This window comes from Anolis sagrei, chromosome 11, assembly GCF_037176765.1.
Source record: "Anolis sagrei isolate rAnoSag1 chromosome 11, rAnoSag1.mat, whole genome shotgun sequence".
In the NCBI taxonomy this organism is placed as follows: Eukaryota; Metazoa; Chordata; class Lepidosauria; order Squamata; family Dactyloidae; genus Anolis; species Anolis sagrei.
This window is the reverse complement of record NC_090031.1, coordinates 1,323,869-1,612,226: the sequence shown is the minus strand read 5'-3', so window position 1 is coordinate 1,612,226 and position 288,358 is coordinate 1,323,869. Positions and strand designations below refer to the sequence as shown.

The 288,358-nt window shown below is 46.1% G+C and overlaps 4 protein-coding genes across 14 annotated transcripts in view; 2 read left to right on the top strand and 2 right to left on the bottom strand.

Annotated features, from left to right (window-relative positions):
• Positions 1–7,556, bottom strand: part of ZBTB26 (zinc finger and BTB domain containing 26) — an 8,965-nt gene extending 1,409 nt beyond the window's left edge. Inside the window, exons 1-2 of the mRNA XM_060757597.2 lie at positions 7,446–7,556; positions 1–1,925 (exon numbers count right to left, since the gene is read on the bottom strand). The exon at positions 1–1,925 is cut by the window's left edge and continues 1,409 nt beyond it. Coding sequence (XP_060613580.2) covers positions 551–1,915 — 1,365 coding nt within the window. The 5' untranslated portion in view covers positions 1,916–1,925; positions 7,446–7,556 and the 3' untranslated portion in view covers positions 1–550. The remainder of the gene's footprint in view (positions 1,926–7,445) is intronic.
• An 86-nt stretch (positions 7,557–7,642) lies between these two features.
• RABGAP1 (RAB GTPase activating protein 1) lies at positions 7,643–102,027 on the top strand. 2 transcript variants are annotated; one of them, XM_067471755.1, is made up of 26 exons: positions 7,643–7,786; positions 23,688–23,748; positions 27,952–28,213; positions 31,181–31,385; positions 34,487–34,661; positions 37,584–37,741; positions 38,600–38,710; positions 38,978–39,044; positions 41,590–41,692; positions 42,074–42,243; positions 47,755–47,929; positions 49,782–49,875; positions 51,669–51,819; positions 77,031–77,144; positions 80,803–80,877; positions 82,136–82,261; positions 84,365–84,508; positions 88,341–88,382; positions 88,630–88,758; positions 92,012–92,104; positions 93,354–93,464; positions 93,756–93,860; positions 95,819–95,902; positions 96,414–96,485; positions 97,351–97,548; positions 99,971–102,027. In XM_067471755.1, exons 3-26 carry the CDS (start codon positions 28,006–28,008, stop codon positions 100,091–100,093), a joined length of 3,033 nt encoding a protein of 1,010 aa, XP_067327856.1. In that variant the 5' UTR covers positions 7,643–7,786; positions 23,688–23,748; positions 27,952–28,005; the 3' UTR covers positions 100,094–102,027. The 2 variants fall into 2 exon arrangements, with proteins under 2 accessions (XP_067327856.1, XP_067327855.1); XM_067471754.1 differs by having other exon boundaries at positions 23,546–23,748.
• Positions 59,901–62,711, top strand: GPR21 (G protein-coupled receptor 21). Its single transcript, XM_060757598.2, has one exon. It carries the CDS (start codon positions 60,773–60,775, stop codon positions 61,862–61,864), a length of 1,092 nt encoding a protein of 363 aa, XP_060613581.1. The 5' UTR covers positions 59,901–60,772; the 3' UTR covers positions 61,865–62,711.
• Positions 102,028–107,018: 4,991 nt separating the features above from the next.
• On the bottom strand, positions 107,019–267,760 carry STRBP (spermatid perinuclear RNA binding protein). Of its 10 annotated transcripts, none has more exons than XM_067471750.1 (20): positions 267,692–267,760; positions 262,256–262,332; positions 238,376–238,545; positions 192,514–192,700; positions 190,140–190,375; positions 176,118–176,283; positions 174,717–174,861; positions 160,274–160,365; positions 156,735–156,830; positions 153,003–153,114; positions 151,022–151,119; positions 150,547–150,658; positions 147,286–147,378; positions 143,680–143,879; positions 139,290–139,448; positions 135,618–135,752; positions 131,890–132,030; positions 125,993–126,125; positions 121,626–121,676; positions 107,023–107,707 (listed from the first exon to the last, which is right to left on the bottom strand). In XM_067471750.1, exons 4-20 carry the CDS (start codon positions 192,514–192,516, stop codon positions 107,613–107,615), a joined length of 2,067 nt encoding a protein of 688 aa, XP_067327851.1. In that variant the 5' UTR covers positions 192,517–192,700; positions 238,376–238,545; positions 262,256–262,332; positions 267,692–267,760; the 3' UTR covers positions 107,023–107,612. The 10 variants fall into 10 exon arrangements, with proteins under 10 accessions (XP_067327854.1, XP_067327851.1, XP_067327845.1 ...); XM_067471744.1 differs by having other exon boundaries at positions 107,053–107,707; positions 160,274–160,368; XM_067471751.1 differs by lacking the exon at positions 107,023–107,707 and adding an exon at positions 111,863–112,484 and having other exon boundaries at positions 160,274–160,368.
• Positions 267,761–288,358: the final 20,598 nt, after the last annotated feature.

The following is a 288,358-nucleotide window of genomic DNA, read 5'->3' as shown; positions in this document are numbered from 1 at the left end:
CCAAGAAGCAGGAAAACTGCATTCAAAGCACCCCCGACAGATGGCCATCCTCTGTTCCAAAGCAGACAATCCGGGTTCCATTTTGGCAGTGCAGAAGGGGCCTAAGACTCCCCGCCCCAAGGCCCCTTCCACACAACTGCATAAATCCTAGAATCCTAGAGTTGGAAGAGACCTCATAGGCCTTCATCCAGTCCAACCCCATTCTGCCAAGAAGCAGGAAAATGGCATTCAAAGCACCCCTGACAGATGGCCATCCTCTGTTCCAAAGCCTCCAAAGAAGGACCCCCACCACACTCTGTGGCCCAAGTGTAGAACTGCTTTTTGGAGAAACATCCAAGCCACACTACAATATGTGGATTTGGCTAATGTCACCAGTAGAAGGGGAACGACCCTTCAGAATCCCCAAACGGAGGAATTCCCCTTCAGGTCAGAGCGGCAACCATTTTGGGTCCAACCCCGCTTTCTCATCCGACTGGCTCCCGTGTTCAATGCCCAAAACACCTCCCTCCACAGTCCTTCGTCTCACAAAGCTCCCGTTTGGAGCCCGCTTTCAATTCACGCAGGCATTTTCGCTCCGCAAACTGAGCACGGCTTGGGCCAGCTTCCCCGCATCCAGCACCTGTCCGCCGTCGCCGGGCGGGCCACCTTTGGAGTCCGTCCCAGAGCTGCAGCAGCTGAAGGAGTCGAAATCCACGGCGACGTCCTGGACGTTGCGCTCGTTGGCGTTGTCAAAGCTGTTCTTGCCGTGGAGCTGCTTGAGGTGCTTGCGCAGGACGGGCTTGTGGGCGAAGACCATATCGCAGTAGTTGCAGCGGTGGGGCTTGTCCCCGCTGTGGAGGTTGAGGTGGTCCTGCAGGGAGCACTTCTGCGAGAAGGTCTTCCCACAGATCTTGCACTGGAAGGGCTTGATGCCGGCGTGGACCCGCATGTGCCGGTGGAGGTTGCCCTTCTGGGTGAAGGTCTTGCCGCAGAGGAGGCACATGAAGAGCTTGTGCATCTTCAAGTGGTTGGCGTAGTTCTCCAGGTGCCGGAAGACTCGGGTGCACTTGGGGCACTGGTGGTGCCACTGGAGGCCCTTGTCCAGCCCCCGCGGGTTGGGGCCAAACATGTCCTTGGAAGCCGCCAGCAGGTTCTCACCCCCGGCGTAGGAGAGCGCATAGTTGTGGAGCTGGCCCTGCTCCATCTCCCCAACCCGGTTCTCCACCGTGGAGTTGATGAGGGAATGCTGGGGCTCCGATGAATGGAGGGAGCTTTGCTGCTCCGAGGAAACGAACGGACTCTGGTCCTTCTTGCGTCGGACTTCCGAAGCCTCCCCGATGGACTCCACCTTCACAATCTGGATGTCGCTGTCATCCATGTCCATGCTGTCGTCCTCGGAGGGCTGGATGCAGGGGGAATCTGCTTGCAAGGAATCTTCTTCATCCTCCTCCTCTTCTTCCTCCTCCTCCTCCCCACTGGTCTTCGGTTCTGAAGAGTTCGTCTGCCGCGGGCTCTCCTCTTTGCTCTCGAGCGGCGTCGGCGTCTGCTTCGGCTTGATGAACTTCCACAGCGCCTGCGTGCATCGCTTCACGATGTGGCTCATCTGGAGGAAGCTGGCCGCGGTCAAGTAGTTCACCAGCTCCATCTCGGGGAACTCCAGGACGCCGCTGTAGCAGGAGAGGAGCAGCTGCCGCCCGACCTCGGCGCTCTGCAAGATGGAGATCTTCACTTCCCGGGAGTCGTTCAGCAGGAACTGGTCTCTCAAGAAAGGGGAGCCGGCGGCAAAGACGATTTTGTGGCCGTGGACCTCGAGGTCGTCGATGCGGATGGTGACGTCGCAGAACTTGTTCTCCTCTCGCAGCTTGTCCATCTTCTGCAGCATGGCGTCGCCGTAGTTGTCAAACTGGAAGTGGAGGCTATCGGCTCGGTCGGTCATGTTGACAAACCTGAAGGGAAAGCAATGACAGAGACCCAGGGAATGATTTTCCTATATCAAAATGGAATAATAATCATAATAATAATATTTATTTTTGTATCCTGCTATCAAGGGCAAGATGGATGGATGGCATCCTTGAAGTGACTGGACTGACCTTGAAGGAGCTGGGGGTGGTGACGACTGACAGGGAGCTCTGGCGTGGGCTGGTCCATGAGGTCACGAAGAGTCGGAGACGACTGAACGAATGAACAACAACAACCATTTCCCCAAAGGGACTTGGGGCGGCTTACATGGGACCAAATGTCCGTAAGACAATAAACAAACAATCCATCAAACAAAAACACAATTAAAATAAGAACATAATCAAATGGAACACCACCGAGACCTGAGGTTCCAGGCTCAGCGATGAGACCAGGATCCCTCCCAAGCTGGGTCTTCAGGGTATGTATGTAATAATGAATCCCATAGCTCTTTGTCCTCCAAAGCACTTTACATTTCCCTGACTCAGCTTGTATGCCCTCCACAAACACTAGCATCACCTTTCGTTCATGGCCCAGCATGATTTCCAATTTTAACTCTACATTTGGCCCTCCCACTGTTTTAATCATGTGTTGCTTTTTAATAATGTTGTGTATTTTATTGTCTATGCTTTTTAATTGCTTGTATTGATGTTTTATTGCTTGTGTTGTTGTGTTGGGCTCGGCCTCATGTAAGCCACACTGAGTCCCTTGGGGAGATGGGAGCGGGGTACAAATAAAGTTAATAATAATAATAATAATCAGGGAGAGTGTAATCCTGACTATATCCTAGTGTTTCCCAATCTGGGGGTCAGGACCCCTGTGGGAGGGGTCGCCAGAGGGGTTGCCAAAAGCCATCAGAAAATATGTATTTCTGATGGACTTAGGAACCCCTTTGGAAGATCTCTCTGCCTGTCCTTCTCTTCCTTTTTGGTGCTGCTGAAATACAACTCCCAGAATTCAAAAACAGTCCCCCAGCCCCATGAGTATGTAATGTTGGCCATGAAGATAGTGTGCCAAGTTTGGTGCAGATCCATCATGGGCTGGGTTCAGAGTGCTCTTTGATTGTAGATGAACTATAAATCCCAGCAACTCCAACTCTCAAATGTCAAGGTCTATTCTCCCCAAACTCCACTTGTGTTCACATTTGGGCATATTGATAATTCGTGCCAAGTTTGGTCCTGATCCATCATGGTTTGAGTCCACAGTGCTTTCTGGAGGTAGGTGAACTACAACTCCAAAACTCAAGGTCAATGCTCACCAAACCCTTCCAGTATTTCATGTTCATCACAAAAGTTCTGTTTGACACACTTGGCACACAGGGGTGTCGCGAGAGAGGTGACATAGGGGTCACCAAAAACCAATCAGGAAACACAGTATTTTCTGTTGGTCAGTTGGGTTCTGTGTCGGAAGCTTGGCCCAATTCTATCGTTGGTGGAGTTCAGAATGCTCTTTGATTGTAGGTGAACTATAAACCCCAGCAACTACAACTCCCAAATGACAAAACCAATCCTCTCCAAGCCCACCAGTAATAATAATAATAATAATAATAATAATAATAATAATAATAATCTTTATTTATACCCCACCACCATCTCCCCAAGGGGACTTGGGGCGGCTTACATGAGGCCAGGCCCAGCAATACAGTAATAAAACAATATACAACAGAACACAGCAAAATAAAATACAATACAAATCCATTTAAAAACACACCAACAATACAAATTCACAACATTTAAAACATAGAAATTGGTCACATTGGGCAGGCCTATTTGAATAGATTTAACAAATGTAAAAACACTGGTGAGAGAGCAATGTAATGTGTCTAGACAGAGGATCCGAGAGGTAGAGTAGGATGTGATTGCAATGGCAGGAAAATAAAGTGCTACCGAGGGCCATTTTACAGAGGTAAGTCAAGTCAGGGTATTATTGTTCATTCATCCATTGAAGGTACACTGGAACAGCCAGGTTTTCAAGCTCTTCCTGAAGACTGCCAGGGCGGGGACTTGTCTAATATCTCTGGGGAGCGAGTTCCAGAGTTGGGGGGCCACCACAGAGAAGGCCCTCTACCTCCAGAGTTGGGGGGCCACCACAGAGAAGGCCCTCTACCTCGTCCCCACAAGTTGTGTTTGTGATGGGGGTGGAAGCGAGAGAAGGGCCCCTCCAGAAAATCGAAGAGATTGTGTTTTCAGATTTGGGTGTACTGGGTATTTGTGCCAAATTTGGTCTGGTGAATGAAAATACATCTTGCATATCAGATATTGACATGACGATTCCTAACAGTAGCACAATGACAGTTGTGAAGTAGCAACGAAAATAATGTTATGGTTGGGAGTCACCACAACATGAGGAACTGTATTAAGGGGTCAGGCATTAGGAAGCCTGAGAAACACTGTTGAGAACCACTGTTTGGCCTTATGACTAACCAGGAGGACCTCTGTTTTGTCTGGATTCAATTCCAATTTGTTTGCCCTTATCCAGACTGTCACAGCTGCCAAGCAATGATTCAGGACCTGGACAGCCTCCTTAGCAGCAGGCGGACAGGAGTGATAGAGCTGGACATCAACTGCTTAAAGGTAGCATCAAACTCCAAAACTCCGGATGATCTCTCCCTGAGGCTTCATGCAGAAGTTAATCCACTTTATCTGTTTTGAACTGGATTAATTTTGGGTTCTCCTTATTTACATTTTTTTCTATTGTGACCCCACCCACGGTTTTATCATTTTACCTCGTTCATTTAGCCTGCTCATTCTGTTTGATTTTATATTGTTGATTTGCTTTATTTATTTTATTTTGCTACTTGTACGCATTTTATTCTGATGTAGTTTTATTGTCTGTATTCTTTATTTTGTTTTGCTGTATTGTATCTTTGGGCTTGGCTTCATGTTAGCCGCCCCGAGTCCCCCGTGGGGAGATGGTGGCGAGGTATAAATAAAGATTATTATGATTTGAGTTTACACAGCCACATAATCCAGTTCAAAGCAGACAATCTGGATTCTATTTTGGCAGTGTAGAAGGGGCTTAAGACTCCCCCCAAGGCCCCTTCCACACAACCGCATAAAATCCTCGAATCCTAGAGTTGGAAGAGACCTCCTGGTCCATCATCCAGCCCAACCCCATTCTGCCAAGAAGCAGGAATATTGCATTCAAATCACCCCTGGCAGATGGCCATCCAGCCTCTGTTCAAAAGCTTCCAAAAAAGGAGCCTCCAACACACTCACTCTGGGGCAGAGAGTTCCAGTGCTGAACGGCTCTCAAATCCACATTTAATTGAGTCCACACAGCTGTATCATCCGATTCAATGACAGATTAGAGAGATTGGCCAAAACTAACAAAATGAAGTTCAACAGGGACAAATGCAAGATACTCCACTTTGGCAGGAAAAACGAAATGCAAAGAGACAGAATTGGGAACGATGAGGCCTGGCTCGAGAGCAGTACGTGTGGAAAAGATCTTGGAGTCCTCATTGATAACAAGTTAAAGATGAGCCAGGAATGTGATGTGGCGGCAAAAAAAGCCAGTGGGAGTTTGGCCTCAGGCACCAAGAGTGTCTAGATCTAGGGAAGTCCTGCTCCCCATGCTCTATTCTGCTTTGGTTAGACCACTTTACCTGGAATATTGTGTCCAATTCTGGGCACCACAATTCAAGAGATAGCTTGACAAGCTGGAATGTGTCCAGATGAGGGCGACTAAAATGATCAAGGGTCTGAAGAACAAGCCCTATGAGGAGCGGCTTAAGGAGCTCGACATGTTTAGCCTGAAGAAGAGAAGGATGAGAGGAGACATGATGAGGGCCATGTATAAATATGTGAGAGGAAGCCACAGGGCGGAGGGAGCTGATCAAGGGCCTGGAGAACAAGTCCTATGAGGAGCGGCTTAAGGAGCTGGGCATGTTTAGCCTGAAGAAGAGAAGGCTGAGAGGAGATATGATGAGGGCCATGTATAAATATGTGAGAGGAAGCCACAGGGAGGAGGAAGCCAGGTTGCTAACGGGAGCGGCACTCAGGGAACATACCACTCCTCTGCTGAACCAGCTCCACTGGCTGCCAATCCGCTACCGGGCAGAATTCAAGGTGCTGGCTTTAGCCTATAAAGCCCTAAACGGTTCTGGCCCCGCTTACCTCTCCGAACGCATCTCCACCTATGAACTAACTAGAACATTAAGATCGTCTGGGGAGGCCCTGCTCTCGATCCCGCCTGCGTCACAGGCGTGCTTGGTGGGGACGAGAGACAGGACCTTCTCAGTGGTGGCCCCTCGGCTATGGAATGCCCTACCGGCAGACATCAGACAGGCACCTTCGCTGCTGACGTTTCGGAGAATGGTTAAGACCTGGCTTTATGAACAAGCGTTTGGCTAAGCAGTGCAACCAATCAAAGGAAGACGGTAAATGGAACATAGGAATGGCACAAGGATTATGAGAACGGATCTGATTTCAACTGAGGCGTTATGTTATGTTTGTTTTGTGATTTGTCTTGTTTGATTGTTAATTGTTGTGGATTGATGCTGTTGATCTTGTTTGTTGCATTGTTATGTTTTAATTGTACTGACACTGTTTGATAATTGTACCATGTAAACCGCATTGAGTCGCTTATTTGGGCTGAAAAATGCAGTATAGAAATAAAGCAAATAAATAAATAATAAATAAATAAGGAGCAAGCTTCCTTTCTGCTTCCCTGGAGAATAGGATGCAATGGAGCAATGGCTTCCAACTACAGGAAAGGAGATTCCATCTGAACATGAGGAAGAACTTCCTGACTGTGAGAGCCGTTCAGCGGTGGAACTCTCTGCCTTCCCCGGAGGGAGTGCGGTGGAGCTCCTTCTTTGGAAGCTTTTAAGCAGAGGCTGGATGGCCATCTGTCAGGGGTGCTTTGAATGCAATATTCCTGCTTATTGGCAGAATGGGGTTGGACTGGAGGATGGCCCAGGAGGTCTCTTCCAACTCTAGGATTCTAGAACTTCCTGACTGTGAGAGCCGTTCAGCAGTGGAACTCTCTGCCCTGGAGGGAGTGTGGTGGAGCTCCTTCTTTGGAAGCTTGTAAACAGAGGCTGGATGGCCATCTGTCAGGGGTGATTTGAATGCAATATTCCTGCTTCTTGGCAGAATGGGGTTGGACTGGATGATGGCCCAGGAGGTCTCTTCCAACTCTAGGATTCTATAACTTCCTGACTGTGAGAGCCGTTCAGCAGTGGAACTCTCTGCCCCGGAGGGAGTGTGGTGGAGGCTCCTTCTTTGGAAGCTTTTAAACAGAGGCTGGATGGCCATCTGCCAGGGGTGATTTGAATGCAATATTCCTGCTTCTTGGCAGAAAGGGGTTGGACTGGATGATGGCCCAGGAGGTCTCTTCCAACTCTTGGATTCTATGAACCTGGGCTTGAATCTAGCTGAGGCTCCTCCAGGCCTTGGGCCTCCTCTGCCCCAAACTAGAACTCCCATCAGGCCCCAAGGAGGGCAATTGGGGAGGCACACTCTCTCAGCCTCCGAGGAGACTCCCCCGCGCCTCGCAGGCCTCACCTCCGCCCCGGCGTGGAAGCAGAGCGACAGCCGGCCTCCCCCTCCTCTTCCTCCGCCGGCGCCGCTGCCTTCCCTCCTTTCCCTCCAGGAGGCGGGTTGCCCTTTAAAAAGGGACCGGAAGTGCCTTTGGCCGGAAGTCCAAGGGAGAGCCCAGAGCGGAAGTGACGACACCTAACCTCTTCCGGCACCGGAAGTAGGCCGCGCGGCTTCCGGTTTGGGCGCCCCCCGTCACGTGACGGAGGGGTTGGGCGCTGAAAGGAAAGGAAGGGAAGGAAAGGAAGGGAGGGACGCCGCAGGACCCCCGAAGGCCCGCCGCTTCGGAGGCGGCGGAGGAGGGCGAGGTGAGTCCGTCCGCCCGCCCGCGAGGGGGAAAGGGCCCGGCCTAGTCTGGCCTAGGGAGCGGAGGAGAGGCCCCTGGGGAGGCCTCCCGGCGCGGCCTGAGGGAAAGAAGGAGGGAGCTGCCTCGGGGAGGATTGGGCCTCCTCACGCCCTTCCTTGGGGCTCCTGCCTTTGCCTTCCTTCTCCCTTCACCATCTCCCTTCTCCCTTCCATTCCCTTCTTTTTCTCTTTCTTTCTCTCCTTCCTCCCTCTCTCCTTTTACCTCAGTCACCATCTCCCTTCCTGCCTCCCTTCCATTCCCTTCTTTTTCTCTTTCTCTCCTTCCTTCCATCTTTTTCCCTTTCTATTTATCTACCTACCTACCTCCCCTTCCTTCCGCTACCTTTCATTCCCTTCTTTTTTCCTTCCTTCCTCCCTCCCTCCTTTTCCCACAGTCACCATCTCCCTTCCTTCCTTCCTTTTTCTTTCTTTCCCTTCTTTTCCTTTATTTCTCCCCTTCCTTCCATTTCTTTTTCCCTTTCTATTTATCTACCCACCTCACCTTCCTTCCGCTACTTTAATTCCCTTCTTTTTCTCCTTCCTTCGTTCCTTCCTTCCTCCTTTTCCCACAGTCACCATCTCCCTCCCTCCCTCCTTTCCATTCCCTTCTTTTTCTCTTTCTTTCTCCCCTTCCTTCCATTTCTTTTTCCCTTTCTATTTATCTACCTACCTACCTGCCTCCCCTTCCTTCCGCTACCTTTTATTCCCTTCTTTTTTCCTTCCTTCCTCCCTCCCTCCTTTTCCCACAGTCACCATCTCCCTTCCTTCCTTTTTCTTTCTTTCCCTTCTTTCCCTTTCTCCCCTTCCTTCCATTTCTTTTTCCCTTTCTATTTATCTACCCACCTCACCTTCCTTCCGCTACTTTAATTCCCTTCTTTTTCTCCTTCCTTCGTTCCTTCCTTCCTCCTTTTCCCACAGTCACCATCTCCCCCCTCCTTTCCATTCCCTTCTTTTTCTCTTTCTTTCTCCCCTTCCTTCCATTTCTATTTCCCTTTCTATTTATCTACCTACCTACCTGCCTCCCCTTCCTTCCGCTACCTTTAATTCCCTTCTTTTTCTCCTTCCTCCCTCCTTTTGCCCCAATCACCATCTCCCTCCCTTCCATTCCCTTCTTTTTCTCTTTCTTTCTCTCCTTCTTTTCCTTTTCCTCTTTCTATTTATCTACCTACCTCCCCTTCCTTCCACTACCTTTAATTCCCTTCTTTTTCTCCTTCCTTCCTCCCTTCCTCCCTCCCTCCCTCCAATTGCCTCAGTCACCATCTCCCTTTTCCTCCCTTCCATTCCCCTCTTTTTCTCTTTCTCTCCTTCCTTCCTTTTCTTTTCCCTTTCTATTTATCTACCTACCTCCCTACCTCCCCTTCCTTCTGCTTCCTTTAATTCCCTTCTTTTCCTCCTTCCTTCCTCCAATTGCCTCAGTCACCATCTCCCTTTCTCCCTCCCATTCCCTTCTTTTTCTCTTTCTTTCTCTCCTGCCTTCCTTTTCTTTTTCCCTTTCTATTTATCTACCTACCTACCTACCTCCCCTTCCTTCCGCTTCCTTTAATTCCCTTCTTTTTCTCCTTCCTTCTTTCTTCCATTTCCCTCAGTCACCATCTCCTTATGTCTTCATTCTTACCTTCCTTCCTTTTTCTTCCATCCATCCTCCAATTGCCTCATTTACCATATCCCTTCCTTCTTTCTCTTTTTCCTCTTCCTTCCTTCTTTTGCCTCAGTCACCATCTCCCTTCCTTCCCCTTCTTTTTTTCTTTCTTTCCTTCCTTTTCTTTTTCCCTTTCTATTTTTCTACCTACCTACCTCCCCTTCCTTCCGCTACCTTTAATTCCCTTCTTTTTCTCCTTCCTTTCTTCCTCCAATTGCTTCAGTCACCATCTCCCTCGCTCCCTTCCATTCCCTTCTTTTTCTCTTCCTTTCTCTCCTTCCTTCCATTTCTTTTCCCCTTTCTATTCATCTACCTACCTACCTACCTCCCCTTCCTTCCGCTACCTTTAATTCCCTTCTTTTTCTCCTTCCTTCCTTGGTTTGCCACATTCACCATCTTTTTCTGTCTTTATTCTCACCTTCCCCTTCTTTTTCTCTTCCTTTCTCTCTTTCCTGCCTTCCTTTTCTTTTTTCCTATCTATTTATCTACCTACCTACCTCCCCTTCCTTCCGCTTCTTTTCATTTCCTTCTTTTTCTCCTTCCTCCCTTCCCTCAGTCACCATTTTCCTTCCTTCCCCTTCTTTTTCTCTTTCTTTCTCTCCTTCCTTGTTTTTCCCTATCTATCTAACTATCTTCCCTTTCTTCTGCTTCCTTTTATCCCCTTCTTTTTCTCCTTCCTTCCTCTGTTTACCTCATTTACCATCTCCGTCTTCATTCTTACCTTCCTTTTCCTTCCTTCCATCTAGCCTCCATTTGCCTCATTCACCATATCCCTTCCTTCTTTCTCTTTTTTCCTTTTCCTTCCTTCCTTCTTTCCTTTCCTTCTTTTTCTCTTTCTTTCTCACCTTCCTACTTTCCTTTCCTTTTCCACCTATCTACCTTCCCATCCTTCCACTTCATTCCTTTCTTTTTCCCCTTCCTTCCTTCCTTTGCCTCATTCACCATCTCCCTCTGTCTTCATTCCTACCTTCCATCCATCCTCCATTTGCCTCATTCACCATATCCCTTCCTTCTTTCTCTCTTTTCTTTTCCTTCCTTCCTCGATCTGCCTCAGTCACCATATCACTTCCCTTGCCTTCCTTCCTTCTTCTTATATCTTCCCCTTTTTCTTGCTCTTCCTTTCTTCCTTTCTCTTCTTTCCTTCCCTTCATTTCTTTTTCTCTATCTTCTCTTTTTCCTTCTTCCCTCTCTTCCCTTCTTTCTCTCCCCTCATCCCTTTCATTGCTCTTCCTTCTCTCCTTTTCCCTTTCCCCCTTTATGTAGCTTCTCTTCCTATCATTCCCTTCTTTTTCTCTTTCCATCTTCCTTCCTCCCTCTCTTTTTTCTTACCCTCGCCTCACACCTTTCCCCTTTTCTTGCTCTTCCTTCTTTCCTTTTCTTTCCCTTCTTCCTTTTCTTCCTACCTTCCAAAACACCGGGAGAGCCCAAGTTGGCCCATGCCTGCTTTATGCACACACCCAACAGCCAATGTGCTGCACATGACAGACGGCCATTTAACCTAGCCATAGCCAATCCTCTCCCTTCCTTCCTTTCCTACCTCTCTGCTCTGGCCCTTAAGGGGGTAGGTTTCTTTTTAGAGACCAGTTATTTCAAGTTGTGTAGTGAAGTTCCTGTGTGCCAAATTTGGTCCAGATCCATCAAGCCATAGAGGAGCCTTGGTGGGACCAACCAACATACATACATAAATCTAGGATGAAATGGTCACCAAATGAAAGCATTCTTTGGGTGGTGGGCAGGAGGGTGTTTGGGGAGGACATTGGCAGGGCCCTTGAACATGTATGTCATTGGCAGGAGTGCTTTTGGTGGCTCCTCAGTGGGTTAAAGCTTGTCTGTGGAAGTGGGCACCCCAGCCATATACACACACAAACATTTTAACTTTTATTAGGCCTATTGATAATTTATTTATGTATTATATATTTACATATCTGATTACTTTTGATGGGAAACGAGAGAGCAGCACATGTTCCTACTGTTAGTGATACTGTGATTTATTTTCTTGCTTCAGAGGGGAAATGGTGAAGATCACCGCTCTTTCAGTTGTTGCCCCCGTTGTGTGTTTTTGGTTGGTTTGTTTTCGTTGGGAGGAAGTGGTGAGGCCTATCGTGGTTATTGTTATCATCACTGGCGGTATCATTTTTCTGTTTCTATCATCCTTATGATCAGGGTAGGTTTAGATATTTGGTTTGGTTCCTTGCGAGAGGCGACGGGGGAGTGAACGACAGCCTTCGCATTTGTGGTTTTGGTTTTCGCAGGTCAGGTTATTCGCAGATTTAGAAGGTCCTTTCTAGGAGTCTAGCAACAACTTTATTTATATTCTGCCCTATCTTCCTAAGAGGACTCGGGGCACATTCCAATGGCAAGAAGGCAAACATTTAGTGCCTAATCTATATAAATAAAAATGTAATGTTCGTTTGTGGGATTTACATAACTCAAAAACCACTGGGCTTATTGATACCAAATTTGGACACAATACACCTGTCAGGCCAACGAGTGACCATCACTCATAAAAACACTGAAAAACACAGCGGAAAGGACTTAAAAAGCCAAAAAGAAATTAAAAAATACATTACAAACGCATGTGCAAAACTATATATATATATGCTGAAAAATACAGCAGAAGACACTTAAAAAGCCAAAAAACCTCCAAAAATTACATTACAAACGCATGTGCAAAACTATATATATATATATGCTGAAAAATACAGCAGAAGACACTTAAAAAGCCAAAAAACCTCCAAAAATTACATTACAAATGCATGTGCAAAACTATATATATATATATGTATATATATGCTGAAAAACACAGCAGAAGACACTTAAAAAGCAAAAAAACCCCAAAAATTACATTACAAACGCATGTGCAAAACTATATATATATGCTGAAAAACACAGCAGAAGACACTTAAAAAGCCAAAAAAGCCACAAAAATTACATTACAGACGCATGTGCAAAACTATAAATATATGCTGAAAAACACAGCAGAAGACACTTAAAAAGCCAAAAATTACATTACAAACACACGTGCAAAACTGTATATATATATATATATATATATATATATATATTCGCTGAAAAACACAGCTGAAGACACTTAAAAAGCCAAATTAACAAAAACTACATTACAAATGCATGTGCAGAACGATGGGGATGGCTTGTGAAAACAATAAATGGCCATTCCACAAACGCCACTATCACCTTCTGTCCATGTCCCAGCATTATTTCCATTTTAACTTTACATTTGGCCTTCCCACTGTTTTTAATTGCGTGTTGTCTTATTGATAATGTTGTATATTTTATTATCTATGTTTTATTTTAATTGCTTGTACTGTTGTTGTTTTGCTTGTATTGTTGTATTCGGGCTCAGCCTCATGTAATCCGCACCGAGTCCCTTGGGGAGATGGTAGTGGGATACAAATAAAATGTTGTTGTTGTTGTTGTTATTACAAATACAATATCAGCCATCTAAGACACAGCATAGACCAGTGATGTCAAACTGCATTAATTCTACAGTGTAGGTGCACCCATTTATTAAATTTGGGGAGTTGCAGGTCCTGGTGAGATCATTGTGACCAAAAAGCAGCGTTCATCTCCTGGACCTTACTATATGTGTCTTTGCTTTATTTTGTTTTCTGCTTCTCTAATTGCTACAAGTGCTGAAAGGGTGTATATTTTGTGGCTCTAAAAGGTGAACCAAAGAACAGGAAACCACAGAATATTGAGATACTTTCACCCCTTGCACAATGGTCTCAAGAAGTTTCAAAATGCGGTTGCGCAAATGGAAGGAGGAGGGATTTTTTCTTTTACTGGTAAATCTGTATTTGTGGATGCATCTCCAGAACCAGAGTACAGCTCTGGAATGGCCTTTAAGCGTAGCACATTTTAAACATGTTGTCATTCGTAAGAGTAATCTAATCATCATTGATCCCTTTTGTCTTTCTCATATTCGGTGTGTGGCAGGTTGCACAAAGAAAGTAATTGGCAAATAGAGAACGTTCCTGATTTTCCGGTTCCATGTATTTATTTATTCAAGCCAACTATTAATGGCGTGGATTAAACCAAACTCTGGCAGGTGTGTTTTGAAATATATAAATGGATGACTCTACCGGGCTGGTGAATGGTTCCACTTTGAAGCCTTGGAAGCTGTGAAGTGATACTTTTCCATATATGAGAGACGGACATCCATCTCTGAAACAGGGCCTGAAAATGATAGCATATCTTAGGGAGCAGACTATGTTATCTAATACAGATGTTGGAGAAGTTCAATTTATTGTCAAAAGGCTGTCATGGCTGGAATCACTGGGTTGTTGTAGGTTTTTTCAGGCTATATGGCCATGTTCTAGAGGCATTCTCTCCTGATGTTTCGCCTGCATCTATGGCAGGCATCCTCAGAGGTTGTGAGACCTCATAACCTCTGAGGATGCTTGCCATAGATGCAGGTGAAATGTCAGGAGAGAATGCCTCTAGAACATGGCCATATAGCCTGAAAAAACCTACAACAACCCACTGTTGGAGGAGTTATTTTGAGTGGTCTCATTATGGCTTGGGGATTCTGGTCCTTGCAGTCCTATATCTAATCTCTCCTTTTTGGGCAAGGTTCTGGAGCAAGTGGGGTCTTCTCAACTCCAGGGATTATTGGATGAAACCCATTATTTTGATCCCTCGTAGTATGGTTTTAGGCCTGGCCATGGAACGGTGACGGCTTTGGTGGCCTTGGTGGATTATCTCCTCAGAAAACTAGACAGAGGGAGTGTGTCCTTGTTGGTTCTCCTGAACATCTCAGCGGCTTTTGATACCATCAGCCATGGTATCCTTTTGGAGCGGGTTTCAGGAGTGGGTCTTGGGATCATTGCATTGCAGTGGCTCCACTCCTAACTGGAGAGCTGCACCCAGATGGTCAAGCTGGGGGACACCTACTCGGACCCCTGGCCATTGTCCTGTGGGTTCTCACAAGGTTGCATTCTATCCCACATACTTTTAAATATCTACATGGAACCCTCTGGGTGAGGTCATCTGGAGTTTTGGAGTTCGGTACCATTTGTAAACAGATGATACTCAACTCTATTACTCTTTTCCACCAAAATCCAAGGAGGCCCCCCAGATCCTGGAGCAATGTCCGGCCACTGTGATGGACTGGATGAGGGCTAACAAGCTGAGGCAGAATCCAGACAAGACAGAGGTCCTTCTGGTCAGTTGTGAGGCCAATCAGGGTATAGGTTGGCCATCTGTGCTCAGTGGGGTCCCACTCCACCTGAGGAGACAGGTCCACAGCCTGGAGGTCCTCCTGGACTCAGCGCTGATGTTGAGGCTCAGGTGTCAGTGATGGCTGGAAGGGCCTTTGCACAGTTAAAGTTGTGTGCCAGCTGCACCCATACCTCGAGAAGATGGACTTGGCCATGGTGGTTCATGCCTTAGTTACACCCAGATTGGATTATTGCAATGCACTTGACGTGGGGCTGCCTTTGAAGACAGCTCAGAAACTGCAATTGGTGCAAAGATCGGCAGCCAGGCTACTAGCTGGAGCTAGCTATAGGGAGCACACATAGAAACAGATCCAATTGGTAACCTTTGTATTTATGATGCTTGAGCTGCAAAAAATTGCAGTTTAATTAGTCCTGAGTGCCAGCATTTGTCCTTCGTTTCCTGCCATCTGCAGTGATTGAGTAGGCTTAGACTTTTCGTTGCCATAGGAGGAGAGAAAATGCATGCAGGTGAGCTGGCTGGCAGACAGAAGGTGTGTGGCAATCTTCTCCTGCCAGCTCCCGGTGGGCTCGTAGAAATACTTGCAGACTGATCAATTTTGCAGATTTCTTTGACATGTTTGCCTGGACCGATTGTGGTATTCCTCCTGGAAGGTCGGAGATTCTCATTTCCTCTTTCAAAGTGACTTTGCAGAGGCTCTGGGGGCTCACTTCTCAAGAGAGAATATTGTTTTTTTACGGCCTCTCAAGCTGATTAGTCAGTCCTCTTTCTCGTCAGGCAAGAATTGATTGGGCAATCCTAGAAGCGAACTTTAAGCAGTTTAGGAGAGAGGGAAAGGCAGGCGCCTGGGGATTGCATTGATTCTTGACCCTCCTGTAAATGCTATTCCTGATGAAAGCTTGCAGGCAGACAGCTGTGATACGGGTGTATATACAGTTGAAGCTGATTGGAGCCACTCGCTCGGGGCCTGACCTCAGTGCTGTGTTGAGGAAGCATTGTATTCTAACTTGCAAGCCAAAAAGTCACAATAGTGTGACGAGTCAGATGCTTTAGGTCAAAAGAGCTGGCCTAAAGAGAGGGCTTTGCCAGGCGACGTTTCCTCCACCAGCTGTGAAAATAGCATGCTATAAGCCAACCGTTGAAAGAGAGGAAGAGGGGAAGCTTCATACAGAAGAGGTTTCGTGGATGCAAAGTTATCCTGATCTATGTCCTCTCCTTCTAAATGAATAATAATAATAATAATAATAATAATAATATACTTTATTTATATTCTGCCCTGTTTCTCTGAGGTCACAGGGTGGATTACAGAACATATATACAGTAAACATTCAATACCGTTATACAATTAACAAGGACAGACAATACATAAACACAGGCATGGGCTTTCCATTTTTTCCCAACTTCGACATCTGGATGTGGTGCTCAACTCCGGCCACGTGGAATTGCTGTTGCTCCATCTTCCATGCTAAAGAGCTTTGTTCCTAAACTTTCTCCTTGATTGAATCACCGGCCTTTTTCTGGAATTTCCTTATTTATTTATTATTTATTTCGGGCACTTCTACCCGCCCTTCTCAACCTCCAAGGGGGGACTCAGGGCGGCTTACAACTGGCACAATTTGATGCCAACAATTCAACAGATAAAATACATAACAACAATAACCACAATAGTTAAAACATTCAATTAATAAAATAACAACTAAAAAGCCAATCTAGTGGCCAACGTTCACCGATTTCTAAAAACCGTAAGTCCATTCAGCATTACCATAGTCCTTTCCAAATTCTGGTCATCATGACCTTGTCAGTCTGCCAGATTACCCAAAGGCCTGGTCCCATATCCATGTTTTCAGCTTCCTTCTGAAGGACAGGAGAGATGTTGATGACCTAATTTCCCCGGGGAGTGAGTTCCACAGGCGAGGGGCCACCACTGAGAAGGCCCTTATGAGTGCCTTAAATACCTCTCTGCTTTAAACCAGTACCTATTTATCTACTCACATGCTGTTTTTGAACTTCTAGGTAGGCAGAAGCTAGGCTAAAGGCCTGGAGCTCACCCCTATCTGGGCTTCAAGCTGTCAACCTTTCGATTGGCAGTATTAACTGCAGCTGGCAGTTAACCTGCAGTGCTAAAGCCCAGCAACTCTTCCTGGCATTGTTCAGGTTATTACCAACAAAGCCCTGAACGGTTTGGGACCCACCTCCCTTCATGACCACATCTCCTACTAAAAACCTGCACGATCTCTTCGATCTTCCAAGGAGGCCCTTCTCTTGCCCCTTCCCCTATCACAGGCTTGACTTGTGGGAACAAAGGAGAGGGTTTTCTCCACTTTGGTACCTCACTTTTGGAACTTGCAATCTAGGGAGATCAGGCAAGCCCCCACCCTATTTTTATTTCTATTTTTATTTATTTCATCTACTTATACCCTGCCCTTCTCACCCTGGGGGGGGACTCAGGGCGGCTTACAGGGAAGGCACAATTAGATGCCCAAATCACACAACAAACAATACAAAATATAACAATTCAACAATTAAAATAAAACATCAATACCTAATAAAATCATAAAAACTATCTCATGTCAGAGTCCATATATCAGAGTCCATATATCCATTCCATTCCATTGTCCTTGTCTATCGACAGGTCCTTTAGTTAGTTGTCAGCATGGCCAAAAGCTTGGTCCCACATCCCTAGCTGCCTTTAAGAAAGATCTAAAAACCTGGCTCTTCCGATGTGCCTTTGGAGAGGGACTACTCAACCCATCTGATCGTTTTAACCTGTAGCTGCCCTCAGAACACCTTCCCCTTGTTATTGTGTGATCAATTATGTTGTATTATTTTGGGCTTGGCCTCACGTTAGCTGCCCCGAGTCCCCTCCAGGAAGATGGTGGAGGGTTATAAATAAAGTTTATTTATTATTATTATTATTATTATTATTATTATTATTATGGCACCGAAAAACCTACTAGCTGCATGATTTCTCCCTTCTCCAACTTCTAAAAGATATTCCTGCAGATGCTCTAACCATCTTCCATTTCCTGTCTCTCCCTCTCCTGCCTAGTGACCTCTTGTGGTTGCATCTGAGTGCAGCTACATAAGGCTCATCTTTTGGTTTCTGGTCCCCAAAGGGGTAGATTTTTCAGTTGAAATCCTGCCAGTATTTTTAATTGGATAATGAGGTATCAGATGTTTCACATGTAGTCCAGATCCATGAAGCCATGATGGAGCCTTTGTGGTACAAACATACATACATGCATTGGCTTTTATAGCAAGAGAGCAGGCAGGTGCAGGGTGCCTACAAGTTTTCTGTGGGCATAATATGTGCCCCCTTCAAAAGTCAATTGGGTAAAGGACATTCCAATTTAGCAGGTTAGAATGAGAGAGAGATGTGTCATCGCTGCCTGTCCCCACCCTCTTCTGTAGTTGCTGAAATGGGATAGACCTCTGGTGCAAAGATAAGGGTGGGATGAAAAGCCTGCTGCTCCTCTGCTTCTTATCCGCCCGCTGATCTGCTCCTTGCTTGCTTTTGTTGTCTGCAAATCCCCTGCTGCTGCGTGGTTTCCTTGAGTGGGTTTTCCAACTTTTCAGAGGTATAAAAATAAATGCGGGTTCCACTTGCACGTGGGCCATGTTGGGAAACCACCATCTGCTTTGCGTATTTGCTTTGCAAGGGCGTTATTTTTAAACGGGCTTTGGGAAACAAGGCACGGTCTCCTTCCTTTGAAGCGCAGCTATTCAGGAATGCCCTCTTGAGCTACCCTTGGACTTAAGTCAGCCGTTGCGGTTTATCTCTTGGCTTGGATTTGTTGCAAGTCCCGAATCAGGAAGAAGGACAGCATAAATGCTCTGAAATGTTTACAACATCTTTGCACAATTAGAAGCAGAAAAACAGTGTATAAAGGCTGGGCTGTAGCACAGCTGGTTAATCACTAACAGCAATAACTCACTGCCGACCGAAAGGCGGCAAGTTCGAAGCCTGAGTCGGGTTTGAGCTCCCGACTGTCTTCTGGATTACAGAACACATATACAGCAAACATTCAGTGCCATTATACAATTAACCAGGCAGACATAAACAGAGGTAAAGGCTTTCCATATTTTCCCATCTCCGGCATCTGGAGACTGTGCTGTCACTCCATTTTCCATGCTGAGGAGCTTTGTTGTCCATAGACATCCTCCTGATCAAGTCTCTGGCACGTCCTTATGGATGCCTTTAATTATCTCTCCGCTTAAAGCATACCTATTTATCTACTTGCATTGTTTTCGATCTGCTGGGTGAGCAGAAGCTGGGGCTGATGGTAGGAGCTCACCCCGACTCGGGCTTGAACCGCCAATCTTTTGATTGGCAAGTTTTTCTGCAGCATAGTGATTTAACCCGCTGTGCTGAAGCCTGGCCTGCTTCTATTAAGCGAAGACTGCTGGTGTAAGGGATCTATTTTATTTGTTTACATATTTATTGGTGCCCCACTCTTTATCTGAAAATGTCAGTGGGCTCCAGGCCTGAGTTATTATTATTTTCTTACTGTTGTTTTATTCATTTCCACCTTGTTTTCACCCCCGGCGTTGGAATTTAACAGTGGTGTGCAGAATATTTAAGCCAGTGTTTCTCAACCTTCCTAATGCCACGACCCCTTAATCCAGTTTCTCATATTGTGGTGACTCCCAACCATCACATTATTTGCTTTGCTACTTCACAACTGTAATTTTGCTACTGCTTTGAATTGCAATGTGAATATCTGAAATGCAGGATGTATTTTCATTCACTGGAGCAAATTTGGCACAAATACCCCATATGCCCAAATTTGAATACTGGTGGGGTTGGCGGGAGGATTGATTTTGCCATTTGGGAGTTGTAGTTGCTGGGATTTATAGTTAACCTGTAAACAAAGAGCATTCTGAACCCCACCAACAATGGAATTGAACCAAAGTTGGCACACAGAACCCCCATGACCAACAGAATATACTGGAAGGGTTTGGTGGGCATTGACCTTGAGTTTGGGAGTTGAAGTTCGCCTGCATCCAGAGAGCACTTGGCACGGATACTCCATATGCCCAAACGTGAACACTCATGGGGTTTTGGAAAATATACCTTGAGATTTGGGAGTTGTACTTGCAGGGATTTGTAGTTCACCTACAATCAAGGAGCATTTTGAACCCTAACAATGATAGAAATGGGCCAAACTTCCCACACAGAGGCCCCCATGACTAACAGAAAATACTGTGTTTTCTGATAGTCTTTGGTGACCCCTCTGACACCCCTCTGACCCCTCCAGGGGTCCCGACCCTCAGGTTGAGAAACACTGATTTAAACCAATGGAAATATGTACAGAACTGCCAGCATAAGTACTCATACAAGTTATTTTCCAATGCAGTTGTCTTATTGATAGGGGAAAAAATCATTTAAAGGTTGGTTAAAAGGCAGGAGATAAATATGAACGAGGCAACAAGCATGGACACGCCCAGTGTAGTCGTTTCATGTCCAAAGAGAAAGATTTTCACTTGCATTGGGAAGGCAGCAAGGAAGGAGCCATTTGGGGAGGATCCGTCCCTGAATTGCAGCATTGTGGAAACATCATAGGGGAAATGCCTTGTATGGCGTTCAAGGTTGTAGGGCATTGGCTCTCCCGCACCGTGAGGGTCAAGCTGGAGAGTGTTTTGGGGTTTTCCACTGTATGAAAAAGGAGGCTTTGTTCCAATCCAGTTTCATTGGTCCTCTTGCATTCTTTATCAAGAAACTCCAGACAAACGGAAGTTGCCCTCTTTCTCACACCCAGAAATATTTTTCTTCTCCCAGTTGGACTTAAGGGCACATTTATGGAGCAAGAACGGGAGGAAGTTACTCCCAAGCTTACCAGAAATACCCTGATTGGCTATTGTGCAAGAAGCAAGCTAGAGAATGAGTCCACTTTAAATCTGGTTGCAGAATTCTGGGGTTTGTAGTTTAGTGAGGCTGTTAAAGCCTCCTCCCTAAACTACAAACCCCAGCATTCTGCAGGAGGCTGTGACCAGATTTAAAGTGGATCCGTTCTCTAGTGTGGTGAGTTCCTTAGTCTCCTTACATTGTATTGTTGAAGGCTTTCATGGCTGGAATCACTGGGTTGTTGTAGGTTTTTTCGGGCAATATGGCCATGTTCCAGAGGCATTCTCTCCTGACGTTTCGCCTGCATCTATGGCAAGCATCCTCAGAGGTAGTGAGGTCAGACATTACTACCTCTGAGGATGCTTGCCATAGATGGAGGTGAAATGTCAGGAGAGAATGCCTCTAGACCATGGCCATATAGCCCGAAAAAACCTACAACAACCCACTCCCCTTACATTCACTGTTATCTTGAAAGCTGTTTAAAAAAAATTGAACGAAACATGCAGAATAATAATTATTTATTATTTACAGTATTTATATACCACCTTTCTCACTCCTTGGGGGACTCAAAGCGGTTTAAACATAAATAATGGCAAGATTCAATGCCTTACGTTGGGCACTGATACAATGCCAATACAAACAATTACAATAGTAAAACCACAATTAAACGTAAATCACAATTAAAACAATACATCAACAAGCATTAAAACAATAAAACAGAATAATCACAGGATGTCTTAAACCTACACCTGTTGATAAACTCTGCAAGCTAGCTGGCATTGCTCCCCTGATGTGCGATGAGAAGTTGCTTCTAAATGTGAGAGAAATAAGGTTGACCACTGTGAAAGCCACCCACTACATGGCTACCAGCCTCCTCCCAGTAGACTCAATTCAAGGGAAAGCTTTATGAGCACCACCACTCTTGGCGTCCCCCCAGCAACACCAAGGGTATCCCTCTGGACAGCTAGACGAGGAAATCCCAACTGGATGGCCCCCCACGAGAGAGGGTCTTCCTCCAGGGGCAAACCAAGAATGGGCAACCTGGAGGTCCCTGAATAGACTCAGAAGTGGAGTGGGCTGATCAAAAGTCAACCTGGCAAAATGGCACAACCTGAAAGGATCCCACACCTTATGTGACTGTGGAGCAGAACAGACAACTCCGCATCTGTATGCTTGTCCACTATGCCCTGCCTCATGTACAGAGGAAGAATTGTTGGAGGCTGCAGACAATGCCGTTGCTGTAGCCCATTTTTGGTCATAAGATATTTAGCCACCTGCACTCATTCTAGTTTTATTGGTTTTATACTAATTTATGCAATGCTTTTGATATTAAATAACCTTGAAAGCTTCTATATTAGCTGGTGTGCCTCAGTGGGAGAAAGATCTCAGTCTGTGAGAAGGCCTCAGTGTGAGGTAGGCCTTGGTCCCTTATGGAAGGTCAAGGCCTCTTGTGTAAAGCTACTGGGTGAAGCTCTAGTGTGAAGGTTGAACTTTGTTTGTGACATGGAGTGAGTTCTTGTTCCCCAAGCCTTCAAAGCTCTTGAGGAATAACCTTGAAAACTTCTATATAAGATGGTGTGCCTGTAGCTTGGTAGGCCTCTGTGTTGATTTGCTTCAGTGGGAGAAAGATTTCAGTCTGTGAGATGGCCTCAGTGTGAGGTAGGCCTTTGTCTCTTAGGGAAGGTTGAAGGCCTCTAGTGTAAAGCTACTGGGTGAAGCTCTAGTGTGAAGGTTGAACTTTGTTTGTGTCATGGGGTGAGACCTTGTTCCCCAAGCCTTCAAAGCTCTTGAGGAATAATCTTGAAAGCTTCTATGTAAGCTAGTGTGTCTGTAGCTTGGTAGGCCTCTGTGTTAGTTTGCTTCAGTGGGAGAAAGATCTCAGTCTGTGAGAAGGCCTCAGTGTGAGGTAGGCCTTAGTCTCTTAGGGAAGGTTGAAGGCCTCTTGTGTAAAGCTACTGGATGAAGCTCTAGTGCAGTGGTTCTCAACCTGGGGTCCCCAGGTGTTTTGGCCTACAACTCCCAGAAATCCCAGCCAGTTTACAAGCTGTTAGGATTTCTGGGAGTTGAAGGCCAAAACATCTGGGCACCCACAGGTTGAGAACCACTGCTCTAGTGTGAAGGTTGAACTTTGTTTGTGTCATGGGGAGAGGCCTTGTTTCCCAAGCCTTCAAAGCTCTTGAGGAATAATCTTGAAAGCTTCTATATAAACTGGTGTGCCTGTAGCTTAGTAGGCCTCTGTGTTGATTTGCCTCAGTAGGAGAAAGATCTCAGTCTGTGAGAAGGCCTCAGTGTGAGGTAGGCCTTGGTCTCTTAGGGAAGGTTGAAAGCCTCTTGTGTAAAGCTACTGGGTGAAGCTCTGGTTTGAAGGTTGAACTTGGTTTGTGTCATGGGGTGAGACCTTGTTCCCCAAGCCTTCAGAGCTCTTGAGCAATAACCTTGAAAGCTTCTATATAAGCTGGTGTGCCTGTAGCTTGGTAGGCCTCTGTGTTAGTTTGCCTCAGTGGGAGAAAGATCTCAGTCTGTGAGAAAGCCTCAGTGTGAGGTAGGCCTTAGTCTCTTAGGGAAGGTTGAAGGCCTCTTGTGTAAAGCTACTGGGTTAAGCTCTAGTGTGAAGGCTGAACTTGGTTTGTGTCATGGAGTGAGACCTTGTTCCCCAAGCCTTCAAAGCTCTTGAGGAGTAACCTTCAAAGCTTCTATATAAGATGATGTGCCTGTAGCTTAGTAGGCCTCTGTGTTGATTTGCCTCTGGGAGAAAGATCTCAAGTCTGTGAGAAGGCCTCAGTGTGAGGTAGGCCTTGGTCTCTTATGGAAGATCGAAGGCCTCTTGTGTAAAGTTACTGGGTAAAGCTCTAGAGTGAAGGTTGTTTGTGTCATGGGGCGAGACCTTGTTCCCCAAGCCTTCAAAGCTCTTGCGGAATATTTGCTGGAATTCTGTGGTGTAGGGAGCAGTCCAGAAACGCTCCAGGGCCTGACTTTGTGGATGCCGTTTAATTACGCCAATTTCATGTTATGATTTCGTTTCGCTTTTCTGTTTTTCAGGCACTTATGACCCAAGCCCATTCATGAGTCAAGCGTTCCCCTTTTGTTAAGTCATGGATGACAAGGCCTCTGTGGGAAAAATCAGTGTGTCTTCAGATTCGGTGTCTACCCTTAACAGCGAAGATTTTGTCTTGATTTCCAGGCAAGGGGACGAAACGCCGTCCACCAACAACGGTAGCGACGATGAAAAGACGGGACTGAAGGTAAGACTCGCGGGACGGAACCCAGGGGGAAATTGGGGGTGGATGGTGGAAGTCGGAATGGAGGTGAGTTCCCCTTTGCAGAGAATCCACACCTTCTTCACTTACTGCAATACAGTTCCAGTAGCACTTTCCTAGTGTTGCTGGTGATATTTAAAGGTCCAGCGTTAGTGCAGGATGTTTTCCAGAGTCACCATTTGTAAGACTTTTCTCACTTGCCGTCCTTCCTTCATGGCCATTGTGCCTGCAACGCTTTTCCTCCTTCCATTGTTTTGTTGGGCCCTGTTGCAGGAGAGACCTTAAGGCCAGAGTATTTGCCATCCAGCTTTGCTCAGCATATATGTGTTCTGTGATTTATTTATTTATTTACTTTATTTGTATCCCGCTCTTCTTTCTCAGCCCTTAGGCGACTCAGAGCGGTTTACAACAATTTAGGTATACACAATACAAAATCATTAAGCATTTAAAGGCAATAGCATCACAAGTCATTAAACATCAATATCAATACATCACTACATCAATATAACAAATCCATCAGGTCTCATCAATGAAATCAGAATCCAAACTCGTTATCCGATATTCCGTGTTCCGATAGTCAGTCAATCAATCACACTGCCTAGTCGAATGCCTGTTCAAACAGCCAGGTCTTTACTTTCCTCCGGAATGCCAGCAAGGAGGGGGTCAATCTAATATCTGTAGGAAGGGCGTTCCACAGCTAAGGGGCCACCACTGAGAAGGCCCTGTCTCTCGTCCCCGCCAGGCGTGCTTGTGAAGCCGGCGGGATCGAGAGCAGGGCCTCCCCAGACGATCTTAATGTCCTAACTGGTTCATAGGAGGAGACGCGTTCGGACAGGTAGGTCGGGCCAGAACCATTTAGGGCTTTAAAGGCTAAAGCCAGCACTTTGAATTGTGCCCGGTAGCAAATTGGCAGCCAGTGGAGCTGGCGCAGCAGTGGAGTGGTATGCTCCCTGAGTGCCGCTCCTGTTAACATCCTGGCTGCTGATCGTTGGACCATTTCAAGCTTCCAAGCAGTCTTCAGAGGCAACCCCACGTAGAGAGCGTTGCAGTAGTCTAAACGGGATGTGACTAGAGCATGGACTACCGTGGCCAAGTCAGGCTCCCCAAGGTACGGGCGCAGCTGGCGCACAAGTTTTAACTGTGCGAATGCTCCCCCGGTCACCGCTGAAACCTGGGGTTCCAGGCTCAGCGATGAGTCCAAATCACACCCAAGCTGCGAACCTGCGTCTTCAGGGGGAGTGAGGCCCCATCCAACACAGGCTGTAACCCTATGCTCTGTTCGGCCTTGCGACTGACCAGGAGGACCTCTGTCTTGTCTGGATACAGTTTCAATTTGTTCGCCCTCATCCAGACCATCACAGTGTGATCCACCCTCGGTCCTCTTTGGGGTGAGAAGGGTGGAATATAAATACTGTAAGTAAGTAAATAAATAAACAAACATCTTATTTATAAATATTTATTTATTTACAGTATTTATATTCTGCCCTTCTCACCCCAAAGAGGACTCAGGACAGATCTCAGAACGCATACTGTATATACTCGAGTATAAAACTAGTTTTTCAGCCCTTTTTAAGGCTGAAAAAGGTTCCCTCAGCTTATACTCAAGTAAGGGTTATCCGTTGTTGTTGTTATTATTATTACATTTACTATTTTACTTTATTATTATACTAGCCGTCCCCTGCCATGCCTTGCTGTGGCCCACTCTGGTGGTCATGGGGGTTCTGTGTGGGAGGTTTGGCCCAATTTTATCATTGGTGGGCTTCAGAATGCTCCGCAATTGTAGGTGAACTATAAATCCCAGCAACTACAACTCCCAAATGTCAAGATTCTATTTTCCCCAAACTCCACCAGTGTTCATATTTGGGCATATTAAGTATTCATGTAGAGTTTGGTTCAGATCCATCATTGTTTGAGTCCACAGTGATCTCTGGATGTAGGTGAACTACAACTCCCAAAATCAAAGGACACTACCCACCAAACCCTTCCGGTATTTTTTGTTGGTCATGGCAGAACTGTGTGCCAAGTTTGGCCCAATTCCATCGTTGATGGGGTTCAGAATGTTCTTTGATTGTAGGTGAACTATAAATCCCAGCAACTATAACTCCCAAATGACAAAATCATTTTTTGAGTGAAGGACATACATTGGACTGTTAGGTGTCTTGTGTCCAAATTTGGTGTCAATTCCCCCAGCGGTTTTTGAGTTCTGTTAATCCCATAAACGAACATTACATTTTTATTTATATAGACTAGCCATCCCCTGCCAGGGGTTGCTGTGGCCCAGTCTGTTGATCTGGAAAATAAAGTAATGAGAAAGTGTTTGTTTCTAATATATGTACTTCCTTTCTGCTTGTGGGTAAACAGTATTTCTTGCTGTTTCTTTGTCAGTGCTGATGTGGAGAGTGTCTGGTTTGCCTACTCTGGAACGTGCAACATATTGTCCTTCTTTAGGGGTCCCTTTCAAGTCTATGATACTATATCTCTCTCTCTCTGTGAATTATATCTATCTATGGCTGGATGGGTCTTTGTCAGGAGGGCTCTGTTTACATTTTCTTGCCATGGTGAAGAGAGTTGGACTGGATGGCATTAAGTATTTCCTGTTGGTCATGGCGGTTCTGTGTGGGAAGTTTGCCCCAATTCTGTTGTTTGTGGGATTCAGAATGCTCTTTTATTGTAGGTAAACTATAAATCTCAGTAACTACAACTCCCAAATGTCAAGGTCTATTTTCCCCAAACTCCATCTGTGTTCATATTTGGGCATATGGAATATTTGTACCAGGTTGGGTCCAGATCCATCATGGTTTGAGTCCACAGTGCTCTCTGGATGTAGGTGAACTACAACTCCCAAACTCAAGGTCAATGCCCACCAAACCCTTCTAGTGTTTTCTGTTGGTCATGGGAGTCCTGTGTGCCACGTTTGGTTCAATGCCATAATTGGTGGAGTTCAGAATGCTCTTTGATTGTAGGTGAACTATAAATCCCAGCAACTACAACTCCCAAATGACAAAATCAAAATTTTTGAGTGAAGGACATACATTGGGTTGTTAGGTGTATGCTGTCCAAATTTGGTGTCAATTGGCCCACTGGTTTTTGAGTTCTATTAATCCCACAAACGAACATTACATTTTTATATATATAGATTAGTAGTAATATTACATGTAATATAAAATATATAAATATAATATCATATTAATAGTAGTAATATTATATTGCATTACATTATAATATTATAAATATTATATGTATATACAATATTTTATATTACACTAGCCATCCCCTGCCACGCGTTGCTGTGGCCCACATGGGGGTTCTGTGTAGGAGGCTTGGCCCAGTTCTATCGTTGGTGGGGTTCAGAATGCTCTGTGATTGTAGGTGAACTATAAATCCCAGCAACTACAACTCCAAAATGTTAAGGATCTATTTTCCCCAAACTCTACCAGTGCTCACATTTGGGCATATTGAGTATCCGTGTGGAGTTTGGTCCAGATACATCATTGTTTGAGTCCACAGTGATCTCTGGATGTAGGTGAACTACAACTCCAAAACCAAAGGTCACTGCCCATCAAACCGTTCCAGTATTTACTCTTGGTCATGGGAGTCCTGTGTGCCAAGTTTGGTTCAATTCCATTGTTGATGGAGTTCAGAATGCTCTTTGATTGTGGGTGAACTATAAATCCCAGCAACTACAACTCCCAAATGACAAAATCACAATATTTAGAGTGATGGTCACTCCTTGTCTTGTGAGACATTTTGTTGCCAAATTTGGTGTCATTTCATTCATTGGTTCTTTTGTTTTTAAGGTACTCATTATGCACAGAGCATTTTTATATATATAGATTATATTACATTTTAATATTATTCATCCCATTGAGTCGCCCTAAATGCCCTGGAGCTTATCTGAGTTTGGAAGCTAAGCAGGATCAGCCCTGGTTCGTACTTGGATGGGAGGCTGCCAAAGAACATCGAGCACTGTAGGGTATATTTTAGGGGAAGGACCTTGCCTAAGAAACCCTCCAAAATGTATTGGTTGCAGTAAGCTGACAGGGAACTAGAAATGACATTTTGCTTTCTCGCAACACTCCTAGGAAAGCAGGTTATACGGGAGGAAGAGATCAATCCTGAGTGCATGGAGGGTGCTTGCCAGGTTGTTTGTCCTCCTTTTGCTGATCAAGGACCGCTTCCTTTCCGCAGATCATAGGGAATGGGAGTGAGCAGCAGCTGCAGAAGGAGCTCGAGGACGTCCTAATGGATCCCCCCGTGGAAGACCCTCCCAATGACCGGGAGCATGAGAAGGAGGAAGAGGAGGAGGAGGAGGAAGAGGAGAGCTCCCCCGACACCGAGGGAGATGAACCCGTTCTCCTCGAAGCCTCTGCCTCCTCCACCATTAACCCTGTCTCCATCTCGGGGCCCCAGAAGCCTGGCATGAGCTTGCCAGTGAAACCCACACAAGGAGGTGCGGTGAGATGCTTGTTGCCTGAGTGGGAAGTCAAAGTTATTTATTATTTTACTCTATTATTATTTTTATTTTACATTTTAAATTTTACTCTATTTACATTACTTTATTATTATTATTACAGTTATTATTTTACTCTATTATTATTACATTTACATTATTTTATTCTATTATTTTATTACATTTATTATATTACTCTTTTATTGTTATTACTACATTTACATTATTTTCTCTGTTATTAATACATTTAGTACTTTATTCTATTTATAATTATTACATTTACATTACTTTATTAGTATTATTATTACAGTTATTATTTTACTCTATTATTATTACATTTACATTACTTTCTCCATTATTTATTTATATTTATTTATTTACGGCATTTATATGCCGCCCTTCTCACCCCGAAGGGGACTCAGAGCGGCTTACAATATATATTTTCATACAATATATTATATTGTTAGCACAGTACAATATAAGTATATATTACTATATTGCACTATACCATTATATTGTAATATTATTAGTAATATTACATGTAATGTAAATATATAATTATAATCATAATATTGAATTATTATTACTAGTATTATATTGTAGTACATTATAATATTATAAATATTATATGTATATAAATATACTATATTATATTAGTAGTAAAGACAAGATGGAAATAATATTATTTAATGTAATATTATTTATTACATTTATTATTTTATTCTATTTATAATTATTTCATTTACATTACTTTATTCTTATTACAGTTAGTAAGACAAAACGTAATTTCAGAATCTCCGAGAAGGAGGAGGCGTAGCTTTTGGATCACTTTTCTTGAAACACCCAAATACTGCAATTCCATCAAATGAAGCCCCCGGTAGCGCGATGGGTTAAACCAGGGGTCCTCAAACTTTTTAAACGGAGGGCTAGGTCAAACTCTTGGGGGGGGCATATTATAATTTGAAAAAAAGCATGAATGAATTCCTATGCACACTGCACATATTTTATTTGTAGTGCAAAAACACTTAAAAACAACACAATAATTAAAATGAAGAACAATTTTAACAAATATAAATTTATTAGTATTTCAATGGGAAGTATGGGCCTGCTTTTGGCTGATGAGATAGGGTTGTTGTTGTTGTTGTTGTGTGCTTTGAAGTCATTTCAGACTTAGGCTGACCCTAAGCGAGGGCCGGGTAAATGACACTGGAGGGCCGTATGCAGCCTTAGTTTGAGGACCCCTGGGTTAAACCCTTGTGCCGGTAGGACTGCTGAATGACAGATTGGAGGTTTGAATCCAAGGAGCGGGGTGAGCTCCTGTCTCAGCTCTAGCTCCCCATGTGGGGATATGAAAGAAGTCTCCCACAGGATGGCAAAACATCAAAACATCCTGGCATTCCCTGGGCAACGTCCTTGCAGACAGCCAATTCTCTCACACCAGAAGCAACTTGGAGTTTCTCAAGTCACTCTTGACATGTAATAGGCAGTAAGAGCTCCTAAAGCTTTGGAAAGCTTCTGTTCAACCATTTCAAAGCTCCTTGCTTGAGCGGTGATGGCACGATCGTCAGTGTAGATGAAACTTTCTGTCCCTTCTGGTAGTGGCGGGCCATTTGTGTAAATGTTAAACGCCCACCTGCTTTCTCCCCTCTCCAGCTTTGAGAGGGACTATTTCACAATGCCTCCATCGCAACGTTCCGGCTACTCCTTCCTTCTTTCTTTTCTTCCCTTCCTTCCTTCTTATGTGCCTTCCTTCTTTCTTTTCTTCCCTCCCTCTCTCACACCCTACCTTCCTACTTCCTTCCTTCCTTATTTTCTTTCTTCCCTCCTTCTCTCCCTCCCTTCTTTCCTTTCTTCCATCCCTCCGTTCCTTCTTTTCTTTCTTCCCTCCCTTCCTTCCTAAGTTCCTTCTTTCTCTTCCCTCCCTCTTTCCCTCTTTCCCTCTCTTCCCACTTCCTCCCTCCCTCCCTTCTTTCCTTTCTTCTATCCCTCCGTTCCTTCTTTTCTTTCTTCCCTCCCTTCCTTCCTATGTCCCTTCTTTCTCTTCCTTCCCTCCCTCTTTCCCTCCCTTCCCACTTCCTCCCTCCCTCCCTTCTTTTCTTTCTTCCCTCCTTCCTTCCTATGTTCCTTCCTTCTTTCCCATCCTTCCGTCTTTCCTTTCTTCCCTCCTTCTCTCCTACCCTCTCTTCCCACTTTCTTCCTCATTTCTTTCCTCCCTTCTTTTGTTCCTTCTTTTATTTCTTCCCTCCTTCTCTCCCTCCCTCCCTTCTTTCCTTTCTTCCATCCCTCCTTCCCTTCTTTTCTTTCTTCCCTTCCTTCCTTCCTTCCTTCCTAAGTTTCTTCTTCCTTCCTTCATTCTTTTCTTCCCTCCCTCCCTCCCTTCCCACTTGCTTCCTCCCTCCCTCCCTTCTTTTCTTTCTTCCCTCCTTCCTTCCTATGTTCCGTCCTTTTCCTTTTTTCCTTCCTTTCTCCCTCCCTCCCTCCCTCCCTTCCTTCTTTCCTTCCTTCCTATGTTCCTTCCTTCTTTTCCTTCCTTCCTTCCTTTCTCCCTCCCTCCCTCCCTTCTTTTCTTTCTTCCCTCCCTCCCTTTCTGTGTTCCTTCCTTCTTTCCCTTCCTTTCTTCTTTCTTCTTTCTTTTCTTCTCTCCCTCCCTCCCTTTCTTCTTTCTTTTCTTCCCTTCCTCCCTCCCTTCCTCCCTTTTTTCTTCCCATCCCTTCCTTCCTACCTTCGTTTCTTTCTTTCTTTCTTTCTTCCTTCCTTTCTTCCTCCCTCCCTCCCTCCCTCCCTTCCCCAGTGAATTCACAGAGGGCCCCTGTCACCTAGCCACAGCCTTTTGTGGTACAAATAGAGGAACATACCTGCGTACTTTGACTTTTGTCGATAAAGATGAACTAGCTGTTCCTGAAGAGACAGTCGGGATTTACCTCTTCCCCGTTTTCTCTTCCCCTCCCCTTCTCGGTTCCCTTGCAGACTCGGAGGACTCGAGCCCTTTCACGCCCGTGGCAGACGAGGACAGTGTGGTCTTCAGCAAGCTCACCTACCTGGGCTGTGCCTCGGTCAACGCCCCCCGGAGCGAGGTGGAAGCCCTGCGCATGATGGCCATCTTACGGAGCCAGTGCCAGATCTCCGTGGACGTCACGCTTTCGGTGCCGAATGTCTCTGAGGGGACCGTCAGGTATCTGCCTGCATGTCAATGGTGAAAGGGCGTTGCTGGGGAAGCTGCGCAGGCCTCTCTGGTGGGCCTTCTCCATCATCCTGTGTTTGCGCTTGCCGTGCCATGGAAGTGATGGGTAGGGCTGGAATATCAGCCCTCCTGCGTCCTTCCATGAGCCCTGAAACTGAGTGGGAAGGGAAAGTCAAGTCAAAGTTATTTTTTATTTTACTCTATTATAATTTTTATATTACATTTTAAATTTTACTCTATTTATTATTATTACATTTACATAAATTTACTCTATTATTTTTATTACAATTATTATATTACTCTTATTATTGTTACTACACTTACATTATTTTCTCAATTATTATTACATTTATTATTTCATTCTATTTATAATTATTACATTTACATTACTTTATTATTATTATTACAGTTATTATTTTACTCTATTGTTATTATTACATTTACATTATTTTATTCTATTATTATTATTACAGTTATTATTTTACTCTATTGTTATTATTACATTTATATTATTTCACTCTATTATTTTATTACATTTATTATATTACTCTATTATTGTTATTACTACGTTTACATTATTTTCCCCATTATTATTACATGTATTATTTTATTCTATTTATAATTATTACATTTACATGACTTTATTATTATTATTAGTTATTATTTATTATTATTACATTATTTTATTCTATTATTTTTATTACATTTATTATATTACTCTATTATTGTTATTTCTACATTTACATTATTTTCTCCGTTATTATTACAATTATTATTTTACTCTATTATTATTACATTTACATTATTTTACTCTATTATTTTTATTACATTTATTATATTACTCTATTATTGTTATTACTACATTTACATTACTTCTCTCTATTATTACAGTTATTATTACTTGTATTAGATTACTTTTAGTTACATGTATTATTTTTCTCTATTACTATCATTACATTTACATTATTTTACTATATTATTATTACATTTATTATTTTACTCTATTTATTATCATTTTATTACCTTTATTATTTTACTCTATTATTATTGGAAGGATACGTAAGCACATTTACATTGAAGACAGTTTGAATGCTGGTTTAATCAGAGTTGACCAGTCTTATCTTAAATTATGGTTTTAAGTAAATATATATTCAGAAACATTTCACCTCCTGATGTCTCAATAAATGTAATTTTATTGGTATCTCTTTTAATTTTCAAATTGACCCGGAGCTGCTGCATTTCCTTCCATCGGCTTATACTCGAGTCAATATGTTTTCCCAGTTTTTTTATGGTAAAATTGGGTGCCTTGGCTTATATTTGAGTTGGCTTATTTTATTTATTTATTTATTATTCAAACTTATATGCCGCCACTCCCCTAGGGCTCAGAGTAGCTTACAAAACAAACTGGAATCTAACACAATTAAAACAACAGATCAAAAGCCTGTTGAAACAAATATGTCTTACAAGCCCTGCGGAAGGCTGATAAGTCCCGCAAGGCACAAACTTCTGGTGGCAGGGTGTTCCAGAGCGATGGTGCCACTACTGTAAAGGCTCTGCATCTAGTTGCTGTTAGACGCAAGGTTTTAAAACTGGGAACTTCCAATAGATCTTGGTCCTCAGAACGGAGGGATCTCTGGGGTTGGTAGGGGGTATTTATTTATCGTGTCATCAGCAACCATACCGTTGTGTTACAATTCTAACAGAACAAAACAAACACACAGATTAAAAAGAAAAAAAAACACACAGAGATTTTGCAAACTTGGTAGTTAGTTAAATGTCCTTTGACCAGTCTCTGTCCCCATGGAGTGCCTCTGCTGTTGCCGCAAGAAGGTCCTCCCTTGTGCCTCATGTGGCTGGGCTCAGGTTGCATTGCAGCAGGTGGTCAGTGGTTTGTTCTTCTCCGCACTCGCATGCCGAGGATTCCACTTTGTGCCCCCATTTCTTAAGATTGGTTCTGCATCTCGTGGTGCCAGAGCACAGTCTGTTCAGCCCCTTCCAAGTCGCCCAGTCTTCTGTGTGCCCAGGGGGGAGTCTCTCATCTGGTATCACCCACGGATTGAGGTGCTGGGTTTGGGCCTGCCACTTTTGGACTCTCGCTTGCTGGGGTGTTCCAGCGAGTGTCTCTGTAGATCTAAGAAAACCAGAGACGACTTGGTAGGGGGTGAGGCGGTCCCTTATACTCGAGTATATACAGTAATCTTTTTAGGAAACTTGGTGGGTAGAATAGCTCTTTAGAACCAATAACAGCAAAAACCTGCACTGATTTTGGAAGTGGACAATTCCTTTAAAGCAGCGTTTCTCAACCTGAGGGTCAGGACCCCTGGGGGGGGGGGGTCGCAAGGGGGTGTCAGAGGGGTTGCCAAAGACCATCAGAAAACACAGTATTTTCTGTTGGTCATGGGGGTTCTGCATGGGAAGTTTGGGCAAATTCTATCGTTGGTGGGGTTCAGAAGGTTCTTTGGTTGTAGATGAGCTCTAAATCCCAGCAACTACAACTCCCAACTGTCAATGTCTATTTTCCCGAAATGCCACCAGTGTTCACATTTGGGCATACTGAGTATTCTTGCCAAGTTTTGTCCAGTTCCATCATTGTTTGAGTCCACAGTGCTCTCTAGATGTAAGTGAACTACTACTCAAAAACTCAAGGTCAATGCCCACCAAACCCTTCCAGTATTTTCTGTTGATCATGGGAGTTCTGTGTGACAATTGTATCGTTGGTGGAGTTCAGAATGCTCCTTGATTGTAGGTGAACTATAAATGAAAGCAACTACAACTCCCAAATGACATAATCAATACCCTCCCCCAATCCCACCAGTATTCAAATTTGGATATTTTGGGTATTTGTGCCAAATTTGGTCCAGTGAATGAAAATACATCCTGCATATTGGATATTTACATTACAGTTCATAACAGTAGCAAAATTACAGTTATGAAGCAGCAATGAAAGTAATGTTATGGCTGGGGGTTGCCACAACATGAGGAAGTGTATTAAGGGGTCGCAACATTAGGAAGGTTGAGAAACACTGCTTTAAAGTGTGTTCTCTTTTTTGCAGAAAGTTCAGGCTGACCCTTCCATTCCCTTTTCCTTCCAGGCTGCTAGACCCTCCAACCAACACTGAAATCGCCAACTACCCCATTTATAAGATCCTCTTCTGCGTGCGGGGCCACGATGGGACTCCGGAGAGCGACTGCTTTGCTTTCACCGAGAGCCATTACAACTCCGAACTCTTCAGGATCCACGTCTTTCGATGCGAGATCCAGGAAGCGGTAAGTCCGGCGCTTGGGCTTGGCAAGGCTCGCGGGTCACTGCTGTTGTGCCATCGGGTGGTTTCAGGCTTGTGATGGACCTGTCGTGGGGGTTTTTGTGTGGCAGGATTTGTTCAGAGGAGGCATGGAGATTTTTTTTGCAGTCTTTACTTATTTACAAAGACAAAGCATAGCTCACTCATGGAGCCTTGTGGTTGGGGTCAAAGGAGAAGTTGCAGTAGGTCATCGCTGAGCCTGGAACCCCAGGTTTCGGCGGTGACCAGGGGAGCATTTGCACAGCTAAAGCTTGTGCGCCAGCTGCGCCCATACCTTGGGAAGTCTGACTTGGCCACGGTAGTCCACGCTCTGGTTACATCCCGTTTAGACTACTGCAACGCTCTCTACGTGGGGTTGCCTTTGAAGACAGCTCGGAAGCTCCAACTAGTCCAACGCTCGGCAGCCATGATTTTAACAGGAGCGGAGCGCAGGGAGCATACAACCCCCCTGTTGCGCCAACTCCACTGGCTACCGATCTGCTACCGGGCTGAATTCAAAGTGCTGGCGTTGGCCTTTAAAGCCCTAAACGGTTCCGGCCCAAGCGACCTATCCGACCGCATCTCTGCCTATGAACCCACCAGGAGTTTGAGATCTTCCGGGGAGACCCTGCTCTCGATCCCGCCTGCTTCTCAAGCTCGGCTGGCGGGGACGAGAGATAGGGCCTTCTCGGTGGTGGCTCCTCGGCTGTGGAACGCCCTTCCTACGGACATTAGACTAGCACCATCTCTAATGGTATTCCGCAAAAAGGTGAAGACCTGGATGTTTGTGCAGGCGTTTGAGTAATTTAGTGCAATCTGGTAATGGAACATAGGAATGGAACAATGGACGACGAACCTGGACTACGCTTGGATGAGGAGAAGATTGGGTACGGTTGTTTTTTGTAATAATTGTGCATTGTAATTGCTTATTGGTAATTTATGGATAATGTGTTAAGTCAATTGTTCTATGTTGTATGGAACCACTGCTGTTTCTACTGTTTTTACTGTTTGTGAACCGCCGTGAGTCGCCTTCGGGCTTGAGATACAGCCGTATATAAGCAAAGTAAATAAATAAATAAATAAATAAATATGACCATTCCCAGAGGCAACCGTAAGAGAATGTTGGTCCTCAGATTATTGGGAATAGGCAGCTATCACCTCTCAGTTAAATTGTCTCACCAGAGTGGAGTCTGGAGGGCCATCTGTCAGGAGGGCTTGGATGGTGTCTTCCTGCTAGGCAGAAGGAGATTGGACTGCATGACCCTCAGGGTCTCTTCCAACTCTAGAATCTATATAAATTAAAAATATAATGTTTGTTTGTGGGATTAACATAACTCAAAAACCACTGGATGAAATGACACAAAATTTGGACACTATACAGACCATTACTCATAACCCCCCTCCAAAAAAAAAAAAACAGTGGAAAGGACTTAAAAACCCTGAAAAGCTAAATGACGATACAGAAAAAAGGGGAAGGAAGAGGGAAGGAAGAAAGGAGAGAAAGAAAGAAGGAAAGAGAGAGAGAGATGGAAGCAAAGAGCAAAGGAAGGAAAGAGGTAGAGAAGGAAGAAAGGAGAAAAAGAGGAAAAGAGAAGGGATGGAAAGAAAGGGGTAGAGAAAGAAGGAAGGAGAGAAGGAAAGAAAAAAAGGAAAGAGGGAGTGAAGGAAGAAGAGAAAGAAAGAGTGAGGAAGAAAAGACAGAAGGAAGGATGGAAGCAAAAGCAAAGGATGGAAGCAAAAAGCAAAGGAAGGGAAGGAAAGAGGTAGAGAAGGAAAGAGAAAGAGGAAAAGAGAAAGAGGAAAAGAAAAAGGAGAAACAAAAGAAAGGTAGAGAAGGAAGGAAGGAGAGAAGGAAAGGAAGGAAAGAGGGAGCAAAGGAAGAAGAGAAAAAAGAGGGAGGGAGGAAAGACAGAAGGAAGGATGGAAGCAAAAAGCAAAGGATGGAAGGAAAGACGTAGAGAAAAAAAGAAAAGGGGCAAAGGAAAGAAAGAGGTAGAGAAGGAAAGAAAAAAAAGGAAAGGAGGAGTGAAGGAAGGAGGGAAAGAGGTAGAGAAGAAAAAAAAGGAGAGAAAGAGGGAGGGAAGGAAAAATGGAAGGATGGAAGCAAAAAGCAAAGGAAGGAAGGAAAGAGGCAGAGAAGGAACAAAGGAGAGAAAGGAAAGGAAAAGAAAAAGGGAGGATGGAAAGAGGTAGAGAAGGAAAGAGAAAGAGGAAATGAAAAAGGGGGAAGGAAAGAAAGAGGTAGAGAAGGAAGGAAGGAGAGAAGGAAAGAAAAAAAGGAAAGGAAGGAAAGAGGGAGCCCAAGGAAGGAGAGAAAGAGGTAGAGAAAGAGGGAGGGAAGGAAAGATGGAAGAATGGACGCCAAAAGTGAAGGAAGGAAGGAAGGAGGCAGAGAAGGAAGAAAGGAGAGAAAGAGGGAGGGAAGGAAAGACGGAAGAATGGAAGCCAAAAGCGGAGGAAGGAAGGAAAGAGGCAGAGAAGGAAGAAAGGAGAGAAAGGGAAGGAAAAGAAAAAGGAAGGAAAGAAAGAGGTAGAGAAGGAAGTAAAGAGAGAAAGAGGGAGGGAAGGAAAGATGGAAGAATGGAAGCCAAAAGCGAAGGAAGGAAGAAAAAAAGAGGCAGAGAAGGAAGAAAGGGGAGGAAGGAAAGAGGTAGAGAAGAAAGGAAGGAGAGAAGGAAAGAAGAAAAGTGAAGGAAGGAAAGAAGGAGAGAAAGAGGGAGGGAAGGTTGGCCACAGCAACGTGTGGCGGGTACATCTAGTTCTGTACTAAGACGGGAAGACGGTTCCTTTTCTTAATGCATCCCCAATGAGCAAGAACCGCGTGTAAGCTTTCCCTGTTGGTCCTGTTTGGCTTTCTTTCCATTTTTCTCCTTGCTTGGCAGCCAACCCTGCTCTTCCTCCCCTCCAGGTGAGTCGGATCCTGTACAGTTTTGCCACCGCCTTCCGCCGTTCTGCCAAACAAACCCCCCTCGCGGCCCCTGCGGCCCCCCAGACGCCCGACAGCGACATCTTCACTTTCTCTGTCTCCCTGGAAATCAAGGAAGACGACGGGAAGGGCTACTTCAGGTAGAGTTACCCCCTCTGTTCCTGGTGATGAAATGGTGCATTAGTCCAGTAGGTTCGGACCTTTTTCGGTCACGGAACCCTTTGGAATCCTTCTGCGCTGTGGTTAATCCTCTCTGTGGACATTCTGATGAGGAATCTTAGATATGGAAGGACTACAAATACGAGGTCAAACTTAAAAGACAAAGACGTTTGCAGACGATGGGATGGAAGCACCCTTTGCTGTCTGGTCTCATCATCGTAGGCCAAAGCAGCAGGGATCACTAGAAGGAGAAATATTTAAATGCTTTGTCTCTACTTAAAATAAATTAGAAGCCAATGTTAATAATAATCTATATAAATAAAAATGCCATGTTCGTTTGTGGGATTCACAGAACTCAAAAACCACTGGACGAATTGGCACCAAATTTGGACCCAAGACACCTAACAACCCAATGTATGTCCTTACTGACCTGTCTGTAATTCTCCCAGAACACTCATGAAACAAGAATCTTGAGACTTCAAGTACCAAGAACTTGGAAACATGAACAGAAGACCGATTCCCCGTTAGCAGCGTTGTCTCCTCTGAGATGCTTGGGCCAAAGCACTTAATTATGCCCTTGTGCGTTCCCATTAAATCGTGTCTAAGGCACTTGGATTTCAGGGCCTCAGGTGCTTGGTTTTGGAAACCCCCATCCTCCGAATCCTCAGACTACAACAGAAGGGACATTCTACTTGTTCCTAAAGCAACCCTCATAGAGTTAGTTCTTTACTCTGTCCCGGGATATTTGGTTTTCCCCTTCGCTAGCTTGGCTCTCTCCTTCAGATGGCTTCTCGGGATGTGGGTTCTCTGACTCATTTTCTCTCTTCTTTGAATCCCAGCGCTGTCCCCAAAGACAAAGACCGGCAGTGCTTCAAGCTGCGCCAAGGCGTCGACAAGAAGATTGTCATCTACGTCCAGCAGACCACCAATAAAGAACTGGCCATCGAAAGGTAGCGTGGCCTCTGCGTTGGCTTCCCTTCCCTCTTGTAGTTTGTTTCAGCTCTCCCTCTTCACTTCTTCCCACCAAAACCCAATCATAGCTTTATAACATGCTGAAAAGAGACTGAAGGGAATCTTAGCACCTTTTCTAGGTCCAGTCTCTGACGTTCTTTTTGTTGCAAGAGCTGAGAAACCATAGCGTAGTCATGTTTCTTTATCGGTTGACATCCAAGGGAGGAATGTCCTTGAGGGAACTGACTTTTTGGGTGTCCTTTCAGGTGTTTCGGCCTCCTCCTCAGCCCTGGGAAGGACGTGCAGAGTGGCGACATGCATTTGCTGGATCTGGTATGGGTTGCTTTGATTAAGCATTCTTTTATTTATTTATTTCAGATATTTGTACATTTCAGATATTTGTACCCCGTCCTTCTCAACCCATGGGGTGGGGTGGGGGGACGGGACTCAGGGCGGCTTCTAGCCGGCAACAGTTTGGTGCCCCCAATGCACACAAAATAAAATACATAACATAATAAAATACATAATAAAATCCAATAATCACATACATTTAAAACATTAAATCACATTAATTAATTAAAATCTATTTCTGTTTCAATAACAGCCTTATCTGAGCCGAATTCTGTAGTTATTATTTATTTATTTATAGTATTTGTATACTGCTTTTCTCACCCCGAGGGGGACTCAAAGCGGTTTACACATAAGTAATGGCAAAATTAAATGCCAGTACAAACAATTACAACTATACACTACAATTAAGCATAAATCAAGTTACAACAATACATCCATAAGCAATAAAGCAATCATTAAAACATCGAATCGCCGTTCCAGTCATTGTCTTTCCGAAATGCTGCATACATTTACTTCTACTGCCTGAAGTCCTTGTCCCAAAACCATGATTTTAATTTTTTTCTAAAAGTCAGGACTCTATCAAGTATGTCCATAGTCCATTTCCATAGCTATTGTCATAATAATAATAATAATAATAATAACAACAACACTTTATTTGTATCCCGCTACCATCTCCCCAAGGGACTCGGTGCGGCTTACATGAGGCCAAGCCCAAACACAACAATGCAAGCAATAACAACAGTACAAACAAATTAAAATAAAACATAGACAATAAAATATACAACATTATCAATAAGACAACACACAATTAAAACAGTGGGAAGGCCAAATGTAAAATTAAAATTGGAAGTAATGCTGGGACATGAATGAAAAGGTGAGAGTGGTGTTTGTGGAAGGGCATACGAGCAGACCTAAAAAATGTAAAGTGCTTTCGAGGACAAAGTGCTAAGGAATCAATTTTCCAGGAAGGCACACTGGAACAACCACGTCTTCAAGCTCCTCCTAAAGACTGCCAAAGTTGTCACTGTCATTGTCAGCAACATTACCCGAAGGCCTGGTCCCACATCCACATTTTTAACTTCTTTCTCAAGGAAAGGAGGGACGTTGATAATCTAATTTCGCCGGGGAGTGAATTTCACATGCGGCGGGGTGGGGGCACCACCGAGAAGGCCCTGTCCCTCGTCCCTGCCAAGCGCATTTGTGACAGAGGCGGGGCCGAGAGCAGGGCCTTCTCCAGAAGATCTTAAACTCCGAGGTGGGACGGAGAAGGAAATATGTTTATTTGCAAGCATATCAATGCAACAGATATTAAACAATGCCGAAAGAGTATGTATCTATCTTATCTATTACATCTATATGAGAGTCAAAGTAGGTATCTGTTTTTCTCTGTTTGTACCACAAAGACTATTGTTAGGTGAAGTGGCCTTCTGTGATGTCACAAGGAAAGAAAAGTGACATGTGTAGGAAGGGGAGAGAGGAAAGAAAGAGCCATGTTGCCATGGAGACCTATCAAAATGACGGAGAAGGGAGAAAGTAGGCTGGCAGTAGTCACAACATCTAGGCAATGCTGGTATATACGCTAGTACATCAACAAAACTTGATCTACACATAGTATATGTAATATAGCTGGCCCTTCGCCTTGTGGGTTGGACTTCTAGGGATTAGATCCTTCATTGAGTATGTTAATAGGGTCCCTCTAAGAGTCCCTAGGTCCTCCAGCATAACTCTGTGGTCAATTTATTTATTTATTTATTTATTTACGGTATTTATGTTTTGCCCTTCTCACCCCGCGGGGGACTTGGGGCGGATTACAATGTACATATACATGGCAAACATTTTTTTTGGTATTTTTGTTTGGTTTTATTATGTTTTTGTGTTATATTGTTGTATTGTATTGATGGGCATGGCCTCATGTAAGCCGCACCAAGTCCCCTTGGGGGTGATGGAGCGGGGTATAAATAAAGTTTTATTATTTATTATTATAGACACACAACATATATAGACAGACACAGAGGCAATTTAACATTCCAGCTTTTTCATGAGGGTATTCTGGCTACCGGGGGAGCTGTCCCTTCTCCGTCCATCTGTGACACTTGTGAAGTACTTATGAAGTACTTCCTCATTCTTTGCATGCTTGCTGGAGATTTTTATGGCCTCGTAAATTAGTTAAATTAGCCTCCCCACATAAGCGGTAACTAAATTTCCTACTTGACAGATGCAACTGTCTTTCAGGCTGCAAAGGTTGACAGCAAGCTACACAAATTGGTCAGAAGCTCACTCCCACCTGGGCTGGCTTCGTACTCATGACCTTTCAGTCAGTAGCGATCTTAATGCAGTTGACTCCCAGCCCGCTGCGCCACAGTCCCCCTAAACCCCCCCTAAACAACTTGGGACCACGTTACCAGAAAGGCTGCCTTCCCTTTTATAGACCCAGCTGGTGTTCAGTGGGTCTCTTATGTTATGGTGCCTCAGTTTCCCAGGTGGCTGTGCTCTCACTTTCCTCACGGCTCCGTTTGTGGCCTTTCAGGAGTCTATGGGCAAAAGCTCTGACGGGAAGTCCTATGTCATCACCGGGAGCTGGAACACTAAGTCTCCGCACTTCCAGATCGTGAATGAAGAGACGCCAAAAGGTTTGTGGTCAAACACTGGCCTAGATTGGCTTGCCTGTTGCTCAGTTACAGGGGATTCTGGGGGATGTAGTCAAAAAAGTAGTTTTTCCAAGGCCTGGAAAAGCCTTGGCCAATCCAGGCCGTAGTGTTGCTTGATGAGAGAAGTGGGGGCAGAAGCAAAACCACATTCTGGCTTACATGCAACGCTCCTCTGTCCCAGTTCTAATTCTCTAAGACCGCCTTTGGAGGTCTGTAAACAGTGGTTGGGTGGCCATCTTTGGGAGGGAGCTGGATTATGCAACTTTAGGCCTATGATGCGCTCCTTTGGGCGAGAAGGCCGCTCTAATTGGAGGGAACGGAGACATCTTCTCACCGCCTTGCTCTTTTGTTTCCCGTCCCCAGACAAAGTCCTGTTCCTGACCACCGCCGTGGATCTGGTGGTCACTGAAGTCCAGGAACCTGTCCGGTTCCTCCTGGAGACCAAAGTCCGCGTCTGTCCTCCAAACGAGAGGCTCTTCTGGCCTTTCAGTAAACGGAGCTCCACCGAGAACTTCTTTCTGAAGCTGAAACAGGTGAGAGCACTTCCCAGGTTGGGCCTGGGCCTGTCTTCTCTCTCTTGCTCTTGGTTTACATGGTTCTGGTGTTCAACTGGAGTAGAAAAGGAGACTGAATTTGCAGGCATCATCTGGTTCTAAGCCTTGAACTGTTCTGCAACCCTTGTAAGTGTGATCTTTCCCATCTGTTGCCAGATCCTCAAATGTCTAGTCCTAATCAGTGTAGTCCAGCCATCTCAAATTGGGTGCTTACCCAGTTGGATTCCAACTGCAAGGCTTTTCAGTGCTAAGCAAGCTGGGCAATTACCACATTCACACTTGGCTCCAACAGACAAGAGTTCTTTCTCCCACCCTGGACATTATTCCACAACTTTATAAACCCCACTTGCCTAGTTTCCAACAGACCACCGTCACACTTGATTCCAACAGACAAGAGTTCTTTCTACCACCCTGGGCATTATTCCACAGCTTTATAAACCCCACTTGCCTAGTTTCCAACAGATCTCAGAACCTCTGAGGATGCCTGCCATAGATGTGGGTGAAATGTCAGGAGAGCATGCTTCTGGAACATGGCCATGTCAGAGTAGCATTAGTAGCCCGCAGAAAGTCTCAGCCCCTTTTACTCTCAGTGTGATAAAAATTCACTTGAGTCAGTTGCTTTAAGTAGAAAAAATATATAGTTCTATTCAATGTAGGTCAAAAACACAAATGGATCAAGTTATTTGTGAGGGATTATTTGTGAGGGAAAAGCAGAAGAATTATTCTCACCAATATACAACAAACAATATCTTCGGTGAGTCGTCTTCTTTACATGACGACATATAGCACAATATTACAGATAAATAATACTTAATTATCAGTAGAATGTGCTTGCCATAAACAAGCAGTTTCCTTGGCATTCCAAACGGATTCAGCTTCAGAATGCTGCGTAACCGCTCCCAGCAATAGCCAAAGGTTTCTTCAGCTCCAACGAGCCATCAAGCTAAGCCAAATGCAAAGCTCAAAGCTTGCAAACCTAGTGCCTTGGTTTAGGCTGAAGCAAATAACACATCCAATTAACTTGTGGCAGCTGTAATACATATGAGTCAGTGGTATGAGTAGACACAAAAATATAGTTCTATTCAGTTCTTGTGGGTTTTTTCGGGCTATATGGCCATGTTCTAGAGGCATTTCTCCTGACGTTTCGCCTGCATCTATGGCAAGCATCCTCAGAGGTAGAGGTTCTGTTCTATTCACTGTAGGTCAAAAACAGAAAGCAAAAGAATTGTTCTCACCAGTATACAACATACAATATCTCCAGTGAGTTGTTTTCATTACATAACATTATGAAAATATATAGCAAAATAATACAGTCTCTCTACTTAGTTATCAGTAGAATGTCCTTATCTTGTCATAAACAAGTCGCTTGAGGGCTGAGAAGAATTTACTATACAAATATAGTAAATTAATAATAAATAGTAAATAAACAAGCAGTTTCCTTGGTACTCCAAACGGCTGCAGTCTTCAGCTTCAGGATGCTACGTAACCGCTCCCAGCAACAGCCAAAGGTTTCTTCAGCTCCAACGAGCCATCCAGCTAAGCCAAATGCAAAGCTCAAAGCTTGCAAACCCTAGTGCCTTGGTTTATGCTGAAGCAAATAACACACCCAATTAACTTGTGGCAGCTGTAATACATATGAGTCAGTGGTATGAGTAAAAACAAAAATATAGTTCTATTCAGTGTAGGTCAAAAATATACAACAAAGAATATCTCCAGTGAGTTGTTTTCTTTACATGACGCTATGCAAACATATAGCAAAATAATACAGTATCTTTACTTAGTTATCCATAGAATGTCCTTACCTTGTTATAAACAAGTCGCTTGAGGGCTGAGAAGGGCGGTATACAAATATAGTAAATAAATAATAAATAGTAAATAAATAAACAAACAAGCAGTTTCCTTGGTACTCCAAAGGGCTACAGTCTTCAGCTTCAGGATGCTGCGTAACCGCTCCCAGCAACAGCAAAAGGTTTCTTCAGCTCCAACGAGCCATCCAGCTAAGCCAAATGCAAAGCTCAAAGCTTGCAAACCTAGTGCCTTGTTATATGCTGAAGCAGATAACACAGCCAATTAACTTGTGGCAGGTGTAACAGAAAAGGTTCTGATACTCCCTGTTACTTAGAAAAAGCCTGTTGTAAACCCCTAATAATAATCATAATAATCATAATAATCTTTATTTATTTATTAGTTTGTCCTTCACAAATAATCTGATCCATTGCTGTCTCACCCCGTGTTATTAGTATTTATATTTTATTCTGTACCTGCGGCCCGCCTACTGTTCTGTGCCATGAATGATTTTATAGTAATTTTATATTGGTTGTTGTACTTTTGTGGTTTATGTTTTATCTATTTTATTATGTTGTTGTTTGTGTTGATTTCATTTATTGTATTGTATTGTTGGGCTTGGCCTCATGTAAACCGCTCCAAGTCCCTGTTGGGGAGATTTATTTTTATTTATTTATCGTGTCATCAGCAACCAGACATTTGTATTACATTTTTAACAAAAACAAACAAACAAATAGGCAAAACACAGAATTTGCAAGCTTGGTAGTTGATTAAATGTCCTTTGACCAGTCTCGGGCCCCTTGGAGTGCCTCTGGTGTTGCCGCAAGAAGGTCCTCCCTTGTGCATGTGGCAGGGCTCAGGTTGCATTGCAGCAGGTGGTCAGTGGTTTGCTCTTCTCTGCACTCACATGTCGTGGACTCCACTTTGTGGCCCCATTTCTCAAGGTTGCCTCTGCATCTCGTGGTGCCCGAGCGCAGTCTGTTCAGCGCCCTCCAAGTCGCCCCGTCTTCTGTGTGCCCAGGGGGGAGTCTCTCATCTGGTATCACCTACGGATTGAGGTTCTGGGTTTGAGCCTGCCACTTTTGGACTCTTGCTTGCTGAGGTGTTCCAGTGAGTGTCTCTGTAGATCTTAAAAAACTATTTCTTGATTTAAGTTGTTGACGTGCTGGTTGATACCCAAACAAGGGATGAGCTGGTGATGTCTCTGCCTTGGTCCTTTCACTATTGCTGCTGCTTCCCGGCGGATGTCAGGTGGTGCAATACCGGCTAAGCAGTGGTGTAGGGCGTAGACACCTCTTGATAATGTGGCATGTCTCATTAACAACCACATCCACTGTTTTAGCGTGGTGAGATGTGTTCCACACTGGGCATGCATACTCAGCAGCAGAGTAGCACAGCGCAAGGGCAGATGTCTTCACTGTGTCAGGTTGTGATCCCCAGGTTGTGCCAGTCAGCTTTCGTATGATATTGTTTCTAGCAGCCACCTTTTGCTTGATGTTCAGGCAGTGCTCCTTGTAAGTCAGAGCACAGTCCAGAGTGACTCCCAGGGATTTGGGTGTGCTGCAATGCTCCAGTGGGATTCCCCTTTGGGGACATGGTGGCAGGGTACAAATAAAGATTATTGTTATTATTCTACCTCGCCACCATCTCCCCAAAAGGGACTTGGGGTGGCTTACAATAACATAACACAAAAGCATAAAACAAATATTGCAATAAAGTAAGTAAAGCATAAAATTGCAAAGTAATACAGTGGGGAAAAAAGGGGTTGTTGCAATTGCTTTTTTGAATGACAATTCCCAGGTCTGGCCTGGCAGCTAGTTGGGAACAATCCGGGCACCGTCGTCCCCAAAAAAGAACTTTCCTAAACTCCAAGTACAGCACTTGTGGTGTTAATGTGCGGAGTGATAATTCTGCAAAGAAACATGGAGAGTGAGTGTCGCACAATGGATTCTGTTCGCTATAAATATGTCATTTGTTGGTACAAGGAAGTTTATCTTACCGAGCTCATTCCGGTGCCTTTTGTCCTGCCAGACGGGACCTCATTGTGTCTTTAAGAGAGAGAGAGAAAGGAGAAAGAGCGTGCTTGGTCCCAACTGGGCTTTTCCAAAAGTGCTTGGCTTGGTTTCTTTTCTTCCCTTTTTGAAACTGTGTTGGGCCCGATAAGGCTCTCAAAGGGAAGCAGGGTTCCGCAGGAGGCGCACAACAGCGCAAACTCCCCATAATAACACTAGAAACATCCGCGGTTGGGAATAGGCTTATCTTGATTTGGAAATGCTTTTGCGGCGGCAAGTGGAGAACCTGCACTCTGTGATATGAAATAACCCGTGAGAGTATTGGCAAAGGCTTTCATGGCCGGAATCACTGGGTTGTTGTAGGTTTTTTCGGGCTATATGGCCATGTTCTAGAGGCATTTTCTCCTGACGTTTCGCCTGCATCTATGGCAAGCATCCTCAGAGGTGTGAGGTCTGTTGCAACTAGGAAAAAGGGTTTATATATCTGTGGAATGACCAGGGTGGGACAAAGGAGTCTTGTCTGCTGGGGCTAGGTGGGAATGTTTCAACTGACCACCTTGATTAGCATTTGATTACCTGGCAGTGCCTGGAGCAATCTTTTGTTGAGAGGCGATTAGATGTCCCTGATTGTTTTCCCTCTGCTGTTTTGCTGTTTTAATTTGTATGTTTTAATTTGTATGTACATTGTAATCAGGGTGGATTACAATGTACATACACATGGCAAACATGCAATGCCATAGACCCACAACATATATAAACAGACACTCAGAGGCTATTTAACATTCCAGCTTTTTCATGAGTGTATTCTGGCCACCAGCGGAGCTGTTGCTTCACCATCCATTTGTGACACTGATGAAGTACTTCCTCATTCTTTGCATGCTTGCTGGAGATTTTTATGGTGTCGTAAATTAGCCTCCCCACATACGCGGTATCTAAATTTCCTATTTGACAGATGCAACTGTCTTTCGGGCTGCAAAGGTCGACAGCAAGCTACACAAATTGGTTGGAAGCTCATTCCGACCCGGGCTGGCTTCGAATTCATGACCTTTTGGTCAGTAGTGATCTTAATGCAGCTGACTCCCAGCCAGCTGCGCTACAGTCCCGGTACCTGTGTCTGTAATAATAGTAATCTATCCCCATCATAAAAGTGAAAATATGTTTGTGTGTGTGTGTGGTTGGGGTGTCCACTTACACAGCCAGGCTCCCACTTCCACAAATAGCTGTTTCTGGCCTCACAACTATAGCTCCCACTACTCAGGAGACTAATCAGTTTAATTACTGTTCCCACATTACATTTAATGTAGAATTTCCTGTAATATAGATATTGTGAAGTTTTCTGTGTTTGTTGGTATAGATATCTGTGCAAGTTACATTTTTTAGGCGTTATATTTCACCTACATCCAGAGCGCACTATGAACCCAAACAATGATGGATCTGGGCCAAACTTAGCATGCATATCCGAATAATTCAACTTTGCTTGTTGTCCAGAATATCTTGTTGTTGACATATATTGGACAACACACACAATTGGGCTTGTTGCCTGCGGAACCCCTGACGTGGGCTTAACTCTTCACTGTTTACCTCTCATGCTGAAAATATGGCTGCCCCTCCTGTGCAGAGGACAGTGGGGCTTTCCTTTTGGGAGCCTTCCCTCCAACGGCAGGCGCTTAACAGACACGCTCTCCCCTTTCAGATCAAGCAGAAGGACCGCAAGAGCGGCACGGACACGCTCTACGAAGTCGTGTGCCTGGAGAGCGAGTCGGAAAGGGAGCGGCGGAAAACCACGGCCAGCCCGGCCATCCGCTTGCCCCAGTCGGGGTCCCAGGGCTCCATGATCCCTTCTCCGCCAGAGGATGACGAAGAGGAAGGTAAGGAGATGGGAACAGGTGGGAAGCCTTGGCTTCTGTTTGCACTGTCCGCCTTGGTTAATTGTATCACGGCATTGAATGTTTGCCAGATATGTGTTCTGCCCTGAGTCCCCTCGGGGAGATAAAGTGGAATATAAGCCAAGTATATTATTATTACTACTACTAAGGAGTGGCTTCACAAGAGGACTGTCTCTGGCTAGCCTTTGCAGCCAGGCCAGAACGATTGGTCAAGCTGAAGAATGGGCTGGGGTCTAAACCAGTTATCTCAGGGCCCTTCCATCCAGCATGGCCTGTGATCAGGGATTTGGAGAGTTGTAATGTGAAGCAACGGAAAGACCATAGTTTCAGAATGCCCCGAGTCCCCTTGGGGAGATGGTTGGTGAGTATAAAAATAAAGTTATTATTATTATTATTAATCATAGAATCCTAGAGTTGGAAGAGGTCTCACGGGCCATCCAGTTCAGCCCCATTCTGCCAAGAAGCAGGAAAATTGTATTCAAAGCACCCCCTACAGATGGCCATCCAGCCTCTGTTTAAAAGCTTCCAAAGAAGGAGCCTCTACCACACCCCAGGGCAGAGAGTTCCACTGCTGAACGACTTTCACAGTCAGGAAGTTCTTCCTCATGTTCAGATGGAATCTCCTTTCCTGTAGTTTGATGCCATTGTTCCACATCCTAATTATTATTATAGAATCATAGAATCAAAGAGTTGGAAGAGACCTCATGGGCCATCCAGTCCAACCCCCTGCCAAGAAGCAGGAATATTGCATTCAAATCACCCCTGACAAATGGCCATCCAGCCTCTGCTTAAAAGCTTCCAAAGAAGGAGCCTCCACCACACTCCGGGGCAGAGAGTTCCACTGCTGAACGGCTCTCACAGTCAGGAAGTTCTTCCTAATGTTCAGATGGAATCTCCTCTCTTGTAGTTTGAAGCCATTGTTCCATTGCGTCCTAGTCTCCAAGGAAGCAGAAAACAAGCTTGCTCCCTCCTCCTCCCTGTGGTTTCCTCTCACATATTTATACATGGCTATCATATCTCCTCTCAGTCTTCTCTTCTTCAGGCTAAACATGCCCAGTTCCCTAAGCCACTCCTCATAGGGCTTGTTCTCCAGACCCTTGATCATTTTAGTCGCCCTCCTCTGGACACATTCCAGCTTAGAGTCAATATCTCCTTTCAATTGTGGTGCCCAGAATTGGACACAATATTCCAGATGTGGTCTAACCAAAGCAGAATAGAGGGGTAGCATTACTTCCTTAGATCTAGACACTAGGCTCCTATTGATGCAGGCCAAAATCCCATTGGCTTTTTTTGCCGCCACATCACATTGTTGGCTCATGTTCTCCTTCCTCCCCACGAGGACTCCAAGATCTTTTTCACACGTACTGCTCTCGAGCCAGGCGTCACCCATTCTGTATCTTTGCATTTCATTTTTTCTGCCAAAGTGGAGTATCTTGCATTTGTCACTGTTGAACTTCATTTTGTTAGTTTTGGCCATTCATCTCTCTAATCTGTCAAGATCGTTTTGAATTCTGCTCCTGTCCTCTGGACTATTGGCTCTCCCTCCCAATTTGGTGTCGTCTGCAAACTTGATGATCCTGCCTTCTCGCCCTTCATCTAAGTCATTAATAAAGATGTTGAACAGGACCGGGCCCAGGACGGAACCCTGTGGCACTCCGCTCGTCACTTCTTTCCAAGATGAAGAGGAAGCATTAGTGAGCACCCTCTGTGTTCGTCCACTTAACCAATTACAGATCCACCTCACCGTAGTTTTGCCTAGCCCACATTGGATTATTATATCATTATTATTATTATTATTATTATATATTATATTATTATTTTGTGTCTGTTACAGACAATGATGAACCGCTTCTGAGTGGCTCCGGAGACGTTTCTAAGGAGTGTGCCGAAAAAATCCTGGAGACCTGGGGAGACCTTTTGTCCAAGTGGTAAGTAACTTCTCTTCTCCATTCTCTCTCTCTTCCCCCCCTCTTCTGCCCACCTTTCTCTTTGTTTGTTTGTCTTTCTAGTATCCCACTTTGGACTAAGGCACCTTACAAACAGAGCTTTTCAAATATTTTACGTTGGTGGCAGTACCTATTGATCTATTATTTATATTATAATATTATTATAATTACCATATTATTATTCCTATTTATAATTCTAAGGTGGAGAGGAAGCATGGTAATACCTGGATTATTGGATTATTTATTATTATTTTAATAATACTATGATATTATTATTTAATATTTCTACTAGCTGTGCCCTGCCACGCGTTGCTGTGGCCTATAGTAAAACTTATCAAAGTTGAGGTAGATATCTGGACTATTATGAAAGAGAGGTACCTACCTATTCCTTCCCCCTTTTCCTCCCCCTTTCTCTCCTTTCTTCCTCTCCTTTCTTCCTTCTCTACCTCTTTCTTTCTTTCTTTCCTTCTTTCGCTCCTTGGTTTCATCCTTCTCTCTTTCCTTCATTCCCTCCCCTTTTCTTCCTTTGCCTCCTTTCTTTCCTTCCTGTTTCCTTCCTTCTTTCACTTTTTATTTCCTTTTTTCCTTTCTTCTTTACCTCTTTCCTGCCTTTCCTTCCTTTTATTTTTCTTTCCTTTCTACTTTCTCTTCTTCCTTCCTTTGGTACCTCTTTCTTTCCTTCCTTCCCTCCTTCCTTTCTTCCTTCCCAATGCCTACCAAGAGGGGGGGTGGGCGGAGGAGGAGGAGTGTAGGGGCGGGGTGTCGGTGGATGGGGGCGGGGCTTCTGCGGACGGGGGTGGGCGGAGGAGGAGTGTAGGGGCAGGGCGTCGGTGGGGGGGCGTGGCTTCCACGGAGGGGGGTGGGAGGAGGAGGAGTGTAGGGGCGGGGCATCGGTGGGTGGGGGCAGGGCTTCTGCAGAGGGGGGAGGGCGGAGGAGGAGTGTAGGGGCGGGGCGTCGGTGGGGGGCATGGCTTCCGTGGAGGGGGGTGGGCGGAGGAGGAGTGTAGGGGCGGGGCGTCAGCGGGGGGGGCTTCCACGGGGGGGCGGAGGAGGAGGAGTGGGAGGAGGGATGGGTGGCGTATGGGAGGGTAGGGGCAATGGAGGATGGGGGCGTGGCTTGCGCGGAGGGTGCGTTGGACGTCCGGCCATGTGCGTGCGCCGGGGACTTGTGGCGGGGCAGCTTTGCGCATGCTCAGTTGGTTTTGTGTTTGTGAGTGTGTCGTAATGTTTAGAATTTTGAATCGCTATCTGCATACCATGTGGGTTGAGGCATGTGCATGCCAAGTTTGGTGTGTTTTGGGCTGGGGGTTTTCGCATTTTGCTGTCCCGTTGAACGCCCCTAACAGATTTATATATATAGATTTATAATTTGCATGTTTTTGAACTGCTAGGTTGGCAGGAGCTAGGGCTGGCAGATGGAAACCCACCCCATCTCGCGGTTTCAAACTCCCAACCTTTAGGTCAACAGTTCAGCCAACCTTCAGGTCAGCAGTTCAGCAGCACAGGGGTTTAACCGACATCTGCTGGCTCAACTGACTTCTAACTGACTCAACTGACTTCTGATTCCAACGCGTTCTAAAATGGAATCTCACTCTAAGATCAGGGTCACAAGGCCTGTAGTCCCTCCCACAATATCTAACATAGAGTTAAGGGAAAATACACACCAATACATACATACAAGATAGTCAGCAATCTCAATTGAATGCATAACAAAAGCTAGTAGGAGGTTGCTGTTTCCAGCAGTCTTAGGCCGCCATCGGTGTCTTCTCTTGCAGGCACTTGAACCTGAGCGTCCGGCCCAAGACGCTGTCGGCGCTGGTGCGGAGCGGGGTGCCCGAAGCCCTGCGGGGAGAGGTCTGGCAGCTGCTTGCCGGGTGTCACAACAACGACCACCTGGTGGAGAAGTACCGGATCCTCATCACCAAGGTAGGCCCACAAGCGCGGGTCTGGGGCGGTTGCAAAATGTTGCTGAGTCTCACTATGTTCTTTGCGGGAGGAACAGGGCTCTGCAGTTGCCCCACAGGAGTCTAGGGAGAGCATACTCTTTGAAGAGCGGGACATTTTGATTTTGACAGCAGGGAAGTAAAAGGTAACGGCAGTAAGGTATACCATGGTGCAACACTGTCTTAAGCACAGATTGGCACAAGCACTCTCTGTAGGCATGGGCCAACTTTGGCCTTTCCTCCGGGTGCTTTGGACTTCAGCTCCCACAACGTGGGTATGCAGATGACCCCTTGATGGACTGGAGTGTCCAGTTCCAAGAGGACCAAGACATGGGCCAACTTGGGCCCTCCCTCCAGGTGTTTTGGACTCCAACTCCCATAACGTGGCTATGCAGATGATTCCCTGATTGACCGAAGTGTCCAGTTCCAAGAGGGCAAAGGCATGGGCCAACTTGGGCCCTCCCTCCAGGTGTTTTGGACTTCCAACTCCCACAATGTGGGTATGCAGATAACCCCTTGATTGACTGAAATGTCCAGGTCCAAGAGGACAAAGGCATGGGCTAACCTGGGCTGTCCCTCTAGGTGCTTTGGACTCCAATTCCCATGGGTATGCAGATGATCCCTTGATTGACTGGAGTGTCCAGTTCCAAGAGGACAAAGGCATGGGCCAACTTGGGCCCTCCCTCCAGGTGTTTTGGACTCCAACTCCCACCATATGGGTATGCAGATGACCCCTTGATGGACTGAAGTGTCCAGTTCCAAGAGGACAAAGGCATGGGCCAACTTGGGCCCTCCCTCCGGGTGTTTTGAACTCCAACTCCCAGAACGTGGGTATGCAGATGACCCCTTGATGGACTGAAGTGTCCAGTTCCAAGAGGACAAAGGCATGGGTCAACTTGGGCCTTCCCTCCCTGTGTTTTGGACTCCAACACCCACAACATGGCTATGCAGATGATCCCTTGATTGACTGACATGTCCAGCCCATGTTTCCCATGCCTGCTCTAGGGTAACCTCTGGTGGGAAGTGTTCATTTCAGCATCTCGTATACCCTCATTCCCACCGGACGCCCCAAATTGTTGAGCCTTTCAGTGCCTTCCAAGGCAGCAGAGTTGCCCTATGTCTCCTGCATTTGGGCACGCAGCTTCCTATTCATTCTCATTGGACGAGGAGCAGTTACTTTTTACCTTGAAGGAATGAAATGCCTTCTGAAGGAAGTCTGGTTCTTTGGAGGGGAGGGAAAACGTGGTTTGTTTCCATGGCAACAGAGCGCCTGACAAAGGGATGCTCATTATGCGCGTGTGGATCAATGAAAGAAGCCTTTACTTGAATCCATCATCAACCATTGGCTCCGTTCCACCAAAAGTGGCACGGCACCACGCAACCCAATCATGTTTTGCCAGATTTCGCTGATGGCTAAGCTTCCCGGAGTGGACATCACGTGCCACTATGGACCTAGAATCTGCTGAATTAAATATTGACGTCCTTTAGCTTTGTGACAAAGTGCCTTAAACCAAAGCGTTGGTGCTCAGCATTTCTTCTCACGAAACAGAACCTGGCCAGATATAGAAGAGAGTGCATTAAGCTCCTCTCTCCAGTGTACCAAGGAGGGGGAGAGTGAGCTCTTGGGCTGTTTCCAAGCCCTTCTCTGGACACCTGCCTTCTTGTCCATGAACCGTGTTATCCAGAACTGGACACAATATTATTCCAGGTGTGGGCTGACCAAAGCATGGAGTGGGACTTTAACTTCTCTTGATCTCGACACCATTCTACGGATGCAGCTTAGAATGGCATTGGCCTTTTTAGCGGCCGCATCACACTGTTGGCTCAAGTTCAGATTGTGGTCTACTAGGATTCCTAGATCCTTTTCACATGGACAGAATAGAAGGTGATGAGGATGAGGATGATGATGATGATGATGATATTATTTATTTATATTCTGTTCTATCTCCCCGAGGGGACTCAGAGGAGATAGAGCAGAATATAAATAAAGACTGTTTTCAAGCCAAGTGCCACCTATCGTATATCTGCGTATTTTTTCCCCTGTGTAAGTGTAGTATAATAATAATAATAATCATCATCATCATCAAAGTATGGATAGTTGATGTTGCAATCCCAGGCAACAGCAGGATTGAAGAGAAATAACTGGAAAAGATGACACGATATGAGGATTTAAAGATCGAACTGCGAAGACTGGCACAAGCAGTTTGTGGCACAAGATTGTGCTTTTCCTGCATCGCAGAAGGGGGTAATTATTATTATACTGGGGCCAAAGGTGGTCCCAGTGGTGATCGGCATACTGGGTGCAGTGCCTCAAGACCTTGGCCTGCACTTAAACACAATCGGCGCTGACAAAATCATAATCTGCCAGCTGCAAAAGGCCACCCTGCTGGGATCAGCATGCATTATTCGCCGAGACATCACACAGTCCTAGACACTTGGGACTCACCTTATGGTGTTTCAGATAATAATAATAATAATAATAGTAATAGTAATAGTAATAGTAATAATACATCACACAGTCCTAGACACTTGGGAAGTGTCCGACGTGTGATCCAATACAACAGCCAACAGAGGGACCTTGTCTGCTGTGGACTCACCTTGTGGTGTTTCAGATAATAATAATAATAATAATAATAATAATAATAATGCTACATCACAGTCCTAAACACTTGGGAAGTGTCCGATGTGTGATCCAACGCAACAGCAAGTAAAGTGTCTGCTGTGGACTCACCTTGTTGTGTTTCTAATAATAATAATAATAATAATAATAATAATAATAATAATAATAGTAATACATCACACAATCCTAGACACTTGGGAAGGGTCTGACGTGGGATCCAATACAACAGCCAGCAGAGTGTCTGCTGTGGATTCACCTTGTGTTACTACTACTACTACTACTACTAATAATAATAATAATACATCACACAATCCTAGACACTTGGGAAGGGTCTGACGTGTGATCCAATACAACAGCCAGCAGAGTGTCTGCTGTGGACTCACCTTGTTGTGTTACAAATAGTAATACTACTACTACTACTACTACTACTAATAATAATAATAATACATCACACAGTCCTAGACACTTGATCTAATTCAACAGCAGCAGAGTGTCTGATGTGGATTCACCTTGTGTTACAAATAATAATAATAATAATAATAATAATAATAATAATGTACTTTATTTTTAACCCCCTTATCTCCCTGAGGGGACTTCTACATCCTCCATTTCTCCCTGTTGAAGTTAATTGTGATAGTTTTGACCAATCAGCCCTCTCATTAGTGAAGGTCATTTTGGATCCTGATCCTGTTCTCTCCCAATTTGGTGCCATCTGCAAAATGTGATCACAGCTGTAGAAAATCTTGTTGATCGAAAGGTTGGCAGTTCAAGCCTGGGTTGGGGTGAGCTCCCACCATTAGTCCAGTTTCTGTTTACCTATCAGTTCGAAAAGAGCAATGTGAGTCGATAAATAAGTACCGCTTTAAGCAGGGAGGTCATAAAAGGCACCCAAGCAGACATGCCGGCGATCGCCTACAGATGACAAAGCTCCTGGGGATGGAAGATGAAGCGATAGCACCTCCTTGTGGCCAGAGTCGATCACAGCCTCCAGATGCCGGAGATGGAAAAAGCTGGGAAGCCTTTACCTTTGTTTATGTGTTGTCTGTCCTTGTTAATTGTATAACAGCACTGAATGTTTGTTGTATACATGTTCTGTAATCTGCCCTGAGTCCCCTTGGGGAGATAGAGCAGAATATAAATAAAAAATATCATCCTCATCATCCTCATCATCACCTTCATCAGTGTGCCTTCTATTCTGCCATCCAAGTCATTGATAAAGAGATTGAATGGCCCTGCAAGGCCCCTGGCTCCTCACTAATCACCTTTCTCCAAACTGAAGAAGAGGAGCCATTTGGAAGCACCCTTTGGGTTCAGCCAGTTAACCAAGTCCCAGTCTGCCTCACAGGAGCATGGTGGATATGCGACCCTTGAGGAGCAAGTGCTAGACATTGGGTGATACTACGAAATTATATGCCCCCACCCACATGAATGTCACGTGGGAGATAGGCATGTTCATGTGGGCAGAAGTGGCCCTCTCCTCCTCTGGTTGCTTTTGCGCCAACCCAGCCATCTGTATTTATTTATTTATCGTGTCAGGGGCAACCAGACCATTGTATTACATTTCTAACAGAACAAAACAAACAAACAGACAAAACACAAAGTTTGCAAGCTTGGTAGTTGATTAAATGTCCTTGGACCAGTATCTGGCCCCTTGGGAGTGCCTCTGGTGTGGCCGCAAGAAGGTCCTCCCTTGTGCATCATGTGGCAGGGCTCAGGGTGCATTGCAGCAGGTGGTCAGTGGTTTACTCTTCTCCACACTCGCATGTCGTGGATTCCACTTTGTGGCCCCATTTCTTGAGGTTGGCTCTGCATCTCGTGGTGTTCAGCGCCTTCCAAGTCTCCCTGTCTTCTGTGTGTCCAGGGGGGTATCAGCCATTGGTTGAGGTTCCGGGTGTAAGCCTGCCACTTTTGGACTCGCGCTTGCTGAGGTGTTCCAGCAAGTCTCTCTGTAGATCTTAGAAAACTGTGTCTTAATTTAAGTTGTTGACGTGCTGGCTGATACCCAAACAAGGGATGAGCTGGAGATATCGCTGCCTTGGTCCTTTCACTATTGGCTGCTACTTCCTGGGGGAGATGAGAGAAGCCTCCTCGCAGGATTGCAAGACATCCGGGCGTCCCCTGGGCAACGTCTTTGTAGACGGCTGATTCTCTCACTCCAGAAGCAACCAGAAGCAACTTGCAGCATGCAAACCAGAAGCCATCTGTGCCAAACTTGGAAAGTCCTTGAGTGGCACGGAAAAACTCCGGGTTCCTTTGTCTGCCAAGCTTTCCTTGCCTCCGCTGTGCCAGTGGTGGGCCATGAATCATCTCCGCTCTCTGAGTGCTTGGCGATCGGGTCAAATTGGGCACCCTCCTGGTGGCTGCCAACACCTCTGGAGCAGGCTATTCATTGTGCCAGCCGGATTGGACCGGGTTCAGAAAATGCTTGAGGAACGTCCCTGTAAGGATGCACCACCATAATGGCCCATCTTAAGACTCTAAAATAAAACATATGTGATATTTGTGATCAACGCTTGAGGCCGGGAAGAGAGGGACGGGCAGAGATGCTTTGTATGAAGAGGATGCCTTGGAACAATTCCTTCATCCCAGCTGTTTTGGGACCCGTGCATGGATGGTTATGCGCCTCTGTTATGTGTGTGTTTTATACGTATATTATAGAGATATGTTTCGGTGTGTAACTTCAATAGAGGTATATTTTAATAGGTGTATTTGTGGTGTTTATTATTATTGTTATTATTATGGTTTCAAGGATGCTCTGCATGAGTGTCTATGTACCTTTGGGTCACTTCAGACTTATGGTGATGCCCATGCATTTTGTAGGGCTTTCTTAGGCAAGGAAGACTCTGAACTGGGGGTTTTGCCTGTGAGATGGATCCCTGGTGTTCCTTGGCTATAGAAAGACCCTTCTTTTGGGCTATCACTCCCAGAATCCCACTGACTTTCGGAGCCCGAAAGGGCACTTTTCCCATCCCCATGCACAAAGAATTCTATCTGCAGCATTTGGGGGAACGGGACTAAGGTCGGATCTAGCTTGCAGCTCAAGCACACATAGAAGCGAGTGCTTGTTTCCCTTCCAGGGAGGAAAGGGAAGGGGAGACACTGAGAGAGGAGTGCCTCTGAGCCTAGGCTGAGTGCAGGGCTGAGCTCAAGACCACCATCCATCCATCCATCCATCCATCCATCCATCCATCCAAGGAAACCTGGAGGAGAAGCTCTTCCTGCAAGGAGTCTGACCGCTTGAGATCACTATCCATCCATCCATGGAAACCTGGAGAAGCTCTTCCTGAAAGGAGTCCGACTGCTTGAGACCATCACTCGTCCATCCATGGAAACCTGAATGAGAAGCTCTTCCTGTGAGGAGTCAGGTCTAGCGTGTGGCCCCATTGCACATGGAAGGGAGTGCTTGTTTCCCTTCCAGGGAGGAAAAGGAAGGGGAGACACAGAGAGGAGTACTTCTGAGCCTAGGCTGAGTGCAGGGCTGAGCTTGAGGCCACCATTCATCTGACCATCCATCCATGGAAGCCTGAGGGAGAAGCTCCTCCTATGATAAGTCTGACCGCTTGAGATCACCATCTATCCATCCATCCATCCATCCATCCATCCATCCATCCATCCATCCATCCATCCATAGAAACCTGGAGAAGCTCTTCCTGTGAGGAGTCTGACTACTTGAGACCACCATCCATCTATCCATTTATGGAAATCTGAAACAGAAGCTCTTCCTGCGAAGAGTCTGTCCACTTGAGGCCACCATCCATCCATCCATCTATGGAAACCTGAAGCAGAAGCTCTTCATGCGAAGAGTCTGACCACTTGAGACCACCATCCATCCATCCATCCATCCATCAATGAAAACCTGGAGAAGCTCTTCCTGCAAGGAGTCCAACTGCTTGAATCCATCATCCATCCGTCCATGGAAACCTGAGGGAGAAGCTCTTCCTGCGAGGAGTCAGATCTAGCATGTGGCCCCATTGCACAAGAAAGGGAGTGCTTGTTTCCCTTCCAGGGAGGAACATGAAGGAGAGCCATTGAGAGAGGAGTTCCTCTGAGCCTAGGCTGAGTGCAGGGCTGAGCTCGAGACCACCATTCATCCATCCATGCATCCATAGAAACCTGGACAAGCTCTTCCTGTGATGAGTCTGACCGCTTGAGACCACTATCCATCCAACCATCCATCCATCCATAGAAACCTGGAGAAGCTCTTCCTGTGATGAGTCTAACTGCTTGAGACCACTATCCATCCATCCATCCATAGAAACCTGGAGAAGCTCTTCCTATTAGGAGTCTGACTACTTGAGACCACCATGCATCCATCCATCTATGGAAACCTGAAGCAGAAGCTCTTCCTGCGAGGAGTCTGACTACTTGAGACCACCATGCATCCATCCATCTATGGAAACCTGAAGCAGAAGCTCTTCCTGAGAAGAATCTGACTACTTGAGACCACCATCCATCCATCCATCTATGGAAACCTGATGGAGAAGCTCTTCCTGCAAGAGGTCTGGCCACTTGAGACTACCATGCATCCACCCATCCATGGAAACCTGAAGCAGAAGCTCTTCCTGTGAGGAGTTTGACCACTTGAGACCACCATCCATCCATCTATGGAAACCTGAAGCAGAAGCTCTTCCTGCGAAGAGTCTGACCACTTGAGACCACCATCCATCCATGGAAACCTGACGGAGAAGCTCTTCCTCCGAGGATTCCAACCGCTTGAGACATCCATCCATCCATCTATGGAAACTTGAAGCAGAAGCTCTTCCTGCGAGGAGTCTGACCACTTGAGACCACCACCCATCCATCTATGGAAACCTGAAGCAGAAGCTCTTCCTGCGAGGAGTCTGACCACTTGAGACCACCACCCATCCATCTATGGAAACCTGAAGCAGAAGCTCTTCCTGTGAGGAGTCTGACCACTTGAGACCACCACCCATCCACCTATGGAAACCTGAAGCAGAAGCTCTTCCTGCGAAGAGTCTGACCACTTGAGACCACCATCCATCCATGGAAACCTGACGGAGAAGCTCTTCCTCCGAGGATTCCAACCGCTTGAGACATCCATCCATCCATCTATGGAAACTTGAAGCAGAAGCTCTTCCTGCGAGGAGTCTGACCACTTGAGACCACCACCCATCCATCTATGGAAACCTGAAGCAGAAGCTCTTCCTGCGAGGAGTCTGACCACTTGAGACCACCACCCATCCATCTATGGAAACCTGAAGCAGAAGCTCTTCCTGTGAGGAGTCTGACCACTTGAGACCACCACCCATCCACCTATGGAAACCTGAAGCAGAAGCTCTTCCTGTGAGGAGTCTGACCACTTGAGACCACCACCCATCCATCTATGGAAACCTGAAGCAGAAGCTCTTCCTGTGAGGAGTCTGACCACTTGAGACCACCATCCATCCATCCATCCATCCATCCATGGAAGCCTGAAGGAGAAGCTGCTCCTGCGAGGAGTCCCGACTGCAGCTCCGGGGGAGAAATGAGGCTCTGCGCATGGCCTTCCCTTCCTCTCCCCCCTCCACATGCCACCTGGGGTCTCCCCCTTCCCTTGGCACACCACTGCCTTTCCTGCAGCTGCTCCGAGTGAGCGTGCCTGCCTCTCTGCCTCTCTCTGCAGGCGCTGGGCATTGGCTGCTCTTTGTCTCTCTCTCTCTGGCTGCAGGTAGTGAGGATGGAGGGGAGCTGAGCGAGAGTGGGGAGAGGCCTTTCTCTGCCCCTTGCAGCATCCTCTCCTCCTTGCCCGCCTCTCCCTCAGCCTCCCCAGCGAGGAGTTTGGCCAGTGGGAGCCCTGCAGTGTTGGGGGTGGGGAGCTGTGGTTCGCTAGCTGGCGCATCCTTGGAAGGAGGGAGGGAGGGAAAGAGGGATGCTGTAAAGCCCTCTTCTCTTTCTCCCCCTCCCTCTCTTTTCCTCCTCCCTTCCTTCCTTCCTCCCTTTCTTTTCTTTTCTTCCAGGGACCGCCCCCTGCTTGGCGATTGCTGGAGCTCCCCTTCTCCCTCCCCTTGCAAGCCAGCCTCTTCTCTCTCTCTTTCCTTCCTCCCTCTTTCTTTCTTTCTTTCTCTCTCCCCCCTTTCCCCAAACAGCTGTGTTGCAGAGGTGGTGGGCCAGGGAAAGGTGCCTCTGCTTGCATCCTTGGTGCTGGTGGGGGGAGCCCTGCGGACAATGCCCGGCCGGAGCTATCAGAAGCATCAGCGACATATTTTCCTCCTCCTCCAGCGAGGCTGCACATGAGGCAGCTGCAATGACAGCAGTGGCAGTGGCAGCCGGTCCGGCGGAGTGAGCGAGAGATCGCGAGGGGCCTGCCTGCCGCAAGATGAACGCCTCCTCCCTGGATGGCGGGGGCAGCGATGGTGGGGGCAACCACAGCCACGGCGGCGTGGGCAAGCCCTTCTGCCTCTTGGCGGCCGGCTACCCGGAGGCCCTGGACATCTGCCTGCTGGAGGCAGTCATCATCGTCTTCCTGACTGTCCTGATCATCTCGGGCAACGTGGTGGTCATCTTCGTCTTCCACTGCGCCCCGCTGCTCAACCACCACACCACCAGCTACTTCATCCAGACCATGGCCTACGCCGACCTGCTGGTGGGCGTCAGCTGCCTGGTGCCCTCCCTCTCGCTGCTGCGCTACCGCCTGGCCTTCCTGCCGGAGTCGCTGGTCTGCCAGGCCTTTGGCTACGCCGTCTCGGTGCTCAAGAGCGTCTCCATGGCCTCGCTGGCCTGCATCAGCGTGGACCGCTACCTGGCCATCACCCAGCCCCTGACCTACAACACGCTGGTCACCCCCTGCCGCCTCCGCCTCTGCATCCTGCTCATCTGGCTCTACTCGGGCGCCGTCTTCCTGCCCGCCTTCTTCGGCTGGGGCAAGCCGGGCTACCACGGGGACGTCTTCCGCTGGTGCGCCGACGCCTGGGAGACGCGGGCCGCCTTCACCCTCTTCATCGTGGTCACCCTCTACGCCCCGGCCGCCTTGGTGGTCTGCTTCACCTACTTCAGCATCTTCCGCATCTGCCAGCAGCACACCAAGGAGATCAACGAGCGGCGGGTGCGCTTCGGCGGGCAGGAGGGTGGGGAGGCGGCCGAGGCCCAGCCCTGCCCGGACAAGCGCTACGCCATGGTCCTCCTGCGCATCACCAGCGTCTTCTACATCCTCTGGCTGCCCTACATCATCTACTTCCTCCTGGAGAGCTCCTCCGTCTACCGCAGCCGTGCGGCCTCCTTCCTGACCACCTGGCTGGCCATCAGCAATAGCTTTTGCAACTGTGTCATCTACAGCCTCTCCAACAGCGTCTTCCAGAAGGGCTTGAAGCGCCTCTCGGGCGCCGTCTGCGCCTCCTGCGCCCGGCACCGCGCGGCCAGGGACTCCTCGGCCTCCCGGAGCAAGCGGCCCTCCAACGGGTGCCAGGCCTGAGCGGGGGCCGCACCGGAGGACGCAAACGAACAACAAGGGGATTGGGCTCCGCTCAGACCCCAAAACAGGTTTTTAAAAACATACATGTCCAGGTTTGCAAAAAAAATTATATCAAACGTGTTTCGGACATGAAACCCTGCGTGAGGAATGCTACTGATTGAGAAGAATCCAGGATCTCCATAAGCATGTGAAGTCTGTTTGGTGTTTCACTTGGGGGTGGGGAAGGGCTGGGGGCAATGAGTGTCCCACCACCGGAGCGGTCTTCTCCTTCCCCTTGTATCCCAGTTGGAGCAACTGGAAAGCAGTGGCGCTGGATGAAGATGGTGTGTGTGGGAGGGGTGGGAGACCCTCGTATTCTTCCTCTCTGCCTCCCTTCGAGGTGCTTGGAGACCTCTGTTTGCTCTGTGCGTCAGTATGGGAATGTGTCCGTGGTCTATAACGGTGTTTTGTTTGTTTGTCTGTGCATATGCCAAAGTATATTTCCAAAACTCAAGGGGCCAAACGGTATTGTCTTTCTCTCCTTCCTCCCCCACCCCCTTACACTTCCCCCCTCTCTCCCAGCCCCTTATAGACATATTGCAAAAAATGTAAACATTGGATTCCAGTGTGCAATGGGGCAGCCATGCCGCCCTGTCCGTCCCCTCGTCCTCCAGCCCTCCTTGTGCTTTCCTCGCCCTTGGTTCCCTGTCCCACCACTTCGGCACTCCTTCCCACCCAGTTAGGATGTCCATTTGTGATTTAGAGCCCAGTATTTGAAAATGAAACCCAATTGTCTGTAGTGATGGGATGACTTTTGGAGGAGGACAGGTTTCGCAGTTGAATAAAGTGTTTTCCTTTTCTAAAAACACGAGCAGAGAAACTGTTTTGTTTTGTCCTTGCTTTGGTTTGGTGGATCTGCAATGGTTGTTTTAGAAAAGGACGTGGAGGGCGCGTGCATTTTTCATCCAGAGGATGCTTTTTGGGGGAAACTTTGCAACGTTGTCCTCGTCTCACAACAATCCAAAACCTGGGTGCCTCTCTCTCGCATGTGTGTCGGTGGGGAGGGAGGGAGAGAAATCCTATACAGGTATGGGAATTTAGGATGCATTTTCTAAAATACAGTATGTTGGATTTGCAATGGTGAGATGGCACACGCAGAAGGAACAGCAAGGGTTCAGAAACAGCAAGAAACAGCTGGTTCATTTTTGGGAAACCAACAATGCAAAGGACAAAGAAGAGCATCGATCTGTCACTGGCGACATGTGATGCATGGATGTGTCTCAGGAAGGTCGCCTCTCTCCTTCCACCCAGCCACCGGGACCAAAACGAGGCCTTCTGTTTTGGTTCGACAGCTCCTCCTGTCCTTTGGAGTGGATTTTTGGGCGACTCTTGAAGGTGGGTTGTACCCACGCTTTGAGAAAGCAGCGTGGTCCCAGCGCTGACTCATGTGCTGCTGCTGCTGCTGCCTGGGGGCGTTGCGTGCGCCGGGAAGAAAACCTCTCCCCGCTGCCTCTGTTCGGCTCCCGATGATGCCTCCTTGTCAGGAGGAAGCCTTTGTGAAGGACGAAATAGATTGTGGGGCCTGTGATGCACCAGAGGGGAGGCTATTTGGGTGGATGGACGCTTGAGACACCTTCACGGATGGTAGAGCCCAGGGGAAGAAATGGCCGGCGTGGCTTGGGGATTCTGGGAGTTGGGGTCCAAATCCTAACGCGTGGAGCATCCTTGTAATAAGAGTAGTGTTGGGTACCAGACGCCATGGCTCCTTTCAACACCACTTGAGAAGTAGCTTAAATTCCTGTGCAGGAAACCTCTGATACATCATCAGGGTTTGTAAGTAGGGAATTCTAATTGCTTCTCACCAAACTACAAATCCCAGGATATCATACTATGCTGTAATTGTGCTTTGTCTCAAGATAAAGCAAGAAAGGACATCAGTTCGGAGGCACCCATGAGGCCAAATGGATATATTTGGTTGAGTTGTGGTTTTGGTGGCTGTATAGCAGGCACGAGCAAAATTGGGCGCTCCGGGTGTTTTGGACTTTCACCATTCCTAACAGCCTCAGACCCCTTCGCTTAACCGGCTGGGTCCTGAGGCTTTTAGGAATGGTGGGAGCTGAAGTCCAAAACACCTGGAGAGAGGGACCAAGTTGGCCCATGCCTCTGTCCTCTTGGAATTGGACACTTCAGTCCATCAAGGGATCATTTGCATACCCATATTGTGGGTGTTGGAGTCCAAAACATCTGGAGGGAGTGCTCAAGTTGGCCCATGCCTTTGTCCTCCCAAAACTGGACACTTCAGTCCATCAAGGGATCATCTGCTTACCCACGTTGTGGGATTGGAAGTCCAAAACACCTGGAGGGAGGGTCAGAGTTGGCCCATGCTTTGTCCTCTTGGAAGTGGACACCTCAGTCCATCAAGGGATCATCTGCATACCTATGTTGGAGAAGGTGGAGTCCAAAATGCCTGGAGGGAGGGACCAAGTTGGCCCATGCCTCTGTCCTCTTGGAACCGGACACTTCAGTGAATCAAGGGATCATCCGCATACCCACGTTATGGGAGTGGAAGTCCAATACATCTAGAGGGAGTGCTCAAGTTAGCCCATGCCTTTGTCCTCTCAAAACTGGACACTTCAGTCCAGCAAGGGATCATCTGCTTACCCACGTTGTGGGATCGGAAGTCCAAAACACCTGGAGGGAGGGTCAGAGTTGGCCCATGCTTTGTCCTCTTGGAAGTGGACACTTCAGTCCATCAAGGGATCATCTGCATACCCACGTTGTGGGTGTTGGAGTCCAAAGCACCTGGAGGGAGGGTCATAGTTGGCCCATGCTTTTGTCCTCTTGGAACTGGACACTTCAGTCCATCAAGGAATCATCTGCATATCTATGTTGGGGAAGGTGGTCCAAAACGCCTGGAGGGAGGGCCCAAGTTGGCCCTCTTGGAACTTGAAACTTCAATCCATCAAGGGATCATGTGTATACCCACTTTGCTGGAGTTGGAATCCAAAACACTCGGAGGGCCAAAGTTTGCCCATGCATGCTGTATAGGACCTTCATATCCCAGGGCAGTCTCTCAATCCGCATTCCCAGAGGGAATATTGCTCCCATCTCCTGATTTGTGGACTTCTTAGGAGGCCCTGGGTTGTCATTACACAGAAGCGGGACAATGGGCTATGTTGGTGTCTTGTTTTCCATTGTTCTCACCATTTGGGTAGCCAAACAGGCACACGGGCCAGCTACAATTTGCCTTCCCTTCTTCCTATTATCCATAGCTTGTGGAGACCTTGCCGCGATGGAGCTTTCAGGTGTTCAGGGATCTCTTCATTTCATTCATAGAATCCTAGAATCCTAGAGTTGGAAGAGCCCTCCTGGGCCATCCAGTCCAACCCCATTCTGCCAAGAAGCAGGAATATTGCATTCAAAGCACCCCTGACAGATGGCCATCCGGCCTCTGTTTAAAAGCTTCCAAAGAAGGAGCCTCCACCACACTCCAGGGCAGAGAGTTCCACTGCTGAACAGCTCTCACAGTCAGGAAGTTCTTCCTCATGTTCAGATGTAGTTTGAAGCCATTGTTCTTTGTCCTAATCTCCATGGAAGCAGTAAATGAGCTTTCTCCCTCCTCCTCCATGTGGCTTGCTCTCACATATTTATACATGGCCCTCATCATGTCTCCTCTCATCCTTCTCTTCTTCAGGCTAAACATGCCCAGCTCCTTAAGCCGCTCCTCATAGGGCTTGTTCTCCAGACCCTGGATCATTTTAGTCGCCCTCCTCTGGACACATTCCAGCTTAGAGTCAATATCTCTCTTGAATTGTGGTTCCCAGAATTGGACACAATATTCCAGGTGTGGTCTAACCAAAGTGGAATAGACTTATTGTTGACTTATTGTCCCATTCTGGACAGAACCAACAGAAACTGACCAGTATTTCAATGGAAAAGTGGGCTTGCTTTTGGCTGATGAGAGAGTTGAGTTAATTTGGATTGTTTTCGTTGTTATTGTTGTGGGTCTTCAAGTCCCAAAATTATTTTATTCCTGCCTATTTCCCTGTGTATTCTTTTGATGTAAGCCATGTGCGCTCTGGGTCCTTGCCTTCCTTATTTCCAATGTGTTTGAAAGAAGGACACTCTTCCCTCTCACAGACATGCACAACTTTTGTTAGTTTGTTGAGGGAGGCTTTCTCTTTCGTGGTCTCTGTGAAAGCGCACATATGAGTGTCATGCGCAGGTGCAAGACCCATATGTGCAAATTTCACAGAAACACGGTTCCAGGAAAGCAACCATTCCCTCTCTGTGAAAGCTGAGGTCTCGATCCTTTATTATTTCCCCATGCCATGCATGAGTTGGGGGGGGGGGGAGCCCCATTTGCTCTGGGGAATCCTACGTCTGCACCAGGAATAAGCAAATCCTGCAGCATATAGAGCTCATATATTTTTCAGGTTTGAACAAGCGTGCGTGCATGTATATTTTGTGTGTGTGCACAAAGTCTTCTGCATTATTTAGAGCTTTGGTCATGGGAGGTGAAGATGGAAGGAGAGTCGTGCAAGGCCATGTCTTAGTTTGAAGCAGGACAGAAGAAGGAATCGTCTGTCCCTGGGACTCTTCTGGGATCTGCATAGGCAGACTCAAAGGCCCAGCTGGATCGAACAGAAAAAGGAGGAAACAGTTTGCGGGGCTTGCACATCACTCCCTCCAGATGTTTGGGGACCCGGCGATACCAAGGGTTATTAGAAGAAGGTTTTGTTTGTTTTGCGACATTAGGTAATCTCACTTAAGTTTGGTCGAGATCCGTCATTCGCTGGGTTCAATGCTCTTTGGATAAGAGAGAACTACAACTCCCAGATTCCCAGGGCGATCACCCCCAAACCCTGCCAGTATTCACAGTTGGCCATGATGGGTCTCTACAACTCCTAGAAATCATGGTGAATTCGCCCTAAACCTCTCCATTATGTTCAGTTGCTGATCAATTCTTCTCTTTGCTGTGTGCCATAGAAAAGGATAGGAAAGTGTCAAGGGAGAGGCAGTGGGCAAGGTCATGCAAATTCCACACCAAGCTACAAGCATTTGGTGTGGGGCCAGGGTGCATTCATTATACAGAGTGATGGATGTGCCTTAAATCTCCCTCCTCGGAACTGGACACTTTAGCCGATCAAGGGATCATCGGCACACCTGGAGGGAGGGTCCAAGTTGGCCCATGGCTTTGTCCTCTTGGAACCAGACACTTCAGCCAATCAAGGGATTATCTGCATACCCATGTTATGGGAATAGGAGTCCAAAACACTCGGAGGGAGGGCCCAAGTTGGCCCATGGCTTTGTCCTCTTGGAACTGGACACTCCAGTCAATCAAGGGATCATCTGCATACACACGTTGTGGGAGTTGAAGTCCAAAACACCTGGAGAGAGGGCCCAAGTTGGCCAATGCCTTTGTCCTCTTGGAATGGGACACGTCAATCAATCTAGGGGTCATCTGCATGCCCAGGTTGTGAGAGTTGGAGTCTGAAACACCTGGAGGGAGGGCCAAGTTGGCCCATGCCTTTGTCCTCTTGGAACTGGACACTACAGTCCATCAAGGAATCATCTGCATACCCACGTTGTGGGGGTTGGAGTCTAAAACACCTGGATGGAGGGCCCAAGTTGGCCCATGCCTCTGTCCTCTTGGAACTGGACAATTCAGTCCATCAAGGGATCATCTGCATACCTATGTTGTGGGAATTGAAGTCCAAAACACCTGGAGGGAGGGCTCAAGTTGGCCCATGCCTTTGTGATCATGGAACTGGACACTCCAGTCCATCAAGGGGTCATCTGCATACCCACGTTGTGGGGGTTGGAGTCCGAAACACCTGGAGGGAGTGCCCAGGGCACTATGGTCAAACAAGGTATCATCTGCATACCCAGGTTGTGGGAGTTGGAGTCCGAAACACCTGGGGGGGGGGGGGCTCAAGTTGGCCCATGCCTCTGTCCTCTTGGAACTGGGCACTTCAGTCCATCAAGGTATCATCTGCATACCCAGGTTGTGGGAGTTGGAGTCCGAAACACCTGGGGGGGGGGGCTCAAGTTGGCCCACGCCTCTGTCCTCTTGGAACTGGGCACTTCAGTCCATCAAGGTATCATCTGCATACCCAGGTTGTGGGAGTTGGAGTCCGAAACACCTGGAGGGGGGGGGGGCTCAAGTTGGCCCATGCCTCTGTCCTCTTGGAACTGGGCACTTCAGTCCATCAAGGTATCATCTGCATACCCACATTGTGGGAGTTGGAGTCCAAAGCAGCTGGAGGGAGAGCCCAAGTTGGCCCATGCCTTGGTTGTCTTCTCTTTCGCTTTTCCTTTGCTTTCTCTTTTCCAGGCTGATGCCCAGCTGCCTTGTAACTTGAGACCAGGCCTATGCCTTGCTTTCTGTTCCTTAAGAAAACATGCATTGTTTTGATTTTCCCATCTTAAAGTCCTGGCCATGTTTTCCCCTCTTTGCGACCAGGTGTTTTGGGATGAAGCGGCACATTTACGAGGCAGCTTCAGTTGCGATTGTTGTCATAGTTCATTTCACCAAATGCCTCTCTTTATGATTTTTTCCTGTGGGAAACATGAGCCCTAAAAGGAAACAAGCGCAGCTGAAGCGGCCGGGGATCACTTGGGGATTCACTCTTATTTTTAGAATCAGATTTATGGCCATATTTGGCCTGAAACCATCTCGCGATGGGAGACCAGGCTGGCATCCAAGGGCCGCCCAAGGGGTCCTTTTCACCTGGCTCTGGACCGGACGCGGGTTCAAAACAATCCACAGAACTTGGCCCAAAAAGACTGACCAACGCTTTGTTTGAACAGCACATTTCTTGTAGTTGTGGGTCACGACGGGCATGTGTTATCTTTTGTGCCATGAAACCGTTCCCAGGTGTAAACATTGAGTCGGAATGGAGGAATGCTCGGTTTTGACAGCCTCTTTCTCCTCCTCCCAGGAACCAATAGGAATCAAAGAACGAACATGTATGAATATATATATATATATATACACATATATTGGATTTAAATAGAATCCAGGATGAAACCGCTGTGTCTTATTCCCGTTGACATTATCTTGGCTGCTTTTCTAGCTTCACACCCTTTTGGAAGATGACCAGAGGCCCTTGTGAGTGGGAAAGCAGGCCTGACATTTCGTTTCACTTCCGCAAGATCTGGAAACCTTTTTTCGGCTCGTATTTAATTATTTATTTACAGTATTTATATTCTGTCCTTCTCACCCCGCCGGGGACTCAGGGCGGATTGCAATGTACACATATATGGCAAACATTCAATGCCAAAGACACACAACACATATAGACAGACAGTCAGAGGCTGTTCACTTTTCTGGCCGCTTTCATCATCCATCTGCAACACCGACGAAGTACTTCCACATTCCCCGCATGCTTTTGCTGGAGTGTTTTGCTGGAATCTTTTTTATGGCCTCGTAAATTAGTTAAATTAGCCTCCCCACACATAGGTGGTACCTCATTTTCGTACTTGACCGATGCAACTGTCTTTTGGGTTGCAAAGGTCGACAACAAGCTACACAATTGGTCGGAAGCTCACTCCTACCTGGGCTGGCTTCAAACTCATGATCTTATGGTCAGAAGTGATCTTAATGCAGCTGACACACAGGATAGCTGTGCCATAGTCCCGGTACTTAAAACCCTTGATGAAAATGAAGCTGTTGTGTTGTGGGAAGAGGCAGCTATCAGTCTCCAAACTTGTCACACAGAACTCCCATGTCCAATGGAAAATACTGCAAGGGTCTGGTGGGCATTGACCTTGAGTTTTGGAGTTGTAGTTCACCTACATGCAGAGAACACTGCGGACTCAAACAACGATAGATATGGACCAAACTTGGCACGAATACTCCATATTATTATTTATTATTATTATGTATACCCAAATGGGAACTGGTGGAGTTTGGGCAAATGGACCTTGACATTTGCTAGGATTTATAGAACACCTACAATCAAAGAGTATTCTGAACCCCACCAACAATAGAATTTGGTCAAACTTCCTACACAGAACCACCCTGCCTTGAAGGGACTCGCTGGCACAAGCCTCCCTCCAGCCTGGCATGCTCTTCCTCACCCACGCATGCGCACCATGCTGCCATGTGCCGAGCACGCCTGCCAGCTCTCCCCTCCCTGCTTGGAGTCTCAGAAACATTGGACCTAGGCATTTATCATTGGTGGGATTTATAGTTTATGTACCATCAAAAAGCATTCTGAATCCCACCAACAATAGAAGTGGAACAAACTTCCCACACAGGATCATCATGACTTGAAGGGACTTGCTGATGTGAGCTTCCTTCCAGCCTCGCACGCTCTCCCTTCTCACCACATGGCCATGTGCCGAGCATGCCTGCTCTCCCCTCCCTGCTTGCAGTCTCAGAATCATTGGACCTTGGCATTTGGGAGTTGTCGTTGCTGGGATTTATAGTCCATGTACCATCAAAGACCATTCTGACTCCCACCAACAATAGAATTGGAACAAACTTCCCACACAGGATCATCATGACTAGAAGGGACTTGCTGATGTGAGCTTCCTTCCAGCCTCGCATGCTCTCCCCTCTGACCACATGGCCATGCGCTGAGCACGCCTGCTCTCCCCTCCTTGCTTGGAGTCAGAAAGAGCCCTCCCCTTGGCTGAGATATTGGCCAATCATAGCGGAGGAGGGATTTTGGTGCGAGTATTCGCCCTCTGTTTCCAAAAAGGAAGAGAAGGAAAGACGGAGAGATCATCCTTCTCTACCAAATGAGTTCCTAAGACCATCAGAAATAGGTGTTTGGTGACCTCCCTGAAACCATCCTCACGACCCCCTTAGGGGTCCCGACCCCCAGGTGCAGAAACATAGTAGTCATCATTTCTACCAGGTATCTTTTGTATGACAGGAGTAATAATAATAATAATAATAATAATAATAATGCCCCAAATACTATCTGCCTGCAACAAAAAACTGGTGGGATCACAAGGTGGAAAAAGTTACAGAGAATGAATATGTCAAGATACTCTGGGTCTTCCGGATTCAAACAGACAGAGTTTTGGAGCACAACACTCCTGACCTCACAATTGTGTTAAAAAAGAGTGTGGATTGTCGATGTCGCAATCCCAGGCGACAGCAGGATTGGAGAGAAGCCACTGGAAAAGCTGACACGAGATGAGGATTTAAACATTGAACTGCAAAGACTCTGGCACAAGCCAGTCAAGGGGGTCCCAATGGTGATGGGCACACTGGGTGCAGTGCCTCAAGACCTTGGCCTGCACTTAAACACAATCTGCGCTGACAAGATTACCATCTGCCAGTTGCAAAAGGCCACCTTACTGGGATCTGCACACATTATTCGCCGATACATCAGACAGTCCTAGACCCTTTGGAAGTCCTAGACGTGTGATCCAATACAACAGCCAGCAGAATGTCTGCTGTGTACTCATCTTGCGGTGTCTCTAATAATAATAATAATAATAATAATAATAATAATAATAATAATAATAGACACTTGGGAAGTGTCCGACGTGTGACCCAATACAACAGCCAGCAGAGTGTCTGCTGTGGACTCATCTTGTGGTGTCTCAAAATAATAATAATAATAATAATAATAGTCCTAGACACTTGGGAAGGGTCTGACGTGTGATCCAATTCAACAGCCAGCAGAGTGTCTGCTGTGGACTCATCTTGCGGTGTCTCTAATAATAATAATAATAATAATAATAATAATAATAGTCCTAGACACTTGGGAAGGGTCTGACGTGGTATCCAATACAACAGCCAGCAGAATGTCTGCTGTGTACTCATCTTGCGATGTCTCTAATAATAATAATAATAATAATAATAATAATAATAATAGTCCTAGACACTTGGGAAGGGTCTGACGTGTGACCCAATACAACAGCCAGCAGAGTGTCTGCTGTGGACTCATCTTGCGGTGTCTCTAATAATAATAATAATAATAATAATAATAATAATAATAGTCCTAGACACTTGGGAAGGGTCTGACGTGGTATCCAATACAACAGCCAGCAGAATGTCTGCTGTGTACTCATCTTGCGATGTCTCTAATAATAATAATAATAATAATAATAATAATAATAATAATAATAATAGTCCTAGACACTTGGGAAGGGTCTGACGTGTGACCCAATTCAACAGCCAGCAGAGTGTCTGCTGTGGACTCATCTTGCGGTGTCTCTAATAATAATAATAATAATAATAATAATAATAATAATAATAATAGTCCTAGACACTTGGGAAGGGTCTGACGTGGTATCCAATACAACAGCCAGCAGAATGTCTGCTGTGTACTCATCTTGCGATGTCTCTAATAATAATAATAATAATAATAATAATAATAATAATAATAGTCCTAGACACTTGGGAAGGGTCTGACGTGTGACCCAATTCAACAGCCAGCAGAGTGTCTGCTGTGGACTCATCTTGCGGTGTCTCTAATAATAATAATAATAATAATAATAATAATAATAATAATAGTCCTAGACACTTGGGAAGGGTCTGACGTGGTATCCAATACAACAGCCAGCAGAATGTCTGCTGTGTACTCATCTTGCGATGTCTCTAATAATAATAATAATAATAATAATAATAATAATAATAGTCCTAGACACTTGGGAAGGGTCTGACGTGTGACCCAATTCAACAGCCAGCAGAGTGTCTGCTGTGGACTCATCTTGCGGTGTCTCTAATAATAATAATAATAATAATAATAATAATAATAATAGTCCTAGACACTTGGGAAGGGTCTGACGTGGTATCCAGTACAACAGCCAGCAGAATGTCTGCTGTGTACTCATCTTGCGATGTCTCTAATAATAATAATAATAATAATAATAATAATAATAATAATAATAATAGTCCTAGACACTTGGGAAGGGTCTGACGTGTGATCCAATTCAACAGCCAGCAGAGTGTCTGCTGTGGACTCATCTTGCGGTGTCTCTAATAATAATAATAATAATAATAATAATAATAATAGTCCTAGACACTTGGGAAGGGTCTGACGTGGTATCCAATACAACAGCCAGCAGAATGTCTGCTGTGTACTCATCTTGCGATGTCTCTAATAATAATAATAATAATAATAATAATAATAATAATAGTCCTAGACACTTGGGAAGGGTCTGACGTGTGATCCAATTCAACAGCCAGCAGAGTGTCTGCTGTGGACTCATCTTGCGGTGTCTCTAATAATAATAATAATAATAATAATAATAATAATAGTCCTAGACACTTGGGAAGGGTCTGACGTGGTATCCAGTACAACAGCCAGCAGAATGTCTGCTGTGTACTCATCTTGCGATGTCTCTAATAATAATAATAATAATAATAATAATAATAATAATAGTCCTAGACACTTGGGAAGGGTCTGACGTGTGATCCAATTCAACAGCCAGCAGAGTGTCTGCTGTGGACTCATCTTGCGGTGTCTCTAATAATAATAATAATAATAATAATAATAATAATAATAGTCCTAGACACTTGGGAAGGGTCTGACGTGGTATCCAATACAACAGCCAGCAGAATGTCTGCTGTGTACTCATCTTGCGATGTCTCTAATAATAATAATAATAATAATAATAATAATAATAATAATAATAATAATAGTCCTAGACACTTGGGAAGGGTCTGACGTGGTATCCAGTACAACAGCCAGCAGAATGTCTGCTGTGTACTCATCTTGCGGTGTCTCTAATAATAATAATAATAATAATAATAATAATAATAATAATAATAGTCCTAGACACTTGGGAAGGGTCTGACGTGTGACCCAATACAACAGCCAGCAGAGTGTCTGCTGTGGACTCATCTTGCGGTGTCTCTAATAATAATAATAATCATCATCATCATCATTATCATCATCATCAAGTAAAGGTGGTCCCAGTGATGATGGGCACACTGGGTGCAGTGCCTAAAGACCTTGCCCTGCACTTAAACACAATCAGCGCTGACAAAATCACCACCTGCCAGCTGCAAAAGGCCACCCCACTGGGATCTGCTCACATTATTTGCCAATACATCACACAGTCCTAGACACTTGGGAAGTGTCTGATGTGTGATCCAATACAACAGCCAGCAGAGTGATCTTGTCTGCTGTGGACTCATCTTGATGTGTTTCTAGTAATAATAATAAGACCTCAAAATTGAATAATAATAATAATAATAATACATCACACAGTCCTAGGCACGTGGGAAGTGTCCGACGTGTGATCCAATACAACAGCCAGCAGAGTGACCTTGTCTGCTGTGGACTCATCTTGTTGTCTTTATTATAATAATAATAATAATAATAATAATAATAATAATAATAGGCTCTGGCATCAACCAGTCCAGGTGGTCCCAGTGGTAATAATGGGCACACTGGGTGCCGTGCCAAAAGATCTCAACCCACATTTAGAAACAATAAACATCAACATAATCACGGTCTGCCAACTGCAAAAGGCCACCTGACTTGGATCTGCGTGCATCATTCGAAAACACAGTCCTAGACGCTTGGGAAGTGTTCAACTTGTGATTGTGTGATACGAAATCCAGCATAGAGATCTCGTTTGCTGTGACATACTCTGCTTTTGTGTCAATCATAATACTTTATTTAAACCTCACCCTCTTTCTCCTTTCTCTATACTACATGGGCATACTCCTTCCTGGCATGGTGTACCTGCACACCTCCCTTGCATTAATGCTGATGGCAACGCATTAAACCTGGCCAGCATCTCCTCCATGTGGGAATGTCTAACTTTGATAAATAGCTTGCTGGGGTGAGGATTGGAACGATTGCGGTGATGGTTCTGTTTCTCGTCACTCTCTCTTTTCCTTCACCTTCCTGCCGTTTACATTTGCATTCTTTTCCTTCTTTTCCTTCTGCCTCGCCTTCCCCCTCGGAAAGCCTGAGAAACATCCCGGCCTGGCACATTCTCACAAGGAGGAAGGGATAAAAATAGAGGAGTGACTCCACAATGGCCACGCCACGCTCTTGTTTGTACCAAAGGGAGAAAAAATGCTCAGCGTTTCCGTACATTTTCTACTTTCCTGTCTGGCTGCAGAAAAATCTTCGCAATTGCATTGGTCAAGTTTGGAAGCCTTAACTGGTTGGACACATCATTCCCAGTATTTTGTAAACAGAAGGGGAAAGGACAGGACGAGAAAGCAGATATTCATGTTGTGACACATTTCTTTGGTTGTGAGACACCATCAATTGTGACACACACACAACATTTCTTCAGTTCCCCCCTTATATAAACATGTCTACAAACGGGCTGCGTCTTGGAATTGCAGGTATATCTGAAATATTAACATCATAATTTGTATTGTCGAAGGCTTTCATGGCCGGAATGACTGGGTTGTTATAGGTTTTTTCGGGCTATATGGCCGTATTCTAGAGGCATTTTCTCCTGACGTTTCGCCTACATCTATGCCAAGCATCCTCAGAGGTAGTGAGGTCTGTTGGAACTAGGAAAATGGGTTTATATATCTGTGGAAAGACCAGGGTGGGACAAAGGACACTTGTCTGTTGGAGCGTGGTGTGTATGTTTCAACTGACCACCTTGACTAGCATTTGATGGCCTGGCAGTGCCTGAGGCAATCTTTTGTTGAGAGGTGATTACATGTCCCTGATTGTTTTCCCTCTGCTGTTTTGCTGTTGTAATTTTAGAGTTTTTTTAATACAGCTAGCCAGATTTTGTTCATTTTCCTGGTTTCCTCCTTTCTGTTGAAATTGTCCACATGCTTCTTGTGGATTTCAATGGCTTCTCTGTGTAGTCTGACATGGTGGTTGTGAGAGTGGTCCAGCATTTCTGAGTTCGCAGAAATGCTCCAGGCACTGCCAGGCTATAAAATGCTAATCAAGGTGGTCAGTTGAAACATTCCCATCTAGCTCCAGCAGACAAGAGTTCCTTGTCCCACCCTGGTCATTCCACAGATATATAAACCTATTGTCCTAATTCCAACAGACCTCACTCCCTCTGAGGATGCTTGCCATAGATGCAGGCGAAACTCAGGAGAGAATGCCTCTAGAACATGGCCATATAGCCCGAAAAACCTACAACAACCCAACGTATTTTTAATTACAAATATGTGAGTCAAGCACTGAAAGGGTTAAATGAATGCAATGACACATCAAAAGTTGTAGTTCTATATAAGAAGGCATCCCTGTTGCTTAGTAACATCTCAATCTGAGAGAGCTCTCAGTGTGAGAGAAGCCTGTGTGAGAGAACGCCTCAGTGGGAGACTAGCTCTCTGTGTTTGTAGGCCTCAGAATGTGAGGTAGGCCTCGGTATGAGAAGACCTCGTGTGCAAAGCTCCAGTGTGAAGGTTGAACTTTATTTGTGTCATGGAAAGCGTGTAAATAGTGCAATCGTATTATTTTGCTATAAAGAAAAGCCTCTTAAGGAAGAGATAACATTGGCCTGTGCGTTTTTGTTCTTTTTGTCACTTTTGGGCAACTAGTGCTGGGTCACGCTACTGATAAGTTACTCTGCTGTACTTTTATGAGAAGGGTCTTTTGTTAGTAAGCCCACTCGCCCAACATATCTTACGTGTTTGTGTTGTTGAGTGCATCTTACAGTTGAAGAAATATGGTATTTTCACTATCACCAACATGGGGGAGAATATATATGTGTGTGTGTGTGTGTGTGTGTATATATATATATACACACACACACACACACACAAATACAAAATGCCTGAGTGGATTCCGAGCAGATTACAGTATGCACAAATATAGGCAAACACTCAATGACATACACTACACAAACAAAGGCAAAGGCTTCCCCCTTTCCATCTCCAGCGTCTGGAGGCGATACTCAACTCTGGCCAGGGGGAGGTGCTCTTGTTCTATTTCCAAGCTTAGGAGCCTGTTGTCCTTAGACAACTCCTGGTTGTGTTGTTGGCATGGCTGCATGGGCGCCTTTTGCCTTTGCGGCTTTGATCTACTCACATTGCATTTTTTTAACTGCTAAGTTGGCAGGAGCTAAGGTCAACACCAGGAGCTCCCCCCAACATGCGGTTTTGAACTGCCGACCTTCCGGTCAGCAAGTTTTTCTGCAGCTAGCTGTCATACTCCAGAGAAGAAACACCTTGGATCTTAAACACCACACCAGCTTGGTAAAATTGGGGCTGGTGGCCCCTTGCAGCCCCTTTCACGGCCGCCCCATTTCCATTCCTCTTCTCTTGGCTTTTCAGGAGTCTCCGCAGGACAGCGCCATCACCCGGGACATCAACCGGACCTTCCCCGCCCACGACTACTTCAAGGACACGGGTGGAGACGGACAGGACTCCCTGTACAAGATATGCAAGGTAGGTTTGCAGTGCGTCCCCTTCGGAAGCCTTTTAGTTAAGCTTTCCGGGGCTCCCACCTTGGAGGCTTCCCTTCCCCCTCTGAACTCAGGCCCTAAGATCCAATGGGGTGGCCGTGGGGCCAATATTCTTACCACAGGCTGGACATGACTCAGTATGGCCTCTCTTGCAGGCCTGGGACAACTTCAGCCCTCCCTCCAGGTGTTTTGGACTTCAACTCCCACAATTCCTAACCCTAGCTGTGCTAGAGTCCGGCCCATCCTTATGGGTACCTTAAATACCTCCCCACTCAAGCTGTACCTATTTATCGACTCACATGGCTGTTTTTGAAACCGCTAGATAGGCAGGAGCTGGGCTAAAGGCCAGGAGCTCATCCTGACCCGGGTTTTGAACGGTCAACTTTCGGTTGGCAAGATTTACTGCAGCTGGCGGTTCACCCGCTGTGCTAAAGCCCGGGCCTTCTATCCCATTTTCTTTCTCTAAAAAAGTATGGCTGTTTCTTCTTCTTCTTCTTCTTCTCCTTCTTCTTTCTTCTTCTCCTTTTTCTTCTTCCTCCTCTTCTTCTTTTTCTTCTTCTTTTTCTTCTTTTTCTTCTTGTTCTTTTTCTTCTTCTTCTTGTTCTTTTTTCTTTTTGTTGTTCTTCGTTTTTCCTTCTTCCTCTTCTTTTCTTCCTCTTTTTCTTCTTCTTTTTCTTCTTCTTTTTTCTTCTTTTTCTTCTTCTTGTTCTTTTTCTTCTTTTTTCTTCTTCTTGTTCTTTTTTTCTTCGTGTTCTTTTTTTCTTCTTTTTTCTTCCTCTTTTTCTTCTTCTTCTTTTTCTTCTTGTTCTTCTTTTTCTTCTTCTTGTTGTTATTATTACTATTATTACTTTTTGTCCCTCCTGCACTTTGAGACTTGGACTCCCAAAAGCCCCGTTAGCAGGGAATGATGGGAGCTGTAGTCCAAAGCAATCGGAGGGATGAGCTTTGCAATGAAGCTTTTGCGATGAAGAGTTGGTTTGACCTTGCGAGATGGTCAGGAGCGGGAGGAACAAAGGTACGGAGGAACAAAGGCTCTCTCTCTCCCAAAGTGTCTCTGCGCCTCTCTCTTGCACTCAAGACTAATTAAGGCAGCCCTTCATTTGCATAGTGAGGCAGCCTCATTAAAATGAGAGAGGCAATTAGCAGGAGGAAATCTCTCTCTCTGCCTCAGCCTGGTTTTGATCCCTTTACCTTGTTTGACCGGAGGATCCGGCGCTTTGAATCCTTGCATTTCAAAGGCTTCCTGCCCGGCCTGGTCTCTTCTTCTCCGGAGACGCTTGGTCAGGAGGAGGCCACCTGGGCTTCCTGGGCCGCTCTCCGGAAAGGCTCACCGGGAGGAGCGCCCTTGATCTCCCCATCCAGCGCCAGGCTGGACTCGCTTGCAAATGTCCTGGCACAAAGGGAGAAAGAAAGAAGGAAAGAAAGAAAGAAAGAAAGAAAGAAAGAAAGAAAGGGCAAAATGCGCCAGGTTCCCTCTTGCAGAGAAGGCGGAGAGGAGGCAGGAGAAGCATTGGGTTGCCGTGAGCTTTCCAGGCTGTATGGCCATGTTCCAGCTGCAGCCTCTCAGATACGTTTCACCTGCATCTGTGGCTGGCATTCTGAGAGGTTTGTTCAGAGGTCTCTTGGAAATGAGGCAAGTGGAGTGAATATGAATATGTATATATCTCTCTATCTATCTATCTGTGGATATATATATATATATATATATATATATATATATATATATTACTGTATACACACACACATATCTGTGGATCTGTGGGGGGTATATATATCCACAAATAAATACACACACACATACACACATATAATCACTCCACTTGCCTCATTTCTGTGGATATATATACATCCCACAGATCCATAGATACACACACACAGATATAGTGGACTGTGTGTGAGTGTGTGTGAGTATGTGTGTATGTGTATGTGTGTGTATGTATATATACACACACACACACACACACAAACACATATATCTGGATCTGTGGGGTGTATATATATATATATATCCACAAATAAATATATATACACACATATACACATATATTCACTCCACTTGCCTTATTTCTGTGGATATATATACACCCCACAGATCCATAGATACACACACACACATATAGTGGACTGTGTGTGAGTATGTGTGTGTGTATATATATATATATATATATATACACACACACACACACACGAACACATATCTGTGGATCTGGATATATATACACCCCACAGATCCATAGATATATACACACACATGGTGGACTATGTGCGTATATGTGTGTGTGTGTGTGTGTATATATATATTACTGTATACACACACATATCTGTGGATCTGTGGGGTGTATATATATCCACAAATAAATACACACACACACATATACATGCACATATATTCACTCCACTTGTCTCATTTCTGTTGATATATATACATCCCACAGATCCACAGATATACACACACACATATGGTGGACTGTTTGTGTGTGTGTGTGTATTACTGTATATATATATACACACACATATATCTGTGGATCTGTGGGGTGTATATATATCCACAAATATACACACACACATAAACACATATATTCACTCCAATTGCCTCATTTCTGTGGATATATATACACCCCAAAAATCCATAGACATACACACACACACATACACACACACGGTGGACTGTTTGTGTGTGTGTGTGTTTTGGACTGTATACACACACACGCGCGCATATATATATATATGTGGATCTGTGGGGTGTATATATATCCCCAGATAGATAGATAGATATAGGTACACACACACATACACATATATATTCACTCCACTTGCCTCATTTCTGACAAACCTCTGAACCAACCTCTGAGGATGTGCAGGGCAGGGGGTTGGACTAAATAATGATAATAATAATAATAATAATAATAATTTTTGCAATGTTTGTGTGTTTTAATTACTCTGTAACCTGCCTCGAGCCATAAAGAGAGGCGAGTAAGACATAATTAAGAAATATTTTTTAAAAATATTATTATTATTATTATTATTATTATTAATAATAATAATAATTTATTGTTGTGTTTCAAATAATAATATTTCTTAATTATTTCTTGCTCGCCTCTCTTTGTGGGTCGAGGCGGGTCACGGAATAATTAAAACACATAAACATTGCAAACACAGTACAGATAACACATATTAAAATGCATTCCTATAAAATCTACATATTAATTTTCTGTATTTATTTATTTACTGTATTTGTATACCGCCCTTCTCAGCCCTCAGGCGACTCAGGGCAGTTTACAATGGCAACGATTCAATGCCTAAAAACACCATTAAACATTTAAGAACATTAACACATAATATAAAACCATAACAAGAATATTAAAATATAGATCATTTGCGTATTTTAATTAAAATACTTTGACGGCGATTTTCCTGCTTCTTGACAGAATGGGGTTGGACTGGATGGCCCACGAGGTCTCTTCCAACACTAAGATTCTATGCTGTTGTTGTTGTCATTGTTGTTGTTTACCTGCCTCCCTGAATGGCTTGAGGCCGAGCCCACCTCCTTGAGGCGTCTGAGGGGGGTCTCTGGGACGGCGTTTGGCTAAGCGAGGGGTCTGTTTTGGGGGCGCCTTGACCGTTCCTTCTTGTCTCCCCAGGCCTATTCCGTCTATGACGAAGAGATTGGCTACTGCCAGGGCCAGTCCTTCCTGGCTGCTGTGCTGCTTCTCCACGTGAGTTTTGGGAAGAAGGGATGCCGTTCCCATTGGGAAAGGAGGGCTTTTGAAAGCAACATTCCCTAGATCAGTGGTTCTCAACCTTCCTAATGTCGCGACCCCTTAGTATAGTTCCTCATGTGGTGGTGACCCCCAATCATAACATTATTTTCGTTGCAACTCCACAAGTGTAATTTTCCTACTGTTATGAAGCGCCATGTAAATATCTGATATGCAGGATGTATTTTCATTCACTGGACCAAATTTGGCCCAACTTTGAATACTGGGGGATTGGGGGCAATTTATTTTGACATTTTGGAGTTGTAGTTGCTGGGATTTATAGTTCACCTATGATCAAAGAGCATTCTGAGCCCCACCAACGTTGCAATTGAACCAAACTTGGCACACAGAACTCCCATGACCCAACAGAAAATACTGGAAGGGTTTGGTGGGCATTGACTTTGAGTTTGGGAGTTGTAGTTCACCTACATCCAGAGAGCACTGTGGACTCAAAACAGTGATGGATCTGGACCAAACTTGGCATGAATACTCAATATGCCCAAATGTGAACACTGGTGGAGTTTGGGGAAAATAGACCTTTACATTTGGGAGTTGTAGTTGCTGGGATTTATAGTTCACCTACGATCAAAGAGCCTTCTGAACCCCACCAAGGATAGAATTGGGCCAAACTTCTCACACAGAACCCCCTTGACCATCAGAAAATACTGTGTTTTCTGATGGTCTTTGGTGACCCCTCTGACACCCCCTCACGACCCCTCCAGGGGTCCCGACCCCCAGGTTGAGAACTGCTGCCCTAGAAGAACGTGAAGCTCTTGAATCCTTGTAATACAAACAGCAGCGAGGATTAACAGAGAGAAAAGCGGGGCTGAAGATGGGCCCTGGGGTCCCTTTCAACCCTAGGACACTATGATTTCCACATTCAGTGAAAGCCCCAAATGGGAAAGGTATTGCATATTGTTTATGTCGTAACTCAGGTCCAAAACATCCTTACAGTAGAAGTAAGTTTATGCAGAAGTCCTGGAAAGGAGGAGCAAGCTCTCTTTCTCGCTCTATCGCTCTTATTTATTTATTTACGACATTTCTATGCTGCCCTTCTCACCCCGAAGGGGACTCAGACTGGCTTACAATATATATTATAATATATATAAAAAACTGGGAAACATCAGCAAGGAATGTTTAGTTGTGGCGATTCCTTCCTTAAACCGAGGCCCGTGCAGAGTGACACCCGGTTTTCCTCCCTGCCTTCTTCCGCCAGATGCCTGAGGAGCAGGCCTTCAGCGTTCTGGTCAAGATCATGTTTGACTACGGGCTCAGGGAGCTTTTCAAACAAAACTTTGAAGACTTACACTGCAAGTTTTACCAGCTGGAGCGCCTCATGCAGGTAAGGAATGCTCCGCCGCCCTCTTCCTTCCACAAAGCCCTTGCTCTCCGCCCGGAATCTCTACCTTGGGAGGACCTCCGCCCAGGAAACAAAGAGGGTGCCCCCCATTTGGAAGTGTCGAAAGCCTTTCCTCTGGCCTCGTTGCCAGCAGGGAGACTGGGAGAGCATTCCTTCCCTCTTGGCAGTATTTCCAAAGGCTTGGCTTTATTTATTTATGTATTTATTTACAGCTTTTCTATTCCGCCCTTCTTCTCACCCCGCAGGGGACTCAGGGCGGATTACAGTGTACACATATATGGCAAACATTCCATGTCAATTTTTGACATACAAACATATACAGACAGACACAGAGGCTATTCAACTTGGGAGCAGTCGCTTTCCTCGTCCATCTGCGACACTGATTAAGCACTTCCGCATTTCCCGCATGCTTCCCCGCTGGAATGCTTTGCTGGAGTCTTTCTATGGCCTCATAAATCAGTTAATTTAGCCTCCCCACACTTTAAGGTGGTACCTAATTTTCCTACTTGACAGATGCAACTGTCTTTCGGGTTGCAAAGGTCGACAACAGGCTACACACAATTGGTTGGAAACCCACTCCAACCCGGGCTGGCTTCGAACTCATGACCTTTTGGTCAGAGTGATCTTAATGCAGCCGACACTCAGACAGCTGCACCACAATCCCGGTTTTGCCGGCCTTTGGAAGACTGTGGTGCAAGGGTTATATCACGCTTTTCTATGGGCAGGTGTTCCGTGTCTCAAAAACATGAGTCAAGAGGGAGAAGCCAGAGCCATTATTTTGAATCAGATACACTCAGAAAAAGAATTAACATTTTTATTTTAAAAAAATCTTTATTGAAGTTTACATTAAAAAAAAACCAAGACACAAAATAAAACAAAAAAGAAAAAGTAGCAACTTATAGAAAAATAATTAACCTTTGAGGCACCAAAATGTGTGTTGACTAGGGATGGGGCCAGTGACAACCCATGCGATGTTTGGGTGTTGCAATGGGTTTGATTCCATGCCTAGTCAGGGACACCCACCTTGGTCAAGTCACACTCTCTTGGCCTCGGAGGAAGGCAGTGGCAAACCCTCTCTGAATGAATCTTGCCAAGAAAAGTCCTTTGGTAAGATTGCCTCAGGGTTGCCATAAACTGGAAACAGCTTGAAAGGCACATGGCACAGTCCGTAGTCATGCCTTTGGCCCCACACACCAAGACGGGAGGATGTTTAAGCTCTGGGTTCAATGGTTTTCCTTACTTCCTTTCTTTTTTTTCCATACTTCTTTCCTCTCTTCCTTTCCATTCTTCCATTGGTTTGTCCTTCCTTCGTTCCTTCCTGTCTTTCCTCCCTCCCTCCCTTCCTTCTTTCCTGTCCTGTCCTTCCCTTTCTTTCTCTTTCTTTCCGTCCTTCCGTTCGTCCTTTCCGTTTTTCCCTCCCCCCCTTTCCCTTCCTTCTTTCCATCCATACTTTCTTCCTTTTCATCCATCCATCCATCCATCCATCCATCCTTCATTCTTTCCTTCCTTCCTTCCTTCCTTCCTTCCTTCCTTCCTTCCTTCCTTCCTTTCTGTCCTTCCTTCCCTCCCTTTCCTTTCTCTTCCTTCCTTCCTTTTTTCCATCCATCCTTCCTTCCCTCCCTTCCCTTTCCCTTCTTTCCATCCTTCTTTCCTTCCTTTTCATCCATCCATCCGTCCGTCTGTCCTTCCTTCCTTCCCTCCCTCCTTTTCTTTCCTTCCTTCCTGTCATTCTTTCTTTCTCTTTCTTTCTGTCCTTTTTGTCTTTCCCTCCCTTCCCTTTCCCTTCCTTCTTTCCTTCCTTTTCATCCATCTATCCGTCCTTCCTTCATTCTTTCCTTCCTTTCTGTCCTTCCCTCCCTCCTTCCCTTTCCTGTCCTTCCATTCTTCCTTCCTTTTTTCCATCCATCCATCCTTACTCCCCTCCCTTTTCATCTGTCCGTCCTCCCTCCCTCCCTTCTTCCATTCCTTCCTTCCTTTCTGTCCTTCCTTTCCATCTTTCCCTCCCTCCCTTCCTTTTCCGCCCCTCCCTCCCTCCCTCCCTCCCTCCCTCCCTCCCTCCCTTCCTTCCTTCCTTCCTTCCTCCAGGAGTACATTCCCGACCTCTACAACCACTTCCTGGACATCAGCCTTGAAGCCCACATGTATGCCTCGCAGTGGTTCCTCACCCTCTTCACCGCCAAATTCCCGCTCTACATGGTCTTCCACATCATCGACTTGTTGTTGTGCGAGGTAAGTGCGGGCCGCCATCACAATTCGGGGCTTCCTGTGTGAGTCAGTTGCTGTTCGGAATTCAAAGCCGGAGAGCATCCGTTTCCATTTTCCGTGGAAGAAGAATTCCAGTCTGGTTTGTGCCCACGGGTTTCCCTCCTGCGCCTTGCAGAGTTTTGTACTAACAGTGTTGTGACTTCCGAGCATTTTTCGATGTCCATTTCATTTTCCATGTGAGATGTTAATCTCCCGGTTCTCAAAAACCACTTGTTGTGTGTCCCTTTGGCCTGGACGTCCAGTCACGGCCTCTCGATTGGCCTCTCAGGAAGGAAATGATTCAGCAGCCACTGGACGGGCTTTGGGCATCGGTCACTGGGTATAGGCTTGGTGTTTACAATTTTGTGTGGGGCCATGCTGGTCTAGAATAGGCTTGGGCCTTTCCTCCAGGTGTTTTGGACTCCAACTCTCACCATTCCTAACAGCCTCAGGCCCTTTCCTTTTCACACTGAGGCATTTCTCCCATTGAAGCCTCTCCCCCACTGAGGCCTACCTCACAATGAGGGCTCTCTCAAACCGATGCCTCACTCACTGAGGCGTTTCTCTCAGTCTGAGGGCTACCAAGCGACATGCAGACGAACAACAACAATACCGAGCGGTGCAGAGCTTTACGGCATTTTGGACTCCCAACTCCCACCATTCTCAACAGCCTCAGGCCCTTTCCTTTTCACACTGAGGCATTTCTCCCACTGAGGCCTACTTTGCAATGAGGGCTCTCTCAAACTGATGCCTCACTTACTGAGGCGTTTCTCTCAATCTGAGGGCTACTAAGCTACATGCAGGCGAACAACAACAATACTGAGTGGTATAGAGCTTTATGGCATTTTGGACTCCAACTCCCACCATTCCCAACAGCCTCAGGCCCTTTCCTTTTCACACTGAGGCGTTTCTCCCACTGAGGCCTACCTCACAATGAGGGCTCTCTCCCAAATCGCGCCTGCAAAAGATGACTCACTCACTGAGGCATTTGTCTCAGTCTGAGGGCTACCAAGCGACATGCAGACGAACAACAACAATACCGAGTGGTACAGAGCTTTACGGCATTTTAGACTCCCAACTCCCACCATTCCCAACAGCCTCAGGCCCTTTCCTTTTCACACTGAGGCATTTCTCCCACTGAGGCCTCTCTCCCAATGAGGCCTACCTCACAATGAGGGCTCTCTCAGACTGATGGGGAAAAGGAAGGGGCCTGAGGCTGTTAGGAATGGTGGGAGTTGGAGTCCAAACCACCCAGAGGACTGAAATTTGCCCGTGCCTGGTTTAGAAGCTGAACAGGAGCCAACCCTGTGATGCAGCAGCTTAAAAAGCCAATACAATTCTGCCCATCGACTAGTCTTTCTTCCTTTTGCGATGGAGCAAAATATTTATCAGACCTGGGAGTTAGTGGGAGGTTTCTCTCTCAGAGCATATGGCCCAAATCGCGCCTGCAAAAGAACAAAGCGCGCAGGAGCCCAGCACCCTGGGAGGCTGCTTTAATTATTTGTTTACTTGCCAGCTAATTAGCGGCATCCATTAATTCTCAGCGGCGTTTCCCGCTCTCCTTCCCCAGGTAGGGCGGCACTCCCGCGGGAGTTTGGGTTGCGACAGAGCCCACAAACGTCACAAACCTTGTGGTTTCTGGCTGGGGTCGGCCGCACATCGCCTCGTTGCTTTCTCGGGCCAGGAAACCCAACCTGCGGCCCAGAGTTCAGAACGGGCTTTTGCTCTGTGTCTGGGCCAAATGAGCGGTTTGAGAGAAAGCGGACCTGTATTGACTCAAGTCTCGTGTGCCATCGGATCTCATGCACACCTCGGTTTTCAAAGCTGAAACCAAACAAAACGTTGGTTGCCGAATGTGCTTTGTAGTTGTTGCCTGCTTAGAGTATTATTATTATTATTATTATTATTACTATTATTATTATTATTCTTTGAGTTACTGTGAGTTTTCTGGGATGTCTACAATGAGGCAAGTGGTGTGTGTGTGTATATACACACATACACACACATACATACACACACAGCTCAGCTCAGGTGGGTTGGTGTGAATTTTCTGGGTTGTCTGTAATGAGGCAAGTCAGGTGTGTGTATGTGTGTGTGTGTGTGTGTGTATATATATATACATATACACACATACAACACACACACACATACACACACAGCTCAGCTTAGGTGGATTGCTGTGAATTTTCTGGATTGTCTGTAATGAGGCAAGTCAGGTGTGTGTGTATGTGTGTGTGTGTGTGTGTGTGTGTGTGTATATATATATATATATATACATACATACACACACATACAACACACACATACATACACACACAGCTCAGCTTAGGTGGATTGCTGTGAATTTTCTGGATTGTCTGTAATGAGGCAAGTCAGGTGTGTGTGTATGTGTGTGTATATATATAGATATATACATACATAAACACACATACATACACACATAGCTCAACTCAGGTGGGTTGCTGTGATTTTTCTGGGCTGTCTGGCCACGTTCCAGCAGCATCCTCTCCTGATATTTCACCTGCTTCTGTGGCTGATGGTATCCTCAGAGGTCTGTTTGCAATGAGGCAAGTGGAGTGTGTGTATCCACACATACATACATACACACACAGCTCAGCTCAGGTGGGTTGCTGTGAGTTTTCTGGGCTGTCTGGCCATGTTCTAGCAGCATCGTCTCCTGATGTTTCGCCTGATTCTGTGGCTGAGGTCTGTTTGCAATGAGGCAAGTGGAGTGTGTTTATATGTGTGTGTGGTCCCACACATACATACACATATATACATACACACACAGCTCAGCTCAGGTGGGTTGCTGTGAGTTTTCTGGGCCGTCTGGCCACGTTCCAGCAGCATCCTCTCCTGATGTTTCATCTGCTTCTGTGGCTGATGGTATCCTCAGAGGTCTGTTTGCAATGAGGCAAGTGGAGTATGTTTGTGTGTGTGTGTGTGTATCCACACATACATACACATATATACATACACACACAGCTCAGCTCAGGTGTGTTGCTGTGAGTTTTCCAGGCTGTCTGGCCACATTCCAACCACATTCTCTCCTGATGTTTCACCTGCATCTATGGCAGGCATCCTCAGAAGTTGTGAGATCTGTTGGAAAATAGGCAAGTGGGGTCTGCCTATCTATCTATCTATCTGTGGACTGATGTCCAGGGTGGAGAAAGAACCCTTGTCAGTTTGAGGCAAGTGTGAATGTTGCTATTGTCCAACTGGGGTATCATTGAATAGCCTTGCAGCTTAAAAGCCTGGCTGGTTCCTGCCAGCCAACACCTCCTAACAAGGGATTCCCCCAGGCAGGAAGCAGCCAGGTTTTGAAGCTGCAAGACCATCCAGTGCGACTCAAGCTGGCCAATGGCAACATTCACACTTGCCTCCCAACCGACAAGGGTCCTTTCTCCCATCCTGGACATTATTCCACAGGGATATATATGCACCCCACTTGCCTAGTTTCCTATGCAGAGACTCTCACTGATTGACTGTGCAACTGCAAGACCATTCATTGCGACTCAAGATAGCCAATGGCAACATTCACACTTGCCTCCGAATGGTCCTTTTTCCCACCCTGGACATTATTCCACAGGGATATATAGGCACCCCACTTGCCTCACTTGTAACAGACTTCTGAAGGCGCCATTTCAAACAGATGCAGGCGAAACGTCAGGCGAGAATGCCACTGGAACATATCCAGAGAGTCCTAAAAATTCACAGCAACCCAGTGATTCCGGTCATGAAAGCCTTCGACGACACAATTAGATCCTCATTGTTCGTTTTGGCTTTTGTCTCCTTCCCTGTTCCCTCTTCCACGCAGGGCATCAGTGTCATATTCAACGTCGCGCTTGGACTGTTAAAAGTAAGTCCTCCACTTTTCGTGCTCCTTCGGGTAAAGTGGGGTGGGTCACCCACATTTGGGGGGGGGGGTCCTTTTCCGCCCCACATTTCCCATCGAGGCCAGTTTGATTTTAGGGGGTCTTCTTTTGCTCTGGGGTGTAAACGATTGCATTGCAACCCATTTTGAGGGGGCTTTGGTGGGGTCACAGGGGGGAGGGTCCCTTCCTGCTTTTCCCTCCTCCAAAGCGTTGTCCTTCCTCCCGATGCAGACGACCAAGGATGACCTGTTGCTGACGGACTTTGAGGGGGCCCTCAAGTTCTTCCGGGTGCAGCTGCCCAAGCGGTACCGCTCCGAGGAGAACGCCAAGAAGCTGATGGAGCTGGCCTGCAGCATGAAGGTACAAAGAGGGGCCCCAGGGGACATCCAGTCCAGCCCCCTCCTGCCTGCGCGGGGAGGCACCCCCTAAACTCCTACATTGGCCACAAATGCATGAAACCAGCCATGATATTTATTTATTTATTTATTTATGACATTTATTTATTTATTTATGACATTTATATGCCACTCTTCTAGCCCAAAGGGGACTCAGAGCAGCTTACAAGATATATACATACAATATATTATATTATTAGCATAGTACAATATCAGTATTATATATTATTATATTGTACATACCATTATATTGTAATATTATTAGTAATATTACATGTAGTATAAAATATATAATTATAATATCTCATATATATATATATATATATATATATATATATATATATATAAATAAATGGAAAGGATGTTCAACGGGACAGCAAAACGCGAAAACCCCCCGACAAAAACTCACCGAATTTGCCGTGCACATACCTCAACCCACAAGGTATGCACAACGCGAATCAAAATTCCAAACAACATTTCAACAAACTCACAATTACAAAAACCAACTGAGCATGCGCAGTGCCCAGGGGAGGAAGTACACACGCAATGCACTCTGGGAACTGTAGTTCTAGAACGCGGCCTGCTCGCTGGGGGCCAGGATGCTGCGCGAACGGAGAAAGAAAGGAAGGAAGGAAGGAAGGGAGGGAGGGAGGGAGGGAGGGAAGTTGAGAAGGTATATGAAAGAAGAAAGGTAGGAAAGAAAGAATACAGAGCGAGAAGGAGGATGGGAAAGAAGGGAGAAAGGAAGGAAGGAAAGGAAAGAAAGATAGAAAAAAAGAAGAAAGGGAAGGGGAAGGGAAGGTGTCAAAAGGAAGGAAGGAAGAAAGGAAGGGGAATTTGGGAAGGGGAAGAGAGGAAAAAAAGTGAAGGAAGAAGAGAAAGGGAGGGAAGAAAAGAAAGAAAGAAAGAAAGAAAGAAAGAAAGAAAAGGAAGACTGGAAGTCAAGAACGAACGAAGGAAGGAAAGAGATAGAGAGGGAAGAAAGGAGAGAAAGAGGAAGGAAAATAAAAAGGGAGGAGGAAGGAAAGAGGAAGAGAAGGAAGGAGGAGAGAAGGGAAGAAAAAAGGGAAGGGAGGAAATACGGAGCAAAGGAAGAAGAGAAAGAAGGAGAGAAAGAGGGAGGGAAGGAAAGAAATAAAGAGAAGGAAGGATGGGAGCAAAAAGCTAAGGAAGGAAGTAAACAGGTAGAGAAGGAAGAAAGGAAAGAAGAAAAGGAAAGGAAGGAAGGAGTGAAAGAAGGAGAGAAAGAGGGAGAGAAGGTTGGCCACAGCAACGCCTGGCGGGTAAAGCTAGTTATTATTATATTGTATTCCATTATAAAAATATAAATATTATATGTATATACAATATATTAGATTAGATTAGATTATTAGCATGGCACCGGAGATAAGATAGAACTGTCCCCAATGTCTTTTGCTGGTCATGTTGATATTCTTTGGTGCAGATGGACTCTTCATCCACTCTGTATGCCTTGGTGCCATTTCTGTGTTTTCGTTGCAAGCTTTGCTCCAAGGGGCTTTGCCTTCCTCTGAGGCTGAGAGAGTGTGAGCTCGGGAAGGTATCCCTGACTCCTTCCACCAGGCACAGGCCTTTCACAGAAGGCAAACACCTTGATTTTCCTTGATCTGAACCCCCTTTTGCTCTCTTTTTCCCTGTGATCACCCTGGCGGCATTTCCCCATACGCGCCACCAGATGGAGCCAGAGGGCAGTGTTTGAATCCGCTGCAAAAGCTGCAGAGCTCAGAAAGGTCATCCTAGCATCACAGAGATGGAGGGCACCCCAAGGGCCATCCAGACAACCCCCTTCTTTCTGCCAGGCAGGAAGACACAATCAAAACACTCCAGACAGATGGCCATCCAGCCTCTGCTTACAAACCTCTAGAGAGGGAGACTCCCAGTGCATTCCAGCAGCACTTCCTGTCCGAGAGTTCTTCCTCATTTTTAAGTGGCATCTCTTTTCCTTCCATTTGCATCTATTATTATTATTATTATTATATTTATATTTATATTTATACCTTGCTTTATCTCTCCCAAAGGAGACACAAAGCGGCGATGTAGCTATTATTGTTATATTATTATTATTACATTATTATTATTATTATATTTATATTTATATTTATACCTTGCTTTATCACTCCCAAAGGAGACTCAAAGCGGCGAAGTAGCTATTATATTATTATTATTATTATTATTATTCCTTATTATTATTATATTTATACCTTGCTTTATCTCTCCTTGAAGGAGACTCAAAGCGGCGATGTAGCTATTATTATTACATTATTATTATATTTTTATTTATACCTTGCTTTATCTCTCCTGAAGGAGACTTAAAATGGTGATGTAGCTATTATTATTATTATTATTATTATTATTATGCCTTGCTTTACCTCTCCCGAAGGAGACTCAAAGCGGCGACGTAGCTATTATTATTACAGTATTATTATATTTATAATATAATATTAAGCAGTGATGTAGCTATTATTATTACATTATTACATTACATTACATTATTATTATTATTATTACATTATTATATTTATAACTTGCTTTATGTCTCCCAAAGGACACTCAAAGAGGCGATATAGCTATTATTATTATTATTATATTTATACCTTGCTTTATCTCTCCCAAAGGAGACACAAAGCAGCGATGTAGCTATTATTATTATTATTACATTCTTATATTTATACCTTGCTTTATCTCTCTCAAAGGAGACTCAAAGCAGCGATGTAGCTATTCTTATTCTTATTATTACTACATTATTATATTTATAACTTGGTTTATCTCTCCCAAAGGAGACACAAAGCGGCGATATAGCTATTATTATTATTATTATTATTATTATTATTATATTTATACCTTGCTTTATCTCTCCCAAAGGAGACTCAATGCGGCAATGTAGCTATTATTATTATTGCATTATTATTATTATTATTATTATTATTATTATTATATTTATATTTATACCTTGCTTTATCTCTCCCGAAGGAGACTCAAAGCAGCAATGTAGATATTATTATTATTATTATTATTATTATTATTTATTATATGGTTGGCTGTCTCCCATCCAAGTGTTAACCAGGACTGACCCTGCTTAGCTTGTAAGATCAGGCCAAGCCTGTTGACTCAAGGACATTTTGATGGTGATGGACACCAGTGAGGTGTCCCCCCCCTCTCCCTGCCTGTTGACATTTTCTTCTTTTTCCCTTGCTGTGCAGATTAGCCAAAAGAAGCTGAAGAAGTACGAGCGGGAATACCACACCATGAGGGAGCAGCAAGCACAGCAGGAGGATCCCATCGAAAGGTTCGAGGTAGGATCCGCTTTCCTGGGGAGTCAAGCGAGGCCCGTATGTCCGCCTCCTCCTGCTGTTCCTAACAACTCTCCAAAGGCTGGGGATTGCCGCCCCCATCGCTCCTGGCCTTTCTCCTTTTGGAAAATGCCTTTTAGAGATCATAACCTTTCGGGGGAAAATGGCACTCATAACCATTTGGAGTTCGTAACCTTTTGGAAAAGTGTGACCTTTTGGAGAAGAGCCAAGTAGAATCTTCTCATTTGGGATACAACCAGATGTAATTACTGTATATATTTGAGTATAAGCCTGGGTTTTTCAATCCTGTTTTTAGGCTGAAAAAGTCTCCCCCAGCTTATACTCGAGTCAAGGTTATTTATTATTTATTTATTTATTTATTTATTTATTTGATGCATTTGTTAACCGCCATTCTCAGCCCTTTAGGGCGACTCATGGCGGTGTACAACACATATAAAAAGGCAATTTACAAAAAGGCAATTACAAACAACATATTAACAATACAACAATTATATTATTTTACTTTGTTGTTGTTATTATTACATTTATTATTTTATTGTTGTTGTTGTTATTACATTTATTATTTTATTCTATTATTGTTACTGTTACATTTATTATTTTACTCTATTTATTATTATTGGTGGACATGTAAGCATTATTTTACTCTATTATTATTATTATTATTATTTTACTCTATTATTATTATTATTTTACTCTATTATTGGAGGACATGTAAGCATTATTTTACTCTATTATTATTATTATTTTACTCTATTATTATTATTATTATTATTATTATTATTTTACTCTATTTATTATTATTGGAGGACATGTAAGCATTATTTTACTCTGTTATTATTATTATTTTACTCTATTTATTATTATTGGTGGACATGTAAGCATATTTACATTGAAGAAGGTTAGAATAATGGTTTAATCAGAGTTGGGGAGTCTTGTCTTGAATTACAGTTTTATGTAAATATTCAAAAACATTTAACCTACTGATGCCTAAATTAATATAATTTTATTGGTATCTATTTTTACTTTGAAATTTACCCGTAGCGGCTGCATTTCCCACCCTCGGCTTATATTCGAGTCAATCCATTTTCCCAGTTTTTTTGTGATAAAATTAGGTACCTTGGCTTTTATTCGGGTCGGCTTATACTCAAGTATATATGGTATGCAAGGCAGTGTCTCTGAATGGGGAGAGAGAGCGCTTCCAATGGGATTCCCGTCTTTTCTCTTTCTTCAGCGGGAGAACCGGCGGCTGCAGGAGGCCAACATGCGGCTGGAGCAGGAGAACGATGACTTGGCCCACGAGCTGGTGACCAGCAAGATCGCCCTCCGGAAGGACCTGGACAACGTAAGAGCGACCCTCCCTCCCTCCAGGCATTTTGGACTCCTCACAGCCTCAGCCCGCTTCCTATTCCTTTTCCCCTTTCCTTTTCCACCTAAGGGGGGAAAGGAAGTGGACTGAGGCTGTGAGGAGTTATTGTGGGAGTGAGAGTCCTAAACACTGGGAGGGCCCAAGTTTGTCCAGGCCTGCTTTAAAGGCTGAAGAGATGCATTCCTTCCTCCCCCCCCCCCCAGAAGGAATGCCTCGTAGGGCCCCCTCCCTTCTTGCCTCTGAGCCCCCCCGCTTGTGTGTTTCCAGGCGGAGGAGAAGGCCGACGCTCTCAACAAGGAGCTGCTGATGACCAAGCAGAAGCTGATCGACGCCGAGGACGAAAAGAGGCGCCTGGAGGAGGAGTCGGCCAAGGTCCGTCCGTCCAGATTGCCCTTAGCATATTATTTATTATTATTTATTGACAGTATTTCTATCCCACCCTTCTCCTCACCCCGCAGGGGACTCAGGGCGGATTACAATGTACATCTACATGGCAAACATTATTATTAATAATAATAATAATAATACTTTATTTATACTCCACCACCATCTCCCCAAGGGACTCGGAGTGGCTTACATGAGTCCAAGCCCAACAACACATCAATAAAATAAGAAAGCAATAAGCCGAAAACAATACAATTAGTATAAATCACACAATGATTTAAAAATCTTTGGCCAGACCAAATGTAATAGTTTAAAATCCAATGCCATAGACCAGTGGTTCTCAACCTGGGGGTCGGGACCCCTGGAGGGGTCGCGAGGGGGTGTCAGAGGGGTTGCCAAAGACCATCACAGACAGTATTTTCTGTTGGTCATGGGAGTTCTGTGTGGGAAGTTTGGCCTAATTCTATTGTTGGTGGGCTTCAGAATGCTCTTTGGTAGTAGGTGAACTATAAATCCCAGCAACTACAACTCCCAAATGTCAAGGTCTATTTTCCCTGAACTTCACCAGTGTTCATATTTGGGCATATTTAATATTCGTGCCAAGTTTGATCCAGATCCATCAATGTTTGAGTCCACAGCGCTCTCTGGATGTAGGCAAACTACAACTCTAAAACCCAAAGTCAAGGCCCACCAAACCCTTCCAATATTTTCTGTTGGTCATGGGAGTTCTGTGTGCCAAGTTTGGTCCAATTCCATCATTGGTGGAGTTCAGAATGCTCTTTGAATGTAGGTGAACTATAAATCCCAGCAACTACAACTCCCAAATGACAAAATCAATCCTCCCATCCCAACCCCACCAGTATTCAAATTTGGGCATATTGGGTATTTGTACCAAATTTGGTCCAGTGAATGAGAATACATCCTGCATCTCAGATATTTACATAACAATTCATAACAGGAGCAAAATGACAGTTGTGAAGTAGCAACGGAAATAATTTAATGGCTGGGGGTCACCACAACATGAGGAACTGTATTAAGGAGTTGCGGCATTAGGAAGGTTGAGAAACACTGCCATAGACACACAACATATATAGACAGACACTCAGAGGCTATTTAACATTCCAGCTTTTGGCCACCAGGGAGCTGTCTCTTCACCGTCTGTTTGTGACACTGATGAAGTACTTCCTCACTCTTTGCATACTTGCTGGAGATTTTTATGGCCTCATAAATCAGTTAAATTAGCCTCCCTACATAAGTGGTACCTAAATTTCCTACTTGACAGATGCAACTGTCTTTTGGGCTGCAAAGGTCGACAACAAGCTGCACAATTTTGGTCGGGAGCTCACTCTGACCCGGGCTGGCTTTGAACTCATGACCTTCCGGTCAGTAGTGATCTTAATGCAGCCGACTCCCAGCCAGTTGCGCCACAGTCCCGGTGCATAGACTCATAGCATCCTAGGGTTCGGAGGGACTCCCATCCAGTCCTACCGAAACCCCTCCCGAGAGATGGCCATCCAGCCTCTGCTTAAAAAAAAAGAGACCCAGAGAAGGAGATTCTAGTGGAATCCAAGGAGCATATTCCACCATTGAATGGCTCTTACCGTCGGGAAGTTCAGGTGGAGCCTAAACCCTGGCAATTGGAATGCGTTGCTCCATTGCGTCCTTTTCTCCCAAGCAGCCACTTCCCATAATAGAATGGGTTTCATGAAAAGACAACAGCCCCCAAGTCAAGGGAGGGCTTCTGGGAAAGGCCCCTGTTAACCTAAACGTGGGTATATGTGCCACAAGGCAGGGAGAGAGTTCTCGAGTTGGGCGCACAATGCAGGGAAAGCACAATCAAAGCACCCCCGACAGATGGCCATTCAGCCTTTGGGCCAAAGAGAGGAGAAGCCTGTTTTCCCTTCACCTGCCAACCTCTCTCTTCCTCCTCCTTTTCCCTTGTCCAGCTGAAGGAGATGTGTCGCCGGGAGCTGGACAAAACCGAGTCTGAGATCAAGAAGAACAGCTCCATCATTGGGGACTACAAGCAGGTGGGAGTTGGAGCCCTCCTCTTCCTGGCGTCATGGGGGGCGCCCATTCTGGACATTGCATGGCATTGCATCCTTGACCGCACTGGCTAAGAGTTTCTAATTGCATGGTTTCCTATGGGCGAGCAGAAGGCAACTGGTTCTGCATCTCAAAGAAGTAGAGCTGATGGCGGGGAAACCGGGGTCGTAAGCAGGGGAAACTCCAGGATAGAAACTGAACCAATGAACAAATAGGTTGCACACGAAGCCCAGATGGGTCCAGCTTCCGGTCAAGGGCATCACAGGTGTCTATATGGTTATTATTGGTGTCCAGCTGGACATGTTCAGAATACGGTGCACGGTCACTGCATGCTGGGGGTTGTTGTAACAGGAAAGGCAGAGCTAGAAACAGGTCCAAGCAGGAGTCTTTCCTGGTGTGCCTTCCTAATAATCATAATAATAATATAATAATAATAATAATTTTACACCAAAGGACACATTCATGTGTAAGAACTGGTTTGCTTTCCGTCGACAGATCTGCTCCCAACTGAGCGAGAGGCTGGAGAAGCAGCAGGTGGCAAACAAGGCCGAAATCGAGAAGATCCGGGTGAGTCTGGAGCTGGAACCAGACGGGGTCATAGAACCCTGGAGTCGGGAGAGGCAGACCCCCAAGGGCAAACCCCCTGCTGCCAGGCAGGAAACGCACAGTCAAAGCCCTCCTGGCAGGTGGCCATCCATTTGGGGGGATTTCGGACTATAAGACACATCCTGTATTGACTTGAGCCAAATGCGCCCTCAAATCCAATGCACAGGAAGGAGAGAAGGAAAGAAAAATGTGAAGGGAGGAAGGAAGGGAGGAAGGAGAGCAGGAAGGAGAGAAGGAAAGAAAAAAGTGAAGGAAGGAAGGCAAGAGGGAAAGAGAAGAAAAAAGGAAGGAAGGAAGGAGAGCAGGAAGGAGAGAAGGAAAGAAAAAAGTGAAGGGAGGAAGGCAAGAGGGAAAGAGAAAAGAAAAAGGAAGGAGAGAAGGAAAGAAAAAAGTGAAGGGAGGAAGGCAAGAGGGAAAGAGAAAAGAAAAAGGAAGGAAGGAAGGAAGGAGAGAAGGAAAGAAAAAAGTGAAGGGAGGAAGGCAAGAGGGAAAGAGAAAAGAAAAAGGAAGGAAGGAAGGAAGGAGAGAAGGAAAGAAAAAAGTGAAGGAAGGAAGGCAAGAGGGAAAGAGAGAAGAAAAAAGGAAGGAAGGCAAGAGGGAAGGAAGGAGGGAAGGAGAGAAGGAAAGAAAAAAGTGAAGGAAAGAAAAAAGGGAAGGAAAAAAAAGAGAAGGAAGGAGATAAGGAAAGAAAAAAGGAAAGGAAGGAAGGAAGAAGGAAAGAGAGAGGGAGTGAAAGAAAGGAGAGAAAGAGGGAGGGAAGATTGGCTGCAGCCAAGCATGGGTGGGTCCAGCTCGCTTAACATACAGGTTGCTTCCTTCCCTCCAGCAAAAAGTGGACGACTGTGAGCGTTGCCGTGAGTTCTTCAACAAGGAGGGTCGCGTGAAGGCGACGGGCGTGGCCCGCGAGGGGTCGGAGGAGGAGACGGACGAGGAGAAGGAGGCGCTGAAGAGCCAGCTGAGGGAGATGGAGCTGGAGCTGGCCCAGACCAAGCTGCAGCTGGTGGAGGCCGAGTGCAAGATACAGGCAAGACTGCGCCCGGCCGGCCCCACGTCTGACCCCTGGGCTTTTTGCCCCCTGACATCCCAGTCTGAGTTATTTTCTGTGTGCGTTTTCCTGGGAGCAACGGAGGAGGCATTGGCTTGTGTTGGCTTTGGAAAGGCACTCCCCCCCCCCCCCCCCCATATGTGTTGTGTTGGGAAGGTGCCCATCGTCCCTTGGCTTGTTCTTAGGTTGGATTTGTATGGAAGTCGGGACAGTGCAACTATTCACACACATATACATGCACACACCTCTTTGGATAGCACAGGGAAGGAAGTTGAACACCCCAGTGATGTTTCCTTTGCTGTCTGAGCCCATTCAGAATATTTCACCTTGCTTCCTGTCCTGATGACAATTGAACATGTTTGACATGTTGTGGAAGCAAGAGTGGGTGACTCATCCTCAGTGGAGACGCCTTTCCCAGGGGTTGATATACTCTCACTTCTTGTTGCCTCAGCCCCATCGTTCTTAACTAGGAGTCGTATGCAAGTCATTTGTCTGCCTGTTGTCGGGATTTTTCTGGTGTCTCCAGTGGTGTCGTCAAGGTGAGATAGACATCCCACTTGGCCCCAAAACTTGGCCCTGTGTGTGGCAGTCGATTCCCATCGTTCAAACCAGGGGAGCGAGAGCTTAAGACATTAAGCTGGGACTCAAGGATGAGGAACAGGGCCAGGGCATATATATATATTGGCAGTTTGAAGCCACAGGCTGGGGAGAGCTCCTGCTGTAAGCCCCAGTTCCTGCCAACCTAGCAGTTCAAAAACATGCAAATGTGAGTAGATCAGTAGGTACCGCTTCGGTGAGAAGGTCATAAAGGCAGACATGCTGGCAACACAACCAGGAGGTGTCTACGGACAACAGGCTTGGAATTGGACCAAGAGAACCTCCCCATGAAGCCAGAGGTGAAAAGAGAAGCCTTTGTTCTGTGTGTCACTCTTATTCCACTGTATTAAAGGCATTGAATATTTGCCTATCTGTGTATGTTGCAGTTTGCTCAGGGAGGGAGAGAGGAATATAAATAAAGTGTTGTTGTTGTTCTATATGGCCAGAGTTGAGCACCGCCTCCAGAAGCCGGAGATGAAAGGGGAAGCCTTTGCCTTTGTTCTATGTATTTGTGTGTCATTGTATTAAAGGCACTGAGTGTCTGCCTAACAGTGTATGTTGTGATCTGCTCGGGGAGGGAGAGAGGAATATAAATAAGGTGTTGTTGTTGCTGTTGTTCTATATGGCCAGAGTTGAGCACTGCCTCCAGAATCCGGAGATGAAAGGGGAAGCCTTTGCCTTTGTTCTGTGTATCTGTGTGTCACTCTTATTCCACTGTATTAAAGGCTTTGAGTGTCTACTTGTCAGTGTATGTTGTAATTTGTATTGTTGAAGGCTTTCATGGCTGGAATCAATAGGTTCTTGTGAGTTTTTTCGGGCTATATGGCCATGTTCTAGAGGCATTTTCTCCTGACGTTTCGCCTGCATCTATGGCAAGCATCCTCAGAGGTAGTGAGGTACCCTACAAGAACCTATGTTGTAATTTGCTCGGGAAGAGAGAGAGAGAGAGAGAGAGAGAGAGAGGAATATAAATAATGTATTGTTGTTGTTCTATATGGCTGGAGTTGAGCACTGCCTCCAGAAGCCGGAAATGAAAGGGGAAGCCTTTGCCTTTGTTTTGTGTATTTGTGTGTGTCACTCTTATTCCGCTGTATTTAAGGCATTGGGTGTCTGCCTATCTGTATATGTTGTAATTTGCTCAGGGAGAGAGAGAGGAATATAAACACAGTGTTGTTGTTGTTGTTCTATATGGGCAGAGTTGAGCACTGCCTCCAGAAGCTGGAGATGAAAGGGGAAGCCTTTGCCTTTATTCTGTGTATCTGTGTGTCACTCTTATTCCACTGTATGAAAGGCTTTGAGTGTCTACCTGTCAGTGTATGTTGTAATTTGCTCGGGGAGAGAGAGAGAGAGAGAGAGAGAGAGAGAGAGAGAGGAATATAAATAATGTATTGTTGTTGTTCTATATGGCCAGAGTTGAGTACCACCTTCAGAAGCCGGAGATGAAAGGGGAAGCCTTTGCCCTTGTTCCATGTTTCTGTGTGTCACTCTTATTCCACTGAATTAAAGGCATTGAACTGTCTGTGTATGTTGCAGTTTGCTCAGGGAGAGAGAGAGGAATATAAACACAGTGTTGTTGTTGTTCTATATGGGCAGAGTTGAGCATTGCCTCCAGAAGCCGGAGATGAAAGGAGAAGCCTTTGCCTTTGTTCTATGTATTTGTGTGTCATTGTATTAAAGGCATTGAGTGTCTACCTATCAGTGTATGTTGTAATCCACTTGGGGAGAGAGAGAGAGGAATATAAACACAGTGTTGTTGTTGTTGTTGTATACGGCTGATTTAACCCTGCCTTCCCCTCGCTTTCAGGACCTGGAGCACGACTTGGGTCAAGCCCTGAACGAGGTGCAGGCGTCACGGAAGACGTGGTTCAACCGAACGCTGAGCTCGATCAAGACGGTGACGGGGGTCCAAGGGAAGGAGACCTGCTGAAGGGGACGCCGCGCGGCGGGGGAGCGGACCAGGATGTACATAGGACTCTAGGCATACCAGATGGGGGGGGGGGGGGAGACCCACCCACCCACCCGCCTGCCCACCCGCCCGCCCACTTCAGGGCGCACGTGGGGGCGTTCCCACAGGTCAGTGGCCCTGCCCGGGCAGCGGCGGCGGTCCCTTCATACTACTGATTATTTAACCCGGGGGTGTAGCTGTAGGCCGAAGCCCCGTTCGGAGAAGAAGACGCGAAAGAAAGACAAAACACTCCATTCTACAGCCTGGTTGGGCCTCGGTACGAGAACAACAAACCACAAACACTTACCAGAACCTCTCTAACTTATTATGTTTACGCTTTCCTTTGACCGTTATATATATTATATAATTCTTATTTGAAAGGAAGGAGCAGCTCTAGTGAAGGGAGGCCCCTCTTTCCCTCTTTTCCGGCCCTTTGCATGGGGAGGGGAAGGGTCAGTGCGGCCCCGTCTCTGGCTCTCCGGCCGGGAAAGGCGGTCCCCTCACTCACCAATTTCTATGCAACTCCGAACAAGGGGGAGGCGTGCGCTGCCTCACCCGTTTTCCCATTGGCGCCACAGCAAGGCACAAAAGGGTGGGTGGGTGGGGACACTTGGTGGGTGCTCCACACCACGTAGAAGTGGGCGCACCTCGTGTTGTTTTCCGTTCCATGGAAAGGGTCCAGGATAAACCGTTTCTCGGTGAAGTCAATGGAGGAGAGCCGAAGCCGAGACTCGCCTGTCCGCTGACTTCCCAGCCCCAAAACGGGCTGCTTTGTACTTTAACGAGAACTGTAAATTATTCTTCCAATGTCCGTTTTTATCTTTTCCTTTTGCTCCGGGGTGCGCGTTTCCCTGCTTTTTTTCCAGGGTGCTTTTTCTATAGTTTTGCACATTGATGGAAACACACGACCCGGCCGAGACTGGGAAGGAGAGGAGGCTCCGCTTCCGGTGCCACTTGATTCCCGGCCTCTTTGATGCCGGAGCGACCTTCTTTCCTTTCCTCCTCTCCTTCCTCTCTACTCACGACCTTCTTTCCTTTCCTCCTCGCCTTCCTCTCTTCTCGCGATCTTTCCTTTCCTCGCCTTCCTCTCTTCTCGCGATCTTCTTACCTTTCCTCTCCTCTCCTTCCTCTCTTTTTGCAACCTTCTTTCCTTTCCTTGCCTTCCTCCTCGTGGAATTCTTTCCTTTCCTCTCCTCGCCTTCCTCTCTTCTCGTGACCTTCTTTCCTTTCCTTGCCTTCCTCTCTTCTCGCGACCTTCTTTCCTTTCCTCTCCTCGCCCTCCTCTCTTCCTCTTTGACCTTCTTTCCTTTCCTTGCCTTCCTCTCTTCTTGCGACCTTCTTTCCTTTCCTTCCTCTCTTCCTTGTAACTACACACCGGTAGGTACGAACGCTGCTTGGATTTCTGAGCGCTTTAAGACACAAATCCCCAACTTCACCCCAGAAAAAGCTGTAGAATGGAGGGTTTTTGCACCTTTGTATTCCTTCTTCCTTTTTTAATTTATGATGATGGTTTGTGCTGTGCCGAAGAGTTTCCGCCACGGGCGGCGGATATAAACGTTGGTTGCGTGCGAGTCTCGGCAGGTTGTGGCGGCGACAGGCCCTGGTTTGTATATAAAGGCGATTTCTACTTCCCTGCGTTCCCGTTTCTTCTTGTTGACCAGACTAACGCTAGCGGATGCCGCCCGAGATGCGCCGGCAGAGGAGCCCGGACCGCTCTCTCTCTCTCTCTCTCTTTCTGCCCTTTAACTGTGTACATGAATATCTTTATTGTTTAATAATACCAAAAAGCAAAGGACAAAAAAATGCATTCTTGTAACTCCATCAATAATCGGCGTGTGGACATTGTAGTAGAGTAGGTGCCATGTGTAGTCGACCTTTGGATTGATATATAAACCAGTAAAACAAATGTATTACTACGTTCCTTTGTGTTTATTTGGCGCCAGTCTTCCGTGTTTCCGAGTGTTTATCTTCAGCAGAGCAATTACACACGTCATCATCATATACTTTATTTATATTCCGGGGATACAGGGCGTATTACAGTACACATACACAGCAAACATTCAATGCCGTTATACAATGAACAAAGACAGACGGTACACAGACACAGGCAAAGGCTTCCTCATCTTTCCCCATCTCCGGCGTCTGGAGGCTGTGCCCGACTCTGGCCACGGGGTGGTGCTCTTGCTCCATCTTCCATGGGCACCACAATTCAAGAGAGATATTGACAAGCTGGAATACTGTGTCCAGAGAAAGAGGGCGACTAAAATGATCAAGGGTCTGGAGAACAAGCCCTATGAGGAGCGGCTAAAGGAGCTGGGCATGTTTAGCCTGAAGAAGAGAAGGCTGAGAGGAGATATGGTAGCCATGTATAAATACGTGAGAGGAAGTGTTGCAACCCAGAGCAGGAAACGAGGCCCTAAGATAACTATCCACCACACTTGACTGTGAGAAAACAATCCTTTTTTATTGAAGAAAAATGGTTACAAAAAAAAGGAAAAATGCAAAGTCAAAAGCCACAGCAAAATCAGCAAACATGAATGTCCATGAACAAGATCAAAACCCAAAGCCACACTGTAAAACACCGGAACCTGTTAGCAATCCACTAACCATACTTGGTGTCCTAGAAATTTCTCAAGACGAAGGCCAAGGGAACCGGGAGAATTGCCAAGGTACTCATCAATCTGAAACAATGCCTGAACTGAGAAAGTCAGCCCGGCAAAAGGCACTTAAAGCCGAAGAATTGGTTCCGTGATACGCCTCCCTGCTTTGAAGCCCTTGTTTGTTTTTCTTTTAATCTCGATGACCTTTGCAATCTGAGTGATTCACTCCTGTCTTGCCAGATCTGCCCCCTTCTATTCTCATTAGGGATCCCAGGTGCAGAAGGGAGTGAAAGGTCATGGCTTCCCTCTGAAACATTCTCATGAACACTGGTACTTTCATTTCCCAAATATGCAGAAGTTTCTTCCTCACTAATTTCAGGAGCATTGACATCAGGAAGTACATTTTCATTAGTAAATATATTTTCATTAGCATCAGGAGGTACAAACCGAGAATCAGGTTCAAACTCAGGCTGAACCCCAACAGGAAGCCACAGGGAGGAGGAGGAGGGAGCAAGCTTCCTTTCTGCTTCCCTGGAGACTAGGACGCAAGGGAGCCATGGCTTCAAACTACAAGAGAGGAGATTCCATCTGAACATGAGGAAGAACTTCCTGACTGGGAGAGCCGTTCAGCAGTGGAACTCTCTGCCCCGGAGGGAGTGTGGTGGAGCCTCCTTCTTTGGAAGCTTTGAAACAGAGGCTGGATGGCCATCTGTCAGGGGTGATTGGAATGCAATGTTCCTGCTTCTTGGCAGAATGGGGTTGGACTGGATGGCCCACGAGGTCTTTTCCAACTCTAGGATTCTAGGATTCTATAAATAGGTACCGCTTTGACGGGGAGGTAAAAGGCACCTCTGAAAAATATGCCGGCATTTCGATTAGGAAGGTGTCCATGGACAACAAGCTTCCTGATGGGGGAAAAAATGGACCAACAGCACCTCCCTGTGGCTGAGTTGAGCACAGCTTCAGATGCCGGAGATGGAAAAGAGGGAAGCCTTTGCCTGTGTCCGTGTACTGTCTGTCTTTGTTGTTAACTGTATATAACGCCATTGAATGTTTGCCATATATGTGTTCTGGAATCTGCCCTAAGTCCCCTTAGGGAGATAGAGCGGAATATAAATAATGTGTATTATTATTATTATTATTATTATTATTATACTCTCCAGACGCTTTGGACTACAATGCCCATCATACTCAGTATTGGCTACGTTAAGCAGGAGGGATGGATCCCGCTGCCCAAGGCATTCTCTTTTATTTACTATTTTATTTACTATATTTGTATATTGCCTTTCTCAGCCCTTAGGCGACTCAGGGCAGTTTACAATGGCCAACACCACCATAAAACATTTAAAAACACTATCACATAATATAAAACCATAACAAGAATGCTGAAAGCATTCAGATGTGTCCAGACATTAAGAGAGAGCCACAAACCAAACTCCAGGAAGGTTTTTAAAAGAGCTTCTGCTTTATTATTGTCATTATCACAAGTCTGAGAGGAGGGGATTCGGGCCGGGGAGGGAGCCGACAAAGGGCCCCACTTTGCCCTCTCAGGACCCCCGAGGGGCCGCGTTGTGGGGCAGAAGACACAACTCTCCGCTTGTGAGCTTCGTTTCTTCAGCGCAAAACCTTTTTTAAAAAGGCAACGGTCTTTGGTCGTGAACCAAACATAAATAAATAAATATGTAAAAAAAATATTAATGGCAGCTGGATGGAGGAGAAGGAACCCTTCTGGAAACCAAACCTAGAACTTCCATCTACTTTATTTACATGGCATTTGATGCTCCTTCTGGCGGCGCGAAGGGTGTGCGTCCTAAAGTGCGGTAAGTACAGCGCATGGCGACAGAAACGAAACATGGCTTCCCATTTCCAAGCAAAGGGGGAACGACCTGCGTGGCCCAAGGGAGTCAAGGCACGGTCCGTGGGGGGGAGTTCGTCACAAATCCGGTTGCGTTCGTCTCAAGAACGGGGTCATACGGAAAGGATATGGCTGCACGAGCAAACAATGGCTACCGCCTTGTGGGGCAGGCCTATTGCTTCTAAAGGAAAGAAAGCGTGGCCCTCCAAGTGTTGGGCCAATGCCAAGGACCGCTGTAGGCCAGTCCCAGTTTGGAAGGCCATCTGGTTTGGCAGGATGAGGGGCATTCCTTCCCCAGAGACACCCAAATGCTCCTAAGAACAGAACCTCCTTCCTGGGGCTTCATTGCACTCACTACCCTATTAAGCAGCAGGTACTGGCTTGTTCAGTAGTCTCTCTACAGTTCCATTTTGGTGGGAAGCCTTAGCATGGAACGGTTGTGTTGTTAAAGTGCGAAGTATGGAACCCTGCGCAGATGGTCAGTCAATGCGACTTAAGCAATGTATGCAACAGGTACTGGCTTGTTCAGTAGCCTCTCCTCTACAGTTCCATTCTGGTGGGAAGCCTTAGCATGGAACAGTTGTGTTGTGCAAAGTATGGAACCCTGAGCAGACGGTCGGTCAATACAACTTAAACAACAAGTAGTCATTGAATTCATGACCAGAGAAGGTGTCACCCCAAAGGAGATTCATACAATGCAAGCTGTTTATGGAGATTGTGTTGATGTGAGTACTGTGCGTCATTAGGTGAGCAAGTTTAAAGATGTTCTGCTGTCGAGAATTCAATGACTGCATGTTGCTGAAGTCGCATTGACCGTCTGCACAGGGTCCCATACTTTTGCACTTTAACAACACAACCATTCAATGCTAAGGCTTCCCGCCAAAATGGAACTGTGGAGGAGAGTCTACTGAACAAGCCAGTACCTGCCGCATACCAGTACTGCCATCTGGTGAGGAATTATGAAGGTGGAGGCATTACTTTTCATTCAACCCTTGTATCAGGCATGGGCAAACTTGGGCCCTCCCACCAGGTGTTTTGGACTCCAATTCCTACAACGTGGATATGCAGATGACCCCTTGATTGACTGAAGGGTCCAGTTCCAAGAGGACAAAGACATGGGCCAAATTGGGCCCTCCTTCCAGGTGTTTTGGACCTCAACTCCCACAACTTGGGTATGCAGATGATCCTTTGATAAATGCAGTTCCAAGATGACAAACGCATGGGTCAACTTGGGCCCTCCCTCCAGGTGTTTTGGACTCCCAATTCCCACAACATAGGTATGCAGATGATCCCTTGACTGACTGAAGTATCTAGTTCCAAGAGGACAAAGGCATGGGATCATCTGCATACCCACATTATGGGAGTTGAAGTCCACTGCATCAGAGGAAGAGAGCTTTTGCTTTGCTTGAAAAGCAGGCATGGGCAAACTTTGGCCCTCCAGGGGTTTTGGACTTCAACTCCCACAATTCTTCACAGTCTCAAGCCCCTTCATTTCCTTCCTCAACCGCTTAAGTGGAACTGGACACTTCAGTTCAATCAAGGGATCATCTGCATACCCATGTTGTGGGAGTTGGAGTCCAAAACACCTGGAGGGAGGGCCCAAGTTGACCCATGCCTTTGTCCTCTTGGAACTGGACGCTTCAGTCAATCAAGGGGTCATCTGCATACCCATGTTGTGGAAGTCCAAAACACCTCGAGGCAGGGTTGAAGTTGGCTTCTGCAGATAATGTTTGTTCATGGGGTTATGGTGCAACTACTATCCAAGGGTTGCATGCCATTGCTTTCTCTTGGGGCAAATTTTCAACCCTGGGAGCCTCTGGGGCAAGTATGGGGAAACTTTGGCACTCTAGATGTTTGGGACTGCAACTCCCACAATTCCTAGCAAACTCAGGCCTCTTCCAAAACACCTGGAGGGAGGGCCCAAGTTGGCCCATGCCTTTATCCTCTTGGAACTGGACCCTTCAGTCAATCAAGGGGTCATCTCCATACCCAAGTTGTGGGAGTTGGAGTCCAAAACACGAGGAGGGAGTGCCCAAGTTGGCCCATGCCTTTGCCTCTTGGAACTGGGCATTCCAGTCAATCAAGGGGTCATCTGCATACCCACGTTGTGAAAGTTCAAACCACCCCAAGGTAGGGCATAAGTTGGCCCATGCCTTGGTTTTCTTGGAACTGGACACTTCAGCCATTAAGGGATCATGTGCATACCCACATCATGGGAGTTGGAGTCCAAAGCACCAGGAGGGAAGGCCCAAGTTGGCCCATACCTTTGTCCTGTTGGAACTGGGCACCTTAAGACAATCACGGGATCATCTCCATACCCACGTTGTGGGAGTTGGAGTCCAAAACACCAGGATGGAGGTCCCATGCCTTTGTCTTCTTGGAAGTGGACACCTTAGTCCATCAAGGGGTCATCTCCATACCCACGTTGTGGGAGTTGGGAGTCCAAAACACCTGGAGGGAGGTCCCAAGTTGGCCTATGCCTTTGTCCTCTTGGAACTGGACACTTCAGTACTATCAAGGGATCATCTGAATACCCATGTTGTGGGAGTTGGGAGTCCAAAGCACCTGGAGGGAGGGCTCAAGTTGGAACTGGACACCTTAAGTCAATCAAAGGGTCATCTGCATACCCACGTTGTGGGAACTGAAGTCCAAAATACCTGGAGGGAGGACTGAAGTTCACCCATGCCTGTTCTAAAGCTTCCAAATCATGGAGAAGGTTTGTTCCGCTAGGAAATTGGACCGAGGGAGCAGGCATTGAGAAGGGTTCTGAAATGCCCGCTTCCTTCCTTCTCAACGCAAAGTGGGTCCTATATACAACTATTGCTTCAAGAGCCGGGCTGGAGGAGGAGGAGAACATTGCTCTTTTCCCCCGCAGCCCAGGAACGTCGTCAAATATTAGAAAAATAGAAAGGATCTTCCCTTCCCTTTGGAATTCCCTCCCTCTTGTCCCTGGTGATCTCTTTTGTTTGGGGGTTCGGTTGGGAGAGGAAAAGTCATTGGAGGGGAGCCCCAGCGGCATCATCGCACGGCACAACCTGTGTTTGCTCTAGAAGTCAGAGAAGAAATCTTGAGGGCCCAAGTGAATGATAAAAGGAGCGAGGTCGAGTGGCTGGCAATAAGGATTGTCAATGAAAAAACCACCTACAGCAGAGAGAAGAGCAGAGAAGGCAAAGAGGAGGAGGAGACAAAGAAGAAGAGGAGGAGGAAGAAGAAAAGACGGAGGTTAATCGTCATTTCCCAAAACGGAAGAGAAAAAGAGAGTCGGGGACGGGTCTGAGTGCCGCTTAAATTTCTCTGCTCTTTCAAGCTGTAAGTGGGCTTTTCATTGCTCAAGGGGAATGTTTTGGGTGCCTTTCGAAACAAAACAACAACAAAAACAGTAACAGGAATGAAAGCAAAAAATAAAATAATAATAAATTTGAATATCGAACTAGAAATGTCGTCCTCCCTCCCCCTTGGAAATTTACGAGAACGGAAAAAAGGAACCGAGAGCATATTAAGGTTTTCAGTAAAGCAGAGAAATGTAAAATATGCAGCAACAGGATTGCAAGGTTACGACGTGGTTAGTAACTCCCGACATGACAAAAATAAATGGAGAGGAGGAGGAAGAGGAGGAGGAGGAGGAGGAGGAAGGAGGGGGAAATGACATCATATCAATTACTGGAAATGTGTGCCATCATCCCCTTGGAAAAGACACAGCGCCGGCGCAAATGATCACTGGTTGGTGCAGCCGTGGCAAAAGCAACCACCGAGCTCTATTTGGAAGCGGCGCCCATTCGCCCAGAAGGAATTTGGAATTAGTTTTTTTCCCTTCCCAATTTTGATTTTTTAAACAATCAGCCATGCTTTTCCAAGCGGAGTGATGGCTTCCTTTCATCCATAGGCCAGCAAGACGGTCAAAGGATCGATTGGTGCTGTTCTCGCTTGGAAGGCGTCTTTCCCAATCCGGGGGTCTGCTCCCAGCCAACCTGCCCTCCGCCCCAAACCAAAAGCCAACCCGTTGGCTTCTGGCCGCACAACGCTTTTGATGGAAGGATTGCCACCACTGAAGGGAAAACCACACTCCTTGAACCACAAAGGTGTGGGTCTTGGCTGCCGCTGCTCTTGGCCTCTTTTTCAGACGTGTATACATGCCTCCTTTCTAAAAATGGCAACCAATTCCAAAGGAAGTTAGGAATGTATATATTCCGCTGCCATTCAAGGTGACCCCATAGTGACAAACCTCAGTTAACCTGACTCCCATAGTGACCAACCTTAGGACAATCTAGCCTCATGGTTAACTTAACCCCACAGTGACAAACCTTATCTAACTTGACTCCCATAGTGGCCAATCTGGGTTAACTTAACCCCATAATTACAAACCATAGTTAATCTGACCTCATGGTGAGAAATCATGATTAACTTGACCCCATAGTGACAAACCTTATCTAACCTTATCCCATAGTGACCAACCTGGGTTAACCTAACCCCATAATGACCAACCTTGGGTAACTTAACCCCATAGAGACAAATCTTAGTTAATCTGACCTCATGGTGAGAATTCATTATTAGCTTGATCCCATAGTGACCAACCTAAGCTAACCTGATCCCATAATGACCAACCTTGGTTAACTTAACCCCATAGTGACCAGCCTTGGAGAACTTAACCCCATAGTGGCCAACCTTGGGGAACTTAACTCCATAATGACCAACCTTGGTTAACTTAACCCTATAGTGACCAACCTTGGGTAACTTAACCCCATAGTGACCAGCCTTGGAGAACTTAACCCCATAGTGGCCAACCTTGGGGAACTTAACTCCATAGTGACCAACCTTGGTTAACTTAACCCTATAGTGACCAACCTTGGGGAACTTAACCCCATAGTGACCAGCCTTGGGGAACTTAACTCCATAGTGACAAACCTAAGCTAACCTGATCCCATAATGACCAACCCCATAATTACAAACTTTAATTAATCTGACCTCATGGTGAGAAATCATGATAACTTGACCTCATATTGGCAAACCTTAGCTAACCTGCCTTAACTCTAAATTGACAAACTTTGGTTAACTTAACCCCTTCATGACAAATCATGACTAACTTGACCACATGGTGACAAATATCTTGGTTAACCTGGATTTCCCCTCGTGGTCACTGTGATTTGCACATATGGTACATTCCTGCGCTCGCGAGCACAGGAATGTACCATATGTGCAAATTCACAGCTGACCACTCGGGAAACTATGTTTACAGGTAAGCAACCTATATTTTTTCCCCATCCTGTGCCAGTCCCCCTTTCTGCCTCTCCATTGTGAACCCCTCGAGCTTCCCACTTGAGAAGAGCAACGTATGCCCAGGTCCCTCTGGCATATATACACACATCTGAGAAAGGTGTCTCAAACAGAGGAGGAGGAGGAGGGTTCAGTGGAGGCGATGCTTTTGTGGGGGGCAGCCTACCCCACCATCCACCCCCCGACTGGGCTGCCCTTGGGTTCAAGAGCTGAAGAGCCTCCGGAGAACAGCAGACGCCCCTCTCTTCGGTCTCAAAAGCACGCATAGACCTCACACAGCCACGGACCCACCACGTTTCGCCATATGCACACGCTCACACACGGAATCGAAAGAGAAGGGTCGGTACTGGCCTATGGCTGAAACAGCTCCATTTTCACAGCAGCACCGGACAAGACCAGGACAATTAAGGTAGCAAATTTTCATGGGAGACTGTGTTGCTGCTTTAGATTCTCAGAATTGTATAGTTTTTTTGGAGGGGGGGGGACGTCACAGGAAGGAAAGTGGCAAACGGGACGGGGACGTTTCTAAGTTTTGGATCTGAACCTACAAAATCCAGGAAGGAGGCCACAAGAAAGTGTGTTGGGTTTGGGGCTGGAAAGGGGGAAAGGAGAACAGCGCTTTCGCATTTCCATCATTGCAGCAAGCATGGTCCTGCGGGCTTCTCGCACAGCGTGATAAGGCTCTCAGTCAAGGTCTCAAGTTTGGAGAGCCGGCTTTTTTGCAGTGCCGTTTGCTTTAACAGAGACCAAAAAAGGAGTCCTTTCTAAGGTAAAGGTATTCCCAAGGAAACAGTAAAAGATGGGAGTCCCAGTGAGGAACTCAAAAAAGGTATCACACACATCGACCCTGGGAGAAAAATATGGGCACCTCCATTGATTCGGAGAGAACATCGCTTGGGAATGGCCTCCCAAAATCTCTGCATAAAAATAAGGGAGAACTATAAATCTTAGAAGGCCCGGGCTTAGCACAGCAAGTTAATCTGCCAGCTGCAGAAAATCTTGCTGATCAAAAGGTCAGCAGTTCAAGCCCAGGTGAGCTCCCACCATCAGCCCAGCTTCTGCTCACCTAGCAATTCGAAAACAGCAATGTGAGTAGATAAATAGGTACTGCTTTGGCAAAGAGGTGATAAAGGCACCCATGCGGACATGCCAGTGATTCGATTGGGAAAGCATCTACAAATGACGATGGAGTGACAGCACCTCCCTGTGGCTGGAGTCAAGCACAGCCTCCAAATGCCGGAGATGGAAAAAGATGGGAAGCCTTTGCCTCTGTTTATGTACTCTCTGTCTTCATTAATTGTATAACAGCATTGAATGTAGGCCAGGCTTTAGCACAGCTGGTTAATCACCAGCAGCAATAGATCTTTCCCAACCGAAATCCAGATGCCGGAGATGGAAAAAGATGGGAAGCCTTTGCCTCTGTTTATGTATTGTCTGTCTTTGTTCACTGTATAACGGCACTGAATGTAGGCCGGGCTTTAGCACAGCTGGTTAATCACCAGCAACAATAGATCTTTCCCAACCGAAATCCAGATGCCGGAGATAGAAAAAGATGGGAAGCCTTTGCCTTTGTTTATGTACTGTCTATCTCTGTTCACTGTACAACAGCACTGAATGTAGGCCGGGCTTTAGCACAGCTGGTTAATCACCAGCAGCAATAGATCTTTCCCAACCGAAATCCAGATGCCGGAGAGGGAAAAAAATGGGAAGCCTTTGCCTCTGTTTATGTACTGTCTGTCTCTGTTCACTGAATATAGGCCGGGCTTTAGCACAGCTGGTTAATCACCAGCAGCAATAGATCTTTCCCAACCGAAATCCAGATGCCGGAGAGGGGAAAAGATGGGAAGCCTTTGCCTCTGTTTATGTATTGTCTGTCTTTGTTCACTGTACAACAGCACTGAATGTAGGCCGGGCTTTAGCACAGCTGGTTAATCACCAGCAGCAATAGATCTTTCCAAACTAAACTGATGTTGGGCTTGGTGTCCAGACTTGAGCTCCCCGTAGGAAAACAGGCAAATACTCTCCTTTACAACAAAAACTGGTTTTATTTTTATTTCTTTTCTTTTGTGATCAGCGTTTTATACTCTATACATCCTTCACAAGTTCGATTGTTTTGTGTGTGTTTTTTTAAGTTTTACATAATCCGGGTAATACTTCCTTCACTTATAAACAAAAAAAAAAGAGTTTTAAGCATCTAAGTTTCTTTCCTATTAACAGAAGGCTGGTATAAGTTATTTTGGAAGTCGTGGGGAGAAGAGAAAAATGAGGTAACCATTTTCACAGACCATTTGTATACGCGCAAGTGTGTGTGTGTGTGTGTGTGTGTATTCAAGTTTTTCGAGAACTAAATTTTGCATTTTTTTTGTTAAAAATTATGGGGGAAAAGGTAGGAAAAGAGGTCTCTTTACAAATGGTTTTTGCTCAAGTATGCGCTCGAGTGGAGAACGGAAATGAACCGGGCGTCTAAGGCCGGCAGACGGGGCGGTGTGTCCGCCTTCTCTTGCGAGTCTTCTAACATTCGTACTGTGTTTTGTGGTGGTCAGTCAGTGGCAACTGGCTTCTGCCATTGGCTAAAAGAAGGAGTAATGGGGCATTGGGTAGGTGGGCAGTTTCATAACTGGCAACAGAAGCATTCTCTTGGGCAAACCTACAGAGAGAAGAAGAAACCACAAGGACTCCAGGTAAGTCGGACAACCCAAGAAAGGCAAACTACAAGGGCAAAGGAATGGGAAGAAATAACAAAAGAAGAAGAAGAAGCGGCGTGTCGGTTCTGCCCCCAATTGTCGCTTCTCCCAAACGACCGTATTTCATCACATAAGAGTCGCCACCGTGCAACAGTCGCACCCCCGTTTCTTGGGAGGCAAAATCAGTATTTTTTGTGTTCCTCACATAATAGTCGCAGAGCCATTTGGGGCTGATTCCCACTTATTTTCTTCCACAGTCGCACCTCCCATTTTTGAGGGTGGCAAAATCAATATTTTTGTGTACTTCGCATAATAGTTGCAAAGCCATTTGGGGCACATTTCCCTTTCCTTTCTTCCACAGTTGCACCCCCCATTTTTGCAAAATCAGTATTTTTTTGTGTTCCTCACACAATAGTCGCAGAGCCATTTGGGGCCGATTCCCTCTTCCTATCTTCCACAGTCGCACCCCCCATTTTTGAGGGTGGCAAATCAATATTTTTGTGTACTTCGCATAATAGTTGCAAAGCCATTTGGGGCACATTTCCTCTTCCTTTCTTCTACAGTCGCACCCCCGTTTCTTGGGAGGCGAAATCAGTATTTTTTTTTTGTGTTCCTCACATAATAGATGCAGAGCCATTTGGGGCTGATTCTCTTTTTCTTTCTTCCACAGTCGCACTCCCCATTTTTGAGGGTAGCAAAATCAATATTTTTGTGTACTTCGCATAATAGTTGCAAAGCCATTTGGGGCAGATTTCCTCTTCCTTTCTTCTACAGTCGCACCCCCGTTTCTTGGGAGGCGAAATCAGTATTTTTTTTTGTGTTCCTCACATAATAGACGCAGAGCCATTTGGGGCTGATTCTCTCTTTCTTTCTTCCACAGTCGCACTCCCCATTTTTGAGGATGGCAAAATCAATATTTTTGTGTACTTCGCATAATAGTCGCAAAGCCATTTGGGGCAGATTCCCTCTTCCTATCTTCCACAGTTGCACCCCCCCCCCATTTTTGAAATCAACATTTTTGTGTTCCTCGCATAACAGTCGCAGGTGAAATCAATATTTAGGTGTTCCTCGCATAATAGTCGCAGAGCCATTTGGGACTCATTCCCGCTTCCTTTCTTCCTTCTTTCTCCAAAGACCTCAAGGACATTTTGAAACTATGACATGGAGGTCTCTGGAGCTCCTCTCTTCTCTCCTCCCTTCTTCCTCCAATGCCTTAAGGAAGTTCAAAAAACCTGGAATGGAGGTCTAAGGAACTCAGACCTTCCCTGCTTTCTCCAAAGAGTGAAATTTCAGTGCCTTGACTTTGAAAGGAAGGAAGGGAAGGAGAGAGGGAATTGGAATATTCGCCTTTTCCTTCCTCCTTGACAAAACAAACAGAAACTGAGCTGTGTATCTGAAGCTTGATTATCCCTCCTTCTCCTCCTTTGTCAAGAGTTAAAGCATTCTATTATTTTTTGGAAAACATCAGAAACCGGAGAAGTTGCAGCCCTCTTTTTCATGGGAAAAAGAGATGAAAGTGCGACTATTATGTGATGAAATACGGTAGAAAGTAGTCTAGCAGGGAGCAATGGTTGGAACTAGAATATTTAGGGGCCACATTTGCTTCCTCCGTCCCAGCCAAAAGCAAACCCCCTTTTCCTTCCCTGCCCTGACCATTTGTCATAAAAAGGGCTATTTTTTCTATTTGAAAACTTTGGGACAGAAGATCAAACCACATCTGATAGTGTTGTCGAAAGCTTTCATGGCTGGAATGTCACAATTTTTTCTATTTGAAAACTTTGGGACAGAAGATCAAACCACATCTGATAGTGTTGTCGAAAGCTTTCATGGCTGGAATGTCACAATTTTTTCTATTTGAAAACTTTGGGACAGAAGATCAAACCACATCTGATAGTGTTGTCGAAAGCTTTCATGGCTGGAATGTCACAATTTTTTCTATTTGAAAACTTTGGGACAGAAGATCAAACCACATCTGATAGTGTTGTCGAAAGCTTTCATGGCTGGAATGTCACAATTTTTTCTATTTGAAAACTTTGGGACAGAAGATCAAACCACATCTGATAGTGTTGTCGAAAGCTTTCATGGCTGGAATGTCACAATTTTTTCTATTTGAAAACTTTGGGACAGAAGATCAAACCACATCTGATAGTGTTGCCGAAAGCTTTCATGGCTAGAATCACTGAGTTGCTGTGAGTTTTCCGGGCTGTCTGACCATGTTCCAGAAGCATTCTCTCCTGATGTTTCACCCACATCTATGGCAGGCATGCTCAGAGGTTGTGAGGTCTGTTGGAAACTAGGCAAGTGGGAATGATGTCCAGGGTGGAAGAAAGAAAGAACTCTTGTCTGGTTGAGGCAAGTGTGAGTGTAGCAATTGGCTACCCTGAGTAGCATGGAATGGCCTTGTCGCGGCAAAGTCAATCAGTGAAGGTATCTGCATAGAGGTCTGTTGGAAACAAGGCAAGTGGAGTGCATATATACCTGTGGAATGATGTCCAGGGTGGGAGAAAGAACTCTTTTCTGTTGGAGGCAAGTGTGAATGTTGGCATTGAACACCTTGATTAGCATTGAATAGCCTTGTAGCTTCCTGCCTGGGGGAATCCTTTGTTGGGACTGTGGCGCAGCTGGCTGGGAGTCAGCTGTATTAAGATCACTACTGACAGAAAGGTCATGAGTTCAAAGCCAGCTTCCAAACATTGTGTGTAGCTTGCTGTCGACCTTTGCAGCCCGAAAGACAGTTGCATCTGTCAAGTGGGAAATTTAGGTACCGCTTATACGGGAAGGCTAATTTAACTAATTTACGAGGCCATAAAAATCTCCAGCAAGTATGCAAAGAATGAGGAAGTACTTCATCAGTGTCACAAATGGTCGGACAGCTCCCCTAGTGCCCAAAATACCCTCAAGAAAAGCCGAAATGTTAAATTGCCTCTGTGTCTTTCTATATATGTTGTGTGTCTATGGCATTGAATGTTTGCCATGTATATATATGTACATTGTAATCCGCTCTGAGTCCCCTGCGGGGTGAGAAGGGCAGAATATAAATACTGTAAATAGATAGATAGATAGATAGATAGATAGACAGACAAATAAATAAATAAATTGGGAGGTGTTAGCGGTCCTGATCCAACAACGGATTCCCCCAAGCAGGAAGCAGCCAGGCTTTAAATCTGAAAGGCTATTCAATGCTAATCAAGGTGGCCAACTGCAACACTCACACTTGCCTCCAGCAGACAAAAGTTCTTTCTCCCACCCTTGCTTCGTTTCCAACATACCTCACAACTTCTGAGGCTGCCTGCCATAGATGTGGGCAAAACGTCAGGAGAGAATGCTTCTGGAACTCACAGCAACCCACATCTGACTGTGTTGAGAGATGATGGGCCGGTTATGGGGAGGACCTTGCATTGCAAGCAAGGAAAAGGGGGCAAGACTGCAGGAACCGGACCAACTGCCCTCTGGACGATCCCTCCAAGGAGAAAAATCTCGATTTCCTTCTCCAGGGTCCAGAACACAGGGCTGTCGCTCCAGGCGGGTGATACGAAAGCATTACCTCTTCCAAATAAGAATCCTCCCCGTCCAAGTGAAACGTTCCTCCAATCCTCAAATTTCTCGCCCTGCGGTAACTTGAAGCTTTTGTAGGAACGGTGGAGGCATCCAAAGCAAAGGCCAAACGAGCAAAGGCAGGTGAGCCAGCGAAGAGGCGCTCTCGCAGGGTTTTGAAGGCTTCGCTCTCGTAAGGCTGGGATTTTGGGGACTGAGCAAAAATTTCAGCCAGGCAGGACAAGATTCCTATTTGGAGAGGCAATGCCCTCATTGTGCCTTTCTCTGCTCAATTTCGGAGGTTGTGTTGAAATTCTTGTGGCCTCGCACAAAAATAAATAGAAGGCTATTGTGTGTGTCTTGTTTTTTGGGAGGAGGGTGTGGGGTTTGTTTTCGGAATGAAGAGCCTTCCCTGTCCGAAGGCCCCTGACAATCGTCTCGCCCAGGCATCCGTTTTTAGAAATCAGAAAGCAGCAACAGCAGGTATTGTCTCAGAGGACCAAGATGATCAGAGTGAAACTTTCCCAACATGCACACAGCTTCACAGAGGCAGAGAGAAGAGAGAGAGAGAGAGAAGGGTCAAGGGGGGGGGGGGGGGAGATAGCGCTTGAGCCCCTTCCAGGGTGGGCACCACCACCAGCCGGACAGGCGTGCCCAGAAAAGGCCAAAACCAAACAGGGAGGGTCCTTTATGCAGAGAAGGAGGGCGGCATCCCTCTGCCCAAGAGGAAGAGGAAGAGGAAGGAGAAGGAGGAGAAGAAGCCCTTGGAGTCAGCGATGGGACACCGGGAGCTGGAAGGAGGGGGCCAGACCTCAATTTAGCCCTCCCCAATGCCCTGTCTGCCTCCCGGTCCAGGACACTCATCGGGGAGGAAAGGAAGGGAAGAAGGGAAGGAAAGGAGGGAGCAAAGGGAAGGGAAGGAGGGAAGGAAGGTGGATGGAGTGAGGGAGGGAGCAAGGGAGGAAGAGATGAAGGGAGGAAGGAAGGGGAAGGAAGGAAGGGAGGGAGGGAGGAAGGAGAGGAGGAAGGAACAAAAGGACAGAAGATGCAAAGGAAGGAAGGGAAGGAGAGAAGGAAGGAAGGAACAAAAGAAGGACAGAAGATGCAAAGGAAGGAAGGAAAGAAAGAAGGAAGGAAGGAAGGAAGGAAGGAAGGAAGGAGGGAAGGGAAGGAACGAAAGAAGGACAGAAGATGCAAAGGAAGGAAGGAAAGAAAGAAGGACAGAAGGAAGGAAGGAGGGAAGGAAGGAAGGGAAGGAGAGAAGGAAGGAAGGAACAAAAGAAGGACAGAAGATGCAAAGGAAGGAAGGAAAGAAAGAAGGAAGGAAGGAAGGAAGGAAGGAGGGAAGGGAAGGAACAAAAGAAGGACAGAAGATGCAAAGGAAGGAAGGAAGGAAAGAAAGAAGGACAGAAGGAAGGAAGGAGGGAAGGAAGGAAGGGAAGGAGAGAAGGAAGGAAGGAACAAAAGAAGGACAGACCGACAGAAGATGCAAAGGAAGGAAGGAAAGAAAGAAGGAAGGAAGGAAGGAAGGAAGGGAAGGGAAGGCGAGAAGGAAGGAAGGAACAAAAGAAGGACAGAAGATGCAAAGGAAGGAAGGAAAGAAAGAAGGACGGAAGGAAGGAAGGAGGGAAGGAAGGAAGGGAAGGAGAGAAGGAAGGAAGGAACAAAAGAAGGACAGACCGACAGAAGATGCAAAGGAAGGAAGGAAAGAAAGAAGGAAGGAAGGAAGGAAGGGAAGAAAGAGAAAGAAGGCAAAAGGGGGGGGGGGATAGGGAGTGAAGGGAGGAAAGGAAGGAAGAGAGGGAGGAAAGGGAAGTCAAAGGAAGGGGAAGGAAGGAAGGAAAGGAAAGGAAAGGAAGATGAGAAGGAGGGAAGGAAGGAATGAAGCAAGTGAAGAAAGAGGTGAAACAGATGGGGAGAGGGAATGAAGGGAGGAAAGAAAGAAAGTGAGGGAGGAAGGAAGGAAGGAAAAGGAAGTCAAAGGAAGGGAAAAGAGGGGGAGGAAAGAAACAGAAGGACAGAAGGAGGGAAGGAGGGAGGGAGGGAAGGGAAGAAGAGAGGAAAGTAACAGAAGGACAGGCAGAGGGTGGAAGGAAGGAAAAGAAGGAAGGAGGGAGGGAAAGGAAGGGAAGAAGAGAGGAAAGAAACAGAAGGACAGAAGGAGGACGGAAGGAAGAAAAGGAAGGAGGGAGAGAGAAAGAGGGGGAGGGAAGGAAAGGGAGGAGGAAAGAAACGGAAGAACAGAAGGAGAAAGGAAGGAAGGGGAAGGGAGGGAGGAAACAAGCTGTCATATGAGATGCCAGAAATGGCTATTTTTCTGCACTGCAATGACCCTATGGTTGTCAATCCCCTGACCCCAGCTCCGTGTTCTTGAGACTGAAGGGCTGGGTCTTTGAAATATTTATTATATCTGAAAGGCTGCCATAAGGAAGAGTAAGACTAGGGCTCAATGGAGCCAGGGGTTCAAGTTGCAGGAAAGAAGATTTCACTTGAACGTTAGGAGGAACTTCCTAACAGTGGAACTCCCTGCCTCAGCGTCCGATGGAAGCTCCGCCTTTGGAGGCTTCCTTTGAAGCAGAGGCTGGATGGCCATCTGCCAGGGATACTTTAATAGTGCTTTTCCTGCCTGATGGCTGAAGGGGGCTGGACTGTTTGGCCCACAGGGTCTCTTCCTGTTCTATGATTCAGACAGAAGAAGACAGTCCTCGGTGTCTCAGGGGACCACAAGCTGAACATGAGCCCACAGTGTGATGCGGCGGCTGAAAAAGCCAACGCAGTTCCAGGTTGCATCAACCAAACTAGGGAAGTCTTAGTCCTACTATAGTCTGCTTTGGTCAGGCCTCACCTGACCAAAACTCAGGAAAGGTATGGACAAGCTGGAAGGTGTCCAGAAGAGGGTGACCAAATTGGTCAAAGGGTTGGAAGCCACCAAGCTTTATGAACAATGGAAGAAGCCAAAACTTGGACCTTGGGGTGTCCTCCCACCAAGTAGGTCAACAAGTGGGCAACCTGCACTGGACGGAGGCATCTCAATGACCCTTTGGGAGGACATCATGTCATGGAATCCCCCAAATGACAAAACCAAAGGATGCAGAGGGACGGTCAACAAACTCCCGCGAAAAGGGGTCCCTCTGTGCCCCCCAAGACCACCGGCTCTTTCAAAGTGGCCATTGGTCAGCTGAGAAGATGGCTGGGCCGCAGTCACTGACTCCAAAGCGCTTCGCCCTCCTTGCTGCATAAAACTACATTCAAAGTCATCCAAAGAGCCATTTCCCCCCAATTGAACTAGATGAATGGGGCATGTTGTGGGCAGGGAGGCGGGTGTGTGTGTGTGTGTTGGAAATTGTGCAACAGCAGAAGGAAGGAGAATATTCTATTGCACTTATGAGGGCCTTTGGCACAACTGCTGTGTTTGCTTGCCTGCATTTTGGCTGAGAAGGGAAAACATAGGGTAAATGGGAGGTGCTCAGGAGTCACGTGCATTTGGGGGAAACCTTGATTCGTTTCATGTCCTGGTTTTTGGCCCATTTCTACTTAGCCTCACAAAATCAGGAGGAAAAATATTTCTTTTTGGTTTTTTGGTGCCAAAAGATTCATTTTCTTTAGGCCCATTATTAGGGTGCGGGGGGGTTCCCACCCGGGCCTCCTGGTCCCGGAAACATCAGGGAGAAACCCTTTTTGGGTGGGGTTTGCCTCCTCTTCATTTGGGGAGTCAAAGGGCTCCCTGGCTGGGGGTGAAGACCCATTGTGTTCGCTGCCGGTGGCCCTGCTTCACAACCCAAAGTGTAAGCCCAAAGCACCCGGGTGTGCACTTGAGCACCGAGTAAGCAGCGATCCTTACTCGGTACTCAACTGCAAGCCCTGGCAGGTCTGGGCAATTTGGGCCTACACTCGTGACAATCGAACCGAAAAGCAGGCTTGGAGCCGGTACCCACTCCTGCCTGCCTTTCGTATCGAGTATATTTTCATTCCAGGAGGGACCTTCCCGTTCTGTGCCATCCGAATGGACGGAACGAAACAAAAACACAAATCAAACAAATGATCCTGATACTGGGCCCATGACTAGTGCGCAGTCTTTCTGGCAGACTTGTCCTTGTGGAAATAAGTGCTCACAGAGGACACTACACATGTGTCCTCAGTAGTACGCTTGTAAAGTTGAGTGTCTAAGCCAGGGGTCCTCAAACTATGGCCCACGGGCCGGATACGGCCCTCCAAGGTCATTTACCCAGCCCTTGCTCAGGGTCAACCTAAGTCTGAAACGACTTGAAAGCACACAACAACAATCCTATCTCATGATGGAAAAGAGGGAAGCCTTTGCCTGTGTCTGCGTACTGTCTGTCTTTGTTGTTAACTGTATAATGGCATCAAGTGTTTGGGTTGTTGTAGGTTTTTTCGGGCTATATGGCCATGGTCTAGAGCAGGGGTCATCAAATTATGGCCCGGGGGCCAGATGCGCCCCTCCAAGGTCAATTACCCAGCCCTCGCTCAGGGTCAAACTAAGTCTGAAACGACTTGAAAGCACACAACAACAACAACAACAACAACGATCCTATCTCATCAGCCAAAAGCAGGCCCACACTTCCTACCGAACTACTAATAAATTTATATTTGTTAAAATTGTTCTTCATTTTATTTATTGTATTAAGTGTTGTTGTTTTTTGCACTATAAATAAGAGATGTGCAGTGTGCATAGGAATTCATTCTTTTTTTTTTCAAATTATAATCCGACCCTCCAACAGTTGGAGGGACTGTGACCTGGCCCTTTGTTTACAAAATTTGTGGACCCCTGGTCTAAGCTTGGAGAAGTTTCCCTGGACTTCAAGGGACTACAAGTCCCTGGTTGGAGGGTTCTGGGGGTTGTACTCCCCCCATCCCCACCCCGACCCCAAAAAAAGGCAGATTTCCCAGCCTTTGGGCCCCAGTTCGGGACCACTGGGTTTGAGACAAACCCAAGGAATGACTTGGCCTTGGAGTATGCGATGTGTCTCCGTGCCAGAGAGCATTGCAACGAGGGAAAAAGTGGGCCGAGAAGAAAGGAACCCAAAGGGATTTCAACTAATCCTAATTAACAAGCATCAGATTGGCAGGAGATGATGGGGAAGGAGGTGTGGGCTCTGGAGTTCTGGCCCTTCGGGGTGCTTTGAATGGAGCATGAGACGGTTGTCCGAAGGGAGAAGAGCTACTCAAGCAGGAGGAAGGAAAGGGGGGGGGGGGGAGAGAAAGAGATCCACTTCTGAGATGGAAAGAGTGGGGGGGGGGGGGGGAAGCAGGCAGTTAGAACAAGCAGCTTTTCCACAACCAGGCAAAAGCAAAAGAGAAGAAGAGGAGCTACTTCCAATCAAAATGAGAAGGAGAGAGAGAGAAGGCGCCACGAGGCCGACGGCGTCCCAGAGTCAAAAAAAGAGGAGGGCTTGCATTTGCTCCATCGGAGGGGACGTACTGGGTCCCCTTCTCCCCCCACCACCCAATTTCCGTGGCGTATGCACAGCTACATACATTCCGCTCCCCAACCTGGAATATAAGGCATACATCTGGTTTCGCGCAAAGCAAGGAACAGGTTGTTTACGTACCGTAAGCTGGCGCGGCGGTGGCGGCACTGTAGCCATAGGGAGCAGCGTAACCTGAGAGAGAAACAGACCAAAGGGTTGAGGCCGGCTGGGAAAAGGGGAAGAGGGTCAGCAAAGGGGTGAAGGGGTCTTTGCTCCCACTGTGTTGCTATGATCTCTTGAAAGAACACACCAAGACATACAAGGGCTGAAGGTATTGGGTTGTTGTAGGTTTTTTCGGGCTATATAGCCATGTTCTAGAGGCATTCTCTCCTGACGTTTCACCTGCATCTGTGGCAAGCATCCTCAGAGGTAGTGAGGTCTGTTGGAACTGGGAAAAAGAGTTCGTAGAAGCTTCGGAGAGCTTCTGTTCACCAGGATTGTGGCGCAGCTGGCTGAGTGTCAGCTGCATTAAGATCACTCATGAGTTCGAAGCCAGCCCGGGTTTCCAACCAATTGTGTGTAGCCTGTTGTCAACCGTTCCAACCCGAAAGACAGTTGCATCTGTCAAGTAGGAAAATTAGGTACGACCTTAATGTGTGGGGAGGCTAAATTAACTGATTTATGAGGCCATAAAAAAGACTCCAGCAAAGCATTCCAGCGGGGAAGCATGCGGGGAATGCGGAAGTGCTTCATCAGCGTTGCAGATGGACGAGGAAAGCGACAGCTCCCCATTAGGTGCCACCTTAAAGTGTGGGGAGGCTAAATTAACTGATTTATGAGGCCATAAAAAAGACTCCAGGAAAGCATTCCAGCGGGGAAGCATGCGGGGAATGCGGAAGTGCTTCATCAGCGTTGCAGATGGACGAGGAAAGCGACAGCTCCCCATTAGGTACCACCTTAAAGTGTGGGGAGGCTAAATTAACTGATTTATGAGGCCATAAAGAAGACTCCAGCAAAGCATTCCAGCGGGGAAGCATGCGGGGAATGCGGAAGTGCTTCATCAGCGTTGCAGATGGACGAGGAAAGCGACAGCTCCCCATTAGGTACCACCTTAAAGTGTGGGGAGGCTAAATTAACTGATTTATGAGGCCATAAAGAAGACTCCAGCAAAGCATTCCAGCGGGGAAGCATGCGGGGAATGCGGAAGTGCTTCATCAGCGTCGCAGATGGACGAGGAAAGCGACAGCTCCCCATTAGGTACCACCTTAAAGTGTGGGGAGGCTAAATTAACTGATTTATGAGGCCATAAAGAAGACTCCAGCAAAGCATTCCAGCGGGGAAGCATGCGGGGAATGCGGAAGTGCTTCATCAGCGTTGCAGATGGACGAGGAAAGCGACAGCTCCCCATTAGGTACCACCTTAAAGTGTGGGGAGGCTAAATTAACTGATTTATGAGGCCATAAAGAAGACTCCAGCAAAGCATTCCAGCGGGGAAGCATGCGGGGAATGCGGAAGTGCTTCATCAGCGTTGCAGATGGACGAGGAAAGCGACAGCTCCCCATTAGGTGCCACCTTAAAGTGTGGGGAGGCTAAATTAACTGATTTATGAGGCCATAAAAAAGACTCCAGGAAAGCATTCCAGCGGGGAAGCATGCGGGGAATGCGGAAGTGCTTCATCAGCGTTGCAGATGGACGAGGAAAGCGACAGCTCCCCATTAGGTACCACCTTAAAGTGTGGGGAGGCTAAATTAACTGATTTATGAGGCCATAAAGAAGACTCCAGCAAAGCATTCCAGCGGGGAAGCATGCGGGGAATGCGGAAGTGCTTCATCAGCGTTGCAGATGGACGAGGAAAGCGACAGCTCCCCATTAGGTACCACCTTAAAGTGTGGGGAGGCTAAATTAACTGATTTATGAGGCCATAAAGAAGACTCCAGCAAAGCATTCCAGCGGGGAAGCATGCGGGGAATGCGGAAGTGCTTCATCAGCGTTGCAGATGGACGAGGAAAGCGACAGCTCCCTATTAGGTGCCACCTTAAAGTGTGGGGAGGCTAAATTAACTGATTTATGAGGCCATAAAAAAGACTTCAGGAAAGCATTCCAGCGGGGAAGCATGCGGGGAATGCGGAAGTGCTTCATCAGCGTTGCAGATGGACAATGAAAGCGACAGCTCCCCATTAGGTGCCACCTTAAAGTGTGGGGAGGCTAAATTAACTGATTTATGAGGCCTTAAAAAAGACTCCAGCAAAGCATTCCAGCGGGGAAGCATGCGGGGAATGCGGAAGTGCTTCATCAGCGTCGCAGATGGACGAGGAAAGCGACAGCTCCCCATTAGGTGCCACCTTAAAGTGTGGGGAGGCTAAATTAACTCATTTATGAGGCCATAAAAAAGACTCCAGGAAAGCATTCCAGCGGGGAAGCATGCGGGGAATGCGGAAGTGCTTCATCAGTGTCGCAGATGGATGATGAAAGCGACAGCTCCCCTGGCGGCCAGAAAAGATAAATAGCCTCTGTGTATGTCTGTATATGTTGTATGTAAAAAAAATGGCATTGAATGTTTGCCATATATGTGTACACTGTAATCCACCCTGAGTCCCCTGCGGGGTGAGGAGAAGGGCGGAATATAAAAGCTGTAAATAAATAAATAATAAATAAATTTCAAAGCTCCCTGCTTGAGCGGTGATGGCATGATCGTCACCATAGATGAATCTAGAAGAGCATCTAAAGCTTCGGAGAACTTCTGTACAACCATTTCAAACCATTCCACAGATATATAAACCCCTTTTCCTAGTTCCAACAGACCTCACCCCCTCTGAGGATGCTTGCCATAGATGGAGGTGAAACGTCAGGAGAGAATGCCTCTAGAACATGGCCATATAGCCCGAAAAAACCCCTACTACAACCCAGTGATTCCAGCCATGAAAGCCTTCGACAATACGCTGAAGGTATTGTTCATAATACAAGAACCTAGCAGTACTGGCCATCTATATTGACCCTTAGCTACAATGTCATAAATATCCGAAACGCCCTGGCACCTGGAGCCTGCCCTTTCCTACACACTGGCACCCACTGTCTCCCACCTCAGGGCCATTGAGAATGTCACCAGTGGTTTGCCATTCAGTAGTGGGTTCCTGAGGAGTCTCAGGCAGGCCAGTCTCTGCTGGGTCCTCGTCACCAACTCTGCTGCTGTATGAACTCTGCTTTTGTATAATATAGTCAAGTGCTTCTTGTAAGTCAGAGCGTGTGCTTGCTCCATCCATGCTTAACATTTACACAAACGACCAGCCACTGCCAGGAGGGACAGAGAGTTTCATCTATGCTGACGATCGTGCCATCACCACCCAAGTAGGAAGCATTGAAACGGTTGAAGAGAAGCTCTCTGAAGCTTTAGGTGCTCTTACTGCCTATTACAGGGAAAGCCCACTTAAACCATCAGTGTTTAATTTGCACAAACGACCAGCCACTGCCAGGAGGGACAGAGAGTTTCATCTATGCTGATGATCGTGCCATCACCGCCCAAGTAGGAAGCATTGAAACGGTTGAAGAGAAGCTCTCTGAAGCTTTAGGTGCTCTTACTGCCTATTACAGGGAAAGCCCACTTAAACCATCAGTGTTTAATTTGCACAAACGACCAGCCACTGCCAGGAGGGACAGAGTGTTTCCTCTATGCTGACGATTGTGCCATCACCGCCCAAGTAGGAAGCATTGAAACGGTTGAACAGAAGCTCTCTGAAGCTTTAGGTGCTCTTACTGCCTATTACAGGGAAAGCCCACTTAAACCATCAGTGTTTAACTTTAATTTGCACAAATGATCAGCCACTGCCAGGAGGGACAGAGAGTTTCATCTATGCTGACGATCGTGCCATCACCACCCAAGTAGGAAGCATTGAAACGGTTGAACAGAAGCTCTCTGAAGCTTTAGGTGCTCGTACTGCCTATTACAGGGAAAGCCCACTTAAACCATCAGTGTTTAACTTTAATTTGCACAAATGATCAGCCACTTCCAGGAGGGACAGAGAGTTTCATCTATGCAGAGACTGGCCTGCCTGAGACTCCTCAGGAACCAACTACTGAATGGCAAACCACTGGTGACTTTCTCCTGCTTTGCTCTAGAGAGTGCCCTCACCTCCTGCATCTGTGCATGGTTTGGTAACCGATACGAAGGTACTCCGAAGGGTCCCCCCTTCTGCACAGAGAAGCACGGGTCGCCCTCTTCCTCCCCTCTTTGGAAGGACTTTCTAGGTCCCACAAAGCTCAAGAGCATTCTTGGGGGTCCATCTCACCCAGCACAATCTGTTTTTGTAATCGTTACCATCTGGAAGACGGCACAGGGTGACAAAGGCAAGGACAAACAGACCGAGGGACGGCTTGTATCCTAGAGCTCCAGACAAGCAATGTCCGGTGGAAATTCCTCATACCTCCCCAAAGAACTATATAAACACACGTCACTGACGGAGGCAACAGCAGAGGCAGAGAGGTCTGAAGGCAAGGGCCCAGGTGAACCCTACCTGGCGCCAGGTAACCCGTGGCGGCCGCAGCCGCTGCCCCGACGAAGGCTCCTCGCGTGAGGGCGCCTCTCCCTCGGCCTCGGGCCGCCTGGACCGCCGCTGCCGACATGGCTGTGTTCACAATCCCTTTTGTCTGCAAGGGAAGGAAACCAGAGAGGGAGGAAAACCACATCAGGAGGCACCCAGAAAGCAGAGCGGGCGGGGAGACAGCTGTATCTCCCTCCATGAACCAGCCCGGGCCCTCCGATCTTCTGGAGAGGCCCTTCTTTCACCCCAGCCAGTTTCACAAGCTCGCTTGGTGAGCACAAGGGAGAGAGCCTTCTCCTCTGGAACTCATTACCTGGAGAGATTAGGAAAGCCCTTACCCTAGAAACCTTTAAAAAGGACCTTAAAACCTGGATCTTCCGCTGCGCCTTTGGTGAGTAGATACACAACCTCACACTATTGCTTACCCTCAACGTTTTGTCATGGAGTATACGTCCCATCCCCCGTCCCCCCCAACCGTGGGAAAGCTCAATTCCACAATCCTTGTTTCAATGAGCTCCCCTCCGCTTCTCCTTTTATTTCACCCATGTTATTAATCAGTTTTGTAAACCATTTTCTCACACATGTAGCCGCCCATTGTCACTGTGACTGTGTTTATTGTAATCTTATATTGTTCATGTATTCATATGTTTTGGGGAGTGATGGTCACTTATTGGCCTGATAGGTGTCTTGTGTCCAAATTTGGTGTCAATTTGTCCAGTCCCACAAACAAACAAACAAACATTACATTTTTATTTATATAGATTTTGAATTGTATATTAATTCATTTATGTCAAGCCTCTTTGAGACCCCTCTGGAGAGATAAAGCAGTATATAAGGCAACCGCTGAATTGACAAGAGGCAACTGGAAAAGCTGACACGATATCAGGATTTAAGGATCAAACTGCAAAGACAGTCAAGGGGGTCCCAGTGGTGGTCGGCACACTGGGTGCAGTGCCTCAAGACCTTGGCCTGCACTTAAAAACAATCAGCACTGACCAAATCATCACCTCCCAGCTGCAAAAGGTTACCCAATTTGGATTTGGACGCATCATTTGCCGATACATCACACAGTCCTAGACACTTGGGAAGTGTCCGACGTGGGATCCAATACAAAAGTGATCAAAGTGATCTTGTTTACTGTGTACTCATCTTGTTATGTATGTTGTTGTTGTTGTTGTTGTTATTATTATCATAGTCATCTGCAAAGATGTTGGCACAAGCCAGTAAAGGTGGTCCCAGTGGTGATTGGCACACTGGGTGCAGCGCCTCAAGACCTTGGCCTGTACTTAAAAACAATTTGCCAATACATCACACAGACCTGTACATATCTCTGCCAATACATCACACAGCCCTAAACACTTGGGAAGTCTCCGATGTGTGATCCAATACAACAGCCAGAAGTGTGATCTTATGTGCTGTGGTCTCATCTTGTTGTGTATCTTCTAATAATAATAATAATAATAGTCATCATCATCATCATCATCATCATCATCATCATCATCATCATCATCATTATAATCATAACATCTGCAAAGACGTTGGCACAAGCCAGTCAAGGTGGTCCCAGTAGTGATCGGCACACTGGGTGCAGTGCCTCAAGACCTTGGCCTGCACTTAAACACAATCAGCGCTGACAAGATTACCATCTGCAAAAGGCCACCCTACTGGGATCTGCACGCATTATTCGCCAATGCATCACACATAGGCACTTGAGAAGGGCCTGACTTGTGACCTTGTTTGCTGTGGACTCATCTTGTTGTGTATCTGATAATAATAATAATAATCATCATCATCACCATCTGCAAAGACGTTGGCACAAGCAAGTCAAGGTAGTCCAATGGTGATTGGCACACTGAGTGCAGTGCCTCAAGACCCTGGCCTGCACTTAAAAACAATCAGCGCTGACAAAATCACTACCTCCCAGCTGCAAAAGGCCACCCTACTGGGATCAGCATGCATTATTTGCCGATACATCACACCTAGGCACTTGGGAAGGGTCTGACGTGTGATTTAATACAACAGCCAGAAGAGTGATCTTGTTTGCTGTGGACTCATCTTGTTGTGTATCTAATAATAATAATAATAATAATAATAATAATAATAATGATGATGATGATGAGAAACAACTAGAAAAGCTGACACGATGTGAGGATTTAAAGGTTGAATGGCAAAGACTCTGGCACAAGCCAGTCAAGGTGGTCCCAGTGGTGATCGGCACACTGGGTGCAGTGCCTCAAGACCTTGGCCTGCACTTAAACACAATTGGCACTGACAAGGTTACCATCTGCCATCTTCAAAAGGCCACCTTACTGGGATCTGCACGCATTATTCGCCGATACATCACACATAGGCACTTGAGAAGGGTCTGATGTGTGACCTTGTTTGCTGTGGACTCATCTTGTTGTGTATCTAATGATAATAATAATAATAATAATAATAATTATAATTATTATTATTATCATAATCATCTGCAAAGACGTTGGCACAAGCAAGTCAAGGTAGTCCAAGTGGGGACTGGCACACTGAGTGCAGTGCCTCAAGACCTTGGCCTGCACTTAAAAACAATCAGCGCTGACAAAATCACTACCTCCCAGCTGCAAAAGGCCACCCTACTGGGATCTGCACAAATTATTCAGATACATCACACAGTCCTACACACTTGGGAAGGGTCCGACGTGGGATCCAATACAACAGCCAGAAGAGTGGTCTTGTTTGCTGTGGACTCATCTTGTTGTGTATCTAATAATAATAATAATAATAATAATAATAATAATAATAGTTGTTGAACAGCCCTCAAAGGCCCAGGACAGAGCCTTCTTGATGGCATAATAATAATAATAATAATAATAATAATAATCCTAGACACTCGGGAAGGGTCCGACGTGCGATCCGATACAAAATCCAGCCTTGTGATCTTGTTTGTTGTGCTTTTCTTGTATGGCAGATTGGGGTTGGACTGGATGGCCTTTGGAGGTCTCTTCCAATTCTTTGATACTGAAGAAGCCTCTGCAAAAAATGGAATACCTTTGCACTTGAGGACCTCTTCCAGGAAAATGTGTGCATATCAAAATACGTAAGGGTTGTGTGGGTTTTTTGGCACCCAACCTTGGCTTCTCAGGATTTCGTCACATAGGTTTGTGCCAAGTATGACCGCTGCTCATTGTAAAGCACGGCCTTTTTGCACGCGATCGCCAACACCTGCAGACTTTTGATTGCACTGCCTTGCCTGGATTTCGGTGGGGCCAGGCTGCTTTTGCAGAAGCCCAGACGGGTGGACGTCTGTCTGTCCCTCCGGATCCGGGATCCAGACACCCCGCCAGAGGAGACAAAGGGGACATTGTTTGGCCTCTCCAGAGAGCCTTCCCTGCATATGCGCTTGCCGAAACGCCGCTGCCGAGGTCCAAGCCAACTTGGCTCCTTTGCGGAGTTGCTTTTCACGCCGAACTATAAAAAGCGGCTGGTTGACGCTTTCTTTCCTTGGTCCTCAACTGTCATCACATGGAGAATTCAGGCGCCCACTTGCCAGGTTTCGGAGCAGAAGAGCCAAGAAGCCTCGGTTTTAATTAGACCTGCCGATCGTCAAGGGAAGCTTCTCCTCTCGCCAAGCTCTGCTTCCCAAAGGAGGCCGAGATGGACTTTCTGTCTCTCCTTCCCTGGACAGGAGAGGCTTCCCACAAAATGGGTCAGAAGATGACTTTGCACGGCTCTCCGCATGATCTGCAATGGTCGGGATTTCACGCATTGCACGCCAGGAACCACAATTATCCAGTAAGACAACACTCAATGCACACGCCTCTCCCAAAACTTGACCACTCATTCAAAAATTACATTATCATTCTTTGTTTTCTGGAATGGTTTACTTACTTCCTTAGGCGATCCCTCGTTGTCCGAGTAGGACAATCCTCCAGGGTGGGTCCGTGGGTGGCTGTGGAGCCCAATTCTTGACCTGCATCTTCTCCTGCAGTGAGGGCATCGGTTTCCAGACGGAAGGCAGTCCCAGTCGGGGTTGGCTTGATGCGCCTTCCTCTTGGCACGTTTCTCTCTTTCACCCTCCATTCGTGCTTCTTCAAATTCTGCAGCACTGCCTGACACAGCTCACCTCCAGCTGGAGCGCTCAAGGGCCAGGGCTTCCCAGTTCTCAGTGTCTATGCCAGAGTTTCTAAGGTTGGCTTTGAGCCCATCTTTCAATCTCTTTTCCTGTCCTCCAACATTCCGTTTTCCGTTCTTGAGTTCGGAGTAGAGCAACTGCTTTGGGAGACGGTGGTTGGGCATCTGGACAACATGGAGTTGCTGACGGACCATCACTTCAGTGCTGGTGGTCTTTGCTTCTTCCAGCACACTGACGTTTGTCCACTTGTCTTCCCAAGAGATTTGCAGGATTTTCCGGAGGCAGCGCTGATGTAATCATTCCAGGAGTTGCTTGTGACGTCTGTAGACAGTCCACGTTTCGCAGGCATAGAGCAGGGTTGGGAGGGGAATAGCTTTATAAACAAGCCCCTTGGTCTCCCTACAGATGTCCCGGTCCTCAAATACTCTGCTTCATTCGGAAAAACGCTGCACTCGCAGAGCTCAGGCAGTGTTGTATTTCGGTATCAACATTGACTTTTTTGGAATTGTTTAAAGCCTATAGGCAGTGAACTTTGTTTAGAGTGGGGTAACATTTCGTTTGGTACCAACTCCACAGCCCCCAAAGCTCTTCAGATGGTGTTGTAGATCAGCCTGAGCCTGATGGGTTCACTGGTAATGTAGAGAGGATTGTGGGATTGCTTGTGGGATTTCCTGGGACTCCAAGTGATTACGATTTAAGTCAGGGGAATGATGCTTCTCTCTGTGAGAAATCTGACTCAGAAAGTGCAGGGCTTCAAGGTTACCGAGAGGAGCCAGAAACTGCAACATTAGATAAGGAATTGGGCGAAGAGCTAAATGATACAGAAGAAACACCTGGGGCTACAGAGATCAATTAAGGTATTGTTTACAAATCCGAGCAGAAACTAGGCATTGTAGGTCAGGGGCTTCTAGTTATTAAGATTTAAGTCAGGGGAATGATGCTTCTCTCTGTGAGAAATCTGAATCAGAAAGTGCAGGGCTTCAAGATTACCGAGAGGAGCCAGAAACTGCAACATTAGATAAGGAATTGGGTGAAGAGCTAAACGATACAGAAGGAACACCTGGGGCTATGGAGATCAATTAAGGTCTTCGTTTACAGCAGAAAATAGTCATCTTAGGTCAGGGAGATTACGTGGGAAAGTTGGGAGGAAAATTCATGGAAAACGGAATGCTTTCATGGGTATCTATTAAATAGCAAGTTGTTTACTTAAGGGTCAGTTCAGGCAACATAGGGTTCAAGTGAGAAGCTAGGCCTGAGTTCTCTGGTCAAACCTTGGTTTTGGATTCAAAGATTCTGGAAGTTTCCATGTTCCTGTTTTTTGGGTATCTGTTCAAGTTTTACTAATAGCCAAAGTTCCTTGTGACTTTGGGCTATTCATGGGCATTTTTAATAATGTTTTATGATGAAGTGTTTCAACTATGTTGTGCTCCACCTTGAGCTGCAAGGAAAGGCGGCTGAGAAACAAAACTATGATGATTATCATTACTTTTTGCAGGCAAACAACATTCCGCAATCCACATGTTCCCACCGCCCGGAGCAACAAACTCTCCCACATCTGGGAGGCAGGCTTCCAAAGCCAGGAAGATGACCTAAAGTTATGTCTCCAAGCGCCGGCAAAGCAGAGGGTGTGAGCTTGGAAATTTGGAAATAATTCGATTTGGCTTCTGAGGCCAAATCTTTTCCCGGCTTGGGTCCCATGGTTTTCCGGAGTGAAGATCTCCTCCCCACCCACCTGCCCGCCGGCCCGCCAGCCAAGCCTCACCTGCGGAAGGAGCTTCTTCTTCTTGTTGGCGGCTGCGTTGGGGCCGGAGAAGAGCTTCTCCAGAGCGGCCAGGGCAGCGCTGGCCTTGGCCACCTTCTTGTTGGGGCCGGCCCCTCGGAACTTCTGCCCGTCCACTTCTACCTGGAAAGGGAGAGGCAGCCATTGATTATTACTGTCAGTATTGTGTGCCTATTGCCAGGATGCCACAAGGAAGAAGGAGCAGGCTTGTTTTCCATGGACCCAAATGAAGCCACAAGTTCAAATGACAAGGAAGGAGATCCCACCTGAAGACGAGGAACAACTTCCTGGCTGTGAGAGAGAGTGGTTCAGCAGTGGAACTCTCTGCCTAGGCGTATGGTACAAGCTCCTTATTTGGTGGCGTTTAATCAGAACCATCGGTGGGGGGGGGGGGGGCTTTGATTGTGCTTTTCCTGCATGGCAGGGTGTAGTGAAATTGCTACTCTATGTTAAAGCTTTGGTGTATAGCTCTATGTTTACATATGGCAGATAGGGAAGAATAAGTACAGACAGGGTAGCAACAGCAGAGATAGGATTCATTTGCATATGTGAAGCCGATTGGTCATATGCAGATTAGCGTAGGCCCAGGATTTGAAAAGGCTGCTAGGCCAAAATGACAGTTGGAGTGAGAGAGCTGAACATTCCAAAGGGGCGGAGCCAAGGTTTGAAGACAGCTCGGAATCTCCAACTAGTCCAACGCTCGGCAGCCATGATTTTAACAGGAGCGGAGCGCAGGGAGCATACAACCCCCCTGTTGCGCCAACTCCACTGGCTACCGATCTGCTACCGGGCTGAATTCAAAGTGCTGGCGTTGGCCTTTAAAGCCCTAAACGGTTCCGGCCCAAGCTACCTATCTGACCGCATCTCTGCCTATGAACCCACCAGGACTTTGAGATCTTCCGGGGAGACCCTGCTCTCGATCCCGCCTGCTTCTCAAGCTCGGCTGGCGGGGACGAGAGATAGGGCCTTCTCGGTGGTGGCTCCTCGGCTGTGGAACGCCCTTCCTACAGACATTAGACTAGCACCATCTCTAATGGTATTCCGCAAAAAGGTGAAGACCTGGATGTTTGTGCAGGCGTTTGAGTAATTTAGTGCAATCTGGTAATGGAAGATAGGAATGGAACAATGGACGACGAACCTGGACTACGCTTGGATGATGAGAAGATTGGGTACGGTTGTTTTTTGTAATAATTGTGCATTGTAATTGCTTATTGGTAATTTATGGATAATGTGTTAAGTCAATTGTTCTATGTTGTATGGAACCACTGCTGTTTCTACTGTTTTTACTGTTTGTGAACCGCTGTGAGTCGCCTTCGGGCTTGAGATACAGCGGTATAGAAGCAAAGTAAATAAAATAAATAAATAAATAAAATGACAGTTAGGAATCTGTGTGTGAAGAGGAGAGTCGGTTTTTGAGTGCCTGTTAGAAATAAGCAGTTATGAAGATGTGTTAAAGACTTCTGATACAGAGAAGCAGTTAGTTAAATAGAGCTTGAGTTTTAAGGAACATAAAGAAGGCTAGTGTTGCCTGAGTCAGAATATAATTCAGCCAAGAGTGTGTAAAGCAAGTAACATGTTTGTGAATGTGAAACATTGAAAGTTTATTCAGAAAAGTAAACCAAGTAAATGATACTGACTGTAAGCCTCAAGATTGCAACAAAACACAAATGTAACCACAAGCGTTGGAGCCAGAAGTTATAAATAAACTGTGTTACTTTGTTATACACAAGAGTGTTTCATTGCCTGTGACATAAAGCACAAAGGTTTAACAGCACACAGAAAATCCCAGCCAATATAAAAGAAGAAACTGAATCAGTATAAGGCAGCAAAGAAGTTTTTAATAAGGAAATGGTCTCTCTCCCTCGCCACACAGGGGGTTCAACTAGATGGCTCATGAGGTTTCTTCCAACTCTATGCTTCGATGATTCTGTGATTACTTTCGAGCTCTCTCCCTCTCAGTTGGGAGGGAGAGCCAAGACTCCAGAAGGCAGGAGCAGAACTCAAAGGGATCTCAACAGATGAGAGAGATGATGAGCCAAAACTAACACGGTGAACCTCAAAGGGGACAAATGCAAGAGGTTCCACTTAGGCAGAAAAAAGGAAATGCCAAGAGAACAAATGGGGAAGATGATGCCTGGCTCCACAGCAGCACGTGGGGAAAGTATCTTGGGAGTCCTCGTGGAGAACATGGAACATGATGTGGCAGCAAAAAAAAGCCAACGGGATGTTGGTCTGCATCAAGAGGAGTCTAGTGTCCAGATCCAGGGAAGTCCTGCTCCCCATGCTCTATTCTGCCTTGGTCAGAACACACCAGAAATCACACTGTGTCCAATTCTGGGCACTGCCATTGAAGGGAGAGGTTGACTCTAAGCTGGAATGTGTCCAGAAGAGGGAGACTCAAAGGATCCTGGGTCTGGAGAACAAGCCCTATGAGGAGTGGCTGAAAGAGCTGGGCATGTTTAGCCTGCAGAAGAGAAGGCTGAGAGGAGACATGAGGAGAGCCATGGATCAAGAGGTGAAGGGAAATCGTAGGGAGGAGGGAGCAGGCTTCCTTTCTGCTGCCCTGGAGACTAGGACGCAATGCAGCCACGGCTTCAAAGGAAGGAGATCCCACCTGAACATGAGGAAGAACTTCCTGACCGTGAGAGAGAGTGGTTCAGCAGTGGAACTCTCTCTCTGACCTGGAGTGTGGTGGAGGAAGGCTCCTTCTTTGGAGGTTTTGAAGCAGAGGCTGGATGGTCATCTCTTGGGGGTGCTTTGAAGGTGATTTTCCTGCTTCTTGGCAGAAGGGGGTTGGACTGGATGGCCCACCAGGTCTCTTCCAACTCTAGGAGTCTAGGATTCTACGAATCTACCAATCCTGACAAAGCCTGGCCAGCGCTCCTCCCTGCTCACCTCACAAACCGCTTGGGGGTTGGACTACATGTCCCATGGGGTCTCTTCCAACTCCAGGATCACTTTCCAGCTCTATTCCTTGCTCACCTCCATCACAAACCGCTTGGGGGTTGGACTACATGTCCCATGGGGTCTCTTCCAACGCTAGGATCACTTTCTAGCTCTATTCCGTGCTCACCTCCATCACAAACCGCTTGGGGGTTGGACTACATTTCCCATGGGGTCTCTTCCAACTCTAGGATCACTTTCCAGCTCTATTCCTTGCTCACCTCCATCACAAACCGCTTGGGGGTTGGACTACATGTCCCATGGGGTCTCTTCCAACTCTAGGATCACTTTCCAGCTCTATTCCGTGCTCACCTTCATCACAAACCGCTTGGGGGTTGGACTACATGTCCCATGGGGTCTCTTCCAACTCTAGGATCACTTTCCAGCTCTATTCCGTGCTCACCTCCATCACAAACCGCTTAGGGGTTGGACTACATGTCCCATGGGGTCTCTTCCAACTTTAGGATCACTTTCCAGCTCTATTCCGTGCTCACCTCCATCACAAACTGCTTGGGGGTTGGACTACATGTCCCATGGGGACTCTTCCAACTCTAGGATCACTTTCCAGCTCTATTCCTTGCTCACCTCCATCACAAACCGCTTGGGGGTTGGACTACATGTCCCATGGGGTCTCTTCCAACTCTAGGATCACTTTCCAGCCCTATTCCGTGCTCACCTCCATCACAAACCGCTTGGGGGTTGGACTACATGTCCCATGGGGTCTCTTCCAACTCTAGGATCACTTTCCAGCTCTATTCCTTGCTCACCTCCATCACAAACCGCTTGTCATGGCTTCCTCCCGTTTCGGAAATGAGCTCATATTTGAGGCCCCTCCGCTTCTCGTTGAGCTCCATCACCGGATTCTTGCCGCTGGCCGTGAGGATGGGACCCTGAGTTCTGACCTGAAAGAAAGCCAAGAAAGAAGCCTCGTGAGCCCGGCTGGGATCGGAGATCGGACACAGGAGCCCCGAAGCATGAAGCCCCTCGCCTGCACCACGATGGAAGGGCGGGCAGCTTAGAGAAGACAGGGCATTGTCCTTGTTCAAAGACAGATCTTGCCGTATCGCCAGAAAAGTATAAGTTGGGCACTGTTCACAATGAGTTGGATGGGAAATATGCCCAAACTTGGAAACAGTCAACAAGTTGCAGACTTTTTTGCAATCTCGCAGGAACGTGGTTGATTTTAAAAGACAAACAAATGGAATACTTCTTTAAACAACACTGAAAATGGGATTTTTTAAATATAATATAATGATAAACCTATGGAGCAATAAGTGATCTAACAAAGTTACGATTTTGGTTAAAGTTACTAATATCTCTAGCTGGAGTCCAGGTGTTTTGGACTCCAACTCCCACCATTCCTCACAGCCTCCGTCCCCTTCCTTTTCCCTTTCCTTTTCCACCCAAGCAGCTGAGGGGGGAATGGAAGGGGCCTGAGGCTGTGAGGAATGATGGGAGTTGGAGTCCAAAGCACCTGGAGGGAAAGGCCACACTCCACAAACATTCAACAGGAAGGGGCCTGAGGCTGTGAGGAATGATGGGAGTTGGAGTCCAAAGCACCCGGAGGGAAGGCCAAAGTTGGCCCATACCTGGTGTCAACCCAGTCCAGGGGACTCATGAGACCACACTCCACAAACAGTCCACAGAAAGGGGCCTGAGGCTGTGAGGAATAATGGGAGTTGGAGTCCAAAGCACCCGGAGGGAAGGCCCAAGTGGGCCCATACCTGCTGTAAACCCAGTCCAGGGGACCCATGAGGACACACTCCACAAAGAGACAACAGGAAGGGGCCTGAGGCTGTGAGGAATGGTGGGAATTGGAGTCCAAAGCACCTGGAAGGAAGGCCCAAGTGGGCCCATACCTGATGTAAACCCAGCCCAGGGGACCCATGAGGCCACACTCCACAAACATTCAACAGAAGGGGGCCTGAGGCTGTGAGGAATGATGGGAATTGGAGTCCAAAACACCTGGAGGGAAGGCCCAAGTTGGCCCATACCTGCTGTAAACCCAGCCCAGGGAACCCATGAGGCCACACTCCACAAACAGTCCACAGGAAGGGGCCTGAGGCTGTGAGGAATGGTGGGAGTTGGAGTCCAAAACACCCGGAGGGAAGGCCCAAGTTGGCCCATGCCTGATGTAAACCCAGTCCAGGGAACCCATGAGGCCACACTCCACAAACAGTCCACAGGAAGGGGCCTGAGGCTGTGAGGAATGATGGGAGTTGGAGTCCAAAACACCTGGAGTAATGCCCAAGTGGGCTCATACCTGCTGTAAACCCAGTCCAGGGGACCCATGAGGCCACACTCCACAAAGAGACAACAGGAAGGGGCCTGAGGCTGTGAGGAATGGTGGGAGTTGGAGTCCAAAGCACCCGGAGGGAAGGCCAAAGTGGGCTCATACCTGCTGTCAACCCAGTCCAGGGGACCCATGAGGACACACTCCACAAAGAGACAACAGGAAGGGGCCTGAAGCTGTGAGGAATAATGGGAGTTGGAGTCCAAAGCACCCAGAGGGAAGGCCAAAGTGGGCCCATACCTGCTGTAAACCCAGCCCAGGGGACCCATGAGGACACACTCCACAAAGAGACAACAGGAAGGGGCCTGAGGCTGTGAGGAATAATGGGAGTTGGAGTCCAAAACACCAAGTGGGTCCATGCCTACACTAGCACGTTGACTCTAGCAATGCATTACAGTTTTAGTTTAGTTCAGTCAAATAAGCTTGCCTTCGTGTTGTCCTAAGCTGGAAAGAACTCAAAAGCATGCAATAATCATACTGAATCCCTACATTTGGAGGAAGGAGGGTCAATAACAAAGTCAACAAGGTATCCAGAAGCCCTCCGCTTGAAGGAAGCACACTTTGGCCAAGGCTGACCTCTGGGCCAATGTGCCTGGGACACTTTCTCCTCCGTCTGAAACAGGAATCCGCTGCGGAAAAGGCCAGGCCTGCAGAAGCTATTACCAGCCCGCGTTTCTAGTTACCGAGGGGGCATCTGCTGCGACGCTGAGCTGACGGGATCGCCTTACTCCCTGCCCCGTCCCACAACCCTCTGACCCACCAAAGCTCCTGATATGGATGCGGGTTTAACCACGTCGGAGGCGCCCAGGTTAAGTCAGCCGCGGAACCATCTCCCCTTACACACAGGCACCTTTGTTCGAGGAACTTTGCTTGCAAAATTAGGACGGAGAGAGAAAGAAGCCAGGAGGGAAACAGAGCAAGGTTTCTGTCTTTCAAGGAGAATCAGAATAGAATTATCGTTGGACTAGAAAGATGCAATCCACACCTTGCAAATCTTAGTCCAAGCCATGAAAAGGTGGAAGAGAGGAGACTCATTAAGGGTATAAATATAACCAACACATTAAAAGAAAATGTGAAAGCCTCTCCTAAGGAAGAGACGGCTTCCTTTCTGCTGCCCTGGAAATTAGGACTCAATGGAGCCACGGGTTCAAATGACAGGAAAGGAGATCCCACCTGAGTATCAGGAAGAACTTCCTGACTGTACGAAGGACTATTCAGCATTGGAACTCCCTGCCTCGGAGTCAGGTGGAAGCACCTTCCTTGGAGGCTTTGGAACAGAGGCTGGATTGCCATCTCTCAAGGGTGCTTTGACAGAATGGCAGAATGGGGTGGGCCAACCTGGGCCCTCCCTCCAGGTGTTTTGGACCTCAACACCCACAATGTGGGTATGCAGATGATCCCTTGATGTTCTGAAGTGTCCACTTCCAAGAGGACAAAGGCATGGGCCAACTTGGGCCCTCCCTCCAGGTGTTTTGGACTCCAACACCTACAACATGGGTATGCAGATGATCCCTTGATGGAATGAAGTGTCCAGTTCCAAGAGGACTAAGGCCTGGGCCAACCTGGGCCCTCCCTCCAGGTGTTTTGGACTCCAACTCCCACAACGTGAGTATGCAGATAACCCCTTGATGGACTGGAGTGTCCAGTTCCAAGAGGACTAAGGCATGGGCCAACTTGGGCCCTCCCTCCTGGTGTTTTGGACTCCAACTCCCACCATATGGGTATGCAGATGACCCCTTGATGGACTGGAGTGTCCACTTCCAAGAGGACAAAGGCATGGGTCAACTTGGGCCCTCCCTCCAGGTGTTTTGGACTCCAACTCCCACACCGTGGGTATGCAGATGACCCCTTGATGGACTGGAGTGTCCACTTCCAAGAGGACTAAGGCATGGGCCAACATGTTTTTGAGATACAGAACATAGGTCATCTGCCAGTCACCGCCTGCCCACCCATATTAAACCTTATCTTAGAAACTAGAGCTGGTGGAGTCTACCCACTGCAATTCTCTGAATCTATATATCTGGGGTCATTAGCTGTAAAAAGATACGAAGACACGGCTTTGAGTCCCCCCAGGGGTGAGAAAGGCAATATGTAAATACTGTAAATAATAGATAAGAGAAGGCGGGTGGCAGAGGACCCCACCTACCTCCAAGGTAGCAGAGGTATCGATTGTAGAGTTTCCAGTATTATTGCTTGAGTTTGAAGAGACGGTCTCGTTCTTCCCTTCGGTGTCTGACTTCTCATCAGAGCTTGTACATTCCATGTCGGCGTCGAAACCAGTGGGGTAGCCCATCGCTTGCAAAACCTGCTTGCAAACACACACAAGAGGCATCCCTGCATTGCATCTTTTTTTGTAAACACTCTAAACAAGGAGGATATGTCCCCAGGTAACATGAACATTTGCACTTGCTCTGATTGGAAATATCACCCTGTTTGAGAACGCCGCCTCCCAATGCAATTTCCCTCAATAATAATAATAATAATAATAATAATAATACATCATTTCTACCCCGCCCCATCTCCTTGAAGGACTCATAAGTAAATACAACATAAGTAAATACAATGAATAACATATGCAAAACAAAACAAAACAGATAATATCATGACAAGACAGAACATAATAGAACTGTTGAGTTCCAGGCTCAGAGAAGCAGATGGTGAAGACATAAGAATGGCCTGCTCCTAGGGAATGTGCTTGCTCCAGCCATGTTTAACACTGACACAAATGACCAGCCACTGCCAGAAGGGACAGAGAGTTTTATCTATGCCGACAATCGGGCCATCACCACCCAAGCAGGGAGTTTTGAAATGGTTGAACAGAAGGTCTCTGAAGCTTTAGATGAGTGGTTCTCAACTTGGGGGTCAGGACCCCTGGGAGGGTCGCGAGGGGGTGTCAGAGGTCTTTCCACAGATATATAAACCCATTTTCCTTATACCCTGGAAACCAGAAACATTCCTATTAGGGATTCACAATATAAAAATGGAGAAGAATGAGGATAAAATCCTATTCCTCTTAACGACAGCGGCCAGAATAATTTATGCAAAGCACTGGAAGGAAAAAGAGCCTCTGGAGGAAGAGGAATGGCTAACAAAGATCCTGGATATAAGAAACATGGACAAATTAACTTATATACTCTCAAAAAAAGGGGGCACTCCATCAGCAGAAACAGACTGGAAACAAGTAACAACATACTTAATAAAGGAAAAAAAATGAAAATAATCACATGAAAGAGCCGTAAGCAAAACAAACAGGGGAGAGCAGAAGAGAGATGAGAGAGGAGACGTACAAAAGAAAGAAGGAACGAAGGAAGAGGAAGAATCTCCGGAAGATACCGGGAAGTCAACGTCAGACCTACATCAATCACACACCCCTCTTCCCCCACAATGACCTTTCCAATTTTCCTTTTCTACACTTGGCACACTATTTATTTCTAACAGCCACCAAACAGCATTCTCCCCACTCTATCCCCTCTATACTATCATCCCCCTTCTATGCCTATCTTTTGCATACACCCCCCTTCTTATATCGTACCTTGAGAAGCCAGATCTGGCCACGGTGGTCCACGCTCTTGTCACATCCCGGTTGGATTACTGCAACGCACTCTACGTGGGGTTGCCTTTGAAGACTGCTCGGAAACTACAACTAGTCCAGCGAGAAGCAGCCAGATTGCTCACCAGAGCGACGTACAGGGAGCATACAACCCCCCTGTTGCATCAGCTCCACTGGCTGCTGATCCAGTTCCGAGCACAATTCAAAGTGCTGGTTTTGACCTACAAAACCCTATACGGTTCCGGCCCAGTGTATTTGTCCGAACGGATCTCCCTCTACGTCCCACCCCGGAGTTTAAGACCCTCTGGGGAGGCCCTGCTCTCGACCCCGCCACTGTCACAAGTGAGGCAGGCGGGGACGAGGAGCAGGGCCTTCTCAGTGGTAGCCCCCCACCTGTGGAACTCACTCCCCAGGGAGATTAGATCGGCAACTTCCCTTCTGGCGTTTAGGAAAAAACTGAAGACCTGGGTATGGGACCTTTGGTCATTCTGATGACTAAACTAAGGATCTGACGATAGACAAGGACAAATGGAATGGAATGAAATATGGACTCTGAACCCTGAGCATGAGATTGTTTTAGCGTGAGATTGTTTATTATTTTATTATGTATTGATGTTTTAATTAATTGTTGAATTGTTTTGTATTTTGTATTACTTGTCAATTGATTTGGGCATCTAATTGTGCCCCCACTGTAAGCCGCCCTGAGTCCCCCCCAGGGTGAGAAGGGTGGGGTATAAGTAAGCGAAATAAATAAATAAATAAATAAATAAATACCCACCCAGATATAGTATGTTTTTAATGAAAACTAATAAAGATTATTTTAAACAAATAAACCCATTGTCCTAGTTCCAACAGACCTCACAACCTCTGAGGATGCTTGCCACAGATGCAGGTGAAACGTCAGGAGAGAATGCCTCCAGAACATGGCCATAAAAAACCTACAACAACCCAGACCTTCAATTTTGCTTCTGACACGGAAAATAAATAATTCTGAAGGTTGGGGTGTTTTGCTTTGTTTTTGTTGTTGTTGTTGTATATTTTCCTTTATAAGCAGCTTAGAATCCTGGTTTGGGAAAGGAAGAGATGATGATCAATTGTGTGTGTGAGAGAGAGAGAGAGAGCGAGAGAGGAGGAAGAAAGGCTGCCTTCAAATCCTCTGGGCCACTTTCATGTTCAAAGGGACTGAAACAAAAAGAAGAAGAAGAAGGGAAAGTTTCCTTTTGTGTTGCCAGATGAACTTTCTGGGGTGGGAAAGAAAGCAAGCCTGCGCACTCACATCCCGACACACAAAGGAAGGCTTCATCCGAAGCACATGAAACGAAAACAACAGATGGAGCTGCGTCAGGACCTCTCCGGTGACGGGAAATCTGCAAACACGGAGGAAAGAGGGTCCCTCCCTCCCTAACTCCCTCCCTCCCTCTTCCTCCAAAGGTGAAGGCGTCCCTGCTGCACAACTGCAATGCGGTGAGCCGTGGAGCCGGCCCTGGATGACCTCGACCTCCTCTTCGAGTCCCCGGAAACTACACTCCCCATCGCCCTCCAATGCCCTTCCCAGAACTGACCTAACCTCTCTCCATTCATTCCATATATGAATGAATGAATGGGGTTTTTTGGGGCAAGGACAGAGAATGATGGGTGTTGTAGTTCACTCACATGCAAAGAACGCCATCCACATTTGATTAAGACTAAACTTGGCACATATACTTATCATGACTAATTTTGCCTACTGGTGCAGTTTGGGGGCAAGGAAAGATGATGATGGGAGTTGTAGTTCACCCACATGCAAACAACACTGTGAACGCCATCAACATTTGATCTGAGCTAAACTTGGCACATATACAGTACCTATCGTGGCCAATTTTACCTACTGGTGCAGTTTGGAGGTAAGAAAAGATGATGATGGGAGTTGTAGTTCACCCACATGCAAAGAACGCCATCCACATTTGATTAAGACTAAACTTGGCAGATATTCCTATCATGGGCAATTTTACCTACTGGTACAATTTGGAGGTAAGAAAAGATGATGATGGGAGTTGTAGTTCACCCTCATGCAAAGAACACTGTGAACACTAACAATATTTGATCTGGACTAAACTTGGCACATATACAGTACCTATCATGGCCAATTTCACCTACTGCTGCAGTTTGGAGGTAAGAAAAGATGAGGATGGGAGTTGTAGTTCACCCGCATGCAAAGAACATTGTGAACGCCATCAACATTTGATCTGGGCTAAACTTGGCACATATTCCTATCATGGTCAATTTTGCCCACTGGTGCAGTTTGGGGGCAATGAAAGATGATGATGAGAGTTGTAGTTCACCCACACACAAAGAACATTGTGAACGCCATCAACATTTGATCTGGACTAACTTAGCACATATACCTATCATGACCAACTTTGCCCACTGGTGCAGTTTGGCGGCAAGGAAAGATGATGATGAGAGTTGTAGTTCACCCGCATGCAAAGAGCACTGTGAACGCCATCAACATTTGATCTGGACTAAACTTGGCACATATACCTATCATGGCCAACTTTGCCAATTGGTGCAGTTTGGGGGCAAGGAAAGATGATGATGGGAGTTGTAGTTCACCCACATGCAAAGAACCCTATCAACATTTGATGAAGACTAAACTTGGCACATATACCTATCAAGGCCAACTTTGCCTACGGGTGCAGTTTGGGGTCAAGGAAATATGATGATGGGAGTTGTAGTTCACCCACATGCAAAGAACATGATCAACATTTGATTTAGACTAAACTTATATACCTATCATGACCCACTCTGCCTACTGGTGCAGTTTGGGGGCAATGAAAGGTGATGATGGGAGTTGTAGTTCACCCACGTGTGATGAACACTGTGAACGCCATCAACATTTGATCTGGACTAAACTTGGCACATATATCTTATTGACCGCTCGTTCTTTTGTGTTGACTCCACGGCTGAAGGTCATTGATTTGGTGCTGGCTCTGCCAGGCGGCCTTACCTTCACTGCGACGTGAAGCTTGGCGGTCTTTTTGGAAGGTCCCGAAGCCTCGTACGTCGTGCCGTCCACGTCCACGGACATGGTGAAGACGGGAGCGTGGACCGGGCCGGACTGAGAGAGGAGCTTGTACTGCAAGCCGGGCCGGATCTGGTTCAGGCGCATCAAGGCATTCATAAGATCTATTGCTTTGCTGTCGAGGACTGGGGGCGAAAGGGAGGACAGAGACAGGGGGTCAGCCGGGGGACGGAATCGCATCGGCCAGCGGTGACGTGACGGGTGACACCCTGGGTGACATGTCCACTCCTCAACATTGCCATCAATGGAGCCATGAGTTCAAATGACAGGAAAGGAGATTCCTCCTCAACACAAGGAAGGACTTCTTGACCATAACAGCTGTTCAACAGTGGAACTCAACGGTAGAGGGCCAGGCTGTGGCGCAGCGTTAGTAACCAGCTGCATTAAATCTCTACTGACCAAGAAGTCAGCCCAGGTCAGAATGAGCTCCCGACCATTAATAGTCTAGCTTGCTGTTGACCTATTTATTTACTGTTTTGCTTTGCCACCTTTCTCAGCCAATCGGCGACTCAAGGCGGTTTCCAACAAATCAGTATACATAAAACATAATAGAGATTACAAAAAAATTAAACAGTATAAAACATCACAAAAGCAGCCCAAAAGACATTTGCATCTGTCAAGTAGGAAATTTAGGTACCGCTTTATGCAGGGAGGCTAATTTAACTCATTTACGACACCATAAAACCTTCCAGCACCATGCATAAGAATGAGGAAGTCCTCCATCAAAGAACTCGGGGTCTTGAGTTCGAAGCCAGCCCGAGTTGGAGTAAGCTGCCAACCATTAATAGTCTAGCTTGCTGCTGACCTATGCAGCCTGAAAGACAGTTGCATCTGTCAAGTAGGAAATTTAGATACCACTTTATGTGGGGAGGGGCTAATTTAACTCATTTACGACACCATAAAACCTTCCAGCAGCATGCAGAAGAATGAGGAAGTACTCCATCAAAGAACTCGAGGTCATGTGTTCGAAGCTGGAGTAAGCTCCCGACCATTAATAGTCTAGCTTGCTGTCGACTTATGCGGTCCGAAAGACAGCTGCATCTGTCAAGTAGGAAATTTAGGTACCGCTTTATGCGGGGAGGCTAATTTAACACATTTACGACACCATAAAACCTTCCAGCACCATGCATAAGAATGAGGAAGTACTCCATCAAAGAACTCGGGGTCATGAGTTCGAAGCCAGCCCAAGTCGGAGTAAGCTCCCAACCATTAATAGCCTAGCTTGCTGTCGACCTATGCAGCCCGAAAGACAGTTGCAGAACAGAAGGAGGGGGTTTGTTTCAGCTGTTTTTGGTGCCATGGAAGGTTTGGCTCCGTCCTCTATGACGAAGAGCTGTCAGGACTTCCTCCTTCCTTTTGTTCACCCAGCATTTTCTGATCTTCTTTTCTTTGTGGCATCAAAAAATACCTCCTTCGCTTTTAGCGGTACCTAATTTCTCTTATCACATAGGTAAACAATGAGCTAGGCTGACAGTTGGCAGCTCATGCCAACCCGGGGCTTCGAACTTGCAACCTTTTGGTTGGTAGATCTTATAATTGCTGATGATTTACCAGCTGTGCTAAACCTCCGGCCCAGTAAATAAATAACCTCTCTGCCTCAGAACCTGGTAGAACAGTGGTTCTCAGGCTGGGGTCCCCAGATGTTTTTGGCCTTCAACTCCCAGAAATCCTAACAGCTGGTAAACTGGCTGAGATTTCTGGGAATTGAAGGCCAAAAACATCTGGGGACCCCAGGTTGAGAACCACTGTGGTAGAAGCTCCTCCCTTGGAGACTTTTAAGCAGAGTCTGGATGGCCATCTGTCAGAAGTGCTTTGATTGTGCTTTTCTTGCATGGCAGGGGATTGGACTAGGTGGCCACATGGACTCTTCTGCCAGTGTGTATTTCATGTATGATGTATGATGTATGTTTAAATGTAATTTTATGTAGGAGAATGGTGATTGTAATAGATTTGTGTGGCCAGGATGATGTATGTTCACTGACTCAAATGATCAAGGGTCTGGAGAACAAGCCCTATGAGGAGCGGCTTAGGGAACTGGGCATGTTTAGCCTGAAGAAGAGAAGGCTGAGAGGAGATATGATAGCCATGTATAAATATGTGAGAGGAAGCCACAGGGAGGAGGAGGGAGCAAGCTTCCTTTCTGCTTCCCTGGAGACTAGGACGCAGTGGAAGAATGGCTTCAAACTACAAGAGAGGAGATTCCATCTGAACATGAGGAAGAACTTCCTGACTGTAAGGAGAGCCGTTCAGCAGTGGAACTCTCTGCCCCGGAGTGTGGTGGAGGCTCCTTCTTTGGAAGATTTTAAGCAGAGGCTGGATGGCCATCTGTCAGGGGTGATTTGAATGCAACATTCCTGCTTCTTGGCAGAATGGGGTTGGACTGGATGGCCCAAGAGGTCTCTTCCAACTCTTTGATTCTAGGATTCTATGATTCTATGATGGTGTGTGTTGCATTTATGAACCGGGACTGTGGCGCAGCGGGCTGAGTGTCATCTGCATTAAGATCACTCTGACCAAAAAGGTCATGAGTTTGAAGCCAGCCCAGGTTGGAGCGGGTTTTCAACCAATTGTGTGTAGCCTGCTGTCGACCTTGGCAACCCGAAAGGCAGTTGCGCCTGTCAAGTAGGAAAATTATGTACCACCTTAAAAGTGTGGGGAGACTAAATTAACTGATTTATGAGGCCATAAAGAAGACTCCAGCAAAGCATTCCAGCGGGGAAGCATGCGGGGAATGCGGAAGTGCTTCCTCAGCGTCGCAGATGGACGAGGAAAGCGACAGCTCCCAAGTTAAATAGCCTCTGTGTCTGTCTGTAGATGTTTGTATGTCAAAAATTGGCCTTGAATGTTTGCCATATATGTGTACACTGTAATCCGCCCTGAGTCCCCTGCGGGGTGAGGAGAAGGGCGGAAGAGAAAAGCTGTAAATAAATAAATAAATAAATAAATATGAAAACATTATGCTCTGACCAACATGAAAGCATTGCGATGACCTTTCCCTGAGCTGGCTTCTCATCTACCAGCCAAGCGAGAACTCCGCCTGACACACAAATCAAGACAAGCTTGCTGGGTCAGGTCACTCTCAAGACTTTCTGTACTTTCAGTATCATGTTCCCTCTGTGTATGTCTGTATATGTTGTATGTCAAAATTGGCATTGAATGTTTGCCATATATGTGTACACTGTAATCCGCCCTGAGTCCCCTGCGGGGTGAGGAGAAGGGCGGAATAGGAAAGATGTAAATAAATAAATAAATAAATAAATAAAATAAAATAAAGGTGAAACCTGCTTTTTACCGGTGACTCCCGAGTCCATCATTCTTAGCTTCTGTGATCCTTCTGCTAGCGCTAACATCTCCCAACTCTACTATTCTATGATCCCGGCCTGTGCACCAAGCTTCCAAGCCCAAGGTTTGGGTTTACTCTCTTTGAACAGTTTTGCAATCCACCCGCCGACTTGGAAATGCAAAGGGACGGGAAGGGGGAAGTGTATATGGAGGGGGGGGGGGACGGATCGGAGGGGGGCGGAGACGTACTTTTCCTCAAGTTCCGCTTCATCTTCTTGTTGGGGTCTTTCTCGTCCCCCAACCCGTCTTCAAAAGGCCTCTTCAAAGCAGAGGAACCAGCACCTACACCATGAATAAACAAACAAAAGCGATAGAGAGGCCTTTTGAGAGACATCCAAGGGCTTCGTATTCCGATCAGGACGCTGCGAGCCACCCCGGATTCAGTACCCTTCAGAAGAGAGGAGACTGAGGGTCTCTCTCTTCCCATCCATCATTGGCCTTCACAGCCACACTACGTTCTCCTCTAATCGAGAGTGTCACACGATCGATGTTCTCCTTTTAAAAATAAATGACTGGCCCCATCGGCACTATTTCCAAAGTGTCAGGAAGCCATTACAGCCTTGACAGGACAAGGTGTTGGAAGACGGGAGATGTCTTCATTGCTACACAGCACAGTCACAAGCAGTGTATCTCAACCTTCCCAATGCTGCGACCCCTTCAGACAGTTCCCCATGTTGTGGTGACCCCCAACCATCACATTATGTTCACTGCTACGTCACAACTGTAATTTTGCTACTGTCATTCATTTTCATTCATTGGACCAAATTGGGCACAAATAATACACCCAAATTTGGTGGGGTTGGAGGGAAGATTGATTTTGTCATCTGGGAGTCGTAGTTGCTGGGATTTATAGTTAACCTTCAATCGAAAGAGCGTTCTGAGCTCAACCAAGTTTGGAATTGATCCAAACTTGGCACACAGAACTGCCCATGGCCAACAGGGTTTGGTGGGCATTGACCTTGAGTTTGGCTGTTGTAGTTCACCTACATCCAGAGAGCACTGTGGACTCAAGCAATGATGGATCTGGACCAAACATGGCACGGATACTTAATATGCCCAAATGTGAAGACTGGTAGAGTTTGGGGAAAATTGACCTTGATATTTGGGAGTTGTAGTTGCTGGGATTTATAGTTCACCTAAAATCAAAAGAGCGTTCTGAGCTCAACCAAGTTTGGAATTGATCCAAACTTGGCACACAGAACTGCCCATGGCCAACAGGGTTTGGTGGGCATTGACCTTGAGTTTGGCTGTTGTAGTTCACCTACATCCAGAGAGCACTGTGGACTCAAGCAATGATGGATCTGGACCAAACATGGCACGGATACGTAATATGCCCAAATATGAATGCAGATGGAATTTGGGGGAAATAGTCATTGACATTTTGGAGTTGTAGTTGCTGGGATGTATAGTTCACCTAAAATCAAAGAGCATTCTGAACTCTACCAATGATGGAATTGAATCAAACTTGGCACACAAGACTGCCCATGACCAACAGAAAACACTAGAAGGGTTTGATGGGCATTGACCTTGAGTTTGGGAGTTGTAGTTCACCTACATCCAGAGAGCACTGTGGACTCAAGCAATGATGGATCTGGACCAAACTCTACACGAATACTCAATATGCCCAAATGTGAACACTGGTGGAGTTTGGAGAAAATTGACCTTCACATTTGGGAGTTGTAGTTGCTTGGATTTATAGTCCACCGACAATCAAAGAACATTCTGAACCCCACCAATGATAGAATTGGGCTCAACTTCCCACACAGAACCCCCAACAACCAACAGAAAATGCTGTGTTTTGTGATGGTCTTTGGCGACCCCTCTGACACCCCCTCGTGACCCCCCGAGGGGTCCTGACCCCCAGGTTGAGAAACACTGGTCTAAAGCATGTGGTAGCATGCGTGAGGGTGGGGGGGGGGGTATTTTGGACAGATCTGCCCCAGAGGAGAGGGTTGCGGTGGGCAACGGAAGCACAGGAACAGGTTGCAGTCTCTTGTGCGTTTGCGTATCCCTGGAGGCTGCTTATGGTCTCGAGAGCTGCTCCGGGATATGGTTACCGATGGGGATGCTGCTGCTGCCACAAAGCCCTCCTTCTTTCCATTGCTAAGCTCCGTTAAATCTCACTTTCCCCCCCAAGATTTGGGACTCAAGGGTGGCTACACATTGAAAGGATTTTAAAATGTGCCAAAAATTAAAGGTTAAAATAAAATTAAACTACTAACCATATTCAAACAAATATGTACTTTGTAATAATAACAATATAATAATAATAATAATAATAATAATAATAATAATAATAATAATATCGAACTGCAAAGACTCTGGCTCAAGCCAGTCAAGGGGGTCCCAGTGGTGATCGGCACACTGGGTGCAGTGCCTCGAGACCTTGGCCTGCACTTAAACACAATCAGCTGCAGAAGGCCATCTTACTGGGATCTGCACGCATTATTCGCCAATATATCACACAGTCCCAGACACTTGGGAAGTGTTCGACTTGTGATTTCGTGATACGAAATCCAGCATATGTAGATCTCATTTGCCGTGACGTGTCATAAAATATAATATTATAATATATAATAATAATAATAATAATAATAATAATAATAAAAATATTATCATACCCTCTGGATTCAGAAAGGTTAGGTCCCATCTACACTGCAATAATAATAATAATAATAATAATAATAATAATAATAATAATGTCAGTGTAGACTCAAATACTAATAGTAATAGTAATAATAATAATAATAATAATAATAATTGGAGGATTTAAAGATCAAACTGCAAAGACTCTGGCAGAAGCAAGTCAAAGGGTCCCAATGGTGATTGGCATTCTGAGTGCAGTGCCTCAAGACCTTGGCCTGCACTTAAACACAATCAGCGATGACAAGATTACCACCTGCCAGCTGCAGAAGGCCACCTTACTGGGATCTGCACGCATTATTTGCCGAGACATCACACAGTCCTAGACACTTGGGAAGGGTGCAACATGTGATCCAATGCAACAGCCAGCAGAGTGATCTTGTCTGCTGTGGACTCAGCTTGTTGTGTTTCAAATAATAATAATAATAATAATAATTTTTCATACCTTCCTGATTCAGAAAGGTTAAGGACCTGGGAAACTGGGACCCTTTTAGGCCCCATCTACACTGCTATAATAATAATAATAATAATAATAATAATAATAATAATAACAACAACAACAACAACAACAACAATCAGTGTAAACTCAAATAATAATAATAATCATCATCATCATCATCATAGGAAGATTTAAAGATTGAATTGCAAAGACTCAGGCAGAAGCAAGTCAAGGGGTCCCGGTGGTGATCGGCACACTGGGCGCAGTGCCTCACGACCTTGGCCTGCACTTAAAAACAATCGGCACTGAGAAAATCACCGCCTGTGAGTGGTTGTTCTGGTTTTCTTGCCCGGCTCCCTGCCACGTACCTTCTTTGTCGGTCCCCGACCAGGGGTATTTCTGGAAGGACTTATTGGAAGGGAGAGGGTCCATTTCCAGCACTTTGTAGATCTGACCAAAAGCGGACAGTCTCAACGCGTGCTGCGAGAAGAGAACAAGAAAGGCAGAGAACATGAGTCACGGCCATGGCTTCCTCCACCCCAGGCTCCCTCCTTACCATTCCCCAAAGACGGAGGCACAGCAACCCTCCAGGTCCCATGCATCCCAAAGGCTCTCTTGTGGCACCCATCCCTCGCACTCCCACCCCACCACAAAGCCTCCCTGGAGGGCCAAAGTATGCCCAGGCCTGATATACAGTCATGTTTCCAAGCTATGCAAAAAGAGAAATCGCAAGGCCAACTCAAGGGTTTGTGGACTAAAACAAAGGGACAACAAGGGGACACCTGGCTGCAGAGCTGGACAGCGATCCTCCAAAGCTCAGTGCAGGCAGCGGGAAGGTTTTACCTGGGCACTGTGGGTAATGGCTTCTCTTTGTTGAACAGTCAAGTTGGACAAGGCATCCGTCGGCTCCCGTTCGCAGGGGTCATGCAGGCCCGGCCCACCTGCCGGCAGAGGGGGGGGGGGGGGGAAGGAAGGTCAACACCCAGGCCTTGGTCCTGTCTCCCTCCTTCCTTCCATCCTTCCTTCCCTCCCTCCCTCCCTTTTCTTTCTTCTTTCCTTCCTTCCTTCTTTCCTCCCTCCTTTCCTTCCTTCCTTCCTTCCTTCCACCCTTCCTTTTTTCCTCCCTTCCTTTTCTTTCTTCCTCCCTCCCTCCCTCCTTTCCTTCCTTCCTTTTCTTTCTTCTTTCTTTCCTCCCTCCCTTTCCTCCCTCCCTTCCTTCTTTCTTCCCTCCCTCCTTTCCTTCCTTCCTTTTCTTTCTTCTTTCTTTCCTTCCTTCCATCCCTCTTTCCTCCCTCCCTCTCTTCCTTTTTCTTCTTTCCTCCCTCCCTCCTTTCCTTCCTTCCTTTTTTTCTTCTTTTCTTCCTGCCTTCCTTTTTTCCTCCCTCCCTCTCTTCCTTTTCTTCCTTCCTTCCTTCCTTCCTTCCTTCCTTCCTTCTTTCCTCCCTCCCTCCCTCCCTTTCTTCTTTTCTTTCTTTTTTCCTTCCTTCTTTCCTCCCTGCTTTCTTCCCTTCCTTTTCTTTCTTCTTTCCTCCCTCCCTTCCCTCTTTCCTCCCTACTGGAACAACAGCCCCAAAACCTTACAGCAACCCACTGTTCGGACCCACTGCCTTTGTGCTGGACTATGCCACTCAAGAGGCCACCACAACACTCAGCCACGGACCTTGGGTGGGTCCTATTCTCTCAGCCTCAGAAGGAGGCAAAGGCAAACTTCCCTCGGAGCAAACCTTGCCAAGGAAACCCTGGCATCGACCTGCCTTGGGTCATTATCGAGGACTATGAATCATAGAATCATAGAATCAAAGAGTTGGAAGAGACCTCCTGGGCCATCCATTCCAACCCCATTCTGCCAAGAAGCAGGAATATTGCATTCAAATCACCCCTGACAGATGGCCATCCAGCCTCTGCTTAAAAGCTTCCAAAGAAGGAGCCTCCACCACACTCCCTCTGGGGCAGAGAGTTCCACTGCTGAACGGCTCTCACAGTCAGGTGAAATCTCCTTTCTTGTAGTTTGAAGCCATTCCTCCATTGCATCCTAGTCTCCAAGGAAGCAGAAAACAAGCTTGCTCCCTCCTCCTCCCTGTGGCTTCCTCTCACATATTTATACATGGCCCTCATCATATCTCCTCTCAGCCTTCTCTTCTTCAGGCTAAACATGCCCAGTTCCCTAAGCCGCTCCTCATAGGGCTTGTTCTCCAGACCCTTGATCATTTTAGTCGCCCTCCTCTGGACACATTCCAGCTTAGAGTCAATATCTCTCTTGAATTGTGGTGCCCAGAATTGGACACAGTATTCCAGATGTGGTCTAACCAAAGCAGAATAGAGCATGGGGAGCATGACTTCCTTAGATCTAGACACTATGCTCCTCTTGATGCAGGCCAAAATCCCATTGGCTTTTTTTGCCGCCACATCACATTCCTGGCTCATGTTTAACTTCCTCTCCACGAGGACTCCAAGATCTTTTTCACACGTACTGCTCTCGAGCCAGGCATCGTCCCCCATTCTGTATCTTTGCATTTCATTTTTTCTGCCTAAGTGGAGTATCTTGCATTTGTCCCTGTTGAACTTCATTTTGTTAGTTTTGGCCCTTCATCTCTCTAATCTGTCAAGATCATTTTGAATTCTGCTCCTGTCCTCTGGAGTATTGGCTATCCCTCCCAATTTGGTGTCATCTGCAAACTTGATGATCATGCCTTCTAGCCCTTCATCTAAGTCATTAATAAAGATGAAGGCACACCACAACCACAGAAGAAGAAGAAGAAGAAGCGATGGTCACACCAACATGGGGAATCAATGCCCAGCAGACCAGCTTTGGCGTGGACCTTACCGGGCAGGAGGATCCCCGAGGCCAGGCACTCCATCACTCTCCGCAGGGCTTCTCCGGCCCCCAAAGGTCTATTGCAAGTCCCAATGGCTTTCTCACAGATCAGCTCCAAGGGCTGCAAGAGAGGAAGAGGAGGACGAGGATGAGGAGGAGAGCCACATCAGGACCAAAAGGAAGGCCAGGACGTGCTCACAACCTCTGGGGTGGAGGGCAGAAGAGGCATTTCCTTCTCAAGCAGGCCCTCCCTCCAGCTGTTTTGGACTTCAACTCTCACAATTCCTAACAGCCTGCTGGTGCTCTTAATGCCTATCACAAACTCAACTTTTTCCCTTGTCAATTTCTATGTTATTCAGCTTTATTTAGCTTCAGAGCTTTGTTCTCCTGTTCTGCATCCATCCATGTTTAACATTTATACAAATGACCAGAAACTGCCAGAAGGAGGAGAGAGGTTCATCTATGCCGACGATCATGCCATCACTGCCCAAGCAGGGAGCTTGGAAATGACTGAACGGAAGCTCTCCAAAACGTAAGGTACCCGTACAGCCTATGACAGGGAAAACCAGATGATTCCTAATCCATCTCAAATGCAGACGTTTGCTTTTCACCTTGAGAATAGACAAGCATCTCGATCTCTGAGGGTAACCTGGGAAGGAATCCCACTGGAGCATTGCAGCACACCCAAGTACCTGGGAGTCACTCTGGACTGTGCTCTGACTTACAAGAAGCACTGCTTGAGTATCAAGCAAAAAGTGGGTGCTGAAATAATATCACACTAAAGCCTACTGGTACAACTTGGGGATCACAACCAGACACAGTGGAGACATCTGCCCTTGCACTATGCTACTCTGCTGCTGGGTACGCATGCCCGGTGTGGAACACATCTCACCACACTAAAACAGTGGGTGTGGCTCTTAATGAGACTTGCCGCTTTATCACAGGATGTCTACACCCAACACCACTGGAGAAATTAGCTGGCATTGCACCACCATGACATCCATCGGGAAGTAGCAGCCAGCAATGAAAGGAGCAAGGAGTGACATCTCCGACCCATCTGCTGTTCACATATCATCCAGCACGACAATGCCTTCAATCAAGAAACAGCTTCCTAAGAACCGTGCAAGAACACCTCAGCAAGCCAGAGTCCAAAAGTGGCAGGCTAAAACCATGGCTGAAACCGAATTAGAGACTCCCTTCTGGGCACACAGAAGACTGGACAACTTGGAAGGCACTAAAAAGACTGGCACCAAGAGATGCAGAGCCAACCTCAAGAAATGGGGCCACAAAGCGGAGTCTGCAACATGCGAGTGTGGAGAAGAGCAAACCACAGGCAACCTGCTGCAATGCAACCTGAGCCCTGCCACATGCACAACGGAGGACCTTCTCACAGCCACACCAGAGGCACTCCAAGTGGCCAAAGGACATTTAATAGAAGGCCAAGTTTGCAAACTTTGTGTTCTTTTAAATACATTATAACTGCACCCTCAATTTGCTTCTGGCATGATAAACAAATAAATAAACCAGATTATTTATTTAGTACCACCTCCACACAATCTTGGAATAATGTATTGTCGAAGGCTTTCATGGCCGGAATCACTGGGTTGTTGTAGGTTTTTCCGGGCTATATGGCCATGTTCTAGAGGCATTCTCTCCTGACGTTTCACCTGCATCTATGGCAAGCATCCTCAGAGGTTGTGAGGTCTGTTGGAATTAGGACAATGGGTTTATATATCTGTAGAATGATGACCAGGGTGGGACAAAGGACTCATCGTTGAGCCTGGACCCCCAGGTTTCAGCGGTGACCAGGGGAGCATTTGCACAGCTTAGGCTCGTGCGCCAGCTGCGCCCGTATCTCGGGAAGGCTGACTTGGCCACGGTGGTACACGCTCTGGTCACATCCCGCCTGGATTACTGCAACGCTCTCTACGTAGGGCTGCCCTTGAAGACGGCCCGGAAGCTTCAGCTAGTCCAGCGCGCGGCAGCCATGTTACTAACTGGAGCGGGTGGCAGGGAGCACACAACGCCCTTGTTGTCCCAGCTCCACTGGCTGCCGATTTGCTACCGGACCCAATTCAAGGTGCTGGTCTTGGCCTACAAAGCCCTAAACGGTTCCGGCCCAAAATACCTTTCTGACCGCATCTTGGCCTATGAGCCCACGAGGACCTTGAGATCGTCTGGGGAGGCCCTTCTCTCGATCCCGCCTGCCTCACAGGCACGGCTGGCGGGGACGAGGGAGAGGGCCTTCTCGGTGGTGGCCCCCCGGCTGTGGAACACTCTCCCGGCACACATCAGACAGGCGCCCTCCCTCATGTCCTTTCGAAAAAGCCTTAAGACCTGGCTGTTCGAGAGGGCATTTAATTAAGTGCTAAGCAACAACATTACGGTAATGAGAACTGGAATGGTACAAGGAAGATGAGACTGGCTATGATTCTACTAAGAGATGAAGCGGATTTTTATGTAGTTTGTAGTTTGTATTTGTTGTATAGTCATATGTTGTTGATACTGGCCTCTGTAACTGTCTTTTATGTGTACTGTACACCGCCATGAGTCGCCCGTAAGGGCTGAGAATGGCGGTCAATAAGTGCATCTAATAAATAAATAAATAAATTGTCTGCTGGAGCTAGGTGGGAATGTTTCAACTGACCACCTTGATTAGCATTTGATTGACTGGCAGTGCCTGGAGCAATCTTTTGTTGAGAGATGATTAGATGTCCTTGTTTGTTTCCTCTCTGTTGTTGTGCTCTTGTAATTTTAGAGTTTTTAAAATACTGTATTGTCGAGGCTTTCATGGTCAGAATCACTGGGTTGTTGTAGGTTTATTTTGGGCTATATGGCCATGGTTTAGAGGCATTCTCTCCTGATGTTTCGCCTGCATCTATGGCAAGCATCCTCAGAGGTAGTGAGGTCTGTTGGAACTAGGAAAATTGGGTTTATATATCTGTAGAATGATGACCAGGGTGGGACAAAGGACTCTTGTCTGCTGGAGCTAGGTGGGAATGTTTCAACTGACCACCTTGATTAGCATTTGATTGACTGGCAGTGCCTGGAGCAATCTTTTGATGAGAGATGATTAGATATCCTTGTTTGTTTCCTCTCTGTTGTTGTGCTCTTGTAATTTTAGAGTTTTTAAAATACTGTATTGTCGAAGGCTTTCATGGTCAGAATCACTGGGTTGTTGTAGGTTTTTTTCGGGCTATATGGCCATGGTTTAGAGGCATTCTCTCCTGACGCTTCGCCTGCATCTATGGCAAGCATCCTCAGAGGTAGTGAGGATGCTTGCCATAGACGCAGGCGAAACGTCAGGAGAGAATGCCTCTAGACTATGGCCATATAGCCCGAAGAAACCTACAACAAAAACTCAATCTTGGAATAGTTTTCTTTAATCCTGACAGGCTGTTAGGAATTGTGGGAGCTGAAGTCAAAAACAACTGGATGGAGGGCCTAAGTTTGCCCAGGCCTGTGCTGAGCCATTTGCTCTTTTGCTCCAGAATGCCTCAAAATAACCCACATGGGGATGTATATGGCACTTTTGTCATGTTCAGAAGCCCTCCCTGTTCAACGAAGTCGACCAAAAAAATGCAAAAGGGGGTATGTTTTTGACCCCAAAATGCACCCCACTGTGATGTCCCCCAAAGAGGCTCCCCCTCCACGCAACTCCATCCCTTTTTTGCCCAGGGATTGATTTCCTAGTTGCTTCCTCGGGTGCCGGGGTGTTTCCGATGCGGCGCAGGTACTCACCCATCCTTTCAGGGGCGCCCAGGTGGGAACTCTGTTGCACAAATCCCGCAGCACGCGCAGCACGATGACGCAGGACTTGAGCCCGTTGGCCCTGGCCTAAAACAAACAGAACCGTTTCCAACCCAGCGGACTAAAGGCCTGACCGGAGCAACAACCGGGAACAACAACAAACACCGTCAATGCATTTTTAACATGTTCAGACTTTGCCAAGTTCATCCATTTAAAGCAAGGGGACTTGGTTATAATAATATAATATATTGTAATATAATATAATATAATATAATAATTGTATATTATAGATTACATGTAATATTACTAATATTGCAGTATAGTGGTATAGGAGAATAGAGTAATATATAACTAATATTGTGCTATGCTAGTAATATAATACATTATTATTATATTATTAATTATATTATTAATACTGACAATATTATTATCAGTATTATATATATATATATATATATATATATATATAATACTGATAATAGTATTATGATACAATATAATACTAATAGTAATGCAATATAATAATACTATTGTATTATATATTATACCAGACAGTATAGTAAAATATATTGCATATATATTATATTATTATACAATATAATAATATATAATAATACATTATATATAATACTACTAATAATAGTGCAGTATAATAGCATGATACAATATAATAATATATAATATTAATATTATGCTATGCTAACAATATATCATATATATACATATAATATTGATAATATTATATTGATAATAATATTGATAATATAATAATATTGATAATACAATAATAATATTGATAATACATAATAATACACAATAATAATACATAATACATAATAATATTGATAATACAATACTACTAATAATACATTATAATATATACTCATATTGTAATATATATTATACCAGACATTATATTATATAATATCATAATATTAATAATATCTTATACATTATATAAAATGCTACCAATACTATTGCAGCATAATAGCATAATACAATATAATAATACATGATGCTAATATTATGCTATGCTAACAATATAACGTATTATATATACATAATATTATGTATATATAATTAATATTATTAGTTATTGTAATATTATTATTATTATTAATATATTATTATTAATAGTATTATTATTAATATCATATTAATAATACTAATATCTTATATATTATATAAAATGCTATTAATACTATTGTGGTATAATAGCATAATGCAATATAATAATATATAATGCTAATATTATGCTATGCTAACAATATAACATATTATATATACATACTAGCTGTGCCCTGTCACGCGTTGCTGTGGCCTATAGTAAAACTTATCAAAGTTGAGGTAGATATCTGGACTATTATGAAAGAGAGGTACCTACCTATTCCTTTCCCCTTTTCCTCCCCCTTTCTCTCCTTTCTTCCTTCTCTACCTCTTTCTTTCTTTCCTTCTTTCACTACTTGGTTTCATCCTTCTCTTGTTCCTTCATTCACGTCCTCTGGGACCTGACACCTCTCCCATTCCCCCAGGGTCTCATAGGAATATTTGCATAATAATAATAATAGAAATAATAACCTTTACCCGCCACGTGTTGCTGTGGCCAACCTTCCCTCTTTCTCTCCTTCTTTCCCTCCTTCCTTCCTTCCCATCTTTCCTTCTCCTCTTCCTTCTCTATCTCTTTCCTTCCTTCCCCCTTTTTCTTTCTCTTCTGGTCTCTTTTCTTCCTTCTCTCTTCCCTTCTTTCCTTCCCTCCCTCTTTCTTTACATCTTCCCCCTTCCTTCACTCCCTCTTTCCTTCCTTCATTCCCTTTTTTCTTTCCTTCTCTCCTTCCTTCCTTCCCCCTTTTTCTTTCCCTCCCTCTGTCTCTCATTTCTTCCTTCTCTACCTCTTTCCTTCCTTCCCCCTTTTTCTTTCTCTTCTGCGGCTGGGCGCCAATGCGCATGCTCAGTTGTTTTGCCGTTTTGTGAGTGTGTTGTTGTGTTGTTTTTCATTTTGAGTAGATATGTTTGTACCTTGTGGGTTGTGTTATGGGCATGGGAATTTTGGTTAAGTTTCGTTGGGGGCTTTAAGAGTTTTGTTGTTTTGCCGTTTTGTGAGTGTGTTGTTGTGTTGTTTTTCATTTTGAGTAGGTATGTTTGTACCTTGTGGGTTGTGTTATGGGCATGGGAATTTTGGTTAAGTTTCGTTGGGGGCTTTAAGAGTTTTGTTGTTTTGCCGTTTTGTGAGTGTGTTGTTGTGTTGTTTTTCATTTTGAGTAGGTATGTTTGTACCTTGTGGGTTGTGTTATGGGCATGGGAATTTTGGTTAAGTTTCGTTGGGGGCTTTAAGAGTTTTGCTGTCCTGTTGAACCAACCTAACAGATTTATATATATAGATAATATTGATAATATTGTAATACAATATAGTACTAATAATAATGCAATATAATATATAATAATATTGTAATATATATTATACTTGATAATATAGCAATATATACTGTATATATATAATATTATAATACAATATAATAATATTAACATATACTGTATATAATACTACTAATAATATTGCAGTATAATAGCATTTTTTGTTGTGTCAGGAGCAACTTGAGAAACCGCAAGTTGCTTCTGGTGTATAATAGCATGATACAATATAATAATATATAATGCTAATATTATGCTATGCTAACAATATGTTATACATACCGTACATATAATATTAATAATAATATTGTAATATAATACTACTATCAATACAATATAATAATATATAAAAGTGGCAATATATTAAACATAATACTACTACTACTAATAAAATATAATAATACTATTGTTGAAGGCTTTCATGGCTGGAATCACTAGGTTCTTGTGGGTTTTTTCGGGCTATAGGGCCATGTTCTAGAGGCATTTTCTCCTGACGTTTCGCCTGCATCTATGGCGAGCATCCTCAGAGGTGACCTCACTACCTCTGAGGATGCTTGCCATAGATGCAGGCAAAACGTCAGGAGAAAATGCCTCTAGAACATGGCCCTATAGCCCGGAAAAACCCACAAGAACCTAATAATAATACTATTTTAAGATTGTATATTCATATATATTAAGTTGCAATGTTTTTAATTGTGAGCCGCTTTGAGTCTCTGTATGGAGAGAAAAAGTGCTATATAGATAAACAAAATAATAATAAGAAAAATGGTTGCTTTAAAAAAATAAATCAAGAAATATGGTACAAATCTTGTATCCATACAGCCAATGTATGCACTATATATCGTATTTTTGCCCTTTTGTCCCAAGGCAAAACCAAAAAAAAAAAAAAAGAGAGAGGAGATTTCTTTTTCATCTCTATAGGAAACGAGAACGAAAAGTATGAACGACTTGTGACGGTCACTTTCCCTCCAGACTCCCAGATTTGTTTTTCGACCCCTCAAAATTGGACTAATGCAGGCTCTCAAGTCCAGGGAGGACACTGGGAAAGGGATTTCCAGACTGACCTCGAAAATAAAAATAAAACTGAAACTCGATACGGGAAGAAGAATGAAAAGCCCAACCTGGAACCATTTGGCGTGTCGCAGAGACGCCAAAGCATCGAGGCATTTTTGCCTGTCGAGAAAGTCCGGCGGGTCTTTCATCAGAACACTGTCTACTGGGAAAAGGGGAAATATAAAGGGAAAGAAACAAAAGAGAGAGAGAGAGAGAGAGAGAGACAGACACAATTTGACCAAGGGGTTTCCGTCACACGTCGACACACAACGAGCAGCATGACAGCGGCATTAATAGGATCCCCAGAATGTCTGTCGGCGCCTTCCCCAAACAATTTCCACGGCTTTTGGGGGAAACGTAAACGAGACCGATTCCTGGACTCAAATCAATGGTAAGGAAGCGAGGCAGCAGCGTTGCCAACAGCTGCAGTCAGTCTGGGATCTTATTAATGTCTTTTATTCAAAACAACAACAACAACAACAACATCATAACATGTGTTGGGAGCAGACCATGCAAAGTGCGGGGATTTTTTCCTTCTTCTGCCTCTTCCCTGCGAGAGTTTTGGAACGGAGACAATAATAATAATAATAATAATAATAATAATAATAATAATAATAGGGAAATAAACAAATTTGCAAGTTGCAAAAAGAGAAAGGCTTCCACATGGTTTGGACAAGGGAAATCCCGGTAAGGAAAGTGAATCTGGAATGACAAAACCGCAGGAGGAAGCGGGATTATTCCCGGAGGGGATTGGCGGGACGGAGACGGACACCGTTGAGGTTTGCGCTCTACTGAACTCCCTGTTTCGTTTTTCATTTTTGGAATAATTTAAATCTTGTATTGTCGGAGGCTTTCATGGCCAGAATCACTGGGTTGTTGTAGGTTTTTTCAGGCTATATGGCCATGGCCTAGAGGCATTCTCTCCTGACATTTCGCCTGCATCTATGGCAAGCATCCTCAGAGGTAGTGAGCTATATGGCCATGGTCTAGAGGCATTCTCTCCTGACATTTCGCCTGCATCTATGGCAAGCATCCTCAGAGGTAGTGAGCTATATGGCCATGGTCTAGAGGCATTCTCTCCTGACGTTTCGCCTGCATCTATGGCAAGCATCCTCAGAGGTAGTGAGGTCTGTTGGAACTAGGAAAAGGGGTTAATATCTGTGGAATGACCAGGACTCTTGTCTGCTGGAGCTAGGTGTGAATGTTTCAACTGACCATCTTGATTAGCATATAATGGCCTGACAGTGCCTAGAGGAAACTTTTGTTGAGAGGTGATTAGATGTCCTTGTTTATTTTCTCTCTGTTGTTGTGCTGTTGTAATTTAAGTCTTGTTGCCCAGAGCAAATAGGAAGAGGACCCCTACCAACATTTTCGGCCCGGTCTCTTCAGTAACAAAACAAACCCTGAAAGAAGAACCAGGAGGAACCCAGACAGAACGGACAGCTCCCGTTTGCTTTTTGTTGAACCACAGTGACACAAACGTAGCATGGGCAAACTTTCTAAATTGGGGACCGTCTGTGTATATGTGCTTTGTGTGTGTATATATTTGTGTATATGTGTGTTTGCATATATATGTGTGTGTGTGTGTGGTTTTGTGCATGCGTTGTAATGTAATTTTTGTTTTTTTGCCCTTTTAAGTCCCTTCTGCTGTGTTTTTCAGTGTTTTTTATGAGTGATGGTCACTCATTGGCCTGAGAGGTGTCTTCTGTGGTGTCAATTTGGTGAGTTATGTTAATCCCACAAACAAACATTACATTTTTATTTATATAGACTAGCCACCCCCTGCCATGCATTGCTGTGTCGCAGTCTGTGTATATGTGTTTGGTGTGTGTATATATGCATATATGTGTGTTTGCGTATATGTGGTTTTGCGCATGCATTGTAATGTAATTTTTGCTCTTTTTTTGGTTTTTTAAGTCTCTTCTGCTGTGTTTTTCATTGTTTTTATGAGTGATGGTCCCTCGTGGCCTGAGAGGTGTCTTGTGTCCAAATTTGGTGTCAATTTGTCCAGTGGTTTTTGAGTTATGTTAATCCCACAAACATTACAGTTTTCTTTATATAGACTAGCCATCCCCTGCCATGCATTGCTGTGGCCCAGTCTGTGTATATGTGTTTTGTGTGTGTATATATGCGTATATATATGTGTTTGTATATATATGTGGTTTTGCGTATGCGTTGTAATGTAAATTTTGTGGGTTTTTTTTGGCTTTTTAAGTCTCTTCCGCTGTGTTTTTCAGTGTTTTGATGAGTGATGGTCACTTGTTGGCCTGAGAGGTGTCTTGTGCCCAAATTTGGTGTCAATTCATCCAGCGGTTTTTGAGTTCTATTAACTCTAAACAAACATTGCATTTTTATTTATATAGTTGACTGAGGAGGGGTTTTCCAACTTGTTGTCTGTGCAAAAGAGAGAGGTAAACAGGAACAAGAACCATTTGGACACAAAGAGAGCGTCAACCTCAAAGGCGTCCCGCGTCCCATTCTGCCTTGGCTCTGGCCAAATCAATCCCCAAATCAATCCCCAAAGCGCCTCACCATGATGGTCTGCTCCCGATGAACTTTGCAGCAGGTATTTGGGGTGTTTGGGCCGTCACTCCCGCCTGCTGGACCAATAAATGCTGCAAAGTCCGAAATGAGATTAGCGGCCCGGGTGGCTGCCTCAATCAAGCACACATGAGAAAAGGGCGCTGTGGGTTTAGTTGCTGTTAAAAGTTGCCTTCTCCCCAGCACTCTGCAATTTGCGCCGTTTGGGAAAGGATAACACAGCGCATCTTCTCCTCTTTGGACACCATGCATTGCACAAGACGCAAGTTAGGAGAGGAGGGGGGAAACCCAACCATTCGAGACTGACCGGCTGCAAGGACATTCCCTTTGCAAGGCCGCACGACCAAAACGATGTAGCCCGCCTTGCGAGGGGAATGTATCACAGACCGGGCAACGGCGAAGCGGCCGAGGAAAGTCCAACGTCTGGGCGTTGCAGATTTGGTTTTTGTTCAAGTGGATTGATTAAACCGAAAAACGCAATGCTGGACTCCTTCCCCGGTGCTTCCGGAGGGACGTTAATGGGAGGAGGCCGTGCCGAAAACAGACCGAGGGCCGTCCGAAGTGACCGATCCGGCCCTTCCGTGTGTTTTCCCAAGGCAGCGGCGTTCCCCTGCTCTTGCAGGCAAGTCAATGGGTGAGAGTTAAGTCTTGGAAGGGAAGGAAGGACAGAGATATGGAAAGGGAAGAGAGGCAGAATGGAGGGCCGGGCTCAGGAGTGGCTCACGGTGCTGAGATCGCTCGAGGCGGACCGCTCGCTTCATGCTCTGACCGCAGATCGGGGCTGTCCAAACTCACGTCCACGGAGCCCACATCCACCTTCGAATCCATGGACGCAGAAACCCTGGACACAGAGGGCCAGCTGTAATTTTTTACATAGTGGTCCATGCTGTTTTGTTTTCACCCAGTTTGGGTCCCCTGGACAACAGCTCCCATCACTTTGCATCATCTGCGGACTGGGGATAATGGACATTGCAACCCAAAAGCTCTTGTGGATCTGAGGTTGGGGAAAGGTGGAAGGACGTTACCCACCAGCCTTGTATCTCAATGCAAAGTGTGCAGATTTCTAAAAAAATGGCATCTTATCACTAAATCCGACATGTAAACAATAGGCCTGGGCAATCCATGGTTCTAAATGGTTCTAAAGTACTTCCAAAACTAAAGTTCTGGTGGTGAAAATTTCAGAACTCTAACAAAACTTTCGAAATTTAATTATTATTTCATTATTGGTGATTTTTTTTATGATAGAACCAATTAGGAACTGCCATTTATAATGAAGTTTTGAGAGTTTTGTTAGAGTTCTGAAATTTTCACCACCAGAACTTTAGTTTTGTAAGTACTTTAGAACCATTTAGAACCATGGATTGCCCAGGCCTAGTAAACAAACAAATAATAATAACAACTGTATTACTTGTCTCTCTGCGGATTGAGGAGGGGGACAATATCATGAAAACAGAGACGTATGAGGGGCGCTCATTCAAGATGTCCCCTGACCCACTTCTCTTTATCACAGGACGCTGAAACTGAACACGTGTCATGATACACGTCTCTCTAGGTGACGTGCCAATTTGCAACTCTGAACTGAGAACGGTCTGGATTTTACTACAGGTGCTGAAGTGGTTTGAGGATAGACCCAGTGGAATCCAGAGTAGTCCGCCAGGAGGGGCGTTCATTCAAGAGGTCCCCTGACCCACTTCTCTTTATCACAGGACGCTGAAACCGCACACGTGTCATGATACGCGTCTCTCTAGGTGACGTGCCAATTTGCAACTCTGAACTGAGAACGGTCTGGATTTTACTACAGGTGCTGAAGTGGTTTGAGGATAGACCCAGTGGAATCCAGAGTAGTCCGCCAGGAGGGGCGTTCATTCAAGAGGTCCCCTGACCCACTTCTCTTTATCACAGGACGCTGAAACCGCACACGTGTCATGATACGCGTCTCTCTAGGTTAGGTGCCAATTTGCAACTCTGAACTGAGAACGGTCTGGATTTTACTACAGGTGCTGAAGTGGTTTGAGGACAGACCCAGTGGAATCCAGAGTAGTCCGCCAGGAGGGGCGTTCATTCAAGAGGTCCCCTGACCCACTTCTCTTTGTCACAGGACGCTGAAACTGCACACGTGTCATGATACACGTCTCTCTAGGTTAGGTACCAATTTGCAACTCTGAACTGAGAACGGTCTGGATTTTACTACAGGTGCTGAAGTGGTTTGAGGACAGACCCAGTGGAATCCAGAGTAGTCCGCCAGGAGGGGCGTTCATTCAAGAGGTCCCCTGACCCACTTCTCTTTATCACAGGACGCTGAAACTGCACACGTGTCATGATACGCGTCTCTCTAGGTTAGGTACCAATTTGCAACTCTGAACTGAGAACGGTCTGGATTTTACTACAGGTGCTGAAGTGGTTTGAGGACAGACCCAGTGGAATCCAGAGTAGTCCGCCAGGAGGGGCGTTCATTCAAGAGGTCCCCTGACCCACTTCTCTTTGTCACAGGACGCTGAAACTGCACACGTGTCATGATACACGTCTCTCTAGGTTAGGTACCAATTTGCAACTCTGAACTGAGAACGGTCTGGATTTTACTACAGGTGCTGAAGTGGTTTGAGAATGGACCCAGTGGAATCCAGAGCAGTTCCTTTCCTTGCAAGGCTGCACATCAAAGGAGACGTTCAATGAGATGGAAGAGGTTCATGGTGAGGGTTCCCCATCAGATAATGGAGTCAAGAACTGGCATCCTCATTGCAAATCTGGTCAGACTTCGGTGCAAACAGCTCCAATTCCAATTCCAATTCCAATTCCAGAGCCTCCGATGGCGCAGTGAGTTAAACCCCTGTGCCGGCATGACTGAAGACGACAGGTCGCAGGTTTGAATCCGGGGTGTGGATGAGCTCCCTCTATCAGCTCCAGCTCCTCATACGGGGACATGAGAGAAGCCTCCCACAAGGATGGTAACACATCAAAATATCCGGGCATCCCCTTGGCAACATCCGTGCAGACCCAATTCTCTCACACCAGAAGCGACTTGCAGTTTCTCAAGTCGCTCCTGACACGACCAAAAAAACCCCCCAAAAAACAACAAACCTTCAATTCCAGGGCGACCCCGCTCTACTATTGAGGAGCACACCATCCAGCAAGTGGAAGTCACCATTTTGGAAAATCGCTGCGTAACCATTTGCGTAACCAGGCCCAAAAGGTCAAGATGAGTGTGGGGTCCCTGGAAAAAATAACCCAAGACCATCTTCCCATGCATATGGTATCTGCTCACTGGGTCCCTCGGCTGCTCACACCTTTCCAGAAGTACAAACGAGTCCAATGCTCTCAGGCTCTCTTGCCATGGAAACCAGGAGGACTTTTCCAACAGGCCGATCCCACAGGGTGAAGGTTGGGTCCATCACACAAGTACTGTTGATGCAAAGGAAGCCTCCTGACTCAAAGCCTCCAAAGAGCAGGCAAGGTCATGCTCACATAATTTTGGGACCAACATGGAGTCGTAGGGATGGATTTCCTAGCAAAGGGTGCCATGATCCCTGGGCCAAACTAGGCTCCACTGCTGCGGAAATTGCAGGAGGCCATCCAAACCAAGAGACCATGTGGCATGCTCTCCAAACATGTTCACCTTCTGCAAGATAATGCGCTTGTTCCCAACTCAACTGTTTCCCAAATGGAAGAAGCATGCTCTTGTGGCTTTGGAATGCGACCGCATCTCCTGATTGACCCAACCTCGCAGCATCGGATGTCCACCTCTTTCCAACAAGGAGGTTATTTTGGAAGTGGAAGCATTTCTCAAGTGATGAGACTCTGATTTCCGAAGTCACAACATGGTTTTTGGAGCAACCTGTCGACTTCGACAAGCGAGGTGTTGACAGAAGTGTGTGCCCCTCGATGGTGGCACCCATGGAGAGAGGAAGGACTCGGAACCGGGCCAAGTGGCATTGCTGTCCGTCCACAGGAAGTGGGTCAGGGGACACCTTTCAGGAACGCCCCTTGTATGTCAGTTTAGCACCAAGTCCCAGTCATAACACTAATAGCTCATAAAAAGGGAATGGAGTCAGCTGCCGTTGGGTCCAAAGTTTCATTGCCAAATTGAATCTGCTTGTTATCTTTTGCCCCACATAAATCCAAACGCTTATCTTGCCGCATTTTACAACAGCAGGGACTCACCAACGTTTTATTGTGGCCTTGGGTCAATCTCTTTGGCGTTTAAGTCATATTTCATTTTATGGAAGGAAGTCCGAGGAACTGACAGCCAGAGCATGGGCTTGAAATACGGATGTTTCCAAACACCGAGCGCCACGCCGAACACACGGCCCTTTGGCTTATTCTGTTAGGAGAGAGATTAGTGGACGAACCAAACCGGACGGCAGGAAACCTTGGTCAGTGCTGCTCGGTGGTCAAGATGAGCCATCGCCGGATCTCTTAACAACCCGTTATGACAATTGTCTGAAGTCAATAAGAAAGATGCCACAGCATCAGTCTCTTCTACTCTCACATTTTCTCCCTGCTTGGTTGTGCCTTTCCTGAAATATTCGCAGGGCCGGGCTTTAGCACAGCGGGTTAACCGCCAGATGCAGTAAATCTTGCAGTTCTAAGCCAGGTCAGGGTGAGCTCCCGGCCTTCAGCCAGGCTCCTGCCAACATAGCAGATCCTAAACAGCAATTGTGAGTAGATAAATAGGTACCGCTTAAGCGGGGAGGTATTTAAGGCAGTCATAAAGAAAGGGCTGGGCTTTAGCACAGCTGGTTAACCACCAGCTACAGTGAATCTGGCAGTTCTAAGCCAGGTCAGGGTGAGCTCCTGGCCTTCAGCCAGGTTCCTGCCAACCTAGCAGATCCAAAACAGCAATTGTGAATAGATAAATAGGTACCGCTTAAGCAGGGAGGTATTTAAGGCACCCAGAAAGAAAGGGCCGGGCTTTAGCACAGCTGGTTAAACACCAGATGCTGTAAATCTTGCTAACCAGAAGGTTGGCAGTTTGAAGCCTGGGTTGGGATGAGCTCCTGGCCTTTAGCCCAGCTTCTCCCTACCTAGCAGTTTGGAAAACAGCAATTGTGAGTAGATAAATAGCTACCGCTTAAGCAGGGAGGTATTTAAGGCACCCATAAAGAAAGGGCCGGGCTTTAGCACAGCTGGTTAACCACCAGATGCTGTAAATCTTGCAGTTCTAAGCCAGGCCAGGGTGAGCTCCTGGCCTTTAGCCCAGTTTCTGCCTACCTAGCAGTTTGGAAAACAGCACCCGTGTCATTATTGTATTGGTTTTGCTTTGTTATAAGTTATTTATTGTTGTTTTGCTGTTGTTATGTTTTATGATGTATTTGGGCTCGGCCTCTTGTAAGCCGCACCGAGTCCTGCAGGAGATGGTCGCGGGGTATAAATAAAGGTTTATTATTATTATTATTATTATTATTATTATTATTAAGTAGATAAATAGGTATCGCTTTAAAAGTGGAGAGGTATTTAGGCACCCATACAAAATGCCAGAAAAATGCTGGTGATTTGAGTGACACCACCCCCCGTGGCTGGAACCAAGCACAGCCTCCAAGATGCCGAAGATGGGGGGAAAGCCTATATATACCTCTATCTATGTACAGTTGCCTGTCTTGTCAGTGTATAAGGCATTGAATGTTGAATGTATATATGTTCTGTGAATTGCCCTGAGTCCCCTTCGGGCTGAGAAGGGAGGAATATGTTCCAAGAGGACAAAAGTATGGGCCAACTTGGGCCCTCCCTCCAGGTGTTTTGGACTTCCAACTCCCACAACGTGGGTATGTAGATGATCCCTTGATGGACTGATATGTCCAGTTCCAAGAGAACAAAGGCATGGGCCAACTTGGGCCCTCCCTCCAGGTGTTTTGGACTTCCAACTCCCACAACGTGGGTATGTAGATGATCCCTTGATGGACTGATATGTCCAGTTCCAAGAGAACAAAGGCATGGGCCAACTTGGGCCCTCCCTCCAGGTGTTTCGGACTCCAGGTCCCACAAGGTGGATTTGCAGATGATCCCTTGATGGACTGAAGGGTCCAGTTCCAAGAGGACAAAGGCATGGGCCAACTTGGGCCCTCCCTCTGGGTGTTTTGGACTCCAGCTCCCACACTGTGTGTATGCAGGTGATCCCTTGATTGACTGAAGTGTCCAGTTCCAAGAGGACAAAGGCATGGGCCAACTTGGGCCTTCCCTCCCGGTGTTTTGGACTCCAGGTCCCACAACATGGGTATGCAGATGATCCCTTGAGGCAAGGGCAAACTTCAGCCATCTCTCCAGGTGTTTTGGACTCCAGGTCCCACAATGTGGCTATGTAGCTGATCCCTTGATGGACTGAAGTGTCCAGTCCCAAGACGACCAAGGCATGGGCCAACTTGGGCCCTCCCTCCAGGTGTTTTGGACTCCAAGTCCCACAATATGGGTATGCAGATGATCCCTTGAGGCAAGGGCAAACTTCAGCCATCTCTCCAGGTGTTTTGGACTCCAGGTCCCACAATTCCTAACAGCCTCAGGACCCTTCCTTTTCCTTTTCCCTGTCCTTTTCTGCTTAAGCAGCTGGGGGGGGGGGGGGAGGGAAAGGGCCTGAGGCTGTTAGGAATGGTGGGAGTTGAAGTCCATAGCACCTGGAAGGCTTAAGTTTGCCCACATCTTTGTCCTCTTGGAACTGGACACTTCAGTCACTCAAGGGGTCATCTGCATACCCACATTGTGAGAGTTGGGAGTCCAAAATATCAAGAGGGCCAAAGTTTGCCCCATGCCTGCTGTAGAGTCTCCTACGATCCCTTTGCAACTGCTGTCCGCAGAAGGTCTGCTTCTACAGGGAAGGGCAGAAAAAGTTTTACCTGGCATAATATTTTGTATGTATTTATGATGTGTTTTAATTATTTTTATTGATGTATGTATTTCTATATGGCATCTAATTGTTGCCGATCTGTACGCCGCCCTGAGTTGCCTTCGGGCTGAAATGGGCGGGATAAAAATGTCATATATAAATAAATAAAATATCCAAGCCAAAATAAAATGATGTTTTTAATCTGTTATTACACTCAATGCTTTTTCCATTGTAGCAGATGTCCCCCAGGGTGGACCACAACACCAAAGAGGAAAACACTGACCAAGGCTTCGAGCAGTGCGGGTGGTTCAATGTGGGGTGGAAGAAGGAGGGCAACAAGGGGGGGGGGGGGATCCAGAAACAGGGAAAGGGTGCAACCGGAAGAGGTTTGTCAATGAACGGGGAGGGGGTTTCCAGTTGCCTTGACTGTCATGACAGAGAAGCGCCAGTTGGTCAAAAGTCTGATATCACTCAACGGCTGGATTTTAGGTCGGGAAAAAAGACGTGTCGGGAATTAGTCCCTGCACTTGGCCCGCTCAAAGTGGAGTTGCACTGCATTCGGTCTGTGCACCGGTGAGGATGGTGCAAGGCTGCGGTCCAAATTACAAGGGGAAAAGAAGAGGAAGAAGAGGAGAAAGGGGTAGGAGACGCCTGTATACTGTTCTTGGCTTCGAGGCTGGCTTCTCTTTACTGCTCCATCAATACCTTTGCAAACTCCGAGCGAGTAACAAGAGATGGGATGCAGGGAGGGCCTAGGGAGGTCGAGTTTCGAAATTGAGAACAGAGTACGCCCGGGAGGTAATGTCAGCTCTTGTGGGCAGTCTATGCGCAAAGATAAATGCATCAATTCACCCGAGAAAGGAGTCTTTTGAAAGAGGGACAACACTGGCTGGCTTTGTTGCATCCTGCTTGGGGGGGGGGGGGGGTTGGAGGGGGATGCATCCCCTGAGAAGCGTCTCTGTTTCCAGAGTGACCACTGACCCTCCGGATTCAGCCTCGTGTTATTCAAGACTGGGCTTAATCCAAAAGCAGGATGGCCAGTATCGAGTGATTCGGAGGCTGAAACAAAACCTACACGAAGGCTCCCCAGGTGTGCCAAAGTCCAGGTACAGGGAGCTCCTTCCCACCCATCAGGCTCTCGTGGACAGAATCACCGGGTTGCTGTGAGTTTTCCAGGCTGTCTGGCCATGTTCCAGAAGCATTCTCTCCTGATGTTTCGGCCACATCTATGGCAGGCATCCTCAGAGGTCGTGAGGATGCCTGCCATAGATGTTGGTGAAACGTAAGGAAAGAATGCTTCTGGAACACTGCCAGACAGCCCGGAAAATTCACGGCAACCCAACCTCATCCAAATCTACTGGGAGGGATCCCAATCAGGCCATTCCATGCCAAGCGGTCTAAAAAAATTTAAAACGAAAGCAGGATGCTACTTGCTGATGTGAGATTGAATAAATATATGTGTGTGTGTGTGTGTGGATATATATATATAGTAGCCATTCCCTGCCACGTGTTGCTGTGGCCCCGTGTATATGTTTTGTGTGTGTGTGTATATGTGAATATGTGTGTATATATATTTGTGTATATATTTGTGTTTGTGTATGTATGTGGTTTTGCGCATGCGTTGTAATGTATTTTTTGTTTTTTGGCTTTTTAAGTCCCTTGTATTGTGTTTTTCAGTGTTTTATGAGTGGTGGTCACTCATTGGCCTGAGAGGTGCCTTGTGTCCAAATTTGGTGTTGATTCGTCCAGTGGTTTTTGAGTTATTTTAATCCCACAAACTAACATTACATTTTTATTTATATAGATTCTTTTATTATTCTATTATTATTACTATTATTTTATTTACATTATTATATATTTATGATTCTATAATTCTATTCTATGTTGTTGTTGTTGTTGTTGTTATTATTATTATTATAATATTTCTATGATCCTCTGTGCATGCTCAGGAACAGTAGCCTAGCTTTGCAGTGCTGGATTTCTAATTATTATTCTTATATTAATATTATTATTATTATTAATCTTTAATGTTTTTGAGTTATGTTAATCCCACAAACGAACATTACATTTATGTGTGTGTGTGTGTGCGCGTGTGTGTATGTGTATATATGTGTGTGTGTATATGTGTATGTACGTATATATATGTGTGTGTGTGTGTGTATATACATACATACATATATATATATATATATATATATATATATTGTCCCTACTTCATGGATTTTCACTTTTTGTGGTTGGTCCTGGAACGTAACACCTGCGATAAGATTGGAGACATCGTGATGGGAAGGTTTAGACCCCTTGGCATGGAATGACCCCATTCTTTGGGCTCAGAGGACGGTGCATCCAGGCCCCAAATTCTGATTCAACATCCAAAATGTAGACCATATCAAATTCCAGATGGAAGTGCTGATCTATCTAGGATTCTACCCCTGCCGTGAAATTTCCCTTCAGTCCACCAATGCCTACGATTGCATTAACGTAAAAGTTGAGCATTGAAAAATACAGTTCAGAGAAGAGATCTCGGTGTGACCCAGCTCTCTGTAAGGCCAGAAATGTGGGGACTGGGGGAATATTTTCAGGGTGCAAACTCTTCTTTCGAGAAGCAATGCCCTTTCGCCTTCCCTGGGTGTTCCATGCTCGAGGAGGCCGTTCCCTGCTGTCTCCGAACCTCAAAGTGGCAGTAAAGGGAGGGAAAAAACGAGGCATGCAAATGGATCCGGATTTAGCCCTCAGCTGCTGTCAGTCACTATAGATAAGGATGGGTCGGGAGAAAGATCTCAAGCTGTAGACATCGTCTTCCTACGTTCTTGCAAAGGTGGCATATTGCAAGCGTATACACTCCCTGACTGACTGTGATGAGCAGGAAAGGGAAACGGCTTCTGTGCTGAAAAAGAATTAACTCTCTTTCAGTACATCAATGTGCCATTGAAAACGCCAAGCGAGTCATCCCGAAACAGGGAAATCACTCGGCACATGCACCGGGAAACGCAATTTCCCCTTTCTCGTTGTGCCAGCAGGTCATATTGGAGAGGACACGGAGAACAGGAGGGAGGAAAAGACAGAGTAGTCAGGGATAAGGAAGCAAAACTGGGCTGGAACAGATCCAGGCAGAGACTTCTGACGCAATCCAAGGAAACATTGCCGACATATTCAGGCAAATTTGTATTACGTTCCACAAGCTTCTAGACCAGGCCTGGGCCAACTTGGGCCCTCCCTCCAAGTGTTTTGGATTTCATCTCCCACAATGTGGGTATGCAGATGACCCTTTGATTGACTGGAGTGTCCAGTTCCAAGAGGACAAAGTCCTGGGTCAACTTGGGCCCTCTCTCCAGGTGTTTTGGACTCTGGCTCCCACAACATGGATATGTTAATAACCCCTTGATTGACTGAAGTGTCCAGTTCCAAGAGGACCAACTTGGGCCTTCCCTCCAGGTGTTTTGGATTCCCAACTCCCACAACATGGGTATGCAGATGACCCCTTGACTGACTGAATGCTCAGTTCCAAGAGGACAAAGGCATGGACCAACTTGGGCCCTCCCTCCAGGTGTTTTGGACTTTAGCCCCCCTAAACGTGGGTATGCATACGGCCCCTTGACTGACTGAAGTGTCCAGTTCCAAGAGGACAAAGGCATGGGTCAACTTGGGCCGTCTCTCCAGGTGTTTAGGACCTCAACTCCCATTACATGGGTTTGCAGATCATCTCTTGATTTACCGAAGTGCCCAGTCCCAAGAGGGCTAACTTAGGCCCTCCCTCCATGTGTTTTGGACTTCAACTCTCACAACACAGGTATGCTAATAACCCCTTGACTGACTGAAGTGTCCAGTTCCAAGAGGATAAAGGCATGGGCCAATTTCAGCCTACCTCCAGGTGTTTTGGACCTCAACTCCCTCAACGTGGGTATGCAGATGATCCCTTGACTGACTGAAGGGTCTAGTTACAAGAAGACCAAGGCATGGGCCAACTTGGGCCCTTCCTCCAGGTGTTTTGGATTTCAGCTCCCACAACGTGGGTATGCAGATGATCCCTTGACTGACTGAAGTGTCCCGTTCCAAGAGGACAAAGGCATAGGCCAACTTGGACCCTCCCTCCAAGTGTTTTGGATTCCAACTCCCCAAACGTGGGTATGCAGATGACCCCTTGATTGACTGGAGTGCCCAGTCCCAAGAAGACCAAGGCATGGGCCAACTTGGACCCTCTCTCCAGGTTTTTTGGACTTCAGCTCCCGCAATATGGGCATGCAGATGATCCCTTGACTGACTGAAGTGTCCAGTCCCAAGAGGACAAAGGCATGGGCCAACTTGGGTCCTCCCTCCAAGTGTTTTGGACTCCAACTCCCGCAACGTGGGTATGCAGATGATCCTTTGATGGACTGAGCTCTCCAGTCCCAAGAGGACAAAGGTATGGGCCAACTTCAGCCCTCCCTCCAGGTGTTTTGGACATCAACTCCCATTACATGGGTATGCAGAAGATCCCTTAATTGACTGAAGTGCCCAGTCGCAAGAGGACCAACTTGGGCCCTCCCTCCATGTGTTTTGGACTTCAGCTCCCACAAGGTGGGTATGCAGATGATCTCTTGATTGACTGACATGTCCCGTTCCCAGAGGACAAAGGCCTGGACCAACTTGGACCCTCCCTCCAGATGTTTTGACTTCAACGCCCACAACCTGGGTATGGAGATGACCCCTTGATTGACTGAAGTGTCCAGTTACAAGAGGACAAAACCTGAGGTCCTTTCCTTTTCCCCGTCATCCGCTTAAGCAGCTGAGGGGGAAAAGGAAGGGGCCTGAGGTCGTTAGGAATGCTGGGAGTCCAAAACACTTGGAGACCTCAATTTTGTCCATGCCTCTTCTGGAGTGTGTCATAGGCAAATCCAGAATTCTAGAAATTGAAATAAAAAGTGGAGAATCAGTAAAACATAGGAGAGAAATGGGAGTGTTTCTGAAACCAAGGATGCAAAAATGGAAGACAGCAGCTGTGTTCTTGCCAAGTCCACAGCTGGGGTCTTGCAGAAGCTGGAAAGAGGGGTCCGGTGTGTTTTTGCCCCCTTCTCTTGATAGGAAAGAACCTCCTTTGCCTGCTCTTTGGAAGGAAGGAAGGAAGAAAACGTCATAGAAACCAGAAACGGGGGGATAGGGGAGATCTCCCCTCTCAGTACCTCCATCCGTCTTCTCGACTTCGTCCCGGATAAGGGGGGAGGTTAGGGTCACCTTGAGCGTGAGTGGAAGCTCCTGTGTGCTATGGATGATGATGGCTGCTTCGTCAGTGCAATGTTCAACGTGGTACGTCTCTTCCGTGAGTTTCTGAAAGAAAACAGCATTGCTTAGTGGAGTCACGGAGAGAAAGGGGAAACCAAAATGGAAGACGTGCCACCGATTCAATTGGGAGACCGTCTAAGGACAACAAAGCTCCTCGGCATGGACGATGGAGCGACAGCACCCCCTCGTGGCCGGAGACGAGCACAGCCTCCAGGTGCCGGAGATGGACAAAGATGGGAAGCCTTTACCTCTGTTTGTGTATTGTCTGTCCTTGTTAAATGTATAACGGCATTGGATGTTTGTTGAATATGTGTTCTGTCATCCACCCTGAGTCCCCTCGGGGAGACAGGGCGGGATATAAACAAAGTCTGTTAATATAAATAAAGTCCATTATTATAGTTTAGTAAGAAGAAGAACTTAATTTTTCTACCCCGCCCCCATCTCCCCGAAGGGACTCAGGGAGGCTTACAAGGGGGCAACATACAACTAAAAACAGAATAATATATTAAAGTAGCATAAAAACAGCATAAACAATATATTGTCGAAGGCTTTCATGGCCGGAATCACTGGGTTGTTGTAGGTTTTTTCGGGCTATATGGCCATGTTCTAGAGGCATTCTCTCCTGACGTTTCGCCTGCATCTATGGCAAGCATCCTCAGAGGTAGTGAGGTCTGTTGGAACTAGGAAAAAGGATTTATATATCTGTGGAATGATGACCAGGGTGGGACAAAGGACTCTTGTCTGCTGGAGCTAGGTGGGAATGTTTCAACTGACCACCTTGATTAGCATTTGATGGCCTGGCAGTGCTTGGGGCAATCTTTTGTTGAGAGGTGATTAGATGTCCTTGTTTGTTTCCTCTCTGTTGTTGTGCTGTTGTAATTTTAGAGTTTTTAAGTACTGGAAGCCAGATTCCTCACATCAGAGAGGAAAGAAACAAGGACATCTAATCACCTCTCAACAAAAGTTTGCTCTAGGCACTGTCGTGATTCAGATCATCTGTCACAGAAGTCGTTAATCGCATGCACAACGAAACATCCACGTCTCTAATTCCTTACAGAATGTGGGTAGGGAGGATGCTAGCCTAATCTCCTTGGTGAGGCAGTTCCAGAGACGGGGGGCCACCACCGAGAATGCCCTCTCCCCCGTCCCCACTAGCCACGCCTGAGAGGGGGGTGGGAGCGAGAGAAGGGCATCCCCGGAAAATCTTAAGGGAGCAATCCAGAAAAAAACAAACAGACCCAGAGCTATGTTTTCGAAGACATGCCCTTCATCGTGGGAAGAAGGCGCTTGGAGTGTCTCACCTGGATTTGGATGGGGAGATTGTCTTTGACGAGCGACAAGAGGGTCTGCGTGGGCTTCTCTTTGCACATCAGGACCAGCTCCAAGTCCATGTCGTCTTTGATCAACAGGCCTTTGGCCACCAAGCCGATCCGCATCACCCCGCACAAGACCCGGCCACCTTGGTCCCTGAAGGCAGAAAGGGTCGCACCTCAGAGTAGGCCCACCTTGCTCAAAACACCCCACTGCACACCGCCAGAAGTCTTTGTCGTTTATTGGAAAATAAAGGATAACAAGTTCTTAAAAGCAAAAGTAATGTCCTAAAAGATCAATACAAAACAACACTTTGAATGAAGCATGACCCAAAAGGCACCAGCCAAGCAACATCCCATGAGAACATGACTGAGTCCTGAAACCATGAACACAAGAACTGCAAGATATTCCAGACAAGTAAAATGCAAGCTTCTTGGTTAAACAAAAAGTTGCTCTGACAAAGGTTTGGTCCCAAACACACAGCTTAATACCCTTTGCAAAACATGAAGGTGTTTCTTTGGCCTCTGACCTCCTTCTTGTTAGCTATTCTCACACTCCTTCGAACTCTGAATCCCAAATGGTCAGCACAATCTAAGGTCAGTCTGTTTGTTTCTTTGGACTCTGACCTCCTTCTTGTTAGCTATTCTCACACTCCTTCGAACTCTGAATCCCAAATGGTCAGCACAATCTAAGGTCAGTCTGTTTGTTTCTTTGGACTCTGACCTCCTTCTTGTTAGCTATTCTCACACTCCTTCGAACTCTGAATCCCAAATGGTCAGCACAATCTAAGGTCAGTCTGTTTGTTTCTTTGGCCTCTGACCCCCTTCTTGTTAGCTATTCTCACACTCCTTCGAACTCTGAATCCCAAACAGTCAGCACAATCTAAGGTCAGTCTGTTTGTTTCTTTGGACTCTGACCTCCTTCTTGTTAGCTATTCTCACACTCCTTCGAACTCTGAATCCCAAACGGTCAGCACAACCTAAGGTCAGTCTGTTTGTTTCTTTAGCCTCTGACCCCCTTCTTGTTAGCTATTCTCACACTCCTTCGAACTCTGAATCCCAAACGATCAGCACAATCTAAGGTCAATCTGTTTGTTTGGCCTCTGACCTCCTTCTTGTTAGCTATTCTCACACTCCTTCAAACTCTGAATCCCAAATGGTCAATTTATTTATTTACAGCTTTTATATTCCGCCCTTCTTCTCACCCCGCAGGGGACTCAGGGCGGATTACAGTGTACACATATATGGCAAACATTCAATGCCAATTTTGGACATACAAACTTATACAGACATACACAGAGGCTATTTCACTTTTTCTGGACGCCGGGGGAGCTGTCGCTTTCCTCGTCCATCTGCGACGCTGATGAAGCACTTCCGCATTCCCTGCATGCTTCCTCGCTGGAATGCTTTGCTGGAGTCTTCTTTATGGCCTCATAAATTAGTTAATTTAGCCTCCCCACACTTTAAGGTGGTACCTTATTTTCCTACTTGACAGATGCAACTGTCTTTCGGGTTGCAAAGGTCGACAACAGGCTACACAATTGGTTGGAAACCCACTCCAACCTGGGCTGGCTTCGAACTCATGACCTTTTGGTCAGAGTGATCTTAATGCAGATGACACTCAGCCAGCTGCACCACAATCCCGGTGAACACAATCTAAGGTCAGTCTGTTCGTTTCTCTGGCCTCTGACCTCCTTCTTGTTAGCTATTCTCACACTCCTTTGAACTCTGAATCCCAAACGGTCAGCACGATCTAAGGTTCCTGTTTCGTCAAGGTCAGTCTGTTCGTTAGTGCTATCCAGTTTGCCTTCCTGCTCATTATCAGGCTGAGAACTGCCCTCCTTCTCTGAGTCAGCCTGCACCTGGCTAGTTTCAGTATCAACAGACTCTTTTTTTTTGCTGTGGGAAACTGAACTTCCACACCCTGTTCCTCACTGACTATAACAGGGACATTTTGAACCAGACTGTGAACCTGAATCCCATAATTCAACAGTGACAAATGCAAGAGACTCCACTTTGGCAGAAAAAACGGAATGCAAAGAGACAGAATGGGGGACGATGAGGCCTGGCTCGAGAGCAGGACGTGTGGAAAAGATCTTGTGTCCTCGTGGACAGGAAGGTGAACATGAGCCAGGAATGTGATGTGGCGGCAAAAAAAGCCAATGGGATTTTGGCCTGCATCAAGAGGAGCATAGCGTCTAGATCTAGGGAAGTCCTGCTCCCCATGCTCTATTCTGCCTTGGTTAGACCACTTTACCTGGAATATTGTGTCCAATTCTGAGCACCACAATTCAAGAGAGATATTGACTCAAAGCTGGAATGTGTCCAGAGGAGGGCGACTCAAATGACCAAGGGTCTGGAGAACAAGCCCTATGAGGAGCGGCTTAAGGAGCTGGGCATGTTTAGCCTGAAGAAGAGAAGGCTGAGAGGAGACATGATGAGAGCCATGTAAAAATATGTGAGAGGAAGCCACAGGGAGGAGGAGGAGGGAGCAAGCTTGTTTACTGCTTCCTTGGAGACTAGGACGCAATGGAATAATGGCTTCAAACTACAAGAGAGGAGATTCCATCTGAACACGAGGAAGAACTTCCTGACTGTGAGAGCCGTTCAACAGTGGAACTCTCTGCCCCGGAGTGTGGTGGAGGCTCCTTCTTTGGAAGCTTTGAAGCAGAGGCTGGATGGCCATCTGTCAGGGGTGATTTGAATGCAATATTCCTGCTTCTTGGCAGAACGGGGTTGGACTGGATGATGGCCCAGGAGGTCTCTTCCAACTCTAGGATGAACTTCCTGACTGTGAGAGCCGTTCAGCAATGGAACTCTCTGCCCCGTAGGGAGTGTGGTGGAGGCTCCTTCTTTGGAAGCTTTGAAACAGAGGCTGGATGGCCATCTGTCAGGGGTGCTTTGAGTGCAATTTTCCTGCTTCTTGGCAGAATGGGGTTGGAATGGATGATGGCCCAGGAGGTCTCTTCCAACTCTAGGATTCTAGGATTCTATGCTCATCCTCATTAGAGGCACTCTGTGGTTCCAGCTGAGTCACAACAGAAAGGTGCTCACAGGTTTCTGTTTATAGGACAACAACGTTGTGTGGGTTCAGCGCCCAGGTCTCCTGGCCGTTGGGCAAGCTGGTAAGCGCTTTTGGGAATTGGAGAGTCCTAGGGAGAACACTGTAATCCAGTGGTTCTCCACCTTCCTAATGCCGTGACCCCTTAATCCAGCCCCTCATGTTGTGGTGACCCCAAACCATAACATTGTTTTCATTGCTACTTCATAACAATCATTTTACTATTGTTATAAATCATAATGTAAATATCTGCTATGCAGGATGTATTTTCATTCACTGGACCAAACTGGGCACAAATACCCAATGCAACCACATGTAAATGCTAGTGGGGTTGGGGGAGGATTGGTTTTGTAATTTGGGAGTTGTAGTTGCTGGGATTTATAGTTCACTTATAATCAAAGAGCATTCTGAACTCCACCAGCGATGGATTTGAACCTAATTTGCCACACAGAACTCCCATGACCAATGGAAAACAGTGGAAGGGTTTGATGGGCATTGACCTTGAGTTTGGGAGTTGTAGTTCACCTATATCCAGAGAGCACTGTGGACTCACGCAATGGTGGATCTGGACCAAACTTGGCACAAATACTCAATATGCGCAATTGTGAACACTGGTGGACCCTGGAGAAAATAGACCTTGACTTTGGGGAGTTGTAGTTGCTGGGATTTATAGTTCATTACAATCAAAGAACATTCTGAACTCCACCAACGACAGAATTGGCTCAAACTTCCCATATGGAATCCCCATGACCATCAGAAAATATTGTGTTTTCTGATGGTCTTTGGCGACCCCTGTGACACCCCCTCGCGACCCCCTCGGGGGTTCCGACCCCCAGGTTGAGAAACACTGCTGTAATCAAACCCGCAAACACGGAGGCTAGGACCAAGATGGGTTTAAAGGTGATGATGATTGGATTGGGATGAGGACTCAGCCAATCCAGCCTCTTGTCTCAATGGAGGCATGGCAAAGGGCTGGAAAACTGTGCCTATCTCTTAGGAGAAAGCACATTTGGGGAAGGGAAAGCAAGAGAAAGGGAAAGCTTTGGAAACTCTTTGGAGGGGACGAGATGAGAAAGCGCGGAGATTGCATCTGGGTCTATGGAGGAACCGAAGAGATCTGTACGGAGTCTTCCTCCTCCTGCCGTGTCTCTCTATCTGCACAGAGACTCTCTCTCCTTCGCTCAGAGAAATTTGGGCCAAGCGGAAGACAAGCATCTGTTGCCTCCCCAGGGGAAAGAGACACGCCGCTCGGTCGGTTGTCTCCCTGGTTCTTGCAACCAGACGGGAACTCGCCGCGTTCTGCTTTCGCTGTTTTGCTTCTGTCGATGGGGACATATTTTCTGCTCAGCGTTAAGATGCAAACAAGCCCCATCTTTGCAAAGGGGGGAAAGAAAAGCCCAGGGGGGGAGAAAGGGATTTAAGAAGGCATGTGGGAGGGAAGGAACACAGCAATGAAGGCTTCAAAGCAGCACCGTCAAACACATTTGGGTCGAGGGATACATCAGCCTTATGGTTGCCTACAAAGGGCCATTGAATCCATGAAACACAGAGGGCCGACTCTCTCTCTCTCTCTCTCTCTCTGTGTATGCATGTATGTGTATGTGTGTGTGTGTGTATATATATATATATATATATATATACATACACACACACACACACATATATATACACACACACACACACACACACACACACATATATACACATACATACACACACACATATAAGCAATGTTAGTTTGTGGGATTAACATAACTCAAAAACCACTGGACAAATTGACACAAAATTTGGACACTATACCCCTAACAGACCAATGAGGGACCATCATTTATAACCCCCCCCCCCCCCCCCCCAAAAAAGTGGAAAGGACTTTTAAACCCCAAAAAGCTAAATGACAATACAGGAAAAAAGGGAAGGAAGAGGGAAGAAAGGAGAGAAAGAAAGAAAGAAAGAAAGGAGAGAAAGAGGGAGGAAAAGAAAGAAGGAAAGAGAGAAGGAAGGAAGGAAAGAGGTAGAGAAGGAAGAAAGGAGAAAACGAGGCATGAAAAGAAAAAGGGGAAGGAAAGAAAGAGGTAGAGAAGGAAGGAAGAGAAGGTAAGAAAAAAGGAAAGGAAGGAAAGAGATAGAGAAGGAAGAATGGAGAGAAAGAGGGAGAGAAGGAAAGAAGACAGAAGTATAGATAGAAGCAAAAAGTGAAGGAAGGAAGGAAGGAAGTAGAGAAGGAAGAAAGAAAAAGAGGGAGAGAAGGAAAGACAGAAGCATAGATAGAAGTAAAAAGTGAAGGAAGGAAGGAAAGAAGTAGAGAAGGAAGAAAGGAGAAAAAAAGGATTGAAAAGAAAAAAGGGGAAGGAAAGAGGTAGAGAAGGAAGAAAGGAGAAAAAGAGGGATGAAAAGAAAAAGGGGGAGGGAAAGAAAGAGGTAGAGAAGGAAGGAAGAGAAGGTAAGAAAAAAGGAAAGGAAGGAAAGAGATAGAGAAGGAAGAATGGAGAGAAAGAGGGAGAGAAGGCAAGAAGACAGAAGTATAGATAGAAGCAAAAAGTGAAGGAAGGAAGGAAGGAAGTAGAGAAGGAAGAAAGGAGAAAAGAGGGAGAGAAGGAAAGAAGGAAAGACAGAAGCATAGATAGAAGTAAAAAGTGAAGGAAGGAAGGAAAGAAGTAGAGAAGGAAGAAAGGAGAAAAAGAGGGATGAAAAGAAAAAAGGGGATGGAAAGAGGTAGAGAAGGAAGGAAGGAGATAAAGAAAGAAAAAAGGAAGGAAGGAAGGAAAGAGGGAGAAAAGGAAGGGCGGAAAGAAGGAGAGAAATAGAGAGGGAAGGTGGGCCACAGCAACGCATGGCGGGTACAGCTTGTGTGTGTATGTATGTATATGTATATGTGTGTGTGTGTATGTATATATATATATACACACACACACACACACACATATATACATACACACATATGCTTGGGTACCTGGCATTGAAAAGACATGGAGATTGTGTGTATGTGTATGTATGTATATGTATGTATGTATGTATGTATGTATGTATATACATACACACACACACACACACACACACACACACACACGGGCCTTGTGTTTGACAAATAAATGAAGCTTGGACTGTTGTAGCTAAGGGGCCAGGGGCTGATGGGTTCACTGATGATTCAGAAGGGATTGTGGGATTTCCTGGTTCAGGCCAGGTTTTAAATATTGAAGTTTCAGGCCAGAGAAATGAAACCATCTCTGATGATGCCGAGCTCCAAGATCAGTAACAGGAGCCAGAAACAACATCATTAGATAAGGGGTCGAGTGAGGATGAAACACAAAATTCTCAAGGGAAAGCACCTGGTGTTATGGAAATAAGATCTTCTTTTAAAGATTAGAGCAGAGAATCAGCTCTATAGGACAAACAGATTGAAGGGTAGTTTTGATCCTAGAGCTGTAACCAGTGAGCTGGCCAAATGCACAACATAAAATGATCAAACTCCGGATGAGATACCAATGAAAAAGGTGTATTTATCCCTCTCCTTTCTTTATTTCTGCTTTTTTCCATTTTTGTTAGCTTTTTCCAAAGCTAACAAAATGAAGTTCAACAGTGACAAATGCAAGATACTCCACTTCGACAGGAAAAACGAAATGCAAAGAGACAGAATGGGGGACGAGGAGGCCTGGCTCGAGAGCAGTACCTGTGAAAAAGATCTTGGAGTACTCGTGGACAACAAGTTGAACATGAGCCAGGAATGTGATGTGGCAACAAAAAAAGCCAATGGGATGTTGGCCTGCATCAAGAGGAGCCTAGTGTCTAGATCTAGAGTAATGCTCCCCATGCTCTATCTGCTTTGGTTAGACCACGTTACCTGGAATACTGTGTCCAATTCTGGGCACCACAATTCAAGAGAGATATTGACTCTGAGCTGGAATGTGTCCAGAGGAGAGCAACTAAAATGATCAAGGGTCTGGAGAACAAGCCCTATGAGGAGCGACTTAAGGAGCTGGGCATGTTTAGCCTGAAGAAGAGAAGGCTGAGAGGAGATATGATGAGAGCCATGTACAAATATGTGAAAGAAAGTCACAGGGAGGAGGGAGCAAGCTTGTTTTCTTCTTCCTTGGAGACTAGGACGCAATGGAACAATGGCTTCAAACTACAAGAGAGGAGATTCCAACTGAACAAGAGGAAGAACTTCCTGACTGTGAGAGCCGTTCAGCAGTGGAACTCTCTGCCCCGGAGGGAGTGTGGTGGAGGCTCCTTCTTTGGAAGCTTTTAAGCAGAGGCTGGATGGCCATCTGTCAGGGGTGCTTTGAATGCAATATTCCTGCTTCTTGGCAGAATGGGGTTGGACTGGATGATGGCCCAGGAGGTCTCTTCCAACTCTAGGATTCTAGGATTCTATCTATTTTAGGGGCTTTTGGTGCTCCAGTCATGGGTGGTTCGAGGCTTGGGGTGCAACACTGGGGTGCAGGGAAGGATGCGCAAAGGGAAAATGGGGTGAGAGGAAGTGGGGGGGGGGGGAAGGTGGTGTGGGAGGAGGAGGAGAAGCCAAATGCTTGGGACGGATCTAGGCCGGAGAGGCCCCCTCCTCACACGTCTGAACATGAGGAAGAACTTCCTGACTGTGAGAGCCGTTCAGCAGTGGAACTCTCTGCCCCGGAGGGAGTGTGGTGGAGGTTCCTTCTTTGGAGGCTTTGAAACAGAGGCTGGATGTCCATCTGTCAGGGGTGCTTTGAATGCAATATTCCTGCTTCTTGGCAGAATGGGGTTGGAATGGATGGCCCAGGAGGTCTCTTCCAACTCTAGGATTCTATGATTCTATGTTCAGCAGTGGAACTCTCTGCCCCGGAGGGAGTGTGGTGGAGGCTCCTTCTTTGGAGGCTTTTAAGCAGAGGCTGGATGGCCATCTGTCAGGGGTGATTTGAATGCAATATTCCTGCTTCTTGGCAGAATGGGGTTGGAATGGATGGCCCAGGAGGTCTCTTCCAACTCTAGGATTCTATGATTCTATGTTCAGCAGTGGAACTCTCTGCCCCGGAGGGAGTGTGGTGGAGGCTCCTTCTTTGGAGGCTTTTAAACAGAGGCTGGATGGCCATCTGTCAGGGGTGCTTTGAATGCAATATTCCTGCTTCTTGGCAGAATGGGATTGGACTGGATGATGGCCCAGGAGGTCTCTTCCAACTCTTGGATTCTAGGATTCTAGGATTCTAGGATTCCTCCCCCAATGTGCGTCCACCTGGCCTCCCCCACGCAAGCCATGCATGTCTTTGTGGGAACATCTGGATGCAGACAAAACTGGGCCCTAATTTTAGAATGAGCTCATGAAAGAGCAATCTGGAAGAGAGGAATGAGCAGGAGGAGCGAGCGGCTACGCCAAGGCTGTGGCTGGAGGATCTCAAGCGGCACTTCCCGCTCGCCAAGCCAGCGCGCCAGGAGCACTTGCTTCAGAAAAGGAGAGGGAAGGCAATCAGGAGCTCATTCATCCCCACTCAAAGGGAAGGGAACATGTCCCTCCCGCAAGCCTGCCCACTGCCGCTCAGAAGACAGAGTCCCAAGCACCACTGCGGGGCTGGGAACGGGGTACTCAGAGAGGCTTGGCTTCCACTTGCTGCCCATGTGCTTTGGTTTTATTTTGAGCCCTTGATGTCTGCCTAGTCCTGCCCAAGCAAAGAGACTTGCTGGTTAACTTCATCCTCAAGGATGAATGCACTGACATTATGATGTCAAAGGCTTTCATGGCTGGAATCACTGGGCTGCTGTGTGTTTTCTGGGCTGTCTGACTATGTTCCGGACGCATGCTCTCCTGAGGTTTTGCCCGCATCTATGGCAGGCATCCTCAGAGGTTGTGAGGAGTGAAGGAGGGAGGGAGGGAGGGAGGGAGGGAGGGAGGGAGGGAGGGAAGGAAGGAAGGAAGGAAGGAAGGAAGGAAGGAGAGAAAGAGGGAGGGAGGAAAGGAAGGAGAGAAGGAGAGAGAGAGAGAGGGAGGGAGGGAAGGAAGGAAGGAAGGAAGGAAGGAAGGAAGGAAGGAAGGAAGGAGAGAAGGAGGGAAGGAAGGAGAGAAGGAGGGAGGGAGGGAAGGAAGGAAGGAAGGAAGGAAGGAAGGAGGGAGGGAGGGAGGGAGGGGGGAGGGAGGGAGAGAAGGAAGGAAGGAAGGAAGGAGAGAAAGAGGGAGAGAAGGAAGGAGAGAGGGAGGGAAGGAAGGAAGGAAGGAGAGAGAGGGGGAAGGAGGGAGGGAGGGAGGGAAGGAAGGAGAGAAGGAGAGAAGGAAAGAAGGAGAGAGGGAGGGAAGGATGGAAAGCAGGAGGGAGGGAGGAAGGAAGGGAGGCAGGAGAGAAGGAGGGAAGAATAAACGGAAGGAAGAACAGAGAGAGGGAGGGAAGGAAGGGAAGGGAGGCAGGAGAGAAGGAGTGAAGGAAGGAGTGAAGGAAGGAAGGAAGGAAAGAGAGAAGGAGGGAGGGAAGGAAGAACGGAAAGAAGGATGGAAGGAAGGAAGGAAGGAAGACGAGAAGGAGGGGAGAGAAGGAAGGAAGAGAAGAGGAAACAGACAGGCAGCGGAGAAACATTTTCACGGCCACTTAGCATTTGCTGAACCAATTGTGCCTTCAACACGGCTAAATCTGTTTTGCGCGGTTGCCCTTTTCCTCCTCAGACTTTTTGAGCACACGCTCACACACGTGTGGCTTTTGGCTCAACGCATGTGCCAACCCGCAAAGTCTAGGTTTGTCCATTTGTGGGTTCAAAACAACGACAACAACCGAGAGGCAAATGTAAGCGCGATGCAGTGATTTCTTTTCCCAAACAGCAGGACTGAAGAGTGAGAGGCTGGTGGAGGCACAGGGAGCAGATGCAGACACATGGCGAGCAGATGTTTCGCGCAATCTGTTGTCAAGCGGGCTTTTCCTCGAGAAGACACTGATGGCACACATCTGTGGCCCTTCGCCCGCCATGGAGGCGATGCTACAGCTCTCCCCACGCTTCCATTTCTCTATTTCTATGTCCCTCACGTAATGGTGTGCCTGCATTCCGGATTCTTGCAGCGAGAGAGTCGCTTCAAGGCCTGGAAGCTATGAATCCCGCCGAAGAGTGGCTGAAAGAGCTGGGCCTGTTTAGCCTCCAGAAGAGAAGGGAGAGACGAGACATGAGCTCTCCGTCTGAGTATTTGAAAGGCTTCCTCTCTGCTGCCCTGGAGACTGGGACTCAATGGAGACATGGGTTCCAATGGCAGGGAAAGAGACTCTGTCTGGACTTTAGGAAGAACTTGAATCAGCGTTTCTCAACCTGGGGGTCGGGACCCCTGAGAGGGTTGTGGGGTGGGGGTCATGTATTTCTGATGGTCTGAGGAACCCCTTTGGAAGAGAAGGCCGAAGGTGTCCACCTGTCCTTGTCTTCCTTTTTGGAAACAGACAGAGAATCCTCCCACCAAAAGCCCTTCTCTGCTGTGATTGGCAGCCTCTCAGCCAAGGGGAGGGTTGTTTTGAGACTCCAAGTGGGGAGGGGAGGGGAGAGCAGGTGTGCTCAGCGCATGGCCGCACGGGGCTAGAGGGGAGAGCGGGCAAGGCTTGCATCAGTGAGTCCCTTCAAGTCATGATGATTCTGTGTGGGAAGTTTGGCCCAATTCAATCGTTAGTGGGGTTCAGAATGCTCTTTGTAGGTGAACTATAAATCCCAGCAACTACAACTCCCAAATGCCAAGGTCTATTTCCCCCAAACTCCACCAGTGTTCACATTTGGGCATATTGAATATTTGTGCCAAGTTTGGTCCAGATTCATCATTGTTTGAGTCCACAGTGTTCTCCGGATCTAGGTGAACTCTGGATATAGGTGAACTACAACTCTAAAACTCAAGGTCAATGCCCACCAAACCCTTCCAATTATTTTCTGTTGGCCATGGGAGTTCTGTGTGCCAAGTTTGGTTGAATTCCATCGTTGGTGGAGTTCAGAATTCTCTTTGATAGTAGATGAACTATAAATCCCAGGAACTGCAACTCCCAAATGTCAAGATTCTATTTTCCCCAAACTCCACCAGTGTTCACATTTGGGCATATTGAGTATCCGTGCCAAGTTTGGTCCAGATCCATCATTGTTTTGAGTCCACAGTGCTCTCTGGATGTCGGTGAACTACAACTCCCAAACTCAAGGTCAATGCCCACCAAACCCTTCCAGTACTTTGTATTGGTCATCAAAGTTCTGAGTGCCAAGTTTGGTTCAATTCCATCATTGGTGGAGTTCAGAATGCTCTTTGATTGGAGGTTAACTATAAATCCCAGCAACTACAACTCCCAAATGTCAAGGTCTATTTCCCCTGAACTCCACCAGTGTTCACATCTGGCCATAATGAGTATTCATGTCAAGTTTGGTCCAGATCTATCATTGTTTGTGTCTGGATGTAGGTGAACTACAACTCTAAAACTCAAGGTCAATGCCCACCAAACCCTTCCAGTACTTTGTATTGGTCATCAATGTTCTGAGTGCCAAGTTTGGTTCAATTCCATCATTGGTGGAGTTCAGAATGCTCTTTGATTGGAGGGTAACTATAAATCCCAGCAACTACAACTCCCAAATGTCAAGGTCTATTTCCCCCGAACTCCACCACTGTTCACATTTGGCCATAATGAGTATTCATATCAGTTTGGTCCAGATCTATCATTGTTTGTGTCTGGATGTAGGTGAACTACAACTCTAAAACTCAAGGTCAATGCCCACCAAACCCTTCCAATTATTTTCTGTTGGCCATGGGAGTTCTGTGTGCCAAGTTTGGTTGAATTCCATCGTTGTTGGAGTTCAGAATTCTCTTTGATAGTAGATGAACTATAAATCCCAGCAACTAGAACTTCCAAAGGACAAAATCAATCCCCTGCCAACCCCACCAGTATTCAAATTTGGGCATACGGGGTATTTTTGCCAAATAGGGTCCAGTGAATGAAAATACATTCTGCAGATCAGATATTGACATTACGATTCATAACATGAGCAAAATGACAGTTGTGAAGTAGCAACGGAAATAATGTTATGGTTGGGGAGGTCAACACAACGTGAGGAAGTTTATTGAGGGTTTGCGGCATTCAGAAGGTTGAGAAACACTGGTGTAGAGTCAGAACTGTTCCTAGAGGGAGTGAGGAGGGAGGGGGATAATGCATAGGTATAAGTAGTAGATTTACAGAATTATAAAGGAACGTAATCAATAGAACAGTATTTCTCAACCTTCCCCTTAATACAGCGCCTCATGTTGTGGTGACCCCCAACCATACAATTATTATCATTGCTACTTCCTAACGGTAATTGTGTTACTGTTATGAATCATAATGAAAATATCTGAAATGCAGGGTGTGTTTTCATTCACTGGACCAAATTTGGCACAAATATTCAATAACAGAGCACCATGCAGTCATGTCGGCCTTGGAGGTGGCTATGGGCAACACCAGCTCTTTGGCCTAGAAATTGAGCACCAACCCCCAGACTTGGACACGACTGGACTTAATGTCAGGGGAAAACTTTTACTTTGCCTTACCCAATATGCCAAATTTCAATACTGGTGGGGTTGGAGGGAGAATTGATTTTGTCATTTGGGAGTTGTAGTTCCTGAGATTTATAGTTCACCTACAATCAATGAGCATTCTGAACCCCACCAATGATGGAACTGAACAGAACTCCCATGACCAAGAGAAAATACTGGAAGTGTTTGGTAGGCATTGACCTTGAGTTTTGGAGTTGTAGTTCATCTGCATCCAGATAGCACTGTGGACTCAAACAATGATTGATCTGGATCAAACTTGGCATGGATACTCAATATGCCCAAATGTGAACACTGGTTGAGTTTGGGGAAAATAGACCTTGACATTTGGGAGTTGGTTGTTGCTGGGATTTATAGTTCACTTACAATAGAAGAGTATTCTGAATCCCGTCAACAATAGAATTCAGCCAAACTTCCCACATAGAATCCCCATGACCAACAGAAAATATTGTTTTTTGATGGTCTTTGGTGACCCCTCTGATACCCCCTCGCGACCCCCTCAGGGGTCCCGACCCCCACTGCAATAGAAGGTGTCATATGGGGTCAAAAATACTTTCCCAACTCTAGGAGTCTATGGCCATTAAAGAGGAATCATAGTTAAATCCTCACGTGGATTTTAATTTTAGCAGAGAACCAAATCCATGGGTTTGTAATTTGAGTTCTGTGTTTATATCTTTAACATCAGACGCCTCGTGGTGGAATCCAGACCACTTTTGTAGGAAAAGACACAGGGGAAGGTCAACTCTCTCCCAACTCAGTTGCCCCAAAAGCCCCATGTCCAAGGCCGCACCACCATAGAATCCTAGAATCCTAGAGTTGGAAGAGACCTGGTGGGCCATCATCCAGTCCAACCCCATTCTGCCAAGAAGCAGGAATATTGCATTCAAAGCACCCCTGACAGATGGCCATCCAGCCTCTGCTTAAAAGCCTCCAAAGAAGGAAGGAGCCTCCATCACACTCCCTCCGGGGCAGAGAGTTCCACTGCTGAACGGCTCTCACAGTCAGGAAGTTCTTCCTCATGTTCAGATGGAATCTCCTCTCTCGTAGTTTGAAGCCATTGCTCCATTGCGTCCTAGTCTCCAGGGAAGCAGAAAGGAAGCTTGCTCCCTCCTCCTCCTCCCTGTGGCTTCCCCTCACATATTTATACATGGCTCTCATCATATCTCCTCTCAGCCTTCTCTTCTTCAGGCTAAACATGCCCAGCTCCCTAAGCCGCTCCTCATAGGGCTTGTTCTCCAGACCCTTGATCATTTGAGTCGCCCTCCTCTGGACACATTCCAGCTTAAAGTCAATATCTCTCTTGAATTGTGGTGCCCAGAATTGGACACAATATTCCAGGTGTGGTCTAACCAAGGCAGAATAGAGCATGGGTAGCATGACTTCCCTAGATCTAGGGAATTCCCAAGACACAAGAGGTAGGTCGTGATCTTTGGGGACTCCCTGCACACACCGTAAAGTCCAACCCACTCACTTGTGACTGCCACCATCGCCGCTGCCGTCTGCCGCCGATTCTTCTTTGCTTTCCGTGCTGCTCTCTGCCGGGGTGGATTTGCTGGTTTCGTCCATCCAGTCCGAGACCTGCTTCAGGGCGCACTCCACGGTGGAGACCATGTTCTGGACGGCTTTGAGTTCCGCCGGAGACGGGTAAATGGTGGAGTGCTTCATCATCACGTGCCGGTCATCGTTCACAAACGAGCGGATCGATCTCTGTTGGGAGGAACGCGGAAGAAGAAGGGAAGAAGTTATCAAGAAGAGGAGGGAACAGGAATGCATTCGCTGAGGGTGCAAGACCCTCACAAAAGGACCAGGAACATTTCTAATAGTGCAACTAGATCAGGCCTGGGCAAACTTTGGCCCTCCAGGTGCTTTGGACTTCAATTCCCACCATTCCTCATTGAATGCAAGCATCCTCAGTGGTAGTGAGGTTTGTTGGAGCTAGGAAAAAGACCTCACTACCTCTGAGGATGCTTGCCATAGATGCAGGCGAAACGTCAGGAGAGAATGCCTCTAGAACATGGCCACATAGCCCGAAAAACCTACAACAACCCAGTGATTCCAGCCATGAAAAACTTCGACAATATTATTATGATTATTATTATGGAAGGAGCTAGTCAGGCTGTTTCTGGAGGCATGGCATGATCCCTGGGCCGGACCCTAGAGAGCAACCTGTCTACAGTTGTGCGGTCCAGCATGTAAATCCCTCTGGAGAACTTCACTGTCTCTGACCTAGTAGCTGTACACACACACACACACAGACACAGCCCGCTCCATGCTGCCTCTGAGCAATAACATTTGGAGGACCAAGGAAATCAATACGCTCGAGAGGCTCTCCTATCTGCGGGCGAGCTGGCTGGCATTCATTACCGGCCTGTGCCAGCGAGAGCTTACCCTCCCCTGTGGCCAACTCTTCGGCCCCTCCAAATATATTCTGCAGGAACATTAGAGCACTGCGAGAGCTTGAGCCTTTGAAGGCACGATCCTCACTCTATGATTAAAATGGAAACCAAGTTGGGGTGGCGGCGAGTCTCCGGTCGGCCGGAGGTCCAGGTAGGGTATTGATCAGGCTTGGCAAGCAGGTCTGAAACATCCCCAAGCCAAACCGCAACAGCGACTTGACCTTGCAGAAGGATAAGCCAAGGCAGGAAGGTCCTCACAAGCTGGAGGAGTCCAAGGTTGCCAAAACATCTCACCAATACGCTTTTATTTTTCTTCTTCTTGTGGGTGGGGGTTATTTATGAGCATCCCTGCCTCCTGGCTTAATAATTCATGCGCTGCAGCCTCCCTGGGCACGTGCTCTGTGGTTTTGACGCTGGCCTGGCAATAAATCAAAGCCCATTTTACTCAGCTGAAAAGCGGTGCCAAGGCGCCCGTTAAATCAGTGCCAGTTCAGAGCCTGGCTCCTTCCCACACTCAAGAGTTCCCAACCAGGCTCGGAAATGGGGGAAAGGACGGGGGGGATTCTTGTTTCTGGAACCCCAGGTCTCAGTGGTGGCCAAGGGAGCTTTTGCACAGTTAAAGCTTGTGCGCCAGTTGCGCCCGTACCTTGGGAAGTCTGACTTGGCCATAGTGGTTACATCCCGAATAGATTACTGCAACACACTCTACGTGGGGCTGCCTTTGAAGACTGTTCGGAGACGTCAATTAGTCCAACAGGCAGCCGCCAGATTACTCACCGGAGCGCCATACAGGGAGCATACCACCTTGCTGCTGCGTCAGCTCCACTGGCTGCTGGTCCACCTCTGAGCACAATTCAAAGTGCTGGTCTTGGCCTATAAAACCCTATACAGCTCCAGCCCAGCTTACTTATCCGAACGTATCTCTCTCTACGTTCCACCTCGTAATTTAAGATCTACTGGGGAGACCCTGCTCTCAGTCCCACCAGCGTCTCAAACGCGTCTGGTGGGGACGAGGGACAGGGCCTTCTCAGTAGTGACCCCCCGCTTATGGAATTCGCACCCCAGCATGATTAGATAGGCTTTTAGGAAAAACTAAAGATGTGGTTTTGGAGCCAGGCCTTTGGCTAGTGGGCACAGCAGCACTTTAGCCACCGAACTCGGGACGATAGGATTGTTTGACAATTGGAAATGGCTTGATGACCTGTGATTCTGTGATCTGTTCTATGTGGTTATGTAATTTTAATTAATATCACTGCTTAATTGTTATGTAATGGATTTTATATTGCTGTTTTATATTGTTATTTTGATATTGTTGGCATTGAATTGTTGCCAACAATTCAATGCCCTGAGTCCCCCCTCGGGGGTGAGAAGGGCGGGGTAGAAATGGTCTAAATAAATAAATAAATAGTTTCTGGTTTCCATGCGTGCCCGTATCCGCGGAGGGCCTACCATGGCTGGCGGCAGGGGGTTTCAGCTCCGGCGCCGGTCCCCTTTCTCCTTCTCCCTCCTCCTGGGTGTCTTTGCGAGGGACTGTTTCGCCTGCCAGGAGCTCCTCATATGCCTCTCCGTCTCTTGACGGCTCTCAGGAGGTCGCGCAGCGGCACCGATGCTCCAGGAACCGGACTCTGCAACACACCTGGACAGGTAGAGAGAACACAAAGGCACACTTCAGCACCTGAAAGCAGGAAAGCGGGCACAGTCAAGGCAGCCAGTGCGCGGTTCCCAAGGCAGAAAGAGCATGGCCCACATCAGGTGTCCCTTCAAGGGTATGATGCAGGATGCAGGCCATGCCATTTCTTTTGCAGATGGAGTTCTGCCCCAAATAGATCACAATGAAAGAAGAAAAAAGTTATGGAGGGAAGGAAAGAAAGAGAAAGAAGGGAAGAGAACAAAAGGAAGAAAGGAGAGGGGAAAGAAAGATAAAGGAGGAATGGAAGGAAATGGGAAAGGGTGTAATGAGAGGGAGGGAAGGGAGGAAGGAAAGAAAAAGGTTATGAAGAAAGGGAAGAAAGAGAAAGAAGGGAAAAGAACGAAAGGGAGAAGTGGGAGAAAGAAAAAGGAGGGATGGAAGGAAATGGAAAGTTTATAATGAGAAGGAGGGAGGGAAGGAAGGAAGGAAGGGAAAAGGTTATGAAGAAAGGGAAGGAAAGAAAGTCAAAGAAGGGAAGAGAACGAAAGGGAGAAGGGAGGGGGAAGAAAGAAAAAGGAGGGATGGAAGGAAATGGGAAAGCGTGTAATGAGAGGGAAGTAAGGAATGAGGGAAAGAAAGAAGGAAGGAAAAAGTTATGAAGAAAGGGAAAGAAAGAAAGAGAAAGAAAGAATGGAAGAGAATGAAAGGGAGAAAGGAAGGGGAAGGAAAGGAAAGGAAGTAGAGGATGGAAGGAAATGAGAAAGGGTATAATGAGAGGGAAGGAAGGAAGAAAAGAAGAAAAAAGTTATGAAGGGAAGGAAAGAAAGAGAAAGAAGCGAAGAGAACGAAAGGAAGAAAGGGAGAAAGAAAAAGGAGGGATGGAAGGAAATGGAAAGTTTATAATGAGAGGGAGGGAGGGAAGGAAGGAAGGGAAAAGGCTATGAAGAAAGGGAAGGAAAGAAAGGGAGAAAGGAAGGAAAGGAAAGGAAGTAGAGGATGGAAGGAAATGGGAAAGGGTATAATGAGAGGGAAGGAAGGAAGAAAAGAAGAAAAAAGTTATGAAGGGAAGGAAAGAAAGAGAAAGAAGCGAAGAGAACGAAAGAAAGATAGGGAGAAAGAAAAAGGAGGGATGGAAGGAAATAGAAAGTTTATAATGAGAGGGAGGGAGGGAAGGAAGGAAGGGAAAAGGTTATGAAGAAAGGGAAGGAAAGAAAGAGAAAGAAGGGAAGAGAACGAAAGGGAGAAGGGAGGGGGAAGAAAGAAAAAGGAGGGATGGAAGGAAATGGGAAAGGGTATAATGAGAGGGAGGGAGGGAGGGAAGGAAGGGAAGGAAAGAAAGAAAGAAAGAAAAAGAGGGAACAGAACAAAAGGAAGAAGGGGAGAAAGAAAAAGGAGGGATGGAAGAAAATGGGAAAAGCTATAATGAGAGGGAAGGAAGGAATGAGGGAAAGAAGGAAGGAAGGGAAAGAAAGAAGGAGAAAGAAGGGAAGTGAACAAAAGGGAGAAAGGATGGGGAAGGAAGGGAAAGGAAATAAAGTAGGGGATGAAAAGAAAAGAGAGAGGGTGAAAGTGCATAAGGGAAATGAAGCACAGAAGCAGAGAGTCACCATCCTCATGGTTTTTGCTTCCCTGAATCAATGGAATCCGAACAGCCGTTTCATTTCCATCCGATGTCTGACAAAAATTGGATTATATATCTTTGTTTTTCCAACAACCAAAAGCAGTTGAGTTGAAAGACTCAAATTTGGGGCGAGAATCAATAAAGTGCACTTAGCGTGGTTTGCGTGCCGTAGCCAAACAAATCTCACCATCTATTTGAAACGTATTTTTAGCGAAACCCTTGGAAATGTATTATAAACACGGCACCGCAATAAGCCCACGCTTTCCTTAACATCGCTTACCTTTTGCAAAGGGGGGAAATGAAAGCACCGGATAATTGTTGGGCTACTTTTAGCACACCTGAAGTGCTGTTTGTACAAAAAGAAGTGTTCTCTACCAATTCAGGGGGGGCTTAATTACAACTTTGAGGTTGAGATTTGTTTGGCACGCTGGCTAGCTATTCCGGTCCCCCAATAAGACTTAGCAGCATTCATTATGCTCTCATTATTTCCATGAAACAATGGGTTCAAAACACATTAGGTGTTTTCTCATTTTCCTGCAGAAAAGAATACAGATTTTTCTACGTTTTCTAGAAGATTGTGGAGCAAAGACCATACCTTTTGCTAGCTCTATTGTTGTGCAATCTCACATCACAACAAATACTCGTTGGAATCCAATCCTATGACTGAAAGGGATTCAAACATGGACAACCACGTTCAATCTCTGCTACGGAAATTCACTGGGTGATCCTGAGCAAGTTGCACACTTTCAGCCTTAGATAAAGGTACTTCCAAACCTTCTCTAAATAATAAATAATGCCAGGAAAACCCAGAAGATTACTGCCTTAAGTCGGAAGCAATTTGAAAGCACAGAACAATAAGGTGCTCAAGGTGGCTACACATCACTCTGATATCTACATAATGTTTAATATTTACACCAATCACCAGCCACTGCCAGAAGCGACAGAGTTTCATCTATGCTGACGATCGTGCCATCACCACTCAAGAAGGGAGCTTTGAAATAGTTGAACAGAAGCTCTCCAAAGCTTGCCCCATCAATGTTTAGTATTTACACAACTGAGCAGCCACTGAAAGAAGTGACAGAGAGTTTCATCTATGCTGATGATCGTGCCATCACTGCCCAAGCAGGGAGCTTTGAAATGGCTGAAGCTCTCTGAAACTTTAGGTGCTCTTACTGCCTATTACAGGGAAAGCCAGCTTACTCCGTCCATGTTTAACATTTACACAAATGACCCACCACTGCCAGAAGGGACAGAGAGTTTCATCTATGTTGATGATCGTGCCATCACCACTCAAGCAGGGAGCTTTGAAATGGCTGAACAGAAGCTCTCTGAAGCTTTAGGTGCTCTTACTGCCTATTACAGGCAAAGCCAGCTTGCTCCATCCATGTTGAACATTTACACAAATGAGCAGCCGCTGCCAGAAGGCGCAGAGTTTCATCTACGCTGATGATCGTGCCATCACCACCCAAGCAGGGAGCTTTGAGATGGTTGAACAGAAGCTCTCCAAAGCTTGCTCCATCAATGTTTAGTATTTACACAACTGAGCAGCCACTGAAAGAAGTGACAGAGAGTTTCATCTATGCTGACGATCGTGCCATCATAGAATCACCACCCAAGCAGGAAGCTATGAAATGGTTGAACAGAAGCTCTCCGATGCTTTAGGTGCTCTTACTGTCTATTACAGGGAAAGCCAGCTTACTCCATTCATGTTTAACATTTACACAAATGACCCACCACTGCCAGAAGCGACAGAGAGTTTCATCTATGCTGACGATCATGCCATCACCACCCAAGTAGGGAGCTTTGAGATGGTTGAACAGAAGCTCTCCGACACTTTAGGTGCTCTTATTGCCTATTACAGGGAAAGCCAGCTTACTCCATCCATGGTTAACATTTACACAAATGACCCACCACTGCCAGAAGCGACAGAGTGTTTCATCTATGCTAACGATCATGCCATCACCACCCAAGTAGGGGGCTTTGAGATGGTTGAACAGAAGCTCTCGACGCTTTAGGTGCTCTTATTGCCTATTACAGGGAAAGCCAGCTTACTCCATCCATGTTTAACACTTACACAAATGACCCACCACTGCCAGAAGGGACAGAGAGTTTCATCTATGCTGACGATCATGCCATCACCACCCAAGTAGGGAGCTTTGAGATGGTTGAACAGAAGCTCTCCGACGCTTTAGTAGCTCTTATTGCCTATTACAGGGAAAGCCAGCTTATTCCATCCATGTTTAACATTTACAAAAATGACCAGCCACTGCCAGAAGCGACAGAGAGTTTCATCTATGCTGACGATCATGCCATCACCACCCAAGTAGGGAGCTTTGAGATGGTTGAACAGAAGCTCTCCAAAGCTTTAGGTGCTCTTATTGCCTGTTACAGCTGATTCCGAATCCATCTAAAATGCAGACGTGTGCTTTTCACGTTCAGAACAGACAAACATCTCAAGCTCTGAAAAGAAATCCCGCCGGAGCACAGCAGCACACCTAAATACCTGGGAGTCACTCTGGACCGTGCTCTCACTGACAAGAGGCACTACTTGACTATCAAGCAAAAAGTGGGTGATAGAAATAATATCGTACAAAAGCTGACTGGCACAGCCTGTGGATCACAACCAGACACAGTGAAGACATCTGCCCTTGCGCTTGGCTACTCTGCTGCTGAATATGCATGCCCAGTGTGGAACACATCTCACCACACTAAAACAGTGGATGTGGCTCTTAATTAGACATGTCACACTATCACGGGATGTCTATGCCCTACTCCGCTGGAGAAATTACACTCTTTAGCCAATATTGTACCATCTGACACTCACTGGGAAGTAGCAGTTAGCGATGAAGAGATTGAGGTGTGGACATCTCCAGCCTACCCTCTGTTTGGATATTAGCCAGCATACAAACAACTTAAATGAAGAATAAGCTTTCTAAAATCTACAGAGATCTCGCAGAAACACCTCAGCAGGTGAGAGTCCAAAAATGGCAGGCTAAAACCCAGAACCTCAATTAGTGGCTGATACTGGATGAGAGACTCCCTTCCTACCTTCCTTCTTTCTCCTTTCATCCTTCCCTTCCACCCTTTCGTCCTTCTTTCCTTCTCTCTTTCCTTCCTCCTTCGCTTCCCTCCCTCTTTTTCCTCCTTTCTTCCCTTTCATCCTTTTGTCCTTCCTTCCCTCTTTCCTTCTCTCCCTTTCTTCTTCCTTCCTTCATTCCATTTTGTCTTTCCTTCCTTTTCTCTTCCCTTCCTTCCTTACCTCCCTCTTTCTCCCTTCCTCCTTCCTTGTCTTCCACCTTTTCTTTCCTTCCTTCCTTCCTTCCTTCCTTCCTTCCTTCCTTCCTTCCTTCCTCCCTCCCTCCCTCCCTCCTTCCTTCCCTTCTCTCCTTACCTCCCTCCTTCTCTTCCTTACCTCCCTCTTTCTCCTTCCATCCTTCCCTTCCTCCCTTTTGTCCTTCCTTCCTTCCCTCTTTCCTACCTCCTTCCCTCTCTCCCTCTTTCTCCTTCCACCCTTCCTTTGCTTCCTTTATTCCTTCCTTCTCTCTTTCCTTCCTCCTTCCCTTCCACCCTTCGTTCTTTCTCCTTTGTCTTTGCTTCTCTCTTTCCTTCCTCCTTGCCTCCCTCCTTTTCTTCCTTACCTCCCTCTTTCTCCTTCCATCCTTCCTTTTCTTCCTTTTGTTCTTCCTTTCTTCCCTCTTTCCTTCCATCCTTCCTTTCTACCCTTTCATCCTTCCTTCCTTCTCCTTTGTCTTTCCTTCTCTCTTTCCTTCCTCCTTACCTCCCTCCTTTTCTTCCTTATCTCCCTCTTTCTCCTCTCATCCTTCCTTTCCTTCCTCTTTCCTACCTCCTTCCCTCTCTCCCACTTTCTCCTTCCATCCTTCCTTTTCTTCCTTTTGTTCTTCCTTCCGTCTCTCTTTCCTTCTATCCTTCCCTTCCTCCCTTTCCTATCTCCTTCCCTCTCCCTCCTTCCATACTTCCTTTTCTTCCTTTCGTTCTTCCTTCCTTATCTCTTCCCTTCCACCCTTTCGTCCTTCCTTCGTTTCTCTTTCCTTCCTCCTTCCCTTCCTTCCTTCCATCCATCCATCCATCCATCCATCCATCCATCCATCACTGGGCAGCCAGTCCTTTTAGGAGGGAGTGCTTCACTAGCATGCGTTCCCCAATTTAGAAAGTTTGCCCATGCCTGCGCGATCACATCAGATGCCAGCAGCCCAACTCCTGAATCCTCCACCATTCAGTGACCTTATTGTGTTCTATTATGATGGGATTGTTTTCTTTTCCGACAAACAGGGAAACCCCTCTTGGAAAGGAAGCAATATTGCCAAGAAATCGCCTCCCACCAAGTAATTATTTTGCAGCCTGGAATTACAAAAAGAACAAAACCAACTGGCAATCCCCTGGGAGCGTTGTTGTGCAAACTGAAGCTCTCTTGTTGCGGCATTCCACTCGGATTGGGACAGAATGCGTTGGGCCTGGAGAAAGAATCCGGGAAGAATCCATCCCTTGTTCCCGGGAGAGCCGGGAGGCAGCTTTGCCAAGAAATCCCCAGGAGGAATCCACCAGGCTCATCCTCCCATTAAGGGGCGGTGGGTGGGTGAGTGGGAAACAAGAGATTTACACACCGCGGAATGGGATTTGGCAAGCATGCCGGAGTAATTGCTGTTTGCAGGCACAAACTCCCCAACCGAATTAAGCTCTGCTGGGTGACAGCGTTGGGAACAATTACATGGGAGGAAAGAGAGAGAAGGAGGGGAATATGAAGAATAGACGAAGGAGGAAACGGAGGAAAGTTGGAAACACACACTTGGATATTCCAAAGAAGGCAGGCGATGGCACCAGGAAATAATTTTATTTATTTATTTATTTAAAAGTTTTGTATACTGGCCTTCTCACCTCTCTTGAGGGACTCGGACCGGTTTCCAACCATAAGATCACATACAATCCATAAAACATCATAATACATATTACAGGAAAACCTTAAAACAGCAATTACAATCAATAACTAGAATGGTCATTCGTCACACTAAAATCGTTGCTCATCCTCCTCCATCCATATCTCAGGGTGTTGGCTCACTCATCGAATGCCTGTCTCCATAACCACGTCTTCACCTGTTTCCTAAATGTCAGGATAGACGGGCCGATTCTGATCTCCAGTAGGAGAGAGTTCCAGAGTCGAGGGGTCACCACCGAGAAGGCCCTGTCCCTCGTCCCCACCAGACGTGCTTGCAAGGCTGGTGGGACCGAGAGCAGGGCCCCTCCAGACGATCTTAATCATCTTGATGGTTCATCGGGGAGAATACGTTCAGAGAGGTAAACAAGGCCAGAGGTAATCTCTCTCTACTAATTTCTCTGGCCATTGCTTTGTCATAAGAGTCTTCTTTTCTAAGGCAATGTTTCTCAACTTCTCTAATGTCGCAACCCTTTCATACAGTTCCTCATGTTGTGGTGACCCACAACCACAACATTATTTTTGTTGCTTCCTCACAATTGTGATTCTGCTCCTGTTATGAATCGTAATGTAAATATCTGATGCGCAGGATGGATTTTCATTCGCTGGACCAAATTGAATGAAAATGCTCCCCAATTTGAATACTGTTAGGGTTGGGGTGGTATTGTTTTGTCATTTGGGACTTGTAGTTGCTGGGATTTATAGTTCCCCTACAATCAAAGAGAATTCTGAACTCCAACAACGATGGAACTGAACCAAACTTGGCACACAGTTCTCCCATGACCAAGAGAAAATACTTGGAAGGGTTTGGTGGGCATTGACCTTGAGTTTTGGAGTTGTAGTTCACCTCCATCCAGACACAAATAATGATAGAACTGGACCAAACTTGGCACAAATACTCATTATGTCCAAATGCAAACATTGGTGGAGTTTGGGGGGAAATAGAACTTGGCATTTTGGAGTTGGTAGCTGATGGGATTTATAGTTCACCTCCAATCAAAGAGCATTCTGAACTACACCGACGATGGAATTGGACCAAACGTGGCACACAGAATTCCCATGACCAAGAGAAAATACTGGAAGGGTTTGATGAGCATTGACCTTGAGTTTGGGAGTTGTAGTTCACCTCCATCCAGGGAGCACTGTGGACTTAAACAATGATAGATCTGGACCATGAATATTCAATTTGAACACTGATGGAGTTTGGGGGGAAAATAGACCTTGGCATTTGGGAGTTGGTAGTTGCTGGGATTTATAGTTTACCTACAATAAAGAGCATTCTGAACTCCACCAACGATGGAATTGAAACAGATTTGGCACACAGAATTGCCATGACCAAGAGAAAATACTGGAAGGGTTTGGTGGGCATGGACCTTGAGTTTGGGAGTTGTAGTTCACCTCCATCCAGAGAGCACTGTGGACTCAAACAATGATAGTTCTGGACCATGAATATTAAATATGCCCAAATGTGAAAACTGATGGAGTTAGGGGAAAATAGACCTTGACATTTGGGAGTTGGTAGTTGCTGGGATTTATAGTTCACCTACAATCAAAAACCATTCTGAACTCCACCAACGATGGAACTGAACCAAACTTGGCACACAGAATTCCCATGACCAAGAGGAAATACTGGAAGGGTTTGGTGGACATGGACCTTGAGTTTGGGAGTTGCAGTTCACCTCCATCCAGAGAGCACTGTGGACTCAAACAATGATAGATCTGGACCATGAATATTCAATATGCCCAAATGTGAACACTGATGGAGTTTGGGGAAAATAGACCTTGGCATTTGTGAGTTGTAATTGCTGGGATTGATTGTTCACCGACAACCAAAGAGCATTCTGAACTCCACCAACAATAGAATTGGGCGAAACTTCCCACACAGAACCTCCATGAAAGGACTCAGTGGGGTGAGTCACCCTCCATCCTCGCACACTCTCCTTCGCCCTTGGTTTGAATGAAATTCTATGCCTTGAAGGGACTCAGGCGCAAGTCCCTTCAAGGCATACAATTTCATTCAAACCAAACATCATATATTCATGACACTGACAGATGGCCATCCAGCCTCTGCTTAGACGCCTCCAGAGAAGGAGACTCCACCAGAGTCTGAAGCAGCCCATTCCACTGTTGGACACCTCTTACGGCCAGGAGGTTCTTCCTAATTTTGAGGTGGAATCTCTTTCCTTGTGATTTGAATCTATTGCTAGGGGAAAAGGTGTTCCTGACCTTGTGTGTGGCACAATGCTCCTTAAGAAGGAAAATCAATGATCACTTAAGGAAGCAAAGTCAACATCTGTCCGGAAACTGATGGGAGTCAGGATGTCTTTGCTGGAAGACACCTGCCGTTCATCTACAACTCTCAGAAACACGTCAATAGAAATATTGCTATATAAGACCATTTCTGCTCCCTTGGTAGCCACCTCTACACCAAAGTCAACATTTTACTCTGAAATACAACACCTCTTGAGCTCTGAGAGTGCAGCATTTTTCTGAATGAAGCAGAGAGTGTTTTAGGACCGGGACATCTGTAGGGAGACCAAGGTGCTTGTTTATAAAGCTATTCCCCTCCGAACCCTGCTATACACCTGAGAGACATGGACTGTCTACAGACGTCAACATTTTACTCTGAAATACAACACTCCCTGAGCTCTGCGAGTGCAGCATTTTTCCGAATGAAGCAGAGAGTGTTTGAGGACCGGACATCCGTAGGGAGACCAAGGTGATTGTTTATAAAGCTATTCCCCTCCCAACGCTGCTATACTCCTGAGAGATGTGGACTGTCTACAGACGTCAACATTTTACTCTGAAATACAACACCGCCTGAGCTCTGCGAGTGCAGCATTTTTCCAAATGAAGCAGAGAGTGTTTGAGGACCGGACATCCGTAGGGAGACCAAGGTGATTGTTTATAAAGCTATTCCCCTCCCAACGCTGCTATACGCCTGAGAGATGTGGACTGTCTACAGACGTCAACATTTTACTTTGAAATACAACACCGCCTGAGCTCTGCGAGTGCAGCATTTTTCCAAATGAAGCAGAGAGTGTTTGAGGACCGGACATCCGTAGGGAGACCAAGGTGCTTGTTTATAAAGCTATTCCCCTCCCAACGCTGCTATACGCCTGAGAGATGTGGACTGTCTACAGACGTCAACATTTTACTCTGAAATACAACACCGCCTGAGCTCTGCGAGTGCAGCATTTTTCCAAATGAAGCAAAGAGTGTTTGAGGACCGGACATCCGTAGGGAGACCAAGGTGATTGTTTATAAAGCTATTCCCCTCCCAACGCTGCTATACGCCTGAGAGATGTGGACTGTCTACAGACGTCAACATTTTACTCTGAAATACAACACCGCCTGAGCTCTGCGAGTGCAGCATTTTTCCGAATGAAGCAGAGAGTGTTTGAGGACCGGACATCCGTAGGGAGACCAAGGTGATTGTTTATAAAGCTATTCCCCTCCCAACGCCGCTATACGCCTGAGAGATGTGGACTGTCTACAGACGTCAACATTTTACTCTGAAATACAACACCGCCTGAGCTTTGCGAGTGCAGCATTTTTCCGAATGAAGCAGAGAGTGTTTGAGGACCGGACATCCGTAGGGAGACCAAGGTGATTGTTTATAAAGCTATTCCCCTCCCAACGCTGCTATACGCCTGAGAGATGTGGACTGTCTACAGACGTCAACATTTTACTCTGAAATACAACACCGCCTGAGCTCTGCGAGTGCAGCATTTTTCCGAATGAAGCAGAGAGTGTTTGAGGACCGGGACATCCGTAGGAAGACCAAGGTGCTTGTTTATAAAGCTATTCCCCTCCCAACGCTGCTATACGCCTGAGAGATGTGGACTGTCTACAGACGTCAACATTTTACTCTGAAATACAACACTCCCTGAGCTCTGCGAGTGCAGCATTTATCCGAATGAAGCAGAGAGTGTTTGAGGACCGGGACATCCATAGGAAGACCAAGGTGCTTGTTTATAAAGCTATTCCCCTCCCAACGCTGCTATACGCCTGAGAGATGTGGACTGTCTACAGAGGTCAACATTTTACTCTGAAATACAACACCGCCTGAGCTCTGCGAGTGCAGCATTTTTCCGAATGAAGCAGAGAGTGTTTGAGGACCGGACATCCGTAGGGAGACCAAGGTGATTGTTTATAAAGCTATTCCCCTCCCAACGCTGCTATACGCCTGAGAGATGTGGACTGTCTACAGACGTCAACATTTTACTCTGAAATACAACACCGCCTGAGCTCTGCGAGTGCAGCATTTTTCCGAATGAAGCAGAGAGTGTTTGAGGACCGGGACATCCGTAGGGAGACCAAGGTGCTTGTTTATAAAGCTATTGTCCTCCCAATCCTGCTCTACGCCTGCGAAATGTGGACTGTCTACAGATGTCACATGCAACTCCTGGAACGATTCCATCAATGCTGCCTCTGAAAAATCCTGCAAATCTCTTGGGAAGACAGGTGGTGTAGGGCACAGACACCTCGTGATAATGTGGCATGTCTCATTCAGAGCCACATCCACTGTTTTAGCGTGGTGAGATGTGTTCCACACTGGGCATGCATACTCAGCAGCAGAGTAGCATAGCGCAAGGGCAGATGTCTTCACTGTGTCTGGTTGTGATCCCCAGGTTGTGCCAGTCAGCTTTCATATGATATTGTTTCTGGCACCCACTTTTTGCTTGATGTTCAGGCAGTGCTTCTTGTAGGTCAGAGCACGGTCCAGAGTGACTCCTCCCAGGTATGTGGGTGCCCTGCCATGCTCCAGTGGGATTCCTTCCCAGGTAATAATCCTCAGAGCTCAGGATGCTTGTCTGCTCTTGAGATGAAAGGCACATGTCTGTGTTTTAGATGGATGAGGAATAATATAATAATAATAAACCTTTATTTGTACCCTGCTACCATCTCCCAAATGGGGGGCCCCCGGTGGCGCAGTGGGTTAAAGCACTGAGCTGCTGAGCTTGTTGATCGAAAGGTCGCAGGTTCGATTCCGGGGAGCGGCGTGAGCTTCCGCTGTCAGCCCTAGCTTCTGCCAACCTAGCAGTTCGAAAACATGCAAATGTGAGTAGATCAATAGGTACCGCTCCGGCGGGAAGGTAACGGCGCTCCATGCAGTCATGCCGGCCACATAACCTTGGAGGTGTCTACGGACAATGCTGGCTCTTCGGCTTAGAAATGGAGAGGAGCACCACACCCCAGAGTCAGACATGACTGGACTTAATGTCAGGGGACTACCTTTACCTTTTTACCATCTCCCGAAGGACTCGGTGCGGCTTACAAGAGACCGAGCCCAAATACAACAATAAAACAACAACAACAACAACAATACAGCAAAATAAATAAAAAACAAACCATCAGCTGGTTTTCCCTGTAAGAGGCAAGAAAAGCACCTAGAGCTTTGGAGAGCTTCTGTTCAACCATCTCAAAGCTCCCTGCTTGAGCGGTGATGGCACGATCATCAGCATAGATGAAGCTCTCTGTCCCTTCTGGCAGTGGCTGGTCATTTGTGTAGATGTGGAACATGGATGGAGCAAGCACGCTCCCCTGAGGCAGGCCGTTCTTCTGTTTCCGCCATCTGCTTCTCTGGCCTTGGAACTCAACAAAAAAGCTCCTGTTTTGTAGCAGGTTTCCTATGAGGCGGGGGAGGGGGTCGTCCTTTGTGATATTATACATTTTTCTCAGGAGGAGGCGGTGGTTTACGGTATCATAAGCAGCTGACAGATCTATGAAGACAGCTCCCCGTGTCTGTGTTTTAGATGGGTTAGGGATCAGCTGGTTTCCCCTGGAATAGGCAGTAAGAGCACCTAGAGCTTTGGAGAGCTTCTGTTCAACCATCTCAAAGCTCCCTGCTTGAGCAGTGATGGCATGATCATCAGCATAGATGAAACTTTCTGTCCCTTCTGGCAGTGGCTGATCATTTGTGTAAATGTTGAACATGGATGGAGCAAGCACGCTTCCCTGAGACAGGCCGTTCTTCTGTTTCCGCCATTTGCTTCTCCGGCCGTGAAACTCAACAAAAAAGCTCCTGTTTTGTAGCAGGTTTCCTATGAGGCGGGCCAGGACACTACACTTGGAGGACAATCTTACACAGACAATGAGGGATCGCATAAGTAAGTAAGTCAGTGCTATATAAGAGACTATTGCAAAAGTGTGGCATACAGTGGAGTCTGGTCCACCCGCTGCTCTTCTACAAAGGACGGAGAGAGATGGGGTATTTGCAGAATGGCAGATTTGCTGGGATCGCAATCTGTCATATGTTCGGGGCAAATCTTTACCAGGAGAAGGAAGAAGAGATGGTAATGTATGGATGATGATGAGGGAATGTGCCTATGTGTGTGAATCTGGAGTAATATCCCCTTCTTTGACCGGTGCCCTGATCTCGAGCCTCCTCCACCAGAAAAGGCACGCTCATGTCTAAAAATGCATTACTTTGTAAAATTAATTAGCAAGCACGAAGGGAGGCAAACCCAGCAGTTTCCAAGTGGTACTTAATGCTTTTTCAAGCCAGGAAGCCTTGGAGCGAACGACCAAAGGTCATCTATCTGGTATTTATTTTTAAGCCCTTGCGAGGGAAGCATTAAAGCGAAACCGCAAAGGCACATCACAGTCCAAGCCAAAAACACAAATTGTGGATCCATCTTGAGTGGCTCTCTGCAGGTGAACTCAGAACCAAGCCAGAGGTTCCTATTTTTATTTCGGCCAGAACGAAAAATAATATTGTCGATCCACTTTAATTAAGCACATTGGGTGCAGTGTTTCTGTTCCCAGCCAAGGTGCTACCTTGTTGCCCATAAGCCAGCATTACCCAACACAATTTGGGTTTATTGTTGCATTCGCTGCTGACATCTGGCAACATTCAAGGTGATTCAGGGTCCTCCTAAACCGCTCGGTTCAAATATTTATGGCTGTTTGGATAATGCAGGAACAAGGTACATTTCTCAAGTTTGGCTGACTCAATACAAAAGGTAAACACTGCGAATCCGTTGAGGCTTGGTTGCATCCCTGGGAAATGTCTCCTCCTTTCCCTGGACCCATCTCCTCAACTTTTGCATCTCTGCCCTGACATCTTGCCTTTGCAACACAACACAAACAGAAACTCCAGGTCTGCTCACATGAAAAAGCATTCGCAGGGTTGTGCCATCATCACAAAATACGGTTTCCACAGATTCAACCATCCACAGCTTGATATATATTGATACACACACACACACACATTGCAGCGCACCCAAATACCTGGGAGTCACTTTGGACCGTGCTCTGACCTACAAGAACCACTGCATGAACATCAAGCAAAAAGTGGGCGCTAGAAACAACATCATACGAAAGCTGACTGGCACAACCTGGGGATCACAACCAGACACAGTGAAGACATCTGCCCTTGCGCTATGCTACTCTGCTGCTGAATATGCATGCCCAGTGTGGAACACATCTCACCACACTAAAACCCTGACTTTATCACTTTACACAAGGGACACCATTTTACTAGATCGCTGCCTACAATGGGACTTAATCACACACAAATGTGGACTTCCACAGGGATCCCAGTACCAAACCCCAGTGGATACCAAGGACCCAAAACAAGACTGAGCTATGGATGGGTTTCCCACATGCTTCTCCTTCATTGGTTTGCCATGAATCAGCAACAAGACAGTCAAAGCCACAAGATGTCAACGAAGCAGTCAATGGGCCATAATTGACTAACACTGTGACATATGCCCCAAATGTCCACACTCAAGCTTCCCACGTGCGGACCTATATTGTTTAGGCAGAGAACACCAACAACAACATAGATGAGCCTCAATAACAGAGGTCCTTCCTACCTCCAAACCAGCAGACTTCTGCACTTCCAGAGCTCTAGAACCGTTCCCGAAATGGCACAATGCCCAAAACCAATGTGGGGAACCCCAGGGCTGGGCTGATTTGGGGACGTGGCTCAAGCCCAGAGCCAAGGAAACCTGTACCTGGCAGCCACTCCGGGTTCAAAACGTACCTCCATCGGGGTTTGGGGCCAAACCGAGTTCCTAAGGATCTCCCGGAGTAGCTTCTGAGCAACCCACAGGTGTAAACACACCTTGCAAGCTGAGCCCGGCCACTTGTGACTAATTTTGGAAAGGCAGCAAGAATGTGGCTCTTCAGCACCTCCGTGCCTCGCGAGGAGCAAGGGAGACGGGTCTGGCAGGTATCATTGCCGAAGCCGGCTCAACCGGCTTTTTCTCTCCGTGGAAAGAAAGGATGACACAAACAATAAATAAGAAAGGTCTCGGAGATGATTGTGCATTTGGATCAGTGCACAGAAAACGCCGGATCCGTCCATCGTTATTTTTGGTTTTGCCTCTATGGAATCTGTTAAGAGATGCCATGTGGAAAAAAGGAACTGTCAGAGTTAAGAAGAGTGTCGCAAAATGCTGTTTGTACCACAAAGGCTGTTGCTAGGTGAAGTGGCCCTCGGTGATGTCACTTGGAAAGAAAGGTGACATGGGTATGAGGAGAAGGGAGAAAGGAAGGAGAGAAAGAAAGGGGCTGGGCTTTAGCACAGTAGGTTAACCACCAGATGCAGAAAACCTTGTGGGCAGTTCAAAGCCTGGGTCAGGGTGAGCTCCTGGCCTTTAGCCCAGCTCCTGCCAACCTAGCAGATCGAAAACAGCAATTGTGAGTAGATAAATAGGTACCGCTTTATGTGGGGAGGTATTTAGGGCACCCATAGGGAAAAAATGCCACCAATTTGATCAAAGAAGAAGTTTACGACCAAAGCTCTTTGGCAGGGAAAGTGGAGCGACAGCACCCCTCGTGGCCAAAACTGAGCACAGCCTCCAAGATGCCAAAGATGGGAATATATATATATATATATATATATATATAATGTGTGTGTGTATACACACACACACACACACACACACACACATATATATATATGCTCTGTGCGTAATGAGTACCTTAAAAACAAAAGAACCTATGAACGAAATCACACCAAATTGGGCAACAAAATGTCTCGCAACACAAGAAGTGACCATCACTCAAAAAATTATGATTTTGTCATTTGGGAGCTGTAGTTGCTGGGATGTATAGCTCACCTACAATCAAAGAGCATTCTGAACTCCACCAATGATGGAATTGAACCAAATGTGGCACACAGAACTCCCATGATCAATGCAAAATACTAGAAGGGTTTGGTGGGCATTGACCTTGTGTTTGGGACTTGTAGTTCACCTACACCTAGACAGCACTGTGGACCCAAACAATGATGGATCTGGACCAAACTTGGCACGAATATTCCACATGCCCAAATATGAACACAGATGGAGTTTGGAGAAAATAGACCTTGACATTTGGGAGTTGTAGTTACTGGGATTTTAGTTCACCTACAATCAAAGAGTATTCTGAACCCCACCAACGACAGAAAACTTCCCACACAGAACTCCCACACAGAACCCCCATGACCAACAGAAAAAAGGCCATCCAGTCCAACTCCCTCCACCAGATCAAGAAAATGTAATCAAAGCCCTCCTGACAAAGAGCCGGAGAAGAGAGAAAGTAGGCAAGCAGCAGTCCCAATGATACACAGCCAATGCTGGATATAAAGGCTGGCATGTGTGTCCAATTATTATTATTATTATTATTATTATTATTATTATTATTGACACAAAAGCACAATATGTCACAGCAAACGAGATCTATATGCTGGATTTCGTATCACAAAATCACAAGTCAAACACTTCCCAAGCGTCTAGGACTGTGTGAAGTAACAGATTATTATTATTATTATTATTATTATTAGAAACACAACAAGATGACTCCACAGCAAACTCTGCTGGCTGTTGTGTTGGATCCCATGTTGGACACTTCCCAAATGCCTAGGACTGTGTGATGTATCGTGAATAATGAGTGCAGATCCAAGTAGAGTGGCTTTTTGCAGCTGGAAGATGGTAATTTTGTCAGCACCGCTTGTTTTTAAGTGCAGGCCAAGGTCTTTAAGCACTGCACCCAGTGTGCCCTTCATCACTGGGACATTGTTATTATTATTTTATTTATTAATACCTTGTTTTATCTCCCCAAAGGGGATTCAAAGGTGCTTGACATAAAAGCGTCAGCATACACTTTAAAATATACTACTACTACTACTACTATTATTTTTATTATTATTATTATTATTATTATTATTATTAGAAACACAACAAGATGAGTCCACAGCAAACTCTGCTGGCTGTTGTGTTGGATCCCATGTTGGACACTTCCCAAATGTGTGATATATCGTGAATAATGAGTGCAGATCCGAGTAGAGTGGCTTTTTGCAGCTGAAAGATGGTAATTTTGTCAGCACTTTTTTTTAAGTGCAGGCCAAGGTCTTTAGGCACTGTACCCAGTGTGCCCTTCATCACTGGGACATTATTATTATTATTATTATTATTATTATTATTATTATTATTATTTAATATCTTGTTTTATCTCCCCAAAGGGGATTCAAAGCTGCTTGACATAAAAGTGTCAGCATAGAATCATAGAACCAAAGAGTTGGAAGAGACCTCCTGGGCCATCATCCAGTCCAACCCCATTCTGCCAAGAAGCAGGAATATTGCATTCAAATCACCCCTGACAGATGGCCATCCAGCCCCTGTTTCAAAGCTTCCAAAGAAGGAGCCTCCACCACACTCCCTCCAGGGCAGAGAGTTCCACTGCTGAACGGCTCTCACAGTCAGGAAGTTCTTCCTCGTGTTCAGGTGGAATCTCCTCTCTTGTAGTTTGAAGCCATTCCTCCATTGCGTCCTAGTCTCCAAGGAAGCAGAAAACAAGCTTGCTCCCTCCTCCTCCCTGTGGCTTCCTCTCACATATTTATACATGGCTATCATCATATCTCCTCTCAGCCTTCTCTTCTTCAGGCTAAATATGCCCAGCTCCTTAAGCCGCTCCTCATAGGGCTTGTTCTCCAGACCCTTGATCCTTTGAGTCGCCCTCCTCTGGACACATTCCAGCTTAGAGTCAATATCTCTCTTGAATTGTGGTGTCCAGAACTGGACACAATATTCCAGGTGTGGTCTAACCAGAGCAGAATAGAGGGGTAGCATTACTTCCCTAGATCTAGACACTAGGCTCCTATTGATGCAGGCCAAAATCCCATTGGCTTTTTTTGCCGCCACATCACATTGTTGGCTCATGTTTAACTTGTTGCATACACTTTAAAATATATTATTATTATTATTATTATTATTATTATTATTATTATTTAAACCTACTTTATCTCTGCCGAAAGGGACTCACAGCAGCTTGACATAAAAGCATTAGTATACAACTTAAAATATACAGAATTAAATGGGCACAAATATGGGGAAAGGAGGAGGTGGTGCTGAATATCGGATAATCCGAGAAGGAGAGATTCAAATGCAACCAAGTCTGACCATCAGCAAGAACAGAAGCCAAATGGAGAAAATGGATACTTCAATTCCAGTATCGGTCAAAAGATCCTTCCAGGCTTTGTTCTTGGGATTGTGCAGAACTGAATTGCTTCTGAGAGAAGTTTGATGCTGACGGAGATCCACGAGATGGTCGATCTTTCCTGTTTCCCACGTGTTGCCCTTTCTTTCTTTCCTCCTTTTGCAGGTAGCGTTCCCCATCACTCATAGAGCGAGAGAGAGAAAAGAATTAGAAAGCGCACCATGTTCCTTCTGCGGTATAATTTTAATTCCTGGCCTGCATCCAAAGTTCTCTCCGGTAGCATCCATCACAGCGGGGAAAGTGTGTATCTGGGTCACCGGAGAGGAAAGAGCTGTTCGGAGAAGCCCTGATGGGACGGGAAGCGTTGGCACTGGACTTTGACATCATAACCCAACCCAACCAGGACAAGGGCCCACCATCTCACCCAAGAAAATGCCAAAACCCTTCCCAAGAGAGCGGGAAAGAGGGATACGGGACTTTCCAATGAAACAGAACCAAAGGAGGTGTATAGTGAAATTATAAAGCCAATATGGTATTTATTTATTATTTACAGTATTTCTATTCCTCCCTTCTCACCCTGCACAATACACATATATACGTGACAAACAGTCAACACCATTTAGACACACAACATATATAGACAGACACACAGAGGCTATTTAACTTTTCCAGCTTCATGAGGGTATGCTTGAATTCCAGCCACCGGGGGAGCTGTCGCTTCACTGTCCACTTCTGACACCGATGGAGTACTCTCTCATTCTTTTGCACACTGATGGAGATTTTTATGGTGTCGTAAATTAGTTAAATTAGCCTCTCCGCATAAAGGTAAGGTAAAGGTTTTCCCTTGACATTAATTCCAGTCGTGTCCGACTCAGGGGCGTGGTAATTATCTCCATTTCTAAGCCAAAGAGCCGGCATTGTGCTTAGACACCTCCTAGGTCCTGTGACCAGCGTGACTGGATGGAGCGCTGCTACTTAAATTTACCTAAATAAAGCAGTACCTAAATTTCCTACTTGATAGATGCAACTGTCTTTTGGGCTGCAAAGGTCAACAGCAAGCTAGAGTAATAATCGGGAGCTTGCTCTGACCCGGCCTAGCTTCGAACTCATGACTTCTTGGTTAGTAGTGATTTTAATGTCAGCTGCACCACAACCCAGTCCATAATAATCATCATCATAATCATAATCATCGTCATCATCAAAGCCAAAATTGAAAAGTCAACGACAGATCCCAGGTGTAGACTCTTCAAGGAAGCAGATGAAACAATGGATCCCATCCTCAGCTGCTGCAAGAAAATCGCGCAGACAGACTACAAGCAGAGGCACAACACCCTTGCTCAGATAATTCATTGAAACTTGTGCCACAAGTTCAGTTAGTTGTGATTTTAATGCAGCTGACTCCCAACCAGCTGCACCACAACCCAGTCCATAATAATAATAATAATCATCATCATCATCATCATCATCATCATCATCATCATCATCATCATCATCAAAGCCAAAATTGAAAAGTCAACGACAGATCCCAAGTGTAGACTCTTCAAGGAAGCAGATGAAACAATAGATCCCATCCTCAGTTGCTGCAAGAATATCGTGCAGACAGACTACAAGCAGAGGCACAACACCGTTGCTCAGATTATTCATTGGAATGTGTGCCACAAGTTTGGTTAGTAGTGATTTTAATGCAGCTGACTCCCAACCAGCTGCACCACAACCCAGTCCATAATAATAATAATAATCATCATCATCATCAAAGCCAAAATTGAAAAGTCAATGACAGATTCCAGGTGTAGACTCTTCCAAGGAAGCCGATGAAACAATAGATCCCATCCTCAGCTGCTGCAAGAAGATCACACAAACAGACTACAAGCAGAGGCACAACACCGTTGCTCAGATGATACAACGGAACTTGTGCCACAAGTTTGGTTAGTTGTGATTTTAATGCAGCTGACTCCCAACCAGCTGCGCCACAACCAGGTATCATGGTTTGAGCTTTGGCAAATCAGGGTTCAAATCCCTGCTTTTGGATCATTTTGATAAAGTCACACTCTCTCTCAGAGGAAGGCAACGGCAAAGGTTGGAAATGAGTTGAAGCAACAACAATAGTAAGATTATTATTTAGGGCCGGGCTTTAGCACAACAGGTTAACTGCCAGTTGCAGTAAATCTTGCTAATTGTAAGGTTGGCAGTTTGAAGCCCAGGTCAGGGCGAGCAATTACATGCAATTACTTTTGGCCCAAGCAGCCTTTGGAAAGGAGACAAAATGCTCCTTATCACACACTCAAACAGTTACAGGGAAGCAGGGAGCGTACGTACTGTACCCAGCAAACCTCTTTAAATGCACTTCAACAAGCTTGGGCGGTCAGATTAGTCCACATTAATGTACGTCCAGCCCAATATATTGAAACAAGTGGCCAAAGAGCATGCCATGTAATACAACTTTCAACAAATAACGTTAACCCTTGTGTATTGTTGCGCTTTGGCGTGTCTCTGAACCATCCTCCTTTTGCAAATATTTCGAAGGTGGAAAGGTGAGCAGGATGCCCATAAATCCTTTTACCAATTGCCTGGGGAGGGGTATTTTTATTTTGTAAGGTTCCTGGCTTCCCTTCCGTTTGCATCCCTTTTTAAAAATGCATAAAACTATTGAGGCAGCGACTGACAAGCTAGCAGTGCATTTAAGTGAAGGGCTCATTAATCTTTAAACGAGCAAAGAGAGACACGGAAAAGGCCACGGTGGAACTGCAGATTTGCAAAATGGAAAGGGGAAAGGGACAGAGACAGACAGACAGACAGAAATGGCAACTAGTTCAAGGTACTTGGGTGTGCTGCAATGCTCCAGTGGGATTCCTTCCTTCCCAGGTGATCCTCAGAGCTCGGGATGCTTGTCTGTTCTTGAGATGAAAGGCACATGTCTGTGTTTTAGATGGGTTAGGGATCAGCTGGTTTCCCCTGTAATAGGCAGTAAGAGCACCTAGAGCTTCAGATAGCTTCTGTTCTACCATCTCAAAGCTCCCTGCTTGAGCAGTGATGACACGATCATCAGCATAGATGAAGCTCTCTGTCCCTTCTGGCAGTGGCTGGTCATTTGTGTAGATGTTGAACATGGATGGGGCAATCACGCTTCCCGTTCTTCTGTTTCCACCATCTACTTCTCTGGCCCTAGAACTCAACAAAAAAGCTCCTGTTCTGTAGCAGGTTTCCTATGAGGCGGGTGAGGTGGTCGTCCTTGGTGATATTAGACATTTTTCTCAGGAGGAGGCGGTGGTTTACGGTATCATAAGCTGCTGGCAGGTCTATGAAGACAGCTCCTGTGATCTGCTGCCTTTCAAAGCCATCTTCTATGTGCTGAGTCAGGTTCAGCACTTACGATGTGCAGCTTTTGCCTTTCCTGAAGCCGGCTTGCTGTGGAATCAGACATGGGTCTATTTTTTCCCATAATTCTATGCAAAATAAGTCTCTCCAGATCTTTGTAGAGGTGGCACAACAGGGAGATTGGTCTGTAGCTTTTTGGGTCGTTACGGTCTTTGCCTGGCTTCAAGATGGCGATGACTCTTGCTTTCCTCCAGATTTTGGGGATCTGACAGGATGCAGTGCAGTTGTTCATCAGCTCCAGCAGCCAGCGCCTTGCTTTTGGACCAAAGTTCTTGATTTGTTCCATCCGTAGACCATCCAGGCCAGCTGTTTTGCCATTCTTACATTTATTGAGAGCCATATTGGCACCACGAGATGCAGAGCCAATCTTATGAAATGGGGCCACAAAGTGGAGTCCACGGCATGCGAGTGTGGAGAAGAGCAAACCACTGACCACTTGCTGCAATGCACCCTGAGCCCTGCCACATGATGCACAAGGGAGGACCTCCTTGCGGCAACACCAGAGGCACTCCAAGGGGGCCGAAACTGGTCAAAGGACATTTAATCCACTACCAAGCTTGCAAATTCTGTGTTTTGCCTGTTTGTTTGTTTGTTTTCGTTAAAAATGTAATACAAATGTCTGGTTGCTGATGACACGATAAATAAATAATTAGTTCAAAAGGCAGTTCAAGAAGCAAAATAGCAGAAAAAGCCATGTCTAATTGCAACCTGCTGTAGATGGAGGTGAAATGTCAGGAAAGAATGCTTCTGGAACATGAGACAGCTCGGAAAACTCACAACAACCCATGTCTAATTATGCTTCCTTAACAAAACAAAAGATATAGAGATCAGTGGTGCTTTTTAAATGTAGAAGTGGTGCAGACAAGATAAACAATCCTCCTTCCCCGGCAGCAGTGTCATATTTTTATCCCTCGTGCCAAGCAAGCGATTAGTAGGCTTCCAAAACACCTCCCTCGACAACGGCACTTCCTTCATCCTCCCTGCCCTCTGGGGTCCTGGGTTCATCTGGTCGATTGTGATGTTCGGGTCCCACTTCTGGTAACAAGCGAAGAAAGCCAGATTATGCAATATTTGGGAGAGAATAAAGCCAGATCATGCAATAAGGAACAAATTGTGGATAATGCACACCATGATTTTTCGTAATGTGGAAATTAATACTTGGGTTGCATCCCATTTCCCCCACAAAGTGTGGATAACTAGCTCACCAACATGATTCACTGCAAGCTGCCTTTTCCACGGCTCCTACTGCATCCCCTGACACCACATAACTGATGCAGTGGCACCATTACCACTATTATTATTATTATTATTATTATTATTATTATTATTATTATTATTAGAAACACAACAAGGTGAGTCCACAGCAGACACTCTGCTGGCTGTTGTATTGGATCACACGTCGGACACTTCCCAAGTGTCTAGGACTGTGTGATGTATCGGGGAATAATGCGTGCAGATCCCTGTAAGGTGGTCTTCTGCAGCTGGCAGATGTTAATCTTGTCAGCGCCGATTGTGTTTAAGTGCAGGCCAAGGTCTTGAGGCACTGCACCCAGTGTGCTGATCACCACTGGGACCCCCTTTACTGGCTTGTGCCAGAGTCTTTGCAGTTCAATCTTTCAATCCTCATATTGTGTCAGTTTTTCCAGTTCTTTCTCTTCAATCCTTCTGTCACCTGGGATTGCAACATCGACGATCCATATTTTGTTTTTTAACTCGATTGTGAGGTCAGGAGTGTTGCGCTCCAGAACTCTGTCTGTCTGAATCCGGAAGTCCCAGAGGAGTTTGGTGTGTTCATTTTCTGTAACTTTTTCAGCCTTGTGATCTCACCATGGTGTTTGTGGCACAAGTTCCAATGGATCATCCGAGCAACTGTGTTGTGCCTCTGCTTGTAGTCTGTCTGCGCGATCTTCTTGCAGCAGCTGAGGATGGGATCTATGGCTTCATCTGCTTCCTTGCAGAGTCTACATTTGGGATCTGTTGTCGACTTTTCAATTCTTGCTTTGATGGCATTTGTGGCACAAGTTCCAATGAATCATCTGAGCAACGGTGTTGTGCCTCTGCTTGTAGTCTGTTCGCGAACTTCTTGCAGCAGCTGAGGATGGGATCTATGGTTTCATCTGCTTCCTTGCAGAGTCTACAGAGTCTTGGGATCTGACCTCGACTTTTCAATTCTGACTTTGATGGCATTGGTTCGAATGGCTTGTTCTTGGGCTGCCAGAATCAGGCCCTCCTTTGTCTCCTTTTTCAAAGTTCCATTTGTGAGCCAAAAATTATTATTTATCATCATCATCACTATCACTTCAAATGTCTGCTGCTGACTGAGATCCTTGAAAAGCAACTGTATGTTACTGCACCGTGTAGACAGTAAAGCCCATCAGTGGTCCGCAAGAGCTAAAATATGGTCCACAGCCTACACTGTTACAACTAGAGTGACTGGTCTCGTGAAACTTCTAAAAAAGCCTGCCATAGTTGTGGGTGAAACGTCAGGAGAGAATGCTGCTGGAACATGGCCAGACAACCCAGAAAACACAAAACAACCCGACTCCTCTGTTGCACCAGCTCCACTGGCTGCCAGTCTGATACCGGGCATAATTCAAAGTGCTGGCTGTAGCCTATAAAGCCCTAAATGGTTCCGGTCCAGCTTACCTATCCAAAAGTATCTCTCCTTACGAACCATCTAGGACTTTAAGATCATCTGAGGAGGCCCTGCTCTCAATCCTGCCTTCCTCGCAAGGATGAGAGACGGGGCCTTCTCAGTGGTGGCCCCTCAGCTACGGAATGCCCTTCCCAGAGATATAAGATCGGTTCCCACCCTTCTAACATTCCGCAAAATGGTTAAGACGTGGCTCTTTGAGCAAGCTTTGACTACTGGAGCATAATTAGACGAAAACGAATATATGGAACGACTGATGATGCAATTGGACAATGATTTTAGTAAGGAGGTTCTTTAGGATCTTGTTTTGACATGCTGTATTGTTTCATTTTAAATGTTTTGATTGTTTTTATAATGACTTGAACTGCATCTTGGTCACTGTTATGGCATCGAATAGCTGCTGACTGTGTACCGCTTTGAGTCGCCTCTGGCTGAGAAAGGCGGTATGCAAATGCGGCAAATCTATATAAATTAAAATGTAATGTCCGTTTGTGGGATTAACAGAACTCAAAAACCACTGGACAAACTGACACCAAATTTGGACACAAGACACCTATCAACCCAATGTATATCCATCACTCAAAAACATTGATTTTGTCATTTGGGAGCTGTAGTTGCTGGGATTTATAGGACACCCACAATCAAAGAGCATTCTGAACTCCACCAATGATGGAATTGAACCAATCTTGGCACACAGAACTCCCATGATCAACAGAAAACACTAGAAGGGCTTCTTGGGCATTTACCTTGAGTTTGGGAGTTGTAGTTTACCAACATCCAGAGAGCATTTTGGACTCAAAACAATGATAGATCTGGACCAAACTTGGCACGAATATTCCATATGCCCAAATATGCACACAAATGGAGTTTGGGGGAAATAGACCTTGACATTTAGGAGTCGTAGTTGCTGGGATTTATAGTTCACCTACAATCAAAGAGCATTCTGAACCCCACCAATGACAGAATTGGGGCAAACTTCCCATGCAGAATCCCGATGACCAACAGAAAATACTTAAGGCCACCCAATCCGAGTCCCTTCACCAGGGCAAGAAAACATAATCAAAGCCCTCCTGACAAAGAGCCATCCAGCCATAGATATAGATTGGTATATATGCTTCACACACACACAGGTATAGTCTCATAGATTGGAAAGGGACTCCTAAACAAGGACAATGATATCTTGTATGTTCCAGAGTGGGCAAACTGGGCAATCTCCACATCCACACTTATAAAGAAACAGCAAGAAATACTGTTTACCCGCAAGCAGAAAGAAATTACATACATTAGACACCAACACTTTCTCATTACTTTATTTTCCAGATCACCAAAGTGGGCCACAGCAACGCGTGGCAGGGGACGGCTAGTAAATAAATAAATGAACAAACCCATGTACCAAATCCCTCTCCCAGCGCAGTCTAACGATCTGCAAGGTCTCTTCCTTCTCTTCCTTCTCCACCCCAGGAATGAAATCTGTGCTGAGACAGCTTGAGTGACGGCAAAGGGCCATTCCCTTGCAAAAGTGATTGCTGGGAGCACTGGGAGGAAGAGGTTGCAAAACGGTTGCATGGCTCGCTTGCGTGTGCCTTGTCATGTTCTTCAAGGGCAGGATCAAATGCAGCCGAAACCCTACAAGCAAGGCAGTGGGATCCGCTCAAAAACCTCTACTGCAGAGCTAAAAATAGGGATGCTCCGCAGGACTCTCTTGCATATCCAGGAATCATTCCTGAGGGACCCAATGCTGAGAAAACAAAGCAGGTTTGTGGGGGTGGGAGGAAGAAAAGAGGCAGCCAAGGTGAGGAAGGAGGGGGGAACAACTCTCAGCAATGCTCAGCCTTCCTCTCCCAGAAGAAAGCCATTGATAGGAAAAGGGAGCGCAACTCCACGCAGGGCTTACAATACACAGAACGCAGCATTTAGTGGCCGTAAATTCAAATATTCCACACTTCCAAGCAAAGGAAAGGAAATGCAAACACAGATTGTGACAAGGGGGGGTTATAGAATCAAAGAGTGGGAAGAGACCTCCTGGGCCATCATCCAGTCCAACCCCATTCTGCCAAGAAGCAGGAATATTGCATTCAAATCACCCCTGACAGATGGCCATCCAGCCTCTGCTTAAAGGCTTCCAAAGAAGGAGCCTCCACCACACTCCCTCTGGGGCAGAGAGTTCCACTGCTGAACGGCTCTCACAGTCAGGAAGTTAGAATCATAGAATCTAAGAGTTGGAAGAGACCTCCTGGGCCGTCATCCAGTCCAACCCCATTCTGCCAAGAAGCAGGAATATTGCATTCAAAGCACCCCTGACAGATGGCCACCCAGCCTCTGCTTCAAAGCTTCCAAAGAAGAAGCCTCCACCACACTCCGGGGCAGAGAGTTCCACTGCTGAACGGCTCTCTCAGTCAGGGAGTTAGAATCATAGAATCATAGAATCTAAGAGTTGGAAGAGACCTCCTGGGCCATCCAGTCCAACCCCATTCTGCCAAGAAGCAGGAATATTGCATTCAAATCACCCCTGACAGATGGCCATCCAGCCTCTGTTTCAAAGCTTCCAAAGAAGGAGCCTCCACCACACTCCGGGGCAGAGAGTTCCACTGCTGAACGGCTCTCACAATCAGGAAGTTCTTCCTCGTGTTCAGATGGAATCTCCTCTCTTGGAGTTTGAAGCCATGGTTCCATTGCGTCCTAGTCTCCAGGGAAGCAGAAAGGAAGCTTGCTCCCTCCTCCTCCCTGTGGCTTCCTCCCACATATTTATCCCTGGCTATCATGTCTCCTCTCAGCCTTCTCTTCTTCAGGCTAAACATGCCCAGTTCCCTAAGCCGCTCCTCATAGGGCTTGTTCTCCAGACCCTTGATCATTTTAGTCGCTCTCCTCTGGACACATTCCAGCTTAGAGTCAATATCTCTCTTGAATTGTGGTGCCCAGAATTGGACACAATATTCCAAGTGTGGTCTAACCAAAGCAGACTAGAGCATGGGGAGCAGGACTTCTCTAGATCTAGACACGAGGCTCCTCTTGATGCAGGCCAAAATCCCATTGGCTTTTTTTGCCGCCACATCACATTCCTGGCTCATGTTTAACTTGTTGTCCACGAGGACTCCAAGATCTTTTTCACACGTACTGCTCTCGAGCCAGGCATTGTCCCCCATTCTGTATCTTTGCATTTCATTTTTTCTGCCAAAGTGGAGTATCTTGCATTTATCACCGTTGAACTTCATTTTGTTAGTTTTGGCCAATCATCTCTCTAATCTGTCAAGATCGTTTTGAATTCTGCTCCTGTCCTCTGGACTATTGGCTATCCCTCCCATGCTTTGTAGATGTTACAAAGCATGGGAGACAGAATGTACACACAGGGAGGAAAAAATCCTGATCCAACAGTCATACTGAATGTTTTCTGACTTGGAAATGCCAAGCCTGAAGAGTGAAAGCGAGGACACTTCTTCCAGCAATTCTATTTTAAGCAGAGGAGGTTTGGGGATTCGCACATTTTCAGAAAACATTACCCAAAACAATATATATATATATATATATATATATATATATATCTCCAGGAAGGCAAAGCAAGTGGCTGGAACCAATTACCCTTCCAACCAAGCGCAATGGAAGCTACATCTGCAGCTCAGCAAGCCGCGGAAAAAGCGCCCAACTCCGATGAGGAATAAATTGAATGAGACATCCGCAAAAATGACAGCAGATAGACAGGCGGGAGGGAGAGGGACGCCCCGAAAATAATTGCTCCATCTGTCGGTAAGCAGACCGAAGGACTTAAAGGGACAGGTTTTCCCAGGGAGAGTTTGGAGAGGGGTTTCCAATGGGGGAAAAAGCGAGGAGTGGTTATGTCATGGTTCTCAAGCCATACACCGGATGGAGAGGCTCACAAGTGCATTTCTCTGCATCAAGATCCGGACATGTCGTGGGCTCTCCCACTCAGTCCTGTCCGTCAAAGAGGCGCCTTCGTGAGCATCGGAGATGTGATCCGGTGACACTGCTGTTGCTGCTCCTCCTGAGCAGTGCTGCATTAGCGCATCAGAGCAAAGACCCGGCAGCGCACCTTTGCCTCAAGCAAAGCATTGCAGGCAGGGCATTCAAGGACATATATGCACACAATCGCCCCCCTTGATCTGCAAAGGCAGCATTTCTCAACCTTTGTGGGTCACCAAAGACAATCAGAAAACACATTTTCTGTTTAGTCATGGGGGTTCTGTGTGCCAAGTTTGGTTCAATTCCATCGTTGGTGGAGTTTAGAATGCTCTTGGATTGAAGGAGAACTATAAATCCCAGCAATTACAACTTCCAAATGTCAAGGTCCATTTCTCCCAAACTCCATGTGTGTGCATATTTGGTCATTTGGAATATTCACGCCCAAAACTCCACCAGTGTTCACATTTGGCCATATTGAGTATCCATGCCAAGTTTGGTCCTGATTCATCATTGTTTGAGTCCACAGTGAGTTCTGGATATAGGTGAACTACACGTCCAAAACTCAGGGTCAATGCCCACCAAACCCTTCCAGTATTTTCTCTTGGTCATGGGAGTTCTATGTGCCAAGTTTGGTTCAATTCCATCCCTGGTGGAGTTTAGAACGCTCTTTGATTGTAAGAGAACTATAAATCCCAGCAACTACAACTCCCAAATGTCAAGGTCTATATTTCCCCAAACTCCACCAGTGTTCGCATTTGGGCATATTGAGTATCTGTGCCAAGTTTGGTCCAGATCCATCATTGTTTGAGTCCACAGTGAGTTCTGGATATAGGTGAACTACACATCCAAAACTCAAGGTCAATGCCCACCAAACCCTTCCAGTATTTTCTCTTGGTCATGGGAGTTCGGTGTGCCAAGTTTGGTTCAATTCCATCATCAGTGGAGTTTAGAACGCTCTTTGATTGTAAGAGAACTATAAATCCCAGCAACTACAACTCCCAAATGTCAAGGTCTATTTTTCCCCAAACTCCACCAGTGTTCGCATTTGGGCATATTGAGTATCCATGCCAAGTTTGGTCCAGATCCATCATTGTTTGAGTCCACAGTGAGTTCTGGATATAGGTGAACTACACATCCAAAACTCAAGGTCAATGCCCACCAAACCCTTCCAGTATTTTCTCTTGGTCATGGGAGTTCTGTGTGCCAAGTTTGGTTCAATTCCATCATTGGTGGAGTTTAGAATGCTCTTTGATTGTAAGAGAACTATAAATCCCAGCAACTACAACTCCCAAATGTCAAGGTCTATTTCCCCAAAACTCCACCAGTGTTGACATCTGGGCATATTGAGTATCCGTGCCAAGTTTGGTCCTGATCCATCATTGTTTGAGTCCACAGTGAGTTCCGGATATAAGTGAACTACACATCCAAAACTCAAGCTCAATGCCCACCAAACCCTTCCAGTATTTTCTCTTAGTCATGGGAGTTCTGTGTGCCAAGTTTGGTTCAATTCCATCATTGGTGGAGTTTAGAACACTCTTTGATTGTAAGAGAACTATAAATCCCAGTAATTACAACTCTCAAATGTCAAGGTCTAGTTTCCTCAAACTCCACCAGTGTCCACATTGACTCAGAAAGGCTCCTATTCCCTCCAAAACTCAAAAAGGGGGCGGGACCAGGGAACCTAACGATAATTGACAGGTGGCTTGCCCTACGATTGCAACCAAAAGAAGCCACCTATCTGCAGAGTCCCTGAAACTTAGGACTATAACAAACATTCAATGCAAAGCAAACAAAATTGGAGCTCCTGGTACAGCTGTACCTGCACACTAGCCATTCAGCCTAAGGATTCCTCTCGTCCTGCAGAGTTATGCAACTTACTGGCCAAAAAGGGAAAGGCCTTTCTCACGTTTGACTGGACCTGCCCGACATCCCAAATGGAAGATTAATGGCGCGGCCAGACACCCTCTTGAACCCACTAAGCTCTAAATGGGAGGTATCCGATGTCAACCCGTAAGCAAGATATCCTTCCTAAATATATCCAGGTTTCTATTTCAAGCCATTTACTTCTGCTCTTAGTTTAGGGTCCTTCTCCTCCTAAGTTCATAAAGCAGTATCGTATTTTCTGCTCGGAGGCACCCCAAAATCATAGAGATTTCCATTTTGAGAGCCCCAGTTTTGACCCACAGTTTGCAGAGCGTCCCCACTTTTCCATTTTTCGAATAGTCATAGAATCATAGAATCAAAGAGTGGGAAGAGACCTCCTGGGCCATCCAGTCCAACCCCATTCTGCCAAGAAGCAGGAATATTGCATTCAAAGCACCCCTGACAGATGGCCATCCAGCCTCTGTTTCAAAGCTTCCAAAGAAGGAGCCTCCACCACACTCCGGGGCAGAGAGTTCCACTGCTGAATGGCTCTCACAGTCAGGAAGTTCTTCCTCATGTTCAGATGGAATCTCCTCTCTTGTACTTTGAAGCCATTGCTCCACCGCGTCCTAGTCTCCAGGGAAGCAGAAAGGAATCATAGAATCCAAGAGTTGGAAGAGACCTCCTGGGCCGTCATCCAGTCCAACCCCATTCTACCAAGAAGCAGGAATATTGCATTCAAATCACCCCTGACAGATGGCCATCCAGCCCCTGTTTAAAAGCTCCCAAGAAGGAGCCTCCACCACACCCCAGGGCAGAGAGTTCCACTGCTGAACGGCTCTCTCAGTCAGGAAGTTCTTCCTCATGTTCAGATGGAATCTCCTCTCTTGTAGTTTGAAGCCATTGTCCCATTGCGTCCTAGTCCCTCCTCTGGACACATTCCAGCTTGTCAATATCTCTCTTGAATTGTGGTGCCCAGAATTGGACACAATATTCCAGGTAAAGTGGTCTAACCAAAGCGGAATAGAGCATGGGGAGCATTACTTCCTTAGATCTAGACACTATGCTCCTCTTGATGCAGGCCAAAATCCCATTGGCTTTTTTTGCCGCCACATCACATTGTTGGCTCATGTTTAACTTGTTGTCCACGAGGACTCCAAGGAAGCGGTTCCTTCCAAGCCCTCGACTGCGCAAATTATTTTTCCCCTTCCTTCCCCTTTCCAAATCTGGCAGAGCGCTCACGAAATGAAGATATGGCTTCGCAACAGATGGAAGCCTTCAGAAAAGAACAAAAACAGAGGAAAGAAAAATAACCTCTCTCTTTCTGTTTCTGGAGAAGCGCTCGCAATCTCAGGATGATGCGTCCGGATGGGACCCTCATCTGCATTCAGCGTGTGGCTGAGAAGGGGAGGGAATGATATCTGGGCTCTGATGAGGAGACCAAACACATACAAAGCAGAGCTTACACCAGAAAAAGCCACACGGGAATGTCCACACAGATATGAGGAAAAGGAGCATTTAAACCCAGACTAGAGGAACTGAATATTGTCCTCGAGGTCTACAGATCTGTCCCAGAAGAGTCTACAAAAGGCCCAGAAACTGGAATCATTATATTTTTGGACGAAAATTCTCCCAATCCCACAGTCATAAAATCTAAAGAAGAGACTTGCAAGCTGTGAACTGGACATTGGGTTCATCTACACCAGTGGTACCCTGGACTCGTTGCTGAGCCTGGATCCCCAGGTTTCGGCGGTGACCAGGGGAGCATTTGCACAGCTAAAGCTTGTGCGCCAGCTGCGCCCGTACCTTGGGAAGTCTGACTTGGCCACGGTAGTCCACGCTCTGGTTACATCCCGTTTAGACTACTGCAACGCTCTCTACGTGGGGTTGCCTCTGAAGACGGCTCGGAAGCTCCAACTAGTCCAACGCTCGGCAGCCATGATTCTAATGGGAGCGGAGCGCAGGGAGCATACAACCCCCCTGTTGCGCCAACTCCACTGGCTACCGATCTGCTACCGGGCTGAATTCAAAGTGCTGGCGTTGGCCCTTAAAGCCCTAAACGGTTCCGGCCCAAGCTACCTATCTGACCGCATCTCTGCCTATGAACCCACCAAGACTTTGAGATCTTCCGGGGAGGCCCTGCTCTCGATCCTGCCTGCCTCACAGGCACAGCTGGCGGGGATGAGAGATAGGGCCTTCTCGGTGGTGGCCCCGCGGCTGTGGAATGCCTTTCCCACGGACATTAGACTAGCTCCATCATTAATGGTATTCCGTAAAAAAGTGAAAACCTGGTTGTTTGAGCAGGCGTTCGAATAGTCAGCGCAATGAATGTAATGAACATAGAAATGGAACAATGGATCATGTTTTTAGTGATGAGACGCTAGCGAATGGCTATTGGTGTTAATTGTATATTGTTGTTAATTGTATACTTCTCTATACTATGTTTTGATGTTAACTGTTTTTTATATCGTGTTATGGTAGAATTCAATTTTTGCTGTTCTTGTTGTGAACCGCTGTGAGTCGCCTAAGGGCTGAGAACAGCCAGCGGTATACAAATAAAGTAAGTAAGTAAATAAATAAATAAATACCCAACCTGTGGTCCGTGGACCATCAGTGATCCACAAGATCAGTGGTCTGCGTTCTCACCATTACTACACCGTTGCAAGAAGACCAACTGGTCTTGCAAATATGGTTTTCTGTGGACGAGCAGATGGCAACTACTGGGTGGCATATGTTCTATATATGAAGCTAGAGCTTATGTGGTCTATCCAGTGCTGTTTTCTAAATCCAGCACCTCAAATAACCAAACCAAATCTAAAGCTGACCAAAAACTGATTCGTAATCCTTTTGGAACTAATGTTGGAGAGTGGCACGTGTTCTGTATCAGAAACTAGAGCTGATGTGGTCTATCCAATACTGTTTTCTGAATCAGCACCTCAAATAACCAAACCAAAAGCTGACCAAAACCCATTTGTATTCCTGTTGGTACTCATGTTGGAGAGTGGCATAAGTTCTGTATCAGAAACTAGAGCTGATGTGGTCTATCCAATGCTGTTTTCAGAATCAGCACCTTAAATAACCAAACTGAATCTAAAGCTGACCAAAAATGATTCATAATCCTTTTGGAACTAATGCTGGAGAGTGGTCCCTGGTCAAAGTGGTCCCTGGTTTTCTGTGGCTGAGGAGATGGTGACTACTGGTTGGGATTTATTGTGTATCAGAAACTAGAGGTGATGTGGTCTATCCAATGCGGTTTTCTAAATCAGCACCTCAAATAACCAAACCGAATCTAAAGCTGAATAAAAACGGATTCATAACCCTTTGGAGAGTGGTCCCTGGTCAAATAAAAAAAAAGTTGGGAACCACTGATGGACACCACTGAATTAATACACTTTGATACCACTTTAACTACCATGGCCTAATGCTATGGAACAATGGGACTTTGGTATGCAAGTGGTGGTGGTCCCTTGAAGCAAACCCCAAAAGATATCAAGGTGGCTCTATCCACATCAAAAGTGTGGATTTTCACTTGTCGAGGGTGGTCCTGGAACATAACACCCATGACAAGTGAGCGAACACTGTATCACTCACAGAAGCTCTTCATAAACAGGGAGAAGACACGCCATCACTGCTACGCATGCATGCTCGCATGTCCACCCCAAGACCACAAATGTGGGTGGCTCTATCGAAAGTGTGGATTTTCACTTATCGAGGGTGGTCCTGGAACATAACACCCGTGACAAGTGAGCGAACACTGTATCACTCACAGAAGCTCTTCATAAACAGGAAGAAGACACGCCAAAACTGCTACGCATGCATGCTCGCATGTCCACTCCAAGACCACCAATGTGGGTGGCTCTATCCACGTCAAAAGTGTGGATTTTCACTTATCGAGGCTGGTCCTGGAACATAACACCCGTGACAAGTGAGGGAACACTGTATCACTCACAGAAGCTCTTCATAAACAGGGAGAAGACACGCCATCTCTGCTACGCATGCATGCTCGCATGTCCACCCCAAGATCACAAATGTGGGTGGCTCTATCCATGTCGAAAGCGTGGATTTTCACTTATCAAGGGTGGTCCTGGAACATAACACCCGTGATAAGTGAGAGAACACTGTATCACTCACAGAAGCTCTTCATAAACAGAAAGAAGACATGCCATCACTGCTACGCATGCATGCTCGCATGTCCACCCCAAGACCACAAATGTGGGTGGCTCTATCCACGTCAAAAGCGTGGATTTTCACTTATCGAGGGTGGTCCTGGAACATAACACCCGTGACAAGTGAGGGAACACTGTATCACTCACAGAAGCTCTTCATAAATAGGGAGAAGACACATCAACACTGCTACGCATGCATGCTTGCATGTCCACCCCAAGACCACCAATGTGGGTGGCTCTATCCACGTCGAAAGCGTGGATTTTCACTTTTCAAGGGTGGTCCTGGAGCATAACACCCGTGACAAGTGAGGGAACACTGTATCACTCACAGAAGCTCTTCATAAATAGGGAGAAGACACGTCAACACTGCTACGCATGCATGCTTGCATGTCCACCCCAAGACCACCAATATGGGTGGCTCTATCCACGTCGAAAGCATGGATTTTCACTTTTCAAGGGTGGTCCTGGAACATAACACCCGTGACAAGTGAGGGAACACTGTATCACTCACAGAAGCTCTTCATAAACAGGGAGAAGACACGCCAACACTGCTACGCCTGCATGCCCGCATGTCCACCCCAAGACCACCAATGTGGGTGGCTCTATCCACGTCAAAAGTCACAGCAACAGAATCCAAGGAACCAAGCCAAGGGAGAGGGGGTTGGAAGAAAGAGATGATGAAAGTGCCAGCCATACCGGCTTTGCTCCCTTCCTTGCAGACGAGAAGGCGATCTGGGTGGTCAGGTTTCAGGTGCAAATGCAGAGCGAGAGAGAGTGGGAGGGAAAACGGGGCCAACCCACCGCTAACGTGGAAGGATCATCTGGTTTGTGCTGCCCAAGACGAACCTGCAAAGCTGGAGATCCGTTCCAAGGCATATAGAGCAGGTGAGCTCACCTGCACTCACTTGGCAAGGCTTGCGCTCCTCCTGCCCGCACCGCAAAGTGATGCAGGTGCACCCAGCGCCCTTGCAAAACCCTCACACGCCATCACCTACTTGCACAGAAGGCAGGAAGAAAGGAAAGAGAATCGGTGGCAACATCGCACCATTTATTCCTAGCACCACCCTCATGTTATAACAGCACACGGAGCAGCATCGAATGTTCAACTCCCACCTCGGAGCCATTTCGGCAGCGTCATGTTGCAAAAGGGCACAGAAAAGGAAGGGGGGGAAAAAACCCCTCTCCGGACGCGAAATGCCAACTTCTGTGCATGGCTTGTGGCAGGATGCTTTGTCCGCTGCCAAGATGGAGCTGCTCCAGATGTATTTACAAAGCCTGACACTCCTTAATGGAGAGGCTTTCTCTCCTAAATCAACAAGGCAGCGAGGTCCTGCACAGGATGGAAACAGTTATGGAGAGGAAGAGAGACCCAAATGCACCGGACAGCATTTCAGAGGTGACGTTAACAACTCTCCCGTGCAGTCCTTTAAAAGACAACGACTCTCTCTTCGATGTCTGGGAACAGATACGTTGCAACTACAAACTCCCAGAATGATTTTGCAGGATCATAGAATCCAAGAATTGGAAGAGACCTCCTGGGCCATCCAGTCCAACCCCATTCTGCCAAGAAGCAGGAATATTGCATTCAAATCACCCCTGACAGATGGCCATCCAGCCTATGTTTGAAAGCTTCCAAAGAAGGAGCCTCCACCACACTCTGGGGCAGAGAGTTCCACTGCTGAACGGCTCTCACAGTCAGGAAGTTCTTCCTCATGTTCAGATGGCATCTCCTCTCTTGTAGCTTGAAGCCATTGTTCCCTTGCATCCTAGTCTCCAGGGAAGCAGAAAGGAAGCTTGCTCCCTCTTCCCTGTGGCTTCCTCTCACATATTTATACATGGCCCTCATCATATCTCCTCTCAGCCTTCTCTTCTTCAGGCTAAACATGCGCAGCTCCTTAAGCCGCTCCTCATAGGGCTTGTTCTCCAGACCCTGGATCATTTTAGTTGCCCTCCTCTGGACACATTCCAGCTTGTCAATATCTCTCGTCAGTTGTGGTGCCCAGAATTGGACACAATATTCCAGGTGGTGTGGTCTAACCAAAGCGGAATAGAGCATGGGGAGCATTACTTCCTTAGATCTAGACACTCTGCTCCTATTGATGCAGGCCAAAATCCCATTGGCTTTTTTTGCCGCCACATCACATTCCTGGCTCATGTTTAACTTGTTGTCCACGAGGACTCCGAGATCTTTTTCACATGTATTGCTCTCGAACGAGGCGTCCCCCATTTTGTATCTTTGCATTTCGTTTTTCCTGCCAAAGTGGAGTCTCTTGCATTTGTCCCTGTGGAACTTCATTTTGTTAGTTCTGGCCAATCATCTCTCTAATCTGTCAAGATGGTTTTGAATCCTGCTCCCGTCCTCTGGAGTCTTGGCTCTCCCTCCCCATTTGGTGTTGTCTGCAAACTTGATGATCCTGCCCTCTCGCCCTTCATCTAAGAGTCATTGATGAAGATCCTGATCAGGACCGGGCCCAGACGGAACCCTCCTGATGGCACTCCACTCGTTCCTTCTTTCCAGGATGAAGAGGAGGAAGCCTTGGGGAGAATCACCCTCTGGGTTCGTCCATTTAACCAATTCCAGATCCACCTCACCGTAGTTTTGCCTCGCCCACCTTGGACTAGTTTCCTTGCCAGAAGGTCATGGGGGACCTTGTCAAAGAAGGCCTTCCTGAAATCCAGGTACGCTACATCCACGGCATTCCCCACATCTACCCAGCTTGTAACTCTATTGAAAAAAGAGATCAGATTAATCTCTCCTAAATCAACAAGGCAGTGAGCTCCTGCACATGATGGAAACAGACCAAAGTTATGGAGAGGAAGAGAGACCCAAACCAAAGGCACCGGCCAGCATTTCAGAGGTGACGTTAACAACTCTCCCGTGCAGTCCTTTAAAAGACAACGGCTCTCTCTTGCATGGATGTCTGGGCAACAGATACGTTGCAACTACAAACCCCCAGAATGATTTTGCAGGAGGTGAAGAGGAGATCGTATAACCACTGCGTTAGGTGGGAGAGTACCGACGGTAGCAGGAGGAACACACCTTGGAAGGGTGACAGCACTAAACAGGCAGGCAATAAAGCAATTTCCACAGGCGTAGCCATGTGGGGCGATTGTAGAAACTTGCAGCAGCTTAAATGCTAACTTATCAACACACAAATGGGTTCACATGGGCAAGAGTCCACTTGACTGGGGAAATGACTGAGTCCCCCCAGTCACGTTGCAACTACAAACTCCCAGAATGATGTTGCAGGAGGTGATAAATTTTATGGCGTTGTAAATTAGTTAAATTAGCCTCCACACATAAAGCGGTAACTAAATTTCCTACTTGACAGATAATAATAATAATAATACTTTATTTGTACCCCGCTACCATCTCCCCAAGGGACTCGGTGAGGCTTACATGAGGCCGAGCCCACAATACAACAATAAACAATAGCAACAGTAATACAAAACAATAAATAAACTCACAGGCAGAAAATAAGCAATACACATTAACAATAACACAATGCGTTTAAAAACCTATGGCTGGGCCAAATGTAATAATTAAAAATTTAAAAAATAGTGCTGGGCATGACAAGGTGACAGATAACTAGGATAGAAGTTTTGGAGAGGGATGAAATGTGCAGACAATCTTAAATCACGAATAAAGTGCGTTTAGGGACATATTGCTGGGAGTTTACTTATTCTGGGAAGGCACACTGTAACAACCACGTTTTCAGGCTCCTCCTAAAGACTGCCAGAGTTGAGGCATGCCTAATATCCTTGGGGAGTGAGTTCCAGAGTCGAGGGGCCACCACCAAGAAGGCGCTCTCACTCGTCCCCACCAATTGTGCTTGTGATGGAGGTGGGAGCACGAGCAGGACCATTCCAGATGATCGAAGAGATCGTGTGGGTTCGTACACAGAGATGCGGTCACGCAGGCAGGCAACTGTCTTTTGGGCTGCAAAGGTCGACAGCAAGCTAGACTAACGGCCGGAAGCTCACTCTGATCCAAGCTGGCTTAGAACTCATGACCTCTCAGTCAGTAGTGATTGAATGCAGCTGGCTATCATCTAGCTGCACCACAGCCCGATCCTTTAAATTAGAGAAGCCAGCCTATGGAGACTTCCACGCAAAACCGGTTTTCAAAAATCCACATTTCCGATAGGTTACAGCAGGCGGAAAGTGTGATGGGGCTAAAATTAGATGTGCCAAAGAGCTCCCCCCATGCCTATCCTTGATGAAGGCTGTCAGGTTTTCAAGAAAACAGCAGAAAAATGAAGTTTGAACACAAAACTTGCCTGCAGCAGACTCGCTTCCTTCCCCGTCATCATACCAGTAGCCTCGTTTTAGGGAACACAGCCTGTCAATTGTCAGTCAAACCCTGACATCTGCGAGCAAGGATTCTGGGAAAGGCCAAGAGCGCTTTCCTCGGGAGGCTCAAGGATGTGGCATATGCTCTGCATGCGGAAGGTCCCCACGCCGTGACGGAAAAGGCTGGCTCCCTGACATGCGTTGCCATCGCCCACTAATCCCGAAATGGTGTACAATCTGTTAAGGACATGGAAGCCTTTCAAATGTAACAATAAAACCACGGCTGAAGAAGCAGAACATCAAAACCAAGACACAAAGGGCACCGGAGGGTAAAATATTGCACGGGATCGCTAAAGGTAAGGAGAAGAGCAAAGGTAAAAATGCAAAACGCCCGAAAGGTACGGAAAAAGGCAAAGGTAAACAATGCACAGGTATGCAACTAAGCACTACAGGCATGGAAAAGTTCAAAGGTAGGCATGCAAGGTGCACCGGCATCGTTTTACAGGAAGACTCTGCACTCTTCCTGAATATGGAGCGGCTGCAGATCAATAACCCCAGCTTATGAATCCGTCACTGGGATATTAATTGCCAGCCATGGATTTGTACTGAAGCCTTTGGGACTTGGAGCTCATATCTGTCCATGTAGGCATTTCTAAGCAGAACTGGTGTTCACTTCCTTGCTTTAACTCATCACATAGTTTGAATGAAAAGTAATGCCTCCACCTTTGCAACTCCCTTAACAGATGGTAGTACTGGTATGCAGCAGGTACTGCCTTGTTCAGTAGACTCTCCTCTACAGTTCCATTTTGTAGGGAAGCCCTAGCATGGAACGGTTGTGTTGTTAAAGTGCAAAGTATGGAACCCTGCACAGACGGTCAGTCAATGTGACTTAAGCAACGTATGCGGCAGGTACTGGCTTGTTCAGTAGACTCTCCTCTACAGTTCCATTTTGTAGGGAAGCCCTAGCATGGAACGGTTGTGTTGTTTAAGTGCAAAGTATGGAACCCTGCACAGACGGTCGGTCAATGTGACTTAAGCAACATATGTGGCAGGTACTGGCTTGTTCAGTACTCTCCTCTACAGTTCCATTTTGTAGGGAAGCCCTAGCATGGAACGGTTGTGTTGTTAAAGTGCAAAATATGGAACCCTGCACAGACAGTCGGTCAATGTGACTTAAGCAACGTATGTGGCAGGTACTGGCTTGTTCAGTAGACTCTCCTTTACAGTTCCATTTTGTAGGGAAGCCCTAGCATGAACAGTTGTATTGTCGAAGGCTTTCATGGCCGGAATCCATGGGTTGTTGTAGGTTTTTCTGGGCTATATGGCCATGTTCTGGAGGCAATTTTTCTCCTTTTTCTCCTAGGAGAAAAATCGCCTCCAGAACATGGCCATATAGCCCGGAAAAACCTACAACAACCCATGGAATAGTTGTGTTCTTAAAGTGCGAAGTATGGAACCCTGCGCAGATGATCGGTCAATGCGACTTAAGCAACGTATGCAACAGGTACTGGCTTGTTCAGTAGACTCTCCTCTACAGTTCCATTTTGGAACGGTTGTGTTGTTAAAGTGTGAAGGATGGAACCCTGTGCAGATGGTCAGTCAATGCAACTTAAGCAATGTGAAGTCATTGAATTCTTGACAGCAGAAGGTGTCACCCCAAGGGAGATTCATCAGAGAATGCAAGTTGTTGATGGTGATTGTGTTGATGTGAGTACTGTGCGTCGTTGGGTGAGTAAGTTTAAAGATGTTGAGGTGGGAACATCTGATTTGCGTGACAAAGAGTTGGACGTCCTGTGACAGAAACCACCAAGTTTCACAAGTAAAAGGTTGACAGATTGATTCAGGACGATCGTCATATCACTCAGAGAAATTTCAAGTATAATCGGCATTTCACAAGAATGTGTGGGTCACATTATTGCTTTGCTTGGCTATCGGAAGATCTGTGCACAATGGGTTGTGGAAACAGAGTGTCGACTTCTTCCGTGACAGCACATTCTAAGGATTATTTCTGCATTTGATTTATTAAAATATTCACATCCAAACCCAAGTTACAAAGGTGGAGGCATTACTTTTCATTCAACCCGCGTAGTTGGTTCACATTTATTTTCACAGTTGTTACAACTTTCAGGTGGAACTTGGCTTTGCAACAGTCCTGAACACTTTGAGAAATAATGGAAAATTTGCCTTCTAGCTTGCCTGTGAGGTCATTGTGTCTCCAGAGAGCTGCAGGGCAGGAAATCATAGAATCAAAGAGAGTTTACCTGTCCGAACGGATTCTCCCCTATGAACCATCAAGGCTATTAAGATTTTCCGGGGGGGGGGGGCTGCTCTCGGTCCCACCACCCTCGCAATCATGGTTGGTGGGGATGAGAGACAGGGCCTTCTCGGTGGTGGCTCCCCAGCTTTGGAACTCCCTCCCACTAGAGGTCAGATCTGCCCCCTACCTCCTGACGTTCAGGAAATTACTAAAAACCTGGCTCTGGAATGTGGCATTCGAGGACTGAACCTAGAACCTTTCCCTTTGATGAATTACGATGAACTGTGACTACGAGCATGACTATGACTATGACTGGACTGACGATTTGGCTTAGGAAACTGTAATGATGATGTATTGTTGAAGGCTTCTCCAGGCCAATGGATACTCCACCTCAGACATCAGAAGAGCTGCAAGACCACGAACAAGCCACGAGAGTACAGACCAAGATCCATCCAGAGGGAAAGTGTTCCTGCCAGACATCAAGGGAACCACTGATCGCATAGGGAAGCTGATGAGGAAACACAACATACAAACTATCTACAAACCCACCAAGAAAATCCAACAAATGCTCCGTTCAGCAAAGGACAAGAGGGATCCTCTCACCTCTGCAGGAGTCTACCATTGTATACCATGCAGCTGTGGACAAGTCTACATAGGGACCACCAAACACAGCGCCCAGACACGCATCAAGGAACATGAAAGGCACTGCAAACTACTTCAACCAGAGAAGTCAGCCATAGCAGAGCACCTGAGGAACCAGCCTGGACACAGCATAGTATTTGAGAACACAGAAATGCTGGACCACGCTCACAACCACCATGTCAGGCTACACAGAGAAGCCATTGAAATCCACAAGAAGCATGTGGATAATGTCAACAGAAAGGAGGAGACCATGAAAATGAACAACATCTGGCTACCAGTATTAAAAAACTCAAAAATTATAACAGCTAAACAACAGAGAGGAAAAAACCAGGCACAGATTAACACCTCCCAGCAACAGATTTTCCCAGGCTCAGGCAGGCCTTCAAATGCTAATGAAGGTGATCAGCCAAACATTCACACCTAACTGCAGCAGGGAAGAGCTCCTTGCCCCACCCCAGCCATTCCACAGATATATAAACCCATTTTTCCTACTTCCAACAGACCTCACAACCTCTGAGGATGCTTGCCATAGATGCAGGCGAAACGTCAGGAGAAATGCCTCTAGAACATGGCTCTATAGCCCGAAAAAACCCACAAGAACCTTGTAATGATGATGTATTTACTGTACTGTATTGTACTATTTTAATATGTAATGATTTGTACTTGTTGTCTTTTATATGATTGTATTTTATATATGCTGTAAACCGACCTGAGTCCCTCGTCGAGGTTGAGAAGGCCGGTATAGAAAACCTCTAAATAAATAAATAAATAAAATCCGGGGCGCAAGGGGCCAGCTGAAGGACCACCACCTCCTTCAATCCACGCCTGATGCACAGAGGAGGCTCCAGAGACCACTTCAGCACGGCCAGAGTGCCCACTTTCTCCCCATCATCTCTCCCGAGCCAAGACCAGCAATTAACTGACGGTGATTGTGCCGCTTGGCAGCAAAGAATGGGCAAGAGCAAGGCTCCGCGTCAGAGCCCTCGTTGGCGCCTGCCAATAATAAACACAACGGAGGAGGCACCCATTTGAATGCAGTTCCTTGGCCAAACTGGCCTGCGAGGACCACCTATAAATCCAGCACTCGTTGGGAAATGCTTGTCCCACGCTAATTTATAAATTACGGTTTGTTTGGGGGAGGTTGGGGGGGGGGGAGGAAACAGGGCCAAATATGGTAACAACACTCAGAGACTACACAGAGAAGCCATTGAAATCCACAAGCATGTGGACAATTTCAACAGAAAGGAAGAGACCATGAAAATGAACAAAATCTGGCCACCAGTATTAAAAAACTCTAAAATTACAACAGCAAAACAGCAGAGAGGAAACAAACAAGGACATCTAATCACCTCTCAACAAAAATTTGTTCCAGGCTCAGGCAGGCCTTCAAATGCTAATGAGGGTGATCAGTTGAAACATTCACACCTAGCTCCAGCAGACAAGAGTCCTTTGTTCCACCCTGGTCATTCCACAGATATATAAACCCATTGTCCTAATTCCAACAGACCTCACAACCTCTGAGGATGCTTGCCATAGATGCAGGCGAAACGTCAGGAGAAAATGCCTCTAGAACATGGCCATATAGCCCGAAAAAACCCACAAGAACCTAACACTCAGAGAATTCGATGCATTGAACATCAATTATCCATCACATTTTATTTATTTATTTATTTACAGTGTTTATATCCCGCCTTTCTCACCCCGCAGGGGACTCAGGGCGGATACATGGCAAACATTCAATGCCAGAGACACACAACATATATAGACAGACACTCAGAGGAACGAAATGGGAAGGCCCCTCCTGGAACGAAAATGGACTCGAAACGAAAGGCAGGCGGGAGTGGGTACCGGCTCCAAGCCTGCTTTTCGGATCGAATTCCGTGCACACAGGCCCAAAGTGTTGGGGCCTGGCAAGGCCCGCAGCTGGACGCCGAGTAAGGAGCACTCCTTACTCAGTGCTCAGGTGCATGCACCCCACTGCTTTGGATCCACAGGTGCAGGCTTTGGGCATACACGCCCGGGCTTCGCAGGGCTTGCAGCCAAGCACCAAGTAAGGAGCGCTCCTTACTCAGAGGCAGGCTCTGCCAGGCTCAAAGCCTGAACTATAGGCCCGGGCACTTGGGGCTACAGGTGAAGTTCCCCTGAGAGAAAACAATCAGGGCCAGCTAACACTTCTGGGAGCCCCCGGTGGCACTAGGTTAAACTGCTGAGGTGCTAAATTTGTTAACCAAAAGGTCACAGGTTTGAATCCAGGGAGCAGTGTGAGCTTCTGCTGTTAGCCCCAGCTTCTGTCAACCTAGCAGTTTGAAAACATGCAAATGTGAGTAGATCAATAGGTACTGCTCCAGTGGGAAGGTAACGGCACTCCTTGCTGTTATCAGCCACATCAGTTATCAGCCTTACAGGGAGTGGTCAACCCTCCTGTTTAAGGAGCTCCATTGGCTGCTGTTCATTTTCCGGTCCCAATTCAAGGTGCAGGTTCTTACCTACAAAGCCCTAAGCGGTTTGGGACCCGCCTACCTGCGTGACCGTTTCTCTGTGTACGAACCCACACGATCTCTTCGATCATCTGGAGAGGCCCTGCTCACACTCCCACCACCATTGCAAGCACGATTGGTGGGGATGAGGGAGAGAGCCTTCTCAGTGGTGGCCCCTCGACTCTGGAACTCACTCCCCAAGACATTAGGCATGCCCCAACTCTGGCAGTCTTTAGGAGGAGCCTGAAAATGTGGTTGTTCCAGTGTGCCTTCCCAGAATAAGGAAACTCACAGCAATATGTCCCTAAATGCACTTTATTAGTGATTTAAGATTGTCTGCACATTTCATCCCTCTCCAAAACTTCTATCCTAGTTATATGTCACTTTGTCATGCCTAGAACTATCGGAGTGAGCTTCCAGCCATTAGTCTACCTTGCTTTCGACCTTTGCAGCCCAAAAGACAGTTGCCTACCTGTGTGACCGCATCTCTGTGTACGAACCCACACGATCTCTTCAATCATCTGGAGAGGCCCTGCTCACCCTCCCACCACCATCGCAAGCACGATTGGTGGGGACGAGAGAGAGAGCCTTCTCGGTGGTGGCCCCTCGACTCTGGAACTCACTCCCCAAGACATTAGGCATGCCCCAACTCTGGCAGTCTTTAGGAGGAGCCTGAAAATGTGGTTGTTCCAGTGTGCCTTCCCAGAATAAGGAAACTCACAGCAATATGTCCCTAAATGCACTTTATTAGTGATTTAAGTTTGTCTGCAGACTCATCCCCCTTCAAAACACTATCTCAGTTCCATGTCACCTTGTCATGCCCAGCATTTATTTTAACATTTTAATTATTACATTTGGCCCAGCCATAGGTTTTTAAACTCGTTGTGTTACTGTTAATGTTTATTGCTTATTTTTGCTTATGAGTTATTTATTGCTTTGTATTATTGTTGTTATTGTTTATTGTTGTATTGTGGGCTTTGCCTCATGTAAGCCGCACCGAGTCCCTTGGGAAGATGGTAGTGGGGGACAAATAAAGTATTATTATTATTATTATTACATCACCTTGGAGGTGTCTATGGACGAAGCCAGCTCTTTGGCTTAGAAATGGAGATGAGCACCAGAGTCCCAGAGGTAGACACGACTAGGCGGAATGTCACGGGAAAACTTTTACTTTTACCTATAACACTTCCAAACAAAGGACCCCCCCAGGCAGGAAGCAGCCAGACCTTGAAGCTGCAAGGCTATCAAATGCTAATCAAGCTGGCCAATTGCAACATTCACACTTGCCTCAAACAGATCGCTTTGAGTCCCCCTTGGGGTGAGAAAAGTGGTATACAAATACTGTAAATAAATTAAATAAATACTCCCACCCTGGACATCATTCCACAGGGATATACACCCCACTTGCCTCCAACAGACCTCACAACTTCTGAGGATGCCTGCCATAAACGTGGTCAGAACGTCAGGAGAGAATGCTTCTGGAACATGGCAAGACAGCCCAGAAAACTCACAGTGATCCAACGATTCTGGACACGAAAGCCTTCGAAAACACAGTTTCCAGGTTGTCAGACTTAGCAATCCTAATGGAGGAAAATGACCCAATCCTCTCGAAAATACACACAGGAATAAAACCTCAATGGAAAAAAGCCTTAATTTCCGTTCCGCTGCCCTCTCCCTAAAACACAATGTAACACACATATTTCTTGCGCACGTAAGTGACACATCAGGGGAAGGAGCCGCTGGACGGAGCCGCGCTTGGCCTTCCCGACATATAAAACTCAACTTGGATGAATTAGTGCCTAGTTAAACAGCATATAATTTACATTTTGTTGTATCCATCAGGCTCTTTATGACGAAGCACGCCAAAGCCGCAACATACAAGAGGAACGGCACTAAGTCATTTCCCATCCAGAGACAACGGTCGGCGGTCAACAAGGAGAGAGTCTCTCGAAATGAGCGAGATGCTGAGTTTCGTAGGAGATGAGAAATTCCACGCGCAAATATCTGGCAACGAAAGAGCAGCAACAGCAAGGAAACATACCGTCAAGAGAGCTGCACACCCGACGGAGACGTCCGCACCACAACAAGTTGTGACCACCGCTGTTCTTTATGAGTCCAGGCAAAGGGGCCTGCGGGAACCTGATGGCTTCGGCCAAGAGCGGCCCGGCCAGTTTAGGGGCTGAGCGGCTGGACCGGGAATACCGACAGGCACTGAAACGACAACACCACAATATCTGAGAGGGAGAACTTGGCTCCGAGTAAAGGATCCGACTCCAGGCGTCACGCTGGAAAAGTCAGTGCTTTGCAAACCACGTTTGGACACTCTTGTTCAGGGTTTCCCAACCTTCCTAATGCACTTTTGCTACTGTTATGCATCGTTATGTAAATATTCGATAGGCGGCATGGATCTACCTTGTCTCCTGTGCTATACTAATAATATAATATAATACAATATGTTGTATATACTGTATATACTCGAGTATAAGCCCCTTTTTTAGGCTGAAAAAGCTCCCCTCGGCTTATACTCGAGTCAAGATTATTTATTATTTTACTCTGTTATTGGTATTATTTTTATTTCATGTATTATTTTACTCTCTTTATTATTATTACATTTACAGTATTTTACCCTATTATTATTATTATTACATTTATTATTTTACACTATTTATGATTATTATTACATTTATTATTTTACTTTATTACTATTGCATTTATTATTCTACTCTATTATTACATTTATTATTCTACTCTATTATTATTGTTATTATTGCATTTCCATTATTCTACTTTATTATTATTATTATATTTATTATTTTACTCTCTTTATTATTGTTGGAAGGATACGTAAGTACATTTACATTGATGATATGCAATGATTTAATCAGAGTTAGGAAGTCTTATCTCTAATTACACTTTTATGTAAATATTAAAAAACATTTCACCTCCTGATGCCTCAATTAATGTAATTTTATTGGTATCTATTTTTATTTTGAAATTTACCTGTAGCTGCATTTCCCACCCTCGGCTTATACTCGAGTCAATATGTTTTCCCAGTTTTTTGTGGTAAAATTAGGTGCCTTGGCTTATATTCGGGTCGGCTTATACTCGAGTATATACAGTACATATAATATTTAGAATATTTCAATGTAATACAGTATAATACCAATAGTAATACGATATTATAATTATATATATTATATTACATGTAATATTACCAATAATATTACAATATAATGGTATAGCTTTTGCCTGCCACTTTTGGACTCTTGCTTGCTGAGGTGTTCCTGCAAGTATCTCTGTAGATCTTAGGAAGCTATATCTTGATTTAAGGCATTGGCGTGCTGGCTGATATCCCAACAAAGGATGGCCCCAAGATGTCAGTGCCTTGTTTCTTTATTTCCACCAAATTACTGCTTTACTTTCCACTCAATTTCTTGACCAATGTGAATATAATACTACTACTAAAAATAATAATACAATATTATAATTATATATTTTATATTACATGTAATATTACCAATAATAATATTACAATATAACGGTATAGCTTTTGCCTGCCACTTTTGGACTCTTGCTTGCTCAGGCGTTCCTGCAAGTATCTCTGTAGATCTTAGAAAGCTATATCTTGATTTAAGGCATAGGCGTGCTGGCTGAAATCCGAATAAAGGATGGGCCCGAGATGTCACTGCCTTGTTTGTTTATTTCCACCAAATTACTGCTTTACTTTCCACTCAGTTTCTTGACCGATGTGAATATAATGCTGCTACTACTGCTAATAATAATACAATATTATAATTATATATTTATATTGCATGTAATATTACTAATAATATTACAATATAACGGTATAGTACGATATAGTAATATATAATACTGATATTGTATTATGCTAAGAATATAATTTATTGTATGTATATATATCTTGTGAGCTGCTCTGAGTCCCCTTTGGGGTGAGAAGAGCGGCATCTAAATTTCGTAAATAAATAAAAATAAATATTTGCATTCATTGGACCAAATTTGACACAAATACCCGATATGCCCAAATTTGAATACTGGTGGGGTTGGGGGGGGGGGGTTGTCATTTGGGAGTTGTAGTTGCTGGGATTTATAGTTCACCTCCAATCAAAGAGCATTCTGAACCCCACCAACGACAGAATTGGGCCAAACTTCCCACATAGAAACACTATTCCTTGAAGGGATTCACTTGTGTGCGCCTCCCTCCAGCCTCGCATGCTCTCCCTCTCACCCCGTGCTGCCATGCGCTGAGCACACCTGCTCACCCCTTCCTACTTGGAGACTCAGAAACAGCCCCCCCTTGTCTGAGAGACCAGCCAATAACAGCGAAGGAGGGGTTCTGATGGGACGATTCCCCCTCTGTTTCCAAAAAGGAAGAGAAGGACAGGTGGAGAGATCTTCAGCCTTCTCTGCCAAAGGGTTTCCTAAGACCGCCAGAAATACCGTATATTCCGGAATATAAGACGACTGGGCGTATAAGACGACCCCAAACTTTTCCAGTTAAAATATAGAGTTTGGGATATACTCGCTGTATAAGACGACCCCTCTTCCAACACACACCAAATAAAAATTTTAAAAGCATGAGATTTGATTTCAATATGGTAATTTTCCTATTACTGTTCCTCCTTCTCTGCCTCTCAGCTCTCAGCGAGATCTGACAGGCAGAGGAGGAGGGATGGTAATAGGATACAAGGGCAGGCCAGACAGGTAAAAGAGGTGTGTTTGTCTGGGCCCAGAGCCACTCTATCTCTTTTTTTCCATACCCCAGGCGCCCCGGACGCCTGCAGCTTGCTCTGCCCTTCACTTACACCTTCCCGGTGAGGCGCCCCTTCACCTCACCATCGGGATTTCATTAAGTCCACGAATCCTGATGAATGGATTTTTTTCTACCGTACTTGTACAGTGCTGCCCTTAATGCTTCCCCCACAATATGCAGCAACCACAGATTCTCCAATCCGGATTGGAAGTTTCAGCACCCGCTCTATAAGACGACTCCCAGCATATAAGACTACTCCTGCATATACGACAACTCCCGCGTATAAGACGACTTCCGTGTATAATTATAATTATAATTTATTATTAACTTTATTTATACCCCGCAAAATCTCCCGAAGGACTCAATGCGGCTTACAAAGGCCGAGGCCGCCGACAACAACAACATACAGTAAAACTCATAAGCAAATAATAAAGCATCAAGCAAAACAATAGAACAGTAAAACAATGACACCTGACTTTTGAGAAGATTTTCTTGGGTTAAAAAGTAGTCTTATATGCCAGAATATACGGTATATGTTTTCTGATAGTCTCTGGCACCGGGACTGTGGCGCAGCTGGCTGAGTGTCAACTGCATTAAGATCACTCTGACCAAAAGGTCATGAGTTCAAAGCCAGCCCGGGTTGGAGTGGGCTTCCAACCAATTGTGTAGCCTGTTGGTTATGATTCCACTATGAGACGAAGCGGATTTTTAGTGTAACTTTGTAATTGTTGTATTGTTTATAGGTTGTTGTAATTGCCTCTTTGTAAACTGCTTTTTATATGTGTTGTACACCGCCATGAGTCGCCCTAAAGGGCTGAGAATGGCGGTTAATAAATGCATCAAATAAATAAATAAATAAATAAATTCCACCCCATACCTCTGACTTATGGGAGTATAGTATTGAGTTATGATGGGTTAGAGAGGTGGAAAAACGAGCCTTGCAATGCCCTCTTTCCCTGTGTTTCCCTGTGTTCAGACATCCCGGAGAGAAATTATTCTGCAGAGAAATGCATGGGGTTGCAAGAGCAAAGAAAACACGTTTCCTGGGCAGAAAAGACATTTTCTTTGGAAGGAACATTGCTGCTTGTTCAAGAATTACGTTTTCTGAGCAGAATACGGTTCTTTGTCCAACCAAGGGTGTGGCTAGACCGAGCACGGGGAAACTTTCAAACTTGGGGGCCGTATGCTGGAGCGCGTGGGGTGGGGTGGGGGTTTCTCCCCAAGACCCCTCCTTGCCCTTTCGTCCCCCTCCTCTTCTCTTTTGGAGGCAGAAAGTGAAGGAAAGACGGGAAATGTTTGGGTCACAAAAGGGTTGGCCTTCATCAGGATGAGATGGTGGACAGGAGAGGAAAAGTATAGTCCTTAGACCCCATCTTGCCTACTCGTGATATAGTATCCTAGAGCTGGGAGAGACCCCCAAGGGCCATCCAGTCCAGCCCCCTGCCACGCAGGAAGGCACAATCAAAGCACTCCCGATAGACAACCTCTGCGGAAAAGCCTCCAGAGAAGGAGGCTCCATCACACTTCCAAGCAGCCCAGGCCACTCACTGAGCTGCTTAGCTTGTTGATCGAAAGGTCGTAGGTTCGATTCCGGGGAGCGGCGTAAGCTTCCGCTGTCAGCCCTAGCTTCTGCCAACCTAGCAGTTCAGAAACATGCAAATGTGAGTAGATCAATAGGTACCTCTCCGGCGGGAAGGTAACGGCACTCCATGCAGTCATGCCTATGGCCACATGACCTTGGAGGTGTCTACGGACAACGCCGGCTCTTCGGCTTAGAAATGGAGATGAGCACCACACCCCAGAGTCAGACATGACTGGACTTAATGTCAGGGGACTACCTTTACCTTTTTTTAATAATAACCCCCAAGGGCCATCCAGTCCACCCCCCTGCCACGCAGGAAGGCACAATCAAAGCACTCCCGATAGACAACCTCTGCAGAAAAGCCTCCAGAGAAGGAGGCTCCATCACACTTCCAAGCAGCCCAGGCCACTCACTGAGCTGCTTAGCTTGTTGATCGAAAGGTCGTAGGTTCGATTCCGGGGAGCGGCGTGAGCTTCCGCTGTCAGCCCTAGCTTCTGCCAACCTAGCAGTTCGAAAACATGCAAATGTGGGTAGATCAATAGGTATCGCTCCGGCGGGAAGGTAACGGCGCTCCATGCAGTCATGCCAGCCACATGATCTTGGAGGTGTCTACGGACAACGCCGGCTCTTCGGCTTAGAAATGGAGATGAGCACCACACCCCAGAGTCAGACATGACGGACTTAATGTCAGGGGACTACCTTTACCTTTTTTTAATAATAACCCCCAAGGGCCATCCAGTCCACCCCCCTGCCACGCAGGAAGGCACAATCAAAGCACTCCCGATAGACAACCTCTGCGGAAAAGCCTCCAGAGAAGGAGGCTCCATCACACTTTCAAGCAGCCCAGGCCACTCACTGAGCTGCTTAGCTTGTTAATCGAAAGGTCGTAGGTTCGATTCCGGGGAGCGGCGTAAGCTTCCACTGTCAGCCCTAGCTTCTGTCAACCTAGCAGTTCGAAAACATGCAAATGTGAGTAGATCAATAGGTACCGCTCCGGCGGGAAGGTAACGGCGCTCCATGCAGTCATGCCAATGGCCACATGATCTTGGAGGTGTCTACGGACAACGCTGGCTCTTTGGCTTAGAAATGGAGATGAGCACCACACCCCAGAGTCAGACATGACTGGACTTAATGTCAGGGGACTACCTTTACCTTTTTTAATAATAACCCCCAAGGGCCATCCAGTCCACCCCCCTGCCACGCAGGAAGGCACAACCAAAGCACTCCCGATAGACAGCCTCTGTGGAAAAGCTTCCAGAGAAGGAGGCTCCACCACACTTCCAAGCAGCCCAGGTTACTTTCCAGGAATCATCATCATCATCATCTTTATTTATACCTCGCCACCATCTTTCCAAAGGGGACTCGGAGCAGCGTACATGAGGCCAAGCCCAGCGATACATTACAGCAACATAAAATCTAAACAACAAAATAGCATCACAATAAAATAAATAAACCAATCGAGTAAAATAAACATAATGGAAAATAAAACACAGTGGGCAGGCCAAATGCACGACATAAAATGCACAACATCATCTTTTCAGTCTTGCCATTCAAAACCATTGCTCCCTTGTGCCATCTGGCAGACAGCACAGGGTGACAAAGGCAAGGACAAACAGATTGAAGGGTAGTTTTTATCCTAGAGCTGTCGTCATGTTGAACTCTGTGGGTTTGCACTGATGTGGCTTTAGGGGATGTGCGGTGACGTGTGTTTGTGTGTGTAAGGAAAGGGGTGTTGTTTTGTGGTGTGTGTAGGGGAAGGCATATAATTTCATTGTGTAATAGCACAATGAAAGATAAAGGTACTCTACTCCCGGTGGCACAGCGGGTTAAAGTGCTGAGCTGCTGAATTTGCTGACTGGAAGGTCGGTATTTCGAATTCAGGGAGCGGGGTAAGCTCCCACTGTTAGCCACAGCTCCTGCCAAACTAGCAGATCGAAAACATGTACATGTGAGTAGATCAATAGATACTGCTCCGATGGGAAAGTGATGGCACTCCATGCAGTCATGCTGGCCACATGACTTAGGAGAGGTCTAACGCCGGCTCTTCAGCTTATTTATTCATTTACTGCACTAGCCCTCCCCTGCTACGCATTGCTGTGGCCCACATGGGGGTTCTGTGTGGGAGGTTTGGCCCAATTCTATTGGTGGGGTTCACAATGCTCTGTGATTGTAGGTGAACTATAAATCCCAGCAACTACAACTCCCAAATGTCAAGATTCTATTTTCCCCAAACTCCACCAGTGTTCACATTTGGGCATATTGAGCATTCGTGTAGAGTTTGGTCCAGATCCATCATTCTTTGAGTCCACAGTGATCTCTGGATGTCAGTGAACTACAACTCCAAAACCAAAGGACATTACCCACCAAACCCTTCCAGTATTTTCTGTTGGTCAGGGGAATTTTGTGCGCCAAGTTCGGTTCAGTCCCATCGTTGGTGGGGTTCAGAATGCTCTTTGATTGTAGGTGAACTATAAATCCCAACAACTACAACTCCCAAATGACAAAATAATTTTTTCTGAGTGAAGGACATACATTGGGTTGTTAGGCGTCTTGTGCCCAAATTTGGTGTCAATTCGTCCAGTGGTTTTTGAGCTCTGTTAATCCCACAAATGAACATTACATTTTATTTATATAGATGATGATGATGATGGTGATGATGATGATGATGATTATCCAACCATTCCATTTTCCTATGTCTGTTACACTGTATTTGCAAATGCCTGCTCAAAAAGCCAAGTTTTAGCTCTCTTCCGAAATGTTAAAAGGGAGATGGCCGATCTGATGTTAAAAGGGAGAGGGGCCGATCCGAGGGGCCACCACTGAGAAGGCCCTGTCTCTCGTCCCCGCCAGCTGTGCTTGTGACAAAGGTGGGACCAAGAACGGGGCCTCCCTAGAAGAATTATTTAGCAATTTTGTATGCCGGTCTTCTTCTCCCCTCTATTGGGGGACTCGGGCCGGTTTCCAACAATAAAATCACAAAACAATCATTAAAAACATCATATAACATATTCAATTAAAACGTTATAATAGCAAAATGCAATCACATAACAACAATGGTCAATCGCCATAGTGAATTCGTTGTCCATCATTCATCGTCATCTATCCGATCACAGAAATATTGATTCACTCGTCGAAAGCCAAACCCCATAGCCAGGTTTTCACCCGTTTTCTAAACGACAGAATGGAGGGGGCAGTTCTGATCTCCAGTGGGAGAGAGTTCCAGAGTTGAGGGGCCACCACTGAGAAGGCTGGGTAGATGCGGGGAATGCTGTGGATGTAGCGTACCTGGATTTCAGTAAGCCCTTCGACAAGGTCCCCCATGACCTTCTGGCAAGGAAACTAGTCCAATGTGGGCTAGGCAAAACTACGGTGAGGTGGATCTGTAATTGGTTAAGTGGACGAACACAGAGAGTGCTCACTAATGCTTCCTCTTCATCTTGGAAAGAAGTGACAAGTGGAGTGCCACAAGCAGTGTTCCGTCCTGGGCCCGGTCCTGATCAGGATCTTTATTAATGACTGAGATGAAGGGCTAGAAGGCAGGATCATCAAGTTTGCAGACGACACCAAATTGGGAGGGATAGCCAATAGTCCAGAGGACAGGAGCAGGATTCAAAACGATCTTGACAGATTAGAGAGATGGGCCAAAACTAACAAAATGAAGTTCAACAGTGACAAATGCAAGATACTCCACTTTGGCAGAAAAAATGAAATGCAAAGATACAGAATGGGGGACGATGCCTGGCTCGAGAGCAGTACGTGTGAAAAAGATCTTGGAGTCCTCGTGGACAACAAGTTAAACATGAGCCAGGAATGTGATGTGGTGGCAAAAAAAGCCAATGGGATTTTGGCCTCAGGCATCAAGAGGAGCCTAGTGTCTAGATCTAAGGAAGTAATGCTCCCCATGCTCTATTCTGCTTTGGTTAGACCACATCTGGAATATTGTGTCCAATTCTGGGCACCACCATTCAAGAGAGATATTGACAAGCTGGAATGTGTCCAGAGGAGGGCGACTAAAATGATCAAGGGTCTGGAGAACAAGCCCTATGAGGAGCGGCTTAGGGAACTGGGCATGTTTAGCCTGAAGAAGAGAAGGCTGAGAGGAGATATGATAGCCATGTATAAATATGTGAGAGGAAGCCACAGGGAGGAGGAGGGAGCAAGCTTGTTTTCTGCTTCCTTGGAGACTAGGATGCAATGGAACAATGGCTTCAAACTACAAGAGAGGAGATTCCATCTGAACACGAGGAAGAACTTCCTGACTGTGAGAGCCGTTCAGCAGTGGAACTCTCTGCCCCGGAGTGTGTTGGAGGCTCCTTCTTTGGAAGCTTTTAAGCACAGGCTGGATGGCCATTTGTCAGGGGTGATTTTAATGCAATATTCCTGCTTCTTGGCAGAATGGGGGTGGACTGGAGGATGGCCCAGGAGGTCTCTTCCAACTCTTTGATTCTATGATTCTATGATTCTAAGGCCATGTCCCTCGTCCCCACCAGACGTGCTTGCGAGGCCGGTGGGACCGAGAGCAGGGCCCCTCCAGACTATCTTAACAACCTAGATGGTTCGTAGGGGAGAATCCGTTCAGACAGGTAAACTGGGCCGGAGTCGTTTAGGGCTTTATAGGTCAACACCAGCACTTTGAATTGTGCTCGGAAGCTGATTGGCAGCCAGTGAAGCTGGTGCAACAGAGGAGTCGTATGCTCCCTGTACCCTGCTCATGTTAGCATTCTGGCTGCCGCACGTTGGACTAGTTGGAGCTTCCGGGCAGTCTTCATAGGCAACCCCATGTAGAGAGCGTTGCAGTAATCTAAACGGGATGTAACCAAAGCATGATCTTAAAGGCTTAGGAATATCGATGAGCACCAGAGTCCCAGAGTCAGGCACGACTCTGGGAAAACCTTTACCTCTTCTATTCTATGAGATGGCCTTTGTGGGCAGAAGGAGCAGACAGGTGCGTGTCCTTCTACTCTCCTCCGTGCAAGAATCCTTCTGCCCAAGGCCCAGACCGGAGAGGCGGGGCTGGGAAATGCCGATGGGGAAAGTGCCTCCTGAAAGCCTTGCTAAGTACCTTACCAGATGCCCGGCCTGGGCTCAGCGGCATCTCGAGTGACCTCCCCTTTGGCCCGAGCTTTTCTCCCCTCCCGGCTGTGCTTCCTTCTCTTTTTCCCACCTCCCGAAAGCCAAGCCTCCAAAGTACAGTTGGTTCCTGCAGCAGTGTGGGAAAGTGTGTGGGTGCCTTACGAGGTGGCGGCAAAAAAAGTGTGGCTTCTATTAAAAGCAGCGCCGGGTTTTTTTCTCTCTTCCTTTCTTCCCATCTTGCATAAGGTTGCAGAAAAGGAAGGAGGAGGAGGAGGAGGAGGAGAAAAGGCCTGACACCCACCGGGGCGAGATAATGTCACTTCCCAGCTTGGAAGGGATCAAGGTCTTCCAAGCAGGGCACCAGTGATGGCTTGGAAGGGCTTTGACAAAACAGGAATCTACACTGCATCCAGGAGAAAGGACTCGGTTACCATTAGAACAGCGTCTCTCAACCTGGGAGTCATGAGGGAGTGTCAAAGGGGTTGCCAAAGACCATCAGTATTTTCTGTTATTCATGGGGGTTCTATGTAAGTAGTTTGGCCCAATTCTATTGTTGGTGAGGTTCAGAATGATCTTTGATTATAGGTGAACTATAAATCCCTGCAACTACAACTCCCAAATGTCAAGGTCTATTTTCCCCCCAGTGTTCACATTTGGGCATATGGAATATTTGTGCCAAGTTTGGTCCTGATCCATCATTGTTTGAGTCCACAGTGCTCTCTGGATTTAGGTGAACTACAATTCCAAAACTCAAGGCCAATGCCCACCCAACCCTTCCAGTAATTTTCTGCTGGTCATGGAGTCCATCATTGTTTGAGTCCATAGTGCTCTCTCGGTGTAAGTGAACTACAACTCCCAAACTCAAGGTCAATGCCCACCCAGCCCTTCCAGTAATTTTCTGTTGGTCATGGAGTCCATCACTGTTTGAGTCCATAGTGCTCTCTGGGTGTAAGTGAACTACAACTCCCAAACTCAAGGTCAATGCCCACCCAACCCTTCCAGTAATTTTCTGCTGGTCATGGAGTCCATCATTGTTTGAGTCCATAGTGCTCTCTCGGTGTAAGTGAACTACAACTCCCAAACTCAAGGTCAATGCCCACCCAGCCCTTCCAGTAATTTTCTGTTGGTCATGGAGTCCATCACTGTTTGAGTCCATAGTGCTCTCTGGGTGTAGGTGAACTACAACTCCAAAACCCAAGGCCAGTGCACACCCAGCCCTTCCAGTAATTTTCTGTTGGTCATGGAGTCCATCACTGTTTGAGTCCATAGTGCTCTCTGGGTGTAGGTGAACTACAACTCCAAAACTCAAGGCCAGTGCACACCCAGCCCTTCCAGTAATTTTCTGTTGGTCATGGAGTCCATCACTGTTTGAGTCCATAGTGCTCTCTGGGTGTAGGTGAACTACAACTCCAAAACTCAAGGCCAGTGCACACCCAATATTTCCAGTAATTTTCTGTTGGTCATGGAGTCCATCACTGTTTGAGTCCATAGTGCTCTCTCGGTGTAGGTGAACTACAACTCAAAAACCCAAGGTCAATGCCCCTCAAACCCTTCCAGTATTTTCTGTTGGAGGTTATGTGTGGGAAGTTTGGTTAAATACTATTATTGGTGGAGTTCAGAATGATCTTTGAATAAAGGAGAACTACAAATCCCAGCAACTACACCTTCCAAATGATAAAATCAATCTCTCCCTCAACCCCACCAGTATCGGGTATTTGTGCCCAATTTGGTCCAGTGAATGAAAATACATTCTGCATATCAGATATTTACATTATGATTCATAACAGGAACAAAATTACAGATATGAAGTAGCAGCGGAAAAGATTTTATGGCTGGGGGTCACCACAATATTAGGAACTGTATTAAGGGGTCACGGCATTAAGGTTGAGAAACACTGCATTGAAGGTAAAAATTCCCCTCAATGTACAGCAACGCAGACCTGTTCCACGCGAGTATTTTAAGCCACTGCAAACCCACACCCACCTCTTTGCCTGTCAGCATTTCAGGCATTTAATGCCCTGATTGGAGCACCCAAGGAGATCTGCCGGCTTTATTTAGCCACCTACGGAACAGCGCACTTCCGCCATCACTAAGAGGCTAAGGCCACAAACGCCATCCCACAAAGGACGCCAATGTCGCACCCCAGGCTTGCAGCCACAGATGACCACAGCACCACACCAAAATTGGATTTTGGATTCGGGTTTAAACAGGCGTGCTTTTAATCCATGGTTTAATTAGCATTTTTAATATTTTAATGCATTGCTGATTGTTTGCTTTGTTTGTTTACAACATTGATATGCCGCCCTTCTCACCCTGAAGGGGACTCAGAGTGGCTTACAAGTAAAAAGTAAATACGGATGGAACAAATCAAGAACTTTGGTCCAAAAGCAAGGCGCTGGATGCTGGAGCTGATGAACAACTGCACTGCATCCTGTCAGATCCCCAAAATCTGGAGGAAAGCAAGAGTCATCGCCATCTTGAAGCCAGGCAAAGACCGTAATGACCCAAAAAGCTACAGACCAATCTCCCTGCTGTGCCACCTCTACAAAGTTCTGGAGAGACTTATTTTGCATACAATTATGGAAAAAATAGACCCATGTCTGATTCCACAGCAAGCCGGCTTCAGGAAAGGCAAAAGCTGCACATTGCAAGTGCTGAACCTGACTCAGCGCATAGAAGATGGCTTTGAAAGGCAGCAGATCACAGGAGCTGTCTTCATAGACCTGTCAGCGGCTTATGAGACTGTGAACCACCGCTGCCTCCTCCTGAGAAAAATGTATAATCTCACAAAGGACGACCACCTCACCCGCCTCATAGGAAACCTGCGACAAAACAGGAGCTTTTTTGTTGAGTTCCAGGGCCAGAGAAGCAGATGGCGGAAACAGAAGAACGGCCTGCCTCAGGGGAGCGTGCTTGCTCCATCCATGTTCAACATCTACACAAATGACCAGCCACTGCCAGAAGGGACAGGGAGCTTCATCTATGCTGATGATCGTGCCATCACCGCTCAAGCAGGGAGCTTTGAGATGGTTGAACAGAAGCTCTCCGAAGCTCTAGGTGCTCTTACTTCCTATGACAGGGAAAACCAGCTGATCCCTAACCCTTCTAAAACACAGACATGTGCTTTTCACCTTCAGAACAGACAAGCATCCCGAGCTCTGAGGATTCTTACCTGGGAAGGAATCCCACGGGAGAACTGCAGCGCACCCAAATACCTGGGAGTCACTCTGGACCGTTCTCTGACCTACAAGGAGCACTGTCTGAACATCAAGCAAAAAGTAGGTGCTAGAAACAATATCATACAAAAGCTGACTGGCACAACCTGGGGATCACAACCAGACACAGTGAAGACATCTGCCCTTGCGCTTGGCTACTCTGCTGCTGAGTCTGCATGCCCAGTGTGGAACACATCTCACCACGCTCAAACAGTGGATGTGGCTCATAATGAGACATGCCGCATTATCATGGGGTGTCCCAGTGATTCCAGCCATGAAAGCCTTCGACAATACATTTTCACATAAAATATATTTAAAAAGCAGCAATGGAGAAAGGAGAGGAATAATCCAAAACAGGTTTAGCAATAGGTGATAACTGAACAGGATTGCAGATGTCTCGTGAAAATCCATGCGTAACTTAGTCCAGGAATAGCCAAACTGACAAGTACAGCACAAATCCACAAGCAAAAGGGATCCTTAGCAAAGCTTGAGCAAGAATCATCAAACAAGAATATAGAAACCTTCCAGGATACTTGACACCAAAAACAGGACTTGACTTGGCACAAGGACCCAGGCTAAGGTTCTCACAACTCCAACCTTACCTGAACTAATTTTAAGGTAAACAACGGGCTGTTAATTACTTACTTACTTACTTAGGCGATCCCTCGTTGGACGAGTAAGATGGTCTTCCTTGATGACTATTTTTGTGGGTCTGTAGGTGGCTGTGGAGCCCTCTTCTTGACCTGCATCTTCTCCCACAGTGAGGGCATTGGTTTCCAGGTGGAAAGGGGTCCCGGTCAGGGTTGGCTTGACGCGCCTTCCTCTGGGCACGTTTCTCTCTTTCGCCCTCCACTCGTGCCTCCTCGAATTCTGCAGCACTGCTGGTCACAGCTGACTTCCAGCTGGAGCGCTCAAGGGCCAGGGCTTCCCAGTTCTCAGTGTCTATGCCAGAGTTTTTAAGGTTGGCTTTGAGGCCATCTTTCAATCTCTTTTCCTGCCCACCAACGTTCCGTTTTCCGTTCTTAAGTTCGGAGTAGAGCAACTGCTTTGGGAGACGGTGGTCGGGCATCCAGACAACATGGAGTTGATGGCGGAGGACCATCGCTTCAATGCTGGTGGTCTTTACTTCTTCTAGCAAGCTGACACTTATCTGCCTGCCTTCCCAAGAGATTTGCAGGATTTTCCTGAGGCAGCGCTGATGGAATCGTTCCAGGAGCTGGATGTGACTTCTGTAGACAGTCCACGTTTCGTAGGCATATAGCAGGGTTGGGAGGACAACGGCTTTGTAGACAAGCCCCTTGGTATCCCTACGGATGTCCCGGTCCTCAAACACTCTCTGCTTCATTTGGGAAAATGCTGCACTTGCAGAGCTCAGGCGGTGTTGTATTTCGGTGTCGATGTTGACTTTGGTGGAGAGGGGGCTGCCAAGGGAGAGGAAATGGTCCACATTTTCTAATGTTACACCATTAAGTTGTATCTCTGGCATTGGAGAGGGGTTGGCTGGTGCCTGCTGGAAAAGCACCTTGGTTTTTTCAATGTTCAATGACAGGCCGAGCTTCTCGTATGCTTCTGCAAAGGTGTTTAGAGTGGCTTGTAGATCTTCTTCTGAATGCGCACAGACGAACTAATTTTAAGGTAAACAACGGGCTGTTAATAAGCAGTCATGAAGTCATGGCGTTTCCCATGAATTCTCTCAATCTCTTTCCCACGTAATCCAAACTAGAGCTGATGTGGTCTATCCACAATCTCTTTCCCATGTAATCCAAACTAGAGCTGATGTGGTCTATCCACAATCTCTTTCCCATGTAATCCAAACTAGAGCTGATGTGGTCTATCCACAATCTCTTTCCCATGTAATCCAAACTAGAGCTGATGTGGTCTATCCACAATCTCTTTCCCACGTAATCCAAACTAGAGCTGATGTGGTCTATCCAATGCAATTTTCTGAATCAGCACCCCAAATATCCAAATTGAATAAAGTTGACGAAAAACTGATGCATACCCTTTGGGTACTAATGTTGGAGAGTGGTCCCTGGTCAAAGAAAAGTTGGGAACCACTGTGCTAGATAGACTTGGAGGCCCCTTCAATTTCCCCTATTCTGTCTGCAACTTTCCTTGTTTGGCTTGACTGCACAATTAAATACAGTAATGAAGACGGGGGAAGTCCTTCCCTCTGCCAAGAAGAACCCGTTCAACACCAGCCCACCAACGGTGCATCACTTATTGACGGCAACGACAGGAGTCCCTGCACCAGCCACTGGGAACAGCTCCTCATTTATTCATGCCATTTGCGACTTGCCTTTCAACAAATTCTCTCCCAGGAGGTTTTACGGCCGATATTAACTTCCTTCTGCATCACATTTTTTTAATTAAATATAAGGCAGCTTTTCAGTAACCAACCAGATACAGAGGACTGCGAACCGCCCCGAGTCCGGCCGCGAACCGCCCCGAGACGCCTACGGGCTGAGAGGGCTGTAATTGAACCAAACGTGGCACACGGTACTCCCATGACCAACAGAAAACACTAGAAGGGTTTGGTAGGCACTGACCTTGAGTTTAGGAGTTGTAGTTTACCTACATCCAGAGAGCACTGTGGACTCAAACAATGATGGATCTGGACCAAACTCTACACAAATACTCAATATGCCCAAATGTGAACACAGATGGAGTTTGGAGGAAATAGACCTTGACTTTTGGGAGTTGTGGTTACTGGGATTTATAGTTCACCTACAATCAAAGAGCATTCTGAACTCCACCAATGATGGAATGGAACCAAACGTGGCACAGAGGACACACATGACCAACGGAAAACACTAGAAGGGTTTGGTAGGCATTGACCTTGAGTTTGGGAGTTGTAGTTCACCTACATCCAGAGAGCACTGTGGATTCAAACAATGGTGGATCTGGACCTAACTTGGCACGAATATTCCATATGCCCAAATGTGAACACAGATGGAGTTTGGAGGAAATAGACCTTGACTTTTGGGAGTTGTGGTTACTGGGATTTATAGTTCACCTACAATCAAAGAGCATTCTGAACTCCACCAATGATGGAATGGAACCAAACGTGGCACAGAGGACACACATGACCAACGGAAAACACTAGAAGGGTTTGGTAGGCATTGACCTTGAGTTTGGGAGTTGTAGTTCACCTACATCCAGAGAGCACTGTGGATTCAAACAATGGTGGATCTGGACCTAACTTGGCACGAATATTCCATATGCCCAAATATGAACACAGATGGAGTTTGGGGGAAATAGACCTTGACATTTGGGAGTTGTAGTTACTGGGATCTGTAGTTCACCTACAATCAAAGAGCATTCTGAACTCCACCAATGATCATAGAATCATAGAATCAACGAGTTGGAAGAGACCTCATGGGCCATCCAGTCCAACCCCCTGCCAAGAAGCAGGAATATTGCATTGGGGAGTTGTAGTTACTGGGATTTGTAGTTCACCTACAATCAAGAAGCATTCTGAACCCTACCAATGACAGAATTGGGGCAAACTTTCCACACAGAAACCCCATGACAAAGAGAAAATACTTAAGGCCACCCAGTCCGAGTCCCTTCACCAGGGCAAGAAAACGTAAACAAAGCCCTCCTGACAAAGAGCCATCCAGCCATAGATATAGATAGATATAAATGATTCACACACAGAGAGAGATATAGTATCCTAGATTTGAAAGGGACCCCTAAAGAAGGACATTGATATGTTGCATGTTCCAGGGTGAGCAAACCAGACACTCTCCACATCAACACTGACAAAGAAACAGCAAGAAATACTGTTTACCCACAAGCAGAAAGACATTACAAATATTAGAAACCCACACTTTCTCAATACTTTATTTTCCAGATCACCAGACTGGGCCACAGCAACGCCTGGCAGGGGACGGCTAGTAACAAAAATAAATAATAACATGATCAAATGTCGGTGCCGGCCAGCAAGAAATGTTTCCTAACGCCAAACACATGTGAACTCGATAGCAATGCCATGACTAGAAGTTTTTCAAAGGTATCCATGAAGTTGAGGAACTCTCCCCTGCCTCCCCTTTCATCCTGCCAAAAAGCCATTAAGGTTTGAGTGCATGAAGACATTTTTGGTCGTGAGCACACGCTGCAATTGGACGCTTCACGACTGGAGGCGGGTACAAACCTCTTGTTTTTACAATGAGACCTTCCTTTGTCCAAATATACTTTCCAGACAGAACACAATTCTATCCAAGTCAGGCAGCTTTACCTTTCCTCCTAATGACCGGCTGCCTCTCTCTGTCTATCCGCCACTCCGTCCATACAAAAAAAGGCACTCCATCTTGCCCTTTGGATCCCTCTTAAACCAGAGATGTGGGCAAAACGTCAGGAGAGAATGCTTCCGGAACATGGCCAGGCAGCCCGGAAAACTCACAACAACCTATCAGACTCCCTGATTTAATAAATAACGATACAAATGAAGTGAAAATAAAAATAAAATAAATAAAAATAAAAATGGCGGGTAGTTTCAGCTATATATTTTGTTTTAAAATACGTCAACAAGCAGAAAGGTATTTGGAGAGGGACAAATGGCTATTTAGAGAGCAAAGCAACAAGGAAGGCCGTTCCTGCTCTGCTTTCGATGCCGATACGTCCTTCTTTGGCACATCTCTCAGTTTGCTTTCTGTGGTGTTTGGGGCTCAAACCACCGCCTTTCCCTTGCGCTTGGTTTCTGCACCAAGTGATTCCACATCTCTGTGCTTCATCCGTTTGATCCCACACCTTGTGTGATTGTGGAGCAGAATACACAACTCTGCATCTGTATGCTTGTCCACTACGCCCTGCCTCACCTACAGAGAAGGAATTGTTGGAGGCTACACACAATGCCGTCGCTGTTGCCCGTTTTTGGTCAAAAGATATTTAGCCGCCGGCACACTTATTTTTATCAGTTTTATACTAATTTATGCAATGCGTTGGATACGAAATAAATAAATCCGTTTGCTTTCTGTGAAGAGGGTGATGCTGGGACTGGGAACAGGCCTGTTTTGCATGAGCTCAATGGAATTTCGTGCTTTCTCCCTTGGCCTAATAAAAGGCATTAGTCCAATGTGGACTTTGGAACTTGTTTGTGTGTGTGTGTGTGTGTGTGACTGGCAACTCTGAGCTCACCTTTGCCTTGTTGTTACGGGCCTTGGAAGAATTCGCATTTGCATGTTTGCAAACAGCTAGGTTGGCAGGAGCTGGGGCTAACAGCAGGAGCTCACCCCACTCCCTGGATTCAAACCACCGACCTTTCAGTCAGCAAGTTCAGCAGCTCAGTAGTTTAACCCGCTGCGTTTCCAGGGGGCCCGTATTGCGAGGCTTCCCAAAATTCTTGCTGGGCCACCAGTTTGAAGACGTACTAGTCCGAAAAGATACCTTTGCAACTGAGGATGAGCACAGTTGAGTCCTGGACCCAGTCCACATTGTCCATCCTTTTTGCCTCTGAGCATCTGCAAAATACCTTTTTTCTTCCCCAAAGAGCTGTCACAAATCCAGATGTTGGGGATAGCATGCTTCCAAGTCGGAGGCCAAGACATGATTGGAAAATTCTATATTGAGAATCGGATCCTGAGCGATAGGGAGGAATAGCCGGAACAAAAATATTTGGCTGGGGATGCCTGGATCTGGATCTATGTTCAAAAAACATTGCCGCTCGTCATGGATGACTTACAGAAGGAAGACTATTTTAAAACCACAGTGGGAGATAATTGGTGGCATGCTTATATATACTCATAAACAAAGGAGCCCCAATGGCTGAGCTGCTTAACTTGCTGACTGAAAGGTCAGTGGTTTGAATCTGGGAAGCAGGGTGAGTTCCCACTGTTAGGCCCAGCTCCTGCCAACCTAGCAGTTTGAAAACATGCATATTTATTTATTTATTTATCTATCTATTTATTTATTTACTATATTTATATACCGTCCCTGTCAGCCTGCAGGTCTACAATTCGTGCCAAGACCATAATATATAATTTCAACACAATCAAAACAATAACAAAATCAATAAAAACATGAACATTAACATCTCCCATTAAAAACATTGTCCAATCACATCATCCAACCATTCCATTTTCCTATGTCTATCACACTGTACTTGGAAACGCCTGCTCAAAGAGCCAAGTCTTGACTCTCTTTCGAAGGGAGGGGGCCGATCTGATGTCCTTAGAGAGGGCGTTCCATATCCGAGGGGCCACCACTGAGAAGGCCCTGTCTCTCGTTCCCACCAGCTGTAATTGTGACAATGGTGGGACCGAGAGCAGGGCCTCCCCAAACGATCTTAAAGTCCTGGAGGGTTTATAAGGGGGGATGCGTTCGGCAAATGTGAGTAAATCAATAGGTACTGCGTAGATGGGAAGGTAATGGTGCTCAATGCAATCATGCCAGTGTTTACGGACAACGCCGGTTCTTCGACTTAGAAATGGACATTAGATTCACCCCCAAAATCAGGCTTGAATAGACTTTATGTCAAGACAAAAACCTTTACCTTTGCTTATAAACAAAAATAAATGCAAACCTGACTTTTTCTGCAGTAATGAGTGTCCAGGTAACAGGTAATAATAATAATAATCTTTATTTATACCCTGCCACCATCTCCCCAGATGTTCAACATCTACACAAATGACCAGCCACTGCCAGAAGGGACAGAGAGTTTCATCTATGCTGATGATCGTGCCATTACCGCTCAAGCAGGGAGCTTTGAGATGGTTGAACAGAAGCTCTCCAAAGCTGTAGGTGCTCTTACTGCCTATTACAGGGAAAATCAGCTGATCCCTAATCCATCTAAGACACAGACATGTGCTTTTCACTTCAAGAACAGACAAGCATCCTGAGCTCTGAGGATTATTACCTGGGAAGGAATCCCACTGGAGCATTGCAGCGCACCCAATTCCCTGGGAGGAGTCACTCTGGACCATGCTCTGACCTACAAGAAGCACTGCCTGAACATCAAGCAAAAAGTGGGTGCTAGAAACAATATCATACGAAAGCTGACTGGCACAACCTGGGGATCACAAACAGACAGAGTGAAGACATCTGCCCTTGCGCTGTGCTACTCTGCTGCTAAGTATGCATGCCCAGTGTGGAACACATCTCACCACGCTAAAACCGTGGATGTGGCACTTAATGAGACATGCCGCATTATCACGGGGTGCCTGAGCCCTACCCCACGGGAGAAACTACACTGTTTAGCCGGTATTGAACCACCTGACATCCGCCAGGAAGTAGCAGCCAATAGTGAAAGGACCAAGGCAGAGACATCTCCAGCTCATCCCCTGTTTGGGTATCGGACAGCACGTCAACGACTTAAACCAAGAAATAGTTTTCTAAGATCGACATCAGCAAGCGAGAGTCCAAAAGTGGCAGGCTCAAACCCAGAACCTCAATCCATGGCTGATACCCAATGAGAGACTCCCCCCTGGGCACACAGAAAACGGGGCCACTTGGAAGGCGCTGAACAGACTGCGCTCGGGCACCACGAGATGCAGAGCCAACCTCAAGAAATGGGGCCACAAAGTGGAATCCACGACATGTGAGTGCGGAGAAGAGCAAACTACAGACCACCTCCTACAATTCACCCTGAGCCCTGCTACATGCACAAGGGAGGACCTTCTTAAAGTAACACTAGAGGCACTCCAAGTGGCCAGATACTGGTCAAAGGACATTTAAGCAACTACCAAGCTTGCAAACTGTTTTGTTTGTTTGTTTGTTTAAAAAATGCAACACAACTGTTTGGTTTGCTCCTGACACGATAAATATATTGAGTTGTGCCACTTGTAAACCGCCCTGAGTCACCCTCAAGCTGAGAATGGCGAAATATAAATATAGTAAATAATAAATAAATAAATAAATAAATTTGATTGTCTGCAAGTCGCAGCCAGCATTGCCCATGCTGAGGAATGTTGGGAGTTGTAGTTCAAAAATATCTGGGTCAGGAGGGAGGAGGATGTTCTAATTTCACCGGGGAGGGAGTTCCATAGCCGAGAAGCCACCACCGAGAAGGCCCTGTCTCTCATCCCTGCGAAGGCTTGCAGGGCCTCCTCGGACTACCTTAACCTCCGAACTAGAAAGCGTTGACCAATTAACTCATCCAGAGAGCTAACTATTAATCAGAATTAAACTCTGCCAGGGTTTTTTCAAGAGTCCAAAGACAATTCTGGCTGTTGTCTGCAGTTCCAAGAGAGACACAGCCTTAAAAAGTCTTCAGCCAATGGGATTTTGGCCTGCATCAATAGGAAAATAGTGTCTAGATCTAAGGAAGTAATGCTCCCCATGCTCTATTCTGCTTTGGTTAGACCACTTTACCTGGAATAGTGTGTCCAATTCTGGGCACCACAATTCAAGAGAGATATTGACAAGCTGGAATGTGTCCAGAGGAGGGCGACTCAAATGATCAAGGGTCTGGAGAACAAGCCCTATGAGGAGCGGCTTAAGGAGCTGGGCATGTTTAGCCTGAAGAAGAGAAGGCTGAGAGGAGACATGATGAGGGCCATGGATCAAGATGTGAGAGGAAGCCACAGGGAGGAGGAGGGAGCAAGCTTGTTTTCTGCTTCCTTGGAGACTAGGACGCAATGGAACAACGGCTTCAAACTACATCTGAACATTAGGAAGAACTTCCTGACTGTGAGAGCCGTTCAGCAGTGGAACTCTCTGCCCCGGAGTGTGGTGGAGGCTCCTTCTTTGGAAGCTTTTAAGCAGAGGCTGGATGGCCATCTGTCAGGGGTGCTTTGAATGCAATATTGCTGCTTCTTGGCAGAATGGGGTTGGACTGGATGATGGCCCAGGAGGTCTCTTCCAACTCTAGGATTCTATGATTCTAAGTCAGGGAAAGGTCACCCATTTCCCATCTCATTCATTCTACGCCGCACCCCTCATGAGACCTTTTCCATCCACGTTCCTCCTCTTCCCCGTCTCTATTCTTTCCCATCGTCTACTTAAAATCTGGAATCTAATGATTAACCACAATGCGAGGATTGCAAATCCAGAAAGAGAAGGGATGCAAAACCAAAGCATGCACATTTTGCAATGTAGAGCTGCAGAAAGCGCTGCCACCAAATTTGCACAGCACACCACCACCAGGAAGTGCCGAAGCTTCATTTTTGGGGAAATCAGGTCAGCCGGAGAGACAATACGATGCGCCATGCCAGCAGCGGCGGCACAGAAGCTGAATTCCGATAGCTTTGGGGGGGGGGGGGTGCAGCAAGATATCTTCCCCCCCCCCCCAATTCAATACTTCCCTCTCGTTTGAGCAGAGAGAGCTTTTGAAGGTAACCAGATCCCTTTCGGGGAGAGAGCGCCATTCTTCTGCCCTTCATTATCCTCGCTGGAAAGAACAATGTGACAAACGCACATCCTGGCCAAAAAGGGACACACCTGAACCCAGCTGTGCACAAAGCATCGGGCAATGCGCTGCCGTCGCAGCTGGAAGTTGTCGCTGCTTCACAAAGACAGACCTAACCTCGTCCTTCAGCGGCAGAAGCATCGGCCTCGGTTCCCCACCCGCTAAAAGCGTGCACATATGCGCAAGGACGGTGCAAATCTACAAAACCACCACCACCCTAGAAAATCACATGCATAAACGGAATGCAAATGCTCTATGTACACTTATATTATCCAAGATCAGTGTTTCTCATCCTTCCTAATGTCACAACCCCTTGATACAGTTTCTCATGTTGTGTTGACCCCCAACCATCACATTATTTCCATTCCTACTGTAATTTTGCTACTGTTACGAATCGTAGTGTAAATATCGAATCTGCAGGATGTATTTTCATTCACTGGACCAAATTGGACACAAATACCCTATATGCCCCAGTTTGAATACTGTTGAGGTTGGAGAGGGGGGTTGATTTTGTCATTTGGGAGTTGTAGTTGCTGGGATTTATAGTTCACCTACAATCAAAGAGCATTCTGAACTCCAGCAACAATTGAATCAAACCAAACTTGACATACAGGACTTCCATGACCAACAGAAAATACTGGAAGGGTTTGGAGGACATTGACCTTGAGTTTGGGAGTTGTGGTTCACCTACACCAAGAGCACTGTGGACTCAAACAATGATGAACCCCATGACCAACAGAAAATGACTGGAAGGGTTGGGTGACCTTGAGTTTGGGAGTTGTAGTTCACCCACACCCAGAGAACACCGTGGACTCAAACAATTATGGACTCCATGACCTACAGAAAATTACTGGAAGGGTTGGGTGGGCACTGACCTTGAGTTTTGGAGTTGTAGTTCACCTACACCGAGAGAGCACTGTGGACTCACACAATGATGGACTCCATGACCTACAGAAAATTACTGGAAGGGTTGGGTGGGCATTGACCTTGAGTTTGGGAGTTGTGGTTCACCTACACTGAGAGAGCACCCTGGACTCAAACAATGATGGACTCAATGACCTACAGAAAATTACTGGAAGAGTTGGGTGGGCACTGACCCTGAGTTTTGGAGTTGTAGTTCGCCTACCTCCAGAGAACATTGTGGACTCATGATGGGTCTGTACATAACTTGGCACAAATACTCAATATGCCCAAGTATGGACTCTAGTGGAATTTGGGTGAAATAGACCTTAACATTTGGGAGTTGTAGTTACTGGGATTTATAGTTCAACTACAATCAAAGAGCATTCTGAACTCCACCAATAATGGAATTGAACCAAACTTGGCATACAGAACTCCCATGACCAACAGAAAATACTGGAAGGATCTGGTGGGCATTGACCTTGAGTTTTGGAGTTGTAGTTCACCTCCATCCAGCGACACTGTGGACTCAAACAATGATGGATCTGGACCAAATTTGGTACGGATACTCAATATGCCCAAATGTGAACACTGGTGGAGTTTAGGGGAAAACAGACCTTGACATTTGGGAGTTGTAGTTGCTGGGATTAATAGTTCACCTCCAATCAAAGACCCCTCTGAACCCAACCCACAATGGATCTGCACCAAACTTGGCACACTACCTACATGGCCAACATTGAATACTGGTGGGGTTGGGGGGGCTGTTTTTGAATTCTGGGAGTTGTAGTTCACCAGCACCAAAAAGGAGGGACAAGCAGAGAGATCTTCAGCTTTCTCTGCCAAAAGAGTTCCTAAGACCATCATAAATATGTGTTTTCAGATGATCTTTAGCAACCCCTCTTGTGACTTCCCAGGGGTCCCAACCCCAGGTTGAGAAACTCCTCATGTGCCATTCTGCTAAGGGGAAAATTACACAAAGGTATAACTTAAGCAAGTGGAAGGTATCTTTCAACCAACCGCACGTCAAAACTCACCAAAGCGGGCTTCTGCAGCCCAGCTAATGCTCGAGGAAGAATCTTGTGTTAGACAAAAGACGGCATGTAATCGCTCTCTGAAAAGTAAAAAAAAACTAATGGTAGCTATGTTGCTTTACTAGAAGGAATACAAAGCGATCAGTAGCCCAACTTCAGCAATCCACGCTTACTTCAAAAGATGGGGCAAGTGGAGAGATTGCTTTTCACGAGCTTGGTTTGGGAACTCTCACACTGCACCATTTATTTATGACTAGCTGTACCTGCCACACGTTGCTGTGGGCCAACCTTCCCTCCCTTTTTCTCTCCTTCTTTCTCTCTTTTTCTTTCCCTTCTTCCTTTTCTACCTGTTTCTTTTCTCGCTTCCTTTGCTCCTTTGGTACCATCCTTCCTTGTCTCTTTCCTTCCTTCCCTCCCTCTTTCTCTCTTTCGTTCCTTCTCTCCTTCCTTCCCTCTTTCACTTTTTTATTTCCTTCTCTCCTTCCTTCCTTCTCTACCTTTCTTTCTTTCCTTCTCTCCTTCTTTCCCTCATTCTCTCCTTCCTTCCTTCTCTCCCTCTTTCTCTCCTTCTCTATCCTTCTTTCTCTCCTTCCCTCATTTCCCTTCTTCTTTCCCTCTTTCCTTCCTTCTCTACCCTTCTTTCTTTCCTTCCTTCTCTCCTTTCCTCCTTCTTTCAATCTTTCTTTCCCTCCTTCTCTCCTTCCTTCCTTCTCTACCCTTTCTTTCCTTCCTTCTCTCCTTTCCTCCTCTTTTTCCTCTTTCTCTCCCTCCTTCTCTCATTCCTTCCTTCTCTACCCTTCTTTCTTTCCTTCCTTCCTTCTCTCCTTCTTTTCCTCTTTCTCTCATTCCTTCCTTCCTTCTCTCATTCCTTCCTTCTCTAGCCTTCTTTTTTTCCTTCCTTCCTTCTTTCCTTTCCTCCTTCTCTCCCTCTTTCCTTCCTTCTCTCCTTCTTTCCCTCCTTCTCTCATTCCTACCTTCCTTCTCTACCCTTCTTTTTTTCCTTCCTTCCTTCTTTCCTTTCCTCCTGCTCTCCCTCTTTCCTTCCTTCTCTACCCTTCTTTCTTTCTTCTCTCCTTCCCTCCTCCTTTCTTCTCTCCTTCCCTCCTTCCCTCCCTTCTCCTCTCCCTCCTTCTCTACTTCCTTCCTTCTCTACCCTTCTTTCTTTCCTTCCTTCTTCTTTCCCTCCTTCTCTCCTTCCTTCCCTCTTTCTGTGTATGTGTTTTGTGTGTATCTGCATGTGTTTGTGTATATATATATGGTTTTGCGCATGCATTGTAATGTCTTTTTTGTTTTGGGGCTTTTTAAGTCTCTTCCGCTGTGTTTTTCAGTGTTTTTATGAGTGATGGTCACTCAGAAAACAGGAATCCCAGACATGAAACAATCTGGGCTAGGGAACACCTCCCCACAAAGGTTTCCTGTAGGCAGGAAGAAGCCAGGCTTTTAAGCTGCAAGGCTTTTCAAAGGTTATGAAGGTAGGCAATGTATATGTATATGTGTATACAAGCCGTTCCCTGCCACGAGTTGCTGTGGCCCAGTCTGTGTGTTTTGTGTGTATATATATTTGTATATATATGTGTGGTTTTGTGCATGCGTTGTAATGTATTTTTTTGTTTTTTGGCTTTTTACATCCCTTCCGCTGTGTTTTTCAGTGTTTTTATGAGTGAGGGTCACTCGTTGGCCTGATATGTATATGGTGTCCAAATTTGGTGTCAATTTGTTCAGTGGTTTTTGGGTTATGCTAATCCCACAAACGAATAATACATTTTTATTTCTATAGATGATACAAGTGATCCATGTTAAAATCAGAGTTCAAGGGCATCCTGTCTCATTTGCTATGGAAGGCATGGTCAAACTTCAGCCCTCCCAGTGTTTTGGATTTCAATTCCCACAACGCGAGTATGCAGATGATCCCGACTGGCAGTGCAGAAGGAGCCTTGATCTCTCCCAATGTCTGGAATTGTGGGAGTTGAAGTCCTAAACACCTGGAGGGAGGGCTGAAGGTGGCCCATACCTGTACTATAGCCTCGGAAACGACTCAGGAACAACCCGTTCTATCCGGAGCATGGATCCCAGTCCCCGAAGCCTTGACCAGTGTTTACTGCAACGACTGGATCCAACTTCCACTGGTATTCCCATTCCTTGATTACTCAAATCCAACTCCCACTGCCTTCGTTTTCCCAGTTGGACAACCACTGCCTTGTATAATACAATATAATACTACTAATAATACAACCTCATTCTTACATGCAGGAAAAACACAATAAAGCACTCCCGAAGGATGGCCATCCAGTCTCTGCTCAAAAACTTCCAGAGAAGGCAACTCCCAGGAAGCAACGCATTCCAGCTCTTACCATCAGGAAATTCTTCCTCAAGTTGAGGCAAAAAATTCTCTTTTCCTGGGTTGTTGTAGGTTTTTTGGGGCTATATGGCCATGTTTTAGAGGCATTCTCTCCTGACGTTTCGCCTGTATCTATGGCAAGCATCCTCAGAGGTAGTGATACCTCATAGATACCTCTGCAGAGATGCAGGCGAAATGTCAGGAGAGAATGCTTCTAGAACATGGCCATATAGCCCCCAAAAACCTACAACAACCCAATGATTCCGGCCTTGAAAGCCTTCGACAATACATCTCTTTTCCTGATAGATACCTCTGAGGACGCTTGCCATAGATGCAGGCGAAACGTCAGGAGAGAATGCCTCTAGAACATGGCCATATAGCCCAAAAAAACCTACAACAACCCAGTGATTCCAGCCTTGAAAGCCTTCGACAATACATCTCTTTTCCGACAGTTTTCTTGAGTCAATTCAGTCCAGTTTAAGGGGGAATGTCCACTTAGACGACAAGATAATTGTACTTAAATGCTTTTAGTATTAGCTGCTTTGAGTCTCCTTATGGGGAGAAAAAGCAGGGTGTAAATAAACATAATAATAATAATAATAATAATAATAATAATAATAGGTTGGGTTGTTGTAGGTTTTTTCGGGCTATATGGCCATGGTCTAGAGGCATTCTCTCCTGACATTTCTCCTGCATCTATGGCTCTGCATCTACTACCTCTGAGGATGCTTGCCATAGATGCAGGCGAAACGTCAGGAGAGAATGCCTCTAGACCATGGCCATATAGCCCGAAAAAACCTATAACAACCCAGTGATTCCAGCCATGAAAGCCTTCAACAATATAATAATAGGTTCTTTTCTTTGGATATCGCTTACAATGAGCTTGCCTTACGTCTGGACAAAACTCGACTTTCCTGTAATTTGAGTCTAATTCAAATTGCCCTGTTTTCTTGGGCAGCGAAGGACACTTAATCTATAGAATGCAACAGACAGAAAGGGACACTTATCACCTTATCTATGTAATGCAATGGCTGTGTTTGAGAAGACTCAGTTAAGGCACATCCCTCTGGATTTCAGGCTTGGGTTCATACAACAACAACAACAACAACTTTCATAGCCTCAGCCATTTTCTGCCATGCAGAAATAATAATAAATTTTATTTATTATCCACCTCTCCTAACACATTAATATAATAATAATAATAATTATTATTATTATTATTATTATTATTAATACACAGAAATATAAATTGCATGCTGATACTTTTATGTCAAATCGCTTTGAGTCCTTGGAAATGCCCTCAGGACATTTCCTCTAGTGGACATTTCCTCTAGAAGGACATTTCCTTCTAGTTCCCTAGAATAAATATAATAATAATAATAATAATAATAATAATTCTATGCTAATGCTTTTATGTTTAGCCACTATGAGTCTCCTTTGGGGAAATAAAGCCAGGTGTAAATAAATATAACAACAACAACAATAAAAATAATAAAAATAATAATAATTACAGTATATTTTAAATGCATGCTGATGCTTTTATGTCCAGTCTCTTTTGAGTCCACTTTGGGGGAGATAAAGTGGGATATAAATAAATTTAAATATAATAATAACTATTATTATTATAAATTATAAATTATTATTGTTATAAATTATTATTTATAAATATTTATTGTTATAAATTATTATGTACAAATACTATTATAAATATTACTGTTACAAATTGTTATCATTATTATTATAAATATTATTGTTAGAAATATTGTTATACATTATTTACAAATATTATTATAAATATTAGTTACAAATTTTTATTATCATTATTATTATTATAAATATTATTGTTATAAATTATGAATATTATTATAATAATGAGGAGTTCCCTCTGCCTGTGTTGACTAATGGAGGGCTGGTGGCTGTTGCTATAATACATTATTATTATTATTATTATTATTATTATTATTATAAATATTGTTATAAATTATTATTTACAAATATTATTATAAATATTACTGTTACAAATTATTATTATAAATATTGGTTATAAATTATTTACAAATATTGTTATAAATATTACTGTTACAAATTATTATTATTATAAATATTGTTATAAATTATTATTTACAAATATTATTATAAATATTACTGTTACAAATTATTATTATCATTATTATTATTATAAATATTAGTTATAAATTATTTACAAATATTATTATAAATATTACTGTTACAAATTATTATTATTATTATAAATATTGTTATAAATTATTATTTACAAATATTATTATAAATATTACTGTTACAAATTATTATTATTGTAAATATTGTTAGAAATTATTATTTACAAATATTATTATAAATATTACTGTTACAAATTATTATTATTATAAATATTGTTATAAATTATTATTTACAAATATTATTATAAATATTACTGTTACAAATTGTTATCATTATTATTATAAATATTGTTAGAAATATTGTTATACATTATTTACAAATATTATTATAAATATTACTGTTACAAATTATTATTATCATTATTATTATTATCATTATTATTATAATTATTATTATTATAAATATTGTTAGAAATTATTATTTACAAATATTATTATAAACATTACTGTTACAAAGTATTCGTTATAAATATTTATTTTTATTATTACAAATTCTATAATAAATTATTTATTAATATAAACCCTATGATACATTATTACTGTTGTAAATATTGTTATTATAAATTCTATAACAAATTATAATAATAATAATAATAAATGCATTACTGTTATTAGTAATCCTATAATACATTATGGTTATGAATTATTATTATTATTTATAAATAATAATAATAATAATGAGGAGGAGGAGGAGGAGGGGTTCTCTCTCTGCCTGTGTGGACTACTAATGGGGGGCTGGTGGCGCCCCCTCCTCAACATGGCTTCAAGGACCTCCCTGAGGCCTCCTCCTCCTCCTTTCCCCTCAGGTGTAAGCTTGGGGCCCAGGCCCGCCCCTTCCCTCTCCTTCCCGGCCGGGCCCACCCTCACCGAGGGCTCCCCTTGGCTAGGCCTCTCCGCCTTCCCGAAGCGAGGGTCCCTTACCCGCTCCACCCCCAGCTCCAGCTCCAGCTGCAGCTCCGCCGGCGCCGTCCTCTCGGTCCCGCCTCTCCGAGCGCTCTGGCAGCAAAGCCGCAGACAGGCACCGCTCCGGGACCCACGTGACAGCGCCACGCGCTCCCATAGGCCACTCGCCCCTCCGTTGCCCAGCAACGCACAGCCCGCCCCCTCCTTGCCGCCTTCCCTTGCACCTGAGAGGAAAACCTTCTTCTCTTTTGGACGCCTCCTTCCTTACGCCGCCAGCGTAGCGCCCGCTGTCCTCTCTTACGCAAATGGCGGGAAGGCTCTTCTCTCTTCACGGATACCTCAAAGGGGGGGAGCTCACGCCGGGTGCGTAGCGGCACTTACGCAAAGTGCGTAGGGGTTCTCCTCTCAACTACCTGAAAGGGGGGAAGCTCACGCCGGGTGCGTAGTAGTCCTTCCTTACGCAAAGTTCGCAAAAGCAATCTTCACAGCTTAACGGGGTTGTACTTGGAGAGTGAATATGGGTAGCGGTCCGTACGCAAAGTGCGTAGGGGTTTTCCTCTGAACTACCTGAAAGGGGGGAAGCTCACGCCGGGTGCGTAGCGGCACTTACGCAAAGTTCGCAGAAACAATCTTCACAACTAAAGGGAAGTACTTGGAGGATGGATGCTCACGGAAGATGCGTAGCGGCCCCTACGCAAATCGCGTAAAGGCTCTTTTCTCTCCACCGTTACCTGAAAGTCGGATGCTCACGCCCAATGCGTTGTGGTCCTTACGCAAAGTGCGTAAGAACCCTTGTCTGTTTGGACCTGCATAGAGGTAGCCAGGCTGTTGTTACCTGGAAGCACCCTCTGTTGAATGATAACCAGGGTGAACATTGCAATTAGCAAGCTTGATTAACTTTGAGTAGCCCTCGCAGCTGCAAAGTCAATCAGGGAGGGTATCTGCATAGAGGTCGCCAGGCTGTTGTTGCTTGGAGGCACCCTCTGTGGAATGATGTCCTTGGAGAAAGAACCCTTGCCTGTTTGAAGCCAGTGTGAATGCGGCACTTTGCAAGCTTGATTATCATTGAGCAGCCTTGCAGCTGCAAAGTCAGTCAGTGATGGTCTCTGCATAGAGGTGGCCAGACTGTTGTTGCCAGGAGGCACCCTCTGTTGAATGATGACCTGGGTGAACGTTGCAATTAGCAAGCTTGATTAACTTTGAGTAGCCTTCGCAGCTGCAAAGTCAATCAGGGAGGGTATCTGCATAGAGGTTGCCAGGCTGTTGTTGCCTGAAGGCACTCTATTTGCAATGATGTCCTTGGAGAAAGAACACTTTCAGTTTGAAGCCAGTGTGAATGTTGCAGTTTGCAAGCTTGATTATCATTGAGCAGCCGAGCAGCTGCGTAGTCAGTCAGCGACGGTCTCTGCTTAGAGGTGGCCAGACTGTTGTTGCCTGGAGGCACCCTCTGTAGAATGATGACCAGGGTGAACATTGCAATTAGCAAGCTTGATTAACTTTGAGTAGCCTTCGCAGCTGCAAAGTCAATCAGGGAGGGTATCTGCATAGAGCTTCAGACTGCTTCAAGCCCATTTGTAACAACAACAACAACAACAACAACAACAACAACAATGATTTACTTATATTCTGCCCTTCTCCCTGTGGGGACTCAGAGCAGCTTACAAGATATATATGCATATATTATATTATATTATAATATTATATTATATTATGCTGTGTAAACAAATGCCGGCAAACATTCAATGACTTGTTACAATATAAATGTCGTAAATAAATCAATTAATCAATCAATCAATAAACAGCTCCCAAAGAACTCCCATCCGGCCATCTGTCGGGAGGGCTTTGCTTGTGTCCCTGCCTGGCAGAAGGGGGCTGGACTGGATGGCCCTTGGGGGTCCCCTCTTCCAACTCTTATGATTCTGTCTGGAAACTGGGAGCGTGACGGGGGAGCCGCGATCAGCGATGGATGCGTTTGGCCGGCGGCTCACCTGCTTGCCGGAGGCATATCTCGAAATATCTTTTGGGAGAGCTGCTTAATAGATGCAAGCATCAGTATTCCTCCATTGTCACGGCTATGGTTGCATGCTTTCGGCTCAGGAAACGCGCCCTCCGAGGAGCGGCGTAAAGAGCTGGGCCTGCTCAGCCTGCAGAAGAGAAGCTTGAGAGAAGGAGAGCCGTGTCTCCGTCGCTGAAAGGCTGTCGCAAGGAAGAAGAGGTGGAGACTAGGAATCCATGGAGCCCTGGGTTCAAATGACAGGGGAAAAAGGAGATTCCCACCTGAGGATTAGGAAGAACATTCCGAGCTGTTCAACACTGGAACTCTCTGCGTTGGAGTGTAGTGAAAGCACCTTCTTTGGAGGCTTTTAAATAGATGCCGGAAGGCCGTCTGTCAAGGGTGTTTTGATGGTGCTTCTCCTGCATGAAGGCAGAACGGGGTTGGACTAGATGGCATAGAAAGAATATATATTTATATCACATCATATCATATCATATCATATTGGCCCCCTGGGCAACATCCTTGCAGACAGTCAATCCTCTCACACCAGAAGCGACTTGCAGTTTCTCAAGTCGCTCCTGACACGAGAAAAAAAAATATTACATTATATTATATTATATTATATTATATTATGTTATATTATAATGGTCCCCTGGGCAATGTCCTTGCAGACAGTCAATTCTCTCACAACAGAAGCGACTTGCAGTTTCTCAAGTTGCTCCTGACACGAGAAAAATATATTACATTATATTATATTATATTATATTATATTATATTATATTATATTATAATGGTCCCCTGGGCAACGTCCTTGCAGACAGTCAATTCTCTCACACCAGAAGCAACTTGCAGTTTCTCAAGTCGCTCCTGATATGAAAAAAATATTATATTATATTATGTTATATTATTATGATCCCCTGGGCAACATCCTTGCAGACAGTCAATTCTCTCACATCAGAAGCGACTTGCAGTTTCTCAAGTCGCTCCTGACACGAGAAAAAATATATTATATTATATTATGTTATGTTATGTTATGTTAGTCCCCTGGGCAATGTCCTTGCAGACAGTCAATTCTCTCATACCAGAAGCAACTTGGAGTTTCTCAAGTCACTCCTGACTCGAGAAAAATATATTATATTATATTATATTATATTATATTATATTATATTAATCCTCTGGGCAATGTCCTTGTAAATGGTCAATTCCCTCACACCAGAAGCAACTTGCAGTTTCTCAAGTTACTCCTGACACGAGAAAAAAATATTATATTATATTATATTATATTATATTATATTATATTAGTCCCCTGGGCAACATCCTTGCAGACGGTCAATTCTCTCACACCAGAAGCGACTTGCAGTTTGTCAAGTCACTCCTGACATGAGAAAAAAATATATTATATTATAATGGTTTAACCCACTGCGCCACGGGGAACTCTATGATAAAAAGGGGGAAAGCCATACCTAAATGAGCATGGATGAAATAGCCATCAAGAATCAAGTGTTTGGTACTATTTATTGACAAACAGGTCCTTCAACACGAAGCCATGTTTGCATGAGATTATGCTTTTTGTTTGGATTGCTCAGTATGCATTTAGTAAACAAAACTGCATTGGAGTTATACCAAGTCCTTTCCAGAGCCTGAACGTTGCCTTGGAGGGGCGTATTCATGACTCCTTTTTGTGCAATTAATGGGGTTTGCGTCACCTGTACCTGGAAGCTGGGTTTGCATTTAAGTGCCACACGCAAGGAGGCGCACAGCAAGAGCCATGTTGAACACCTGACCAATTTCCCTGAAATCAATAACACTTTACAGGTGGCTTGGTATAAACCGGAGCTATGGAAGCGCATGTAGTTGGGTAAGCAGGCGAATAGCTTTGGCTCTGGATTTAGAGAACGGCACCCATGAGCTCGCCGCAGAAGCTCTGAAGTGACTTTCAGAGGTAAATAAAACATCCTTGCTCTTTCCAAAAAAGTCTTCACGCTGTGCTTTTTAAGTGCAAGGGTAGCCGCGCTGACGTACATTACGGTGCATGTGTTTTTGTGGTTGCTCTTGCACTTGCGGCTGCAAAAAAAGAAGTCCAGAAGCACTGACTCCTGATAGGTAGCCCTGTTTAGTAACCTTGGCAGCCACCTCTCCACCAAAGTCAACATTGACACCGAAATACAACACCGCCCGAGCTCTGCAAGTGCAGCATTTTCCCGAATGAAGCAGAGAGTGTTTGAGGACCGGGACATCCGTTGGGAGACCAAGGGGCTTGTCTATAAAGCCATTGTCCTCAGGGGTGGCTCAACCACTATGCAAAGTAAGCATTTGCGCTATAGTGCATTTTGCCCAGGGGTGCTCTGGAGGCGCCTCCATAAATGCCCCAGGCTTGTTTGGGTTCATAGTGCTCTCCAGATGCAGGTGAACTACATCTCCTCTAAATCACTGTCAATTCTTTCTAAACCCCTCCAACAGAGAGCAGGGACTGTGATGCAGTTGGCTGAGTGTCAGCTGCATTAAGATCACTTCTGACCAAAAGGTCATGAGTTCGAAGCCAGACCAGGTCGGAGTGAACTTCCGACCAATTGTGTAGATTGTTGTCGACCTTTGCAACCCGAAAGACAGTTGCATCTGTCAAGTAGGAAAATTAGGTACCACCTATGTGTGGGGAGGCTAATTTAACTAATTTACGAGGCCATAAATAAGACTCCAGCAAAACACTCCAGCTAAAGCATGCAGGGAATGCGGAAGTACTTCATCAGTGTTGCAGATGGACGATGAAAGCGACAGCTCCCCTGGCGGCCAGAAAAGTGGAATGTTAAATAGCCTCTGACTGTCTGTCTATATGTGTTGTGTGTCTTTGGGATTGAATGTTTGCCATATATGTGTACATTGTAATCCGCCCTGAGTCCCCTGCGGGGTGAGGAGAAGGGTGTGTGCTGGTACGGCTGTACCAGGAGTTCCAACTTCTTTTCCTTTCTCTTGAGTGTTTGCATGCATTCCAAAGTTCCATGTATTTTGCACTAAGGTGGCTTCCCTTGGTTTGCAATCATAGGGCCAAGGACCCATCAATTATCATTCTGTTCTTTAGTTCTGCCCCTTTTTCTGGGTTAAGGAGGGGAAAAGGGGACGTCTAGTTCAGTTCACACAGAGAAGCCTTTCGTACAGGACGTGAATCAGTTCCACCTGTAGAAAGCTTCATCTTTACAGCTTTGCTGGGGGGATCCAATTCCACAGCTCTACAGAGAACTACAGCCTTTGCTGGGGAATTTAGTTCCCCAACTCTACAGCCAACTCTTTGCTGGAGAAATACAGCTCCACGGTTTTTCAGCCAGCCTTCGCTGGGAAACAAAGGACAACTTTCCTCTTGGAAATCTACACAGAGACTTTGGCCCGGTAAGGACCTCTCGCAGCAGCCATAACGCAAATTGGAACCAGGTGTAGGGGCCCCACGCCAGCAAAGCCGAAATATAGATTGCCCAGGGAGGGGTCAAGGATTTCCCTTGTAGGAGGAAGAAACAGTTTATGAAGAAAGTTGCCTGTTCCTTGTGGACAAGATTTAAGCAAGCCACCAGTTGATTCAAAGCCTTGAAGTATTTCTTTGATTTATTGAAGATTTAAGCATTAATAAAGAACCTTGTTAAACTTTCTAGAAACAGTGTTTCTCAACCTTCCTAATGCCGTGACCCCTTAATCCAGTCCCTCATGTTGTGGTGACCCCCAACCATAACATTGTTTTTGTTGCTACAGTCATTTTACTACTGTTATAAGTCATAATGTAAGTATCAGATATGCAAGATGTATTTTCATTCACTGGACCAAACTGGGCACAAATACCCAATGCACCCACATGTGAATGCTAGTGGGATTGGGGGAGGATTGATTTTGTAATTTGGGAGTTGTAGTTGCTGGGATTTATAGTTCACCTACAATCAAAGAGCATTCTGAACTCCACCAGCGATGGATTTGAACCTAATTTGCCACACAGAACTCCCATGACCAATGGAAAACACTGGAAGGGTTTGGTGGGTATTGACCTTGAGTTTGGGAGTTGTAGTTCACCTATATCCAGAGAGCACAGTGGACTCACGCAATGGTGGATCTGGACCAAACTTGGCACAAATACTCAATATGCGCAAATGTGAACACTGGTAGAACCAGGGGAAACTAGATCTTGACTTTTGGGAGTTGTAGTTGCTGGGATTCCAGGAAATAAAGCCCGACTGCTCATTGGAGGGAAGGATACTAGAGACAAAGTTGAAGTACTTCGGGCACATCATGAGGAGACAGCAAAGCCTAGAGAAGGGAATGATGCTGGGGAAATTGGAAGGCAAAAGGAAGAGGGGCCGACCAAGGGCAAGATGGATGGATGGCATCCTTGAAGTGACTGGACTGACCTTGAAGGAGCTGGGAGTGGTGACGGCTGACAGGGAGCTCTGGCGTGGACTGGTCCATGCGGTCACGAAGAGTCGGAGACGATTGAACAAATGAACAACAACAACAATCAAAGAACATTCTGAACTCCACCAACGATAGAATTGGCTCAAACTTCCCACATGGAACCCCCATGACCATCAGAAAATACCGTGTTTTCTGATGTTCTTTGGCAACCTCTCTGACACCCCTTCGCAACCACTTCAGGGGTCCCGACCCCCAGGTTGAGAAACACTGTTCTAAAAGAACTTTGTGTGGGGAAATCCGAAGTGCCTCTCAGCCGAGGCACCCCTGGTGTCCTGTTGGGCATTCAGAAAACACGTCCTGTCTACAGACTTTCACAGGCCCAGCGCATGACAGCCCAGGGCGGAATATAAATACTGTAAAGAAGACAATTATGCTGGGAAAAGTGGAAGGCAAAAGGAAGAGGGGCCGACCAAGGGCAAGATGGATGGATGGCATCCTTGAAGGGATTGGACTGACCTTGAAGGAGCTGGGGGTGGTGATGGCCGACAGGGAGCTCTGGCGTGGACTGGTCCATGAGGTCACGAAGAGTTGGAGACGACTGAACGAATGAACAACTGAAATGGCAGGGAAATAGGTTTTGAGGAAAGGAGAGATAATTACCAAGAGACATCCTTTCTGGAGATCAGAAAAGATTTCCAGCTGGCGACTCTGGGGGACTCATGTCCCAAAAACAAAACCCAGAGTTCCCGATCAAGGTGCGGACTGGCTCTTTATAGTCTCCAATCGGAGTGAAACAAAGAACATACGTCTTCATACAATCATCATCATCCCTACGTCATCCTGGCATCATAAGAATATCAGGTTCCAACCTCCAACATGCAAAAAGCATGTCTGTGTGTCTAGCTGGAGAGCAAGCATGTCTGTGTCCCTCCTCCCTCTTGGCTGTGCTTACAGTCATCCATCAAAGGGGCCCTCTGACTTGTCAAGAGGCTTCTTACTTAGAGCCTAGATGTACCAGCCTGTGTCTTATCTCTCTTCTGGAATGCATGCCCCTTTGCTTGCCTGTTAGCATTCTTGCTACACAGAGGGAACTAGATTTTCCTATACATTTAAAGTACATATGATTTTTATGCATAAATCAATCAATAAATATCTGTTTTTCCAATATCTCCTCATCACAACAACAAATAAATAAATAAATAAATAAATAGGCCCTTTCTCGATCTTGCTGCCACTGCGAGGTACTTTGCCACCACGAGGGTCACTCCGTGGAGCTTGTCCTCCAAAAGATGCCTGGCCTTCCCTTGTGTGGAATGGTTAGACAATCGGGTCAGGATTGGGTGTCGGAGTTGGCCTCGTTGAGCTGAGTAATAGCGACACTGCAACAAGATGTGTTCTAATGGTTCGATTTCATTACCATCACACGGGCATAATCTTTGGGAGTAGAGGATAGAGTTCCATTTCAATTAGGGACTAGGACAATCCCTAATTGTCCTAGTCCCTAATTGAGAATTGAGAATGCCTCGTAAGCTTCCGTGAAGCACCTGCCTGAGGGAGAGATGTCTCTACAGCTCTCAAATTCCAGATCCCGAGACAGAATACCTTGGGGGTAAGTCTTATATCCACGGCTGTCACTGTTCAACATCACAGCCTCCTTGTTTCCACATTCCACGTGTAGACGAGGAAAGCCCTTCCCTTGCTCTGCATCCGTTGCAGGGATGTTAATTTAATAACACTTCTGCTTAATGAAAACGGGTTCATCAGTGAGACATCGTTGCCAGGATGTTCCGCCGCCCCCGCACCCAATACCAGGAGCAGCATTCGCATTCCCATTAATGCCTGCGATGAAAGGGATATCGCCCTCGCTTTTTGCAGCGTAGCAAGAAACAAAGTTCCTTCGGAAAGGGATTGGTATTCATATTTCTCGGTGTCCTTCAGAGGACATTGGCGGACCTGGCTCTCCACGTCCTATTTCTAGCAAACCGAGGAAGCAAGGCAGATGGAGTTACAGTGCTCGCAATCATACTGGCGCCTTATGATTCAGGACATCAAATAATCCATATGTGACAGCGCACACTCAAGAGCTGTTAACCCCTGATCAACTTCTTAGACACAAACTGCTTTGTTTTGATAACTTGGCCGAATGGTAAGATAGCCAGGACTCCCTTGTTAGGAAGGAGGAACAACAACATGACCTCCTGGCAAGGAAACTAGTCCAATGTGGGCTAGGCAAAACGACGGTGAGGTGGATCTGGAATTGGTTAAATGGACGAACCCAGAGGGTGATTCTCCCCAAGGCTTCCTCCTCTTCATCCTGGAAAGAAGGGATGAGTGGAGTGCCACACCATCTCACACAACCCTTGTCTGTCGCACTGCTTTCCATTTACAGAGGCCATTCCAATGACCTTGTTGGAAGGTCGCAAAGCCAGGCATCAATTAGCAATTGCCTTGCTGCCGGTTTTCTAAAAACATACAAGCAAACGATCCACACCTGGAAGACTGTCAACCTGCATAACTGTGTGCAGGTTGCCTACAATCGGCAAGATGCAAAATATACCAAAACTAGGTTCTTGTGGGTTTTTTCGGGCTATAGAGCCATGTTCTAGAGGCATTTCTCCTGACGTTTCGCCTGCATCTATGGCAAGCATCCTCAGAGGTAGTGAGGTCTGTTGGAAGTAGGAAAAATGGGTTTATATATCTGTGGAATGGCTGGGGTGGGGCAAAGAGCTCTTCTCTGCTGGAGCAAGGTGTGAATGTTTAGCTGATCACCTTCATTAGCATTTGAAGGCCTGCCTGAGCCTGGGAAAATCTGTTGCTGGGAGGTGTTAATCTGTGCCTGGTTTTTTCCTCTCTGTTGTTTAGCTGTTATAATTTTAGAGTTGTTTTTTTTTTTTAGAGTTTTGGCTGCCAGTATTAAAAAACTCAAAAATTATAACAGCTAAACAACAGAGAGGAAAAAACCAGGCACAGATTAACACCTCCCAGCAACTGATTTTCCCAGGCTCAGGCAGGCCTTCAAATGCTAATGAAGGTGATCAGCTAAACATTCACACCTAACTGCAGCAGGGAAGAGCTCTTTGCCCCACCCTGGTCATTCCACAGATATATAAACCCATTTTTCCTACTTCCAACAGACCTCACTACCTCTGAGGATGCTTGCCATAGATGCAGGCGAAACGTCAGGAGAAATGCCTCTAGAACATGGCTCTATAGCCCGAAAAAACCCACAAGAACCTAGTTTTGGTATATTTTGCATCTTGCCGATTGTAGGCAACCTGCACACAGTTATGCAGGTTGACAGTCTTCCAGGTGTGGATCGTTTGCTTGTATGTTTTTAGAAAACGGGCAGCAAGGCAATTGCTAATTGATGCCTGGCTTTGTGACCTTCCAACAAGGTCATTGGAATGGCCTCTGTAAATGGAAAGCAGTGCGACAGACAAGGGTTGTGTGAGATGGTGTCGCCCCATTTCCCTTCCACTTTGATAACGCGACGCTTGCCCAGGTTGCAAGGTGGTTTTTTGATTGCAATTTACGATTTCTCTTCTTCGTCAGAAAGGGAGCAGCAAGTGGGGGGAAAAAGGTGAAGGCAATTGCACACAGCCCTGCGGTGCGCATGGTGGATGCTCCTCTGTGTGGTGAACAAGACATCAGGAACAGGAATGAATATTCAAAGCTAAATATTATATTTAAGTGAGTGTAATTGGGCCTTTTCAAGGTCTACATAGGCCGAGTCCCACCTTGCAGGTGACCTGCCTCTCTCCTTCTTCCAGGAGATACTCTCAGGTGTCTCTTGGGGCGAGCATGCAATTCACATGTTTCCGACACTGGCTCATTTCAGCACACAAACCTACACCGTCAGCCTCGAAATGCCAAACTCGTTTCAGAAAGAACATTAGGAAACACTGTTTGCATATGTTTGAATGCCACTTAAAGAAAATGCCCGGATAGACCAAATGTTTTCTTTTCCAAACGTTTTCTGCTGTGAAACCGGAATGGCAACTCGAGGATTCTATGATTGTGAGAGCTGTTCAGCGGTGGAACTCTCTGCCCTGGAATGTGGTGGAAACTCCTTCTTTGGAGGCTTTGAAACAGAAGCTGGGTGGTCATCTGTCGGGGGTGCTTTGAATGCAATTTGTCTGCTTCTTTGTGGACTGGATGGCCCAGGAGGTCTCTTCCAACTTGAGGATTCTATGATTCTATGACTGTTCAGCAGTGGAACTCTCTGCCCTGGAATGTGGTGGAAACTCCTTCTTTGGAGGCTTTGAAGCAGAGGCTGGGTGGTCATCTGTTGGGGGTACTTTGAATGCAATTTTTCTGCTTCTTTGTGGACTGGATGGCCCACGAGGTCTCTTCCAACTCAAGGATTCTATGATTGTGAGAGCTGTTCAGCGGTGGAACTCTCTGCCCAGGAATGTGGTGGAAACTCCTTCTTTGGAGGCTTTGAAACAGAGGCTGGGTGGTCATCTGTCGCGGTGCTTTGAATGCAATTTTTCTGCTTCTTTGTGGACTGGATGGCCCACGAGGTCTCTTCCAACTCAAGGATTCTATGATTGTCAGAGATGTTCAGCGGTGGAACTCTCTGCCCAGGATGGGGTGGAAACTCCTTCTTTGGAGGCTTTGAAGCAGAGGCTGGGTGGTCATCTGTTGGGGGTCTCTTCCAACCCAAGGATTCTACCTGTTACTAAAAAGAGAGCAAAATATCACCTTTATGAACCCCGTGTTGTAAGATTTAGGAAGAATATGACGACTTGCAATCGGAGAGTTGAGCAGGCAAGGCCAACTCCCTCCTGAAATCTTCTTTTTCATTAAAATTTTAGAAGGCTGAATGGCTTTTTTTTGCACGACTAGCAGAATGGAGACTTTCAGCTTCTCTTTCATCTGCTCTGTTTTGTGCAGAGCTGTCGGCCTGGAAGGAAGATCTTCAGAAGGACCTCAAGCCCTCCAGGCTCACCGGTGGGACTATCCACACAAAAGGCACGACTCTGGCTGCAACAACACACCTACTACTGAAATCATGGTGGGATTTAAAAGGGTCTGGCCCTGAAGGAGAGACCCTGCGGCCCCACCAAAAAGGGCTCGCTACAATGCTGAGCAAAGAGAAACCCAATTTAAAAGTTTTTTCCTAAATTCCCAAAAGAAATCTCACCAAAGTTGAAGGAAGCGCCACCAAAATGATTTTTTTGCGATTCAGCTGAAAAGGATGCAAAGCAGCAATCTTTCGCCAAGCTAAGCATAACATGTACACAAATAAATACCATTTTTATAGAAATACAGAGTTGTGTGGTTCAAATCTCCCGCTCTCCGCCCCTCGCCCGGCTTCAAGGTGATTGGCTGGTGCGCCAACATTGGACTAGTTGCCAGAAGGTCATGGGGGACCTTGTCAAAGAAGGCCTTCCTGAGATCCAGGCACGCTCCATCCACGGCATCATTCCCCGCATCTACCCAGCTTGTAACTCTATCGAAGAAAGAGATCAGATGAGTCTGGCATGACTTGTTTTTGATCAATCCATGTTGACTATTAGCGATGACCGCATTGGTTTCTAAGTGTTTGCAGACCACTTCCTTAAGAAACTTGCCTGGTATCGAGGTGAGGCTGACCGGACATGGGTGATTGTTTGGGTCATCCTTTTTCCCTTCTTGAAGATTGGGACCACATTGGCCCTCCTCCAATCTGGTGGAAACTTGGGTATCCAAAGTTATAATGTTGGATATCCTTTGGCTTATCCGGGTTGCAGCCCCTGTGTGCTTCCTCCACCCACAACTAACGGCCTCTTTGGACACGACAACGGCTCACCTTTGCGGCCGTTCGGTCACAGCAGATCCAATTTAGAGGGAGAGTTGCATGGCGTCAGCATCCCGAAACCTCCAAACGACCTCTTCCAAAGGCTTTGGGTAATGTGATTATGTTCTAAACGTCGACATGACTTCAGAGCGGAATTGTGTCTCGCCCCTCGCGTTAATCAGAAGGTAATGCTGGCAACGTATGCGCTCGGCGGGATGTCTCGATGAATGTGATTCTGAAGCAGATGAGTCACCTGTTTAGTGCAAGGGGACCCTCGCGGGAAGGATAAATGTGCCAAGGAGTAACTTATGAGCTGGGGACTGTTCACCGCTTTGAGCAGAGGGATTATAGACTTATATTGTACCCTTTCCACTCCACATTGCACATAAACATGGCAAACATTCAATGCCATAGACACACAACATATATAGACAGACACACAGAGGCTATTTAACATCCCAGCTTCGAGAGGATATGCTCGAATTCTGGCCACCAGGGGAGCTGTCGCTTCACCATCCACTTCTGACACCGATGGAGTACTTCCTCATTCTTTTGCATGCTGCTGGAGATTTTTATGGCGTCGTACATTACCGCCACCGAGGGAGCTGTCGCTTCACCGTCCACTTGTGACATCAACGGAGTACGTCCTCATTCTTTTGCATGCTGCTGGAGATTTTTATGGCACCATAAATTAGTTAAACCAGCCTCCCCGCATAAAGCGGAACCTAAATTTCCTACTTGAGAGGTGCAACTGTACTTCAGGCTGCATAGGTCGACAGCAAGCTAGACAGAGAGGAAACAATCAAGGACATCTAATCACCTCTCAACAAAAGATTTCCCCAGGCTCAGCCAGGCCATCAAATGCTAATCAGGGTGGTCAGTTGAAACTTTCACACCTAGCTCCAACAGACAAGAGTTCTTTGTCCCACTCTGGTCATTCCACAGATATATAAACCCTTTTTCCTAGTTCCAACAGACTTCACTACCTCAGAGGATGCTTGCAGTAGATGCAGGCAAAACGTCAGGAGAGAATGCCTCTAGACCATGGCCATATAGCCCGAAAAAACCTACAACAACCCAGTGATTCCAGCCATGAAAGCCTTTGATAATACATTGAGCAAGCTAGACAATTAATGGTCCACTTGTGACACCAATGGAGTACTTCCTCATTCTTCTACATGCTTCTGGAGATATTTATGGTGTTGCAAATTAGTTAAATTAGCCTCACAGCATAAAGCGGTACCCAAATTTCCTACTTGACAGATGCAACTTGTCTTTCAGGCTGCATAGGTCGACAGCAAGCTAGACTATTACAAATAATATTACAATACAATGGTATAGTACAATATAGTAATATGTAATACTGATATTGTACTATGCTAATAATTTAATGTAATGTATGTATATATATCTTGTAAGCCGCTCTGAGTCCCCTTCGAGGTGAGAAGGGCAGCATATAAATGTTGTAAATAAATAAACAAATTTCCTACTTGACAGATGCAACTATCTTTTGGGCTGCAAAGGTCATTAGCAAGCTAGACAAATGGTCGGGAGCTTACTGGCTTTGAACTCCTTTTGGTCAGTAGTGATTTCAATGCAGCCGACTCCCAACCAGCTGCGCCACAGCCCGGGATATTAGTATGACAGGAGCAACTCCCTCGCATTTGTAAACATTGCATCGATTCCTTTTGTGAAAGCTTCCTAGAGCATGAATGGCATTATCTCTCGCAAGCAGAGGCAGAGGCACTCAAAAGGCCGTTTCTGAATGTTTAGCGGTGAATGAAAAGCTGTCAAGTTGATGGCTCTCAAGCGCTAATAAGAGTGCGCGGCATTGTTTCTCCGTCGCCCACAAACGGAGGAGGAAGGCTTGCCGCATTTTGGATCAAGACTCGGTCATTCCGCCTTGTTGCTGAGCTCAGCACTCGAGGAGGAAACCCTCCAGAGCTTCTCCAAATATTTCCATAATTTAGCATTCCGCAGTTTTGCATTGTTGCAAATTCCTGAAAAGGCAGCAACCCTCCTCCCGTACAACATCGCAATTCACAGTTTATATAGGTGTTAACAGTACTCTACCACTGGCATGTCACAGGATAACATGTGGTTTCCTTATTATTATTTGAAACACAACAATATTAGTACATAAGGTCACTCTGCTGGCTGTTGTGTTGGATCACACGTTGGACACTTCCCAAGTGTCCAAGAGTATTATTATTATTATTATTATTATTATTATTATTATTATTTAGAAACACAACAAGATGAGTCTACAGCAGACACTCTGCTGGCTGTTGTGTTGGATCACACGTTGGACACTTCCCAAGTGTCTAGGATTATAATAATAATAATAATTATTATTATTATTATTATTATTAGAAACACAACAGGGTGAGTCCACAGCAGACACTCTGCTTGCTGTTGTGTTGGATCACACGTCAGACACTTCCCAAGTGTCTAGAACTGTGTAAATTATTATTATTATTATTATTATTATTATTATTATTATTATTATTATTAACACAACAAGATGAGTCCACAGCAGGCACTCTGCTGGCTGTTGTGTTGGATCACACGTCGGACCCTTCCCAAGTGTCTAGGACTGTGTGACGTATCGGCAAATTATGCGTGCAGATCCCAGTAAAGTGGCCTTCTGCCGCTGACAGATGGTGATTTTGTCAGCACCGATTGTGTTTAAGTGCAGGCCAAGGTCTTTAGGCACTGTACCCAGTGTGCCCATCACCACTGGGACCACCTTGACTGGCTTGTGCCAGAGTCTTTGCAGTTCAATCTTTAAATCCTCATATCGTGTCAGCTTTTCCAGTTGTTTCTCGTCAATCCTGCTATCATTTGGGATTGCAACATCGAGAATCCATACTTTGTTTTTTAACCCAATCGTGAGATCAGGAGTATTGTGCTCTAAGTCTGAAGCCCTGGAGTAATTTGACGTGTTCATTTTCTGTAACTTGTGATCCCGACAGTTCTTTGTCACCGGCAGATAGTCTTTGTGGCACAAGTTCCAATGAATCATCTGAGCAAGGGTGTTGTGCCTCTGCTTGGAGTCTGTCCATGATCTTCTTGCAGCAGCTGAGGATGGGATCCATTGTTTCATCTGCTTCCTTGCAGAGCCTACACTTGGGATCTGTCATGGACTTTTCAATTTTGGCTTTGATGATGATGATGATGATGATGATGACTTGAAACACAACAAAATGAGTGCACAGCAGACATTCTGCTGACTGTTGTATTAGATCACACATCGGACATATTATTATTATGGAGCAGGTTGTGGTACAGCTGGTTAGGAGTCAGCTGCATTTAAATCACCACTGATCAAAAGGTCATGTGTTCAAAGCCAGCCCGGGTCGGAGTAAGCTCCTGACCATTTGTCTAGCTTGCTGTTGACCTTTGCAGCCCGAAAGACCTTTGCATCTGCCAAGTAGGAAATTTAGGTACCGCTTTATGTGGGGAGGCTAATTTAACAAATTTACGACGTCATAAAGTTCCCCAGCAGTGTGCAAAAGAATGAGGAAGAACTCCATCGGTGTCACAAGTGGACCATTAATAGTCTAACTTGCTGTTGACCTATGCAGCCCGAAAGACAGTTGCACCTGTCAGGTAGGAAATTTAGGCACCGCTTTATGTGGGGAGGCTAAATTAACTAATTTACGATGCCATAAAATTCTCCAGCAGCGTGCGAAAGAATGAGGAAGTACTCCATCACAAGTGGACCGTTAATAGTCTAGCTTGCTGTTGACCTATGCAGCCCGAAAGACCGTTGCATCTGCCAAGTAGGAAATTTAGGTACCGCTTTATGTGGGGAGGCTAATTTAACAAATTTACAACGTCATAAAATTCTCCAGCAGTGTGTAAAAGCATGAGGAAGTTCTCCATCGGTGTCACAAGTGGACCATTAATAGTCTAGCTTGCTGTTGACCTATGCAGCCCGAAAGACAGTTGCATCTGTCAAGTAGGAAATTTAGGCACCACTTTATGTGGGGAGGCTAAATTAACTAATTTACGATGCCATAAAATTCTCCAGCAGCGTGCAAAAGAATGAGGAAGTACTCCATCGGTGTCACAAGTGGACTGTTAATAGTCTAGCTTGCTGTCGACCTATGCAGCCTGAAAGACAGTTGCATCTGTCAAATAGGAAATTTAGGTACCACTTTGTGTGGGGAGGCTAATTTAACTGATTCACGACGCCATAAAAATCTCCAGCAGCGTGCAAAAGAATGAGGAAGTACTCCATCGGTGTTCCAAGTGGATGGTGAAGCAACGGCTCCCGCAGTGGCTGGAATTCAAGCTGGAATGTTAAATATGACGTCCAACTCTGTCACTCCTTCCCACCTGCTACTAAGGAGGCCGTCGAAGTCCTGAACCGGTGCCTGGCCGCTGTAATGGTCTGGATGAGGGCGAACAAACTGAAATTAAATCCAGACAAGACAGAGGTCCTCCTGGTCAGTCGCAAGGCCGAACGGGGTATAGGGTTACAGCCTGTGCTGGACGGGGTCGCACTCCCCTTGAAGGCGCAGGTTCGCAGCTTGGGTGTGACCCTGGACTCATCGCTGAGCCTGGAGCCTCAGGTTTCAGCGGTGACCAGGGGAGCATTTGCACAGCTTAGGCTCGTGCGCCAGCTGCGCCCGTATCTTGGGAAGTCTGACTTGGCCACGGTGGTACACGCTTTGGTCACATCCCGCCTCGACTACTGCAACGCTCTCTACGTGGGGCTGCCCTTGAAGACGGTCCGGAAGCTCCAGCTAGTCCAGCGCGCGGCAGCCATGTTGTTAACGGGAGCTGGACGCAGAGAGCATACAACGCCTCTGCTGTCCCAGCTCCACTGGCTGCCGATCTGCTACCGGGCCCAATTTAAGGTGCTGGTGTTATCCTACAAAGCCCTAAACGGTTCCGGCCCAAAATACCTTGCAAACCGCATCTCGGCCTATGAGCCCACGAGGGCCTTGAGATCATCCGGGGAGGCCCTCCTCTCGGTCCCGCCTGCCTCACAGGCACGTCTGGCGGGGACGAGAGAGCGGGCCTTCTCGGTGGTGGCCCCCCGGCTGTGGAACACCCTCCCTGCTGAAGTTAGACAGGCGCCCTCCTTGATGGCCTTTCGTAGGGGCCTGAAAACATGGCTCTTCGAGCAGGCCTTCAACTGAGTGTATCGAATGACTATGGAATGAACTAGGACTATGAATTTGGCTATGACCCCAGAACTTGACGAAGCGGATTTTTAGTATAAGTATATGTTATGTTGTATTTGTCTGGTTTGTATCGTCTCGGCTTTTTGTACACTGTCTTTTTGTTGTTGTGAACCGCCCCGAGTCGCCCTCGGGCTGAGAGGGGCGGTCAATAAATGCAAGAAATAAATAAATAAATAAATAAATAGCCTCTGTGTGTGTGTCTATATATGTTGTGTGTCTATGGCATTGAATGTTTGCCTTGTAGTATGTGCATTGTGATCCGCCCTGAGTCCCCTTGCGGGGTGAGAAGGGCAGAATATAAATACTGTAAACAGATAAATAAACAAATTTACCTTGCACCACAATGATAATGGTTCGATCTGGTCCTGTTTATCCTCCTCCTTTTCCAAGTGAGTAATGGGATGAATAGGCATTGGAAGCCTGAACCTGGAACTTGCTTATAACGATGCGTAGTAATTAGGAATGAGGAGGAAGAAGTCCTTGAGGGTGACCTTGAGCAGAGCAGAAGGGTGCAGATGAGGATGGCATGCCTTGGAAGCAGAACATGTGCTTGCAGCAATTGCAGCGCCTAACCCCTGCCACCCAGCGGTGGCTTGCGCTCATTGCCTCTGAGCATTGATCGGGAAACATGCGCCGCGCTTCATGTTCAAGACGGTGGTCGCTGCTCCCAGAGGCAGGAAACCCTCTTCGGGAAAGGAGACATGGGTTTCCTCCCCCAAAGCAAAGCAATTATCTGCCGAGGACAAAGGTTCAGCACACAGAGCTTGAAGACCTAATCCTCCGATTTCTTCCTCCACTCCTCCTCTCCAAAAACAATGAGAGTTTGCAAATGTTGGTCTTGCTGCAGCGCAACATGTATAACGTGTTGTCGAAGGCCTTCACAGCCGAAATCACTGGGGTGTTGTGCGGTTTCCACGCGAGAGTTTGGAAATATGGGTCTTGCTGCAGCACAACTCATATAATGTGTTGTCAAAGGCCTTCAAAGCCGGAATCACTGGGATGTTGTGTAGTTTCCAAGCAAGAGTCTGGAAATGTTGGACTTGCTGCAGCGCAACCCGTCTAATGTGTTGTCAAAGGCCTTCAAAGCCGGAAACATTGGAATGTTGTGTGGTTTCGAGGCGAGAGTTTGCAAATGTTGGACTTGCTGCACCACAACCTGTCTAATGTGTTGTCTAAGGGTTTCACAGCCAGAATCACTGGGGTGTTGTGTAGTTTCCAGGCGAGAGTTTGTAAATGTTGGACTTGCTGCACCACAACCTGTCTAATGTGTTGTCGAAGGCCTTCCCAGTCGGAATCACTGGCATGTTGTGTTGGTTCAAGGTGACAGTTTGGAAATATTGGTCTTGCTACAGCGCAACCCATACAATGTGTTGTCGAAGGCCTTCCCAGCCAGAATCACTGGGGTGTTGTGTAGTTTCCAGGCAAGAGTTTGGAAATGTTGGATTTGCTGCAGCGCAACCCGTCTAATGTGTTTTCAAAGGCCTTCAAAGCCGGAAACATTGGAGTGTTTGTTGTGTGGTTTCGAGGCGAGAGTTTGCAAATGTTGGACTTGCTGCACCACAACCTGTCTAATGTGTTGTCGAAGGCCTTCCCAGCCGGAATCACTGTCATGTTGTGTTGTTTCCAGGTGACAGTTTGGAAATATTGGTCTTGCTACAGCGCAACCCATACAATGTGCTGTCGAAGGCCTTCCCAGCCAGAATCACTGGGGTGTTGTGTAGTTTCCAGGCAAGAGTTTGGAAATATGGGTCTTGCTGCAGCGCAACCCGTCTAATGTGTTGTCACAGGCCTTCACAGCTGGAATCACTGGGGTGTTGTGTAGTTTCCAGGCGACAGTTTGGAAATGTTGGACTTGCTGCAGCGCAACCCGTCTAATGTGTTGTCGAAGGCCTTCCCAGCCGGAATCACTGGGGTGTTGTGTAGTTTCCAGGCAAAAGTTTGGAAATGTTGGACATGTTGCACCACAACCTGTCTAATGTGTTGTTGAAGGCCTTCACAGCTGGAATCACTGGCATGTTGTGTAGTTTCCAGGCGACAGTTTGGAAATATGGGTCTTGCTGCAGTGCAATCTGTCTAATGTGTTGTCGAAGGCCTTCCCAGCCAGAATCATTGGGGTGTTGTGTGGCTTCCGCACTGTATGGCCAAGGTGTTCTAGCAGTATTTTCTCCTGACGTTTCGCCTGCATCTGTGGCTGAGGTTGCCAGCCAGAAATGAAGATGCCACGGTTGAACCACAGGTTAAACCGCTAGCTGCAGAAAACTTGCTGGTCGGAAGGTTGGCAGTTCGAAGCCATGGGTCGGAGTGAGCTCCTGCTGTTAGCCCTAGCTTCTGTCAACCTGGGCATCCATGCAGACGTGCCAACAAGGAGCCTATGGACAAAAAGGCTGCTTGGCATCCATGCAGACGTGGCCAGGAGGAGCCTATGGACAACAAGGCTGCTTGGCATAGAAATGGAACAAGAGCCCCTCCCCATGGCCAGAGCTGTGGGGGTTGTTGTCCAAAACACCTGGAGGGCCAAAGTTTGCCCATGCCTGGCCTAGCAAGTCAAGAAGGCTAGTGAGTGGCCCTTGGTGGGCTTCCCTTTGGGCAGGTCTACCTTCAAGCTCTTTTCCTCTGCTGCACCAGAGCATTGTTCTCAAGGCAGAGGTGCAACCACGTCTGGATGGTCTCATTTCCCATTTAGAAGAGCATCATCAGGGAGGAAGGCTGCTTCTGGGTGAGTAATGCAGCCTTGCAGAGAAGCATGCAACGGGAAGCAACGTCTATTTATGGTGCAAAAGAACCCCCGCAGGCAGGGAAGCCTCGTGTTTGCAGAACGAGTCTTACGTTTTGTTGCCTTTCCCTGGGAATGGTTCAGGTAGAGGTGGTTTTTGCAAATGCTGCGGGACTTTGCACCACTCAGATGAGCCTTGGAGCCGTGGCATGTTACCCACAGCCTCTCCTGAGTCCACAAATACTCTTAGGCAGTGCGCTTCCCTCCTCCGGAGTTCCCACATGCCCTTCCAATGTATAATTCAAGAACCATGAATAATTGAGGCACTCCAGAGCCAGGCAGACTTGCACGGGTTCCCAGTCTTTCTCAGGCAAGGGAGAGCGTGCCCTTTGGTCTATGGGGCAGGCAGCAGCCTAGAGCCTTTCCCTATGGCTTGCTGGAGAAGGCGCTGGGCTACCAAGTGAACCCTCCCCTCCAAATGCTCCATTGCAGCCCCCATTTTCTCAGGTGTAGCCTCAAGAGAGTGGCCACTCTAGAAAAGGAGAGGAGATTCCATCTGAACATGAGGAAGAACTTCCTGATTGTGACAGCCGTTCAGCAGTGGAACTCT

Bases quoted from the DNA above. Each gene is read 5' to 3' on its own strand.
- GPR21 (XM_060757598.2), top strand. From the start codon at position 60,773: ATGAACGCCTCCTCCCTGGATGGCGGGGGCAGCGATGGTGGGGGCAAC.
- RABGAP1 (XM_067471754.1), top strand. From the start codon at position 23,599: ATGGATGACAAGGCCTCTGTGGGAAAAATCAGTGTGTCTTCAGATTCG. The intron at 28,214-31,180 runs GTGCGGTGAGAT...GTTCCCTTGCAG, and splicing joins AGTGAAACCCACACAAGGAG to ACTCGGAGGACTCGAGCCCT. The intron at 38,711-38,977 runs GTAGCGTGGCCT...GTGTCCTTTCAG, and splicing joins AAAGAACTGGCCATCGAAAG to GTGTTTCGGCCTCCTCCTCA.
- STRBP (XM_067471744.1), bottom strand. The intron at 156,831-160,273 runs GTTGGGCTTTTC...TGTTTGTTTTAG, and splicing joins GACACGCCAAATGGTTCCAG to GCCAGGGCCAACGGGCTCAA. The intron at 151,120-153,002 runs GTAAGGTCCACG...CTCTGCCGGCAG, and splicing joins CTCGGGGATCCTCCTGCCCG to GTGGGCCGGGCCTGCATGAC.